Below are 288,358 nucleotides of genomic sequence, written 5' to 3' on the forward strand. Positions count from 1 at the left end.
CACCATACTGATGTTTTTATTCATTTGATGATGAAATTATCTAGTATATGAACTGGCAGATATCAGTATAAAATCTATGTCACAAAATGTAGTGTTTATATTTTTACTACCTTTTCATTTGCAAGTGCATTCATCATCAGGAGTTAATTGTTCAAATAAAAGTGGTTTTCCCAGAGCCACAGAGGGGACATCTGCACAGAAAATGTGGTGTTTCTTCTGAAATGTTGACATTATTATTCATCTGCTGCTTGTTAAAGCGGCAATACACAAGTTGTGCTTTACCATATCATCTTAAACTAAATGTTGATTACACAATGGAATGGCTTTAGAAATATGACAGCATTTGTGTTTGGAGTGGATACGGGTAAAAGTCCTGGACAAATGTAAGCTCCACTTACGGCACAAAGCCAAGGGAAACAACATGCACTTTGTCCTGTGAAGTGTTGCCAACTCTCTATTAAAGTAGCTAGCACTCGTTCCAAAAGTCATAAGCTCATTTGCATTTATGGAGAGTTTAGGTTTCTCTTTTGGTGTTTGAAGGAATTCCTTGATGGATAAATAGTCTAGAAAAATGTTGAAAATGGCCAAATAAAAAAGTTGATAAGAAAAACTGAACAAAACAAAATCATCAAATTGTTAATTTCCTGTTGGTCAGCTAATGAACGGATCCCGTTTCAGCATCATAGTGACTATTTCTTTCCCTATTTTTTCCTGCTTTTGCATTCTGTGACAAACAAGCCCTTCCTGCCAGTGTGTGCATGCCGTCGGACATCAGTGTTATGAATGCAGATGAGCTCTGCAGACGCTCACACAAAGACAGCGAGGATCTAAAATAATCTGGGATTAGTTTCACATGGCAGACGTGCAGCGGTTTAGCATTTCAAAGTGATTGCGGCGGTGGCGTCACCTACATGATCGTGTGTTACAGGAGGCCGGGAGCTGCTGCTGCTGCTGCTCCCTTTCGATAGCGCCGCTCTCCCAGGGCAGGCAGCTCTCCTGGGTGCCGTTCCACACACACTGGATCCCGGGCCAGGCCACACTACACGACGCTGGGCTGGAGAAGGCGGCGCAGCTGGGCGAGGTGTACATGAGGACGTCACTGAGCAGCAGGCTGTTGAAGCCTCCGAACACGTACATCACACTGAAAGATCAAAGAGTAGATGTGTCAGAAGGCTACATGGGGAAGGTAGCGAGGAGATGTAAGGGATTCAGGAAGTAACACCAGGTGATTTCTGCTTCATCTCTCCTGGTTTCAACCTTTTGTGCATGGTGAGAGCCAGGGAAGCTTAGGCCGAGGGCTCTTCCTCTTCTCCGGCTTCAGCCTGCCTCACAAGTCTGCTAAATCCCCAACAAGCGCTCTTGCCCTGTGAGGATGGCCCTGAAAGACCCCCCTGCTGTGTGTGTGTGTGTGTGTGTGTGTGTGTGTGTGTGTGTGTGTGTGTGTGTGTGTATACATTGCATTTCTGAGCATCTCTCACCCACAGCCTCTGTTCAGCTGTTGGGATTAGTGTGCGACAGTGTGTGTGTGACAGTGTGTGTGTGTGTGTGTGTGTGTGTGTGACTGTGTGTGTGTGTGTGTGTGTGTGTGTGTGTGTGTGTGTGTGTGTGTGTGTGTGTGTGTGTGGCATCGGCTGGGCAGGGTGGAGGGATAATTTTGCAGCCGTCTGATCAAAAGTCTCCTCGGATCACAGAGGGCAGACTTCAAACCGCTCACTCTGGACATCCTGCTGTGTCTCACATCGGGAGGAGGAGAATAGAGAAGTGTTACAGGGGACCAAATAAGTGATCCGCTTCCTTTCTTCCAAATTTAAAGAGATGGGAGTCTTTGCAAAGGAGCAAAGGGCGATTAAGACCATGAACGGATTTAATAAAGTTAAAAAAGTAAAGACACAGAAACTGCACTTGGAAAAACACCAGCGGAGTTTAAGAGAAAGATAATCCCTAGTGAGTAGAGGAGCATTATTCAAACAAACACGGAATTGGTTAAAAGAGGATAAGCTAATTAACTCTAAATGGAAGGATATTGTAAATGATGTAAAAAAAAACATTGTGAAAAGTCCATATCTGTGGGTGAAATAAAAAGACATAAACGTCGAAAGGTAAGTTTATAAAAGATAGTTTTCTGTATAGATTTAAAGAAGGCAAGCCCTCCTCTTCCCTTCAGTTTCTCCTTTAGTCTAGACCGGGGGATTGTTAAGTTTCGTATTATGATCAGAGGAGCGTCGGCGCTCAATATGTGATCTCACATGGCTCACAAATCTATGTTGGAGTCAGACCGTGGAGTGCTTTAAAAGTCGAGTAAAAAAATACATTTTCAAATCAAGTGGAGGCCGATGCAAAGAGGGGATTGGAGGAGGGGATGTCTGTTACTTTTTAACTTCACCTCCATATTTTATAACACGAGTACTTCAACATCCATACTAAAACTCCTATGCCTTTGTGTGTTTGGAAGAACTTTTTAGAGAGTTTTTTTTTTGCAAACTATCTTTTGTTGACCAGTTTCTCTTCGACTACATTTATTCAGGATACAAATTACAAAATGACACACAGAGGTCATTTTATTTGGTGTCTGATGGTGCATACTTAAAAATAACAATTTGAATCAATTTATAAGAAATACTTTGTTCTTTTCAACCTAATGGTAAAGTGCTTGGACATGCTTTTTTTTGCAAAGCCAACATTTCCTTTAAATAAAGCTCAACTTTACCTGAAAGTCTGCCTGAGACTGCGTTTAATCTGAATCGGATCGACGAGCGAACGCATGAACGAACCCTTAATTGCTCCTGAGGAGCGGGAGTCATCAGCCAGGATTGACTCCAACAGGGCTGGTGATTCATGTTAATATTTGATGCGTTCTCTACAACACCATGTATAATTTAATATGGATCGCTGTGTCTTGCTCTGCTGGCGGTGCACATAATACTTACCGATGACTCATCCCTTCTGGTCGCAGCACCATCGCCATCACAATCTATTCACATCGCGGGCTAATAATCAGATGTCATGTTTGAACGCACACGGGGAGAACGTACTTTCTGTCTCTGTCAGCTGGCCTTGGCTCTAAGTGTTCGCTGTCACATGGTTTACAGTACAGTTGGAAATGTTCTTTTACTTTGTCAACAAAGAATCTGGATTTTCTCTGAAGACAACAACTGGGAAACGAGCACCATGCAGTTGTTCTCACATTTAGTTTGAATGCAAACAACTGTAAACCATTTTGAACTTTTTGTCTGATCGCTACGGTGGCCGACAGCTGCACCCATAACAATGTGACCTGGATCAGTCCTTCCGGTAGTACTAGGTTAGCTAGGCCGGTCCACACTGTGTGCATCACTTTTTGGTGTCCCCTGATCCCTGTTGTGTTTTGAGCTTCTTGCAGCGGTTTGTATTTGCAGCATGTAGTAAACACAGCACGTTTCGTCAGCTTGGTAAAGATGTTTCTTCATTTGCATGTTCAGATGTTCAAAGGAGTTACTGTAATATGTGTTTTGGCACATTCATGCTTTTATATTAGCATTGTTTCTGGATTGTTTTGCACCTGTCGGCCACCGTGGATGGTATATCTAGTTTGATAAAATGATTCAGAGAGCATCTGAACTCTAAAGTGCACAGAGAGGTGATTATGAATAAAAGAAAGCCAGGAAAGGAACCAAGAAAACTGTAATTTCCCACTAGAAAAGCTGAGGAGTCCCGTAATGAAAAACTTGCAGATGAAAACCTAAGTCCCGGATCATATTTACATCAGATGCAGCTACTTGTTTGTATGTCATATTCCAGTCAGACATGTCTTTAAATGCCCTGAGTGCATAATTACATATGAGTTAACCCCTGGTGGAAATAAAGGCAGTCACTCTGGCTAACATGCACTCCAGAAACAAGGTCACCCAGAGAAATCAGGTTAGGGCTGAGCATCTGAGAGCATGCACTGCTGAATTCTCCCATGCTAAATCCCTCCCTATGTTATTAAAAATAAGTTGATTTTTGATGTAAAAGGGTCAAATTAAAAGAAGCAAAAAAGGAGCTGGTGTCTGAGAATATCTTGAGTGTTCTTTACCATTATTTGGGATGAATGCAATGCCTTTCATAAGTATGTGTGTGCTTATACCCACATTTTGTTTCATTTTGTGCCATTAGTTAAGCCATACAGCTTTTCCATGCAGCTGTTAGCTATTCTAAGTGCTGCATAAATGATTACCTGTCACTGATGACGGCCGAGTGTCCGAAGCGATTGACGTCCTGGAAGAGGTCAGGTCGAGGCAGCACTGTCCACTCATCACACGCTGCAACGAGAAGAGGCACGGAGAGGTCAAACTGATGACCTGCTCGCACATATTAAATCTTTTGGGTCTCCAGCACATTTGGCTGACATGCCATGGGTGGTTAGCGAGACCTTTAACAGCTCGTATCGGCGTGTCAATCAATGAGTCAGTCTGCAGAGTGTCCTTGACCGAGGCACCGAGGGGCCGGCGGCTACAGGAGCAACAATCAGGCGAGAAAAATGCAGCCGAGCATGTCTGGCATGTGGGAATAGATGCACTCATGAAATATGGTCTCATGTGGGGACTGAATGCAACACAGTGCACGATGTTATTATCACTGCTGGATCACAGCGAGAAGAAGAAAGGGTTGTCTTGTAAAAACAGCAGCTAGGAATCATTGGATTGAAAGTTGTTTAGACTACTTGTTTCAAGCCTTTTGAGCTTGTGATCCCTCAAAACAGGCCATTTCCTTTATGTTCACAGACATTGTGAGAAACTTCCAACCAATAAGGTTTTTCTAAATTTGCCACAAAAAATACAAAATCATGATGTTTTTCAGATGAATCAACTGGAAATAAGTCTGGTTCAGACCTTGGACTTAATATCTAGGTTAGATATAACCATTATTTCAGCAGCATTTTCTGAAAAGCTGTTATTATTATGCCAGAAATCTATAATTGAATAAGATTTAAACCCGTTTTACCCCATATTTTGTGATGTCTAGACCTTCAAATCATTACCTCACAGCTTACTGGGTGGAGACATTGACGAATAAGCTGATGAATTCATGTACGGTTGTTGTTTAATGAAGCTGCAGCGGTAGATGACAGTGTTCACCCATCATGATCATGTCCAAACAAAACAAACAACAACAAAGAGTCGTGGCATGCGAGGCTGAAAGTCAAAGCTGCAGGATCCCAGAGCAGCGGTGCACTGAATCACCTTCAGTCAGAGCGATGCAGTGCAAGTCATCACGCTCACACAGAGAGAGTGACATCTGCAGGAGCTCCACTTCCACAGGCAGACACTGCCCTCTGCTGGCACAGGCCCGTACTGCGGGTGGTGCAGTGCCTGTCAGAGAGGGGATTTATTGTGACACCATCCACCAATGTCAGGACGGCGGCGGATGGGCCTTTAATTCTACGCTCTAATTGAGTTCAGCTCGTTAAGGAGGGGGCGATTAGTCCTGGACGCACAGCCCATCTCTGCTGTAATTACCAGACAATTACAGAGCGGCTGCTGCTGACACCGGCCTGCAGCTGGCAGGTGGGGGGGGGGGGGACCGGAGTGAGGAAAATAGTCTAATAGACTTTTCTGTCCAATTACTAAATTATACAGAGGAGGAGCAGGAAGGGAGGGGGGTAGAGCGGTGGGAGGGGAGAAAAACAATACTTGGAAGTTTTTAATTTCTAAAGTTTTACTAAAGTGTCAAATCTCCAGGGAAATCAGGAACACAATTTGTTTCCTGCGGTGATCGGAGTGGGATGAATCAGTCTCATTATCGCAATCATGTAGTAAATGTAAATTTAGGACAATATGCTAAGAATTAAATGAATGTGCTGCCTTCACTGTCACCAGCTCTTCACAGCACTCTATAATTAAAACATTTACCTTTAAACAGCTTTTTGGGGTTTCCCCTTTCCTGTAGTGTTCAATAGATTTGTGTGCCTCCATTTGACTCCCTTTCTTACTTCCCTAACACGATGACATCACCCTGTAACACTCGCGCTTCTATTCGCTAGCACTCTGAACCATTGTACATGACAGCCTAAGGGGTGGGACATCTCTAAGTGGTTGACCAATCACAACAGAGATGGCCAGCTAACCAATCAGAGCAGACTGGGCTCTGGTTCCAGACAGAAGGTGAAAAGAGGTGCTGCAGCACAGGCAGTTTGAGAACAATAAAGAGCTTTCTGAACATTAAAGCATGGAGACATGTCCCAGGAGAGACACTAAATACAAATATGAACCTGAAAGTAGCCTGTAACCTGCACCATAGGTAGATGCCTCGCGTAGAAACGTTATATATTAACATCTTTATATATGTTTAACAGTTTAGCTCCAAATTCTATTGCTGTTATTATTTTAATGTATACTGTTACTTACATATGTTGTATATTATCATCTCTGCGTGAACTCTTACCTGCCCTTTACTGTTTTCCTTATCTCTTTTTTGCTGTAGCTGCTTTGACACCTGTATTCCGAGCGGAGATCAATAAAGGTTTGTCTGATCTAATCTCAGCTTATCTTTGAGCTCCTAAAAGGACATTTGTTAGGGATATTTCATCCCAACATGCAATTCTCATGAACAAAAGCTGGTTGCACGGTAAGGGGAATTGTGTGTTTTGGCACCTGAGTTTGTCATTTTGCTGTCTGTTGATCACTCTCGTTATGACACAGAAAAACAGGACGCCCTGGAGGCCACTTCACGTCCTGCAGGGACTTCTTCCTCCCTCCCTCCCTCCCTCACCTCCAGACAGACTGAAGCCTCCCATTAATGAGCAGTTTATGAGGGAGGGACGCAGACTCAATTTACAACAACGTTTGCGAATCGCCTGACAAAATGAGGATGCTGCTATGGTCTCTGACGAAGCTGTGCTAACGTCTATAAGGACACATCAGAGAGCTTTAAATGGGATTATAATTAGAATGCATAGAAAAAAGAGTGTGCTCTCCTCTTTTGATTGTCATATTTAACCAACAAAGACAGAAACACATTTTCCATCTCACACCCTGCTTCACACAGATAAACATGGGGTAACAGCCTCTCTCTCTCTGCTGTTAAACAAACGGAGGTTAAGCATCTTGATCAAAGGCACCTTAGCAGTACGAAGAGGTGAGCACAAGAATAAACATCACAGAGGTCTCCAAAGCAACCAGTGTTAATCCCAGACCGACTAGTTTAGTGTGTCCTTTATTAAGCTCTGATCACTCCGTATTTACAGACAGATCCTCGAGGAAATGTGACCTGTAGCTCCGGTTAAAATCTGATGTACTCACTTCCCTTCACTTCCCTTTTTTGGTCCATTGTATTATTTTATTTTGTTATATTTTCTTCTATTTATTCATTTTGTCTTGTGTGCTTCTCAGTTTTATTTTTTACTATCTGTTGCAAACTTTTAGACTTATTTTATTGCTTTTTAAAAATTATTTATCCAGCCTTTTAATTATTATTATTATTACTAAATATGAGGATAGTGTTTGATCTGCCCAGCTCTACAGCCATTCATTTCTTTACCGCCCTTCCTGTTTTAATTTGTGTTTGATATATGACATACGGCAGCTGTGACTCAGTCATTCTACATGAAATAAACCATAAACTGCTCCTGATGGCTGTGCATTCGGGGTGTGAATGTGTGTGAATGTTTATCACTCGTGATTACCAGATGAATGGTAGCATCTGCCTCCAGTGTGTGAAAGGGGTGTGTGAATGGGTGATTGCTGGCATGTGTTGTTAAGCAGTTAGAGTGGTCGCTAAGGATAGACAAATGCTATATAAAATGCACTTCATTCATTATTATTGTAGCTTGATATCCTCTGTATTATCTGTGCTTTCTACAAACACGTCGCACATTGAGTCCTTGAACTAGAGGTTTGTTATATGCCACAAGATAACCATTATAAGAAGTAAGGGAGCTAATCCCGACCACCAACAACAGGGTTGACAACATCAGTTTGACCACGTTGTTTCTCTCTATTACCAATGTGACAAAACCCTGTAAATCCTCCAGATGGTAACAAATAGACGTAGGATAGTCTGTGAACCACAGTGTTACAGCACTATGACCATAACGTCACAGACAGGGTGACACACGCCAAGCTGTTCAGTCTGCAAACACAGAACTGAAACAAGGAGCTTATGACGCATTTAACCCACGTGCATGAGCATCATCGGGGCCGGGTGTTGGTTACCACACTGTATTTATAGCAGGGTGCACTTACACATTCTGCACATGACTTTGTTTACATGCCACCTCAACCTCTGAGGAGTAACATCCACTTTGTTTACAGCCACTTGCAGTCAGGAGGGAACCAAACTGAAACGATTGAGATCAACAGAGAACTGTCTTCATTTAAAAAATCCAGTCAGTGATTTGGATTAAATTGACTCCAGACAGCGAGGGCTTCCAGCCATCTTAACAGCATGAATATGCACATTAATAAGCCATGAAAACAACAATTTCCAAGAGCACACTACTCCTCACTATCCAGGGAAATGTAAGAGTGGCTTAACATGCAACACCACACCGCACTGCTGTAAAATGCAAGAGCACGTTGTTCTAATATTCAGCAGGAGAAGTGGCTGCGGTTTTCTGCCTGTGTACATCCAGCAGCGACATTTGACCTTCTCTCACTTCAGGCGAGCCGCTCAGTGTCCAACAACAAAACACTGCGGTCTCACTGAGCAGCTCCCAGGTGTGTGTGTGTGTGTGTGTGTGTGTGTGTCTGAGTGTGTACGCATGCAAAGCAGTTCGATGCAGATGGAAAAAAAAGGTGATGCATGCTTAGCAGGAAAAGAAACCTGAGTGAGGCTGAAAATACAGACTGCAGGAAGTGCTGTGTTTGTGTGTATGTGTGTGCGTGTGTGCGTTTTGTGTTACTGACCCAGACTGTAGGACAGGAAGTCAGAGGAGAAGCACTTGGCGCCATGGCTCATGGACGTGTCGTTGTGTGTGTTTCCTCCAAACACCAGCATGGTCCCGCTCACCATCACGGCTGTGTGCAGGTAGCGGAAGAAGCCGCTGTCTCTCAGTATGGTCCTGCAAACACACAGCGGCGGTTGGTATGGCTAAAGGTTAAGAGAGTAACACTGCTTTATGTTTACAGATGTTTCTTTTTAAAGTTGGTGCACACCTCCCGTAGAAAAGCTCATGAAACTGATCTTCTGTTCACCCTTAATGCAGCCTTTCACATTTTAATGATTGCTTTGTCATTGTGTTTTACAGCAGAATTCATGCATTTACATACCCACTATTGCCATTTATTGTAAGTGTATTGATGAAATGGTTATGTAATGTAAAGAAATTGATTGTATTCCTATTCGATAACAGAGTTTAAGGTCATATGTTTCAGGGATTACGGTCTAACCATAGTTTATCATATTTTAGAATAGCAAAACTTACATAAAGCGTTGTGGTGGATAGAGAACAAAGATTAATCGGATACAGTGAGAGTTATTTTGCCTTGAATGTTGGATTGAAGTGTAAAGTCAGACTGCAGACATCACTGTGTTTATTTATAGCAATACTGTACAGTCAATACGCAAAATGAAGGCTTTAAAGTCATTTAAAATACTGACAACTTGCATAAAGTGCACTTTATTTTCCATGTTGCTGTTTGTACAACCTTGAGGAAATGATGAGTGCAGACTGTTTTGATGAGACTGTTATTGTTTGGAAATGATTTCATTTTAAAACGAAACAGAAGCTGATGTGTTTTCGTTTTGCATTATTAGCGTTGCAAAAGAAGACAAAATCTGACTATTAAACAACCTGAATTATACGTATGTTTGTCTTACATCAGCTATTTTCTGGCCTGGGACCGATTAAGAAGTGCTTTCTATGTGCTAAGCTCATTACAAAGTGATCAATAACAGTCATTCTCTATCTTTACACTTAAAAAATGATAATTTTAGTCAACTTCAGTATAAATCAGCTCCGAAAACAGAGCCTCACCATTTCATCTTGTCCACTTCGAACTTGTACAGGTCTCCAGCCAGCCCGTACTTGTTGGCGCTGAAGGCCTTGTACCCCCCGTGGATGTAGATGGCTCTGGAGCTGGGGTCGAACACGCTGCTGTGACCGTACCCCCCCTGCACCAGGGCCCCGTCCGTCTGCACCATGCTCCATGTGTTCTTGGCTGGAAGGTCACAGAAACAATATTATACTGAGCCACTGAAAACTGTCTTCAGTATCGTATTAAATGAATTACAAATAACAAAGAGAAGAGGAAACTATAGTTAGGTCTTTGTGTAGAATGGAGGTTTTGGTCCCGGAGGGGGCTGTGCTGGAAGTAATTACAGCTTTACTGACTTTACACAGCGTTTTATGAGTGGAGGACAGTAAAGCCGATAGAAATATTGTATAATTGTTCATAAAAAGCATCGGACTGCCTGCAGGAGTCCCTTTCTTTTGGTGGAAATTGGACATGAACATCCCATTTTAGACGACTAGAGATCTATTTTAATTGGGACTGGTTTTGTGACTTTTTCTGGCGTACAAGGAGAACACCATCCCAGTCTGAAGTCCGTTAATTTTTTGTCTTGGTGGTTAGTGTTCATTTTCCTGTTGTCAGTGGTCTAAAAGGGAGCAACAGACACAAAGCTAATTTCCCCCGGGGATAAAAAAGGTAAACTGATTCTCATTTTACCCTTTACAGCACAAATGCCTGTTTGCTTAGAGATGGTACTTGCAGAAATCCCAGTCATAATGTTTAGACGCTAAAAAGCATTATGCCATCAAACAGTGCATCTACTGCTCTATCTGTGGACAGTTGATGGGCTCTAATGGGGTCGGGATTGTTCACAAGGCAGTCTCCCACACTTCAGCGCCTACAGCTTACCGATGTTGTACTCCTGCACCTGGCTGATGTATCCGTACAGAGGACAGTGTCCGAACAGGACCAGCATGATGGGACTGTCCCCTTCCTGGAGCGGAGGAACGATGTGGGCCGAGTGTCCCACCACGGCGTACTGATCGTTGAACCGGGGAGTCAGCAGGACCCAGGTCTGGTTCTGGATGTGGAAAACCCACAGCTGGCTGGACACGTTTCCTGTGGAGTCGATCTTTCCTCCGTACATGTAGATCTTCCCCTGGTAGAAACAAGATGCAGAGCAGCGTTAGATCATGCAGTTTGTATATGTGGTCCTTTCCAAAACTTAATAATGTGAAACGGGTTCAACTGAAACACACATGGGTGGTAGAAAGGGGACTTTTGCAATCCAAGGTCCAATAGCTAAAGCCACAAACACTGAAACACATTTCTTGTTACCCAATCATAATACTTTCCTTCATAACTAACATGCCAAGGTTGTGTTGTTATGGAGCAGTGTTGCAATAAAAAAAACACGATATTGACTGAACCAAAGCCTGGCCCTGTTGCATCATGGGGATCAGGAACCATCGATCTAATGAAGCATTATTATGAAACTCAAAGGATTTTCATAGAAAAGGCACCCTTGAGCCCAAAAACCTTCAATATTTTTTAAATAATAACGCAGTTTTCTTTTATCCTTCCCTGGACCTTGCTTCTCCACTTGAAGACCTGAGGACGTTCTGGAGGTCAGACAGACCGATGTCTCATGATATTAAGAGTTGGGCAATTTTCATTTAATCCTATATTTGAAAGAACATACTGTAGACCTGGTTCTGAGAAAAAGTGCCCTGTTATTTGGCAATTTAATTTTAATTAAAATAGCACATGGGTACAAAGTACTCTTCCCCATGACAATACAAGAGCAAGTAAATGCAGATCCTACTGAACAAAGAGACTCATGGAAACAAAAGGTACTTGATGTTGTGATTAAAGCAGCAGCTCCCATTGAGCTTCAAAATCAATTCAATTAGTTCTGAAAGTGTTTTGATGATTTTGCAACAAGGAAAGGGCCCGAAAAATGGTTAAACCCAGAAGATTGTGAACCGCTTATGCAACATACTGTATTTCTACTCAAAACTTTCTGATATCTCAATAAAAATTGCTTTTCTGTGTGTGTGTGTGTGTGTGTTTGTGTGTGTGTGTGCGTTAGAGGAGTATGCAGCCTGTTATAAACCAGTCAGAGTGTGTGTACTCGGAGCAGAATTGGCACATTATCTGTGTCTGCCAGACTTCCATCACTTCCATCTGTCATCCATCAAAACTGATTTGATTTCAGATTTGTTGTGCAAGCTCACACCGGGACGCACTCAAACACCGTGATGCAACGTGTGCATCAGCAACCGCTCTGCAGCCCTGAATCCTCCGCTCTCTAACCCCTCTTTATTATTCCATCAGCAGCTCCTCACAGTGTCTCTGGCTGAGGAGAAACTGCTTCACCACTTCACTGCAGCATATCAAAACCGAGAGATTTATATATTAGTTCCAGGCAACAAGCAGACTATTGAAAGCATAAATCAAGGGAAGAGGAGTCTGTAATGTTTCTGCTGGTTCCTCCGTATAATTCTGTTGTCATATGATCGGTTTTCGTCTCTTTTTGAAAACCTTTTAATGTCACACTGAGATGGGCTTCAGATGCATGCTAAATGCGTTATAATAATAGAGCGATGTAGTCATGCTGTTAAATGTATATCCAGGTTCACGGGGGATGTATTTTCTCGCTTCACAAACCTCGTGTAGAGCCAGGGAGTGGCCGTACCGCGGAGTCACAGTGTGGACGGAGGGGTCCAGGGTCACCCAGCTCTTGCTACTGAGGTTATACCTGCAGAAAGAAAAGGGAAAGGTGAGGAGACCATGACAGAGCAGCTTTCAGAAACTACTCAAGGAGGATTTGAAGTGTGCAGAATCAGAATCCTCTTCACGGCCATGTTGTTGTTTTACATAAAAGGAAAGTGCTTTGGTGCTTTTGTTCATAAAATAAACTATAAAACAGGATACAATTACAGTACCTGATTAGATTTGAGAAGTGGTCGTTTTCCTTGATCACTTGAAATGTGACAAAGACAAGGTAGACCAGCCCGTGGGGAGACATGGTTTGAAGTGGAAAACTTGGCCCATATTTGGACATAAATAATGTTGGACTGTTTTCATTTCCCCTTTCAAAGTCAGTGAGATGAAGGTGGCAATTGCATAATGTGGGGCCATCCCCTGCACCCTCAGAAGCTGGAACATTGCACATGAAAATGCATCTTTTCAAACTTTGAGTTAAGCTTTTGTATGGGGCTAGATAGCGTCCTGAAAACCCAGCGCCCTGTACTGGCAGCTGTTGCCGTGGTTTGTGTGTGTGATGGGACAGGGTTTGCATAGATGCTAAGATAGAGTTATATGAGAACCGGGGGGATATTTCTGTGCCAATCTGAAGGCTTCTCTTGACTCCTGACTGGTTTTGGATGGAGTTTAATTGACGGATGATTCATCCAATCACATGCTAAGCTCCTTTTTGAAAGTGCCAGCCTAATTTACAAAACATTTTTCGAAGACTGCATCTCAGAGGGTTCTATGGAACCAACCCTCTGCGTTAATTAAATATGGTTTGAAACATGGATTATAATGCTCAGTATTCATTGGCCATTCATAGGCAAACCACAGGTAGGACAGTTTAAATTGCACTTCCAAAAAAAACTCTAACAGCAGTGAAGCACTCCAGGCAATTAAAAAGCATTTTGGAAAAAACACTGACACGAGCTGATGACTCCAGCTTTATATTTACCAGAGAGTTGAATCAATCTTCTCATGTATTTTACAAAATGTTGTTTGACTTTAGCTGGTGCAACTTTGATGGTTTTTGCTTATCTTCCTGAACCAAAGTGACATACAACAAGGACTGTAGTAAATACATTGAAATAAATAGAATTACGTCAGCGTACAGTGTGAGCCACGGCTTGTGAGCGCTGATCAACCTGCCAAACGTGCTACTTATCAAAAGTGAAATGCAAATCATATCGTTTGGTTTTGGCAGACTATGAAAAAATAACTATGGAAATACCTTCAGCTATATCAGGAACAAGATAAGCAGGAACACTGAGCAGCAGAATTCTTGCATTTGTCAAATCCAACTATGTCAACGGGACAACCCAAGAAGTAGTTTGGAGTTGGCTTCTATAAAGTCTCACATGATCGACGTGAGGGGGAATAAAAAGGGCAGCAGCCTGCCTCTTAAAACCATAAAACCAAAATATGAGCCAGGGGAAAAAGTGTGATCATCCTGGGTGGAGTTCAGGGTGAGGAGCATCAGCTGTAATTTTAGGGCTTTAATAACATCCCTCGCTCTGTGCAGAGCCGGGTTCTTCTCCTTGTTAAAGTTTCAACAGACAGCGCCGTCTGGAACAATCTGGGACTTCCTGACAGCCGAGCAATACTTATAACAGATATAGAAGTTTTTGCAAAATGTGTGGTGACATCTCGTTCCGTCTTCAGTCGCATAGCAACAGCAGGACGAGAGCAGCAGCCAAAACGCCTGAAACCCAAGTCCAGATGCTCGCTGGGGAAGAGTACTTACGATTTGACCATGTGATAGTCGGAGGCGTTGAACACGTAGCCTCCGATGACCCACATGATGCCCTGGTCCACCACGGCCTTGTGGGAAGCCTTGGCCAGCCCGGGGTCGGTGTACTCCTCCCGGGTCCAGAAGGAGGAGTTGGCCGGCACTGAGACCAAACAGTCTGGACCTGAAGAGGGAAGAAAATGAAACAGTCATGGCTGCACGAGGGAGATAATGAAGCAGAACGCTCAGTTAATACATTTTTAAAGAACTTCTATTCATTACAAACATTCTCCAGCTCTAAACATGCGACTAAATACCTTCAAAAGAAATCAGCGTGAAAACGGAAAGTGTTTGGACAAAGTTTCTGCATTAAAGGAGGATTACACTTTTGAGTAAGACCTTATGAGTTGACCTTAATGCCTTGCAGCATAATAATGTACATGTTATATTGAGCCAACACACAAATCTCAGGCTGCATAAATTACCCTCTTTATGAACTTCACTTCAGCGTGTACAGTATTGTGTAATTTGGATCCACTTCTGAATTCTGGAGAATTGCGAGAACATGATGAATGCACCAGCTGCAGATAGCAAAAAGAACCATTATATAACCATTTCTGGGAAATAAGAAGACATGCCGTCTCCCCTCATGTCTGAAGAACAGCACCGAGGTTTGAAAGATAGCAAAAAAGAAGTTATGACTTGTGATGTCTGTGAATATATATTATATTCTACAAGAGACACGTTTTGTACGTTTGGCTTTTACTGCAGTTAAGGCGCTTTGAATGCATTTGATCCAGTTTTAGTCTTTTTCTTCAGTAATCCAGAAAAATCTATTATTGATTTCTCTGTGATTATGAAGGGGAGAGGTGAAAGGAAAGGTCAGAGGTTAACTGAGTCCTTTATCATTAAAAATGTAGTTCCTAAAGTTTTTGAAAGGCCAGATTATCCACTTTGTAGAGAAAACGGGATGCATTACAGCACCTTTGTGTTGGAGGGATGTTTGGTGTTGCCCTGTTACGGGACAAGAACAATGACAAACCGGAATCATTCCTCAGTAAAGGGAAAAGACTGGGACGCTTTTTGCCAAACAACTGTCGAGTCATAAATAGAAGGAATGCCCTGGCGATCGTTTGAGTTGTTTTTCGATGCAGTTTTGGGGCAGATTTGTCGATTCTGTTTATCTACAGTCTGTACGTCCTTCATGATGAAAGACACCCATTAAACTCTTCCTGGTATAAAACATATACGGTGGAATTAGAGCTATCACTCCATCTGAGAGCAGAAACAGGATATTCAACCGCTGGGGGAGTTCCCATTTGATAATTATCCGGACAATGCAGAAGGGGCCATGTGACAGGACAGGAAGTGTTATGATTTTCAAAGACAATAAAGGTCACTGAACCCATTCTCCTTTTTGTTGTTGTTGGGCTGAAAGCTGTTCCCTAGAGGCCAATATTCCTCCAGGGGCGCCAGGCAAACTAAATTACCTTTGCAACTTGTTGGCATTTCCATAAATAAAACAAACGCGGCCTTCGCTTCTCTTAACGACGCCATTTGTTGAAATCTGCATCTGTGATAGAGATTAAAGGCACGGCTGGCCTGACTGAACAGGCATCTGTCTGCTTTTGCACTGCTTGGTGTAGAAAATGAGTTCATCTGGGAGGTGGCAGCGCAGCGTACACCAAGTGTGCTATTGCTCGGCCAACACACCATGACAGGGTAATAAAGGCTAAAGAAAACGCAGGTCTGTTTCGCAACTCCCTCAGCTTTGGTAATTAGATTGTGAGCACGCTGAGCCGGGGATATAACTGCAGTTAAATTAAGCTGTTGTCTCTGCACGGAGGAGCCGTTTAAGAACTAATAGAGCTGTTAGAGCGCCCATATGGTCTGATTGATCTGACTGATGGTCATCATCAAATAAAACATTTAAGAAAGAAAACACTCGACCTTCATGACTCAGCGAAAAAAGATGAGGAAGCTGGTCGTGCAAAAAGTTCATGTCTAGTTCATCAGGTCACAGCAGATGGAGGTTGTGGGTTTGGCGGGAGCTTCGATGACAGTGAATCTGAAGAGGCGTCGGGGTGTATCACCAGATTAACAGGCAAAAGCAGGACGGGTGAAGTCAGCAACCCTCTCTTCATTAAACCTCCAACTGCTGCCGGAGAGCTGCTCAGCTGCTCCGGATATTTACTGAGAGGTTTCACTCATTCCTGGTTAGGATTTGAAGTAGAATAGCTGGAAACTTGGAACTCTTTAGATTTTTCCCTTTCCTGTAGTGTGTTATAAAGGTTTGTGTGCCTGTCAATGGTCTGCAAAGGCTGAAATCCAAAAGATACCTCGAGAGGGAGTTTCTTTTACACGTGAAACAGCCGAGCAGAGTTTTTGCATCTAGTCTTCAGCTCTCCGTCTTTTAGGGCTGCGCGATATAAAGGAAATAAGAATATTATGGTATGTATAACAGTGTAGACTATTTGTTCTTCAATAACATATTTATGTGATAATATTTGTTGATAAATATGAATGAGTAAAGTTGATTTTATGGTGAAGTGGGTAAAGGCAAACAACAGAACTAATAAAACTGAACGGAAACAGTTTGACAAGTTCTGAAAATGACATCACTTTAGCATAATGCCGCCGGTATCTGTAATTTAAGACAAAATCTAGTCTTGATAATAAAATAATGACTTAATGTCCAGCCATATTTTCTTTACTACTGCAAAGACAACATCTGCTCTGTGAAATATTGTTGAAAATAGTTAGAGGGCTTAGCGCACTGTCATAAATATATCCTGTATGATTACTACTTTTGGCTGTTTTAAGTGAATCTTTGAAAGTTTATGATTCCCCCCCACCCTCGAGAGCACCGAGAACATACAGGCAGTACAGTAAGAAGCTCATTTGAGGCACAGAGGACGGTTTGGCGTGAGTGGGCGTGCTGAAGCAAACCCGATGACATTGTTAAAGCAGCGCAGTGTGTGAGACAACGAGGTCACGCCTCAGGGAGAGTTTCTGCCGCAGTGTCGGCCCACCTTGCCATCCGGTGGTGCAGACGCACACCTTGTCCTGGCACTGCCCTCTCTCGGGGAAGCCGCAGTCAGCCTGGCAGTACGGGACGTCACAGGCCGCCCCCTTCCAGTTTTCTTCGCAGTCACAGTACACCGCGCCCGTGGCGTCGTTCACAAGACACTCGCCGCGGCCGGAGCAGTTGTTGGGACATGTATTCACCCTGGGAGGAAGAAGGGGAGGAAGAAACAGAGAGGGTGAGAATTCCTGAGTGAAATACACACTCTGAATAAAACATCAGGGACACATTTCAGCGGCTGGGTTACATCTGCTTTTGTGCAGGCAGCTCCCCAGCTGTCTGCCGGCTTAAAGCCCTCAAGTCAGCAGAAGGAATTGTTCCTGGCATCTTCCTCTCTCATCAGTCGGGCGAGTGCCTGCCTCGACACTTGTCATTCATCTCAGAGGGTTCGCCAGCACTAAAAACAGCGACGAGCTAGAGGCAGAGGTAACCGGCAGACATAAAGTCACCCCAGGCACCGGAGAGCAGATGGTAAACTCCCCCGAACTCCAGTGAAACGGCAATGCCGACGCTCTCCGTGTCTCCCAACACAACCTTTATGTTGTGCATAATGAGCTTATCTGTTTGCACCCAAGGGACACATTTTGTGGCAAACAAATCAGGACATACAAACATCATAAAACTACAGCTGGAACCAGCGAAACACGCTCTTTCCAGTGACAGAATATCTGTACATTTTGTTTTTTGGTAGTTAAACATCAATACATTCGTTAATATCATAACGGGGTTCCCACACCTTCTTTCACATCAAATTCAAGGACTTTTTAATGAATTTCTAAGCACAACTCCCTCAAAATTAACAACCTAACACAGCATAGTTTGAGACACAGCTCAAGGTTAATGGCTGTTACGAAGAACAACCATAAAAAGAGGGCGAGACGTGAATGTGTTACGGTGAAGGCAGGCTATAAAAGGTATACTGCCTTTTTTTACCTCAACACATCAAAACAAGTTTCACAACAACTTCAATTGGTATTCTTAAATGAGCAATGTCCAGTTACAAACGACCAAGAGTGACAAGGACCTGTGAGTCACATGACATTAAAAAAAAGAAGTGATGATTATATCACAATGATCTCCTTTTGGTAGCTTTTTTCAGCTTAAGCAATATTTCATGTGTCAGCACAAACAGGAACAGAGAGGATGACTCTCTTCCTGTTAAGGTGCAACTCTCCGTGGTGCAGAAGTAAAAAAAAAAGGGGATGTGCAACATTACTTTTGACTTGTTATCCAGCAGCAAGTTGTATAAACAGGGTGTAACAGATCATGCTGAGAGGAACCAGTTAGAAAACAGCTTAAATGACTGCTGTACAAGACATCGAAAATCATTTGTTGGATTTTTTCCGTAGGTTTGACCGATGCACAGAATCTTTGAAAACTGCAGTTATCCTGTAGTTGATTTCATTCTCTATGAGCACATCCTGTATCAAGAGCATCTTTTGTATTGGAATAAATCTGTTGGGTTTAAAAATGGCAGAAATTAGAGGAAAGATTGCATATTTCAGGTTTGTTTATAATCAATAATCAGGACTCAGATGTTGCCCGCAATTTACTTCACCTGGCCAAATCCCATACTACATATTTAGGGCAAAGACACTTAGTGACTGTGCAATGAGCCTGCAAATCTGGGGGAAAACAACCAGCCGAATGTTTAAAAATGTCTAAAAATTAAAGCAACTTCAGGTATTTATGTTGAAGGCAAAGGTTGGCTTTATTCTACATTTTCTTCTTGTTAATCCATCCCATAAAAAGACCAAAACCAACACTATGAGTCCATCTGTCAGTGTTTAAGTAGAAGAACTTCCTGTTACCTCTTTTGCTCTCAGCCCATTGGTTCCTACTGACTCAGCACATCTTTAAAAATAGGTCACAAATATACTGTATACTTTAATTTAAATAAGAGCTGTGTCATTTTGTAAAATGCCTGGGCGCTACAGATTTGATCAAACACTACTCCAACAAGGTTAGTCCACATTGGGGCTTTAGTGAGCACTTACAGGAGCAGCATCCTGTATGAGGAATAACAATAAGGGTCCATGTAAACAGTGCGGCTCATTGATTGAGTTTAATAGCTTTTGTAGAACAATGGAGCTCAATGGCACACAGGAAAGAGATGAATAAATTGATTGAATGTTATTAATAGAGATCTTTTCAAACACAAAAGGTAACACAAAGAGCTTCACAATGAAACAAAACAAAAATCCAATTGACCCCCTTTGTGAATAATGCAATAGAAGTCCTTAAACCCAGGACTGAATAAAACTAGCTTTAATTAAAAGCCGAACTGAGCCATGTCAGGCACTGGATTCTTGAACAATACTTGATTTTTCATTCTTGGTTTTTGGTGTTCTTCTGTGAACCATAAAAGTATAGAATATCGCCAGACTTACCTCTAACTGTGTACACGACAGTGTGTTTTATAACAAGCGTAAAACATGTCAAAAGTTCAGCAGATGATTATCCATTAGGGTGAGACTGAAGAGGGATGTTTGTCTGCAGGAGGGAGAGGAAAGTGTTTCGGGAGCAAGACAGCCGCCACATGAAGGCCCTCGTCAGTCTTTCATGTTCCTTGGGCAGCCTCGTGGTCTGATGTTTCCGCTCCTCCACCTCTCGGAGACACCAAAGAACAGGGGGCCCGGGGGCACCTCGCTTTCATCCGACTCTGTGTTTCGCAACCAAACTTCAATCCCATCGCTATGGTGACGGTACCAATGAGCTGGGAAAAACGCAGGGGCCCATTGTGTCCTTTTCAGACGTTGGGAACGGACAAGCTTCATTTTGAATTTAGAAGACTTTTCCCTTTGAGCCAGCTTGGGGAAAACAGCATGTCTGGCTCGTTATGATACGTGTGAAGCTGCATCTATCTATCTGTGTGTATACTGGTGTGTACAGGTAGATCTTTAGCAGATTAGGATAATAAGAATACATTAGTCGGGGTGATAGTTTGTTGTGAATACATGGGAATTCATCCGATTGTATTTTCCCTGCTCACTGATCTGCAAAAAGGTTGGTTTTTTGCTGTTGTGAAGTAAAAACTGGATTCTGAAAAGCTGATGTCATGTCTAGACGTTTTGGATTAGAAAAATCACAAGAAAAGAGGACATCATGTGGAAATGAACACCATGGCGGGAGTGAAGCTGCACTTTTTTGCTGGTGTTTGGTCATCATTCAAAACAGCAAGATGGGAAAAAGTGCTCTTAACAAGGAAAGGTTATACATTTAATCTTGACCTCAAATTAACCCGAAGAATACATAAAAATATAACTTGGTTTATAGAATTTAAATGTTTTGATATGCACTCAGTCTGAATGTATATGTGTAAGTTTTCCAGCTTACTTTTTTTAGTTTACTTTTCTTTTAAGGTAACACAAAACATAATTAAACATTAAACATCTCCCCTTAAGTTCAATCTCGAGGACATATAATATGTATGTTTTGTATTTGATCAATAAAGCAACTAGTAAGCTGTAAGATAAATGCAGTGGAGTAAAACGTATAATACAGGGTTTCAAAGTGTAGAGCAGCAGAAATAAAGTAGCATAAAAAGTACTTTCAAATTGTATTTAACTAAAGTACTTAAGCAACCAACTTGCAAGTGTTGCAACAGGAACATATTGCAGCACATAGCCTGCACCAGCCCAACTGTCAGACAGCTGTGTCGGTGCAGAGAGTGATAGCTGTGTCAGCGTTCCACAGAAGGATGTGAAGGGTTCTGATTTGTTGAGGAATGATTTGAACAGAGGGTCTCGGCTGAGCGGTGACATGTTTGTCATTTAGCAGATACTCTCATCCGGTGACTGACGCCATCATGGATGCACGTGTGGACCCTGAGGCCTGCAGCTCCACAGACTCAAGAGGATTAGGAGCTAATTAATATGCTGCCATCACAACTTAGATTTCAAAACCCAGACAATATTCGGAGAAGCGACCTGTGAGTGGAGATGAGCCTCTAGAAAGCTGCTTTGATTGCATGCTAAAAACTGATTGCACTTTCCTTTTGAGAATGAAACCAACAGGGAATTTAAAGTGTTGTTCTTCCCTCACCTGTAGGAAATGTTGAAGCCAGTCAGGTTGTAGGCAGCGTCGCTGAAGAAGTGCAGCAGGGCGTAGCCGGACTGAGACACCACCTCAGGAACCGTCTCGTTCCCGTAACGCTCCGGCACGATCAGACCACTGCAACAACAACACACACATTCAATTTAACAGATTGTCGTTTATACATATACAGAACTCCTACACTGATATGCATAAAAGCTAAGGATGTTGTTGAAGGGGACACGACTGTGTGCATAAACGTATATTTTCTATTTACAGTTTTCTCCTCAACCGTCAAACACGCTTTTCTGTTCAGACGAAACATTCTGAGGAACAGAAATGAATATTTAAACCAGCACTTGTTGACTCATTTTCTAAAAATAAGAGAGATAAGGCAGATTTCCCTTTAGATAAGCCAGTCCAATCAGCTACTTCCTGTACAAATGGCAGGATAGAGTATCCGCCTTAAAAACAGCCAACTTTATGCACGCCACTCCAAAAATGGAGGCGAAGGGTTGCTTGCTTAGGTAATAATATTGTATGGAAGCAAGGAAATGCCGGAATTATTCAATGTTTAATATCTAAATATCAAATAAATCCTCTCCTGACTGATTCATGTTGAAAGTGCTTAAAAAACAACATTTTCAGGACATCTACTCCGCACAGAGGCTACTTGTACGAGAGACTGCAGTGAACCCCACAGCAGACGTACCTGAAGGCAGCGAGGAGGGGGGCGTAGATTGAGTCTCCGTCGTACACGTACAGGTGGTCCCAGCTGCATTCAGTGGCAAAGTGGTTAAACCGTAGTCTGAGTATCGTGTTGGGCCTGGAACACAAACACAGAGAGGAAGAGCATGAGAACTTCTGTATGAGACTTACAGTGGGCTGGCCCATACAAATTAAATCAAACATTTTGCATACAGATGTGATAGTGATTCTTCCGCTAACTGCAGAGGGTTTAATATGCACCAACTTGAGTGAACGAGTGAACTTCACTTGTCAGGGGGTGATCTCCTCCTACATTAGCTCTATATTTGCATTAATCACAGAAAAAACTAGCTCTCATTGATGATTTGTAACATTAATGAAAGTAAATCCCAGCTCTGACAATAAAGTAGTAGACATGGTACGTTACACTGAACTGTGCAATATGAATGAATCAACCACCGTGAGCTTTACAGTACAGCAGGGAGACAAACAGGACAAAGGAAAGCTTGTTGAATCAGTTTTTGATTGAAGACATTCATGAGATTCTTGAAAATATCTCTGCTCTAAATTTGATTAAAATGGCAAAATTAAATCATTCAAAAGTGGAGGGAATCACACAAAGGCCTACTTAGATTATTTTCTACTTTCAGGGTACAAGATGTACAGGAAATATTATGAATGGTCACATTTTTCTCCTTACAATTTGATTTATTGAAGCGCAGAGCGGCTCGTCCACCCTCCCCTCGAGGAGGAATAGACGGAGGAGCAGCCCCGAGGTCGGGTTAGAAAAAGAAAGCTTGTGACCGGTGAATAATGATTCAAAAACGAAAGAGTAACTGGAGATATCTGACAAAGAAACCCCTCTTCTAAATCACTCTGCTCCCCATAAACACGGCTTTATTGTACTTGTAAAGTCACTTTAGGCCACGGCAGGCACTTAACGGCGGGGAGAGCTCTGAGTGAATGTATGTACGAGGCGATAAAATACTCCTGTCATCCTGATGCATATGCTGCATGTGCCACTGCATTAACCTCGTGCTGAGAGGTCTGCAGAAAGCATATCAAAGCGCCATTAGCATGTAATGAAAACGCTGAACGATTGCGATTACAGAAGCCATTCAGGAACAGGAAGGTCAGAGGTTCAAGTCCCTGAAACATCCACACGTCCTGTCCAAGGAAACATGACCGTGACCTCCTGAGCCTCGAGAAAAACCACTCGTGTTTAATCTTCCTCACGAATGAAAGTTGGCCAAATGCCTAAAATGCAAATGCGATCAGAGAGTTTATGGTTCCGAAGGGCTGCCGGGTAAAAAAAATAAGAACCATGGCTGTGAATCGATACTCTGTCGCTTGGTAATGCTGACTAAAACAATAGAGAAGGAGTATTGGATTCCTCACAGTTACTTTGCTGTTCATTTTCATCCATCAGCTTCAGGGTGGTGTAAACTCCTGGTGCTGGAGGGTCTCTCAGCAGAGGACTGCAGTGCAGACTGTGTGTTTGTTACGATCATTATGAGCACCCTTGAATTATTGACCCGCAGCTTCGTTTTTCACAATCAATCCCTCAGCTGTCTCCGGGTTATCAATTCTGCAGCCTCTTTTTTCAAAATGGCAGAAACTGATTTAATGGATGAAATCAATGAGAGGGAATCGTCTCATGTGGAGTATCTGCGGACTTTCCTCTGGCTACTGAAGAGACTCGATGCGTAGGTTGTTCTTGTGCATTTTCTTTACAATAATTGAGGCGCTTAAGCAAACATGTGCATACTGTCTGGCACGGCTGTAGTGAAAAGCTTTATTCATAATTCCTCTTTGACATTCAAGTATTTTTCTATTTAAGAAGCAGATTCCAGTTGAGTAGATTTGTCATCAGTCGTATGATCCAATCATTCTTTCATTTGTCCCGCAGCGGGGGAATATACAATAGCTCCTTATTTAAAAGTCTTAATGAATGATAAAAGATGATATCGTTTAGAAAATCACAACAAATAAAACACTTTAATCTGTATTATTGGCGTCTCAAAAACCACCTTTTTTAACTACGGTCAAAAATATATTTGCTTGCATGCCTTACAGCTGTATTTAGGGGGTCACGCAGCATCTACCACTATAAATGCATTAATAAACCATGATAGAATCTACTTTTCACCCCATAATTTTAGGGATATGATACAAATAGATACTCAAAACTCCCTCACTAACTGAGTAATTAGTCAAAATGTAATTTTTTAGAGTAGCATAATTGTTGTAATGTGCTGGTATTCCCCCTCCTGGTGTTGTGTTTGCTTCCTACTTACTGTCCCTCGATGAGCCAGGTGCACTTGGTCTTGTACTTGTAGTTTCCTGGACCGTCAGTCAGGTGACCGGAGGGCCCCGTCAACCTGAGAGAAAGAAGATAGAACAAGGTTACAAATGAAAATGTAGCAAGTTTCATTCCCAACAAGCTGAAATCCCACAGTACCTGGTGGACACCCCTGAATCCTCAAAACCAATCACTGTGCTTTAACATAGTGACAACCATCTGTACGTAGAACATGTTTGGTACTGAACTGAAACTCCCAAAGGTGTTTAATCAACAATATGAAAAGGAGGCAAGCTTTAAAGCTACACAGTTAGCATGCTGATGTTAGAATTAAGCCAAAAGCTAAAGATTTAAAATCCTCACAGAGCCGCTAGCATTGCTGTAGGCCCATTGTGTGCTGAAATGATGAGAAATTCTTGGTAGCATGTTGACAATTTAGCATTGTAACTTCGGTTTATTTATGATGTTGTCAGACAGGACAATTCTCCCTTCTTATGACATGTTGTAGACACTACATTTAGAAGAATTCACTAAAAATAAACAGTTAAATCGATAAGGATAGAACGTTAGTTGAGTAAAATTTGCAATACTCATATCTGTTTGAATATATAAATGATCTATCTTTAAAATACTGAATTATATAAATACTTGTAGTTGTTCCTAAGAATAATTGTGTAGTAGCTTTGCAGAAAATGAGTACACGCAGCGTTTTTACACAGGAGCGTGTCAGCAGAGATGGATCGAGAGAGGGAGGTAAACACTAACTTCAGGTTTCCTTTAATGCAGCCTGGCGGCGGTGGAGCGAACGGTAAATAAGCTCAGCTCCGGGGCTGAGAATGATTAAAGCTCACTGCAAATTATTATCTGAGGCAGACACCCCGACGGACAGCCCCACACAGACTTATGGTTGAGCACGGCGCCGGGCCTGTTATTGCCTGATCAATTCCTGCCTGATGACACAGCAGAGAGCAGCTGAATTACACGGGGGGGGGGGGCTTACATGCAGCCACAGATCACATCATTACTCATGGAGGTCTCAGGGAGCAATGACTCTCTAAACACACCCAGTCACAATCCGCTTCCAAAACAGTCTCTCAGCACCACTTGGTGCTAAAGTCTGCAGAACCCCCCCTCGCCAGCTGCAGAGGGACAGATTTCTGCATTACCCTGTCAACAATAGGGAAGGGCTTCTTAGGATCATATTCAACACAGGGAACGGTTTGAAATGAACACTGTAGATGGTTAAGGGTTAGTTAGTGGGCTTTCTGTCAAAACTGAACATGAAAAAGCACAGTTTAGATATTATGCTCAATAGACAAATTATATAATAACATTAATCAAGACATTGAGAAATAAAGGTTAAAACCAAGGAATAGCGATTATGAGAGACGGAGACAGTAGAAGGATAGCACGGTCGGGACATTATTAAAAATGGACCTAGGTCAAAATGTCAAAACAACTTCTTAGGTATTGGAGACAGCTAAGATCAAAACTGAGTGTCCTGGTGCCTGACATCACCCGATACTGCACTAATTGGACTGATACTGGGCTGAAAGAGAGGTAGAATACACACACATTCAGAGAGACATACATGAAAGTGAAACAACTGATAAGAAACGTGTAGAAATATGAGCTTGAATATTGTGAAAACAGTCGACTCCGTGGACCTGACTCGTGTTTGCTGTACTCCGTTGAATTTTCAGTAAACTGTATTCTGTTGGAACTCTCTTGACTGTTGATTTTGTTGAAGTGTTAGTGACATAGTGTTGTGAGGATCTTGAAGACATCTGACCCAACTTCAGAGGATTCTCCTCCACACTACCCACAAACTGCAGGTCCACTTAAACTGTCACCTTCTTTTATCTTCAAGATCAAGAAGACTTTTCTTTTTGCCACCACCGTCTATTCAATCAAATAACTTTTCATATCCTACATTGCATTGTCACTTTGTTTTAGACAATTCTTATTCTATTTAAGCTTATTTAATGTGTGTTCTTTTGGCTTTAATGAACTTTAAAGTCATTAATAATGTGTTTCTGCTGCACTATTTCTTCATTGGTTAATGTTTTCTGTAAAGCACTTGGAATTGCCTTGTGTTGAAATGTCCTTTGACTGGCCAGTTTGGGATTTTAGCCTTTGCAGACCATTGACATACATAGAAACCTATAAAAAAAGACACTACAGGAAATGGAAAACCCCAAAAAGCACAATAGGGCCTCTTTACTCATCCAACTAGTTGTTTTTTGACACAAATCCTAAACGTTGCACAGCTTGTCCTGCACACTCATTTAGTTTATTTTGTGGAAATACTTCAAAACATCACCTTAATGAGGCATGACATCATTCTGCCTAAATATTGACTTTGTCCACATCGAGTGCTCATGCCACTTCGCAACAATCCACAGAAACTGTTTTATAAAGTTTAACATTTACTTCTCTCCACTTAATAACCAGATGTAATCTTTCACAACTTCAGCAGGAAATGGATATTCTCGGAACGCTCTGCTGTGATCCCTGTCGAGCGTTGCATACAGAGTTGATTTTGGCATCCAGGCAACAAATGTGCTGATACTTCTTGTTATTGAAAACTTTCGCCTGCAACCATAGCTGCAGAGGTGTGGGCCGATAGCCCAGCTGAGTGGGCTCCAAGTCCAGGGCCAAGGGTGTGTGTTGTTAAGTTAACGACAACTGTACGGGCCAGAATTATGACTCCATACTGCAACAGCGCTGCTCTGCTATCACCGGGATAGATGGACTTGGAGTCAGAGTATCAGTTTAACCACCAAAAACTTAACGTGTTGTTAATCTTTACCTGATTTCACACTCAAACCACACAGGAGGCTTTTCCGAGTATCGCTGGCTCACTGTTTGAGAGTACTTTCACCCACTTCTTCTCCTCACAGCAGGTCCCAGCGGTTAACTAACAGTACACTAACAGTGTAATCACAGATCTCTGGGTGATAATGCAGCCCGGGCCTGTAGGGACTCTGTGAACAGACAAACAGTACCCTCATCTCCCCTGAACTCGACACACCATCCACCAAAGGACTCGCACTGTTCCACTCAAAACAGGTGCTAATAAGGTCCCGAGATTATCCAGAACAATGTGGACTGATTTTTGGGAAAGACAAGTTTCTGCTGACTGTAGAAAAACCTAAAAATGATAATCAAAACGCACACGATAAAGCTCACAGCATGAAGAGCGTGATAACATCTCGTCTCAGACAAATACAGATATATATTACGGCCATTTACATGAGGCAGTAAAACCCTAACAGCACCTTCATGTTGTTATAGTGAAGAGGCAGCCATCTGTACCTGGGGGACCAACATTAGAAGAGAAAACTGGACTAAAACCACCAAACATTTCCAAAGCTTACTATAAGCTTTTGACTCGCGTCCAACAATAACAAATGTAAAAAAAAAATCAATTTCAATTATCAAAGATCGATCAAAGCGAATAAAATACATGTTTTATTGCAATAGATTATCATTTTAATTGTAAATACATGTAAGTGTGATTTAATTCATAATAAGTGCTTTTATTTTGAAAACATATTTTCCATGTGAAGCAACTTTCAAGCAGTGACTTAAAAAATACATTTTGTTCAATGATCTGAAAAAGGTTTGGGGGGATTTTGGTAAAAAATGCTTTCAAGTGGAAGTGATTTGGGGTTAAGTTCCATTCAAAAACATTATTAGAGTTCTTCGACCCGTCTTGTACGTAATGAATATATTAGACAACATATTTCTAAAACGACAGTCATGTCCACATTAAAAAGGTCCCGAGATGAATCATTAGCGAGCCAGCGCCTACACTTCCTGTCAGCAGACTGATATCAGAGCTCTCAGCAACAGCTCTCTCTCTCTGCAAACAGAGCTATCCCTGCAGCTCGGACAAGTGCTCTGCAAATGGCAAAGTGGCACAGCACGAGAGCAGAGCAAACATGATTTCTCATTGAAAGGTGACTACAGCCCTTTCAGTGGCAGAGAGACAGTGAGGGGGGGGGCTTTTCCCTTCAGACTGTCTGAGCTCAGTGAATATGAGATATGCCGATATGAGATTTTAAATCAATTTGGGAATATTCTGGGAAGAAATTACACTTTTATAGTACGTTACATCTCAATTGAGTGGTGAAAATGATTAGATAACCTCACGTGATGTTACACGTTAGCAGGAAGAAGCATTCTTTAATATCTAATGATTATTTTTACGAACCGGGTCCATCAGGAGTGTGTTGCACAATAACTGCGCTCATAAGCATCAATCATAATCAATAACAAAGATGCTATCCTCCCATGTTGATGTTTGTTAAAGAGATACATAGATAATATCAGCAGCAGCCGCGGAGGAGGAGGAGGTGAGCTGTGAAACCAACATGGCCGGCAACAAAAGTCTACAAAAGGCTGCGTGCCCAAAACATGCACAACGTGTAATTATGAGCCGGTGGCTGTGTTCCAAGTCACTGTGCTTTCACACCTCGGGGTTAAGTTTGAGTTAAGGTTGCAATATGAAGAGAGCTTTTTAATCTACTCTAATGTATTCTTTTATCAAAAGCCTCCCATCTCCACTCACACCCTGCAGATACATCTCATCTGCACAAACAAAATGCTCTCCTTTGATTTCCAGCATCACAGAGAAGCTGAGTGCAGTTTATACCAAACACGATCACTTCTCGAACTTAAGGAGATGCATTTCAAATGTTGGACTAAAGTCAAGGTTTTGGTTTCCATGCTTTAAATGTGCAAAAAGCTCTTCTCATACTGCCTGTGCTGCACCTCTTTTCACCCTCTGTCTGAAACCAGAGCCCAGTCTGCTCTGATTGGGTAGCTGGCCGGCTATCTTATTATTGGTCGACCACTTAAAGATGTCCCGCCCCCTTAGCCTATCACGTACAATATATTGGAGCGCTAGCCAATAGAAGTGCAAGTGTTGTGTAATGATGTCACCATCTTGAGGTAGTAAACAAAGGAGTCCAATCCAGGCATTTCTGGCAGGGGAGGGGGAGAATCTTTGGGATGTTTTCCTGTCCATACCATTTACATGCATAATTACCTATAAAAACACACCACAGGAGAGGGAAAACACCAGCAGTTGCGATGAGTGAGGTTCAATGACGTACTGATGCCACCTTGAAAGACTTCAGTGGGGACATTCAGATGTTTGAAATAGCGTCACGGCCATCTCAGCAAAGCACAGTGTTTCTGTACGTGTGTTAGCAGATCCATCCATCCAGTACCAAGCTGTAAAACTTCCTAAAGTCCGTCTTTGACTCGGAACGGGGCAAACTTTTCTGCCTCTGCATCAGTAAGCTAAAAACAAAGAATAAATCAGTGGAGCAGCGGTGGGGGCCATTACTCTCTGCAGAGGGCAGACTGGCCGCTCAGCTCAAACTGCTCCCAGAACCGGAGGACGGATGAGGACTAATAAGCAGAGCTCACAGAGACAATACTACGGAGAGAGAGGTGAGACTGAACAAACCCAAACAACAGTTCATCTTAGGACGGATCTGTACAGCATCAGGGGATGAAATAGTGTTTAACAATGTGGTTCCTAATGATATAGATTAAACATGACAGGTATGACTTTAGTTTGTGACTTACTAATAACTTACAGTTTATAATGGCATCATGTTGGCGATAATCCTATTTGAACAAAATAACATGCAAACACGACTGGCAGTATTAGGGTCATGTCCATATTGAACGATAATAAGAGCAGGTCTCCACCATGCGCTCCCACAGAGGCTCAACTACATGGGTGATGCTTTCAGGCTTCTCCACTGACTGACAGTTGTTGGTGTTAACTGATTGAGAGATATGATAATGTTTTAGGAAAAGGCAGGAAGGAGAAACATCTGCTAGCTAGAAAACATGGATGTCAACAATGCCCTGTGTGGCTTTACTGGAAGATTTAAGGCGGGAGCTTGAAGCGACGGCAGATTACCTGACACAGGTGATAGCATAACGGAAACTGTGGGAGCGTGTAAACATGAACCATCTGTGTGCAATAAAAGTTGAGCAGGAACATGAATTACTGTTTCAGTTGGCACAGAGCTACAAATACATTCATTCAAATTGGTGGAGTAGGGGGCCAAGACATGATCATGCTAAGGAAGCTAACACCGCAATGCTACAACAAAAAAAATGGGAAAGTTAAAAGCTCCCTGCCATACAAATACAAAAAGTGTAAAGAGTCCCGGGTTTTTGGGAATCCCTGTGCCAGGACTGTAGGAAAAAGCCCCCCTTTGTGCCATAATCTGTTCCGAGCATAAACATCAGGAACTGTTCAGCCTGATGGCAACACTCCCCAACATTAACAGCGAAACTGGCTCCTCCCATTTTTCTCTGCCAACATTTCCTTTCATCAAATGCTTGAAAAAGTACTCAGGACAACCAAAGAACAACTGATTCCCACAAATTCAACAGAAACATCCATTGGAATCCCTTTGTACCGAAGAAATAGTCCCTCTGTATTAGTGAGATCTTCGAGAGAGGGATAGATCTTGAATGTAAATGAATAAAACCAAAAGGTAATTGTCACAGATATTGCTAGAAGAGTGATATGTGGTGTTTTCTTTTCTATTTGGGTATTGGACAACTTCATTTTGCATGCATTTGCCATACGGATATATCAGGAACATATTTATATTAATGTTGTGGTATTGGTTTGAATTATTTTGCCTGATTATCCCTGACCAAATCTACTAATAGAGTCCCACGGGAAAGAGAAGTGGAAATCTCCTAGGATGAGGAAAAAAATCGTATGCCTTTGAGAAAACAACCAAACAACCCCCCCCCCGCCCCCGCTTGGGCCCTCATGGGTGGCATGGACTCCATCTTGGCAGGACCCTGCCACAGAAGGCTGCTTTTACCCGCATTCAGCCAGCCTTGTATGGCAGCATTGTCTGTATGCTAAACACGGCCTCGGACCACAGGCTCTCCCCCAAAAAATGATAGGCCCTTTGACCGCGGCAACAAAACAACACATGAGCTTCTATCACAGAGCTGAGAGTTTACTGTTCCATTTAATGATGATTAGACCGACACTGATAATGCTGTACACAGAGCCGGAGCTGCTGAACGTTACAGTGTGGTGTCAGAGCCCTGCTGTGTTGTTAGTGGAGTTCAGGGTCACACCATCACTCCTCCAGCAGACACGCAGCACCAACTCCTGCGACAGGAGAAAAGACAGAGTTCCATTTCACACGTCTCTGACACATGAGAGCTTTAGAAAAGACACAGACAATTAAATGCTGCTCTGCTGCTTGTGAAAGAAGTAGGAGGAGAACACTTAATAGCCAGAGACAAAGTCAAAGTTCCACTTTAATAATCCCCACAGAGACTTTTTATCTTTGGTTGACTAACCGCGGCTTTAAGGGCCAGCAGCTGAGGCAGGAAGTCTACTGATAGTTAAAGAAAACTGCAACTTTCATTTTGTTTGTAAGTTCACAAAATGTCAGGAAATAATGAAAGATACCAATTACAGTTTTCCACACTCCTGGGCTTTAATTGTCTGGTGTCTGAAAGAACTATCCTTGCAGACAAAAGATATTCAACCTTCATAAAAAGCAGAGATAAACATCCCACGATGTTCAAGTTTGAGAAGCTGGACCCAAACAATGTTTCCCCGAAAATGAAATCCTTCCTCAGAAATGTTGTTGAGTGTTTTTAAAAATCAATCAACTACATCATGTATTAACTTATCCAGTAGATCCCAGGCCTTTTCTGGTTTCTGTCTTAAGGTAACAAATATTAAGACACTGACTGAACTGGAAACATAATTCCTTCCTACAAACCAGTTTACATTTCCCTCCAGGCACAAACCAGGAGCAATTGGGTTCAGCTACCTTCTCAAGGACACTTAGACATGTAAGAATAAGTTGGGATTGAACAGCTAACTCTGAAATGAAAGGCCAAACCCCTCGACACCCAGCTCTATCACCTGACAGAAAGCAAAATGTACTTAACAGATCAAAGTAAAATGTCTAACCATTTGAATTCTCAAATCATACTGTAGAGGCAATTATTACAATTTTGATGGACATTATTATAGCTTTTATTTTCCAGACATACATTTTTAACAGCTGAAGGCATTATTTTTAGATTCACTTTCATTCACGACCCTCTTAATCGCTCTTTTAATCCTTTTTCCTTTTATTTATTTGATTGATTTTATCATTTAATTGTATTTCTTCCTTCTGTCTTCCTTTGTTCTACTGAGAGGGTTATCTGTCATTAACAGTTTCTATTTTATTCTACTTGTTTTATTATCACACCCTTATTACCTCCTATATGTTTCTATGCTGCATGTGTGCAAAACAGTTTTAATGTTTGACTTGAATTTCATTTCTTTTCAATTTGTGACGTGCCTGGTTGATAACACACTTTGAGCTGCACCCAGTGTATGAAGAGTGCTATACAAATAAAGCGTTTTCATTATTATTATTCATAATTAAAATCCCCGATGGCAGCCCTTAAGCTCCACTTGAACCGGGTACTTTCCTGCCAACACTGAGCCACCATGTTACCCAGGATGCAGCTGGTGATGATTTCCCACAGTGATAGACTTTTCAATAAATACTGGAGTGCAACGCCCCCCTAGATTTTAAAACCACAACCACGTCCAGCGTTTTCATCCGGAGGGCACTCATCCCCGCTGTTCTGAAACATTAGAAGCTCAGCAGCCATTCAGAATCCATTTCACCTGTTCACATATGCTCAGAAGTCAGCTGTGCTAATGTGGAAATAGTTCCCAGCTTCCCTTTGCCTTAACCGTGACCGATTTCTGAGTAAGCAGTACAGCATGACAAGAGAATATCATATTAAAAACAGGGGGAAAAACACCCCGGATGATCCCCTTAAAAGAAAAACATTTAGGCAAGGAAACACCCTGAAGGGACACGTTTTATGCTAGCTCATCACAATGCTGGGTAAAAAAACAATAAACAACTAGTGAGAAGTATAACTCCTCAGGGGGCTCAAAATGACACAGAACAGGGAACATGATTGTGGTTGTTTTTCTTGGAAGGATGTGCAATCCCGTATAAGCTGGCCAATAGAGTAATCATCACTGATTGTATCTAGAAAAGCTGTCATCAAGTGCTGCAGACAATCACCAGCACAAACTCCAGTAATGGGAAGTGACACTTTAATGGGCGCAGAGAGCGAGATGTGCAGCGCTGATTGTCTGAATATTCTCAGTAATTGATGTTTGACACCTTTCAATTGCATTCTGCGAGTGCCATTACACAGAAAAGTAGTGACACTGTCCGTGGTCTAAATTAGGGTGAAGACCTACAGAAAGCTAGAGATGGGGCAAGAGAGGACATTGGTACCTTTCCTCCCATCTCTCACAATTTTCCATGATGACAAGACAAAAAAAAAGACATATTCCTAATGCTTTGACCCTGAACTGCTGTGTCCTTTTAGTGGATAAGAGTTATCTGGACATGAGAGGGGACAAACATTATCCGTTCACCTGCTCTATTTCAGAAAACAGGCTGATTCTTACCCAGGATTTCCATCTCCAATCTTGTCATCAAGCAAAAGACGCTCATCGACCTCAAACCCAAAACCACAGGAACCACCGAAAATCTTCAACAAATCAGTCTTTCCTCGTTTGAGTCAAATTTGAGCTAAAACCGAAAAGTTATAGTCCCCTTTTCCTTCTTTTTCTTGGTGTAAGTGCTGATTTTGCTACAGTTTTGTGATGAGTCTTTGATCTGGCCCGTCTGCATTGGAGTTAATACCTGGCTGTGTTGTGAAAGAGCATTGAAAGTGAAACAAAGAGTTCAAGTGCAATGCATGAATGCCGATTAATGCCCAAGAGATTCGTTTTTCTTTGTTATAAAAATGCCAAACATTCTGTGGTTGCTGCTTTTCTCCGTTTCATGTTATTTGTAAGGATGGTGGTTGAAACAGACATGATATATTCTTGGTCTCTTGGGGACTTCTTTGGGAATGCTTCACTGTTTTCGCAATGTCGAAAGGATTGGACATAATAGAAAACATTCCAGCCCTATGGTTCACACAGTCCCTTGTCCAACTCACCACTAGCAGCAGCTAAAGTCTGTTTCATGTATACACTTAAATCTTGCATCAGTACTTTACTTCCTTAAGTATAGTATGTCGCATTTTAAGAGGAGCCTGATACTTTCATTTTGACTTCACTCTAGCTATTGTGCATATGAGAATAGAGCCTTTTAATCTTTGTAAAGTCAGTCATGAGATTTGTGCAGACATTCATTTTGTATCACTCTTTTTGGATTAAATGTGGCAGACTACATGACAATTTGTGGACCCTAATAGAGATTCATATCACTAGCATCCAAAGTAGCATGTATTGACATTTTAACTGCAGGTAATATTAGTAGTAGTATAATGGTGTGCACCGCTCTGCATGTATTGTGTCTGCACTAGCTAACATTTTGCACAAAGCAGACATGCACAGCCTCTGTCTGAGGTAAGCAGATGACGGTTCTGAATCTCCCTCCATTATCTCTCGTGCACTATTTCATTTCGTTAAGTATAGCACGTTGCATTTTTGGAGGAGCCTGAACTACACTGTTACCATTGAACATGACACTAAAGCCTGGAAGTATTAGTAGTAGCAGCCTAGTAGTAGTGGTGGTAGTAGCAGCAGCAGCAGCAGCAGTCGTTGGATGTCTCAGGTGTGCACCGCTCTTTAATGATAGTGTTTGAACTAGCTAACACTTCGCACAAAGCAGACATGCACAGCTTCTCGGTGATGAAGCAGCGGTATGGTGCTCACTGTACCTGAATCTCCCTCCGCAGTGCTGGCATTGATCCCCTACCCAGCCGGGGAAGCACACACAGTTTCCAGTAGCGCTGTTGCACTGCCCGTTCAAGCACGGTTTGTCGCATTCCTTCGCCTCGGTGGAGCTGGGCAGCCCGGACAGCAGCCCGGTAACGGAGAGCAGGAGAGCGGTTGTCAGCATCAGTAGGCTCCGGCCCCGGCCCGAGCAGGCCCGCCTCGTCGTCCCGTACATTCTCCCACAAAAGATGGCTGCTTTAAGGAGAGAGCTACGGTGCTTCGGGTGATAGCGAGTAAACGAGCAGCCAGTCGGTTTGGTTCCTAAGGTACGGTTTCCCAGGGGATAACGGTAGTTGTGTTCGGTGAGGCTGGTCTTCTCCGGTTACTTGGTTTACATCTTCCCAGAGGTTCCGTTTCCCAGCGCCGCACCAAGCCGCATATTGACATCCAGAAGTGACGTTATGGTAACGGAAATGCGCAACCGGGGGGAGGCAACCCGTGCGCGCGACACTTTAAACGTTAATAAATTGAAGACCAGTTATTTATAAGTATTGTTGTACTTCCCTTATATTTGTTTTCACTTACAAGTAGATTATTATTATTATTTTTTGTATTTATATTTTTTAATTGTTGTATTATAATTATTCAAATAATATTTATAATTGTTATTAATATTATTATTATGATTATTATTTAGTATATACATTTTGCACTACTCAGACACAAGGATATGTATTGCTGTATTCAACTTGCCTTAAGGTTTGTGCTTTTATTTTGAAAATGAGCAAAATTGTTTTGTTTTTTTGTAAATTCACTATTAAAAATCGTTGGGTTTTTTTCTGTAAAGATACTGTTTGTCCCAATATATGTATTCATAAAATATACACATGTTATATACAAAGGTCTCCAATAACTACATACTTTTCTGGTTGAATTTAATTTGTACATCAACAAAAAATACTAGCAGTGGGCCAATTCTTGTTTAACTTTATTATTCATATCTTCTCTTTACTATGAGTTTACAATTGTCTATCCAGAGAAGAAACACACTTATTTTATCTGGATGCTGACAAAATATTTGCATAGCATAATATTTGATTATTGAATAAATATTAATGTTTTTTGAGCCTTAAGACAAATATTCCAAATGAATAAAAACTGCTGTTGTTTATTTTCATTATACCATCATTGCAAATGTGTTGCTATGATTTCTTGACTCAGTGTGTGTTTGTTAAATCTACAAAAGCACATGATTCAGGTTGTGTGATTGTGTAATAAACCACTGAGTCTGTTCCCTGAATATATATTTCATACAGCCATATAAAGTCTCACTAAACCAACGTGAATTATTCATATGACTGGTGATAAAGACAGATGTTTTTCTGTTTTATGTAAGTCTTAACATTGGTGTTTTTTTCCCTAATGAAGTTTAGGTGATAAATGTCAGAATGATGTAAATCAAAACCAAAAAAAAACAAAACTGCCCACCTCCAACCCACAGACTGCACACCAAGGACACCAAACTGTAAAACGGTATAGAACAGTTTATTAAATTTAGACTTGTAGGAAGCCATCATATTTCAACGTGCTCCATCGCATGAAGCGCATTCATAATAACACCAACCCGAAAAGGATTGATCACGGTCAGAACATAAATAACGCAAATAAACATATTTACAATTTAACATGATCAGAGAATGGGGTTTGTGCACGGACAACTACAGATCCAGACGGAGGCATCAGAGAGAGACAAAGGAAGGGTTGGATTGTTTCAATTAAACGGTCCTGAAAGCTACCTGGACGACAAGAGTGGAAGAAAGTTAAACACAATTCAACAAAGCATGAAAATTAAAAACCTACAGTATAATCACATTTTCTTGGATCGAGTGAAAAGAAGGACATGTCTATTACCTCAGTCTAGACTTGTGTTAACAATGTTATTTTTCCTCTAGTCATGACCAAAAGAACGAGACCGCGGATACAAGCGGCCGAAATGGGATTTCTCCGCAGGGTGGCTGGCATCTCCCTTAGGGATAAGGTGAGAAGTTCAGTTACTCGGAGTAGAACCGCTGCTCCTTCACGTTGAAAGGAGCCAGTTGAGGTGCTTCGGGCACCTAGTGAGGATGCCACCTGGGCGCCTCCCTAGGGAGGTGTTCCAGGCACGTCCAGCTTGGAAGAGACAGAGGGGCAGACCCAGGACCAGGTGGAGGGATTATATCTCTTCGCTGGCCTGGGAGCGTCTTGCAATCCCCCAGTCAGAGCTGGTTGATGTGGCCAGGGAAAGGAAAGTTTGGGGCTCTCTACTGGAGCTGTTACCTCCGCAACCCTGACGGATAAGCGGGAGAAGATGGATGGATGGATTTTTCCTCTATAAACGGGAGACAAACATTTCCAAGATCCTTTTAGCCTATTTTGTGGGAGAGCAGGATTTATCCTCTTATCGTTTTCAACACTCAAGTAACAGTACCCACATGCTGTTGTTCAAATTTTATCTGAATTTGTGGCATGAGTTTTCCCACTCCACCGAACTTGAGGACATGCTGTTATGGAAATTAACTTCCCAGTTCCCCTTGAGTTTCCACCCTTATCACGGTGGGAGTACAGTCTGTATTTAAACCTTAAAGAGAGATATTACAACAATAAATGACTCATCTTCAGTGGGCTGGATGGATGGATGAACAAACATGAGTTTGACTTCCTGTATCAAACACAGTCAAGACTTTACAGTAATCAAAAACCCTGCAGAATAATCAAAAGAACTGCGCTTATAAAATAAAAAAGTTGAAAGAAGACAAGATCCTTAGAAAAGTACAATCATTGAAAGCACATTACAATTAGCAGTTTGTGTATGTGAAGTTACAGACAGGTCATGTGACTCTCCCAGCACTTGTTATGTACATAAAACAATGCTTGCGTGGATCACATGACCAACATCAGGTCCAGGTCCCCAGTGGAGACATAGAGGGGATAAACGGTTTCATCTTTGTGACTAAATGCTGATTTCCTCATCATTGGAGGGCTGCACACCTCAGTATGTCATGCTTCACCGGGAACACCAGGGGTTGGAGCACAGTAGCACAAATCTAATGTGAGGTGGAGCACAGTAGCACAAATCCAATGTGAGGTGGGTTATTAGTTACTGAAAAGTACACTTTACTGACTTTCAAATGGCACTCTGGTCCTGCAGGCTCTACTGTGGTGCTGAAAGCAGGGTGAACCCCTTCCACTTGGTACCCCACACACATGAAGACAAACACTGAGAATAATTTCAAACAGCAAGTAGAGGTGACCACCGTCATCATCATTATCTGTCTCTGGAGGTCACACTGTAACATTCAGCTATCCATTAATGGCAGAGATCGTCTCCTCTTTGTTCCCCCTCCCACAGTATATCACACTATCTTACAGTAGCCTCATGAAAAAAGCCATTTACAAGCCATGGTGCCTTACAATATGTACAGGATTAATCAAACGTATGGTCTGAATTAAGAAAGAACAGGATATAAACAGATTTTCCCTTCATATGTACAAAGACGAGGTGTTGTAAAATGATTGAGCACCTCAGAGTCATTGTGTTCATTTACACACAGAAAAAACTGCTTCCAGGTACTGGCTTTAAGATAACAAACTCACGCCTTCACTGTCCGATCAGGAACATGCAGGAAAGAGACAGGAGGTTCAGCATTCATTCATGAGGAGGCCGGGGCCCCTTTTCTAAAGGCAAACCATATCTGATGATCTGGATTCATAAACTCTTCTCTACATCACCTTCTCTCGATTAAAAAAAACACATAGGAAAAAGAAGATGGTCTTTTTTTTTGGTCTCCCATATCAGGCATTTAGGGTGTCAGAACACCAGATAGTGCTCGCACCAGTGAGCCGCGCTGGTCACTGGCAGATAGATGATCAAGCATCGAAGGCCCCTCTGGAGTGTCCTCTGGGTTTTGATACCTGAGGTGTAGCGTGGGTGAGTGAACACTGGCTGAATGTTGGGAGCAAGCGGCACGTCAGGACCAGACCGGAACCAAGGGATATGCAACATAATGTCTGTTAAATTATCTCAGAGTACCAGATGATTGAGTGTGCGAAGTCAGCTTGGGGAAAATGCCGCTTGTTTAACAGGTAAACGTCTCAAAACCAATTAGCTCTAATGTGCTGCATCTACTCTGGTACTTAATGCCATTTTAAATAACCACTCAGAATTATTTGCCTGTACCGCTTGAGCCAAGTCTGGTCGAGAACATTACAGAACGGCTGCTGCTTTTAAAAAAATATTTCGCTTGCAAGTGTGATTAAAACCGGGAACGTGGGCAGCATAATGGTGTGTGAATATGTAACTGCATGTGAGTGTGCCAAGGAGAGTTACTGTGCAGGACTCAGAAAGATAAAGTCCTGCACATTTACTCGTCAAACTCGGCTGTAAAGTCTGAGGCAGTGTGGGATTGCAGGGGGGGAGGCTGCAGACCGACATGGGGATTGTGGGGAAGGGGACTTTACATATTGCGTCAGTATTTTGGGTCTTTCAGGTAGACGATGTCTGGCGTGACGGTCGGCTCATGGAAGAGGCGCTGTAGGTGCGGGAGCGCTGCCTCACCACCACCCGCCATGGCAGCTCCAGCTCCTGGAGGAGGGGGGTCCCTATGATTTCTGCTGCCTCGGGACGCTCGCCGGGGCTCCAGGACAGCATGCTGCGCACCATACTTAGCTACAGAGATAGGGAACACAGGACAGGCATGTCTTTTAGAGCAGGGTCGTGCTAGTTATATCATCATCCATAAGGTTCATCGGTTTGCTTCACAAACTGGCCAAGGGACCATCTAAAATGAAATGTAGCAACTATCCCGGCCAAATACATTTTGATTTGCAATGTTTTTCAGATGATAATATATATGCTCAAAACACTTAAACATACTGGAATCAATCTACCTTAAATATCCGCCCTAGTGAGTGAAAAACAGGATGATCATTTGCTACACATGCTTCTCAACTATCTCACTAGTGTATTCAAATTATCCTGATAATGGAAAGTCAATTATATAAATGTATTGCAAGTGTTCCCTAACAGACACACACAGGAACAAGCACTCACACACAGGACGTCTAAAAATAGCACACAGGTAAAGTGGGATACTGGGATAGCGGGGTGAGGGTTGCTGCGGGATTAGGTTAATCTCATTACACAGTAAACCGGGGCAGAAGGTAAAGACACCAACCCTTCACCCAGCAGAAGGCCAGGGCCTGGTGTAGTAGTAAGGAACATATTTTATGTAATTTGAAAATATTACGGATAAATTAGTGATGATAGGTTTTGTTGATATATAGATTTTATCTACAAATCATGTTGCTACCACTGTCTCAGATAGTAAAATGACACATTAGCATATTTAACTTGATATTGTGCAGATGAAGGAGTGAAATAATCCAACTACCCCTCCTAATTGGATTAGCTCAGCAGATTTGAATCACAAAGTGGATAATGTTGGTGAGTAAAGGCCAGTTAAAGAGCCATTAAGATGAGAATGAACTCCCACAGTCCTGTATGTGTCCCACAGTGTCCATGCCCTGTAGCTTGTTGTCAGATAATTAACAAAACAGTTCATTTTCTTGATTCACGCGTAGTTTGCGTTTGCAGCCACTAGATGGCAGCAGAGGGCCACTCACCTCCTGCATGTTGTTTTTGGAGAAGACCTCGGGGAAGCGCAGCGCTCGCACCTCTGTCAGCGTCTGGAAGAAAGGATGTAAACACCTGTGAGTGGAGCCGGCGGATAATCAGACCCTTTGTTAGCGAGACAAAGACGTCCCGAGCGATGGCCCACACAAGGGCAAAGGAACCATTTATACCGACAATAAAGATCATTCAAATGACAACGGTGATTATGTGTTACAGTTTCCCCAACAGATTTCGCAGACGATACAGAATAATTAACGGGATAAAGGAGCAGACAGAAAGATAAACTGCCTCATTAGGAAACCTCTCTCTTCTCCAGATAAACAAATAGCAGCAGTGGGGGTTCTTACTGAAGCCAAAAATGGGATCATATTGTATGTTTGCAGTCAGTTTTTTCCTTTTAATTGCTTCCCTATTTTGAGTTTATATTACTTACTACATAAATGTATTCAAGGAACACAGTTGCTGTTGTTTAATGACCCAGTGTCAGTTCAGACCTCCCTTTGATGTGTTTTGCTTTGCCTACAAAGCCCTTTGTCATGACTAATGTGTTTTTCCTTGAGTTAATGCTGTATTAGACAGGAGAATACATACACAAACAAATACATTAAAATGGACTAAAGCACTCTTTTGCTTGGCAGTTATAAAAGCAGAGTTAGAGGCTAATTTGTCGCAATATTGCAAGCCTTTTTGCGAAATACAAGTTGAAGAAAATGAAGCAAAATTAGGACATAATTATGTGCCGCTTGTTTGTGACTCACCCTAACTCTCTCCATCTGGGTCCTGAAGGGATACAGCAGCTCAAACAGGATCAGACCCAGAGAGTAAATGTCCACTTTGTGAGAGTACGAGTTTCCAGAGAGCTGCCGGGACCAAAAGGACAAAGATGAATTGTGAGATGTAAAGTCTCTGGGAGGCCACAGAATCATGCTAACCCGTAGATGATACTCATTTGGCTTTTCTATCCGTTGAATAAAATCATAAAATACATCGTAAGATCTCAGATCAAATTAAAGGCCTGTTGTTTTCCATTAATAATTTAATTACATTTTCTCTAAAGAGAGACAGGGAGACATCTCCCTGATCCACTGTATCCTCATTTCATTTTTCCAGGATGAAGCTGTGAAACACTTGGCACGTAGACATGTGTTTGCTTACCTGTTCTGGGCTCATGTACAGCTTGGTGCCGACCTGGCCCGTGTGCCGGGTCAGGAGCGGGGCGGGCGTCAGGGCGCTGGGCTCGTCCTCGTCATCCTCCTGGTCCATGGCCGTCACCAGGCCGAAGTCTCCCACCTTCACCACGTCGTCCAGAGTGAAGAAGATGTTGGAGGGCTGGAGAAATGGGGGGGGGGGGGGACGAAAGATGCACCAAACATTAAAACCTGAAGGCAGCTAATATTCCAAAATAATCATGGTGCTATTACTTTGTTTTAGTGAGTTTTAAAATGTTTGTAAAGCAGTTTAAACACATTTTATTTAACTGCTCTTAAACATATAGATTTTTGCCTGTATAGTGGACAGTATGAGTGTGTGAGTGTGTGTGTGTGTGTGTGTGTGTGTGTGTGTGTGTGTGTGTGTGTGTTCACCTTGAGGTCTCTGTGCATGAGCCCCTTGCTGTGCAGGAAGTCGACAGCCTCTGCGATCTGGAGGAAGACGTCCAGACACTGGTTGTGCTCCCTCTGCTCCGGGAGGCAGCGCTGAGCCATCCAGTCTTTCAGGTTCTCCTTCCGGCAGAGCTGCATCTGGATGTACAGGTACACCTGGGAGGCAGGAGAACAAGGTTTCAATACTTACTAAAATAATATATAATGTTAGAGAAATAAAGAAGTGTCTGTTTCCACATCGTCAGCTACCGTTATGAGTCATAATCTAAAATAAGATTGTGGCGGTCTGTAACAGCTGATTGAGTGACTGACCTTGGGAGAGGGCTGGGGCCGCGGGGCTGGAGGAGTTGTGGGGAGAGCCAGGGTGAGTGATGTTGGCCGGGGGGGAGAGAAAGAGGAGGAGGGGACAGATTCCTGCTGTCGGGTGTGTGAGGAAGACGAGCTGTTCTTCTCCGTCGTCGTGCTCGGACTGGCTGCACCGGAAACAGAGTCCGTCTCTGCGTCGGCATCCCGGTCGCAACCCGAGTCCTCGAACACGATGTCGAAGGAAGAAGAGGTGCAGTCACTGGGGCCGCGGGGGGGACACAGCTCGAAGGAGTTGGGGGTGTCGGAGGCGTCGGGGTCGGCCTGGCTGTCCCTCTCTGACGTCAGGGTGTCGTGGCCCAGCATCGGGTGGAAGGACAGGTCTCCGTCGTCGGTGCTGCTGGAGAGGGCCTGAGAGGAAGAGACCTCCAGAGCGTCTCCTGCAGGGCCCGGGACCGGAGACACGGAGCTGGACACCGGGACTTTGACCGACAGCACCTCCATGTGGTCAACAAAGCTCATTGGCCAGTCCGTGGTGCTGAAAGAGAAAGGAGGGTTGTTGTTGCAGGCTTACTACAATCATGTTAAACAAATAACAATAGTATTATTTAAAGTTTTAGAAATTGCAATGAATATAGTTATCCTTAAATATTCCCTATTATTCACAATGTTATTTTTTACTGACCCTCCCATCAGTGCATTAGCCAGGCGTTTACAGCAACTACCCACAGATCACTGACGGCTGACCTCACCTCAGCTGTCCATGTTAACCCCGCTGAGCCGTACAGGATAAAAAGGTTTAAGAGCGCCGGCTTACCTGGCATCCTTCAGCCACCTCTGGTCCATCTCCTCCTGCCAGCCCTCAGGGGGGCTCTCCTGCCAGGCGTTGAAGTACCGGATAATCCCCGGGTGCTCCAGCTTGGCCAGGGCCTTCACCTCTCGCATCACCTTCTCACGGGCCAGCTCTCTGCGTGACGAAAACTCAAGCTTCAGGGTTTCGCTCACACTTTTTTTCAGATTTCAAACACTAGATTAGTTCAATTCCATATAAGACTTTGCTGTTTGGGCAGAGTAAACAGATCAACAAAAGCAATGGGCATGTACCAGTCAAAAACAGGTCTGAAACAGGAATAAAAACAGAGCTAATGCAGCTGAACATTACATTTCCACGCTTGTCAGTTTAAATATAAATGCATGGCTAATATTTGAGCAGTGCCTCTGTAAGGATAAGCAGGTCTTACATAACTCAGTGTAACGGTTTTAAAGAACAGAGAGATGAAGGGAGAGCTAATAGCCTGCAGCGGGGAGGTCTGTGGTGACCAGCGAGCGGCGCTACCTGTTGGGCAGTCGGATTCTTTTGATGGCGTAGTTGCAGTCGTCCACTTGGTTGCGGGCTTCAAACACGACGCCGAACCCCCCGCGGCCAAGGCACTGCACCGGCTCGAAATCAGTCAGGTACCTGGGGAGGGGACGCTTTGGTTGTTAATGGGCATTGAAGAATCACTCTGATCCAGGTGGCAGAAAGCCGCTGAGTTATCACCTGCATTCTTGACAGTTTGAAAGAGCTGATAAAAGATAATTCACTGCGGACACGGAGGCTTATGCTGTGGTGAGGGGCGATTAAAAGGCAAGGAATTAATACCAGGTAAATCCCTGTAGAGGTTGTAAAGTAACCAGCTCAGAGCTCAACAGTTTAATACTTTAAAATAATGCTGTGCGGGCAGAAAAACAGTTCCCCGTCACTATTAAAAAGTTATAATAACATGCAAAACTGGAGAGGGAAAACCCAGTTTTATCGAATTCTGTTTTGTGTGGCATGATGACTTGAGTTTTAACATAAGCCGTCTTATAATTATGTATGGATTTGTTTCAGAAAAAAACGGAACTTTGCTTGTAAACAATAAAAATCCCATGTGAGTTTTTAATAATTCGTTACCACAAAAATAAATCTACACCAACTTTTGCTATTTACATTTTTAAAAGAGAAGAAAAAAAGATATAATAAACACAAAGTTATATTTGTACTAAAGTAATCAGTCATAAACAACAGAACGCAAGTCTCTGCAAAACCATTTATCCTCAGTACTCAGACTTGTTTTTAAAAAGATGGATTGTTTTGTCTTTTATCAGCCTGACGGAGACTACTGAGACATTGGAAGAAACAGCACCTGTCCACTTATACAGAATGGGCTTCAACAATGGCTCTACAGCTGCTGCAGCATAACTAACGCACAGCTGGGCTGAACCCTTCTTGTTTTATTAATCCCATTTTACTCTTGTTTTGTGCATGCGTGTAATGAAGTGTATAAGCATATTTCATAAGCATGGTAGTACTATAACATGTTGTACTGAGGTTAGTTGTCTTGGGATGCCGTGGTCTAAAATAAAGTTTGGGATCCGCTGCTCTACGTCTCAGCCTCCCTCCTCGGGCTCCTCAGGGATTTAGGGCTATCTTATTAGGAAATGTGTTGGCACATGTGATTCAGGCCGTGGTTCCTGATCTCTATCTCCACCCTAATGATCCTGACTCACGGCTGCCTCAGCTGCTGCGACAGCTTCACTTTTATTTTGGGAAACTTCTCTGGCAAAAGCCATTCGCATTTATTTCAGCTGCAGGAAAGGGGAGGGGGAGTCATTTTTGGGTGGATCAAAGAAGAGGATGTGCAGATGTTGACAACGGGAGTAAAAAAAAAAGCAGTTTAATCAGATTCTTGCTTGCGTTTAGGGTGGGGGGGGAGAGAAGAATTTTCAGCTAAAGAGTGTAAACATGCAAACTCCATCGATCACACGACAGGAGGTCAGTGACAGCCCATAAATTATGGCTACTGATCATATCTAGGGTGTCCAAAATAACAAACAAAAACTTCTGACAATGTGCTGACAGTGATGTAAAGTGACACCCGGCCCTGTGGCAGATGCTGCTGGGTAGGGTGGGGTCTGCGGGGGCCAAGGTCATTTTCATTTGATGGCAAACAGCTGAGTTATCCAATCATGCTCAACTACAACTCCTATCTCCCATCTCTGCCTGGAAGACCGCTGGTCACCATGGTAACAGTGCCCAGTCTTACCTTGACAGAGTGGGTAACTTTACAGAGTGAGGGTGCCAGTTCCTCGGCACAGTGGTAGTGTTTGTCACATTCTCATGAGTCATGAAAAAATTCATTTACAGGAGGCTTTTTTTTTTTTCAGCTTCACAGCGTCTCGATGTTTTACCTGGACACATATTCGCTGGAACGGGTCTCCATAGCAACCGGCTCTTTGGATTCCACAACTTCAAGGTCAAACTTGCAGTCTGTCTGGCACTGCGTCTCCGACTCCTTACGTTGCTTTTTAGGGGCAGAAGCAGGACAGGAGAGACACAGTATGTTAACGACGTGCGGATGCAAATAGCATGGATTACTTCTGTTGCATGCTGGGTATTTTTTAAACAACGTCTCCCAGACAAAAAGATAACAAAGTGGCTGAAAATGTATTCAAATTCTTTCGCAGGAAAAGCATAGAATCCCCTGTGTGTATCCTGCTGTAGAATTACAAATGTAGGCGAGCCATTACAGACAGGGACAAGCCTTCGAATGGAACTTTTTTATCACTCAAATTAAAACATGGACAAACATATAACTATAAAAGATGTATCAGTGACTTTGTGTGGAAGTATTTCCCCATCGGGACCCTTTTTTAATATAAAATGAAGTCTTTAACCATACCAAATAACAATCATGATAATTGAATCATGTTGAGAGATTTGTAACTTGGAGCGCTTTTACTTTGAAATTTGTTTGAGTCAGAGGAGAAAGTAAAATGTATTTAAGTACATTTTATTCATTATACTTTTGAAATGAAATGCTCCATTAAAGAAAAGTGACAACATTGTTTGTTTACCTAATCCTCGTGAATCGTCTCATATGTGTAAGCAGTTTCTGATTCTCCACACGGGTTTCAGTGTTAGCCGGCAGTGTCTAAAATTAACATTAAATGGTATTCTAAGAATAACCCGCAGCATTCACTGCCAGTATGTGGCTCTCGCTGCAGGCTGTGTCTGTGGTCTTACCCTCACATAGGCCACCGGGGCGGGGGGGTGGAAGAATTTGCGGACGATGTAAGTGGTGGTGGCGATGCAGAAGATGATGGTGCCGAGGATCTCTTTCCACCAGGGCAGCAGCAGCACCGGGTCCTTCCTCCTGCGGATCTCTCCTCCCGCCCCTTTTTTATTTATAAAGATTATGGCACTGTTTCGTTTCTCCCGGTAACGCTTGGTGTAGGGGAAGTAGTAGCCGTTATCTACAGAGAGGAGAAGTCAAAATCAGTTGGGTGGGACTTCCTTCCCTTTGTCCCTCTCATCAGATTCGCTTTTCCAATACAGCATGTCTTTGTGTTTGGGACTTGAATGTGTTCTGTTCCACCATCAGGCTCTTACCGTATGGATACTGCAGGATGGACAGGGCTCCGTTGCTGTACTCTTCATGGGAGAACTTGTCATTATTCAGACACTTGTCAAATTCATCAGATCCGACTAAGGCTGGCGTCCGTGATGGGGAATCTGTGTCAAGGACAAGATGAATAAGCTCTCAAAAAGTCAGACGAATAATTGCAGGATAGTCATACATGAAGGGGAATGATGACAAAGCTTAAAACACGACTAATGCATTGTTTATTTGTTGAAACAGGAATAATAAAGCCAGTGTTTGGAGACTTTTTCAATCTAAAAGTTGCCCATACAAACTGAATTTAGCCAATACTTGAATAAGGAGGTTTACTTACGGATTAGAGGCTTCCACTTGACTGTGGGTAGGGGAATAATGTCCGATCCGATAGCTTTGGAAGGAAACTTTTCACTGATCCTCACTGAGGACTGGAGGTAAAGCTGTCCCTGGTACATCCCTGATAAAACAAATGCAAGGAAGTTAATTCACTGGTGCCTCATAAACAAATGTCACAGAAATAGCAAATATTGCACCTAAGCATTACGAATGAGCACAAGTATGCAGGGTCTGAATTTACCAAGGTAAACACTGGAGTCTTCGTCTCCTTTGGCCTTATTTGACTCCTCATCCTCCTCCTCATCCATTTCCGACTGGCTGCTGTAGGCATTGTCGTCAAACAGGGCGATGGGTGTGACTTTACCCCCGCCCACCAGCCAAGCCGAAGCGATGGGTGTGCAGAACTACGGGACACAGGTGAATCAGAGTTGATATACTTAATTGATTTTCAGCTTCAACCAGTGTAAATAAACCAACATGCTTAACCCAGATGATCCTCAAGATCTTTCTCTCACCTGACGCTCCCAGACCAGCTGTCCATCAGCCTCTGTACTGAAGGCCATGACCTTCCAATCAGGAACAGACACTTTGATGAGGAGGTCCAGGTTTTTGTTCTCCTGGTTCTCCGTCGACTCCCTCTCCTTTGGATCATCGCTGATGACTCGCTGACTCTCCCTCCACTCGCCACTAGCAACCTCTCTCTCCAGGAAGTTCATCCCAGACTGCGTGTCAGGGAGGAGCTTCAGCTCAAAGTTTCCAACGCTGAAGTTCCACCTGGGATAAATATTGATAGCACACAACTTAAAAAACTAAATCAATTGTAATTTTCAAACTGATTATCACACAATACTTGATTCTCTAAGTTCTATATACATTCTTAAATATCTAAACCATTAGCAATTTCACATTGATGCAACATAAAAAAGTGATATTTTTTATTTAAAGATAAAAAGAGGTGGTACTGTATACCAACTAGAGCAGAAAAAGCAACTTGAAGCAGTGAACAAAAGGCAGAAATATCATTTAAATACACAGTCAGTTAATATAGTTTCAAAAACAATAATGTAAACAAAAGTTACATTTATTTAACATCAGCCTGCTGAGAGGCAGATGGTAGAAAATTGTCAAAAAAATAATTATAATACCCATAATAATACAGATGTTTCATTAGTGTAAGACAGGAAACTACATCAAATGATGTAATAGGAATGATGTGGTCAGTGCGGTAAAGCAACAGGAAAAAAAGGAGTGATACTAATGAGAACTCCTCGTGGGTAAAAGGTTAACAGACTGTATTTAGGACCTTTGACAGATAGTCAATGGAGTGGCTGTTGCCCTTTGTGCAGTACCACACACTGCTGTTTCTGCCGTCACGCTCCCTGACAGAGAGAGGCTGATTGACTGATTGGGATGAAACTCACTTCTCCATCCCTGATCGGGGCCTGATGGCTCGCACGGTCTTCTGAGTGCGCTGCAGGAGGAGCACGTCTTCGCTCACCATCTCCTCCTCCCCCCAGCGACTGCAGCCTACCGCAGAGCAGATGTATCGGACCTGAGGCATAAACATGAGGGGGGGTCATTATACTGGGCCAGAACAAGTTAGTGTCATGGTGACCTCACTCAAAAACATCACATTGTTTACTTTAACTCACGCTCTTAGTAAGAAGGGAGTCAAATATTTGAAATCTGTGAACCACAAACTTTAAATGCAATTGATTTCACTGACCTTGCCACTGTAGGCCCCCAGGCCATAGGTGGTGAGAGATTTGCCCCCGACCAGGACAGTATCCTCCCCGATCCGGTAAGACGAATCCAGCAGAGACTCCACGCTGAAAGGCACAGCCTCCATACTCTCTCTGTCCCGGTTCCACTGGAACAAGGCACCGTCCAGTGAAGGGATGATCATCTTATTGCCAAACACCTGCAGGGACAAACAGAGAGTTGCTTAATTACAACACAATGCTTATTTTATTGAAATATGATACAAATAATTGCAGATTTAGTAAATGTAGCCCAACACAAAAGGCAACAATAGAAAAAGCAGGTTAGCAAACACTTTAACACTATTTCCATGAACTAATGACATGATTTACTGTGTTTATTTTTGCAAGTTGACATTGAAGTGACCATAAAAAACTAACACTGTGCATCCCTACTCTTCCATTTATTACTTTGGTCTGATGCAATCTTTTTAAACACACACCAAACCTCCTGGGATATTTAACAGTTTCAAAAAGTTGTTTTTTTTGGCACAGACAGACAATCATTAAAAAGCACTTGAAATCTTACACACACACACACACACACACACACACACACACACACACACACACACACACACACACACACACACACACACACACACACACACACACACACACACACACACACACACACACACACACACACACACACACACACACACACACACACACACTCAGTCCACAAGCTTGGGACCATTACACATCTAAGAGCCTAAGTAATTAACCTGGATATTTATAAAAACCTTGGCGCGCGCGTGTGTGTGTGTGTATGTGATATTAGGCGCTCACTGTAAGGGGGCAGCGAGGATGACATCATTGCAAAAACCTGAGCCTAATCCTGATTTAACCTCCACAGCTTTAGCTCGTCTGCTAACAACAATTAAGGTCGTTCTCAAAAAACTGTTTTTTGGATTTCTAAGTTGTGACTCACTCTTTTCAACAAGCTGTTGAAATGTGAAATGGTAGCAGAATTTGGACATGTTTGTGATTCCTTGTAGGCATCGGAAAAATAATGAATTAGGTTACCATGTTTCCACGATCTATGCATTTCGGAATATTTTTGGATTAAAAATGCTTATTACAACAGAGGCTTCAAATATAAAAAGAAAAGACATGACATGTATCCCAAATGTTTCTGGGACAATATATATTTTTGTTTACACTCCCAAAAGGTGCTGATGGTGTCAAAGCAGTGACCTGTACACCACCTTGGTTTAGACGTCCTATCACACCCTGAATCGGTGAAGTTGCTTTGTGGTGGATTAAAAAATGCCAGGAAGGAGAAATGTGGCAGCATGATTTATTAGGAGAGCAGAGCCAAGAGCAGAGGTGATGTCATCTTTTTAGAGGGGGAGGGTGGTGGGTGATGGTATGGAGACAAGAGGAGGATAAATTTAGCAAGTGAAAGGAGGAGGGGTTGACAGTCTGACCATCACATCACACCGTGCTGGTTTGGCTGCGGGGGTGCAAAGAGGTTTACAGCAGAGGGGAACTTCTCAAAGCCGTGGGTGAGTCATCCTGACCCCTTAATCCATGACTCTGATCCAGGACCAGTTACCCAGCATCCCTGCACTCAGCTGCTCATACTAACAGCTACGCCACATCCCCAGACATATGTACCGTCCCGGTTCAATTCCACTGATTCCTGCACTGACGGACTATCATGCTGCCCCTTCTACATCGCTAGATCAGCAGATAGTGTAACCAAGAAAAAAAACACAAGTTGTCAAAAAGCTGTGTAGATTTAAAATAAAGTCGTTTTGGAGATAAATCCTACGATCCACGTCGCGGTGTTTCATCACTGTTAGCGTCAGACGTGCAAAATATTGTGAGATGCTAATTCCTTCCCACCAGCCCCGATATGTAATTTACTAATTCAAACCTTAGAGTACCCATGCCATGGAGCATAAAGAAATCCCCGAAGCCATTAAAATTGAAGTCTTGAATCATGTTATTGAAAATGTGGAGCTGCATAGCATTACAGAGAGAACCTCGGTTTGGAAAAAGGATGTATTTTTGTAAACCCTTTCTTGATTATATGAAAACAACCCATCAAAGCAAATTAAAAAAGGTATCCTTTGATGAACTGTGAATGAAATTATGATCAATGTCCCACCCCTCCTCGCTTTATTCAGCTCTTTGTCTCATTTGTTTTCATCAAATGGTCTGTGTTCACCCTCATCTTTGTTTTTGTTTGTAGGGTCTTGTGTTAGGTGTCATATTTTTGTTACATCTTGAAAAACTATTTAGAAAAACAGAAATTCGCTTAGATTTTGAATGATTTTTCTAATGTTGGAGAACACATTTTTTCGAAAGAGCTTATTACCTAAAATAATATTCTAAATTATTAAAAGACTGCTGAGCACAAACGTTTTCCTTCTATTTGAATGTCTGTTAATTTTGTAGGAGCTTAAACTCACAAGTCTTAACCTCTGTTCTTTTTTTCAATGTGTGGATCCATGCCCCCTTTTTAATAAAAGATCCACTATCAAACTGAGACCAGAGCCGTTCACTTCACTTTAATAATGTGCTGAGCATACAGGGTGTGTTTTCATTGTGTTAGGTCAGGTTCCTGTTTAACACACATGTCTGTTGTGCTGTGCTATGATGATTACTGTTTATATTAGAGTATATACATTAGTGTTGACATAAACATATTTAATGGAGGCGTTCATCCCAAGTAATTAATGTGTGCTGGAGCGCTTGATGACCATTTGATATTAGTAATCTGTATTTCACCCCTTGGGAATTGTGGGGGTGTAGGGTCAGAGGAAGAAGGGGTGTATCTGGCAGTGATGTGTATGTGTGTGTGTGTGTGTGTGTGTGTGTGTGTGTGTGTGTGTGTGTGTGTGTGTGTGTGTGTGTGTGTGTGTGTGTGTGTGTGTGTGTGCATGTGTGTGTTGCTGCCGACGCTCCAGCGATCCTGTCAAACAGTGTCAGCTCTCTCCCGCTGCAAATGTGCCACTGTTGGCCCACAAGGCTACTGCTCCACTTAAAGGCGGCAGACGGAGCAGGAGACAACAGAAAGTGGTGCTGGTGCTTTGAGCATAACAAAAAAAAACACACCAAAAAGCCCTGAAACATTTAATCTGGAGTATCCGGAAGAACAGTTCGACTTTCTGCCAAAAATATTTCCCGCTTTTCATTTCCTTTCGCCCAGCTGGAAGAATTATTGCTTGTCACATTATTCACAGCCCAGCTATCGATCGTCAGTCATTGTGTCGAGATCAATGAAACTCTCTCATGGTCCATTCATTCACACTGCATGCCGGCAGAGGAAGTGTGTGTGTGTGTGTGTGTGTGTGTGTGTGTGTGTGTGTGTGTGTGTGTGTGTGTATTGTCTGTTGTGTGATGACATCATTGCTGGTCTGAGGCATTACCTCACCTCCCCTAATCACCCTGTCTCCCCCCCTCTTTCTTCATCCCTTTAACCCCCCTACCCAACCTACCCCCCCACCGGCATGACTCACTCCACGTTGGCTGAGACTCCCCCCCACCCCCCACTCCGACCCCCCGGAGCAACTCCTGGCTTTTTGTAGTGGTGGCTTCTTTTTCTGCAGACAATGCTGTTTGTGGATCTGCTGTCCCTCATTCCTCCAAAAAAATAAAAGCACAACACACAAACACACAGTCGGCAGGATGCAGCAGGTGACTGGCTCTTTCCTCCCCGGCGCGTCGAGGCCAGCCAATGGCACGCCGTCAGACCCCCCCTAGCCTCTAATCACCGAGCAGACTGGTGTCTCAGGGACCCGGCATGCACCAATGAAACCGTTGCCAGGCGCTGAGGAGGCGTGGGAGGGGGAGTAGTAGCTAGTGGCAGTACCCCCCCAACCCCCCACCACCACCAAAACACATTTACACCAGACGTGCATTCCAGGATACGGAGGGCAGAGAGGGCAAAGCTTAAACTTATATAAAGTAAATGAGCATAGAAATCACACACACGCACACGCACACACACACAGCCATAACAAGTGACGTCACAGCGAGTCACCGGGTTCAGAGCTGACAGGCATCGCTCCTCGTTCTGCTCCGTCAACCAAATGAAAGCCAACAGGTGAAAATAGAAGGAATCTCTCACACACACACACACACACACACACACACACACACAGTCAGCATCCTCTGTCACAACATGAGCACACTGGAGGATGACAGGAGGATGTTACATGTGTGTCTGGCGATGAATATCTTGACACTCTTGTGAAGTCTCAACACATGTAGAGGAGAGGGAGACAAGAGAATAGAAAGCATGCTGTGCCGAGCAGGGACATAGGAATACTTTGTAACTGTGTTTTAGTAGCTCTTTTCTTCTTCTTCTTCTTATATTTTCTAGTACGTAAGGACTGTGTGTTACAAAATAAACCAAAAAGGAGATTTACATTGGCACAAAAACAAAGTTGGACCATCATTTTGAATAGTCACTGCCTCGAGAAAATAATGTAATTCAGTTTCTTTCATAAGAAAAACTTCTCCATTTTCAGAGAGAACACTACTTTTGTTTTTTAATTCACTTTTCAAACTAGTTTTTGCTATAAAGAAACCGTATTTACAGTCCATCCTTACTTAAGACTGTGTTCAGTGGTGTCACAAACAGTAGCTTTAACTTTAAACCCAGTCAGAAAGGTTCGTTTCTACACTACTGCTTGCTATAGTAAGTAGTGTCCATTTTCTTGAGTCTTTTCATAATCAAATTTCTTATTGAGAATGTGAATGACAACCTTCGAAGTCACTTTTTCAGTGAAGTCAGAAAAACAGCCTAATATTGTACTATCAAAAGTCGATTGCAGACTTTAATCAGACCAAAGAGTATGATGTTATCCTTCCACTGACAGCACGAGAGTCGGACGTTTACATATAATAAGTGTGATATCTGGTAGTCCGTAATAGCGGGGTGCAACTTTATATTCAAGGTCAAATTTACATTTCAATGCATCCAGTGGAGAAGCTACACTCGCTCCCACGATTTCTGCTCCATTAACTTCCAGCGCTTCGAGGCACCTTCAGGGGTTCTCCCCAGCATAACCTCCAAGGAGTCTAGGAAAAAATAAGGTTCATGAATTCCTATTTTCTATATTTTAAACATAACCCTTCTCACCCATGGTCCATTGTGAAGCCAGAGGTTTTATTCTATGCCACACAGCAGCAGCTGATGATGATTAGTTCCTGCCTTCTAATTGAAGGTTTGCTGATTAGAGAACTTAGCTGCTGTAGTGTTGTGCTGGGATGGAAACATATTTTCAGGCTGAATGGCACAAACCCATTCACCCAGTGAAACGGGAGGTCTTAAAACACTAAGGAGATTCTTCTATCGTGAGTAACCTTGAAGTCACTATATTTAGATTGTGTTATATCACATGAAAGAGCTTCATTATAAACACCTTTGTTATGCTAATTTCTTAAGTTAAGCGCTCTGTTTTTAATTGAATTACTACATCGCAGCAGGGATCTGTCAATCAAACTGGTTTCTGTGTTATGCAGCACCAATTGATTGAAGCAATCAATCTATAACTGTGGGAAAGAAATCAAAAATATATCCTTCAAACCAGTCTATATTTTGGTATAACCCACCTGTCAACAGATATTAAACTTCATGGACTGGTTAAGATATTTGTTCTGTTGTTCTGCCAGACTAATCAGGCAGAAACGTATTTATGTGACAGAGCCAGAGAGTTCATTACGCTCCAACACGCCTCACCAGCACCAGCGCGCCAACATTGAACTGATCCCAGCAGCCTCTCAGACCCTTGTTAGTATCAGAGGTTTTTCCCTGAGGCAGAACTCTCACACAGTCCACATCAAAGGGCAGCACAAGCACGTCTCTCGCATGCATCTCAGAGAGCGGCGCTCTGGGCGCCTTCAGCATGCCGGTGTGGGCGGTTTAAGCTTCTGTATACATGTGCAGACGAGGGGCTTGCTGTGCTTGTATGTGTAAACCACTACAGTCAACAAAGAGGCTTATCCTCCAGGCAGAACAGCCACGCTCAGATTCATGTGGGGGTGTGCAGTATGTCTGCCATGTATGTATCTAAAATGAAACGAATGTAAGAACAGCAACCCTTGGTTGACATTTCAAAGGGCAGCGAGTTCAGTTGTTGGTCGTATTGTCTAGAGAAAGACAGCCAGGGGGGGCAGGGTTTGTTTTGAGGCAGAGTCACATGAGACCACATCCCTAACCTCACAATCGAATGTCAAGACTCTGGAAATGGGCTTTTTCATCTTGCGGTGCTGCTGTTAATCAGCTGGACCATGTCTGTCTGATGTGTGTAAAGGGCTGACTCAAAGGCCTAAGTTTAAAGAATCTTTTTTATTTAAGTTTTTTTTTTTACAGTAGGGCTTCACAACTAATCGTTTTAGCATTGATCTTGCGATCTTTGCTGCTTGACACAAAAGGAAAACTTGCACATCTTTGCATGTACAATGACTTAAAGTTGATCTACCTCAGGTTTGCTGATGCTGGATGATACAAGGCACCCTGAGGCGACATCTAGGTCCCACTGCTTCCTGCCCTGGTTGTGAGGATCCAGAGCAGAGATCCGCCCGTCCAGGGTACTGATGATAACCAGAGACCTGAGGACAGAACACAAATACTTCAGCACACTCTCCAAATATAAATTGTTTACCATAAAGTTACATACTGGAATAAATACATCCCTTCCAGCTCTGGGCACCAATGATATATTGAAGATCAAAGACGGGACACTAAAGGGTGATGAATACAGGTGCAGATGTTGTCGTTCTCTCTCTATTCCTCAACCTTGTTTAAATTCAGGGTGACCTTCAACTGCAGCCAACAGCACACCTGTTCCATGACAACCCCCATCCTGTCAGCCAGGCTGGGTAGCATGTTGATTAAGGATCGGACCAGACCGGAGGATTATCGAACGGGACAGGGCACACAGAGAAACATATTTCCATAACCACGGAGATCCCAGTTGTTAGTGAACCAAAGAAGAATCCATCGAAAAAACACCATGTTCATGTATGCTGTAACTGTACAGGATCCCATAACTGAGCTGCTGGAGGAAGAGACATAGGTTACAAGCACTCTGAATTTATAAATAAAATAGATAAACTCAATGTATGAATCATACTCAGTCAGCTGCAGCACATCTTACTTTTTGTTTTACTATTTTTGATGTTAAAATGCAGGGTCTAAAACTGATGAAGTTCAACACAGCAAGCACACTTAAACCAATGGGACTAAATAAAAAAAACTATCCAAAAATGATGGATGATGGAAGTGGATTTTATTTGAGTACTGAACATGACATGCTTTACTTGTTATCCCCTCTTTCCAGGAATGGCTTTCGGGTTTGTGCTCCTCAGGTAGAAGAAAAGCAAACTGATGAGTCCCTGAACAGATGGTAGCAGCAAGTGTTAAGAGTCCACAGGGGGATTCGTCATGGACACCTTTCCCATGCTTAAAATTGTTACTACAACGTTAAAATTAGGCTCATTGACTTGTAAAACCTCATAAATGTTTTACGTGTCAACAATGCCTGTCTTTCTATTCAGAGTCCATGGATTGGTTCTGGGACATTTCTGATTATTCTTGGCTTTCCTCTCGACAGCTCAGAGAAATACCACATCAGTGCCGATATAAAAACAACTGAGCCCTGACTAATTTCACTGTCACACACAACACCAATAAAACCCAGTCGGATATAATGAATCTGTTTGGCCATCACTGGAAAAAATCACATTAAGTCCTGTTGTGTCAAAATAATATTTTGCTTATATTTCATTCAGAGGAATTGTTGGCAGAGACACAGTGGGGAGCTAAAAATAACACGCGGGGGGTGAACGTGCTTTTCTTTAGGATGATGAATGGGCTGCAGATTTCTCAGAGCACCAGTGTGCTTTACTTCTGAGGAAATTTAAATTATTATGGTGAGGAATTTTTAAATTTTACCCCCCAACCCCATTAATTATGCAGCTTTACCAAAACATTTACTTACTAAAGGGTTTTTTCTCCATGATTAGTAAAGTGCAAATGCTCCAAATGAGTTTTATGTGCCCACACTGCAAGATTTTCTAGCCGTTCCTCCTTTCGTCTGGTAACTCCAGGCTAAAACAGTCTAACGGAGTGGAAGGAATGGAGACATCCAGCCCCACCCTCCGCCTTACTCTTAGGGTTCTGCCGCATTGCTTGTCAATCATGAGCCGAGGCCACCTCCTGACTATTGATTTGTATCTGTCTAGTGATGCTGTCAACGGGGCTTTTAGCTTTATTTAAACACACACGCCGTCTCTGAACGCCCACTGCTCCGCATCCACACAGCTGGGGCCAGAACAGCTTCCCTCTGTTGGCCACTGGGGCATATGGGGTTTTAACTGCCTCCCTCGAGGGCAACTAGACAACAGTTGCCAAGGGAAGAGACACAGTTACACTTGTTCATTTTCACAAAAGTGGGGCGAAAACGCAAAACATCATCCATCATCTTTTTTTACGGGCACTGTGAGAGTTGTCAACTAAGCCGAGTGTGTTTGCATCCCGTGTGTAATCCATCACTTGGATTGAGCAGGTGAATTGCTACTGACTGGCTATAATCCCTTATCGATCTCACCTATCGAACACTCTTCACTCATGGGGGGGAATGAGCATGTTCAAGGATGTAAAAGAATTAAGACGACTCACAAATTGATTGTTTCAGAGGGGGCAAATCAATCTGAGGAAGGTTTCTCTTATGTTACATGTGCTGTTCCGGACCAGCAAGTCGTTTCACCTCAACCAGATCTGAGAGTTTACATAAAAATGCAAATAGCAACTCTTAACAGTAATGAGCCATGTGTCTTTCAGTCCTATCAAAGCCAAGATTATCTCCCCGAATCTGCTCTTAGCATTACCAGCCTTGCCGATAGCATTGAAGTGGAGAGCACTAAGAAGAACATTGTTTTTCCTGTCAACCACCAATAAAAACAGAGCACTAAAGCCCGCTCCCACCCTCTCCATTGGCTGACAGACACTGCCAAAAATATTAGGCTGATTGGTTGTTGCTAAGCAGTCAGCTCTCTGAGAGGGTGGAAGCTTTGGCGGCCTTTCGCTGGGCCGCCCCGCCCCCGGTAAGTCATGCTGTGAATTTAAAAAAACGGGGAAGAAGTCACTGAGAGCATCGAGTTCAACTCTACAGAACGAAAGAGGGAGAGAAGAGATAGAAGAGTTTCATCCTGAGAACAGAGATCAAAGGCTTTATGCACTCTTTGTACTCCAGATAAAGGATAAGAGGGCGGGGAGAAGGGGCTTGGGATTGGGGGGGGGGCACTTAACTCTACAACTTAGGTATCGTGATGGTAATGGAGAAAACGAGAAGTGGAGAAGCTATCAAAAAATAGTACTAAGGCAAGACAATAAAAACGACTCAAACAAAACAAACAGCCCATTTAGAACTCCAGGCAATTTATTTTCCGCGTCTGAGCCCTGAGACGCGGCCACTCTGCTCGCCACCAAAGGGATCACATGAAGCCTGTAGGGCTGCCGCTGCAGACTGGGACAGACGCAGGCAGAGATGCTGAAGAAGACGTGGGAACGGGGAGGAAGAGGGAGAACAGTGAGGCTACCGACAGATTGAGGGTTGTTAGTGTCCTTGTCTGTAACGCTGTCAGAGTGTCATAGGAGTACACAGTGCTTCTTCAATCACAGAGCGTACGGCGGAGCAGGGAGCCAATTAGCCTCGCTCTCACCAGACTCTGCTCCTCAGAGACACTCTCAGTCTGCACACACCGGCAGAACCGAGCTGCTGGTAAACACAGTCCATTGAAAGAAGCAACCAGGATGTTTACACAGGCCAAGTCTCCAAGGAGAGGGAGCCATGGAGCCGGACCAATCGCAACAGCCTTTCACTTCTCGTCAGCCAATGGAAGCACTGTTTTTCTCTTCACTCAGCCAATGAGAGGGAAGCTCTGAGAAACTCTCAGCCAATAGCAGGGCAAAAGTGTCTGTAACCATGCAACAGCGAGTAGCCTGGATGCACGCTGGAGTGTGGAGTTGTGCTGCCGCGCAGCCACCGAGAGGCAGAACAAAAATACGAGAGCATGGGGAACACGTGGGGAGAAAGTTATGGATGCAGCTCTGAGCCGGCCGCACCCAGCAGCACCAGCTGCAGCAGCAGGAGGAGACAGAGAGTCAAGAGCATTCCTGAAGCCGTGCACATTCTCACAGAGAGCATGTCGTACTGAGGGTCTGATCACTCAGCTTATCACAAATGTGTTTAAGAAAACAACAGCAGGCAAACACTGAGAACAAATGAAACCTTACAGCAAATACGTTTTATAATCTCTCAGGTAAGTGTTTCAATTGTGGTAATCCCATAATTCAATGCAAGATAAGCTGTAGGACCTGCAGGCAGTTTGCACAGCACAGCATGGAACCAGAACCCTTTTCCTTTCGCAAACATGAACATGCTGCTATCAGGGCAGAACAATGTCTGATATAAATGAACACTTACTCTTAGACTACATTAACTGTCTGAGTGAAAAAAAGAAAACAAACTCCCCCCCAATAAAGATGACATCACACCTGCACTAACACCGTGGATGTGACCTAAAGGTTTATGTTAGTGTCCTCTGAAGCTGTTAGGTGGTAATGGTTTAGGGTCTCACAGCAGCTGGAATCTGACTGATGAGGACTGGAGTGACAGATCTGAGGTGTGCTTTAAAATGGACCTTATCATCCAGCAGGGTCACTGCAGCAGACCACCGCAGCAGAGAGCAAAGGGTGTGGTTTTAGAAAAACTTCTACAGGCATAGAAAACACACACACACACACACACACACACACACAGACACACACTTTAAAGTGTTGCTATCACCCTCTCTCTCTCTCTCTTTCCTCCTGCATTAGTGCGCTCTCCTCTCCAACGCGTATCATCTCACACGTGGTAAAATCCAAACTCTATGGCGCCACGCTCCCGACGGCTGATTGGCTGGGCTGCAGCTCTGATCCGAGGATCTGATTCGTTGTTGCTAAGCAGTGAGGAGCCAGCGAGATTGAAAACAAGACAGCATGGTCCTACTGAATACCAGCTAACTCCCTGTTTTCAGCCTCCCCTCCTTCTCACTCCCCCTGAATATCCCACCTTTCTGCCTCTGCCCCACCCATACTGCAGTGCTGCAGGATGGGTCCTGCCGACTTACCAAAATAGCCATGGACTGACCTAATAAACTCATTCCTTTAGATAACCAAAGCTAGAATTTTTTTAGCAATCATATTTTTGCAGAACTGGTTACTTTTTCTGCCACTACACATGTTTTTGTATCAACATGCACACATCCCATAACGTCCTATAACCCAGATGGTGTTCATCAAGTGCAGTGAAAGTCAGGAAGTCAAGGACAACAACATCCCAACACCAGCCGGTAACACAGGTGAATTTTTAGGCAAAAACATTTAACCTTTGAACAGAAAGATGTTCGAATAAAAAAACGTTGAATCATACAGAAAACAGCAGCTCAAATGAATAACAACGCTTACAATATTTGAGATAAAACAGGGAACAATATGAGAGTAGTGAAGTGGCTCAGAGTTACACCTTCCGACCTCTCCAAAGTAAAACCGCTGCACCACACTGAGTTTCAAGTTCTGAGCATAAAGTGCTCAATTGAAACTTCCCAGAGGGAGTTCAATCGTCTTCATCTTGACCTGTTATTTCGGGGACAGTTTCTATTTATAAATCCCACAACATCTCCCTGGTTACAGGAAGTGGACTACTGAAACAAAAAAATGAGAAGGAAAAAAAAACAACAAGGAAATGAACTCTCCCCTCCCCAAAAAAAAGAAAAGAAGTTCCTCCTCCTCCTTTACCTAACTATAGCCAGACCCATGTGGCCGACTCAAATTCTGAGCACTAGCCCGTCTCTCCGACGCAATTGGCCAACAAGTCGCCTGGCTCGGCGGATTGGCTGTTGCTAAGCAGTACGCTGGTGGGAGCCAGCCGGCAAGCACGGCGGCCCAGAAGAGCTGTTGCTGCTACAAGGCCCTGAGAGGGGGGACAGAGGGCGGGGGGGTGGGGGTAGCAAGTTCAAACAAAGCTGCTGTCCTCTCTCCTCTCACCTCCAAGTGCTCCCGAAGGTGCTGAAGGCCCCGAGGAGCGCTCGCTGGAGGAGGCATCAAACCTGGCAGTGCCGTCACATGCATGATTCACTCACACACACATACGTCTACAAACATGTATGCGCACACACACACACACACACACACACACACACATACAGAGACAGATGTAAACAGCATGTCTCCAGAGCAGGGTTTGTAACGTATAGACGGCAGCGTTGAAAGAGAGGTGACAGCCATCAGCTGACACAACGGCAGCTTCCATCACAAACTGAAGGCCGGATCAAAGCGAGCATCTAGAATATTTATAGATTACAGGATACAGGGGCGGAGGAGGGAACAGGGATGAAATAAAAACTACTGCCAAACTGACAGAAACTTAAAAATATTGACATCAGAGCGTAGAGTTTTCTGTTTGAAGAGCTCCACAAAATAAAATGTCTTTACATGTCTATTCTCCTTAAAACACAAAGAGAGACAGACTGAGAGGAGAAGTATTGTCAACAAAGCTTTAAAGTGATCCTTCCCAGGTGGAATAAGCTCATTGGTTTGGGTTTGGTGTCATTAACAAGGTCATGATTCTTTTTTTTTTAAATAATGACTCTGTAAAGTTGACCAAGGGTGTGTTCAGATTATTATTATCACCCCAGGATCGGCTGTGTTTGACTTGGAAAACAGTAGCAGCCTCATGTAAAGCCATGAAAGGTCACAGAAGCAAGTTTTCAAAAGGCAGCCAATTCATAGTCTGGTAATACCAGCCTGTTGACTTCGATTCTCTCCGGCATACAGTCTGGAACAGCATCATTGGATTTGGATAACTGTAATCGGTGGAAACTTGTCTGAAGTTTAAAATCATTGGAGTTCCCTTAACCAATCACTAACGTTTGGTAATGACGTATGTTATGCGCCGAAGGGCAGGCTCTGACCTGACGCTTCCTACTTCCGCTTTCACAGCAGTAAACAAATCGCTACCTGCGAGCGTGGCTGTCAAAATGGTTGTCAACAACGTGTTGATGTTGTCAATGTAACCTGAGGATTCAGGGGACAATTCGTAACTCGAAACAATTATTTGAAAAAAAGGAAGAATTTCTTCAAGAGTTGAAACAACCGAGCGGATAGCTAGTAGCGTCTCTTCCTCCATCGCCATTGTTGAACTACAGACTACAATTCAAACTCGGCACCAACTTCGATGTAATCGCTCTCAACCCCTCCCCCTTTTCGCTGATTGGACCGATAGAATTCTGAGTTGCAGTAATCGTACGTAATGAGTTCTTGCCCAGTCTCACTTACAGGAGCAAAATGAAATTGGGCGGAAGTACGTAGGTTGGTATAGCCAGGCTAGCCAATTCATGCTGCACAGTCGAATACTCCCAGAAGTGTGTTACCGTCTCACACTTTGTGAATCTCCTTTTTTTATGTTCTCAATTATTAAGATGAAGATGAATTCAAGATGAATTGATTCGTGAAAGACATTTTTCTCTCTCTTGTGTTTTTCTGACATTTAGGAAGTCTTTGTTGCTTGAATGGTCCCATTTGAAGAGATATAAACCTAAATCATGTCTCATTTCTCGTGACATTTCTGAAGTTCAACCACAATGCTCCTCACAGATGGATGGAAACAGAGCAGGGAGTGGAGTTTATACTCAAGGGGTGACGTTAAAAAGCGATGTGTATGTGTGAAGGTAAGGAAGAAAGAAACAGAGACAAAGAATGGATGCAAGGCAGAGCCAGACATCAACAAAGACATAGAGACAGGTGTGATAGTAGGTCTATAAAACAGAGAGCCTCCCACAAGTTCATGATTATATAATTATATGTATTACTTTATTATGAGCGTATTATTATCCTGGCAAAATCCGTCATCTTGAACACATTTGTTGTTGTTTCACAGACAGATTGTTTAATGAATAATTCACCTGCTCAATCTTGATGTATCTGCTTTGTAAGCTGCTTGTTAATTCTTTATCTTATTGTCTCCTACATATCAGTGTTGTTGTTTGTTGTTGTGCTTGTGTGTTAAATAACAACCTCTGTGGCATCATTTTGAAAACTGGCAGAAATAAAAACTTTGTACAATGTTATTATTGTTATGTAATTGGTTACACAATTAGACAAATAGAAAATAAGCTTTTATGAGCAAAAGTGTTGATATAAAAGTCAATATTTAATAAGCCAGAACAAAAAAAAGACCTTCAAATATGTCCAGAATCCTAAAAACAGGGATCAAAAAAAGGAATCACTATAAGATCACCAAAAGTAAATGAGTGGTTTTTGTGATTGTTGGCGATCATGAGACAGAAAGTGAAAAAGTGAAGGGAAACGCAGCAGCAGAGAGTGACAGACAGTTGTGTTTACTGCATGGTATAGGCGCAGGCAGAGCGAGCGCGCGGTGGCAGGGTGTGACCAGCAGCAGGATGAACGCTCAGGAGATTCCTGCAGCAGCGGAGGTGCCCGACCAGGGAATAGCCGGCAAACTGCCCCTAATTACTCTGGATTTCCTCTCGATACTGCAGGTGACAGGCTGGAGTCTTATCCTCCATGATGTCCTTCACCTTAACTAACACCAGAGTTATTCTGCCATCACTTCAATGCTGATAAGTTTGTCTACTTGGTGGTGCACTGGGTTTAAACAGCAAGCCACTTCTTGCTTGTGTGTGCAGTGGAGCACTCAAAGAATGTGTTCTTGTAAACATTATGTGGAAACAGCCTATTTTCTTTCTCTGTCTTACTAAAGCACATCCAATAAATGCACCTATTTCTTCTGACATGAGTTTCATGGTGCTGACTGCACAGTGTGCTCAGGAAATCCCTGTTGTGACAAAACTGGGATTGTGTGGCATCCCAAAATACAAAAAGTAATACCTGAAAGTCTGGGGGTTGTCAGAAAGCTCTTCAGTGAGCATCAACAATAAACAATGTGACAGCAAATGGGAAACATGCTGCATTTCACAACAGCAGCAGAAAATGTTGGCAGGAATGTTTTCATTTCATAACCGACTGTGGTCCAACTTTCTCTTGAGAAGCAGACATCATATATATATAATACTACACAAAGAATAATTTAGTGAATGACCTGATATGCACCAAAAAGAAACAGCACTGGAATAAAAATGATTCTAGAGGCTGTATCACAGAAAACTATCCCTGTAAGAAGAATAACATGGCAGACGGAACGGACATTAAGAAGATCACACTGCGCCAAACATCTGAGGTGGGCGTCAAACCTACTGTTTACCAAGGAAGACTAAATCAATGCCCTGCCCACTGCGCCAAGAACTGCATCTCACTTTGGACAGCAGGTCTAGCAGGGTTCAGCAAACCTGTGCTGGTGTGAAGCTGTTAACTTTTGAGGGCCAGAACCCTGGGCTTTTTCTCAGCTGAGTGACATTCCTTTGCAAAACAAGTCATGACAACAGCCACTTGTCAGCTTTGATTTGTATTCTTGGTCCCAGAGTAGAGTAAGAACCAAATGTGTGCTTTTCCTTAAAAAAATACGTATTTCAGTATGTCCAAGAGAACTTAAGATAAGCCACTGCCCTTAGCAATACTTTGCTAAGGAAATAAACAACCGCTCCCAGCACCCAACATGTCAACATGTGAAGACACACACTTTAGATTGTGTTTGATATCTTTCTGCTTGTGGTGCAGAGCCACTTTTTCCTCAGCTTTAAATACATTATGCTTTGCTTCTTCCTAATTCCCAATTAACTGTGGTTGATTAAACAGACACACTCTTACTTTAGTTCTACTTTACTTTCCTGAGCTAAGACATAGCTGCTGACAGGGGGAGATAAACGAAAGGCTCCTGAGAGGATGGTATCTCTGCTGCCAAGTGATTAGGAATGTTCTCTTCTAATGTGATTTCAGTTATGATAACAACGGGAAAGCAATGTCATTTCAACAGTGCAAATCCGACGAGTGAAAGGAAATGTGACAGGAACACAGGGTTCTGCTCATAACATCATACATATGTTCGTGTCTTTTCACATCAAATGAATTAACTGTGGTTTGGAATATATCTGATTTGTGGACTCAACTCAATTGTCTGATTGACAGAGCAAGATCATTACGGTATACCAAGAAACCAAAACAACCAGGAAATGACAGTTCACAACATGTCTGAGTTTCAAGGTGGAAACTTTAGTAAACACTTTCTTGCCCTGACCTACCAAGCCGAATAAACAGTATTGTTATATGCTTTTGATATCATTTTAACAACATACAATGACTAAGTTTGCAAAATAGCCACACGGGTGAAGTTAAAGTACGTAGATCTAGTTACTCACCAATCTGACTTAGGGTTTCTCCTACTTTTCACCAGACTTCCATTCAAACTTCAATCAAAACAATCGGAAACGAAGCCAAACTTGGTCGTCATCACTTTTTTTTGTTTATGATTTATGCTCTGACAGTTATTTAAGGTCATATTGAGAGAAGGGGTTGGGATACATCGAGTTATACCGGAATGTTAAGTCCAAGGAACACTCAACCGCATCCACAACAAGTTTTGAGTGCGGTGCCACAGCGGAGGAATACTTAGCGTGCACACAAACACCAGACTACAAGTTAGGTAGCTTAATAACTACTGAATGCATCGTTTTAAGGAAACTTATTTGACCATATAAACTTCTTAATGCCCTAATTGTGTTTATTTTTCATTTTGGTTACAATTTTGCAGGTGTGAAATAACGTTACACGTGTCAAGTGTCCGATAATGGGTGTTGTTGCTAGCTGTCCGTTAGACGTATTCGATGTTTGAATTACCTTGTCGGTTGGATGTTTCCGGTACCGTCTCCGTATGATTCCTCGGTCTCCCCCGCCGACCCGTTGTCATCATCTTCAACGGTAACGTCTGCTACAATGACCGGGGAGCCAACGTTCTCCAAGCTGCTCCGCTCCATGACTCTAGCACCATCTTCATCCCCCGAGGTCGAAGCTGAACCCCGGGTGGAGAACTGTGGCTCCCTGCCGGTTGCGGAGCCCGGAGCTTGTGAAGTCCCAAATCCGATGAGCACGTTTAGCAATAGCAGGAGCACCAGGGAAATGCTCACGTTTCCAAAGTGAAGCCCCCTTTCCATTTGTAAGACTGGCACATTAGTGAAGTATGAGATTTACATGCCAATGGCCTTGTAAATCTTAACATAAAAAGTGCAAAAAAAACAACAACCGGTAAAACTACAAAGAAAACTCCGTCCTATCTTACAAGACGCCCTTCTAAATCTGTTCTTTAAGTAAACATAAACAGCCACTGGGACACCATGTTATTCCCTTTATACTTGACTCAAGTCTTGCCTTAGTAACGCTATGTCCCGCCTTGTTTCTACACTGGGATTGGACAGTAAAATCACTACATTCGTGAAAAAAACATGCCACCGTTCCTCATTGGGCTGTTTGCTGTCAATCATGCATCCTCGCACACTAAGCAGAATATGATTGCATCAGAGACCTGGCACTCAAGAAGGCGGGCTCAGAATGTTCCAGCCCCCCAAACAGTGCATTTCATTGGCTACTCAAGTGTTTGTCAAAACTACGCAGGCGCACTAGCAACGAGAGCAAAAAGTGACGCAAAAACATCCCCGATGGCGAATCCTGTGGCGGAAGTATGATTGGTGGGAAGAGTCGTAGTTCGTCCAATGAGAGAGTCAATAGTGATAAGCAACAGCGCTATTGGTCGATGTTACCCTTGTTGACTGAATGTAAGCTCTACATTCGACACTTCAGCTGTCCTTCACAAGCAGTTGTCAAGACATCCGACATAAAAAAGCATCATGGAAAGCGTCAACGTGGCTCACTGTAAAGGATGTACGTTTCCTGTTCCTGATCACGAGTGTTGTTTTCAGATAAACAAACAGGCAGGGCTTTGACAGAATAGTTGTTAAAGCCTTTGAAAGTGCATTTTTAATATCTTGGTCGATATTGCAAGCCTAGAAACTTGCAATATCCAGAGTTGTGTTTTTATAAATCAGTATGACAGTTAGTTTAAAGGTGTCGTAAATCATTTGCAAAGACAGTGGCCCCATGCAGAAGGGATGTTTTTTACATAGGTTTTTATTTTTGGGTGATATAAGCTTAGATTGTGAACCCAGTTCACCGAATAAAAAAGTGAACACCTTACAGCAGAATCCAGCTGCTTGCATTTCTAGCGCCCCCAAGTGACCATGATGAAAAAGGCACCATAAAGATGTCCTGTCAGTTTTGAGTTGCAGTTCTAAATATTTTGAGTTTACCATCAGTGTGCAAAGCTAAACCCAGTGAAAGATTGACACCCACAAAACGACAATGATTTTAGTAATAACAAATCACTGACTTATAGTATAATGTGTTTGTTCCACCACATCAAGGTTTCAACAGAATGATAGTAATTACATTTTCAGTCATCAGAAATACAAAAAAACAAGGAGGCAGACTGGTATCATAATGTGTCTGTATTGTTTGACAAAGAAAATAGTACCTTCACAGCAAAATCATCATCACAGTCAATTGGTAAAGCAATAAGAGAAATGCTGGTTCTAACATGGTGTACAAGTTGGAGCCACACTGGGCCACAGATTATCTGTTCAGTTAACTCATCCTCCAATTCAGTCACTTCCATTTCATTTTTAAGAGAGTAGAATGAGACCAGAGTAACATTTAGTGCCCTGTTCCTAATCACAGTTGTTTAAAGACAATTAGCTTTTGCCTGATTACATCATCTTAAATCTCTCAGAGCAGAACATACAAAAACATAGACATACAAAAATAAAGTGTAAGGCAAAAGCAGAGCGAAAAACTCAATCTTACAATAAAAGAAATCTAGGACAAATTAGCAACATTTTAAAACAAATTATGGTTGTACTGGATAGTAAAGTTACAGTAAAGACAACTTACCCTTTTTATTTTTAAGAAAAGGGATGAGCTGCCAAATATATGCTGTTGTTTTATAGAGGAAGAGGGTAGCAGTGTTTCGGAAATAAATTCTAAGTATTTTAGATTTTCGATTAAATGAAGCATCGATACTGGATGGAGGTGAGTCTGACAACATGATCAGCTATGTCAATAAAAGTTGTGATAAAGAAATAAAACTGGTTATTCTATTGCTTTGGTGTGCAGAGGTGCATAACATGTGATTTTGTTGCTGTTGGTTTAGATTTGAGCTCCATCATAACAATTATGCATGACCATTTTATAGCACAACTGCCCATCACCATTACCTCGGCATGTCCCGCACGTCCCGCTATATTTAACATTAAGTTGATGGCACTAGTCTTCCTGCGACCAGATGACTGATGTAAGGCATGAGAAATGTGACGCAAGTGACATTCAGGCACAGGTACTGTACATTCAGCGGTGTGTTTGTCTAACAGCGAGGCTGCAGACTTGAACTCTGCTGACTGTAGTGTAAATGTGCAGCTGTTAGAAGTCAGACTGAAACTATTTCTCAAACTTTCATCACTCAGAAATCAGACCATTGTTCCACGACAGCAGTGGCTATTACACGTTTCAACAGCCAAGGAGAAGAACTTCCCTATAATGAGTACGTACCACAGCGAGCAGTGAAAATCCCACATTTCAACATAGAGGCAGAAACTTAAACCTGCTCTGTTAAACATGCCTTTAAGAAGGAATATCAGGTAACAGAATGGGTTTGTTTAAAGGTAGAAATCCTGAAATGTACATCTTATATTACACCCGTTTAACCTGCACGGGGGTCCAGAACCCTCCAACTACTACAACTTCTGGTGAGGATGATGTGAATATGTTGGTAAGTGTAGCTGAACGCCTAAGATGATGAACATGGATCAATGTCAGAAATTATACATAAAAACATACTTCAGTTACACTAAAACACGGAACTAACGTTGAACATGCTGCTGTCACTTTAGGAAGAACAGATCCAGAGATAAACAGGGAGTGCATGCTCTCAACATGAAGACTTTGTCCTTTGGTTGGTGGTTTTTAAGCTTTCCTGTGGAGAGGTTCACTGCCCTTTGACATCTTCTACTTATAGTACCCGCTTTGTTCTTTGCTGCATTTGTCAAACCATGTGTTGAAATGTCTGTTAGAAGCAAGAAGCATCCACACTGTATCCGTCACCGCCTGCCTCTGTGCTATATGGTGTCTTAGTGACACTGTATTGTGTCGCTAACACGATAATTAAATAATGGAAGCTTCTTTGCTGCACCACAGGGTCTCCCTAAATTACCTAAGAGCTCATTAATGTTTAGAGCTTTTTCAGTTCAAATTAGCATATTAATGACTGAAATTAATTTATTAAAACAATGTAGCTCCTCCATGTTGTAGGTAAGAGTTCAGATGACTGTGATCTAATTCAACAAAATGACTTCAAGGCATATGAGCTTTCTGACTGATAACAATGCAGCTACGGCATGCTAGCAGATGGCAAGTAGATTGATGTAGGATTATTCGCTTTTAAATGTAACTTTAATAGCAGAATTACTTCAATAGGACTTATAATATAATCTCAAGGCACACCGTAGTTTCATTTTGCAGAGGTGCAATGATTCACCGCAGCTCTGCAGACATCCAGTCAAACCAGAGGTCAGAAGGCCAAAGAAAAAACAATAATCAGAAGCACTTGATTTGACTCATCAGGCACTTTAAAACTCACAGTGTCAGAAGCACCACACGCAGGATGAGAAAAACCAAGTGTTCTGAGATGTGTGTGTGAGAGTTTAGTCCAGGTCTGCAGGAGGAGCAGCTCTGTCCAAACACTGAGAGCGGCTTTAAAATCATAACCACGGCACTTGTGGGTAAAGTGATGTCATTCTAGCGGAGGGTCGACGGTGAATGTGAACAAACCCCTCAGTTGACTGAAGGATCTCGCACCTGCACGCTTCCGTCCTCCATGCCAAAGTACGCTCGTTCAGCCATGCCGACGAAAAGCCCCGTGTCCACCACACCTGAAGACACACACACACACACACACAGTCATTTTTCCAGTCTCCTTAGGGTGGCTTAGGTTGAAAAGGACTGCATTAATATTAATGTCTTTGTTACAAATCTCTTCCCAAGGAGTAGCTGCACACTTCCTGATGAGCAGTGATACTGGTGGGGTCGTAATTTGGTAAAAAGGAAATTGTTCTTGCAAGAAAACTGTTCACAGCAAGGACTGTATTATCTTGAGTAACCAAGTTGCATCACAGCACACTAGATCGATAAAACAGACTACAGGTAAAACATGTATTTAAAACTCTTTCTCTTAGTAAACTAAAGCCAGCTCCTCACCTGGGATCATCTTGATCGCTGTGTTGACTTCCTTCCAGTTCTCAGCGCGCTCAAACTTCCAGTCCAGGATGAAGTTACTGTTGTCAGTGACCACAGGACCCTGAGACACAAACACACAACACAGGCATGTTTGTTTATTTGTTTTTAATGGTACCACCATGAGGGCTCTGAGCAAAGTTCATATGACAGGAATGTGTTTATGACACCAAGAACCAAATTGGCATTCAACTAAAATGTTGTGATAAATAAGTATCCACAGTGAATACAGTGTGACCATGACGATGTTTAATTTGATGGTCAACGGTTTATTATTCAGACTAGTTTCTTCTATAGCTGATTTTGACAAAGTCTAGAGCCTTGATAAGCAGAGCTGACACGCTCATTCACCCTGATAGGCTCAGGGTTTTCCAGTTGGAAAAAAAGAAACCTGTATGTGGCCCGACTTTTGTCTTGAGGTGATTGTGTAACTGTGGCAAACGTTGATTAGATAACACGTCTGTGATCACTGAGGCTTCCTGGGTACACAGGCCGGGACACTCATTAGCACACAGACTGCTTCCAGCCTCAACAGTCAGAAGGAATAACACAAACATGACCAAAAGGAACAGACTCTGTCCCCTGCTGGCTGTTGTTCATTTAAAAAAGACTGAGGATAAGTGAATCATTAACGGTATACTACACACTCTGTTAAAGAGGCAGATATGGTGCATGTGCCATTTTTGCTTTGGTGCAAACTCTCCTAAGGTGAACACTTCCCTTAGATGTGCCCTGAGGAGTTTCTTTGACAACAAACAAAGTTTCTCTTGCGTTCAGGGTTTCTGACAAATGCGATGAAGGCCTTTCCTTTTACTAAAACATTTGCAAAGCCCATTGTTTAGGCATTTTAAAAGCATGCATTCCTTACATCCACATGTACTAGCTTGCAGACTTTTTCTTTGCCTGCACATTGCATCATATGTTGGCACCCGACCACCACTTACAGGTTAGTCCGACAGACATGCGAGTTGCGTCACCGGTGTGCACATGTGAAAAAAAGGCCCCATAATGCTACTAGAGGTCACGCACACTCCACAGCTAACATCTCACACACCGGTGCAGGACGATGTATTTACATTGAGTTTGACATTTCAGCAAATAATCTGGAGCAGCACACACTGCAGTGAGTGGAAGAAGAAGAAGAAGACATACTTTTATTAATCCCTTACAGGGAAATTGCTTTCTCTACTCTGTTGTGTTGACACACATTAAACACACAGAGGATATACATGCACAAACACAGAGGAAATACATGCACACACAACCACATGCAGAGGAGAGGTGGCAGAGCAGAGAGGCAGCCAGGTACCCGGCGCCAAGGGAGCAGATAGAGGTTAGGTGCCTTGCTCAAGGGCACCTCGGCAGTGGCCTAGGAGGAAAACTGGCACCTCTCCAGCTACCAGCTCACTCCATATTTCAGGACAGGTTAAGGTTCATGCAATCTCCTGCTAGAGGATAATACGGTTTCTAGTTTTAGCGTCACCATCCACAAATCAATCTTAACCTGGACCCTTGGGCCCCCACAAGCCCCTGGGCAGAGAACCAGTGTGATAAAGATATCAGAAATATACCAAAGGACATCCTTTAGAAAGGCTGTGAGTAAATCGAAGGAACTGGAGGTGCTCTGGAGGAAGCACAATAAGTGTGACAGAAGTGACAGCGAATCGTCCACTCACCGCTTTACTGACAGCCATCCGCAAGTTGGCCTCCCCTCCGAAGCGCTTAGCTATCGTCCTGGAGACGGGGACGTACGCCATGGGGATCACCTCAATAGGAACTCCCTTCTTCCACTGCTGGCCCAGAGCCTTGGAGTCCTTCCTGGAGGGCGGGTCAGAACCAAATATTAAAAATGAAGACACTCCAGGGGAACAGGGTAAACAATAGATATCACCATGAAACTTCCCCAAATGATTTGTGACGTTACGACAGTTTTCTGATATTTTAATATGCAAATCAAGCATTTCAAATCATACTCTACATCCAGTTCCATTCTTTGGGAAAGTAATGTTCTATAAAGTCCAGCTTTACAAGATAAATGTACAAATCAGAATAAAATCTGAATATGGAACAGAATGAAACTGTTTGTAAGTCCTAATAAGGAAAACATCTGTTTAGAGAAAACGGCCTTCGAAGATATTTCTAATTATACTTCTTTTGTTGAGTTAAACTAGGAAATACAAACCTGAAGTCTGCGATGACGACGAAATGTTTAGCACAGCCGGCTACGATCTTCTCCTGAGTCAGGCAGCCGCTGAGAGACAGAGAGGACGAGAGTGAGACAGAAAGCAGAGGAGAGAAAGTTCTGCTGCGTGTATTAAACTTTACTCACCCTCCACCTTTAATCAGCGTCAGCTCTGCGTCCACTTCGTCTGCTCCGTCAATCGCCACGTCCAGCTGAGTGGGAGGAATGTTCATGTATTACAGAAGACAACAAAACTAAGAATACAGACATTGACAGCTCCAGCAATTTTTACAATGCTTGAACTCCTCGTACCTCTGGGTGTCTGTCCAGATCAGACAGCGTGAGGCCGTGCTGCAGGATCAGCTGACGAGCCTGTGGGGGAGCATAGGTGAGAAAATGTGACAACGAGGAAAAGGAAGACAAAAAGCTGCAACGTTATTTTGTCTATTTGTATTTAGAGAAGGCACATTTGTAAAGTACATGAAGACAGTCATTATTACTGTTGGAAATATAAGAATTAATGCATCTTCTCTTGCAAATCCATGTGTATTTTAGTTTGGACAAAAACAAGTATGTGTGTGTGTGTGTGTGTGTGTGTGTGTGTGTGTGTGTGTGTGTGTGTGTGTGTATTCAACAAAGCCACAATGTCGCAATACCTGCTGTTGACACATACTGTGCATGCACCATTAAGCCACCAGGGTAAAAGCAATTCTATGTCATGTTGTTCTACAAGTGAGAATACATATCACACACCAACCTGGAAGGAGGTGGGCACACACACGATGTTCAGCTTCTCCTGACGCACTCTCTCAGCTGGAAGAAACAACACACACCGTTAACAAGAATAATGAAGGTGTTATATTGTAAACTTTAATCCATCAGTGGTTAAGTTGTTGTCGAAATAACCTCTGTGTTATTTTCAGACATCAGCTGCCTCCTGTATGACTTAATGATGGTTTAACTCACCTAGTCTGTCCACGGCATAGACGATGGTTGATCCGCTGCCCACTCCAACCACCTGGTTGTTCTATTACACAAAAAAATAACTCAAAATGATGCAACCCTGCAACATTTCACAGCAGAGCAAAGACATGCAAGGGGATGTGTTGAAATGAAGCAGTAGCAATGGACACAATAAGAGGAACAGTGGAGTTGTTACAAGTAGTAATGATGCGTTTAGGGTCATACACCGTGAACACATTCATTATACCTACTAGATGGGGATCTATTGTGGACTTTTTTTCACTACTTCTACCGGCATTTCATTCCCAGTTATGCGTGATCTATTTCCTGCTCTATAACATTTCCATTGCACCATGTTTAATAGCAGATCAAACGGCACGTAGAATGTATAATACATCAACCTAGCTTCTGTTTCTCATGTCAGGCTATACATTTAAAACCTGCATAACATGTTAGCTCATCTATTTCTGTCTGTCCCTCAGTTAAAACTACACTGCTAGCAGCTAACCCATGCTGGAACATACGGTTGGTATATTTAGTCCTTAATGCCGAACAAAGTTAGCCACTATCCCGGGACAGCATGCATAACAGTGAGCTAATTCGCTCCCAAACCGTGCATGTTAGATAACGGGAGTAAGTTAGCAAGCTAGGCTACATTACCTGTTTGTAAAGTAGCTAACTTTGCTAGCATGCAGCACCTGATAAGCACACATGTCTGGGGTGGCGGAAACAACACGCTGGCAGTCTGTGAACACATTTGATGATGTTTGAATATATTCTATAGAGTTACATGTACCTGAACGTGGTTATCCACGGCGGCATAAGCGGCCAGTTTCTTCGCCTCCTCTGCCATGATGGTAGCGGACTGAGAGAGCAGACACACGTGTTTCCTCCTGCTGGATGCTGAAGAGAGAGATTCAGCTGCGAGTTTACTGAAGGAGGAGAACACACACCCCTGCAGTCTCATGACCCGGCCCACAACACACACACACACACACACACACACACACTCTCAGGCCCACATACAGATGGGTTACTCCTCCGCACCAGGAAGTAAAGGACGGACTGTTGTTTGCTCTAATTCTGTCTGACAGCTGATCACCTGTGTTATCTCTTATCATATGACTTGTAGATCTGCAGTTAACTGCGCATGTGCAGTACGGCTAACATACATAGGTGAAGTGCACATTTTTTAAAACAACAACACCTGGCAAACAATATAACTTCAGGATAACAATACAAAAGCTGTATTTTTTGTATCGGTGATATGGGATAAATAGATATTGGTTGACAGTTCAATGTGATATACATAAAAAGATATGGACAGACAAGGAAACTAAGTTTGAGACACAAAACTACAACATGTTGATTTGAATTTCTATCATGTTCTTTTTTCTTTCCTTGTTATTTTTATAAAAGAAACAACTGCATTTACCTATGTTTAAGTTTCAATCGTCCTGCGTGGCTTTTTGTGTAATAGAAACAATGGCTTTATATTGCCCATATACATGTTGGCCAACATTTCCACACAGTTGCTAAAAAAAAAAAAGTGAACGTTATGTAATTCAGATATCATCACACTGACTGAGATCTGAACATCTACAGTTGTCCTGACGGTGGCGCCAGAGGAGAAGCCATGCGGTCAGCACGTTTCTAAAGGTTTATCCCTTTGGGAGCATGACTGAGCACCAAGCAATTTTTACAACTTTCATATCAGATTATGAGATTTTTTGTACAAAGTTGACATTTTGGCCTGAGGGTGGTGCGACATTCAAGTGTCCACAATAAAAAAGAGCTTTTTTCTCCCTTAAGGTCTGGAAATGTATGCTGTACATTTCATCACAGTAAATCTGCAAATTAGACTTTGATTTTTCTTGTGCACAACAAAGAGCACAGTTGTAATTTTGAGCTTTGGGAGACATCAGAGAGAACTGGTGCAGCTACTGTAATTATAGACTGCACCCATGAGTCATGTGGGATATTCAGAAAACCCCTTTCTTCATTAAAGGAAAAGGCCAAACTTTAAGCTAAACCTAAAATGGATCTGTACATGTATTCTTGGACTTCCATAACATTAACATTTTGTTTGTATTACACCACAGAGTCAAATATTGTACCTTTTATTCCACTAGAGATATTTGATATTGAGTTACTTTACATATTTCAATCAGTATTGCAATTATTTTCAGCAAGTGAAGTATGGTATTCTATCATTATACATTAAGATACACAGCTGTCAAATCAAAATCAAAGCTAACCTCTAACAGCTCAAATATTAATGTTGTATTGATCTATCAACAGATTATAATCCAATAATGTTATGTATGTAATATTCTGCATAGTACATTTCAGTACTTAACGTTTATTTTTGATTCCATTACCCCTAATATTTGACTTAAGTCATGTTTGAATTCATTTCTATGACTTGTGAAAGTATTTCTTCACCGTATAATTTTAGTTTTTTGCATTGATTGATATTAATGTACTGTAAATTCACTGTATTGAGCATTCTGTTTTGTATGAGATACCCTGTAATGGTCAAAGAGAAACACGAGCAAACAGAAACATTTACATCACTACTACTTTTTATTTGGCAAACAGCTTGAGATAGTTTCTCTTTTTCAGTGTACAGTAATTATATACTATAATAAACCAACACATTCTGTTTTATAACCATTTTTTTCTCATTTTTACATATTACAGCTTACAAATATAGCTGATCTTTTTGACAAAATTACAGTTTCTGTTCGACACCTAAATTAGTATGCTATATAAAAACCCAAACATCTTACATTCATGATTAGAAAAAGTAGGCTATATGAAATCAGGAAAAGAAAGAAAAACCAAAACACCACAGTACGCAATTTCAAACAAATCCAATCAGGAGGAGGGGAGTCAAGGTTTCACAAACCGCTGAATCTGAATATCGCTCTGAATCTGATGTTAGGTCCTCTGAGAGAAGTTTGCTGCTATTCCAAAATCATCAGCACGGAGAAGATATCAAGGAACAACAACAATACCGTCACTTAAGAAGAATGGTTAAATCTCTGTACTCTGTCCAAAGTTAGAAACTAATACCTTGCCGTGGATTATAATGGATACTTGATAAAAACTAGACTTTGCATTGCAAACTGTACATATTACTTCATACCTCACATCTCTCTCGCCAGTGCTGTTTTAAGCCTTAATCCAAAGGATTATGCAAATGCTTCTGAGCTTTCATTTCATGTCTTGCTATCTCGGCATGAGACATCTGCTTAAATTGGACATCTTTCTCACATCTGTAAGACAAAGTTAAACAGTATGCATGAGGGAGCTGCCATTTGGACTTTGGGAAAGCAAGTAAACGGTAATAAAATCCAGCGTTGTGAATGCTTTGTTCACGGGCAAACATTAGTTTTTTCTCCTTGATGTGTGCAATAATAGAATCAGCACAGAGCAATTTTATTATAGCTGAACTAAAATGTCTTAAAAATGCAACTGTTGGCTTTTGTTTCACAACTTTCGCTGTGAAACATGAATCTCACCAGTTTTTATACACAGTATTGCTGAATATTGAGCGTTGCATTCGGTTTATTGAGAAGTTACTGTTTGATTTGCTACTCTTTTGGATACATGTCTATTGGCATTACATCGTATCAAAAACCCAGATTAGACATGCTTTAAGCAAAACAGTGCCTGCTAAAATAAATGGTCTTTTTTGTCTTTATTTTTTTTGTACTGTAGATAACAAGATATTCTTTCCAGATGTCTGGATTTTTTACATGACAACGTTTGCAAGCATTGATCTAATCATAACATCTAAATAGAAAACAAGACCAGATTATTCTAAAACTCATCTTTGAACACTGGTTCACAAAATAAAACTAAAATAGGATGCACTTTGTTGAATCCAAAGCTCACAAATAGTTTTTTTTTTAAGGGTTTTTTTTATCTTGTTTTTTTTTCTTTTTTTACCTTTACCTGCCTTTCATCTTTATTACCAATGCACCAGAATGGTGTTGGACTTTGACATGGAGCTGGAATGACTTTGATATGTAAACACTGCGGCACAGCCTGATGTAAGACAAGACGCTAAAATTCAACAATCAGTAACTGTGGATCAGGAATGTGAAGGAGCAAACAGAAGATTACAAACTACTTTCCATTTCAGCTTAAACACACACAATTCTCATTATTTTAAAAGATAATGATAAATAAATATTTCTATTTGAATTTAACCTAAAATACTTTTTGTTGTATATTGCCATAATATATTCTAATATATTCATAATTTGATAAAGATTTCACAATATGATTTGGTTTGTGCTGTTGTTCTAAATATATATATATAATATAATATAATATATAGCTGTGGAATTTTTTTAATTTTTTTTTATTCAGTTGAGTAATTCCACCTAAAGCTGCATTCACATGATACGCGATAAGGGGCCCTACACATGAGCGTGTTTTGCACTTGCGTCGCTGTTATGTTTCTATGGAGAGTGCGGTGCTGGCCGACTAGGCGGAAGCGCGTCACCGATGCGTCAAACATCGCTCGAGCTTTCGTCGAACATCGCTCGAACTTTCGTCGAACATCGCTCGAACTTTCGTCGAACATCGCTCGAACTTATCGCCGGACATCGCTCGAAATTGTGGCTGAGCTTTTATTTCATTTACCGCCGACCGTTCGACACGAAACCAGATGACAGCTGTAGGTGGTGGTACAAGCTAGCAGGTCCCGTAACAATAACAACTAAACTAACTTGTTGTTTTTAGCAAGGCAAAGAGCAAATCGCGAATCATGTGAATGCAGCTTTAGAAATGAGGTTTCTGAAATACGTGGTAAGAAGACGGATCAAGTAGCTTAGTAGTGTGTCTATAGCACACACACACACACACACACACACACACACACACACACACACACACACACACACACACACACACACACACACACACACACACACACACACACACACACACACACACACACACACACACACACACACTCCTATTTCCTCCTTAATGAATGCGGATTTTTCTTGGAATGACTTAGAAACTAATAAGCACAAGTGTCTTTCATAGTAAAAAGGGGGGGATCACAGCTAAAAGGTGTAGGAATGTAACGGTTTTCACACTGCACAAAGACAGAATTACAAAAGGTACACATTTACTTTGCAGTGGTTTGAATGCAGTGTTACTTCAACCACAGGAAAGTATTTCAGTACTAAGCAACGCAGTGTAAGCATGTATAATGACGTGTAAAAACACAAAGCGGGTGTTCATGCTTACATTGTGCCAGTACACATCTCTATAATGGCAGAATGTTTATTACTTACACAGTATTAGTGAGTACTTGAAGCACTAACCCATAGCTTAACACACAGATGGATACACTCCAGTAAGGGTAAAATGTGGAGGAACATGGAGGTATATGGCACTGACAAGCTGACAGGGTCAAACAGAGGTGAAACAGGGTTCCGGACTTTCTGGTTTTTTCGGCAGAACTTTCCCAGAGAGATGCTGTCTGTCCACATTTGGAAATAATTCCCAGAGCTCCTCATCTCTCTCTCTCTCGCATCACTGCCCACATTTTCCAGTGCTTCACCTGCAAGAATGTTCTTATCAGATACAAAAATCAAAACAGTCGGTATCGCTCTTTTTTGCTTCCAAACAGTTTGCATTGAAAAATATTTTTAAATCCTTATTTGTATTTTTTTCTTTTTTCAAATTCCAGATGGTTTTTCTTGTGGATCCAGAACTTGTCTCCATCTGTCGCTACATGTGTTGGGCATCCATTATGTCCAAGTATTTGGCCTCAATGATATGAGGAAGCACGTTGTTCCTAAACACAGAGCAGACAGAATCAATGTCAGTCGATTCTTGTTAGAGCAGCGCAGAGGGAGAAAACATGAGGAAACAAAAGCCCAAACCATCAGAATGTCAGATCTTATCTCACAAGATGTATCACTTTGCTCTCCGTAGTAGCAGAGAACAGGAGATAGGATCAGCGATACAGTGGTGGCTGACGTATACTTTTGTTAGCGTGCACAAAGGCACTATAGGTCCGGAAACAAATGAGACTTCACACTCAAACAGTTAAAACACTTTAAAGAGGCCCTATTTTGCTAAGTTTCAGGTTCATATTTGTATTTGTGCCTCTACTGTGACATGTCTCCACGCTTTAATGTTCAAAAAGCTCTTTATTGTTTTCATACTGCCTGTGTTGCAACACCTCTTTTCAACCTCTGTCTGAAACCAGAGCCCAGCCTGGTCTGATTGGTTAGCTGGCCGCCTCTGTTATGATTGATCAACCACTTAGAGATGTCCCGCCCCTCAGCCTATCATGTACAATGTGTTGGAGCGCTCGCCAATAGAAGAGCTTGTGTTACATAGTGATGTCACTTTCTTACAGAAGTAAGCAAAGGAGTACAATGGGGGTGTTTCAGGCAGAGGGTGCTGACACACCTAAGCAGCAAAATAACTACATATTTCCCTCAGGAGTTGATGGAGACCAAACCAGGAAGGTAGAGTGAATATTTGGACTTACATTCACCACAAACACAATGCCTAAATGGATGCTGATATTGCTCATTGTCTGCTAAATGTAAGGCAGCTGTAAGCATTAGTTGAAGTACATCAGTTGTGTGTTTACTGCCCCAAATGCACAAAATAAAATAAGTAAAGTTTAAATTACAAAACACTTCAACTCATAAGTGGTAAAGAGTATTATGGAGGACAGACGTCCCTCTGGTTCGATTTTCTAGTTATTTGTATTTCTGGTGACATAATAACTGAACACTTTGATAGCACTTTAATTGCAACAAAAAAGCTATTCATAATCTGCAATATATGTGATGTTGCCACTAGAAGAATAATGATACTCCTTTAATCAAGCATGCAAACTGCTAAATATGGGCTTTAAAATATGTTGAAATGTGTGGAAACGTGTGTTTAAGAAAAGGTGTTCATGCTGATCTGAAGAACACACGTTGATCAAATGTATTATTTAAAACTGTCACAAAAATAGGAAAAACAGATTTTTTACATTTTACAAGTTTTTCTAGAGCAAAGCATCATTTTTTTTGTGAAGATATTCCACTTCTTTGATGCCCCAAAGAAAGCAAGAAGGAGAGTGTGGTGAATTATTCTGTGAGTTCACAAATACCATATATAATGCTGTTCGATGTATGGTGTGGATGTTTCCAGCTGAGACTACATGTACAGTATATATATATTTAAAGAGAATTGTACAAAATAATTCATGAAAAATATGTGAAATAGATCTAAGGCTTCAGCTTCCTTAAAAAGTATGACTAAATATTCAGATTCTTTTTTTAAATCGAGTTATATAATTTTAAAAAAATGTGACCAATAAAAAATAAATTACTTTTAATTGAAAATAAATCAATATTTGAATTGTCACTTTTATCATCCCAAAAGGTGCTATTGAGCAGGATTGGTTTAGTCTCAAATAGGTATATCATCATTATTTTGAGGATAAAATCATCCAGATTGAGGTCAGACACAAAAAATAACTTTCTGGGGCAAAACGGTCGAGGTCGTACCTGATTGGAATCAGCATGATCATGAGCAGAGGGAAGATCATCTTCATGTACGGTATGGGGTACATGCCGAACGTGCAGAGGATCAGCAGCTGCATCATCTGCAGGAAGGTGAAGTAGTGGATCTTCCTCTGGGGCACTTTGCGGATGTAGTGGGTCGGAGGGTAGGACGTCTGCAGGAGGGGAGAGGATCGGGAGAGATTAATATTCCATCTGAGGATTCGCTCCCCCCTGTTCTCGGGTCTCCTGCTGTCTTAAAGAAATGACTCAGGGAAGAGGACGGCCCACACACCTTTAAGAAGTGCACAGCGGGGTTAGATCATAAATAACACTCAGCTTCGGTGGGTTTTATCTGATGAAGAGTATTTACAGCGTGAAGGGTCTCCTGTGTGAGTGTGTGAGGCGGGGTAAAGGCGTCATCTATTTTAAACCTGAACTCCTAATGACTTCTATGTAAAAAATACACTTCCTTTCTTTTCAGAGTGCATCAGAAACAAACTCATCTCTTCCAACTGATCCAGTGTCAGGTATGAACCACCAGCAGGAGATGATGAATCAAAAATGATCACACATCACATGACAGTAAAACTATTTCACAATGTTGGCTATCATTTTGAAAACACGACTTGTCACAATCAGGCTTTCTATATATGATTATTGTGGCCATAATAATTCACAATCACGATATTATTTTTGCGATTTCTGGAGAAAATGTAAACATAAATGTTTTTGATCAAATGTTATTTTAAGTGTAGTCATTATTATTTTTTATATGTGTTAGTATGTCCACAGGTGGAGAAAGAGTATGTTACCGTTACTGTGCAGAAGCGTACAAAAAGGAAAGAAACGTACATTATTTAAAAGGTGCTGGATTATACAAAATGTTATCATATGTGTATTATTCACTTGATACTGGTATATTAGGACACCCCTAATCTAAAAAGTACAAGACTGAAGACTCTCTACACAGAGGTCTGTAAATCTGTCTCATTAATCAAAATAAACATTAGGAGTCACAGGCTGTTAGCCTCTTACTAAAGCAGATGCCATCTTGTTTTATTGACAATTTGGAAACAGTTTTTTACTTTTATGTAGAATAGTGTGCTGTTGCGCAGACATTATTCTGCACGGTGGAGCTCAAACATCCAATACCAATAAGCAAAATATATTTTGAACAATACCGCTCACTGCCATTTGGAGGCGCCGGTGTGTGAGGTGTACTGTTTTTTTTCCCAGGCAGTAGGAAGGTTAAATCGGACACAGGAAGAAAAAAAAGATTATTGTAGATTTACTTTTCGGTAAAGTATATCGTAATTATTTATTTTGCTATTTGAATTAAGGATGTAAAGAGGTTCAACAATAGAAGAAGAAAATAGTCAGAAAGAGACAACCTTAAAATATTGATGTTCATTTATGAGCTGATCTGTTTCAATTCACTGAACCCACCTGGTCTTCACAGTAGATTAAAACAAACACCTACATTATATTTGCAAATATTTTTCGACTCAGGTCCGGTCCTTAGGCTCCGGGCACCCGGTCAACCGTTTGATCTGCAGAGCCCTGCATATGGACAAACACACATTCGCCCCCCCCCCCCCCCCCCACACACACACACACACTTCCTCACCTGCTCCTTGAGGAGGAGAGCCATGCGGTCGCACATCTGGTTTCCGTCGATGGAGGTGAGGGCGATGTAGAGGAAGAGGCCGTACAGGACGGGTTTGGGGATCCACTGCAGCGGGAGGGGCAGCAGCAGCACCGACACACCGATGAAGATGTTGGCCGTCAGAGACGTCAGCCGCGTCTCCTTCACCTGGACGATACTGAGGAGACACACACACAATAACACACACAGATGAACGGTTACTGGAGCGCACATGATTGTTTAATACAATGCAACAGACAACGTTTTTTCCAAGGTTTTCTTATCAGTGTTCCTGCACATTTTCCATTTGAAGAATCACAATTTTCCAGATGAAATTTCTTGGAGTTTGATGGAAATATATTAGCCTAAGCTTGGACTATTTTACCGAAATATGTTATAACCTGATTTCTAAGGTCTTTTCACCAACAGGCCTCGTCTCAACCTTTATAGACATTTACACAAACTCACATTGAGCTGACACAATGAAACACGTCCTTGGAGTTATGAGCGGTTATGGCGAAATGGCTCATTATGTTGTTAGCAGTTTGCTTATATACCTTACGATGTTTAGACAGCCACTTGTTTGAAGTTCATGTGTCTCTTTTCTTCATCTTTTCACAATGATTATGTTCACTGCACTATGTAGAGCTCTGGGACTGAGCTTATAGGAACTCTTTTCCTTATCTTAACCAGGTCAGGTGTTATCTTGGGTGAATACATTTCCATTCAAGCTCACAAATGAGTAGTTTTCGGTTACAAAAAGTTGCACAGTAATAGAAACACCCATCCATGTATTCTGTCCAGAGAAGAGTGAAAGCAAAGAAAATAATTTAAGTGTAGGGTTCCTAAATTTAATCTCTCTTACTATTCTTCCTCTAATCATTATTGTCTTATTGTTACCCCACATTACCTCTTCAGGCCTCTGGCAAATGATTCAAATAATGAGAAGGGAAACTGAGGAGGCTTTTGAGGTTTAGGCTCCCAAACTGATCTGAAAGGATCTGTAGATATTGTCAATCTGCTAAATATCCACCTGTTAAGACTTGCATATGACTTAAGTGAATCTATTTACATTTATGTTGTTTTTACTCCTTCTAAGTGTGTATTTCATGCTTTCTTCTTTATTTTATTTGTTGTTCTTGAAAAGTGCAGTTTAAGTACGCTTAATTCCCTTTCAAAAGTTTACATTTTGAACTATGCGTTAAATTAGTACTTTTCTATAATCAATCATATATGTACATTTGGAGTTCTGGACATGCATATATTCAAAACCCCTTCATTGCATATTTTCTTACAATCAACATCTCTTATTAGATCTCTGACAGACGACTGTGCCCTATGCATTCTTTATCACACTTGATTACTTAAGGAATACTAAATAAATGCTAACTACAACTTTGCACATATCTGTGAGGACTAATGATAACCTTAATCCTCTCATCTCTTAGAAGCCCCCTCACCGCTCTCATCCAGAGACAGAAGGGTTAGTTACATGGTAATCATACAATCAGCTAAGAGCAGGATACGATAGCCTGCGACACAAAATCACCAGTCACCGCATGCTCTGACGACGACCTTTAATTGAACGTCTGATTAGCACCGGCGATGAGGAGGCGGGTAACTCACGTCTCGTAGAGGTGCCCCCCCTCCACGCGCTGCTCCACGAACGCCAGCTGGCGCACATGGAGGGTGGAGTGGGGGAAGGCGGCGTGCATCCAGGGCAACCCCAGCACAGACATCAGGATGTTAATGAGCCCAGAGAGCATCAGGTCCCAGTGATACGCCGTGCCCTTCAGCAACCTGCGGAGCAACGCAAATGTTACACTCAACAACAACAGGCTAAACCACGACAACTCACCAACACAAGAAACGTACATCTTCCTAGTTTCTACTTTACCGGTTGTGGTTTGAATTTGAAGTTTTCCCAAAGTGCATCATATCTGTATCCTGTCTTAGTTTTTTTACCTGCCTATTTTGAATGTCTTTCCTGGCCTCATTAATTCCACCTTATACCTATCAGCCCTGCAACCACCTGAGTGGTGCATTAATGAGTCCTAAATCCTGTACATTTGTTAGTATTTTACTACTTCTTGTCCCCTCGTCTCAAAGTCAACAGTTTTATGAATGTGTTGTTGGTTACGTGCCTGAAAAGATCTAAACTTTTTGTACTAAAAGATAAAATACGTCAATAAATACTCAATTTGTAAATGTGTCTCTGTGTCTTAAAAACAGTGGCCGCTAACAAGTGACTAAATGACTAAATTGCGCCAAACATTAGCCGCCTTTAGCTTAGCGGTGGTGACGCACAGTCATGTGACCTTGATGTAGTTAGCTTAGCCTTTTACTTCTGGCAAATGCATTTTTTCGCTTCAAAAAAAGTGGTGTTAATATGTGTAGACTATCCTGCTGAAGTATCATAAACATGAGCACATATGACACGCAGTTACACACATTCTCTCATGTTTCCATAAATCCAATATATAAAACACATGCATGGTGACATTGCACTGCGATCTTTATGATGACACCATTTCTTTCTGCACGATAGAGGAAATGAGGGTTGTTTTTCTTGCTCTATAGTCTCTAAATCCCAAAATAACTTAAGATAAGACTAACCAAGCTTCATTCTGACCTATTTTCCTTCAGTGGAAGTGTGCAAGTTATTTGTTAGGATTAAAAGTATTGCTGATGTATGATGATCTGCATGAGAACGACAAGTATTTTTAAATAAATAAATAATGACAGAAAACTAAGAAGTGATCTAGTGCAGGTGTGGTTCCATAAACTACTTATTTCCAGATTCAGAGAAAAGATGTTGCGCCAATCAAAGGATGCATTAGATAAAAGAATAGAAAGAGAGCAGGAACAGAAATAGCCATCGCTGTTTTCCGCTTCTGTTCTATTGTTAGTTACACATGAAAGAAGCAGTGAAGGTTAAATACAGCAACTGTGTTTACAAACCTTTTTGAAAGGTGTCTCATCAAGTCCTTGCATTTCATTCTATTTAATACATATTATGACAGCGTTAAACAGATCGGCATGCTTGGAAATCATTTTGTCTTTCATGCTATAGCAGCCGTCGTCTTGCCTTGCAGTGAAATCTTCCACAAACTTCTAGATCCAATTAATTTCTGCCCAACAAATGTCGATGCTGAGGGTTGAAATTTCATCATTATAGATTTTTACTGTAGGGCTGTGCTGAAGTGGTCTGTCCAATGCAAATTTCAGAAGAACAGGGTGAAAAGCTCAGCTCCGTGTTTTGGCTCTGAGGCTTTTTCAGAACTCCCTGACTGTGAAAATTTGACTCATATGTCAAGTTTCTGCTTCAGTTAAGCTCCCCTTCCAAACAGACTGGCAAATATCCGGTTTCTGCACATCCCGAAGGTCTTTGGTGGCTTTTTGAAGGGTCATAGAGAGAGTTTAAACCAGTAATTGCATGAGATTATAATCCCAGGATTCACCCTCACTGTTTTTATCCTTCTGGTCAGAATCGACAGTTGTCTACTTGGAAATGAAGTCACGAAAAGAGTCATCATGAGATTAAAAAAAAAGATGCATTCTCGGTCGAAATTCTTCTGTATATGAAGGTTTGTCTCTACCTGTTCTCTGGCGCATTGGTCAGCGAGACGACGATGTTCTGGTCGATGAAGATGAGGAGTGCCAGGAGGAAGCCCAGGCCCATGGCGCTGACCACGTTCAGGGCCGACAGACGCTCAAAGGGAGCCACCTTGAAGACGGGCCGGTCATGAACTTTAAAAACTGGAACTGTTCACAGAAGAAGAGAAAGAAATGATGTATTATTCTTAAATAAAAGTAAAAATACTAAGGTCTTAAAGGTCCCCTATTATGCAAAATGCACTTTTTGCTGTCTTTTATACATAAATATGTGTCCCCGGTGTGTAAGGAGACTCACAAAGTGTCAGAAAATACAACCCTCTCTTTTTTCCTCCTTACCCACATCTCCAAAAACGGGGGTACAAACGAGCTGATCCAGATTTGCTGCCCATATGACGTCATAACTGAAATGTGGGCTGGCTTTACATTGAACTCCTGGCAACGTCCCGCCCACGTGACACCTCTCAACCTATCGTCCCCAATATACAGTCAGCGAGCTGAATCCCCTCCGCAGCACCTCTGTGTCTCTGTGCAGGATGTCTGCAGGAGGGACTTAGAGGTGTTGTGTATATAATACATATAATGTCTCTGTTCTAGTGGTAAACACTGAGAAGTGATTGAGAAATAATGCTTGATGTGGTTTGGAACATCATATGGCGTTTAATCACGGCAGCGTTTAGCTGAGTTTCTCCGTTAGAAACTTCTCTCTTCAGACAGAGAGAGCATGATGCTCCAAAAGGGCGTGGCCAGCTTCAGCTCATTTGCATGAAAGTGTCACAGAATCAGCATTTTTGAAAACGGGGCTGAAACCAGAGGGATAGTGGACATGGTAAAATCAATGATCTGTTTGGTATTTTGAGTAAAACACGCCAGAGACATGTTTTTTATATATATCTAAGACCTATAACATATGCCATAAAAGAGCATAATAGGAGACCTTGAAAATATTCCAGTACAAGTACTTGTTCTGGATGCAATGTCAAGTACACGTGCAGAAGTATTATTGGATTAATGTACTTAGGGTAGCAAAAGTAAAAGTACTATTTCCTCTTCTTATATTATGTGTGATATTATCCTGTTTTTATCTCTATGTAAGGTTGGCATTTAGTTTGTAAATGTGCTGATTTGTGATAAACTGTACAATATTTCATCACATCATATGAGCATGTCTCGTATTTTTATATTTCAAAGTAACAAATAAAATGAGTAGAGAAAAAGGTATGATATTTGACTGGAGCATAAAGTAGTGTAAAACAAAAATGTACCGTACAAATAGTAACTAATGTTTGCCGTTGCTTTCTACCACTGGATAAATGTCAACTATTTTGATTATGTTTTATCATTTTACTCGTTTTTTATTCAAAAACCACAAACATTGGGTATTTCCAGTTCCTCAAATATGAGGATTTGCTGTTTTTCTTTCATGAATAATTAGAACAATCTGCTGATAATAATGAACATAATCCTTAGCTGCAGCCCTAATTACACCTTTGAGTTTTAACGAGTTCTTCGTTTGTTAGATAACTGTAGCTTAGGGCATGACCTACTTGATTACATCACTATGATAACTAAATTATAAGCATTAGTTTCTTTAGTGGACTCTAAATGGTGACAGGAATGTCATTTTGTGAATATTATTTTGCTTTAAATTCTCCGTCTGTACTTCCCAGCTCATCAGGTTCCATCTTCACAAACATTACTGTCTCTGTTACTGTTGTTATGACTCACGTTTTCACACCAAGAATCATTTCCTGTGATTGGCTCTCTCTTTTCTCCTCTGCTGTAGATCTCATTTAGGCCTGTATCACCTCAAATGCTGCTGAATTAAGTGCAGCTGGTTAAATTTAGGAGGAAATGACAATGCAATAATGGGGCTATTATCTTATGACTTATTGTCTCTGGAGGTAAAGGAACAGAAAATTGGCCAGGCACTTGAATTTAAATTCACTTGGGGGTTTGGCGCTTGTCTCTGTGTTTCTGCGGGCGACCCCTGGAGAACAGCTGCTGCCTTGGCAACAATGAATGGAGACTCAAAATGATGCTAAACAATAGAGGATAAAAACTGACTATCTCCCATGTGGTTTGGCCTGTGCCTTGATTAAAGAACATAAAAAGACAATAAAGGCACCAAATAGAGGAGGCCCTGCAGTTAGACAGTCTGTTTTTGGAATTAAACACGCTTTGAGTTTGGCCCCTTCACCAGATTTGGACCAGAGTCCGAAGCGCTAAAGTGAATACACACACAGAGCTAAAAAGACAGCTTCTTTACAATTACTTTCCCTAATTTTTCACATTTAATGCAATGCTGTGAATCAAACAAATGCTGTGCTTTGATTCAGGGTACAGATTTCTACAGCAAAGGGCCATCGTTATTTCCAATATGACCTAAAGACACAACATCATGGGCCTCTGTCGTACAATAAACCCACATTATGCAAGTTCAAAGAAATGCTAAAGCACGTGCAGATGTTATAAATCAACTATTCTTTCCCTAAGACATGTTTGCCCTAGTTAACAGCACAGTAACCCAACTGCTAATCACTTCATTATTCATTAAGAAGCTGTGAGGAGAAGTATACGCCTGTGCATGTGGCGTAGAGGGAGGAGATCTACTGAAGTTCTGTATGTTTTCGCAAAGACAATTGTGATGATTTTTAGCATTTCCCATCTTTTGACTCACATTAAGCTCTCTCAGTTCAATGATCAAGACAAAAGATGAGCTTTTAAACATGAAAAGGGGCCCCATTGTGCTTTCCTGTAGTTTGTTATATAGGTTTTTGTGCATGTAAATGGTCTGCAAAGGCTAAAATCCCTTAATTTCCTCCAGAGGGAACTCTCACCCCCTGCCTGAAACTGCTCCATTAGACACCTTTGTCTTCTGTAACATAGTGGCATCACTAGAATATCTGAGGTTCACTTTTTATATAATGCAATACATTAGAGAAGTCTTTATATCTAAATTAGAGACATGTTTTTCAAAATTACCGTGTGAATGATTTTGAAAGTCACTTTTGTTAGTGTAATCACAGCTGGGGTTAAAACATCTGTATAATATATCTACGGTACTGTATATCATCTGTAAATGTATCTGTATATTGCATACTGATATAAAACAGTATAAGTAGACTGTATCTTATTAAGCATTAAAACCCCAAATGCAGTCCCTTTAGCATCTAGAAAAGTAAGAAATTATACTAACGATCAATGTCACTGAAAATGTAGGAGCCGATGAAGGAGAACATGAGCACTGAGATCGGCAGAGCGCAGTCCGACATCACCTCCCTCACTTTGGCATGCAGGAACGGGCTGAAAGAAAGACAGGAAGAAAGAGGAGAGTGAGTGAGGAGAGACACATAAGAGAGGAATACAATTACTGTAGACAAGGCAAGGACAATGGCTGCAATCCTGACACTGCTTAGGTACCTCGGTCCGCCTTTTGCTTACAGAATTGAATCCGGCTTTGAGGTTGATTTGATTACTGGGGGCAATCAGAAGTAGAATATTAATGCTTATTAAATCATAGGCTGGAGCAGAAGCTTTGACAGAAACGGGAGCTTTGTGAGAGCCTGTCTGGGAAAGTTCCTGAAAGCACCGTCACTCTTTAGAGTCAAGGCCCCGACTCAGCAGTGTTCTTACGAGCTCTCATCCAAACAAGATTTAAAGTTCTGCAGTGATTTATCTGAAGAGTGTCGCAGCGCTGCACGTACCTCCTTTTGAACTGGTAAAGGGTGTAGCCCATCCATAACGTCCCGAGCATCAGCAGGAGGCAGAGGAGCGGCCTCTCTCGGGTGCAATGGATGACGGATTCAGGGAGGGCGTTCAGCGCGAATCCCGCCGCCACCTCGCTCCTGTTTCCCCCGAGCAGATTTCCAGCCTGAGGGAGGATCTCTGCGCTTGTGTTGCTCAGCGTCGGTGGGTGGTAGTACCTGTGAAAGACTGAAGGAACACCCACAGTGTCTAGTTAATGTACTTTAGACGTTCTATTAAATATGTTAATAATTATAAGACAGACTGCCAATAACTGTTAGATATTCATGGTTCCCAGAGGATGCATCGTAGTGTTCTTACCCTGACTTTTCGTTCTTGAGTTAGACATTTCCTGCTTGTTGAAACTCCCTAATGAAATACTAACCCTGTTTGTAAACTCACTACATGTTTTGTTATGAAATACCTGCAAAACTACATCCGTCCTGCACGAACAAGCAGCCTTAAAAACGGTTTGCTGCAATCCCAAAAGAAACGCAATTCAAAATACCACTTTAAGGTATAGTGTTGGATGGAGAGACGTGGAGGACGGGGACTGCAAACTGTGCAGGGAGAGCCGGAGAAGAGAAAACCTCGGCCGTCGCTCTGCACTGAAACCTGATCAACTAGATCGTAAAACAATATTCACTGAGGGTACACAGCACTCTTTAGCTCAAAAGCAATATCAAAAGACAGAGAGCGTTGGTTGATAGTGGTTGGTAAATATGGGTCTTAACACTGGATTAAAGGTATATTGATGGCAAACAACCACGATGATAGCCATTTACAAAGTGGATATGTCGCCATTGCGGGTAAACAAAGAAATTGATCACAACCCAGATAGAGAATTACAGATTTCACTTAGAGGATAGTTAGAAACATTTGGGTTAACCATTTAATGGATCAAATTTGACATTTTACACCACATGCTGTGTGATTTGATCTCTGAGCTGGAAACAACAAGAGAACTCTATTGGACCCAGCCCCCTGAAATCAGTCCCGATACCTCCTTTGGATCTGTAGTACAAACCAACTTATGTCTGTCGCTCTACTCAGCATCATGTTGAATGATGGGATGTTATACTCTTTAGGATATGGCTTTCACAACTATTTTAAATAACAACCTTGTCTGTGAGAGTAGGAACCAGAGTGTAAATCGACCTTTCATCGAACCAGAAGAAAGTTATGAGGCAAACAAAGTTGTACAGGAGACTGGAAACCCACTCATATTCATGTATTCATTCATGGTACTGCAAACTGTTTGGGATGGAAAGTGTAAACAAAATGGCATAGGTTAATGTTATGGTAATGGCATATGAGCTGCGAGCGTATTTTACAAATGGTTTCTGAAAATTGAACTACAGCACCGGCAATCTCCACAACAGGACTACATCGCGTTCAAAATAAATTACATCCTGCTATCGTCATCTCATTTGCAGCAAATTAAATTGTGTAAAATATTTATGGTACACTAAGATGAGGTGCAGTTAAGGCGGGCGGGGGGGTAAATGGGCTGCAGGCTGGGTTTGAAAGCTGGATTGATTCATTTACGACAAAGTATCTCTGCCTTTCAGTCTGCTGAACCTCCAAAAACTTTGCTTCTTACTTTTGACTGGACAAAATAATCCCCTACATTGCACGCAGGAAGCTATGACTGCTCATTTTGATAAGTTAATCAAATGGTTGCTTCTGGGTTGTCTTGTACGGTTTATTTTGAAGGAATTGTCTATCCTGCACCACAATAATAACTAGAAACATGGCTTGTTTTTCAATAAGCACTGGATCTATTGAAAATAAATTACACTGCTTATCTGCAAACAGACAATAGTACGGGAAAAAAACAATTGACATTTTGAATAAAATAGACTTAATGATCAGTTGAAGGGATCTAATTCGCGTCGGTCAACAAGGGATGGTGAAGTTGAGGAAACCTCACTAATTAGTTTTGAAATCTCCTGTTTCAGTACAATTGGCTTTTTGAAAATTAGACATGAATATGAGGCTGGTGGAAAATCTGAAATTGCACAGAACAAAAACATAAATGGGAGAGAGATATTAATGTGAGTTCAATGAAAAGAGGGATCTGTCGTGTGTTTGGGAACTTACTTTTGACCGTGCCTTTCACCGCATCCACCACAAATGCAATGGAAATGAACAGCGCAATGACCTCCTCTGTAGACCTGGAGGAACACAGAGACAAAACATACAATAACTGTTCATAAAAACTGTCGATAGGCTGGTTGATCAATCACAACACAGCCAGCTAACCAATCCGAGCTGACTGGTCTGTGGTTTGAGACAGAGGGTGAAAAGAGGTGCTGCAGCATGAACTTATAAAATGTTGTATTATGTTGGCACAGCTGATGCAAACACAACGGGAAGGCTTTTTGTTATCATAGAGCCTGCACAAAACTAGTGGCTTCTTCAAACCCATCATGGATAATGCAAGAAATACTTTGAAATGTAATGTGTCTCTTCCTTTTATGCAAATGAATGCGTGTGGAAGTTATCTGGCGACTTTTGGAACTGTTGTTAGCTAATTTCATGAAACACAAGTTAGCTACCCTGCACAGGACACACTGCATTTTGTTTTCTTCGCCTCTGTGCTGTAAATGTAGCTCCATTTCCCCAGGAGATCACACTCAGAAGCAGAAAGAATTGCATAGCGAGAGCGAGACTTACAGGACAGGGAACCAATCTAAATGCAGATGGTGTCATTACTCTACAGCCATTACATTATGCAATCAACATATATTTCATAATGATAAATTAATGCAGAAAATGTCTCCATTTCCCCCTCAAATCTTTTGGTTTTGGCTTAAGGGAAAAGGGAAGCAGAAGGAAAGATATAAAACTCTGCATGTGTGGTAGCTGGGAGGAGAGCTCACACTGAATCCTCTCCCTGAAATCTGTTTGTTGTTGAAAACAGATTTTCTCCGTTGAGTGTCAGTGATTTTGCTGCAGACACTGACGTTTTAACGCCCAATTAAAAACATTTTCAGTTTGTCGGAGAGAGAAGACAGGAAAATAACTGCCTCAATAGGTATGATTTCACTGAAATAAGTTGTAAAACTGTGAGAGAAATACCTTTTAAAGAGCTTCATGAGCAGACTGACGTTGAAGATGCCTCCCAGGATGAGGAACAGGCAGTTCCACAAACCGATGCAGGCGTAGAAAGCGGGGAAATCCAGGTTGTAGTCGTCACAGATTCCTCGAATCACTGCACGTGTATACAAATAAATAAACAGAAAAATGACCACAGATCATAAAGCATCTAAGACATAATTACTCCGTATTAGAAATGCAACCATCTCAGAACTGTAAGTGTTTAGCTAGTGACGTTTGTTTGGTCTTTTGCAGCTGTAAGCGCTCTCATTAAACACCAGTGCTTTCCTCTGGGTAACCAGTGCCTTTTTAAAATATAAAAACAAAGAAGTATTCGTCTTCTTTAAGTGTCATTAAAATTCATAATAAGAAATTGTACGGACAAAAACTATAAGCCAACTAAAGGAAAGGGATCGATGATCGTTGAGTTAATCGATAAAATGGAAAACGACCGAGGTTGTTATTGAACAGCTTTTGTTTTCTTCTTCGTATTCTGTAAAAACAGATGTTTTGAAAACGCATTAAATGGTGAAAAACTGAGGAAGAGTTTAATTATAAAATTCTCCACCAGCTTTAGCAGATATTTTACTTTACGATCACACAACGAAAAGGAAAAATCGAACATTTTTCACTCAAACATGAAAAGGACAGAGGAATTTTAACGTGTTTTTTGGACTATTGCAATTGAGTTGTAATCTCGAGCAGATTCCTGCGCAGATGAGCTACAACGTAACAAGCAAGCCATTGTTCTGCTCAGAACTGCTGCTGGAAATGTACTGTAATTACCCCCATGGGAATGTGCTTAGCAGAAATCTAACCCATTTTCTTCAAAGATCATCACACCACAAACCCAACAAACAGCTTCGGTATAAAAAAACTACTAAAACTACATCTTGGCATCGGGGTCGCTGCTTTTCCTCATCGCTGACTGATGCCGTGGCTTCCAGCCGTCAACATCGTTTAAAATCCAACAAACATCGCTGTTGGGTAAAAACCGACAGCAGTGCACAGAGCGCTTTATGTGCTGTTGTCGCTCACTGCTGAATGTAAAGTCTGCGCGTGTGTGAGGAGCTAGTTTCCTCACCCGTTGGCTCCTCAAACCAAACATTATGTAACATGTTTCCCCCGTTCATTCCTAAAAATCTAATTGTTTGGGAGATATATTCTATTTACAAAACTCAATCTGCATAATTTGTGGAGTTTTTCCAGTGTGCATCGTTAAGGATTATTACTGTATTGCACATTTCGTGCCATATTTCGGTTCCCAGCATTAACATCTTTATTATTAATTATACACCACTCTTTATATCAGAAACAGAATACCTGATTTAGTCATGGGGAAATTGGGTTTCATGACAGTTGCTTGAATATTTACTGTATACAAACATAAGAAGTTTAAGTAAAATTGTGCAAATAAAAATACAAAATTGAAAATCTACAATATTTATTTAAAAATAAGTTAAGAAATGTGCAATAAAACAAAATAAAAATAAAAATATGAACATAAAAAGTAAAGTTAATAGATGTGCAATACAAAAATATAAAATAAAAATAATACTCTTTATTTAAACATTAAAAATGTAAGAAAATGGCGCCCAATGTACAAAAAATAACAAGGAAAAGTAACAATAAGTATTAAAAATGAGTATATTATAAGTATTATTGTTTGCAGTGTTGAATATATTGAATGTATTTTGACATATTTATTGTGATATATTTAGTACAAGTGCACATTTATACTTTAACTTCTTCTGTTTATTATAACAACTGCCAGAAAACCCCCTTTCCATCTGTGACTAAAACACAATTTTGATTCTGATTTTTGCTCGACTGCACCAGGAACCCTCACTGGAGGCTCATGTGTGAACCAACAGCTAAGTCACTCCAAAGGTGGTGTTTTCTGGCTTTTAGTGGCTGTTGTACATGGTGGGGCGCCTCCTTCTCTTGATTTTCGATGTAATCTTAAATCCCCCCCCCCCATCCCCGGGCTACTTTTTCAAATCAACCGTCGGCAGAAACTGTGAAAAGATAAGTGTGTGTTGGCTGAGCAGAGCCAGGTGAAAGAGGGGGGAAAGCCTACCGCTGATGAAGATGGCGAGGGGAGCTGTGGTGAGGGGCACGACTAGAGGAGAGCCGGCGAACAACGAGTAGATGACCCCACCGATGCTTTGGCCGATGATGGTCTTCCGAACATCTGGACACAGGGGACACACGCAGAGAAAACTCAGGAGGAAGTTCTGATGGCTACTCATTAATCTCCTTAATCTGCAGGAATGTCAGCAAGTTTCAGACAGGGAGAGTTAATAGGATCCTAAAAAGATTTATTTTACACCATTTGAAGTCTTTGCTTATCCATATTTCTCTATGCCGATACATGACATGACTTCTTCTACAGAGACAGTCATCACTCCCCTTACTAGTGGTGAAAAGAACCTAGGAACATTTACTCAAGTATTGTGCTTAAGTGCCTTTTAGACATATTCGTACTTGGGTTTCCAAAATAAAGCCACTTTATACTTCTACTCGTTTCAGAGGCAAATATTTTACTCGACTACCTTTATTTTAACACTCACAGTTACTTCACTAACACATGACATGCTGATGTGTTATAACGACATACTGTAGTACTAATCCAAGCAGTATCACACTTTTTCATTCTCCTGATTGTTGTCTTTTTTTAACGTCTTTATTTGCATAGCATTTGACATTGAAGAGATCCAAAAGTAACAGAAAGTAATTGTGTTACATAACGTTAATTTGTTGCTACTCAGATGAGTGATTCGAGTTCTACAGCTAACCGGTAACTAGTAAGTAACCCTCCCAACTCTGTTCAGACGTGCCCGTACCTATCTCCCCACGCGTGCTCTCGTCGTTGAGGGATCCGAAGGCGATGGCGGGGAGGAGGATGGCGATGTAGAGGAAGATGGCCGTGGTCATGTACTTCAGTAGAGTTTTATTACTGCCGACTATACCTGAGGGGAGAAAAACACAAACACATGAGTCATGCTCACCTCATAATGGAGCGGAGGAGGCTTTAATTTCAAAATGACAAAAACATTAACAGACAACATCATTCAGGGCCTCCACAGCACGGAAACATCCCGTCAAACTATTTTACAAAGGCTTACACTGCATACTGCCTTATTTAAAAGGTGGCTTTTGTGCAATTCATCATTGTTTTAAAGAGGCCCTTTTATGCTTTTTTGGGGTTTCCATTTTCTTATTTGTGTTATATAGGTTTTAGTGCATGTAAATGTTCTCAAAAGGCTAAAATCCCAATGTTCCCTACAGAGAGGCTAAAGACAGGATAGATAGAATCAGAGGAGGAAACCCTCTTTATTGTCACATACATGCACACAGCAGAGCACCCACAGGGAAATTGGTCCTCTGCATTTAACCCATCCTAGTACTAGGAGCAGTGGGCAGCTATTGTGCAGCGCCCGGGGAGCAATGGGGGGGGGGGAATTGGAGGTGTCCGGTGCCTTGCTCAAGGGCACCACAGCAGGGCCTAGGAGGTGAACTGGGACCTCTCCAAGTAGCAGTCCACTTTCCATATTTCAAGTCTGTTCAGGGACTTGAACCGGCGACCCTACGATTCCCAGTCCAAGCCCCTACTGACTGAGCCACTGCTGGACATTGACCAATCACAACAGAGCCGGCCAGCTAACCAATCAGAGCAGACTGGGTTCTGGTTTCAGACAGAGGGTGAAAAGAAGTGCTGCAGCACAGGCAGTATGAGAAAAATAGATAGCTTTTTGAACATTACAGCGTGGAGACATGTCACAGTAGAGGTGCAAAATAAAATGTTGAACCTGAAAATGAGAACAATAAGGCCCCTTTAAGAGCAGTTATCCCGTGTATCCAAATGATAGATAACTTGTTTTGGAAAAAAAACAAGAAGAAATGGCTTTAATGTGATCACAATGATTTTGGTCCTGTGACCTTCATCACATGATCACTATCTGATGACAGTCACAAGACAGAAGTATCTGTGTTTTAGTTACAGAAAGATCTACCGGATGTTCTGGAATGAAAGCGACTGAAAGACAACAGCCGAAAACACTCTCTTCTCCACAAATTTAGTCAGTCTTTCTCTTCTAGAACAATCAAGGTCAACAGAGTTAATTTATCTAATTAAATCAAGCCGTTGCAATCACTTCAAAACAAAAACTCTGAGTGATTTCCTGAAATTCAAAAGCATCTCTGGCTGCTACGGCTCAACAGAACCAAAAAATCATATATATTTGGGTATAAAATACGGATATTTTAAAGGTCAAGCAACATGTGTGCATCAATTTGACTGATGACCGAAACCTTTTCACCTATTTGCAGATAGAGAGGGATTTGATGAGTCAATAAAACCTCCACTCTGCAATGCTCCTGCCTGATGACCTGGGAAATTACATTGATATTGGACCATATTGGAACAGTAAGACATTTTAGCAGCAGACAACCGTAGATGTGACACAGATGGAGCGCAGGGGTATCCGAGGCAAAGGGTGACAGACAAATGAGGAGCTGCCAGAGCCACCTTGGTGCGGCACATTAAGGAAGATGATTCACTCTCACTACAAGAAGGTCCAGCTCACCATCTGTGAAGTCAGAAGGGTAGAAAGGCAGGCGGCGGCACAGGTCCTCGTAAATCCCCCGGCCGGCTCTTAAGAAGTCTTTACACTGTGGACACAAGAGGGAAAGGTTACACACAAGGAGCAGCGGTGGTCTCTAGGAGTAAACATGCCAGTGTGTGTGTGCCATCAACGGGCAAAGGCAGAAATTGACACAGATCTCTACTTGCTTATTATTTGATTTTAGAGGTCAGAAGGAAACTACAGAAGTGATTTAGCAAAGTGGGTTGATTCTGTGTTTGTATTTTAGTATTACACTTTAATTTCATTCTAAATTATTAACACATTTGTTGTTGTTTAGAAAGAACAATACATTATATATTAGATTACACAATCTTCAAAGGCTTGTTGTGTTTCCAGGCACTAGCTAAATTGTATTGTTCAGGCTACATCTTTTGAGTTTTTACTTTGTTAATGTTTAAGTATGTACCGGTAGGTTAAGTAGGGAAATCTAACAAGAATATTCTAGCATATTTCAGCAAAGTTTCTGTAATAAAAAAAAATAATAATTAAATAAATAATTTTTATGCAGATTTAGGCGTTAAAATGGCAGAAGTGTTTTCCCTCTTTGCCTGTAGGTGGCGCTGTTCTGATTTGTAGAATTTGTTTTTATCCCATTTGGAGAAACTGTAACCAGCCCAACACAAACAAGTGCATTACCACCTTGCTCCGTTTTCACATTTTTGTGAAGTTAACATTTTACTCCAGGGTATTTCGATAATTTGTCTCGGTGACCTCCAAATGTGCAACAACACTAAACGCCAGAGGCTGTACCCGACTCATAAACTTCGATCGTGCACTCTGCCGTGGACAATGAAAAATGAAAAAGGACCCATTTGATGATTCAGCTAAGAGCCCGGGTGATTCCACAGGGGGGCTTTCTGAAAGCTGATTTGAAATCATAAAACTTAACGAGAGGAAAAGCCTTTACTTGCGTAATCCAAAACAAAGTAAGCAGATCAGCAGGATGACATTTTGTGTACATTTAGTAAAGATCCCTGCGTACCCAGAATGAACAAGAATCAGGGAGGGAAGACAGCTGACAGCAGGGGATGGAAGATTATTTTTAAAGATGTCAAGAGGAAGACGCAGGGGAAACAGCCACGTGATTCACAGAGAGACATCAAGTGCTTCTTTAAAACATGAGCTTTAAGGTTAAACACGATAGGGAGCAAATGTGCCGTGCTGCCTGAGCTTATTAAGCAAATGATATAATTACTCAATGTGAATTTTCTTGTTGAACATGGCGTTACGCAACTACGGGTGATGAAGGTGTGTGTGCGAGGAGGAAAAGCCCCCTAGGAAAATCACTCCTGCCTCATTCGTCATCCGAAAAACTTTTGACTTTTTTTGGCAGAACGGAGCGATTTTTAAACAACCTGAAAACAAAAACAACAGCATCTCTGCTTTTCTCCCCGAGCGCGCCGGCTAGTTTTACGAAGCCACACACGCTTGCTCAACAAGGACTGTTCATCCATTAAATCCCCATACATCATGGAATCATTTATTATTACAAGGGAGCCCCGTGTGTGTGTGTGTGTGTGTGTGTGTGTGTGTGTGTGTGTGTGTGGGGGGCCTGATCACCAGCTCTTGGCTCAGGTTCGATAAACAAAAGTCCCGGGAGGAATTACTGTCCACCTGTTAGCCATTCTTTCTAAATGGTCGACAGAGAGAGGCAATGGGAAGGTAAAACATAAAATCACAACACAGCGAGTGGGCCTTGTTTTTCTCAAGTGTAGGAAAGTGGTGTGTTCTTGCGGGTGGTCCTAGGGCAATTTTGGAATAGGGAAGGAGGGGGTCTCTCATTTTCTGTCCCCTCTTAATTTCACCTGCTCCACCACCAACCATCCCCTTTTTCCCCGCGTCTGTCTCTCTCTATATATCGCACTTTCACTGAGTGGCACTGAGCCTTTCAAGCCCCGGGATAAACACCTAACAAAATCCTGTGCTATAAAAAAAAGGGGGAAATGTCTGGGAGCCCTGGCCTGTCAACGGCAACATTAAGAGGAGATGTTGCTCTGTGGCATTGAGCAGAGCCCCTGTGTGTGTGTGTGTGTGTGTGTGTGTGTGTGTGTGTGTGTGTGTGTGTGTGTGTGTGTGTGTGTGTGTGTGTGTGTGTGTGTGTGTGTGTGTGTGTGTGTGTGTGTGTGTGTGTGTGTGTGTGTGTGTGTGTGTGTGTGTGTGTGTGTGTGTGTGTGTGTGTGTGTGTGCACACATGTAGCTAAGGGGTGGGGAGATCTGACAGGACTGTGAGAGATGTAAGGTCATTTGCCCACTGAAGAGGCCTGGCAGGAGTTGATGCTGATTGATTAGGTGGAGAGAAAAGATGGAGGAGTCATGCCAGCCGAGCGAATAGGAGGAAGAGGAGGAGTAGGAGGAAGAGGAAGAAGAGGAGGAGGTGGGGGGTAAGAAATGACAGAAAAGAATTGGAAGGGGGGAGGTTGAAATGTGTAAATGAATGGGCATAGTTTTGTATGTACGCAGAGCGCTGTATAGAAATGAGATGAGGCTAAAATAAGTAAAAGGTGAGGGTGGAAGATAGGAGGACAAGATTTTGGGAAACACATTAAGTCTGACATGTAGAGGAAAATTAGCGAGTGCTAACGAAGCCTCATCTCAGGGCGCGGGGAATGACTCATAATGCCATCATTATGCGAATAGACGGTGCCTTCAAATGTGTGGAAATGTGCCTAATCGCCTTACTCTGATAGGTTGTGAACACAGGTCTATGCGTCTCACACACACACCTTGAGGGGCTTGTGACTGCGGGGGTCCGTCTCTTCCTTCCCCAGGGCGGTGGGCTGCTGCAGGGTAGCCGTCAGCTGGTGCATCTGGAACACCAGCGCCTCCTTAAACTCCTCCTGGGTCTTCGTCTCCAGCAACTTCTGCCTGAAGGTGATGTCGGAGAAGAGCGTGGCGAACGTCCTGCCAAACTCCATCGCTGTCTTGGTGCTTTTCTGTAATATGGAAGAGGTGGTGCATTATGAAGAAGGCTGGTTTTGTTAAACCACATGTTAAACCAGTAAACTGTAGCTATAGTAATACCGCTGTATGATCACTTAATGGTTTAATAGTTCCTTATTTATGCAGTGAGTTGACACAGAGCCACATTAGCATTACATTGGAGTGGTGTTTGTGTCCAGATGATGAATTTAAGTAAACATTTTTGCTCAGTTTTTGGTCTCCACCAATCATGCAAGGGTACTATCTTACTGTTAAGCCAGTAAAGATTAAACAAAGTGTATTTTCAAAGCTTTTTCAGACAAAACTGCTGCCTCGAGGTGAAAAAATGGCACTGTTTTGCGTTTTGAGGGAATTAAAAGAGTAATGTAGCATTTAAGTAAACCAAAACAATAAGCTGAAAGATGCTGCAACACTTTGTAGAACTTAAGGGAATCTCAAAGTCAAAATATCTTTACTCTACCTCTTTCAAACTACATAAAGTAGATCAATAAATGTTTGAACAATAGTGTCGATCAGTGCAGCTTTATGATTTTATTACATGTAAATCGATGTGTAAGAATTCCTTTGTTTTCCAGGTATTTAATTGACCAAAAACACACATTTTCACCTCCTCAATTCATGCATAATGTGCCTCTCAATTCAAAATGTGTCACTACTTCAAACGGCAAAACATATTAACGAAATGCACGAAACCTCATGCTTCTATTTCCAATGCAGTACTGGATATATAGCATCTGGTCTGATAATGTAAACATTTCTGCTTTCAGAAAGGGACAGATTTGGAGTTGGGTGTTTGGGGGGGCTTCTGTCCATAATCCCACATCTGTTAGAAATAATGCCATCACAAGGCACAGGGTGATGGTAATAACGTCCAGGGAGGCTCTGAGACGGTGTGCCAGGGAGCGATGATACCAACATACAGTAGAGGGGCTCAGTGCGCACAGCAGCAGCAGCTGCAGCAAACAGAGTCACTAAAGCCTTTAAGCTTTCTCACAGTGGTGACTGAATATCAACCAGAGCCCGGAGAACAGCTCTCGATTAATGTAAAGGTTTGCTTTCACAATACAGCACCTTCAGCCTCATTCTCATTCACTGTTGGTACCTTCAGTGTGCCTACAAAAGAGAATGCATTACAATGTAAATATAAGCCACATGATCAATTGTTTTACTACTCCTAAGGAAGTAGAGGTGATGTAGCACAAAAGGCACCAAAAGTCTGTGTAGGGAGAATGTCAGGGTGAATAAACGGTTACAAAAACATGCAATTTTCCCAATTCAGTTTGTCCCGTGAAACCTTGGGTCAACGTCGACATAGCTTTTGGGGGTTTTCCCTTTCCTGTAGTGTGTTATATAGCTCTGCAAAGGCTCAAATAACAAAACATGACACATCAATCAAATTCTTGAATAAGGATATGATTTCAAAGCCGTTGGATCATTACAATAAATCAAGTGAAAATAAGGGAAAATGATTGTCTGGGATCTACATTTCATGACAATCCATCAAATAGTTGTGACAACCTCATGGTGACAGTAGTGGAAAACTCATGGGATCAACAATGCTTTTCTACTTGGAACCACTGGGAAAATTAGTGTCGAAATGAAGTCTCATCAATGCTGATATTGGATAAATTCGACCTGCTAAGTAGAGGAAAAGTGGAAAGACAAAACATAGGATTCATCCTCCTGGTTTGAAAGTCACTAGATGGATTAACTGGAGAAACTAAAGGGGAAAAACGTGCATGTAGAAACGGAGCCCACTGTGATTAACACTGTGCGATCAACATCAAAGACTGAGGGGAAGCTTGTCCGACTAGCAGTGGAGCTAGAGGAGCTTCTTTGAGGGCGACAGTGAATGAGAAACAACATTTTTAAAGAAAGGTCACGTCTGTTCGGCACATTCACGCTGGGTAAAGACAAAAAAAAAAGAAGCCACAAATGGGGTGTGATGGAAATGGTCCAACCGTACACACACACACGCTACATGATTAAAACACATTTGCCAACCAAAGGAATTCCTATTATAATTACCATCATACCCCTTCAAAGGGTTCTTGTCGCAGAACCAGTCCCCATCAAGGTTAATTGAGACATAACAGTGCTTTATGTTTACTTGGGGCTTAGAGTAATGTCTCCGAGAATGCCATTAGTGGTTGTGATTGCTGCCTGCAGGACTGGCAAGGAGGGCGCTGGAAGTATTTGGGAAAAGAGGCACGGACACAAAAGGGCGGGCTCATGGGGAAAACAGAGCCACAACAAACAACAAACAAACAGAAAACATGATGCAGTTAGCTGAAGCATCACTGATTGCCAGGGTCACTCCAGCCCCCTGGTGGTTGCACAGTTTGATGGTGGGTCGGGGAAAATGGAGTTCTTAGTGGGGGATACCACACTACAAGTAAGCACAGCATGAAGAAATCCCTTTTTTAGAGCAGAGAGGCGGCGTAGGATTGGAGGTTTCCAATCGAAAGAGGAACAACAATCAGTGCCATGTGAAGCTGTGAGAGTGAAGTGTGTGAGTGTGTGTGTGAGTGTGTGTGCGTGTGTGTGTGTGTGTGTGTTAAAAGCTCAGGATGAAGCAGTGGAGGACAGGAGGGTTGAGTGGTTTGATGGGAAGAAGAAAGAGTTCATGTTTTGATGGGAGAGAAGGGTATTACAGGACGTGTGGCGCTCTCCATCGGCTACCGCAGAGGCTGAGGAAAACACAGCGATCCTGCTCAACAGTGACCCTGGCAGCCAGCACACTCGCGCCCACACGAAACACTGTAAGGGCTTTGGATTGGATGCAGTTCAACAGACAGATTAGCGACTCTTTCAGTCGCACTTCTTATATTTTAGTGAATTAAAATATAAAACGGAAGAAAAATTGGAAGCAAATGAAACTAAAGTGAATATTTATATTTCTATATTTTGGAAATGTAATTGATTTGATATTTTTTACATACACCTATAATACACTGTTACTACACCCATATTACACCCCATTTCACCATTATTACACCCCATTATATACACTGTTAAAGCACTTGCATTAAACCCATATTACTACGTTATTAGACCTATATTACGCCATTATTACGCCTTTATTACACCCTTATTATACCCATGTTACACTGTTATTAGACCCTTTTAACACCCATGTAACGGCAATATTACACCCATAATACACCATAATTACACTGTTATTAGCTCCATGTAACACCCATGTTGCACTGTTATCACATCAACGTTTCACTGTTTCACTTAGACCCACATTACACCCATGTAACACCAACATTAACTCCATATTGCACCATATTACACAGCCTGGCGCAGCCTCTCAAAAATATGTAGCAGCATTCTGTGGTTTAATTGTTTGATTATGCCATGTACTGTACAAACTGTGGTTCCTTTCTTTTTAAATTACCAAAACCCCTTTTCTGAGCTGTCATCATCACAACAGGACTGTTTCTAGCATGTGATTACCGTCTTCTCGAAGGAAGCAACACAACAGGTATTTAGATGCATGGCGCCATAAAATCCTGCTGAATACTAATCAGTGCATTTGGGGGTGAAAATATGCAAACACAGGATATAGTGATCCTTGTCCATTCAATAGTTTCATGCAGAACTGAGGGCATGCTTTTAAGCAAACTACACTTAATTGGACTCCTGACAGGTGGCAGACTGTACCAGAATAACATTAAAAGTTGGAACTAATATACATTTTCCTTTTAGTTACAGTAGATGAAAGCAGGAGGGTATGCAAATGATCAATTAATCGTGCTACAGCAGCGGGGCGCTTACATTCAGATGGACTTTACAAATCCATACACCTGCAGCTAACACACTTTACATGACTTTTGCATTTCTGCAGAGAGGAGACAAAAGAGTGGCTGTGGAAATAAAAGACAATCTCTTCACAGCCACCGTGATTAATTAAAGAAACTAAAAAGCAAATTCATAAAGAATAGTTGGATGAGATTAGTAGCTACAGGCAAGGACAAACACAGAATATAGTGTAAAGGATAGAAGAATGAATATATGCCAAACAAGTGGGTCTTCAAATGCCTCAGCAATGCAGCAAAGAGACATAAATCCCCCGTATCATTTCCTCCCTCGGGGGGGCGGCAGTTACCATTTTGGACGGCGCGAGGATCAGGATGACATAGCGGACCTCGCAGCAGTTCTCCCCCCAGTTTTGCGGCCTCTCCAGGCGGGAGATACACACGTGACGCCTCTGGAGATGCTTCACGTTGCAGCTGGAACGCAGAGGGAGAGGGAAGAGGTTTTTATAAATGTCAACGCCTCACCTCACCTTCATTTCCATAGATTAGATTAACCTCTCTCTCTCTCTCTGCAGCAACAGGTTGACAGTATTTAAATGTGCTCGGTGAGCCTGCGTTCACCTTCACACAATCATACACACACACCCACACACACGTATATGTTGATGCACACATAAATATTCCGCAGAGGCGCTCCACACACATAACTGGAGTTATTTTAGTTGGATTTGAGCAAAATGTATAGAAATATTGCATTTTTTAAAAACATGAATATTTGACCAACTCCACATATGGTCACTGTGAAATAAATCCATGTTTGGTATCAAAAAAAGTAGCTCCTTTTTATTTATCTTCTTTAAATTGTATTTTTAAGGCAAACTAAGGGATCCCTTTACGTCCTAAAATCAAAAATTCCTCCAAATTTAATGACAAAAAATGTTGAAGGACTATTTCAAAAACTGCTATTATCAGCATCACAAATGTGTTTAGTTTTTTTTTCAAAACACTTGTATAAGTTGGTTATTTATTCCCATGAATCCATTCATTGTTCAGTCTACAAATTGTAAAATAAAGGTGGAGACTACAGACTGTTTTCCTAGCAAAAATATCAAACCATCAATATTCATATATCATATATTTGAATTAAATGTAACTAAAAGCGGGAGAGGCTGTTCGTTTTTACATTTGAGAAGCTATAATAAGTGTATTGTTCTTGATAAATGATTACAAACAATCAATTCACAACATTTTGGATCGATTATTGTTGGTCTATCGCTTGAATTTCATCAATATTTCCACAGATGCATGATGTCTTACAGGATGCAGAGCCAGGACTGCTGGTACTGGATGCCGGTGGCGGTGGCCGTAGCTCCCTGGATCGTCTCTGACAGCAGGTGCACTGCAGGGAAAAGGTCAGAGGTCAAATGCAAGTCAGATGAGATCCACCTCCAGTCCAGTTTGATCCTCACATGCTCTTATTCTCTGCTACACTGTTAACTCCTTCTCGAGTTATGTATGATAGCTGCCTTAAACTATCCTAAAAATGAAAAATAAACATTCATTACCGCATTTATGCCGTTTAAAAATATAAAACTGGCTCCGATTTCCTTGTGCAGACTAATGGTGTGAGCCGAATGCCTAAAAACGCTCGACAGAAGTCTGCATCTCTGTCTGCTGTTGCCAAGCCTCTCAATGTGATGTCTACATCAGAAGTGTCTAACAAGCTCGCCTTCTGCTTTAGTCGCCGATGCCAGTCTGCAGTGTGTGCAAACACCGCACCGCAACGAGCTAATGACAGTGTCCATCCAACCACCGGATAACACAGACGCTCGTGTTCGCAGATGAAACAAAAACACATTATTCTGACCATGTTTACAACCATTAAGCACGGGCAGCTAGGGACAAGCGGGAGAACCGGCTCGCTGCTTCCTAACAAGAGAGGAATCTCCTTTCTCACAGGGATGAATAATAGTGTTTAGGGGGGATATTCTCCAGCAGCCCCGACTATCCTAAAACCCCTCGACAACATTCAGTGTTCTTTAGCCCGCAATTTTCTCTTGGACTCATCAGCACTGAGAAAATTACCGGGTGGAAATGTTTGGTACGGTGAGCAGCAGGGACGATCATTTCCATATCATTCAGATTTTCCCTGCCACTGGTTTCTCCCTTTCTCTCTGTCTCTCTGTCTTTCTCTCCATCACTCTCTCTTTCTTTCTCTTCTACCATGCCGTCTCATCAATAAACTATCCTCCATTCATGCCAGAAAATGATGGGCGTCACCATGACAACAGTATCACAGTGCTCAAGGAGTGAGAGAGCCAGAATCAGAGAGGGGAGAGAGGAGAGAGGGAGGGGGGGGGGGGGAGAGACAAGAGTACGAGCGGTATAGAAAAGGGATGAAAAGAAGCCTGTAGAGAAAGAGAAATGACAAGGGGAAGGAGAAGCTGGCACGTGAGGGTGGGAGAGAGGGAGAGGAAAAAGACGGGAGGAGAAAGAAGAAACATTGAGACACAAGGAGGAGGAGACGTGAAACTGAGAGAGAGGAAATGCACGCAGAAACCGGGGCAAAGAAACACCAAGGGAATGAACGGGGGAGAAAATTATAGAATAAACAAAGAACAAACAAGAAGGAAAATGAGAGTGAAAAGAAGAAGGGAGAGGGGAGACAAGGGACGGAGAAGTAAAAGGGAGATGGATTGGGATTCAATTCAATTAACAGCAGTAAGCCTGACAGCCATGTAATAATCAAAAACCATCCAATTTCTTATTGACGTCAGCGAGGAGAGGAAGGGAGGCATAGAAGGAGAGGGGCATGCAAACAGAACAAAAGCAAAGATTAAAAGATAAAGAGAGGAGTGAAATGTGATGGAAGAGTGGATGTTACAGGAGGGAGAAGTGGAGACAGTAACAGACGAGGGGGTTTTGTGGTCGTCCATATCAACGGAGTAGACCACCAGAGAGAAGCTAACAACGCTAGCCTTCATATTACAACCACTTCAACATCTGTCAGTGGCAATTCTTCCATTTGTTTCAGAGTGAGGAGTGTGCAGAATAGTTCAACCGACAGAACAAAGCATGAATGCAGGTGTTCAGGGTTGAATATCACTTTCAATAAGCGTGCAGCGCTTTTGCAAAACCGCAGAATGAATGGTGAGGTCGAGAGTTGTGTGGATCACATTTTTTATTTAACTTGAAAATAGTTTTGGGTATCTGCCATGAATATGAGAAGCATTGTTCCTCTAATAAGTTTACTTCTCGACTCCATCGTCAGTGCACGTGAGGTTTTAAGTATCATCATCCCACCGAAACACTTCTGCAGTAGTTGCAAAGACAACAAAAAAATCCCCAACTTTAAATGAGATTCAAGGCGAGTCCAGGGAAACAAATGAATTGTAATAAGTAGTGTCAAACTGTGCATGGACTTAAAGGTTAAAACATCCATAAATACATTTTGAAGTTTGAAAGGAGGAGGACTTTAAATTGGAAAGAAATAATCAATATTCTCGGTGTCAGGTGTCAGGGGTCAATCAGTCTTAACCTCCTCATAGAAAATGAATGCAAACTCAATGCCCTGCCTTCTCCTCGATGAATGTGTGGGTAAGGTTTCTCATGTGATCGAGTGGGAGACTAATTAAGACATGCACATTTGATACTTGTCACTTAAGTGAAGATTTCTGCGCGGTTTCGTCAGCTTTCTGTATGCAAGCTCTGCCGTTTCCATACACAGAAAGGGGAAAAAAGAGAAACCACAGATGCTCACACGCAGCATATCAAATGTGACAAACTTCAATGGAAAGTGATGAAAACATATGAGCGAGGCAAGGCCGGATGGCTGGATTGGCCCCTTTGATCTCTGTGGATTCTTGTTGGATTTTGTTCTTTTTTAAAACTGCATTATTCACACGATTTGGTTTGAGGGGGAGGAAAAAACAGATTGCAATTTCTGTAAATCACACATGGATAATCCAGTCTGTCACAAACAAGAGAGAGAGACAAATCAATTACGCTAAAGCGGTCCAAAGAACACTGATGTTAATGTTTATTTTGGCTGACGCACCAGTCTAACATCAGCAGCGGAAAATCTACAAAGATAGACGTACAAAAAACACACTGAGGTTCTTTGTTTCTGTGTCAGTGTGGGAAACAGCCACGATCCTTTGGGCAAGGAGACCTCGATGCATCCCGATGATCTTACGCCGTCTTAAAGATTAACTTTGATCGCAAACCATTGCTACACACACACACACACACACACACACACAAAGGGGAATGATTGGTTCCTTCAAAGCGTGGAGAGTGGAGGGCACTTTGAGGGAGGCGATTAAAACACAAGAAGGATCCATACAGCAGTGGCAGACGAGGCACTTACTGTACATTAGGAATCCTCTACAACCAATCACCATGCAGCACACATACGACTGATGTCACATGGCAATGAGAGGGCCACTAGGACTGGGTCAATTGTGAAAGAGGTTGTCATTATCTTCAATTGGCTTGCATAAAAATCAAATTGCTTTGATGGTAAATATACCAACAAAGGCAAGTTCTGCATGAGCTAAATTCCCAGTTTGATAACTAATATATGATCTCCAGAGAAAAAGCCAAGGAAATACTTCTATCCTCGATATTGTAGGGTCAGACATTGATTCTTTCACAAAATATTCAGTCCAGGATAATTTTGACTTGGACCAGTTTTATCTCCAAAAAAAAGCCAATGAAGTATCTCTATTACCAAAATGTCAGATACATTTGTCTCTTTGAAATCAAAAGTAGGGCTGTCAATTGAAACGATATTGTAGGGTTGGACCTTGATACCCTAACAAAGGAGACTTTTGAATATTGCTAAATGATCATTAGTCATTTATAGACTATGTATGTAAAGGGAAATAAAACTACTAACTAAAGCTACATGTCTGGTTGTAAACTGGGCATCACCTTACTGTAATGCAGTGTTTGAAACCAGGAAAAGACAACACAAACTATATTCAAAATCTAAGACGTTATCCCGCCTCATATCACGGTATCGATGTATTATCAACATATCACCCAGCCCCACCCGCCCTAGTATGTTTTTAGTTTTCCACAGGGTTTTACAAAAAGGTCTTATAACACCATGGGACAAAGAGAGGAGTCACGTTGATTTGAGGGAGATCTGAAGAGGCATCGATATCAGTGACAGAGGATGGGTTGCTGGTGTCTGTAATCATTTGATGACTCAATGGATCGACCCAGTCCCGAGCATGGAGGGGAACACAAACGGCATACTGATGGTGATTGGTACACAAGCAAACCACTGATTGCAGCCTCATGGCGGCTGATGCTGACATTTTCATCCAATTAGCACAGCTTACCGTCATCAAAGAAAACGAAACTTTGAGACTTGTCTGCATGTGGAGAAAAATGGGGAGAAAAAACCAAAGGAGAGAAACCAGAGAGTCAGTTCAGTCACCTTTCCTGATCAACAGGCGACCAGAATCTAATATAGTACACAAACAAAGACACTGAAATACACACAGCCACACACATATCGACACACTTTCAGGTTAACAGGCACGCACATAAATATCTCTGCTGAACAGAAGCTTCATTTCCTGCCCTGCTTTACCTCATGCATATTAAATATCATTTTCCAGAGAAAATCCCTCAATGTCTCGTCTTTGTTAGGCGCACAGCGATCTCATCTTGATTACCGTCTACAGGCTATTACCAAAAATTGGATTTTATCACTGATAGCGGTCGTGTGTGCAGATAGTGCGGAGAAACCGTACGTCAATGAAGAGATCAAGACGAGGAAAAATGACATGTGTGGCCACCGTTTCTTCAACGTGGAAAAAGAGCTTGAATTAATGTCGCCAATTTAGTATTCTGATCATTCCCGCAGAACGCTACGGAGAGGTTTTCACGGTTAAAAGTCACGCCGCCGGCCTGGAAAAGACATGTTATTATAACAGAGAAGGCATGGTGGGTTGATTCACAAATACACAGCATCTTTTCCTGTGAAACAGAATTAATCATATGCAGAATATTCAGAGTACTGTCAGAAGATGAGCATGCATCTGCACAAAGTACGGTGTTTGGAAAGTAATTATCCTCCTGCTTCAATAGACGCATAGGTTCACTTAACAGGTTGTATGTGATATTAAGGATCATAAAATGTGAAAATGATTGCAGTTATAGGTTTTTTTTAAGCGCCTTTTTGAAGAAAGAGATCCCCCTCTTCACTCTACAGCTTTAAAACGATGTGACTGTTTTTCCAGTCTGATTTGAGCTGGCATAAAAATTAAAAATAAATCAGGAGGATTATGCAAATTGAGGCAAAGTGGAAAGCGGGGTGAGATCGATCAAAGGTGACAGCAATTTAGAGAGGAATGATGGTACAGTCATCACAAACAGGGCCCACAATCAGCGGGGCATGTAGCAATGTAGCCGCTAACAGCATCACGGAGGAAGAGAGGGAAACACAATTAAACATCATTACTGAAATATTGACGATTAGTCATCACGCTCATCACTATAGTAAGCACCGTCATCATCTTCAGCGTCCTGTCGTCATTTACTGGTTATAATGCTGGGAGGACCTTAAAGCAGGAGGTATTTTTTTAGAGGTCGGCTTGGTGTTAGTAGAAGTTGTTTTTGTGTCTGGAGCACTTGCTAATTTTAAGGGTTTTCTTCTCTTTTCTCAATATACTTTATATAATAAACAAATAAAAAGAGCTAGCTGATGAGATAATATTAACTCAACATTTTATAATATTCTGTTAATTAGTAAATCCATAAAATATGAGATTTAAACTTTAAAAAAGATATGTTTTAAGTGTTCTTCTGATTTACAGCACAATACAGAACCAGTGTTGAAGAGTATTGAATAAGTGACATTTCACTACTCATTTAACTACATTTTGCAGTAGCTAGAAAACAACAATCAAAGAGACAAATAAAAAGATAGTATTGTCTTCATATCATATATATTGTATTCCCTGTAATCTATCATTTAAAATGACAAAATATATTTAAAACTATGGTGTGAATTTTATGGAATATAATACATATCCATGGTTTGGGAGTATTTAACGACAAGTAATTAAACTGTTAGCTTTATTACGCTCACATTTACATGGGAACACAAGGTAACTTACTTTTTGTAAAGTCGTTTCTGAAACTACAAACACTTCTAGTCCATAAATAAAGGAGAATCATTATTGATGTGTTGCATTACCCCATTGTTTCTCCACTGGCTCTTATTATTAATGCATTGCATCATCAGCAATGCATTAATAATAAGAGCCAGATAAAAAGATAATATTGTCTTAATATGTTTTAATATTCGGTAAATGAATACATCATTGTAATCTGTCATTTAAAATGACAAAATATAAACATGTTTGTGTTAATCTTGTGGATTATAATACATAACCATGGTTTGGGAGTATTTCACTCCATTGAATTAAACTGTTAGCTTTATTATATTCACATTTACATAGGAACACAAGTCATTTCTGGAACTACAAACACTTGTGTTCCATACATAAAGGAGAGTCATTATTGGTGTGGTGCATTATCTCATTGCTTCTCCACTTATTATTAATGCATTGCATCATCAGCAATGCTGTTCGTGATGCCGCTGCACAATGAGAGTGCTGAAATCTGTCTCTGGATCCCAAGACAAAAGTGACCCCAAAAAAGAAGCAGCCAGAGTTGGGTCCTCTGTACAAGTTAGAGCAGGACTAATTATCTCTGTGGGCTTTTCATCTTTTTTTCATTTGGGTAATTCTCCGTTCTCTCCGTGGCGGTTATAATCTCGGCCTGTTCTCTTTATCTCTCAGCCGTACAGTATTACACTCCAAATGAGCCGGTCCGCGTTCGCCAGCCGTATCGCTGCTGCCGAGTGAGCGCAGATAGGGCAGAAATTAATACCTGAAGAGATGTGTCCTGTTGATAACATACTTACGTGCAATATGAATGTATTCCCCAGAGGGAGAGCCTGTGTTCTCCGCTCCCCCCCTCGGCTCTAACATGTGTGAATGTTCTTGGTTTTAATTCAGGTGTCCTACATGTTACTGTCAGTGAAGGGAACTCATTACAAAATACTGGAGAGACGGATCTCAGGATGACGGATCCAAGTGGTACATATTTAAATAATTAAAAATACCAAATAATGATGTAGAGGCATATGTAGCTGCTGGAAAGAAAGACCAGTTATTATCTGAATGCATATTTGATCATTCAACCTAATTTCCTCCTTTTTTCTTTCCTGCTCATTCTGTAAATAATTCTGTTTGTTAAATCCATCTGTAGATATTATTTAATAGCTGCAGCTCATGTTTGTCGTCATTATTTGTTGCATAATTGTGGCGCTGCTACATCATTCTTCTCATCCTTCTTCTAGTAATTAATCATCACCAAATGCTGCAGACCATGCATTTCACCAAAGTGATAAGTTGCGTTTGAACAGATTTAAAAACAGCCCTTATTGTTGCACGATATGAGTTAATAGTAGGACCTTTAATCTACTTTAGCCCTTTGAAAAGGATTCAATGTGATTACTGACTGCTTTACTATCAGAGGGTTATTTGTAAATATTTTAGACATCGTTGTGCAGATATTGGTTAATATCTGTCACTCTATTACCGTCGATTCAAATTCATGATAAACTGTCACTGATTTATAACGGTTTCCTTTATTTTGCAATGCTGTTTTGTACTAAAGCTGCACAATTTATTAAAATGGTATCAAAATCCCAATCTGGAATGGTGCACTATGCAAAAAACAGGAAGTGCTTTATTTGATAAAAGCTGAATATGAGATTAAATACCATTTTTAATTAAATATCGATGCGTTGTATAGATATCTCGACCTACAAACTGGATCTTAGTGACTCACAAAACACATGTGTTTGGTACAGATCCTCTTCAAAATATATGTTTTAAATGGTAATGAAGTTTATAATACCGTATTACCAATTCCTCTTATGATGTGGTCATAATACAAATTGCAAAATCAGTTAAAATAATTGCAATAAGTATTTGTTTTCTAATCTTGCTGCCCTACTTTATGGAAATTCAAAATGTAGTAGAACCTCCAGATATTGCTGAATGCTCAGATTGATTTGGAGAACATTTCCATTCAGCCCAGTATGCAGGAAGCCTTTTAGTTAAAATGGCAGCTGCAAAAAGAAGAAAAAAGGTCTCTTCTTCTGAGTGTGGTATTCTGGGAGAGACACAGTGCAGTAGCCGCGGCCACCACAGCTTGAGAGTCTCAGAGAGCCATTTGAAAAGCTAAGTGAGTGATCGATGACAGAAGTCAATTATCACCTCCCCGATCTGGCAGAGGGGAGCGTCACACACCACCCACCTCCGACTCCCCATCAGCCACTGCGGACACCAGCTCAGGCCGACAGGAAAACACCGGAGGCAGATGCATGACAGGCAGCCCTGACACTACCATTACCTCAACATGCTCTTACGGTGGCAGGAAAGCCCCTCTCATTTCACCGCCAGCTACATTTGTGTACTGGAAACATTTAATCTAGAGTGACGTTAACTCAAAAGAAAGCAGAGTGTGATTGGTGAATGTTCAGCACAGCTTTTGGCAAGGAGCGGGGCTTCAACAATGGCGACATACCGTTATGTAAGAGGGCGGATTTCTCTGATGGGCTGAGGAGATCCGCCTTACCCAAGAGGCTTTGCTGCTCAGCCAGCAGGACCCGCGCTCAAGTGACTGATTTAATGTGAGAGGGATCTGCAGGCGGGGAAATGATCGCCAAACCTGGAGAAACTATAGTGCACCACACGGAATTTGTGCATTAGAAGACAGCAAAGTGTGCATAAAGCCGAGCAAATTAGCATATTATATCTAGCATATTTTGTATAATTTTAGATATAATAAACCACATATTTTAGGTCCAAAAAGAAAAATGAATATATATCAAATAATTTACCATTTTTTGTTCAGTTTTCAATCTTCTCAAATTAATTATTTTTGCAATAAGAAAATATTTTGAGTTTTTTTCATTGATTTTTTGTGAACAAAGGTTGCATTTTTTAAAAGAAAAACACAAAATATTTTCAATTATCTGAAAAATATTGAACTAAATGGGAAAAAAACTGGATTTAGTTTTAATATAAAAGAAAATACCAACAAAATATTGTTAAATTAATATAATATTGAATTATTTAAACTTTTAATAGGTTCAAATGTAACTACCAACTGCTTTTATATCAGAGGATAATTTGCAAATATTTAGGACATCCAAAAAAAACGGTTGATTTGCGAGCAGGTTAGGGTTAAAACTATCCCTCCATTGCTGTAGATTCAGTCCCTGATTATTGACAATTACCGGAATAATATTGAACTACTACCAGGTTTGGGGAAAGACCGGATATTTTGTGATGTTTTCCCTGGTTTTGTTAAATAAATAAAAACCATGTGTATCTTATGCTTGTGCATTAATGTCGGACAACCACTTGACAATTTTTCTTCCCGGTAAACGTTTGATGTCTGCACATGTTAATGGCTGCCAACAGGATTCAGCGCATTGAGCTCTATTTGTGTCCACTTCAAAAAGCCGCGGGGCAAATGGACAGCCTCGTTTCAAACATCACAAACTCTCTATTGGGTCTTAAAAGCTTCTTGAAGCATTCGCGAGTCTATCTGACAAATCAGCTGCCGGGCCTGAAGCTAATTTTCAGGTAGGTGTTGACGTGTGCACACTTCAGATGTTTTTAGGTCAGGTGTCTTGATGGTGAAAGTTCTCTCTCATTGTGTTTGACAGGTTTAGCTGCTTACCGTTGACCTCCTGCGCTCCGGCGTCAGTGAACAGCATGCTCATCACCTCCTCGAAGTTGCAGCTGGGCTCCGATGCGTTGCTGTCCTGGCCCACGTGGTGCAGCATCCTCTTCAGAACGTCGTCCAGCGAGGCGGCGGTCTCGTCCAGCAGGATGGTGGCCCGCGCCAGGAAGCCGTCCAGGTCCCTGTGAGCCCGGATCTCCTCCTCAAAGTTCATCAGCTTCACATACTGCGGAAAAGATTTTAACCGATCAACGTCTGGAATTGTTTTACGCGAGTTCTCTGTGCTCATTATGCCAATCAGTGTACTGTAGAAGCCTAAAAAGCATTGTCAAAATGAAGAAGAAGACATACTTTTATTAATCCCTTACAGGGAAATTGCTTTCTCTACTCTGTTGTGTTGACACACATTAAACACACAGAGGATATACATGCACAAACACAGAGGCAATACATGCACACACAACCACATGCAGAGGAGAGGTGGCAGAGCAGAGAGGCAGCCAGGTACCCGGCGCCAAGGGAGCAGATAGAGGTTAGGTGCCTTGCTCAAGGGCACCTCGGCAGTGGCCTAGGAGGAGAACTGGCACCTCTCCAGCTACCAGCTCACTCCATATAAAATGCATGTAGTTTCTGGCTAATTGGAACTAAGTCACTTATTTCTTATAAACTCTTTCAAGGAGTTGTGTCTTTAGTTTGCTTTAAAAAGACAATGTCTGTCTCATTTGTATTTCAAATAGAGCTTAGCGATGTGGACACAATCAAATATCATTATATGTTCTACCCTTTATACCTCAATATCACAACAATAATGTATAATTGACTATTGGTGCATTCTCGAGACACTTGCACAATGAGATTTTTGAAGTAATGTGAAGAGTTAGTCAGTGAAGGCAAATAATAAAACAGTAGGATTTATTTAACACTTTACTGTTATTAAGCCTTAAAAACCAGGGAAAAAACCACATGAGATATAACAACATCCCAAACCTAAGAAGGTATTTGTTTTGTGATATTGCATTTTGGAAATTGAGATTGCTAAAATGTGTCTGCTAAGCTAACTGTAGCTCCTACACCTTCTCCTTTCAGATCTATGTTAGCAATATCATTTTAAGGAGCATGTCACTCAGGCCCATCAAATAAATGTTATTCCTATAAAGTTGGACAAATGTTATTATATTCCTTAGAAATATTTGTCCAACCATGACTGATTTAATTATCAGGAAACATTTTAGTCAGATCGCGTTTCATTGATTTCAGTTTGACAGATCTTGCTGACACGAGGATTGCTTGGATTTATTGTCTGTGTACAATTTTAGCGGCACAGTCTGATTTCCTCCCGTTAAGGGATCTGTTCTAAATACTTAGTATCATCGGAGGGTATTTTACATGTCGAGGCTAATTAAAATGTGCAGCGTGGGTTAACACAAAGCACATTATCAATGGAGAAGTAAAGTGTCTGCCAAGTTATCCCATTGATCGTTAAGCAAGCTACTCAGGAAGATGTCAACAATCCCACACACCGCTCTGTGATTACAATCAGAGATGTGGGCGCCTGGATCCAGTCTACCAAAATCAGCAGTGTAGGTTAAAGATGTGTGTTGTCTTTATGTAGTACAGCAGATTGAACTGAGGAACTCATGAGATCAATAGGCATCAAGCTTTTATAGAACCAAACTTTTAAGTCGAAAGTATCACTGATTAGGTCGACACCACACAGTTGAAAGTGACCTTAAAAAGCCCCCCCCCCCACAACACCCTGTCCTTTTTGAAAACACAGCACAGATGCATCCACCCTCCAATGTTCATCAAATTGCACCAGGGGAGTCTGAGAACCTCCTGAGAGACGGAAGAGGAGAACACAGCTCGATTAAGAGCCCGGACACCCAGCGATCCTCGATTTCATCGATCGTGTGATTGACAGAAATTCTGAAGATGAGTGGGTTCCCTGTTGTTCTTTTAAAAATAAAACAAGCACCCAGAAGAATCCACGTCTCCAAGTCTGTGGAGATATGTGTGTATAGGGCTCTATAAATACAGTTGATTTGTCCTTTGTTTTGTATGCTAACATCTCTCGGGTTTTGGTTCTGTTTTTCTTTGGGTCAAGTGATTCAAAAGGTGTAAATTGAAGCTTATTTGGGATTATTTTAACATCAATTATAATCATGTGCACGGTGCAAAGTGGTCCACATGGTCTCTGCTGGAGAAAGCACAGGGGAATTCTTTAATTCTGAGGAAATGTCTTGAAGTTTTAGAGTAAGAAAGCAAAAAGTGTGCCGCTGTAGCAGAATCCTCTTTTATATTCAAACCAGCTCAAAACAATAGATTCAAAGCTAAATTCTTTACAGGTAAGTGAGGATATGACCATGTAAAATACATTTTTTTTAAACAGAAGGATATAAAAACATAGTGTAAGACAGAACGGGGAGATTAGTGAAGAGCAGCAGACAATGTAGTCGCAGGAACAAGGCACAACAAAGCGGAATCTGACAGGCGTCTATCCGTCGACAGCTTTGGTCACCAGTTTAAACTAATGCCCTCTGGTTGCTGCTTGAAACCCCCTGACCTGTGGGGGAAGAGCAGTCCATCTGTAGTGCAAGAAACGGCTGGTTGTGCACATATTATACTAAATATTACACATATATATTACTCTTTATATGAGTGTGCAAAATGGTTGCTGGTGTCAAAGTGTGTTGGGTGCTTTTACATTTCAAACATGTCAGAGTTGGTTTATATTCTCACTGCACTCCACACCATCAAGTCTGGCTTTAATGCTCACTTGCGATGTCAAGCTGTGATCGCTCCACTGGAAAATAAAATAAAAGGTAGGGATGCAACTCATGCATATTTTTATTATCAATAAATCAACCGTTTGTTGTCTAAATTCACTGATTCATTATTCCATTAGTGAACGGTCAAAATGCCAATTAAATTAAGTCAAAATAGGATCTTTAACTGTATTTTTTGTCCAACCAAACACTCAGAAACTCAGAGGGATTTAGTAGCATATCCCTTAGATTTGATGATCAAATAAAATAGTTAATTGACTAATCAGATACTCAAGGACCATGTGGTTGATTAACACAGCTGTATATTTCCATATTATCATAAGTATTAGTCTTGTTGGTAATTGGTTTACTAATAAATCCCCTCAACTCACAGATATCACAGAATTAGTAGCTTTCAAACAGACAAATAAGACCAATATTGCTTGGGAGAGCGAGAGGCATCATTCTATGAATTCAAATTTCCTTCCCATCTAAATTGCCTTTGTCATTTTAGAAATATTCCCCCAGAATAACCCCTTCTTTTTTTTGGCTGCCTAAAAAAAAAGACATCTCCCGGCTTTCATCAGCGGCTTGATTAATGTTACTCGTCTTGTCTGGTCGACCCCGGAAAGCCCTGAAATTCGGATGATCTAAATTGCGAAAGTCCAGAGGCGGAGGACACCTGTTTTAAAGTCCTGTCACTGAGCGCACACTTTAAAATACCGCCACAGGACTGAGGCTCTTCAGGGCCAGAGAGCAAAGACACACTGAGTGAGAATCTGCAGACAATTTGAACTAAATTAAAATGTAAGAGAAGTCCACAAATGCAGCCATTTTACACCCTTGCTTTACTGATTTGATCAGATTAAAACAAATACATTTCAGTCCCTCTGCTCAGCGCACGCAGTCTGGATACAGAGGCGTTATTTAAAGAATCACGATCCTGATATTTCCTCTGGCCAAACACTAAAAGAACCAGCTCCTAACATGGAACAAAATGAGCAGGCATGAAAAGATACACAGCAGCAGACAGCAGTATCACAGGAGAAATTCACACTGACAGCACAGCTATTCAGACGTCAACTAATGTGATTTTTTTTAACAGACAGTGTGCTTCAGCTGTGGGCTATTACAGTGTGAGGGGGAAAATAAGGAGTAGACTGGATCTCGGTCTTGGATGCTAATCATGACTACTCAACTTAACTTGCAAACAAGTGACTGACTTTGACTGAGCTCTGGTTTCAGACGGAGGGTGAAACTGCAGCACAGGCAGTATGAGAAAAATAAAGAGCTTCCTAAACATTAAAACATCCTCTTCAAGAAGGCATTTGATTAGCATGGGATGGATTTTCTTTTTCTTGTGTACCATTTCCTGCTTTATAGGTTCAACATTTAGAATAAAAACAATGCAGGAGCTTGCATATAATACTGTGTGCTTCTTAGTGTTATCTATCCTACTAGATTTGAACTGTAGAGTGCATCTTTCTGCAAATACAGGGTAACTAGGAAGTGACTGGAGCTCCACTGTATTGACTGATGGCCGCACTCATTATCGACAATGTGCCGAGGGCCCTGACTGCCAGAAGTCACCTTATATTTTATTGTCATAATATATTATATTTAATGAATATTCATGCTCACCTTTCTTGATGTGTTCAGCAGCACACAGCCAGAGTCGTCAGCGTCTGAGGAGAATCAAAACCAGAAGTACAGTTAGCAACTAAATCACATTTTCACTATTGATCCATTTCATGATTAAGTTCCAGACAATAGAGGGTAATGGTTTTGTCTATAAAAAGGTCAGGAAATACTTAAAAAACCTCATCAAAGCCAAGCTGTTGTCTTTAAATGGTTAGTCTTTACAGTCTGACACCCAAACACATTCACTTTAATACAATACAAAACAAAGATAGGAAGGAAAACAACATTTCCCGCCATTGTTGCAATAAATGACTTCAAAGAAACTGTTGAAATACAATTTGACTAATACATGTAAGTCTAAATTGATATGTGTATTTTACAAGCTAAACCTTTAATTGATCTTTATAAAAACAAATATTAAAAGGCCAAGAATCAGAATGTGCATCTGGGAAAAGGCAACCAACATACCAATGGGAAAGATAACATATTATTAGAGAAAATGGTAAACAGGATGATCTACTTCTTCAGGCATTATGTTAATGTTGGTAACCTGCTTTGACACGCTCGGATATCATTCTGGTAATTTAGTTCATTTGAACATTATTGTGATGTTTTATTTATTTATTTACTCCGTTTTATGTCTGGGGGGAACGTGTTTTATGCAACAGTTATTCCCTTTACTATTCCATGTGATAAGCAAAATGAAAACAAATACATTTACTTAATACATGTCTATAAAATGTGCACTAATGATCTGTATTTGCATTTAAAAGCATGCTCTTACCAACAGAGCATTCAATATTGGTGGTGCAAGCTCTGAAATAAAGATCTCAAGTAATAACCACTAAGCCAGGGAAGCAAAGAGGAGCCTGAAACCCTTTTTACTTAAAAGTGAGAAAAAATGTCAAGAGGCAAGTCTCTAAATGCTCTCATTGAACGGGGATTGGAAGTTCTTCGCTGATAAGGTTTTAATGCACACGCCTGTGGAGCCGAGCGAGCGCTCAGATAAAGCACAAAGGTCTGGATTTTCCCAGTGTCGGAATAAGGGAAAAAGCTTTTATGTTAGAAAACAAAACGGGGACAAAACAAGGCTTTACTTCAGTCCCTTAACTAGCAGCCTCAGTACCCTGCTGACTCCCATGAAACAGTCCGCCATTGCCGTTACATAAGCACTTGCGGTGGGGACTACGTTATTAGGTTACCACGGGCTTTCCTCCTCTGCTCCATGTCGGCTCCGTCTGGAAATCAATCAGTGCTTAACCCCTCCCTCCAGCCATGGAAAAAGCAAGAAAATCCCCCCTTTAACAAGCCAATAAGCCCTAGGAAAGCACCAGGATGTCATAATATCAATAAACCAGCCACAAGTGAACATTTCTGAGACTGCAGGAGAAAGACGGGGGCTTTGATTCCAACGCCAAACACCTTGCCTTTGTGAAACCCTGCAGGCGGTGGAGTGTAGAGCCCCTACCTCTGTGATGAGGCGGTGGCAGGGGGCACGTGTCGGGTGCAGTGGATTTGGTTCATCAAAGCCTCACAATCAGAAAGCACACGGCTGGGCTGATCCGCTCCCAGAGGGGAGAGCGAGCCGCGGCTCTAATTGCTGTCAGACTGCAGTCGTAAGGAGATATTCATATATTCATATGAGATTACCTCGCCCCCAATGATCACATCCTTCTAATGGCCTCTGTGCATCTCAATATACTCTGTGGCTTAAAGTAATCCCGGATCCTTTCAGGGTTTTAGGAGTGAGGCAGAGGAAGCGTTAAAATGTGAACCGAGCGCGTTTGCTTATTTGATTATAAGGCACTACAACTGTTGATTGTAGCCACAAGTGTTATGTTATTTTCAGAGTGGAGTGTTGTTTTATTTCAGTCATTAAGTGACCGAAGATGGCTAAATTACATCTCAAGTTTTAGGGCTAAAACTGAATGTGCATTTCACATGTGTTTAAGAAAAACATTGAATTTAATACCACAAGTTAACATTTCCCATCCATCTTTTAGACTCTGCTTTGGTTATCTCTTAATAAAGTCAGTACAAATCAGCAGGTATGCAACTAACAGATATGGGCGGGACTTCTCTAAGCGGTTGACCAATCACAACAGAGATGGCCAGCTAATCAATCAGAGCAGACTGGGCTCTGGTTTCCGACAGAGTGAAAAGAGGTGCTGCAGCACAGGCAGTATGAGAAAAATAAAGAGCTTTTTGAACATTTAAGCATGGAGACACTTTATGCAAATATGAACCAGAAAATGAGCATGCATAAAGGGGCCATTTTAAGATGAATGTTAATGTTGAATTGTTCATTTGTAATGAAATCAGAAACAGGAATCATCAGATATAATGCACGTTTCCCCTTTCATTCACTGCAAATGATGTGACTTTAACTTATATAATCCCCTAATAGTTTTGTTAATAAATGGTTTCAATGGATTTTGTTTATTTTCAAGTTGTCTACACTGAGTTTACTGTATATTCATGAAATGACCCCACACAGTCATCAAGGTCAGGTAATGACCTTGGTCCAAGCGTGAATCCTCAAGTTCCCAGTGAGCGACGCCTGTCCTTCCTCACGACTTTTCCACTACAGATTTCAGCCAAATTGATTGAACCGAAATGGAACAGAGCCCAGCGCTGGCAGAAATATAATCATGAAATCAATTCTATTTATGGAGGGCGTTTGACAGCTTTATGACAAAGTTCTCTGAAGAGACAATAATGAATAAGATCATGTCAAAACCATTAAGAAAAAAGCCAGAGACAACAAACAAGATCTCTGGCAACATTTCCACTAAACGCTTGAGTCACGGCTATCAATCACGCACCGTTTGATATCTGCCTAATGCCACTTACAGCCCGGTACTGAGCAGAATTTATATCTGACTCTCCGACCTTCACACGTACTTCCTGCAGACGCTTCTGTGCATGTGTGGAGAGAGCACGACCTATCAATAACCCAAAAACTGAGAGAACACGGATAATAGAAACATTACGAAATACATTAAATAAGAGTCGATCTTAGTTTAGCGTATTAGCATGCTAACACTTTCTAACTGGCATTAAACACAGGGGTCACAAATGTTAATCGTTTTGGTCAGAAACTTAAATGTTTGAGATTAAAGTTTCAACTGGAAATCGTGATAGATGTTTTATTGGCACTGAGGGAACAGAAAAATCCTGAGGAAACTTTGTCTTGAAACCAAAGATTTCTGGACAGGGTTTTGTTTTGATTTAGATGTTTAGTTATTTTGCACGATATGTGACAACTTGTTGGAGAAAATCAAGGAAAAAAAAGGATCAGGAAAGTCTGTAGGGCTTCTCCTCTCAGCACCATGGACGTAGGAAAGCATCCTGACGGGCGAATAGAATAACAATAGTGCCTTCTGTTTAAGGAACGTCTGGCCAATCAGGATTCATTTGCATTGATCTCACTACATGCCAGTTTGTTTAAGAAGTAAGGGTTCAAAATTATAGCTGAATAAACCCCTGGAGATGTTTCTGCCTCATTCGTTGGTATGGATTTATTAAGGTTTAAGGCAGGAGTGTCCACATACAGAAAATCATGCGAAAGACTGGGCCGCTCACTTGAAGAGAGGTATACTGCCTCATAAATTAAGTTACAAGTTAGCTAAATCAATCAAATGTAGGCAAATGATGCTTGATAATTGAACATCATAGCTCTCCGTAAGGTTTCATTTATTTTGTTGGCAGATCATCCCTTAAAAACAGAAGCCTCAGCTCGCTCATAATTAAAGGAAATATGAAAGGTTTAGTTCAAGCTGGTTATGGAAACAACTGATTGGGCTTTTTTATCAACTGAGATTTAATTAACTGAATTAATTGACTGAATTTATTTGAAAAGTTGGCTTATGAACACACGAATACTTTGGAATATATGTGTACATATATATTTAAGAAGTAACATGTTAATAAAGCACAAGTTTCACCTGTGGGCCATATTTGGATTTTATTTTGACAAAGATTAATTGAACTCTGTATGCCGTTCGATTAGCAAGGTTTGCTAGAGGGGGTAGGACTAGAAAAGCTTGTATGTATTCTTCTTGCCCATTTTGAACATGAACTTTAATATTTATACTGTAAGAAATGTTCTATTATACTTGTAGAATTTGCTAAGGGCCAATTAAAAATGAACCCCGGGGCGCAGTTGGCCCCCGGGCTGTAGTTTTGACACCCCCTCGTTTAAGCTATTTCCTTGAATGCATTTTGATCACCCGTAGAACCAGCAGACCCTTTTACATCTTAAATATGTTTATGAAATGATACAGATGAGCACACAAACACAATATACCTTTTCAAAGAATCCTCTGGATGATAAAACAGCAACTTCTGAAGTACTTTAGAGGCACAGCTGCATTTGTGACATTACAGGAAGCATGCTTTAAATAAGCAATATGTTGGACACCGTTATAAAACATTTTAATATCCAACAGGCACGGTTATCATAAAGGTCAATACTGTCCCAGAAACCAGGCTGGCATGAGACCAACATGATAAAAGCATCCAAAGCATGACTACATTTGTCAAGAAGGAAGCGCAGTTCAGAGACATAGGGAGAGAAAATGAATTCATTATAAACAGACAGATGTTTTTGAAATTAGATTTAGTGAGGAGCTGCTCTAATCTCTAAGCTACTTACTTTCCACACCACTGCTTATTTAGCCAGACAGGATGTGATTAAAAGTCCTATATTGATTCGACATGGTGGACGTACTCCACAGAGGTTTCCCGATGTTGAATTAGAAATAACATTACAATTTGTGACATCAATTAAAAGCAGCAACACGCATGCAAACAGTTAATGAGTCTGGGGTCTAATGTATGTGACAACTCGACTTAGGGGCAGGAATCAAAAGGAAATACACTCATCAACACTCAGCTGTACCGTCAGTGAAACACTGCGGGTGTGTCGTGACAAATATTATGAAACTGTGGGTGAGAAAACTGCCTAGCAACAAGAGTAAGAATTCAACATTTTACAAGTTTTTAGAGGAGGGGTTTCGTGGTGTGTGTGAGTTAATGGCCTGCGATTAAGGGTGAGTGACGTGGTCAATTATAAAACGTATTGTGGTCTGGACTTCATTAGTATTTTATTTCACGCAGTGTTCGATTTTAGTGTTGCATGAATTTTTTTGTTTTGTCTGGAGTTAAATTTATCCTACTGAATGTTTCTGTACCTAAAATCTGCAGACTCATATGTCCAAGTGTTCATGGATTCTCTCACACAACCTCACAAACACCGTGCCATATTCAGCATCCTAGGATTGAAACACAGAAGCACAATAATAATAATAATAATAATAAACTTTATTTATATAGCACCTTTCATGCTTGACGCAGCTCAAGGTGCTTTACACAGTATGACAATAAAAAGTGAGGAACGTAATTAAAAACAAGGTACAAACAAACGGAAAGAGTTATTTCACAGAACCATAAAACAATAAAGCATGAACAGAGATACTACTAAAATTACAATTGCCCCAAATTAAAAACATGGGTCTTTAATTAACTTTTAAAAATTCCATTGGAGGTTGGAATTTAAGATCCAAGTTTTCTTGTAATACACTCGAGGTACCGCTAACAGTAAAATGAGTGATATCACCTTGAGATTTTAGCCTCTGCAGACCATTTACATGCACGTAGGGGAAGGAAAACCCCAAAGAGAAACAACAGGGCCTCTTTAAAGGCCTACTGAAGTGCAGCACTACACACCACGCAGTCTAATAGTACATACTGAATAACATATATCATTGCACCCCATGTCATTGCGGTCGAATCAACGGAGTAATTAATAATTTGTTAATAAATGGACTCCTTTCAGTTTCACAATGCAAATGGCACGATTGTCTACTGGTTGTGCATTATCATGGGTCCCAAAGGGTATAACAACTTAGCAATACGTATTTGATTGGTTTAAACAACGTTTCTACACACAATGCTGTTTGGGCGCTGTATGCCGCCCCGGGATGGCTGCAGTGCTTAGGACTCTGGCGCTATATGACGCCCAGGGCTGGGAGGCAGTTTAGAATCTTGGTGACAGATGTCGCCCAAGGCGGTAGACAGGTTAAAGAAAACAATAACAGGCCAGGGTCAAAAGGAATACTAATTACCATTCTGTATTTTGTAGGCGATCTATATCGTGGTCTATCCCTCCACCAGCTCCGTCGTCCTCACCACTGTCACTGTCATTCCCAGCATCTGACACGGCTGGCTCAAACATATATGGTTGGACTCCCAGTGGCTCTGCCACGTCGATTTCTCCATCTGATGACGGCTCAGGGGCATCAGAGAGCTCACTGACGCTTTCATCGTGTTCAGCACCAACAGAAACAGACGAATTTTCACTGAAATCCCTCTCACTAGTACTGCTAGCCATGGTTGCAACACCGGTACAGTTACACTCGTGACGTCACGCGAAAGTTGTCTGCTACTTCCGGTACAGGCAGACTGTTTTGGTGGTCCTCGCCGGCTGATAAAAATCGCTTTTTCTTGTCAATTATTCTGCTTGTGCTCCCCAAAAATACAAGAATTTCACCAAACGTTCAAGTAATTTACATAGACCTGAACTGCTATCCCCATTTAAGTAACATGCACAATGACACGCATCGTCAGTATAATCTGTTCTGCTAAGTCTCTTTACCCTCAAGTATTTTGCACCCTTATTTTTACACCTGACATTAATAGCGCCTGTCCAACTTGAAGGAGATTTTCACGGTTGTATTTCCTCCTCTAACTTGTTCCCAGCGTGCAGCCCTTACGCCCTCCTGTCAGACGCCTTAAGTGTTACTATGTATGGAGAATGAGCTCGAGTGACATGGTCAGCTGTCACATTCAAAAGGAAACGGGCATCTCATCTCTCTCTCTCTCTCTCTCTTTCCTTCTCTGCCCGCGGTGCACCTTTGACTGTTTCCTTAGCAACGGTAACCTGTTGACTAGCGGGTTTTTTGGCGACGGGGTCAAAGTTGTCCTCACCTGCAGCTGAGGAGCTGTCCATCAAGTCCACACCTGCCATCGGGCTCTGGTAGGGACTCCACACAGAAATTTGTTTCAAGTCGAGCATTTTTGTTTCTTTTTTTTGGAGCACTTCTCTTGCGCTGTCTCCCTGAATGATGCCTTGGAGATGTGCCATGACTGCAGACGCACGCCGCCTTTGAAGAATGTGCCTCATGTTATGATATAAAACATCTCCTGGCTGAAGTGCGAGGAGCAGAAGGAAAAAAAACGTGAATGGGTGATATTGAGTTCTCAGTTGAACTTCGGAGGAGATTATTGTCTGGGAGAGGGGAAATCAGAGAGGCAGCTAGCCAAATTTGTACTTTTTTGTTTACCTGGGTGAGCTGATTGTGAGATTCCCACTTAAAATCAAATCAAGGCAAATGTAGCAGAGAGACGGCTGTTCATGTAGCACAACCGTGACTATTTTACACCAGGGATCTGTTTTGAGGGCAGAAATTAGACTTCCAGGTTCTTAATCACAAGCAACAAGAAATAATGTGAATCCCAAAGACGTGTTGAGACTTTCTCATGGAGCAATTTGGGGTGAAGTGTCTTGCACAACGACACTTCAGACTGCAGCAGGTTTGGAACCAGTGCTTCCTCTGATCTGAATATCAGCACACTGAGCCACAGACTCCCATCATGCACTCTGCCCCAAGCTGTGTGCATCACTTTTTAGTGTCCCCGTTTCCGTTGTGTTTGGAGTTTCTTGAAGCTTCAGCGCATCACTCGTAATGGAAGTGTTTTTGATCGATGTAACGTGTTTGCACCTTTCAGCCACCGTAGTAAACCCCCCGTTTACTCTCTCTTATATTTGGTTTTCCAACATGATAAAACATGCTATATGCTTATCCAAAATTCACTAAACATTGAAAAAATACATACATTATTTGCAAGGGTATCATTACTTGTTATTGAAAATCTACAGTATAATATTCTATGTAAATTAAATACTGTAAAAAGAGCCATTCTGCAAACTCAGGACTTTTACTTAACAGAGTTTTTAAGACAAAAGGATTTTACCTTTTACCTAAGTAAAGCCTCTCAGTTCCTCTTCCACCTTTGTTTATTTCTTCCGCCTCCAAAGCGTCTATTTCTGTTTTACTTTTTGGACAAACCTTCGTCTCTCTCTCTCTGTACTGACCTGGCCCAGGGCTGATCTGGTTGTCGTAGAGGTGGATGTCATCTCCGCAGGCGATCGGCGAGTCCTGTCCCTCCTCCTGGCCCTCGCTGCCCTCCTCCGGCTCCACCTCCCGCTGCTCTGGGGACACAACAGCACAGGGTCACATACTGCACCACCAGGCCGCGCAGAAAACCCTCTTTCATTATTATCATCTTCAGAAAGGAGTCAGTAAGTCCTGATATTCATGCGCCAGCAGTCAACTCAACTATTAGGGTGGAAGAACATTTCCTTTTTACAAAAAAGTACAGAAAAACCACAACAGTCTATCAAGACCAAAGTTAAAGTTAATTCTCTATTTTGTTCTACAGTAGTACTTATTGGTGTATGTATACATTGCTCGCATATTTATATTGTTGTAAAGCTGCAGCAATTAGTCAATGAATCTATTAGTTGATCAACAGAACCTTAATTGCCAACTATCTCAATAATTGATTAATTTTAAAGAGCTTTTCAATCCAAAAATAGCAGAATATGTTGCCATCAGGCTCTCAGATTCCCTGCTTTTCTGTTTTTTTAAATATATATTTTATAAAACTGAATATCTTTCAGTAATGGACAATTCAAGATGTCTCCTTGGAAACAGTGATGGACATTTTTCCCTATTTTATGACTTTTCAATACACAAATAATTGCAGCCCTTCTCTATTGTGCATATGAATGTTAAAACATGCTATCCCACAGATGCTAGCCTTTTAAAATACATATGGGGGCCTTACACCACTATAACCAGCAGCTGCAATGTCTATTTTTATTTATTAATGAACGTAACGCATTAAAGGAGTTAGCAAATTACATATAAGCCTAAAAACAAAACAAAAATGGCACAAATCATCAAAGAAATGCTATTAGCTGATGCTTGTTTCTATAAGAAGGCAGGCCTTTATGAATAAGCAGGTACACATGTTTTTCTGAATCGTGCGGACAGGATTGTGTGTGGTAGAAAGCATCACAGCCCCGAGTCGGTTTGTATGACTCATCCCATTTTCTCTGACACAGCAGCCACTTAAACCCAGAGCTACAGTAACTAGCGAGCTTCCAAATATCATCCTTCGATCGTCTTGATGTGACGACAACTATCCCCGTGCTCTTTATCCGCTGACCTTCTCTGTCGGGAGGCCTTCATTTCAGTTCATTCAGTTTGTCTTGCATAGGGATCATCCCTCAGCACTTGACATTATTTGAACCTCGCTGTGTCGTCGCCTCGCTGCTTCCCTCCGTGCCTCAGACTCACCGGCTGGGCTCTGACTTTCAAATCACCTTGGGAGGGAAGAGTGGCCGCCGAGCACCAGCGGCAAAACCATTTACCTCAAAATACACGGGTATCAGTGTTTTATTTAAATATTTACTTATTCATCTGTGTACCAGCTCAAAGAGTCCTAATGTGAACCCGGAAATGTTGTGTTCCCCAAAGCTTTACGTTATAAATGTATAGTACTGATCCCCAGCACATAGCTACTCCCGGATGCTAAGATGCATATGTTGGGCAATTAGCATTAATTAGCCTATGTTGAATCAATTTCTGACATTTTCAGGATCAAAAACGGCAGTATACACCTGAAAGTGGCCATTTTTGTACTCTCAGTGGACTACTTTTGACATTTTTTGATCTAAACTTAAAGTTATTGTCATCAGGATGTTTCAAAACTATTTTAAAACTGCACTTTTTAAATGTATCATTCTTCGATGTATTAATGCATTAGCAGTTCACTGAAAGCAGCAGAAAGGCAGAATTTCTAATAAATAAAAATACATTAATAGATTTATTAACTTTCATTAGTAATATTGTAATGCATATAGAATATTCCCCTAATTACGTGCAGAACTACAAGACAATTACTTGATGAGTCAATAATCTGTAGATAAACTTAAGATATCATTCTGTTCTATCATTACTGCAAAACAGAGCAAAGAAGCAAATCTTTACTTTTGAGAAACTGAGAGGAATGACTCATTGTTTACATTTTTTTGTTCATTAATATTGTTTAAACAGAACTACTTTTAAAGGTTTTAAACATGGAAGGACTCCCAACAGCTGTATGACATAAACATTAGTGCGCTTTGATTGAGTAAACAAATCTTCTCGAGACATTTACAAGAGGCTTTTTAACTGTGTGAAACTTTGCAGGATTAAAACGATGATGGCAGCTAAATTACAGGGTTCCCCTCAGAGCTTTTAAGTGGTGACGGGCCACCTCGCCTGAATTAAACACCACCTCCGCTCATAAAAAATTAATACACATTCATAAAGTAAGACATCCCGCTCCAGGGGAACAGAGCTGATGTATTATTCGAAATGGTAAATTCCACATCAGCTCAATAATCGTGGCTATTGTTCCTTATTTATTAAGTAAATAGATCACAAGATAAGTTGTGTCTGGATTTAAGTGGCTTACAACAACTGCAGAACAATTTCCTCGGGGAATCCCAGAATAAAGTCTGACAAATCCACAAATTCACCTTAAAAACAACCAGTAGAGTTTATTTAAATTATATTATGAGGGGTATTGAAGTTGAAGGAACTCGATAACATGACTCAACATGATGATTATTTTCTGTCTCTACTGGGACATGTCTCCATGCTTTAATGTTCAGAAAGGTCTTTATTTTTCTCATACTGCCTGTGCTGCAGCACCTTTTTTCACCCTCTGTCTGAAACCAGAGCCCAGTCTGCTCTGATTGGTCAGCTGGCCGACTCTGTTGTGATTGGTCGACTGCTAAGAGATGTCCCGCCCCTTATCCTACCATGTACAGTGTGTGCCAGTAGAAGCATTCGGGTTACATATAAGAAAAAGCATAAAATAACCCCTTTATGATCATACAGGCAAAATGCATATCTCAAAACTACAGGATTTCCGCAGCAATTTGTTTGATAATATTTGTTTTTAAATATTCCTATTCTTCACAAGCTTTTTCCTCCTCTGTATTCTACGCCACAAAGAGAATAATTTACCCCAATTGAGCAACCGTAATCACATTCAGTCATTCACAATTGCTCGACAAGCACACTAAATGAGCACGTTAATAGTTGACTCGGAAACACCCCAACTATTACCACACTGATATAGAACATAATGACACAGAAGCCACTGGTATAATAGGATCACTTCCACAGTGCAGGGAATACAACACACATTATATTTCATGTCACCCTGCTCACAGCCTTCGATCTCCGAGTGCGTTCGTCTTCCCGACCCACCCCCACTAATGAACCTTTGAGAAGACAATGGTGGATAATGCTTACTCGCCTACGATAATGTAATTGCATTTATATCCTGATAAAAGGTTGCCTAATAAAGACAGTTATGTTGGGCTGCAGCAGGGGGCCTCGTGTTATTCTGCCGAGTGAATTGGTGTGTTGCAGGACGGGAATAATTAGCTGGGGGAGACAGGGAGCGCGCCGATTCTGTCCTGCCTGCTTGTGCTGCACATACTAATTGGGTACCTCTCCCTGGCTTGAAGGTAATGAAACCGCCGTTATCATTACAGAGGAGCAAAGTTCATTATTTATATCCAAATGCAGTGGAGTGTGAGCTATTTTGTGAGTCTGTGCAGCAATCTTAGGTCACATCTTTCACTATGGATATATTCTACAGCACACATTATAGAGGGTGCAGTGATGATGTATTTTTTTGGGTCGGCAGGGAATTTAGCATCATAGCATCGTCCCACTAAAAAAGCCAATGGGATTTTTCCAACTGTGTGCAGAAAATAAGCTCTGTGGCAAAGAAACACTCGTGGTACTTACAGTGGGGCAAACAAGTATTTAGTCAGCCACCAATTGTGCAAGTTCTCCCATTTAAAAAGATGAGAGAGGCCTGTAATTTTTATCATAGGTATACCTCAACTATGAGAGACAGAATGAGAAAAAACAATCCAGGAAATCACATTGTAGGATTTTTAAAGAATTTATTTCAAATTATTGTGGAAAATAAGTATTTGGTCAATAACAAAAGTTCATCTCAATACTTTGTTATATACCCTTTGTTGGTAATGACAGAGGTCAAACGTTTTCTGTAAGTCTTCACAAGGTTTTCACACACTGTTGCTGGTATTTTGGCCCATTCCTCCATGCAGATCTCCTCTAAAGCAGTGATGTTTTGGGGCTGTCGCTGGGCAACACGGACTTTCAACTCCCTCCAAAGATTTTCTATGGGGTTGAGATCTGGAGACTGGCTAGGCCACTCCAGGACCTTGAAATCCTTCGTTGCCCTGGCGGTGTGTTTGGGATCATTGTCATGCTGAAAGACCCAGCCACGCTTCATCTTCAGTGCCCTTGCTGATGGAAGGAGGTTTTCACTCAAAATCTCACGATACATGGCCCCATTCATTCTTTCCTTTACACGGATCAGTCGTCCTGCTCCCTTTGCAGAAAAACAGCCCCAAAGCATGATGTTTCCACCCCCATGCTTCACAGTAGGTATGGTGTTCTTTGGATGCAACTCTGCATTCTTTCTCCTCCAAACACGACGAGTTGAGTTTTTACCAAAAAGTTCTATTTTGGTTTCATCTGACCATATGACATTCTCCCAATCCTCTTCTGGATCATCCAAATGCCCTCTAGCAAACTGCAGACGGGCCTGGACATGTACTGGCTTAAGCAGGGGGACACGTCTGGAACTGCAGGATTTAAGTCCCTGGCGGCGTAGTGTTTTACTGATGGTAGCCTCTGTTACTTTGGTCCCAGCTCTCTGCAGGTCATTCACTAGGTCCCCCCGTGTGGTTCTGGGATTTTTGCTCACCGTTCTTGTGATTATTTTGACCCCACGGGGTGAGATCTTGCGTGGAGCCCCAGATCGAGGGAGATTAGCAGTGGTCTTGTGTGTCTTCCATTTTCTAATAATTGCTCCCACAGTTGATTTCTTCACACCAAGCTGCTTACCTATTGCAGATTCAGTTTTCCCAGCCTGGTGCAGGTCTATAATTTTGTCTCTGGTCTCCTTTGACAGCTCTTTGGTCTTGGCCATAGTGGAGTTTGGAGTATGACTGTTTGAGGTTGTGGACAGGTGTCTTTTATACTGATAACGACTTCAAAAATGTGCCATTAATACAGGTAACGAGTGGAGGACAGAGGAGCCTCTTAAAGAAGAAGTTACAGGTCTGTGAGAGCCAGAAATCTTGCTTGTTTGTAGGTGACCAAATACTTATTTTACCGAGGAATTTACCAATTAATTCATTACAAATCCTACAATGTGATATCCTGGATTGTTTCCCCCATTCTGTCTCTCATAGTTGAAGTGTACCTATGATGAAACTGACAGGCCTCTCTCATCTTTTTAAATGGGAGAACTTGCACAATTGGTGGCTGACTAAATACTTTTTTGCCCCACTGTACATGTTTTGTTCAGCAGGATAAACTCAAAATATTATCAACACATTTAAAAGTAAAAAGCTAACGTAAAGCTACAAACAAACCACGTCACGGTAGCGTGACTTCACGTCCCCACCGCTAAGCTAAAGGCGACTAATATTCAGTGTGATGGCGCATAGTAGTTTCTTTTAGTCACTTGTTAGCCACCGATTTGTAAAGAAACCTACGTAAAACCTTCAGATGTTCATGAGGGGGGAATTTATAGATGCTTTTTATGATGTGAAACAAAACCACAGAAGATATATCAGGCAAAAACACGTTGAAAAATCACTTGCTAAAAGGGAACCAGAAGCTAAAATGCTAATTGATCAAAGTTTATTTATACATCCTAATATCACAAATCTTACATTTGTCTCTTTGTCGCTGTACAGTTTTTACGGAATAGGACCCCCTTTGTCCTTTGACCCTCACATCAGACAAGGAAAAACGTCCAAAGAAACCAAACAAAATGCAAACTCATTCCCTGGTTTGGGACTCATTCCTGCACCACTCAAAAATAAAAATACATCTCGAGAGGATTACATTTTTTATTCACAATCGGTCTCCAGACTCATTATTATTGGCCGCTTTGTGATTCCACTGTGGAAATGTGTTTGAAGTATAAGTGTACATCTTGCATTGTGTGTTCTTGTGTTGGCTCAGACTCACCCATTTCCTGAAAGAAGTATCCATTCTTGGACATCCCAGAGGGAGGTGCCTCTGCTGGAGAGAGAAGACAGAGAAGAGAGTAAATCACTGAGGTGAAACTGGGACCAGTAACGGGCCCTGCAGGAAGCAAGTCTTCAATTCTAAATTCAGAAACACATTATTTGTTATTCTTTTAACAGTAATTGTTGGTATGAGAGATGGTTTACAAAGATGAGCAATTATCAGACACGTTTAGTCATTTTAATGGATGTTAAAGGGGAAAAGACACCTTCTAAGCAACTTACAAAAATTGCATTCATTCATTCATTCACGTACTCCCCGCTGTGAGACGGATAAAGGATTTCTGATTCTGATTTCAGAGTGTCTGCCACCTATTGGCCATCAGGAGACATTACAATATCTACTTCTACTGCTCAAGGTTTTCATGTCTCTAATCTCTTTTTGTTACTGATTTATTTTTTGAGACTCATTTTACATCCTCTATGATAAAGGTTGGATCCAATTAAAGCACAGAAATATCTTAGCTAAGACAAAACAAGATAATTCATCGTTAAGTAAAAGAAAATGGCCAAATACTTAGAAAAAAAGATGAAAACAAAGGGAAACTTGATTACAAACTTTTACGAGAAAAGGTTAAAACACATTTTCAATTTATCTATAATTTCCAGACAAACTCGCAATGTTCGGGAAGCAGTGACCAACAAATTTGACCACAAAATGACTCACATGGTTCATGGCTTGAAAATCAAGAAAGGGAATGATAATTTTTCTATTAGTAACACGAAATATATTGAAATGATCATGGTTTGATTTCTTAAGGCGAAACAGGTTTTGTTTTGACGTTGTAAAACATCCTTTGTTAGTTTGTCTCTGCAGCACCGTATTTCTCACATATTTTGTCTTTACCAAATATCAACCACTTGTCCATATTGCGATTCAATTCCCAATAATTGTGCAGACCTGAGCAGTTGCTAAATCTTCTGTCAAATGACTGAGTTAAAAAAAGAGAAAGCTCACAGTCATAAACTGCGAACAGGAATCACAGGCCTTCCTTATCTGAGACACATATTTTGTTGAACAGACCATAAACCCCCACCTCCTCCTCCCTCTGCCAACAAAATAAGATAAATAAAATAGTGCAAAAAGAGAGAAGAATATTTACAATAACAACAAAAGAGATTTGAGGATGTGAAATATATACATATGTGGAATACATTGAGAGTATTTAAATACTTTACACTGTTGAATGAGGAGGTATGGACAGATGCATATATTATGTATAACAGATGTATATGGCAGATATGTATAATATATAGATATGTGTACTATAAACAGATATGTATAGCAGATGTATATGGCAGATATGTATAATATATAGATATGTGTACTATAAACAGATATGTATGGCAGATGTGTATAATATATATATACAGTGGGGCAAAAAAGCATTTAGTCAGCCACCAACTGTGCAAGCTCTCCCACCCAAAAAGACGAGAGAGGCCTGCAACCTTCATCAGAGGCACACCCCAACCACGAGAGGCAAAATGAGAAAAATAAATCCAGGAAATCTTAGTGGCTTTAAAAGGTTTTCACACCGTTCTTCCTCCCTTACACCCCGACAGTTAGGAGTAAAGATTTTTCCAAGGCTGCTTGAGGTCTTTTGTAGCTTAAACATCTTTTGTTCTCGGGCATATTCCGCTCCTTTAGAGTCTCCTATATCACATTGTTCTGGCTCTTATATATGTGACTGCACAGCATCAGACACAGAAAAATGTATCCGCTGCCTCGAAAACAAAGCAGCGTTTTTTCCTCATTAAAATTCCACGGATGCCTCGGACATTTTTCAAGGGCTGTGGTTTTGACCCAGCCATCTGTTGTCATCAGTTGCGTGTAAAGATAAGTGATAAAAAAAATTAAATTACATGTTGAATCCTCTTTAAAAGAGGCAAACCAGACATTTTATGATTATTCCACTAGGAAATATGTTGCTGACTCAGCGCTAAATGATGTGTCTATGTCCAAACTAAAACTAAAAGACCCACTCTAGGTTGCTAAACCTGTTGCTTTGATTGATTTGCACTTTTAAGTAACGCAAAATCTCAACAAAAAATGGTGGAGCTGCCAGACTGTTCTCTGTGAGTCTGAGAATAATGGACCAAAAAGAGCGTTTAAACATCGAGCAGTATTTATATTGTCAAGTTAAACTTTTTCTCCTAATGAGGCCTGAGCTGTCAGAGACCCTGTGTGAGAGTGAGCACAACCCTGCTGAAATAAATCCCTTATCAAACTAAAAAAGATGTGCGGGCTTCACTCCTTACATGCTCATTAGGTAAGAAGAAAATGTTCACACTCCTTTCATCCACCCGGGTCTCCACTCTGCTCCTGCATTCAGTGATTCTGCATAGTCAGTGGTTGCTTCCAGGCAGAGTGCAGCAGCGTTTTTATAAAATGGTGGATATCTCATTTTGGAATTAAAGTTAATCTGCTGGAAAGCTCCACTACAAACGCACACAGAGAGAGAGAGAGACAGAGAGAGACAGAGAGAGAATTTAGAGTACGAGTGTTTGTCACACGGCGGCCCTGTGGATGCGTGCTGCATGCAGATGGCACATGAGACATGCTGAAGGAAATGGAACGGGCGGGGTGTTGTGCTACTAGACATCAGTCAGGGTTCTCTTTAATATTCAGCCTCTATGTGTCCATATTCATCCTGCAATAAGAAGATCTACAGCACGTGTTGCCGGTATTTAAAAGACAAGATGGGAAGTTCTTTATTGATTGAATTTCTTGAAAGCATTGCACATAATTTGAAAACTAAAAAGAGTGGAAAGTAAACAAACTCAACATATAAACATCTCAAAATAGAAAATAAAACAGAACTACAAAGTCAAATATATACAAGTTGACCGTGATGGATACAAACCTGACAAATAAACACTATGAGGGGCCAAATTACAGCCCACACAATTCAAAAGTAGGATATTATTTACATTAAGTGTGCAAGGGATGGCAAAATAAATGATAGTACACTGAACAACAGAGAAACTACGGAGCAGTGAGTTCTCTGCCTTCACACACACACACACACACACACACACACACACACACACACACACACACACACACACACACACACACACACACACACACACACACACACACACACACACACACACACACACACACACACACACACACACACACACTCCTATAACAGTATGTGAAAGTCTGATATTGAAGAGAAACATCAAGATATTTCTCATAGGATTCTTTGATGTGACGAGCATACAAATACGGGATGCAATTTTAATTATAAATTCCTTTACCCTGAGGGGAGACTAACTTAAGAGTAAAAGAACTGGGGATTCATCTACCCCCACAACAATTAGCTTGTTTAATCTACACAGGTAATGATGTAGCTGCTGTAAAATATATTTCCTTTTCTCTTCGTCTGCCTGTCTGTCACTTTCTTTTCAAATGTTCCCTGAGGGAATGGCTTCAAACTATTTCAAAGGAATATGTTTGAAAGTTTTTTGTTTATTTGTTTTCTTGCTGAGTTTGGTGAGGAGATCAAAACCAATCACTTGTCTGCTGTAGATAGGGCCCAATTAGCTTAGCACAAATGCTAAAGACGATGGCTCTGTCCAGCACCACTAAAGAGCATCCATTAGGACCTTAAATTGAATTTTTCTTCTGTACAAAAAAGTGTTAAAATGACAAGTTTGGCTTTTAAGGGGGTTCGGCAGTGATGATAAAACAGTAGAAAAACAGCAGAGAAACAGTCAGGCACGTAACCCCTGTCAAACTTGTATTTAAAGCTCCTTTTTTATACATTTTAGGAAAACAAGACATCAAATGTTAGTTGGATGAACCCATAGACAGACATTTGGACTGTTATGCTAAACTAAGCTAATCCTCTCCAGCTTCATATTAAAAAGACATGAATAGGATGGTATTGATGTTCTCATTAAACTCACTGGTGGAAAGAATAAAAGAATACAACTTTTCCAAAGATGTTGAACTTTGGCTTTAAAGACAACATATTGTGTTCATCTTCAGGTTCAAAAATGGTATTTTGTGCCTCGACTGACATGTTTACATGCTTAAATGTTTAAAAATAAATTCTAAGAAGAAAACAGGACATTTTTCTTTACTTGTGCATCTTACTGTGCCAAAGAAAGTTAGTCAAACTAAACTCCCCAGTGTGTTTTCTTTCAACACACACTGTATGGGAACATTTCTCCCCAAATCCTCTTCTGCTTCGGCATTTCTGAGTGTGTTTGATTGTGATGTCAGTCACATAAAATACACTTTCCTCCACCATCCTGCACAGGTCGATCTCCTCCCTGTCACGCAGTCTGCTTACCTGCAGCTACTGCATTAAACATATCTTTCAGAGCACAGTCACTCAGCTGGAATATGAGCATAATCGATACACAACAATTTGTTGCCATGCATTATTCAACGTCACCTGCAGAATCAGGTTTTTTCTCCCTCTCACGGTTTTAGTTTTTACATGCTGTTCTAACGTTACAAGTGTTCTCTACAAATACAAAAACTATCAATTGTCAAAATGGATATGCTTTAATTTCACCCTCTGTCCGAAACCAGAGCCCAGTCTGCTCTGATTGGTTAGCTGGCTGGCTCTGTTGTGATTGGTCAACTGCTTAGAGATGTCCTGCCCCTTAGACTATCACGTAAAATGTGTTGAAAGAACTAGCTAATAGACAAAAGAGCGCACTGATGTCACTATGTCAGGAACTCCAATGGAGGCGTTTCAGGCAGGGGGGACAAACTCCCTCTGGTGGGAACAGGGATTTTAGCCGTTGCAAACCATTTACATGCACTAAAAACCTATATAACAGACTGCAGGAAAGGGAAAACCCCATGGAGCATAATAGGGCCTCTTAAAGTGGTAGAAGTGAAACCTAAAACAAAGCACTGTCGAAAAATGAACTGATTAAAAGTTGCGTTTAATCAATAAAAGCTTATTTACCAAAGAATGACTTTAGTCCTCACAGAGATGATGGAAATTCACCGAACACAACTAAACCTCTCTCTCTCCTGGAGGAGTTCTTCTGTTGAACTTATTTATGTATCACGACAGCTTCCTGAGACTTAGTGTGAGCGCTGTGATGAGGAGCATCATGAGGAAGACTCACTCTGCTTGTATTGAGCTGTTTGGCTCTCAGCGATGCAGAGAGAGATTTAGAGGATTGAAGGCGACTGCATGTTATCCATGTCCTGGCTTTTCTAGATCTATGACAATACAGCAGCAGAAGCAGAGGATACTCTGTGGAAACAACAAGGTCTTAAGCACTTCCTCATGCAAGTGGAATAAACATAAAGAAAGAGTAACCTGGCGCATCCTTCTATATTTTAGTGGACTATAAACACCTGTATCATACGGTTTTTTGGAGTTAAATGAGCTGCAGGTGAGACCGGACCTCCTGTAATGAAGTGCACACACATGCAGACAATTGTTGGACAGGGCTGATTAAAGACCTTTACATACTTCATGCTCTGATGGGCGGAGGCTCATTAGCAGTCATGAGGGAGAGGCTGTTGTGAAATCCGAAGCAGATTCACCTAAATTGTGCAGGTTGAGACGATCAAAAGAGTCAGCGAGAACTAAACAGCTACAAGGACACCTGGGACGTGTGACTCTGCACACCATGCATTCATTTAGTACATCTATACTGAAATGGATGTAGTCCTCTCTGCAACACCGGGGACTCAAAGGAAGCATGCAAGTGTTATCTGGAAAGCCGAGATGCAATCCTAAACTGCTTAACTGTTACATCATTATAATTGTCTAGGGTTAAAGATGTAGAGACAGGAATGTGGCTAAGACAATTTTAATAAATCCCCAAAAAGTATATCCTCATCTCCTGATAATGTAAAGTTCATTCATTTGTGTTCATAGTACTGAGCGGAAAATAACAAGAAATACTATATGTTATACGTGTCCTAAATATATAATAAACAAAAAATACAAATTGAAAAAACTACATCGGTGAATGGTGCCATACATTGGATTAATTCAGACTTTCTTATTTACCATATGGCAATTTGTTGACAGTTTTAATAGTTTAAACAAATAAAAACCCAAAAGGGCTTCAAGTGAATTCCCAAAATGTGTTTATTTGTTTGTAAATAACCACTGTAATCAACACCGTGCTGATCAGAGCTCCTTCTACTAGAGGCCAGTTCGGTATTTCTAAGACCGGTTTGATCTGGTTTGATGTTAGCACAGTGTTGGTCACACTTACACTATTTTAATCAACTATAAAAACTATATAAAATACTCAGATGGAAAACAATTCCACTGCATACCTTGTCCTTTAACCAACCAATGATATTCATATGTGTGTGTGTTTGTGTGGCTCTCTCTGTACAGTGTGTGTGTGTGTGGCAGGAAGCTAGCTTTGCATCACACACAAGTGCCAATCAGTAGCGACCACATTCTGAGAAACAGGATTCATATCTGTGCCGAAGCCGCAGCTACACCGAAGCAGTGGCATGCAACAAGATGCTGCCCAACAACAAGAAACCTGTGGTGGTTCAGTGCGGTCCCTTCTGCAAATACACCCTCCCCGGCTCCACTCTCCTGCACAACTGCGTCGCGGTGGAAACAGTTTAAGCGAACAGCATGACAGTGTCACACCAGATGTGATCCTTATCGGATGGATTTTAAAGTTTCAAGGTCATGACAAAGCTATTTCTCCTTTTTTCAGGACAGGTCTTTGTCATCAATTTCATTTCAAATCAACCTATTTACTGAATACTTCTTATTGTTGCAGGATCTTGTTAATCTTCCATTGGACTTTTCAATTAAAATGTCAATTATAAGAGACATCCTGATTATGAGCGGCAGACGTATAAACGATCATCATGCATTCTCCATTTTGCACGTATAAGCTGGCATTAATAACAAATTAAAAGAGCTGTACGTATGTGGGAACTGTTTCACCTGTACGCACGGTTCAAGAGCTAGCTGCAAGTTATATAATAAGTAAGTAATAAGAGTAAATATTCTATTTGTTCTATTCTGTGAATAGTTTCACTACTTGTATTGGTTTTATAGGTTTTATGTCCTCCATATATTCATGTTGCATTGTTGGAGGAGCGTGGGACTTACTGTATCTAAACTGTAGCTACTGTTCATTTGACAATAAAGCCTTTGAATCTTGACTGTATATAAATAAATGTACAGGAACTCGAACTCAGTATGCCTTGTTTTATTATTTACCTCAAAGCTACAACAAAGGAAGCTTATGTAGAGAGGAAATTCCCCTCCATATTTCGGCCTGGTCTGTCTTTGATTTGTATTACTAAGTTGAGTATTTCGTAATCAGTTAATGGATCTTAGTCTTTTTTTAAGCTGAAATAAATGCAAAGGGTGGAAAACAGAAGTGAATGCTCTTACAGGAAGGTAGCATTCAGTTTTTAGATGTACAGTTTTTTAGATGTAACCAGCTGCAGAAAGAGGAAGCTGTCTCCTTGCAGACAGGAAGTCAGAACTGTTTAAAATAATGTTGCATGCACGTTTCATCCCTTTCACTGATGTGCCGTGTGTGTGTGTGTGTGTGTGTGTGTGTGTGTGTGTGTGTGTGTGTGTGTGTGTGTGTGTGTGTGTGTGTGTGTGTGTGTGTGTGTGTGTGTGTGTGAGTTTCTTACTCAGAATCAGTCCTTTTATCGCTGCTCAACATATACATGAGGGAAATATCTGTCAGTCTGCCGAGTTTACATGTCACAGAGCTCAGGCAGGGCAACATCTGCTCTGCTCCTCACTTGATGTAGTGACAGTACATGTCACTTGACAAACTTTTTCTTCCTGATAGACTCAAACCTTCCTCTGATAGCAGCTATCTGCAGAAGAGATGGCAGGCAGCTGCTTGTTGCCACTGCAGCAATCGTAGGCTTTGCATCAGTTGGAAGAGGAGTGTCACAGCAAGTAAAATCAGTTTTATGAGGCAGATTGGCGCTTTGTTCTTTGGTTGCTGTCTCTGTAAACACAAGCCCCCCTGCGGGCTATGAATCAAACACAAGACGGACATTCAGTCTGTGTGGAATGCCCTTTTTGATCCATGTGTCCTTTAAGAAAGAAAGCAGGAAATGTGACTTCCCACAGCGCTTTAGTAGGAAAATAATCAGTATGAAGTAAATTCAAGGATAGTGGTTTAGATGCTGCAGGCGAAGATTGAGATGAATCCTGTGTGTGTGTGTGTGTGTGTGTGTGTGTGTGTGTGTGTGTGTGTGTGTGTGTGTGTGTGTGTGTGTGTGTGTGTGTGTGTGTTCACATTTCATATGATTTACCACCTCTGTTAGCAAGGCACCGAGCAGATAAACATTGCAGGAAACCCCTGGCATTACACAGGTTGTGTCTGTAAACAGAGCCAGTTGATAACTCACTTTTAAGGACAATAAAATGCTCTACGCCCACTTAGACACGAGATCATAACAAAAAGGAAATATTACAAGCATATATTTTATACAAGTGCAATCACAAGTGTCTGCTCAGGGCACAGAAGCATTTTCGCAAAACAGGAACCATTCCTGCGCCATGTGGCACAGTTTAGAGGAGGATAGAGCATGATGAATATATTTCTTTAGTAAAAGTGCAACATTTAGTGAGTGAAGATGGGGTCAGGCTTGTATAATGGCTGTCACCTCTAATTCTCTGTAAAAGCGTCAGGAGGTTAAAGGTTTAGAGAGGCATCACAGTGAAATATACATACATTCTAGGCTAAATCAAAGCTGCATTTACTGTTAAGGAAACACAACCAAAATGTGCATTTGTGTGCAATACATTTTTAAAATCGGCGCATTTATGAGAAATAAAAAGGAAGGATTATTTGATTTTGAAACATTAAGACAAAAGTGTTGATTTGTGTAAATTTAGCATGAATAAATGTCTCTTGGTTTTTATTTCTTTGCTGACAATATTGCAATCATCTTATATAACTTCTCCATAAATCTCCATAACCTTAAACACATCGTGAAGTCAAACTGGAATTGATTTGTGCGATAGAGGCATTCGAACCCCCAGTGAGGACTAACACCACACTTATCTTTAATGCAAAAAGTTCTGTGACGGCCCTGCTCAAAGGATAAATTACATTCCATAAATTGCTGAATAGAGAAGCGCATAAGATCTAGTTGCTGCATGACGATAAACAATGAAGAGAAACATGTATAAAAAGGCAGGTACCCACGCGGTTTGACCTTTGCGTAATGACGCAGTATGTTGCTTGAAGACTGCAGATGTCACACACAGGACATTATACCTTATACAATCTACCAGCATTATTGCTCTCACTCGTTAGAGTAACCTGCATCGCGAAAAGTGTGTTTGATGTGTATTTGAATGCTCCAAGACAACAGGAAGTCCATTTATACGACCCTTGGTGTGTACATAAACCAGCCGGGTTGAAACTGAGCCAACCTCCCCGTGCAAGCTGATCTATTGCAGGGTGCAGGTACATGTAAAACAGATTCCAGAACCCCCCATGAGGGAAAAACCCTGGAATTTAAGGCAGAGGTGAGTCTGGTGAGTCCAGAGTGAAGAGGGAATAGATCTTAAAAGGCCCCCTGCTGGGTTTGTGGGGGAATCTGCGAGGGCTCGGCCAGCACCGGGGAGGAGGCCGGGCCTTTCGTTGGCTAATTGTGCCCCCGGGCGCTCCTGGCACCGTCCTCCGTGGGGCGGAGGGTCGCTGAGAGAGCCCAGGCGGAGAGGGAATTCCTCCCGACGCTCTGCCCTGTTAGCTCGTGGACACACTTTATACAGCAGGAGCACATTTGGCCTTTATTCGTCTTCTTTAAATTCTCAAAGACTTTCAGAGGACTTCAGTCGGCATGCTAATTACACACACGTCGTAAAGGGCGATTCGCATGGTATTTCCCAAGAGGCGTAGGGGCATACCGGAGCCTAGAGTTAGTTGAGTGGGCACGCCTACGCATTTTTGTTGTCTCCAGTTTGAACCGGACTGAAAACATTTTTCTTCATGCATTTCTGTCGTTCATTACAGATTTAACCCATTCCTAGTCATGGGATGTTAATTGAGAGGTTTGGCTTGTGATCGAATTACGTTTTGCACAAGTTTTGCATAAGCATATAGCAACCTTACTCTTAACCCTTCATGTCAGATACATTGCCTTAGAAAGGAAGCTTAATCTTTGTGGTTCAGTAACAGTACACTCAAACTTTTGCACCTCTATCTTAACTTCCTTCTAGAAGACAGCAAACTGCAACCTCTCAGATCCTTATCCCATCTCTGGGGAAACTTCTTAGTGTAAATGTAACTGCTTGCATTTGAGATCTTATCCTCTCCATCAGCACATAAGGCCAAATCCATTTTAGGCTGGCCTCAGAAAGCCTCCTGCAGATCCTCCCAGTAGAGCTAGTGCTGCAGGGGCTCCTCCATAAGCTGTTTACCCGATAAGCAGAGCAAAATGGATGGACTGATTACTCAGGTAGAAAGCCACCCCGGAGTATTTGTGCAACGCTGCAACCACAGAGCTGTTCAAATGCAACCACATCAGTGTGGTGGAGCCTCAAGCCAAATTTGGTGGGATGATGTAATAGAAGGCGAGGAAACGTGAGTCTCAAACTCATCAAAACCCCACAAGGTCAGACACTTCCATCGCGGCTCCACCGGGACGCAGAACAAGCCTTTGCTGGTGTCTCCTCACATTCACAGGCTCACACTTTCACTGCCATTCAACACTTATTTATCAACTCCACCTGCCAGCAAACACCTCGCTACAGTTTGCTTACTTTTCTGACTGCGTGCACTCATTTCATACAGGATCTTAAAGTACAGCGGCAGAAAATTAAACGAAGCCAGACCATTTTCAGTTTCAGAAGTCAGCAGTCAATACAATCTCACCTTTCCAGAGGTGAGGCATCTACTGTAGATGTTCACCTGCCTTTTGAATCAATACCTCAAACTGGAGAGATCGATATTCTACAAAAAATAAAGTTTACTAAATGTTTTTCTGAGACACAAAGCCTGACTTTCTCAGGGTGAAAAATACCTCAGAGAAGTCAATTAACAGATTGATTTAATTAAGAATATTGAGATTTATCTAAGGTATTAAATGATCTTTTGGTATTGGACTGATATCACCTTGGGCTTTAGTCATTTAAGAGAGCTTTTTAGCTTTTAGACAAAATAGTTGAGAAAAGGATGGTCAAATTATTGGATTGCTTTTTTTCTTATTTTTTCTTGCTTATTCTGCTCTAATATCCCTTATGATACTTTCAGGTAGAGGTTTGAAGTAATATGTCAGCTATTGATTGGTTTTAAGCAGCACTAACAAAAGGTAAAAAGACATAAAGACATTTGAAGTTCTTTATTTGAGATCTTAGATAATATTATGATGTAGGTTATCATTGTGGCGTTTCAAATTAAATCCTTTAAAGAATAGTATCCACTACATTTAACAAACCTGCACTGCCGTCCAGCGAGGCAAACCCAGGTAAACACTTCATTATTTGATAGATGCTTTTATCCGAAGAGCCTTGAGGTACAATGAATCACATGGGCAGAAAAAAAACCTCTCTGTCCTCCAATGTCCTTGAAACAGATTGGTAGAAATCGTTATTCAAATGTAAGAGTATAATGAAGCTCGTTTGCAGCGGGATCTTCTCTATGTTTTCAGAGGGATGCTTACAATTTTAGAAAGTGTGTAGCTCCATAAAGTGACAACATCTCACAATTAAAGTGGACATTTCCTGCTCTGAGACACATTCTCATAGCACTAGTTTTAATCATTGATTGGTTTATCTATGACGTGTTTTATTTTAGACACATCACTCATGTTTGCTCGCTGTTTGCCCCGGCGGCAGACAGCTGCGTCCTGGGGCCGGTGTCTGACGTTGATGATGTCACAGCAGAGCCTTGACCGTGAGGCTGACTACCACCGAGCTGTCTGGCAAACAGGTGGGCTCTGGCTGCAGGACAGCAGTGTGAGTGTGTGTGTCCCGGCCATATGCTGATCGTGAGTGTGTATAATTTCACTGAATAGGTCGGAGAGCTTACAGGTGTTGCCACGTCAGGATGTTTGTTTGTATAAGAAGTGATGAATTTGATTAGTCAAATGCTCCTTTTTCCAATCAAATGAGTTCAGTTCGAGCGACGGAGCCGGGGCTAGAGTTTGTCCGGAGTTGGATCGACTTGCAAACCTTCTAAGAACCAGTTTGTCGGAAACTGAATTGCAAGCACAACTTATCGAACAATTATCTATCTTACTCGTTATGAACTGTCAATGCTAAGGTAAACCCTGCCTCAGCCTCTGACCTCTGACCTCTCAGCTCTTTGTGCTGGCCGGGCAAAATGCTAGTGCGCAAGAGCCAATTTTCAGGACAGAAATCTGGCTTCTCTGCAGTGGAAACTCGGAGAATTGGTTAACAATCGACATCTGTCTCCAAATCAGCCTCAGTAGAAAAGCTTGCTTTTGTCCATTTGACTATGTTATGCTTTTTCCATTCTGAACCACTTGAAATCATGAGCACATAGCCAGTGAACACTTTGACTTCTGCATGATACTTTGTGGAGAAACTCTTGATTTTTTAAATTAAATCAACTAATCAATATGTCTACCCAACCGTATGAGTGTTAATCGAGGGCAGCAGAAAAAAAAACAAGATTTGCTCTCATTCTTTTCAGAAAGGAAAGCCGTAACTACAAGAAAATGTCAGATTTGGACAGCAAGTCGGCAAAACAAACCTTTATACGTCAGGTTTGCCTTCAACCTAATTCAATTTAAATAAAGGGAATTTATTCAGAGAATCCTTCCTGCAGTATTTCTGTTCCTCATGTATTTTTCATGCATGTCAGATCCGTCTGTTGGCAGGAAGTCTGTGGACAGAAGCGCTCTGCAGTAATCCTCCGGTCCTTTCACCTGAGAGCGATTGATAGCTGTAGTGAGCCGGCTGCTGCGAGTTCACAGATGAATCCGGCCCCGTCTGCAGCGAGACGAAACATCGTGACTGAGGTTAGCGCAGGAACATGCACCAATTTAAAGCCCTCCACCCCCGGCGCCCCGTCGTTCTTTACCTGTCTGTCCCCACCCCTATCTAGGTGTACATCTCGTTTTCCATTTTACCCTTATTTCCGTTCTCCTTCCTTTTTGCCCGTCTATCTCTAACAAACACACACAGGTATGGGATTATGCTCAGGTGCTGCAGCAGGGGTGCTTTGCTGTGTGTGTGTGTGTGTGTGTGTGTGTGTGTGTGTGTGTGTGTGTGTGTGTGTGTGTGTGTGTGTGTGTGTGTGTGTGTGTGTGTGTGTGTGTGTGTGTGTGTGTGTGTTCATTATAGTGAACAAGCCATGCAGTGAATACGCTTGGGACTGACTGACTGAGGGGTGTTGTTACACTACACACACACACACTAGCCAACTGCTCGCTGAAGAAATTGGCTGCCTGGATTTTCATAGAAGGGGGAAAAGACAAAAAAAAGAAATGTCAGAGCTGGGGGATTCCTGCTAATTGCTTGCACATTCCCCTCTTCCTCAGCCTCGATTAAAGCCAGGCCACCATCTCCCTTTCAAGTGTTCTCCGCACACTGTATGCTGCGCCATACAGTGCTGTGGTGTTCCCCCCGCAAAAAACACACACACACACACACACACACACACACACACACACACACACACACACACACACACACACACACACACACACACACACACACACACACACACACACACACACACACACACACACACACACACACACACACACACACACACACACACACACACACACACACACACACACACACACACAACTGAATCAATGTGAGGCAGCGGGAGAGAAAATGCCGGCACAGTCTCTCGTCTCCTGTATATCTCTCTCAGACTGTCTGTGTCAACAATATGTGAGGTCCTTTTTGAATACTGTTCCTACTCTATGTGTGGATTGTAGTAGCAAACACACGATGAGACATTCCAAACGTGATAAAATATCAAATTTGATGGCCGTGTTTTAATCGAATGAGGCTTCACACCTTTCAATAAGCAGGGCGCTGGCTTGGGGAGTAACGGATTACGTAATCAGGATACAAGGCTACTGTATTCCCTTACTTATTACAGTTACATTTCTTAAAATAGGGGATTACTTTCTGGATTATGATATTAATAAAATGGAGCATTTTCTGTTAATCAAGGTCTTATTCCTGCTTTTTTAAACTGTACTTTGTGCTCATGTGTTTCATTGTTGGTGTACTGCCTGAATATGCTAAATAAAAGCCCCGTTTTCCTTTTGATACTAAATCTTTATTTAAGGTAACATTGATACTGAGGCCATCCAAAACCAATGGAAAGTAATCAGGTCACATCACTTTATATTTTGATGCTCAGATTAGATTACTGATTACATTTGTTTAAGGGATTACATTAAAGGTGGGGGTGTCAGGGCCCTGTTCAGTAGCTGTCTCTTTGCTCGGCTTAGGTGTATCCCACACTGACAGAATTTAAATGAAGCAGCCAGGGCTACCTACTGTTTTCCAGCTTGTCGTCCTACGTATGTCTCGCTGCTAGTCGTCTGGTTTAATCCTCCACCTGACACCGTGTGTGGAGGGCTTTGTGTAGTTCTCTGTCTATTCTGTGACTTGTGCCTCCTCTTTATGCTGTAAGTGAGATCTCTTTGCCCTTGTTCTTCTCTCAGTGTGAACTGTGCTGCTCTGCTGATGTGTCTCGACTTCAGGGCGACCCACAAAGTCACACTCCCTTTACGTGTATTGTACGCTACAACTGGTGGTTTACTCCTCAGAGAGATATCGTGACCGTGCTGGAATATAGATGAGTATTGTGGCGCCGCAGCGTATAGATGATGTTAATTACACCATCACGACACGAGGCAAGGACAAAGAGGACATCAGACACAGAGAGAAGGAACAGTGCAGAACACGTCCTATGATCATGTGTTCAAACTTGATATACCAACAGCTGAAAGAAGGCAGCATAACCTCAGGGGAAATGTGTGCAGGACTCTCTAGAAAGGTACGACATGATGCAACTTGTTCGTCCAGTATAATATGCATGTGTGTGAATTGCTTAGGGAAATCTCTATTTTAGTCAAAGTTTGGGAATTCATCTGCAATATATAGGCACTAGAGCAGTATTAAAATCACACAACAAACAATAATTGTTTGGAAAAAATGTGTTTGAATAACATTTTGAATGAAGTATTGTGAGGCTGCAGAAAAACCCCTTCAAAACAGTTTCTACAGACTTGACAAAACATACATGTTTGGAACAGATCTTCTTCAAAGGTCATTTTAATATATGTTTCGATGATTATGTGAATACTGTTGCAGAAATGAGCAATCCCTCTTATATAAACTGCAAAATCAAGCAAATTAGGGATTTTTTTTTCTCACAAAACTCACCGACTCATGCATCTCTTATACATCTTGGATTGATTCATGTTGGGGAGAGGGTTAACAAACGGAGAGGAGGGGAGCAGCAGAGCGCTATGTCTACCTCTCCGTCGCGTTGTGTTTGTTGGTTTTAAATTAAATTCACTGCAAAGGAGAAAGTACCCCGCACAGTACAAAACGCATTGTGCTGGCGGTGCTGTGCAGCCTTGGTAGACCGAGGTACAAAAGCAGGAATGAAAAGGAAGTGAGACAGTACTGCAGTGACTGTACGCTTATCTCTGCAGCGAATGGGTGTATACTGAGTATCGAGGTATCCTAATTACACAACAGAAACCAGAGCGGCCCGTCATGCCCAGAGACGGGGCAGGACCACCAACACGGTCTGCTTTTTATTTGCCTAAACACATGCATTTATGTGTGTGTAAAATATGTGTGTGTAAAGAGATGATGTGCATGTCTGTGTGCATTTATTCTCAGTCCTGTGACTCAGCAAATTATCCTCTACTTTAAATCTACATACATGGCAGCTGAGACATCTGCTTTGTTTCTTTGAATCAAAAGCATCCATTGCATTTTGAATGAGCTTCAGAAATGACCTTGCTGTAAATACAACGTTGTGGATCAAATCTACAGTAAACCTCAACTTTCAACCACAGAAAACCAGCGTAAACAATAGTTGATGCTAACATGCTGTGCTGCTGAAAACGTAGTACTTGTTTACATTAAATCTGTAAAATAAAATCCCACTTATTGTCAAATGCCTAAATAATCAGGCTTACTGTGCTGCTGTAGCTGGATTCAGTCTTTGAACTTGGTATCTATAATTGTTCCTTCATTGTAGGATGCAGCCCATTAGTATGTAAACTCAATTCTATCCGTTTGGCGGGGAAGAGAAGAAGAGTTTGCTTTCATCCTCCCAATAATAGATGCTTTTTATACATCTGGAGTGGAAGCCATCGTGACATGTGGAGTTAACACGGCGAATGATGCGATAAAAAGATAGGATGCTAGCTTGTATACATCACATCAGTTTGAGATGTGTTTTCCAGAAGTCCCTGACTTAATAACTTAACTTCCCATGTATTATCATGGGATGTTTGGCTCATTTGGTGACAGCTCTTTAAGTTGATTGATATGGTTGTTGAAGCAAACCCAGCATGAAGATTTCTCCTTCAGAAGGAACTCCTCGGGCTCCTGATTCTACATCTGGAAATACATCAGTTCGAGGCGTATCACACTTTGATCTTAAATAGGAGTCACGTTTTTTTATGTGCCCTCTTTTTCTGAATTCAGAACTTAGAGCTAATCCATTCAATGCAGATAAAATAAAGACATGACTGCCAGAGAAATTCCTGAAATATTAATTTGAAAACAACAGGAAATGATGTTTCATTTTACGACCAAATATCTCAGATTTAATCTCGTGTTTTTGTCTTGATTCAAAATTGAGATGCATTACGTCTGATTGGTTACTAGGGCTACAACGTCAGAGAATTTCCTTATAAATTATTTTAATCTAAAGTGTTTTTTTCAGATTAATTTATTTGATCTATGAATGTGAAATGAGCAATGTGAAAATGTTTATAAAAAGTAGCCGTTGCATTTTCTCGCAGAACAAGGTGACCTCTTTAAATGTCTTGTTGTACCCAGCGTAATAAAGTACACGATGTAATGTGTTTTCACATTTAAGAATCTGCAACCAGCTAAAATGTGGTATTCTTGCAAAGAAAATACTTAAACAACTATTTATTTTTTGCCATTTGATTTATAGAGACTCTGCTAATAAAACCAGGAGCCTGATTCGTGCCCGCGTGCAATCCCCTTTTTATGTGACAATAATTCTGCAGTGTTTGCATTACTGGAGGGATGAAATGCATCTTACCAACAGCTTCTACATGTGTCCCTAAGATGCATCAACACATTACAAGTGTGCTTTATTGTAAGTGTGCCCAGGAAGAGGGGGGGGGGGGGGCAGGATATGGTATAGCTACTTACTGTTGTTGTTCATGCAGAAGAAAGAAGAAAGTAAAAGCAGCTAAGAACTTGTTATATTAATAGCAATAACCATGTGACATCCATCTAGGTCTGATTGTATCATAAAACAAGCATATGACATGCTCATTTATGCATGCTGCCAACACAATGTTTTGCAATAAGCTGAAAAACAAGAGTGCGTTCGGGGCTCGAACCACTCAACAGTTTGGTAGAGGGTTACAGAGGCCACATCATCCTTTTCCAACCGGGAAATTACAATTCTCATCGAGGACACGCAGACGAGCAGGTATGAATATGCAGCAGAGCACCTCCATCGACTAAAGGCATGAAAGCAGGAGCGAGCATGGCTGCGCTGTGCACCACAAGCTGCCAAAACTGCTACAAAACAGCTGCATTACCGAGGGGAAGCAGTGTGAGGACGTGTGTCTGGGGAAAATGCAGCTTTACCTATGCAGAACTGCAATAAAAAAGGGCTCAAATGTTTCTTAAACCCCGGTTATCTTAGTTTTATGACAATATGTGTGTGGTTGATAAATATTGAGTAGTGTAGCACAACAAACTGCTTAGGGTTTAATCCTATAGTCGTTATAGGCTACTACACCATTGGTATCAACAGTAGGTGGTGGTTATTGCACTTTATTGATGTCAAAGTGAAAAAATGCGACAGTAATTGAAACAATCCGCAGCACAAAGCACACACATTTCACAGACAGAAGCAACCATACAGTTAATAATGATCATGATCACTCTTTGTCCAGCAGTGGCTCAGTCAGTAGGGGCTTGGACTGGGAATCGTAGGGTCGCCGGTTCAAGTCCCCGAACAGACTTGAAATATGGAAAGTGGACTGCTACTTGGAGAGGTCCCAGTTCACCTCCTAGGCCCTGCTGTGGTGCCCTTGAGCAAGGCACCGGACACCTCCAATCCCCCCTCCCCATTGCTCCCCGGGCGCTGCACGATAGCTGCCCACTGCTCCTAGAACTAGGATGGGTTAAATGCAGAGGACCAATTTCACTGTGTGTGCTCTGCTGTGTGCATGCATGTGACTAATAAAGAGGGTTTCATCCTCCGATTCTAACTATGGGTACTCTAGTCACACATCCATCACCTTGAAATGTTTTTGCGGCCGTTGGAGGTTGAATAGATTGCGATTAAGATAAAGATCGGTTTCATACTGACTACACGGCCTATCTAAAGAACAGCAAGTGTTTTCTTCACACTTTAAACTGCCAGCCACCAGGAAGTGCAGCGGAAGTTGAGGTACATTTTTGTAGTGGCCAAACGGGGGTACTACATCTCATAAGTCAGTGTGAGATGTGAATGGGCCCAAAAATCTTTTTTACATTTGGAATGAGACATCTGTAAATCAGTGGAAAGCAACCACCAAGTGCAAATTATGTTTAGGGTCTAAAAGTTGTAAAATGTGCTAAAAGCCGAATCCAGAGTTATTTTCCCTCTCTATTGATTTAGATTTTTGACCAAGACGATTTGGAGACAGGGCTTAAGCAAACAAGTGTACATGCTCTCACTTTTGCCCTCCACCATCCGGTCATTTTGGCTTCATGCTCCACAGAGCAACTCTTATAGGAAAGAACGAGGTCCCGCCTCCAACGCTGTTTCCATTTCTCTCTTTACATCAATAACTGCAAGCCTGACCGAAAGAAACAACTGTCTGATTAATACACTTTAAGAGAAACACACACCTGCCCAGAGTCAACTGTGTGTGGGTGTGTTTTATAAATTCAAATATCCAGATAATAGACGGTGTGTATCCGAGTGTGTGCGTGGGAGAAGGAGAACGCAAAATAAAAACAAAACAAGCCAAAAAAAAGATGGACTAAGATATGAAGGCAAACGAGTGTGTGTGTGTGTGTGTGTGTGTGAGTGTGTGTGTGTGTGTGTGTGTGTGTGTGTGAGTTCTCATTGTAATGGATGTGTGGTCTTCATTCCGTGTCTGTGTTGACACATCTAATAATAAGTGTGTGCAAACCAACAAATTATGTAGATAGAATGAACTGTGTACATAATAATATGCAGTGTGTTTGGATTTAATGTGTGACCGAGTCGATATGAGTGTGTGTTTCTGTGTGCAAAAAGGAGTGTGTGTGTGTGTGTGTGTGTGTGTGTATTTTTAAAAAAATGCTTATGTGTGAATACACTAGTTTGCGGCTGCTTTGTTTTGTCCTGCATGGTGGTGTTTTTGCAATCTTTCCTTGGCCATGTGTATTTGTGTGTGTGTGTGTGTGTGTGTGTGTGGTACTGTATAATAATTTGTATGTGTGTGTGTCCATGTGTGTTTCTCCTCTGCCCAGATGGCTGTGCTCAGAGGCTGGAGTCTCTGAGATCTGTTGCCAGCGGTGAATACTGATCAGAGATCACTGTCACATCTACAGCACGCACACACACACGGGCACACGTCATCCATCTTCCCTCACACACACCTCCACTTCCACATGGTCAAACTACTAATTCACACAGCCTCTATGTGTCCTCCATGCTGAAATGTTCGGCTCCGCAGGTCACGGCTGCAGCTCTGATTACCGAGCTGTCCGTCACACCTGAGGATCGACACCCTGCAGGCGCCGCGAGATATTTCACTTTTATGTTGTGATTATGATATTTAATCAGGACTGATTGAAAAAGACAAAGGGAATGTGGATGTGGCTTCAGGAGCTGGGTGTAGAGTTATTGTTTTGCAGAGATGGAGTTTCTTCTTCTTTTCACTCTCTCACTAGGATTGACTCAGTAGCAATCACTTCAAAGCTATTAAATGCAGGTGATTAATCATCTGACTCATTTTTCAAGCAAAACTGCCAAATAATCCCTAGTTTTAGTTTCTGAAAAGCGAGGATTTGCTGGATTTTCCCCTTCTAAATGATAATAAACAGAATATTTTGGGGTTTGCGTTGCTGGGCAGACAAAATAATAGGCTACATTTAAATTAGACTTCTTAAGCTTTAGTTGAATGATAATGTGTTTTCCACAATTTCCTGACATTTAATTGACTAAAATCGATTTAGTTACCAAGCCTTAACACTATTTAAAAATTGTACTCATGTGATTTTAGTAAAACAAATGAGTTTCTTCTTCAGATAAGGGGAATAGTTGGCCGTCTGGCTTCGTGATCAGGTAAAAAAATGTAACATTAACATAACAAGAAACAAAAAAATCATGATTTGGTGGAATTGCGAAAAACTTTACACAATTTACTTTCAAAAATCATCATTTTTTACATTTAATCCTCTGATAATAGCACATCAACCCTAACCCTAAGATTCCTATTTTAATGTTGCATTTTTAGTAATAAGGAATAATAGCATTGTCGAAACCTCTGAAAACCTTTCATGCTTCTATCGGTTCCTCCTTTTCCAAAGCAAGCCAACACAAATTCGAAAGCTAAACGGCACTCGTATGAAATCAGAAACTCTCTGAAGGTATTATTACAATGTTTAATCTCCTGGTGAAGCTCAGTGGTAATTTACAGCTCCATAAAGTGAATCCCATAACTCCTGACCTCCTCCCACAGCACCAGCTGCTGCTTCACCTGTCAGCAGGTTGCCACTGATTAGGATGTGGAGGAATACCTGCAATATGCTGCAATAAGGGGATAACAAATGCGCACAGATGACAAAACTACTAAAACGTTGTGTGTGATTTGTACGGGCAGCTTCAGTCAGACATTGTGATGGACAACACGCTGCCGTTGCGTGTGCGGAAAGCTGCTGCGCACAAAGGCTTTCATTTGAAAAGCTAGAGATGGCAGAGAAAAAGCCAAATCTAAATCTTCTGGCAAAGTAATTGTTGAGTCACTGATGGTGATCGATAACCCCGTGAGCCAAGGTTAAACAGCACCACATCACATTAGAGGAAGCAATAACGCTGGTAATTAGGTGGATTAGACATCCCATACGACATCATTAATCCAGACATTTCGACTCTTTCCAAATCTCAACCTTTCCTGTACTGGATAAGAAACAGTTTGAATGTTTTTCAGTACTCCGAGCAAACTGTTGTGCTGCTAGGATCAAACCTGCCCCCCCGCCTTTAATCAGCAATAAGCAAATGAATGCAAATTACTCTTCAGAGGACGAGCCACAGCAGTGTCCATCACGCCCCGACACACACTGAGATGTAGTTAGTGTGCACAGTGCATGACGCTCGCTCGCACACACACACACACACACACTCACGCATCTCACGACTGCACGATCCTACTCAGACAAATACACACACATGAAATGCAAGCAAAATATGGATATATTTCCTCACATCATCCCATTCACAAAGGATTGTGTGTTACAGTCAAACACAAATTCATGCACACACGCTTAGATAATATTCCCACACACACACACACACACACACACACACACACACACACACACACACACACACACACACACACACACACACACACACACACACACACACACACACACACACACACACACACACACACACACACACACACACACACAATCCCACTCTGATTTCCCAGACAAAATGAAAGTGAGGAGGCAGCCGCATCACACCTCCAAATGTGCTCCGGTCTCAGAGGAGTTTGAGTGAGGGGAGAACTCGCTGCTCTCCTGTGGATGTCACCAACACTAATCTGTCTGTCTGTCTCTGCACACACACACACACACATATATATATATATATATATATATATATATATACACACACACACACACGCACTGAAAAAAAAAGTACACATCTTTTTTCCTCATGCACAGAAACACATGCACATTACTGCGGTGTCCATCCCCCTGTCTCGGTTGCACAAGCCCCGACAGCGCAACACAGGAGAGAGCATTAGGGGCATTTCAGCCGCCTCTCGACAGGTATACTGCCTTTCTCCGGGTCGCTTTGCAAAACAGACTCAACGGTTAGTTCCTGAACTGAAGAAATACGATGAAGGAACCTCTGCTGTCGCATACCAGACACAAACAAGAAGAAGAAGAAAAGGAAAAGAAAAAACTGAAAAACAGTAAAACATCTGTAAGCACATCAGGGCTTCTATATCCCGCCTCCCGTGGAAATTACAGAGAGTCTCTGTCAAACAGAACATCGCCGCATTCCTAAGTACACAGAAAGAGCAAACAGAAAAACACCAAGTATGTGGAGAAGAAAACATGCACACGCAAACATCTGCCCAGCCTCAGAGTGTAGTGGAGGTGGGCTGCACATGTTTTGTACGGGGGGCTCAGGTTTCACGAGGTAGGGAACCCCAAGGTTCTCCCGGTGTCGTGCACAGCTGAGGAGACGCTCCGAGAGCTCCGATCACTTACCCAAAGGGACGAAATGTAGAACTTGGTTGGTCTCCATGGCTGAGCAAGTGGTGGCGAATGCACACTTCCTCTCTCCAACCGACTCTCCCCCCCACCCCCCCCAAGTCAACCCATCATGGTTGTGTTATCCTGTGCTGATGAGTGTGAGATCACCTCTGCTCCCTTGCTCTGCTCTGTTTCTGACTGCCTCTCAGACACATGCAGTGACTCAGCCCCGCTGCCTGCCTACCAAACGTCTCACTGCTGGGTCCTAGTGCCTCCTCTTTCCCCCCTCCCCTTCGCTATCCCTGCCCACCAGTCAGCAGCCTATGGCAGGCTGGCATGCAGCGAGGCAGACATACCTAAAAGACACACCCCCAACACGGCAAACCCAACATACATGTCACCTTTTTTTTCGCCTTATCATCTCATCTTCTCCTGTCCTTTGTCCAAAACTCACCGAACTAGAGTGAGCTGATCTCTCTCCGTGATAACGTCCTACGTCTGAACTTGTACCCTGATACTGGTTTGAGTTAAGACGATTTCAAACCAAGAATGCAACGTTGATAAGAACAGAGTGTGATGTCGCAATTGTGTGATCGTTTTGCAAAAACATGAACACATCTATGCTCACTTTTAGTATTGCTTTGCCTTTTTCTGCAATGTTTTTTTCACCGGAATGTATTAAAGATGAACTCAAACCAATCCAGACAAACCTAAGCCTGACACATTTCCTAACTTTCAACCCGGCTTGAAAAGCTTGAAATCACTTTCTCTGGAAATGTGTGTTTTTCTAAAATGTTGAGACATATATATACAGTCGTGGAAAAAACTAGGAGACAACTTCAGCATTATCATGTTCTCTTGTTTTACTATTTTATAGAAATGTCTTTGAGTTAAAAGAAAAAGGTTATTATTGTATTCTATAAACTACTGACAATGTTTCTCTGTGTTGAAATTCATCAGACACTGGAATGGCTGCCACACATAAGAACAATTTGGAGTACTCTCTTAATTTTTCAAAAAACCAACAAACAATGAAATCAATAATTATAATAGTTTTTTAAATTCTGATCTTTTCAGGGGGACTAGTTGTTTGTATGCATCATCACATTTTGTTGTCATGCCTTTTCTCTGTCTGCTCTGTCTCGATCAAGACCGACTTACAGTTTTCATTCAAAAGAACATCAATGCAAGGGTTTGGCATCCATGAAAAGAGACAGAGTCAAAGTCAGAGCTTAGTTACCTGGCACCAGTTGTACACCACGTGTAAATGATGGCAAAAAAGCACCAAGTTGTCCATCATGCCTAGCGAACGTGACAGGGTCTGGGATTAGATTTGTGTTGACACCTCCGCATTCAGTGGCCCAATGCAGTCATGCATGGTGACAGGTAACCACAACTCTGTCCAGATTTCAGATTCCTGGTTTAATTGCAGTCATTTTGAACACACAAATCCAATCGTTGAGTGACAGTGTGTCCTAAAGAACATACACTTTGAACAGTTGTTAGTCTTTAGCCACATTTGAATGCTCAGAAAGGAATGAATAGTGCACAAAACGCCCACCAAAAGCCTCTTTGTGCTGGATATGCATCAGGTATTCCGCTTTCACCTTCCTTTGACCCCTATCAGGCAACATACAAGCAATGTAACTTCAGAGCAAATTGTTTTGACGTGAAAGGTCATAATCCTGGAAACAGGTCATCCTGGAAACAGGTCATCCTGCCCCCCTCCCCTCAGGATGACTCAAACAAACAAAACATCTTCTGGTCATTTATGCAGGGCTTGACATTAAGCTTTTGGAGCCAGCAGCTGAGATGCTTTTCTTGCCTGGAAGCTTCTCAAATGGAAAATGTAGGTCTATTAAAAAAAAAAAACTGGGATTTGGACAATTAGAACAATTACAAAACCTACAAATAATATGTAGTCCTGAACCTGAAAGCCAGCACACAGAAACTATAATGTTCCCTTGCAGATAACGAAGCACTATGAAGAAGTTGTAGACATGGAAACGTTCCTGGACCATCACTGTAGGAGATGGAACCGCCCATTTACTGTTTTACAAGATAACTGCTGCTGTAGGCTGAAGGCTTTTGGTTATTATAATAATGAGTTTGGTTTTGTTTGAAGTTCGCAGCATGCAATACCGCCTTATAAACCTGCTAAGCTACACAAAATGATCACCAGAAACGCTTATATTTTTGGGGAGGGGGCATTTTTTTAGTGACGAGAAGAAGAAAGGGAACAAGAACAAAAAATAACAAATGTTCACAAAGTATTTAAAAAGCTGCTGAGCCGAGCTGCTTGAACAATACAAACATGGACTCACAGATGATTGAGTAATAACAATGCTTCATGATGTCACTTGAAACTTAAAGGGGCCCTTTAATTGTAATTTTCAGGTTCATATTTGTATCTTGTATCTTTACCGTGACATGTCTCCACACTTTAATGTTCAAAAAGCTCTTTATTTTTCTCGTACTGCCTGTGATGCATCACCTCTGTTCCCCCTCTGTCTGAAACCAGACCTGCTCTGATTGGTTAGCTGGTCGGCTCTGTTGTGATTGGACAATACCTTAGAGATGTCCCGCCCCTTAGTCTATCACGTATAATGTGTAGGAGCGCTAGCTAATAGGAGCACGACTGCACAAAGTAATGTCACTATGTTAAGGAAGTAAACAAAGGAGTCCAATGGAGGCGTTTCAGGCGGGGTCGGGGGGGGAGAAACCTATATAACGTACTACAAAAAAAGCCTAGTAGGGCGTCCTCAAGAAACATACTCAAGATGAGAGTCAGATTTACATTTATAGTGTTAGATTTGAGCGGTTGCCTCCTTGTAATTTAATTATAAGCAGTTTGATTGGGTATGTAATTCTACCGGAGCCAGACAAGGATACAACTGGCTCAAAAAGTTAATTTCCCACCCTGATGTAAATGCTCTGTGAAAGGTCTCTCATTTGCATAAGGCAGCATATACAACATCACTGTGCGTGGTATGGCCGGTGGGTCTGCTTTGCATAAAAACTGTTAGGCACTGCGAGGGCAAATGCGTCAGTCAGCGCACCGGGGCGCGTTCCCCCCAGGAGGAAAATTCAATTGTTCTCACCCAACGCAAACCTGCAACCCAGGTGTACTGTAGTAGAACAAACAGCAGCGCTACATCGCAACACATGTCCCTGTAAATGTCAATAAGAGTGAGTGAGATGGAGGAACAACATGGAGCTTGAAGTGATGCTTGGAAGCTTGAGGTTGTGTTTGCATCTGTTTCTATCTTTGTTTTTACTGAAGCCAGAAAGATCTTTAAAGAACAGCTGTACCCACGTTATACAACACCCCTGCTTTACTGGCATTAGTTTCAACCTAAAACCTTCCTTTGCTTTTACATTTGACTTAAAATCATACTGCTGGTTAGTCATTTATCTCTTTTTCTTTCAGTCTTGAACTTGTTTTGTCGTGGATGATCAGCTCAGTGCCTACCAAAGACTTTTCAGGTGACTGCCAGAGGTCAAGGGTCATGTCAAACTTAACCTACCATATCTTACCATCCTGTCTAAAATCCTCTTTTCAGCATGGTTGCTGCTTCCATAAATAACCTCCGCATGTGTTTATTTTAAACCCAGAGCAACTGATAGTTAAGAAAATAACTGCTTATTTGCATATGCGGCATTCACACGGCAACTATATCCTGGATATGGAGTCGTATTTCAAGGGAAATACATGTCTCTTTAGCTCCTTAATGCTCCACTATACTCACCAACTAGACGTCAAATGTGTCTTTTTGCTCTTGGAGGTAGTGTTGAGTTGTTTTACTGATAAAAAAAACTCCCTGCTACGGGATTAAATGAAAATAGTAAACGAAAACATTAAAGTTGCAGGCTAGACAACAAACGAATGAGGGGAAACTCAGTAAAGCCCCAAAGTTCTGTAGATTCATCCCATTATTACAATTTAGAATATTTTACAGTCAAAACTAAACTGCCTGAACAAACTAATGGTAAATGGTTTAAAATAACTTTCAAAGTTTCACATTTTTCTGTTAAATAGGTCGATGAAAAGTCCAATAGACTTGGCTAAACTTTGCAGCGAATATCAATCACGCTGATTTATTAAACTGGGTCTCTATCCACAAAAGGATACAATAATTAGTTTGTATTATTCGGCCATTTCTCTTCTTATAACAATATTGTTTTAGCTGAGACTGAGTGACGCATTAGAGGGAGAGAGAGTGTTGGCCCTCGCTGTCCAAATATCATAAGACTGGAAAAGGGGAGAGTTATGTAAACAGAAATATTCAACAATTTTTTTCACTAATTAAAGCTGCCAGCGTAGCCAGAAACCAGACGCCAGTACAACACAGATGTAAAAAAAAAACTAAAAGCAACTTCCGTGTTTGACCAAGGAACAATGATAGCCTTTCATTAATTCATCTTCAAATAACCTCGAGTGGTGCTCCTCAGGATGTTGAAAACCAAAGACAGGAGGGCACAGGAGGCGTCACGTTACCTGCCACCGCCGTATGTCGAGTACAACTGGCCCTGACACCAAACACTTACTGTCCACTTACTTTAAGTCAAAGTGGACAGAGGGTCAACCCTGAAGATTTTAATCTCTGTCCCAATTTTCATTTGACTGAAGTTAATGCTTTGGTAGAGGAACATCCTGAACACCGGGGTCCTATTTTTTTGTTGTTCAATGCTTTTATCCATTTTGAGGGCTAAGGGAAAGTACAGTAAAGTGCTTTTTGGTAGATCCCTGCCGTGCACAACAACACCGTTTCACCAGGCAGACACAATTGCCCTTTCTCATTTCTCAGTTTTCCTCTCCTCGACTCCTCGCGTCTTAGTCCCGCCCACAAGAGATGTGAGTGGAGGAGTCGAGGAGGGGAACCGAGGAGAGAGGAGTGGAAGCAACAGGCGTTTAGAGAAATGACAAATCCTCTCCTCTGAGCGGTCCTTCTGAAGCGACGTCCATTAATGCTGACAGGAGGCACAGCAGCACTGTGTTCATGGCAATTTATATATTTACTTTTAATTCATTCACAACGTGGCCTAATGAGACAATAACAGGCTACAGATGCGGACAGCCGTCGGGGGAGAAATATTTCCTGTAGACATCTTAAATTATATATAGATATAAAAACACGGTCAAGCCAGCCCCCACGTTGTACTGCGGTGCGCGTATATCCTATGCACTATGGTACAGGCCTGTAAAAACTGCCTTCAAAATAAAAACGCTTACTCATAGTTGTCAACAACAAATATACCTTAAACATACCTAAAATATTGATATACATTGGAACTTTAATTAAGAAATATGTACTAAATAAGAAGACTAAGACATATCTCATGGCTGGTGGCTAATTTCAATCTTCACCCAGGGATTTAAAGAATGTCCTGATATTATCTGAGTGGCAAGCCTGAAATGAAATGGTTCTTTGATTATGGACCGTTTTATAATTGTTCTTATCTAAAAACAGAGGGACGATAGGTCATATGTGAGATTTCGAAAGGTGTTTTATTTTGGAAATCAGACATCATACAAAATGTCATGTTATTTTTGGAGTGATATTATGTGATGGCTTTTTATAAACTCCAATTGAAATTCGAGAAAAGAAAATCTAAATTTCGACTTTTAAAAATGTCCCACTACTTTCTCATTATTCTCACTCCTTCTTCATGTGGCCCTAATCATCTTCTTCTAAAAAAATAAATAAATCTAATGTATAGATTGTTTTCTAAATGTCTGATTATTTTTTCAAATTTCAGACTTTTTTTTCTAAATTTCGACTTTTATAAATTCCCACTTTTTGATTTTCTTTTCAAACTTCTGAACTGAGGAGTCGAGGAGGCGAAAATTGAGAAATGAGAAAGGGCTATTATGGAAGTGCATCATGCAGCATCTTACAATAGTTCAAAATACATAAATAAAAAGAGAGTCTCTCCTTTGTGAAGTAACTGTAATCGCTGGGATTCTGGTAAAGGTCATTGCCCCCACACTGATCTATTGACCAGATTAGGACTTAATCGACTAGAGTGCAGAACCACTCAGATATTGATGTGATGCTTTTGCTTTGAATCTTAATCATGAAAAGCAAGTATTTATAAGATATCACTTAGCTTTCCTGGGCAATTTTAACTACTTTCTGACATTATGTTAAGTAAATGATTACTCGTAATACTTTCTCCATTTAACCATTGATAAATGAATGTCTGTCACAGCCCTCGATTAGTAGTGTGCCGAGCTTAGCCACTCAATGCAGCGAAACGAAGGCTTTTTACTCTTCTTACAAAGTTGTAAATGCTTAAAGTAATTTTTGCAAAGATAAATGTAAGATACTGTATATATGTGTATGTTGCTGTCAGCCTCCCTCGCTCTCTAAAAGAAAATCCCATCAAGCATTAGACTCCAGCTGAGGGTTTAAGCCGGGTCTGCTTCTTGTTTCTGCTCAGAGCGATACCCGCTGCAGTAAAGAGGGGTTCTACCAAATACCTGGAGAGGGACGTCTCCGTGTGTAAAAAAAACAGAGATCAAATTTCATTTTCAGGTGAGTGAGAGAGCACATGGAACGACCCTCGGGCGACTCTGCGGCTCTTCATCAACAGCAGCTATGAGACTGCGGTGGGAATGGACTCCCAGGGCCTAACAGCTTGATTTGTGTGTGTGTGTGTGTGTGTGTGTGTGTGTGTGTGTGTGTGTGTGTGTGTGTGTGTGTGTGTGTGTGTGTGTGTGTGTGTGTGTGTGATAGTGAGTGATGAATCACCACTTGTGAACAGCTTTAACCACTATATAAGCAATACGGTGCACAGAGTGAGTTTAGCAGTTAGGACCCCTGCATATGGAACCACATAATACCCCCCTGCTGGTCGTGGACTGAGTCCTGCCAGAACCGTCTTTACTGCGTATGTCTCTCCCTGCCCCCCCCCCCCACACTGCTTCAATAAAAACAGGCAAGAAATACGGCCACAAAAAAAAGCAGTACGTGTGTAAACAGTGTGTGACAGAGTGTAACAATCAGGGGGTTTTCAGTACTGTTTATTTCTTCGTCACTAAAAGGAAAATGAGCATAACATAAATCATGTCTAAAAGGTGTAAATAATATCTTAACTTGATTGGTATTTTGGGAATAAACCATACCGGAATCAATGGATGTAAAATGATCTGTACTTCAAGACAAAATTCCACCATAATTTTCAACACGGACCTGTGGTGTACACCTTTCCTAAACAGCGGGCCGGAGCTAACCACAAACAGGTTTAACAGCGAGTCCCACAATGCAAATAAAGCCGTACAATATGTCAACACTGTAGTGTGTGTTTTATACGGAAATACAGTTTTATTCATCTGCTTTCTTATTACAGTACATAACACAAATATTCCCTATTCTGCTCATTTTTAGGTACATATGTCTCTACTCTGACATGTTTACCTGCCTTAATGTAATAAAAGTGCATTATTTTTTCCTCATACTGCCTGTCCTGGAGTGCCTCTTGGTTAGCTGTTGTGATTGGTCAACCGCTTGTCCCGCCCCCTTACGTACAATGCGTTGGAGCACTAGCCAATAGAAGCGCGAGCGAAACGAAGTGATGTCACTATGTTCAGGAAGTAAAGAAAGATCATTTACATGCACAGAAAGCTTTATTACACACTACAGGAAAGGGAAAACCCCAAAGAGCATAGTAGGGCCTCTTTAAGCACAGTTCCAACTCATGAATAAAAGATAAAAAGTATTCATCATAATTTCCTAATGCCCAAGGTGGCATACATCAATATGCAAAAACAGCAGTTAAATATTCAGTCTATTTAAAGTCAAGCCAAGCAGAAGCAGGATTTAGGTTAAGTCGTTGTGTTTTTTTTACAGGTTCAATGTGGCTGCTCTGGTGAGTTGGGGACAGGAGTTAGCAGAAGGACAGCAGCTGGGACACTGTTTGTATATACAGTTGATGCTACATTAGACATTGTCTCAGCAGAACTGGGTGAATGTGGCTGGTTAGTTGCATAATGCAGCGACGAAGGCGACATAAAAACTGCAAGAGAATCGAGCTTGAAAGAGCAGCCAGGGTTTAATGTCCTTTTGTTTTGATGGGGAAACACCTGGTTAACAACTGCTCCCTCTGACACAACTTCATTATAAGTTAAAGTGTCAACAGAGTTGTTTATCCTCTTGTTGGTTGAGCATATAAATGAGTGGCTTTTCTCAACCCAGCATCTGTCATTTCCCTCTCCAGTCATTGTCACGAATAAAAAACATTTAAAAATGAACTGCAAGCTCTGAGTGCACGGTCCTTTTGCCAATATGAAACCCTGTTGAGCACCGGGAGGCAGAAATTATGTGATTTAACTGATTTGTAGTCCAGTATCGCACCGACCGCAGTGTGTGTTGTGTCCTTTTGTCCTTGTGCCAGATGTCAGGATGTGGTGTACAGCTCATTAGGATGCCAACAGGCCTCTGCACCGGTGTGAGGACTTTTCACTCGGTGATTTTAAATCCTGTTGACCCTGTTTGAGAAGCCGTGGGGCTCATAAGGTAGCGGCGCCTGCAGTGCTGTGGTATTGATGGTTGTACAGCACGGCAAGTAATGATGCACACACAGCGACAGCCATTGCCTCAATGAGTCATTAATCAGTGAGGGAATCCTGCTCCCTCCTTCTGACTGGGAACAACCTTCATTAGCAGCCGAGTGTGTGTGTGTGTGTGTGTGTGTGTGTGTGTGTGTGTGTGTGTGTGTGTGTGTGTGTGTGTGTGTGTGTGTGTGTGTGTGTGTGTGTGTGTGTGTGTGTGTGTGTGTGTGTGTGGTTAACTACACCTCAGTGTCTGCAGGTGTAGGCATTTATCTTTCTGTTTGTCAGTGTGTGTGTGTGTGTGTGTGTGTGTGTGTGTGTGTGTGTGTGTGTGTGTGTGTGTGTGTGTGTGTGTGTGTGTGTGTGTGTGTGTGTGTGTGTGTGTGTGTGAGTTTTTTTATCTTCCGCGTCATCTTTGTTGATGATGTTGTTGTTTGTGCCGTTCTCTGGCACAGGAAGAGAGAGAGGCACGGTGATAATCATAACAGCGGCTCCAGCAAGGAGGAGAAAGGAGAGATCACAGAAGGAAACAGGAGGAGGAGAAAGATGATGAGAAGGAGGAGAAGAAGAAAGAGGAAGAGGAGAAGGAGGATGAGGGGAGCAGCTGGTTCTTGTTCCTCTGCTGCCCCCCACACATCAATGCAGGAGCTATCAGAATGTACCCTCCCGCAATTCCCACTGTATGGGTGTGTGTGTGTGTGTGTGTGTGTGTGTGTGTGTGTGTGTGTGTGTGTGTGTGTGTGTGTGTGTGTGTGTGTGTGTGTGTGTGTGTGTGGCAGCATGCAGTGCAGAGCTGTAAGTATTACCCAGGGGATCAGGGCATATTTCAGGTCACAAACCAGCTACAGATTTAATTTGGAGAGGAAAAATTTGATTATGTTCTCTCAGGCAAAAACGGCTCAATGTAACCGAGATGACACAGGTGAACACACACATCCGTGGAAGGGGGTATATCGACACACATAATTAAACATACATGTGTGGGAAGTGGGTACCTTTTATCACACTGGTAGGTATTGGTGAATGTGGTAATGTGAAGCAGTGAAAATAAAATTCCACGTTTAAAATCAGAGTTTCTTTGGAGCTAGAAAAAAGTGTACCGTTAAAATATGGCTTGATTGTCTTACGCTGTGACTGTACTGTAGTCGCAATATCACCTTACATTTATATATCACAGAAATTCTGAGTAGACTTTTTTTCAAACACGTATCTACAGTACATTTTGAGCACCCATTGGAAGAAATGCAATTCGATGCCTATGCACACAACGCTACAAAACATAGGTCTCACAGCTTCTAGGCTAAAATGTTACATGTAATACCGTAAACTGCAGTATTGAGATGTTAGTCCTCGCTGTCACTCAGCGGGCAGAGGAGGGTTTGGTGCTCTCTCACCTTCCATTGTCCTGAAGTTTGCTGCTTCAGTGCAACATAAACTCAGGACAACAGGAAATCCTTATAGCCTACTTCCTGTCAATCCCTCTAAACTGCAACTAAACACAAATCAGCACATGTATTGGTAGGATTTATCTTTTGAGTTAAATTGATTGAGTCATAGGCTATGTACGGATTGATTTTATTACTAAGTTAATTGTTTTCCCTATGAAATGCAATCCAATTACGCTGATGATGTGCTGCCAGTTGCTTGTGTGCAGATACGGTAAGCGGTTGATCTGCATACGTCCACCACATTCATGAACTTACTCAGTGATGTGAAGACAGCGCCCTTTTAATTAATAGAGTAAGAATAAGGAGAATTTCATTGAGTCACCACGTTATATGTCAATATTTTCTAGCGTCTTTGGATTAATGAGTTCAAGCCAGTGCACTTTTCTTTAAAGAAATGCAGCACTTCTATTTAAATCAGGACATTTGATTCAAACAAATAAACCAGAAGATTTTAATCTACACAAATCTTGTTGAACGTTTTTTAAATGTTATTATGTGGACATGGTGTCGGCAACACACCTTAATAGACAGCTCGGGGTTACTAACATGACCAGTAGACCATTCACACTGAAGTCCTGTCCTATCGGGCTATTTCTTGTTTGAAGGCAAGTATTATTGAACCTAATGGTTTCTGTACCAATACTAAACTAACTTGGCATTTCAATAAGCATCCTCAAATGCATCAGTCCTGTGCAAAAATTAAATAGATCAGACAAAATAATTCTACAGTACTTAAAAAGTCCCTAAACCCACTATATTGAGACAACTCTATTCCCAACCCTAGAACAGCGAGCTAACCAGTACTGGTGTGGGAGCATCTTGTCACAAATGACTGTGTGTTTTAGTAAACTTGTTTGTTCGGCATGAAAATAATGGATGCCAGGTGGCGTGACGTTTGACAGAATCAATCCCCAACAACACGGCGCCCCGGCAAAGTGCCACACAGTAAATCCCACTCGTCTCACTTAGAATAAACTGTCCTGGAAACCTGCACGACATAACGGCCCGAGATACAAAATGAGAAGCGTAGTGGGGAGGTTTCAACCCTCATCTGAGCAGGGAAGGCTGACTGAACACACACATTTCTCAGCAGCTAACAGCATACACTCATTCTCATGCAACAGTCATTCTTGCTCAAGGGCAGCTGACTGGTTTTTATTCACTTTCCCTGTCCGGGTATTCCCACGGGCTCTCACATTTGACATAAACACACTCCTCAAACTCCTCGGCTCCCACTAACCCCATAAATATTCTTCATAATGTCAAAATAAAGGTGGCCTTTATTAATACCCAAGGGGAAACTAAGTCGGCAGTGGAAGGAAAGGGTAATAAATGGCAAATAAAAAAGAGGATAAATGTCTCTCTGGTGCAAATCGAATACTAATTGCTCAAACAAGTTTGATATATTGGAGCCACATAGGGGATACAAAAAGATCTCAGTCCTGTGCAAATACAGAATTACATGAAATACATTTGGTGTGAGGCACTCTCTTACTCACTCAATCGCTGCAATGCAGACGAAGGCTAAGCATGACGAAGGATTTCCAAGCAAAATATTTTTGAATCTCATCAAAATACACCATCTGTAAAAGGGTAAATTGTTGCTCTGTGGGACAAAGACCCACAAACACACACACTTACACACACACACACACACACTGCCCTCTGCTGGAAGCTACAGAGGCTCAGATACACTACTGTAGTTTCATACAAGAATATACTCTGCATTGTTTTTAACAGAATCAGGAATCCTTTATTTACGACTTTGCAGCAGCAAAAGTATAGTGCAAGTAAAGGACAAAGGAAAAAGAGAAGACTCGCCAAATAAAACATGTCAATTCAAAAGCCTAACTTAAATAAATAGGCAAGCACTCGTTATTAAACATATAACTAAATAAGTAAAAACCAATGGTAAAAAGTAAGATTACTTTCCTTTCAAGGTTCAAATTTTAAAGCTAAATATGTGTGCAAACGAGTATAACATGTAGGTTTAAAGATATGTATTATAGTCCAAACCATAGTGAGTAAGTAAGGTGCACAGCTTCAAAAAATAGTATATCACAGAGGGCTACCTGATCTTGGACTTCTCGGATAAAGAAATGTGCAGAGATTAGAGGCCGCACTGAATTGAAGATAGCCGCCGTGCCCTCTGACCTCCCGTTTCCCCTACATGTTTTTCTTCTTCAGTGAGATACCCTTTACACACACACACACACACAGACAACACACACACACACACACACAGACACAGACACCTCTCCACAGGAAATGTTTGTTGTCTTTACATTTCCTAAAGCCCTTATGGGGAAGCAATGCTGACACAAGCACTTTTAACTTTCAAGCGAGATAGTGAAACGGTCCGATCAGCAGCACGGATCATCCTGCCGCCTCTGCCCTCGTTGTAAATCACTCACTCTTACACGAGGACCACACCAAAACACTACTGCAACACTTCAGAGCTGGGATCTGCTTGGAAATGTGGTTTAAACCTAATTCAAAGTGGCATTGAAACTGTTCTTATTGCAAGATATTGTCACTGATGCACTGATTGAGTCAAGACAGTATTCATTTTAAAGAAATCTATGATAGATGTGGATATAAGTAGATGAAAGGAAGGGCTGTATTTCATTCCATCCTTAAAAAAAGCCGTAATTATTGTAGATTCATTCTAATAACACTGGTATTAAAACTGCATGTGCTCCTCACTTTATCTGATGGTTAAAGAATTAATTTCAAAATCACTCCCCATCTCTTTTAGTGAAAATCCTAATTTCCTGATGTTCATCTTCCAGAATCAAGTCTGCAGAAGTGTTTCATTTCATCAGCCAAGTCTACAGTCTCCTGCTTTGTGCTATTAATACGTTTGCGAAGAGTGCATGTCACTTTTATGAAAATAGATTAAGCTTTTTGAAAAGACGCCGTTGCTTGAAGCGAGCGTGCTTTTGAACTCTCTGTCTGCGGTAAGCTTTGAGATTCTGAGCACCTAGAGAGAGCATTAAAAAGGCTGCAATAAAAACTGCAAAGGGCACCTTGTTGTATTGTGCCGGGAGCAGGAAGACAGCAAAGACACAGTGAGTGGACAAACACAGGGTGGGATTTCCTCTCCTGCTGACTGGCTCCTGCCCTGCATTGTCCCTTTTCAGACGCTGGCCAAGTGTTGCTCGCCAAGGAGAATAACAAAACGTGTCCGTCACGAAACCGCACACAAACACACAGACACAATCAAACAATATGCATGATCTCACTCCCGCACACACACGCATGGAAACTGACCCGAATCTATCACTGTGCCAGTTTCCTGAACCGATTGTAACATCATTCTTATTTATGCACCCAGAAAAACAAAGTGCCGTTTAAACGGGAGGAATACTGCAGACTGAGCAGTAATGTCTATAATATTTCTGAAATAACCCAATGTTTTTGCCGCAGAATTAGGGTGGCAGATTTAATTTGGCAAAAGGGATAAAGAGTCTAGCGTTGCATGTAGTCTAGGGCGACTATTTTGGGGATTTTTCTACAAATTCTTCATTTTCTTCAGGAAAATGTGAGAAATATCCATTCCCGTTTCTCAGGGAGACGGTTGAAGGTCTTAAAAGTTTTGTTTTGTCAGTATTACATACAAATAATAACTGTTTCAATGATGCAAAACAGGAATAAGCAGCAGATTTTCATACTCGAGTGGCTCAAACAAGCCAAGGTTCGAACGGAAATTGATAAAAAATATTAGATGGATTTTCGTACAATTGATTAAAAGCTTCATAGTGATCATACTGTATTTCAATGTCAAGAAGAGCCTACTTGATATTGAAATGATGTTGCCCTGTTTGAATCTACAAGGCTTCTCACCTGCAAATCAACTGAACTGAACCAATAACATTTGCTTTTCTGGATTTACAGTAGGCTAAGATAATCGACCTTCAGCTGCTTAAGGTTATTATATTGTACGTATTAATGATTTGCTTAATCAAGTAGCTCATGAGACTGAAACATAAAACATAAGTGACCAGCTGTTTGTTGCACACTTTTCCAGACTTGATGCATTTAAACTAAGATTCTGTTCTCTTTTATCAGGTGCATCTTTCTTATCAAACCTTTACTGTTTTAACCGAGACACGATGATTCTTCTGTTTAACATGGAGAGTGTTTCTAAAAGCGGCTGCAGGAGCTGGAAACTGAGTGAGTCACTCTGTCTGAGCTGATTGATTAATGTCTTCACCAGTCGCTACTTGAATCTACTGCAGTCCTGCCAGACAGCCAATAATGAATGACACTCAACAAACAATTAACACTTTGAACCAAATTCCCACGCGTCCATGCACACACAACTGACACTGTTACTTCAGACAGACAGAGGAGGCAGTGAAGGTGAGCTGCAAAACACCACAGATGTCTCGAGCGCCTCAACAACTCCACATCTTAGTGTTTTGCACCATGTATGTTGAGTTGTTGGAGGAGCACGCAACATAAGATTTTCATTGCCAACATATACGTTGTATATGCTGTGCATATGACCAATAAAGCCTTGAAACCAGATGTTCCCTGATCACACGTACACAATGTCTGTTGCTTTATATTTATAAAAGGAGAGTTAGCAGAATACTGAATATATGTTTAAAACCTTGGGTAAGGTAACTGACTAACATTTATTTCCAAGTTTTATTTTTTTTTTAAACCTTAGATTGGAAAACAGTTTGAAAAATGAAAAGGCTCTTCGGAGGAACACTTATGTGAGAATGCTGTTCATTGACTACATTTCAGCATTGTGCCCTCCAAGCTCATCATTAAGCTCAGGGACCTTGGGTTCAACAGCGCCCTCTGTGACTGGATCCTGAGCTTCCTGACGGGCAAATCCCAGGCAGTGCGGATGGGGAACATCACATCCTCCACCTTGACCCTCAATCCTGGAGACCCTCAGGGTTGTGTGCTCAGCCCTCTCCTCTACTCCCTGTTCACGCACGACTGCGTGGCCACACACAGCTCCAACACCATCATCAAGTTTGCTGACAACACGACCGTCATCGGCTTGATCACAGACGGTGACGAGGCGGCGTACAGAGAGGAGGTCAGAGCCCTGACATCTTGGTGCCAGGACAACAACCTCCATCTTAACGTCAGCAAAACAAAGGAGCTGATTGTGGACTACAGGAAGAGGCAGAGAGAGGCACACACAACCATCACCATCGCCGGGACTCCTGTGGAGAGAGTCAGCAGCTTCATGTTCCTCGGGGTAAACATCAGTGAGGACCTGACATGGACACATCACACCAGGGTCATATCCAAGACGGCTCGACAGCGGCTCTTCTTCCTCCGCTGGCTGCGGAAGTTCAACATGGACTCCAGGATACTCTGCAACTTCTACAGGTGCACCATCGAGAGTATCCTGACTGGCTGCATCACCGCCTGGTATGGCAGTTGCACCGCCCTCAACCGTAAGACTCTACAGAGGGTGGTGAAAACTGCTCAGCACATCACCAGGATGGAGCTGCCATCCATGGGGGACCTCTACACCCAGCGGTGTAGGAAGAAGGCCGGTAGCATATTAAAGGACCCCCATCACCCCAGCAACAATCTGATCTGTCTGCTGCCGTCTGGCAGACGGTACCGCAGCATCCGGACCAAGACCACCAGACTCAGGGACAGTTCAGTGATTGTCATTGCCTGGCTCAACATTTGAACTATATTGCTTGGCTAATTCAAAATACAGGGCCAGATGTGTCCTTTCATTAAAACATATTTAAGAAAAACACCCTGTCTGATTAAAAAAATATTGTTTGGATCAAAAAATATTTGTATCAAACAATCTGCTGGTTATTATCTTCATTAATACGGTAATTGTTACACATAGAAATGGAGTGTATTCAACTAATTCAATTAACACATTTGGTCTAAAATATTATGTCTTGATGTACTGTAGGGTGTGCAAAGTGTGTGATATTATATAGCGTTTAATCCATTAAAAAAATTGTGAATAGACGTCTTTTTAAAGGGGCCCTATTCTGCTCATTTTCAGGTTCCATATTTCTATTTTCTGCCTGACATGTCTCCACACTTTAATGTTCAAAAAGCTCTTTATTTCTCTCATACTGCCTGTGCTGCAGCACCTCTTTTCACCATCTGTCTGAAACCAGAGCCCAGTCTGCTCTGATTGCTTAACTGGCCGGCTCTGTTGTGATTGGTCAACCGCTAAGAGATGTCCCGCCCCTTAGTCTATCATGCACAATGTGTTGGAGTGCTGGCTAAAAGAAGCACAAGTGTTACATAGTGATGTCACTATGTTACTGAAGTAAACAAAGGAGTCCATTTCAGGCAAGGCTGAAATTACAGAAGTTCCTTCCGGGGGGAGTTACTCTCCCACACACTCCCCCCGGAAGGAACTTCTGTAATTTCAGCCTTTGCAGACCATTTACATGCGTTAAAGCCTATATAACAAACTACAGGTAAGCATATTAGGGCCCCTTTAAATGTCAAATATCTGGAAGTGATCGTATCTGCCAACAAGGGAAGTCAGGTGTAGTGTAGAGCAGTAAAAAAGGGAAAGTAGGGTTAGGGTTGCACACTGAATTAATTCGTCGTTTTTAAGATACTGTTTCCGATACATTTCATCAGCCAACAGTGAATTCCGTTCTGAAATGTAATCAACATTACAACCCGTATGGTTTGACCCCTACAGTATTTCTTTTCACGTGGAGTGCAGGAAACTAACATGGTCATGGTGTATTCTCCTGAGAAGATCAACATGTAGAGCAAGGCGTTAACAGCGTCAGAGATAGAGGCTGGAATCCCAGCGGAGCAAAACAACATGTATGCACTCTGAAGTCCAGGAGGAGCTCAGCTCAGGATGAAAGTGCTAGCCCGATGGATAGAGAAAGAAAAAAGAGCCGTAATCCTGGTTAAGACAGAGCGTTACACAATAGACAGTGGATGATTTGAAAAAAAAAAGTGCTTGTTTGGGGATTTTCAAGGTCACAGGAATACAGACTTTTTTTTATAACAGGGCTGTGAACTTTGCAAGGATTCAAGGCTTTAAAGACTCCGCTCTGCAACGACCAATTAAAAATACAGGATAAGGCAAAGCGCGGTCAAAAGGCTAATAGTGTGTCTTTCTGTGAAGTGTTCCAATTACAAGCACCTTGATTTCATTTGGATGTAGGAACTCGGTAGTAAAATAAGTCGACTGCCTACAGTATGAAGAAAAGCCTGTGATTCTGACTATTTATCAAAAATGAAAATAGCTTTCTGGTTCATTTCTGTAATTTTAGATTTATTTTTAATATTTCTTTTACCTTTTTAAAAACAGCTGGTGATTTTTACAATGCATTAACTGTTTAATTTTAACAGTATAGTATCTCAAATGTTTTGAATAAAAGAAAAGCACCTCACTGTTGAAATGTCTAATGCCTGATAAACACTTGAACCCCAAAGATTCTGCACCATAAGAAAAGAAACATCCAAGAAAAATCAGTGTGTTGATAAATGACTCGATGATTATGAAAATTGTTGGTGATTACCTTTCCGTTGAGCCTGTATTTGATTCATCGACTAATAATAAAGCCACTTATTTCTTCTTATTAAATTACTCTAAATGATCAATTAGGATGTCACTGATTAAATCCAAACCTAGCACTATTGTCTAAAGAAGTTGCAAATCATACCATTATTGTAGAATTATTCACGTACATAGATAGATATCCTACTTGTGTTGTCCCACATCTTTGCTCTGTCTCTTGTGATGCCTTTTAACTTGGATTGCTTCCCATTATGTCTTGTAATAAACTTTTATTAGGTTATGGGCGTATGCTTAAAATATCTGTTAACTAGAAGGTTATTTTACAGTTTCATTTATCTCAAGAGACTCTAAAATGTAAATGAGAAGCAGTAAACATTGGGAAGCATGACATTTCCAAGATGCCACATTTCACTGTTTGTTCAATTTAAAGCTGCTTGTTTACAAATGTTTTGGCACCAGTGACACTGTTTACTCTACTTGTGTGCTCAACATTTCCTCCATCCATATAAAATGGATTCTGCTGTATTCCTCACACATCTACCGGCACATCGGAACACGTCTTTGGTGAAAAGCTTCAAAGATGTCAATGCAATGAGAAATATGTGAAACGACGTGAGGGTGTGCAACGACGATGGGGAATACACCAAATCTGCAACACCATCAGAAGTGGAGAAAAATAAAAGCATCTGGGACATTCAAGTGCATCATTTGTAGGTTTCCTACTGCACATCAAGTAATACTTCATTCATGTACCAGAAGATATTAACGAACACGACTGCTGATGAAGTCAAACTACATAATGGAAGCAGTTTCTCCAGTTTTGTTTCCACTCCGCCTAATATTCCTCTTTAGTAAATTGGCCCTCCTCTGGTGCAGTGTGTGTGTCCCATCTAATTAAGAAGACTCTCTCTCTCTCCATCTGTCTTTATCTCTCCATCTCTCTTACTCCATCTCACACACACACACCATACATTCTTTGACATCTATATATATATATATATCTTACAGCTTTAGTTACTTTACCAATTAAGATGTTTGCATGATAAATTCAAGAGCTTTACAGTTCATTATAAATTAATCCAGCCAACAGTTTACACAAGACCAATTTAGCTGAATAATCACTAGCCAAAGAAATTAAAACACTATAGACATTAATTCATATATTTTGAATCATAAGCATCACGTTTTGTGGTTGGTTTTGTTCGTTTGTTTTGCATCGTGTACTATTTTATTATTTGTTCAAGTACATTTAGCTGATTTCTTCATAAGTAACATTTCCAATGCAGGGGTTGTAACAGAGTATTTTTACATTGTGGTACTAGTACAACAATCTGAATACTTCTTCCAGGACCACACACACACACACACACACACACACACACACACACACACACACACACACACACACACACACACACACACACACACACACACACACACACACACACACACACACACACGTACACACACACGTACACACAAAATGAAGTTCTGTAGCAAGCCAGCTAACTTGCATGCCATTTTGCATTGAAAAGTAAACATCTAGTACCCTAGTTTACACAATAAATCATTTAAGGACAGAATTGAAAGGGAACAAATAACAGTTTCACTCCTTAACCACACATGCCAGGACAGTTTATCCGTTTGAAAACGCGTTAACGAGAAGCTTTAACACTAAAAAGCATCCTACCTGTAGTAAATCGATTTACTGACACAGCCGTCACCTCTCCATCGTCTTTATCAGTTTTCATAACGTCCCCGGTCTCCAGATAACGCCAGTATTTTCTCTCACCAGCTTTTCCTTAATTCTCACAGGAAATGAGTAAACACAGAGGAGTACGTTTTGTCCGGTGGCTACATTTAAAAAAGTCACGGTAGTCTCAAAAGGTAATGAACGACGTTCACCAGGTGTTCGTGACAGCACGCGCCCGCGGAGTGCCTGAACCAGGAACCACGCCCACCGCGCGCTGCAAGCACGAGACCTCTGATTTGTCCAAACATGCCCCAAAGTGTCCAATGTTAGAGCAGGCTGAGAGGATGCGTTGATATTAGTTTATTGATGGATGAACAGCTATTGGAAGTGACATCTGCCACCAGCATCTTTGCACAGCAGCAGTAACTTGTGCAGGTACAAGTAAACTGTATGTTACTGAATGAGTTTCTCTTTAAAAGGTTAAAACAAATCCTTATTTAGCCTATAAACTAAGGCTAAAGTTAGGGTTAGGGTGATTTTTGTAATACTTAATGGAAAAGTGTCAAGGCTAAACTAAGGGGCTGATATTTCTTGGTACATTGTTTCAGTAGTTGACAGATACGCATAATATCTGATAAAATAAAGGATACATTTTCACCACAGTTTCAGCACTTTACAACTTCCTCTACACATTTTCTGGCCCTATCCTTTTGGAAAATTATGGGTATGGACCAAGACAACTCAACATAAGGCATGTCGTTTTATGATCTTCTATAGAAATGTTTCCAAAACTATTTCCAAAGCATCCAGAATTACAATGCAGTACCATCTCATATGAAGCCAAAGCCTGTGCTGTAGCTTTGTGGTATTATCACCAAAAGGTATGTTCACCATTTGTGATTGTTTTTAAACAAAGCATTACAATTAAAATGTATTACCCATCCATTATTACAGAGGCCAGCTGTCCAAATGGTGCTGTTTTTAAGCTGCATGCACCAGCTGTTGAAAGTTTGGATACTCACATGGGTGCTTTCATTTTTTAATGCTAAGCACCCCCAGTTAGATGTGCTTTATACAGAACACCTTCAAGAAAAAAAACACACTTTTACAAAGGTTGTATCCTAGGGACTTTATCTGATCAATCTTTTATTTGGATCTGGAGGTGGGAGTAAACCCTTTGATCATCACACTGATTTTGAACCCAACAACTTCTTAACTTTTCGTTCAATTTGCTGTAAAAACTAAGGTAGAAGTTGTTAATGTTTTTGTTTTAATGGACTCAGATTGAAATCCAGCTGCTGCATCAACACAGCACTGCCACAGTAATGACTAAATCTGCTTTTTATCCTCTAAAAATAGCAATAAGAATCAAAGGTCTTGTATACACGTGAGATTTAGAGGAACTCATTCAACAGTGTGCTACGCGCTCTTGTTCTTGATCTTCTCAAAAAAGACAACTGCATCAAATGTAGGCTGCTACAATACAGAGAACCAAGACAGATGAGAACATTACACGGGCTCCAAGTTAGTTATATAACTCATTTTTAAGCGCTTGTGCTAGTTTATAAATCACATAACAGCCGAAGGCCAAAATATGTTTGCGATATGATTGAAGAATATAAACTCAGTTGGTCCCTTAGATCTCAAGGAAACAGGTTTCTGTGCCTCCAGTCAGAAAGGCAAACATGGTAAAGGTGGGTAAAGCTACAGCACACACCTTATAGCGATTATAGCGGTGCACAGTCTCAGGAACAAGTTTTGGATGTGTATTTGGTGAAAACACACCTTTTTTAAATAATATAAATGCTCTTGAACAAAGAAATGACCTTGACAGTGAATCCATCTTTGGCTAATGGTCAACGCTCAAGCTCACAAACCCAAAAGAGAATGAAATCCATATTTTCTCACTGTAAGAAATTCACTAATGCCTGAAAGCACATAAACATTCCTCCTTTTCAGCCTGTGGTGATTTCCTTTTCATTTCTCTGCCATATCAGTGCTTCTCATCTCCCCTCAGCATTACCTCTCTCTGAATTGGAGTAAATCCCCCCCCACCCCCGCTCCTCTGCTTTCCTTAATAAGCCTGAGCGAGATTCCTTGGCAGACAGCTGTTCCAGATGGCATTATTACTCCGTGGCCTCACAGTCAGCTGGCTCAGGATCCACCACCGGCGGAGGTGGCTGTCCCTCCACCGCGCCCACACGTCAACATCAACACCAACATATGGCGGTGTTATGTAACACTGTATCTTTGGGGTGATCAGCCAACAACTTCCCCTCCTTTTCTTCATTTCTTTGGTGGTTTAACTTCACAGAAGCTAGGTTCGAGGGCTGGTGTTACTTTCTGCAGTATTTATGAATACAAGTAACCCCTGTGATGAAGATAGAGTATTATGGATTTGTGTATTTTTATTATTAAAGTACATTGAAGAACTGTGCGACTGATTCTGCTCATGCAGAGGTTCTTCTAAATATTGATCGATTTACCCGATATTGCATTTCTACCTGCATTTAAACATTTTATATGTCTTTCGTGTTGGATTGTAAAACCCTTGTGTTTTGAAATTTTAGTAAGTAACAAAAACGATGAATTTTGTCAGAATATTTCCCGTTCAAATGATAATGTTTAATGTGAAAGAACAGCACTCATACATAAAAAAACACTCAAATGAAATGAAGTAAATGGTGTGTGACAGAAACATGGGCGGCTGAGTTTGCATTTGTTGTTGAGGCGGGTGTTTTCAGATGCCAGGAAGACCCTTCATAACCGCTTCTTTGAACGGCCAACCCTTCGCCGAATTTGACCCCTCCGTCGCACCCAACACATGCCCACACACCCAACGTCCAACCGCTCATCAACACACACGCTAACAATCCAAATGTACACATGCTGACATTCAAAACCTTGCACAAACACATTAAAAATGTCACACTTGCTTGTGCGATCAGATATAATGCAATGTGTGTGCAATGAATATCCTAACGTATGTACAACACACCACACACTTACAAATACACACTCACAGACGTCACACTCCTCAGTTGGGGCTTACTCGATTGGCTGGTCTTAACTGCTTTGTAGTATTTTTAGGCCTGTTATTCTGGGGCCTGTTCTGGCAGGCCACTGGGAGGGTATATAAGCCTCCCCCTGATACTGGGGACCACTGAGGACACACAGTGGAAACATCTCTCCCGACACTCAGCAAACATCCAGCAGGCATTTTAGATCCTCTCAGGGTGAGTAAAAGCCTTTTTGAGGTGTAGCAACAGTTAAAACTAGACGTGTTTCCCCGACTTTCACTTTAGTGAGTGTAAATCTGACATGAATCTACTTTTTGGAGAGTTATCATTGAAGAAGTATTGAAGAAGTTGTTTTTTTGTAGCGAAATCAGTCTCTTTTTTCAAAAGAGGTGACACCTAAGGATATCCATCAGGACCTTCACTTTGGCTGCACTCCAGGAAGGTCAAAGGTCAGGGTCAGCAGCAGCTCTGATACCACTGAGTGGCCGGCTGAAGGACACTTGAGCTGGGCAGATCTTTGCCAACCGTCTGGGTCATCTGGTTTGGACGGTTGATTTCTCCACTGTGCCAACCTGCTGTCCCTCCATAAGAATTTGCTATTTTTGAACAGATCAGCAAGTTTCAGTCCACGTATGTTGAGCAATTTGGTCACATGACATTCTTCAGGCATGTCGAGTACGGACATCAATTTGCAGGTTCATCACATACAGGAAGTTATAAGGTCATACTAATCTGGTGTTTGACTTTCTTTGCACTGTTAGCTGTGACAGTGACTAATGAATCCAACCTTTGCGTTTATTTCTGGTCATGAACAGACATGATTAAATTGCCAATTCATCACTGTCGAACATAGAATGTACTGTATGGATATACTTTCTGCTTCACTCAGTTCAGAATGTGTGATCCTGTTATGGATTTGTGTCCCACATATGTCTCTTTGTAAGATATTGAACAAGGCGCTGAAGCCCTACATGCAAAACATATCTCCAAAAGAGAATTACTACTGTCTTTTGATTGGTATCCACCTTCTCTTTGGATAGGAGGCCATGCATCCAGCATAATGTCAGCTAAAGTTGCGATCCAGAAGTTCTCCTTCCCCTTCTCCTGCGCTGCACACCTTTCTCAACAAGATGAGTTGACGCAGAAGGGATGCGAGCAGGTGAAGGCCCTGGAGCTTACTGATCTCCAGGGGAATCGAATCCTCAGTGAAGTAGGCTCTGTAGCTGTTATAGGAGCTCTGGTGCATAATGAGAACCAGGCTAAGGAGAGTCCAAAGTCTCCTCCTGTTGGAGACACGGCACCTGCCCAGTTCCTGGTCTATGCCAAATCTTCCCAGAGCACTGTGTTCTCCAGGCACAGTGTTTTTGAGAAACTCATGGTGGAGAGTGAAGATCAGCGTCCTGCTGCAAAGAGGCAGCTGTCCTCAGAGAGCGCAGCCAGGACCATCACTGTGGTGAAGAAGAGCGCAGTGAGGACGGAGGTAGAGGAGCACAGGCACCTGAAAACTAAAGCACACCCGGGACAGAGGGCGACACCGTGCACTGTGACGGGAGGGAAGACGAGGCGTCGAAAGGACCTCTTCACCAACTCGGAGGTCTTCAACAGGGTCGACTCACATGTCATCAGGGCAGGAGCAGAGGTGATAACACTTACACAGAACATCGTGGTGTAATATAACATGGGAAGTGCACATTTACCTTGATATTCACTCCTTTTTTTTTTGTAAAAACTGAATATTTAACCTCATCCTGTTAAGCTAAACACAGCATTGAAGTGAGTTACTCTAATTTAGCCATACTTAAAGGGACAGTTAACCCCAAAAATCCTAAACCGACATTCATCCTCTTAGCTGTATTATTTATTAATCGAAATAAATGGTTTTGTACTCAAAAAATACATCTGAAAAACTCAACATCAGTGTTTGTTTTTTAGAAATGATGACCTGATTACTCAAGGTAGTCAACTCTTTTGTGATGCAGGCATTGTTTTTTTCTTTCTATGTGGAGATATCATAGGAATTCTAGGAAAATAAATGTGAGGTTTTTTTTAATGTATATCGTAACACTTTGCAACTCACTACATTTAGAAAGAGAAATAGCACTAATTGTAAGAGGAAAAAATATGTATTCTTGATGTTGGAGTGAACCATCCCTTGAAATAAGAGGACATTTGCAGCGGGATAAAAACAGCACCGAAGCTAACTAAGTAGTCCAAAACAAATCCATAGCAGAAATGGGTCTTTTTGTTCCAGAGCGCTGAAGGAAAAGCATTGAGCAATGATCACATCTACTCATCGGCTGCAACAAAACCATGAAAAACAGCATGGCTCTCAGGAAGCACTCACATCCTTGAGACTGGATGAGTAGGCCTGGATTGTTCAATACACTGGGTGACACTGTGCTGGAAAATAGGATGATGCAGTAAGATGACGAGAAAAACAACTTTGGCATTGGTTCACATACAAGTTTGAGAACATAAAGACTCAATCTTTAGGATGACTGATAATATAACTTATATAAACCTATTCAATCGAACAGTGGAATATATGTTGTGTGTGTGTTGCAGCTGAAGGAGAAGTGTGTGTATGATGTGAAGACGATAGCACGGAGCATCACACAAGGAGCCAGGAATGAGTTGGAGCGGCTTCGTGCCATCTGGGTCTGGCTGTGCCACAACATCGGTGGGTATTTCACTGAACTATATATAATTGCATATAAATCTCAGTGTTGTGTAATACACCACATTGTGAAATTTATGATATTTAATCCATCAATATCGGAGAGAGGGATTATGATACACGGACATTAAATTGATCAGTTTGACTGACCTCGTTATAACCCTTTGTCTTTGTTTCCATACAAATGTCACACATTTAAGCCAACGTGATGCCAGAGTGAACAGCAAGGTTTTCATGCATAAATCACACATTTGATTCAATAAAGCAATTAATTAAGTTGTATTTATTGAGGAATTTCACATTTTCACACAAATATTCTTCAAATTTATAGTGCATTGTTCTTTGAAAGGTTGCCCGATCACAGTATGGTTGAATCAGTGGGATTAAATGGCTGAAAAGAACATTTGGCAATTAGTAAATGGACAGGGTTGACAGTCTTTAGGGCTTTTCCAGTGTTTACAACCCCTGAAAGCACTTACATAAACAAGTCACATTCACACACATTCATACATGGTAAGTATCCCATATTGGTTTACGACCGCAATTATTTCCTGGTATAGTCCAACAAACATAGTTATTATTATTTTGACAGTCGTTCGGTCTGATATTATACCCTTAACGGCTCCTCAGCAGATTTTAATACGAAACACTTTTAAAATGTTGAAATATATAAAAAATTATAATTTGATTTTTATTTTATTTTTTATTGCAAATATTCTTAAGAAAAATTGAGCTAAAAATGTGTTTTAGTCGTAAATGATGAGAAAAAATAAGGAAATTCCACATATAATTCACGGTAACATCTCTATTACAAAAGAAACTGATGTCTTTGAATGTTTTCTAGAAGTCACTAAATGCATATATTATCCAGAATAACTTAGATGTATCATATTGGGATGCAGCATTTCATTTTTACATTTAAATGTGAATTTAATTGAATGTTTATGTGTTAGAAACTTAAGAGTCAACGATGAGTTTGGTTCCTCCACCAAAAATCCAGCACAGTGACAAATCCCCTGAAAGTGCTTACCTATACAAGTCACATTCACCCATTCACACACATTCATACAGGGTAAGTATCCCATATTGATGACCACAAGAACTTCTTGGTGTAGTCCAACAAACATAGTTATGTCAGTCCTAGAGTTGGTGTGATATTATCCCCTTATTTCGCAGTAAAATACTGTTGTCTTTTTAGAGTATGATGTGAGTGGGTACCTCGGCCGCTCGGAGAAGCTGAGCTCCCCGGAGGAGGTGATAGCGGCCGGGCGGGGGGTATGCTGCGGATACTCCAGCCTCTGTTCAGAGATGTGCAGGTAAATACAGCCAAGCTTTAAATACATACTGAAGACGGCGTCAAGGTCTTAGACTATACCCAGACACAACAACAATGGATCATCTGTAAAGGCTAGTGACTCATGTCTTATTCTACTTATCACATATCATTTTTCATGGCTGTCTGAAAAAAAGTCAGGGCAATTATGACTCATTATTGTAATAATTATTACCCAGAGAAACTCAATCAACAATAAAATGTTTCTGTTTGAGTTTTGATTTATTTTGTAGCGCCCATTCTTCCAGTCGCTTAGCATTGTGCTCCGAGTCCTTGGTCCTTTCCGAGGTTAAGATAAACACTTCCAGTTTCAAAAATGAGCACACAGCATGTACAATAGCACTGAACCTGGGCTTAAGGACACAGGATGTAAGTCTAAAGGCTCTGTTTGGGTTGTGTTTACAGAGAGGTTGGCATTGAGTGCCAAGAAGTGCCGGGCCACAGTAAGGGCATCGGGTACCTTCAGGGCCAGAGCCTGGAGAATGTGAAATCTGATCACCTGTGGAACTCTGTGCTTCTGGATGGACAGTGGTTCCTATTGGACGCCTGTTGGGGAGCAGGAAGAGTAGACATGGAACATGAAAGCTTCGTCAAAAGGTTTGAAAAGGGAAGAGGGACCCAAACTGGAAATGAAAAGCCAAATATTAGCAATTAGCATAATTTTGTTTTTGGAGTTTGCTCTTTCGTTTGTTTTTATTTACTCAAAAAACCAGCAGCGAGTTGAGTCTGAAACCAGTCTGCTGTCTCCATCTGTTGCCTCCAAGGTTTGATGATTTCTATTTCCTAACGGACCCAGAGGAGTTCATAGAGTCACATTTCCCAGACGAGCAGCGATGGCAGCTCCTGGAAACACCCATCCCCCTGGAGGAGTTTGGGAGGAGGGTCTTCAAGACCTCAGCTTTCTTCACCATGGGGCTCAGGCTGATCCAGCCTCATCAGTCTCACATCGTCACCGGTCAGTTCTGGTCATTTCTATGGGGATGCATTTCATTGATCCCCTATTTTTACACAATTGTTAAATTATATTCAATGCATTGTATCAGTTTTTGTCCAAAAATGTTCAAGTCTTTGCTTATTCGAAATGATTTGAGGTGAAGACATTTGAATTTTACCAACCAGTCTCTTTTCATTTAAAGAGAAATGCCTACATTTCACCTCTGTTATCCCTCTTAGATGATGGCGAGGCAAATGTGTCAATAGGCTTCTCCAGGTCAACAACCTTTAACTATGAGATGACACAGCACCAGGACCTCCTCCATAGTGGAGTTTCGGAGCAGAAAGAGTCCAGCAACTCCTCCTATGGCCTTCTAACGGTTTCCCATCGGAGCATGAAGCTTAAGCTCCTGCCGCCTGCAGTCGGCGTGTATGACGTCAAGGTGTTTGCCAGACCTGTAACAGCCACCACGCCTCTGGTTTGGGTCTGCTCCTTCTCAGTGGAGTGTCCGGTCCCAAGGGCCATGGAGGAGATCCCAGAAAACCCCTTCCTGTCTTGGGGCCTGCAGCCTGTGGCAGGATCTCTGGGCGTTGCAGGCAGCAGCCAGGACAGTAAGGTGGCGGAGGTGGAGGAAGGTGTCTATGATTTGACGTTAAAGACGTCCAGGCCTCTGATGGTGCTGTGTGAACTGGTCCACCCGGGGCTGGAAGCTGCTGTAGCTAAGCGCTGCACGGCTACTCAGATACAACCGGATGTCCTGACCTGTCACGTCATGTGCCCGTTACGTGGCTTCTACCGGCTATCAGTGTTTGTGCGAGACTATGAGAAAACAGAGGTCAAGTTTCAGAATGCTGCAAACTTCCTGTTGCACTGCAAAGGGAAGGTGGTGAGTCGGGATGAGCTGTACCCTCCTAACCTGGGCTCGGCGTGCGGACCGGGCTCCCGCACATTAGAGGCGGGGCTGTCCAAATTCAGCCACACGACGGCGCTGGTGAGTACCCAGCAGGGCAAGTGTAACATCACCTTCCACAACCAGCGGGACCTCGAGCTACACACGGTGCTCAGCAGGGAGGAGAACCAAACAGAAGCCATCCCGCTGTCACGGCACGTCTTCTGCACTTACACAGACAGCAAGGTGACGGTGAGCGCCAGCCTGCCGGATGCGGGGGTGTATCGGCTTGGCCTGTATGCTAAGATCACCCCTGGTGGAGATTTCAGCCCCATGTGTGACTTTGTTCTGAGGAACAGCTGTGTTCAGCCGAGGCCTCCGTTCCCCTGCGTCTACTCCGCCTGGAGAAAAGGCTGCGTGCTCTTTGAGCCTCGCGTGGGCCTCCTGGAGCCCGCCACGTGGGTCCGCTTCAGAGTGAGGGTCCCCGGGGCCCAGAGGGTGAGCATGATGGGGGAGACGCGGACTGATTTGAAAATGAATAAGAGCAGAGTCTGGGAGGGAGAGGTTTTCAGTGGAAACGGGCTCCAACCACTGAAACTGGCCGCTTCATCGGGGGAGTCCACTGACATGGCTGTTTTGATGATCTTTGACATCAAGCAGGTGAAAGGATAACAGTACAAAAAAAAAAAAAAAGGCAGTGGAGACAGACGGAGAGTTTTCTGAACATAACTGCAAAATAAATGTATTGCAATGGACTCATGCGATCCAGACCTCGGTTTACAATATTTGAAAATATTTCAAACTGCGAACCATAATCCTTCAGGTTCATCTGGGTTAATGTTGTTGTGATAATGAGGTGGATGAACATTACATTTTGAAATATGGTCTTGTGAATGCGTTTGAAGCAATGGAGTGATAAAAATGAGATCGCAGATGTAACTCCCTTTGGGGAATTTTTTAACTGGGTTGTATTCAGAACAGAAATTGGTGCTCAGCTGTGATATCATATGGTGCATTTTTGTTTGTTATGGTTTATGAATAAGACCTGCATAACGAATAACATGATGTCAGAAAACGTGCAATAAAAACCAACTGTGAAAAAAACATCTAAATCTTGATGACAGTTTTTTCCCACCACCATATCCACAGTTGCAGTTTTTAGTTTCCACAATATAATACATTTAAAAAGCCGAAACGTATTTCGAAATAATGTTTCAAATATATAACTTTAAATGGTACAAGAAGGTGTTAAAAGGATTTAGCCTGCATCACCGATGTACAAAAAAATAGAAACACCTTAACTGCAGTATAATGAAATTACACCACTGATGATGCAAGCCTCACAGTTAAATCCTCGGTCCTTTTAAAAACAAAACATATATTATACATCGACAGGATTGAGTGCAGGATGTATCAGACTGAATTTCTTTGGGCTTTTACTGAACTGAGTGTCATGTTTAACAGATTCAAACAAAAAGTTAAACCAGTTTGTGTTGGGGTCAAGGTTGGTGACACTTTCCTGTGCATTTTTTTAAAGAAACCCTGCTTAATAACCAGTACAGTGCCGTATTGCTCCAGTGACCCGGGCCCACTCTGCAGGATTTGGCAGACGCCAGTGAGAGTGATGAGTGTTTACATGTGGCTGTCAAAATAGCCCACAAATAGCCTTGGCTCACTGCCTCAGTAAAAATACAATAGAGGGGCTCGGAGGTAGAGAAAAGGGCGGTTAACAGTGAAGGCGATACGATAAGAGTGTGTGTTAAGTGCGTTAAGTGTATCTGAGTGTAGGGGGGGGGGGGGCTGGGTCTTGCCTTGAGTCGCTGGGGAGAAAGTGGCGGCACAGTGGTGGCAGGAGAGAGGCGAGGAAACACTGATGTCAGAGGTGAGCCATGTGGAGGACTTTGTCTGCCTGGCAACAATACTAGGACACACACACACACACACACACACACCACACACCACACACCACACACACACACACACACACACACACACACACACACACACACACACACACACACACACACACACACACACACACACACACACACAGCATGAGGAAATGGAGGCTAAAACTGTGTGCAGGATTCCTCACATTCTCTCAGCTCTATTTCAGCTGAACCAAGTTTGTTAATAGCCAGACCCCAAAACCCACACACAACACAAGCTTTCACACACACACACACACACACACACACACACACACACACACACACACACACACACACACACACACACACACACACACACACACACACACACACACACACACACACACACACACACACACACACACACACACACACACACACACACACACACACACACACACACACTCTGTGGTCAGTTTGGGTTTAGTCTCCCTCGCTCCCTGCCCCAGTTGGTGCTGGTACAGGATTCAAATGCACAAATTGTGATGAATCCACTAACATGGCCCCCAAGCTGCTGACATCTGAGAGCAAAACAGTTAGTACACAGCCAAACAGAAAGCAGAATTCATAAAAGAACAACCATTGGTCAACCATATAAATATTTAATGGATTACGAGGTGCAATCAAAACAACAATAAGATTATAAAAGCATCAGTCACAGGAAAAAAACAAAAGTTACAGTAGTTTTTGTGCAAATGCAATTCAGTTTCGCTCACTTTCTGTGAACGCCCTCAAAACAAAATGTGGAAGTCAGTTTGGCACTTTTATTTCTCGTTACACTAGAGAGCATTAGGTTTTCCTTTGGACGGCTTGTAGAAAGGGGAGAAGAAACGAGCCCTTGACTTTTTTTTCCCAGATCTAATTCTGCCATCGCCACATCAAACCCCTCCCATCTTGCTTGGTTTTTGATACAAACAACAACATCGTTGTTTTGACTGTGCGGCAAGCCGGTGTGTTGCTACGGACTGAAGATATTTCACCCATTCTTCTCAAACACGCGAGTTTTACGGGGCGAATGTCTAATCTCAGGAGTGGAAATAATAAATACACCTGAGCAAATTCCTCTCGCTGTCTGTGAGGACTGTGATTCCCTTTTAACCCAAACAATTAGTATCAAGAGTCCCACAAGGCCTGAGAAATATTAACTGTTTGAAATCCATTTTCAAGCCGAATTCTCCAACAGCAACAACAATACCTAAGTCATTAAGAAGTGCATAAATTCCACAATCCCTTTGAACACTGGAGCCAATCTTCAAAAGTAGAAAACAACAGAAATCTTTGCGCAATCTCATCGCAGCACAAGAGCATTTCCCCTCCTTTATATAAAATCGATTAACACCAAACTTTGTTTTTGTCCTATAACTTCAGCTACAAAATGGCTAGCATCCACACACAGGATGAAGACACCAGGGTGCTCGGTCTGTCAGAGGGTCAGTCACACTGAGGGGCTTTGGAGGGCTCTTTGGGCCCCCCAATGTGCAATAAGTAGGGGGGTCACCCAACAATCTCAATCCTCGTTTTGTTTATCTACTGTGAGCGATACATTTAGAGTATATAAATGTATGCAGCTCATATTTCAACATCTTTTTGGTCAGTTTGCGAGAATACCTGAATCTCCCCGAGCCCTCCGGCGGCCCCCCATGTGTGACCTCGCCGACTTTACCCTCTGACTTAGGAAAAAACACATTGCTTTTAAAGAACGACTCTATGGATTCCTTTCACCAACACTGTTGAAGGACGGATCGTCGCCTGACAACACCTCCGCCCCCCAGTGACAGGGCGGGGGGTGCAGCTCTGAAAGCAGCTTCAATCTCTGCTTTTCTTAGCCGGAGCCAAGGCACTGCTGGATCAGAGAAACCTGACATCTCAACACTCATCAGATTCTCTTCTTTTTTTAACCACAAAAAAAATCTGCTTTTCGTTGTTTTTTTGTAGCTTGTGCGAGACGAGACCTTTAGCTTGCACCTAGAATGTTCAATTCACAGTCTTACAAAAATACTATTTGTCGATTCGAGGTAATTCAAATTCTCCGCAGATACGTAAAATAAATGAGATTATTTTCTCTCTGTTGTACCAGTTTGGTGAAAGGCAATTTAAGAAGATATGTGGTATTATATTCACACGACATCTCAACACATGCAAGATAGTGTAGAAGTACTTGTGTATATGCGTAGTGTTAATTTGAATTCAATATCACAAACATCTTACATAACCCTCCGCTCTTTAAGGACTTTTGGATCTCTTAGCCAATTATATTTTTACTTTCTCTTCTCTTCGACATCCGTAGCAAGTTGTGAAGCCTTCAGTCTCCCGTACATCAGCCTCAAAACTACTTTGCTGTCAATCAAGTGAACTCTCTGCAGTATGACATAACGGCCAAGCGACAGCAACTGTTGTTCAAAACAGACTGCTCTGAGAGTGCATCCCTGAAATGCTAAAAAGATGATCCAGCTTAAAAAACAGTTATCATTCTGTCAACAAAGGATTTGCGTTACATCATTTCATGTCCACTTTGAAAAAAAGCATTGTAATCCGCTGGCATTACGATCCATCTATGAATTTTCCCTCTCATTTTGCAAAACCTTTCACATGTTGTCAATAACTTTAATAGAGATGCTGGCACTCAAAGGCAGAATCCAGCAGCCCTCGTAACACAAGCTGTGAGAGATGGAGAATTTAGCAGCCCATTTGTCCTTAAAGAGCTATTTGAGGGTACCGCAAGTACAATGTGTAAAAACACAGGGTACAATTGCACTTCTTTTATAGAGCGGGAGTGAAAGAGGGGAGCTAATGGAATGAGTAACTTGGGGTGCGCTCCTCTTTAGCTGGCTGGAAGGGTTATACATGTTAGAGGCGTGTTACATTGCTATGTTAATTGCTATTCGATGCATTGTATTATTTTTCTTAAGACAGTGGAGTACAGGATGGGATGGCTTCAGATCAAAGTGGATCTGCTGAGGGGACGGATGGGGCCAGCAGTGTCAGGATGGGTTCGTAAATATTTGAATTCCCGCAGATCCTGTCGGGTCATCTGGGGGAAAATAACTTGCTAACAATGTTGTCACTCTTTGTGTGTCTGCCAGCCCTAAACAAATGATCGATTATTTTTACTGGCTGCTGACAGCGCCGACAGACAGACATGTAAAACATGACATCGTCAGAGTCGTGAATGACAATCCAAAATAAACTAAGGTCACCACCCATCTAAAAATATGTCAGATAACAAGCTAACAGCGTTGAATAAGTGTTCAACTCACCAGCAAGCCCCCCCCCCACCCCGCTAAGGAATTACATCATGGACTTTAAATATGTGCTTAGCAAAAACACCCTTCCTCTCTTATCTCAAGAGGACTCATTAGTGATTACAGACACATTCTTAGTACAAAGGCCTATGCAATATAGCATGTGCACATTTCTATGCACACTTAAACTTCCTTTGTCAGTTTATTTCACTCAATTTAGCGCCACTGGAACCACAGATTGTTAATTAGTCTGCGTTACACTGCTGACCCCATAATGCATGAACGCCATCACATTTCCAGAGATTAGAGCAGGGTTCCTACACCTTCTCAACTTCTAGATCCGACTAATTTATCAGGCTTTTATTCTGAAATGCTGGTTCAATATAAGTGGGTCTCATGCTGCGCTACGGACGACAACACAGGTTCTCCACAAAATGACTGACAGCGTACCAAACACTTTGCCAACCCCGTGTAGGAACCCTGACAGGAGGAAGACATGCATAGAACATCAGTGTGACACACGAACAGTAGCACACTACTCATTAACATAAAGTGTGATTCTCTTCAACATCACGCCTCCTTACTCATGTTTACCCAGACCTGACCAGCTGAACCTAGGTACAACCAATATATTTCCTTTCCCCCTTGTCTAACCCAGAAGTAGTGACCCGAAAGATTAAAACAGAACAAAGGAATGTTCATACAAACAACAAATAAACGTTTTGACGATGAGAAGATGAAATGAGTGATCCACACCCGGCTGCAGTGAGGCTTAGCTTTCTGTCCTCCTGGTTTCTCACTGTAGAGTAGCAGCATTACAAAAAGAGAATTCAGTGCTTTAAGGAATGTTTCTGTGGGACATGGGAGCTCAAAGCGTTTCTTGACAGCCTCAGCTGTTTTATATCCACAACACTTTGGACTGCATTTGGCTTTATTGCACTTTCGTCAGATTGACTTTTGAAGTCTTAAAATAAAGCACTGGGATGGTGTTTGGCTGTGTGATTAATGGCATCATTCATCAGTTGTGTGCAGCCAACAGGCTGTTCAATGTTTACAGCTCTACGGCCAAGCGCTCCCTCTGCTGCAGCGTGGCACGCAGACAAGATAACAGGTGGGCCGTGGATTGGGTGACAACAGAGGAGGAGCGATTCTTGAGAAACCCCACCAGGGAGCCCACCAGAATCACTCGGCTATCCATGCCTGTCCAGAAATAGAGGCATTCATTTGCCAACTGTGATAAACAAAAACGCGCGAGCTGAGCGAGCGTGTGCTCGGAAATTCCCTTCAATTGTGAAAGTCTCGTAGCCCGCAGGCTTAGAGACGTAATCGCATCGGTTCAAAGATGGAGTCTTGTGTTGCGTAATGTTTCAGATTTGTTGTGAGCAACTCCCATCTCTCGACAAACATGTCTTCAATTTAATTGCCCAAGTGACCCATATCATTCTGTCACTTTTATATGATAACTATAATGCACGACACGCCAGAGTGCTAACTGAGCAGTTAGTGGTGTTGCAGTAGGAAGGACGGCGACTGCTTTTGATAGGTCAGGTAATTGTTTAACAGCTAAACCCTTTGATGACACCACATTAGGAAACAAAGTGACAGATAATAAATACACTTCTAGCCGCAGCCTCTGCAGACGCATGTGGTGTGACCACACATTGACAATAGTAGTAGAGTGATCAGTACATAGACCCGGTGCCCTCCCTGTCCCCCCCCCCCACCCCCCACAGTGTTTCCCACAGAGTTAAATGAGACGGATGGAGGCAGTGGACATACAGACAGATTCTATCATGGATCAAACAGGTCAGGCTGACCCTGCAGCTCCAGCTGACGGTTGAATTGCTCCACCTCTTCGTTGGCCTCGGAGATGTACTCCTGGATAAAATCCTCCATGTCTGCAGTCAAAGCAATGTAAGGAAAACAGCAGAACAACCTCCAAAGCAGGCTGCTAAATTACATTTTCTGTCCACTGGTGAGTTTACATGGACAGGTTTTCATGATCACGTGCATCTTCGGGTCCAAAATGTCAGTGATGCACAACAGGTCTGGTTTCTCTCGTTTTTTTGCCTTTTAAATCTGAAAAATCATCATCGTCACAATATCAGACTTTGCTACACAATTATCACGGCTAAAACAATTCAGGTCATGATATGACTGTGATATGTGTAGAAACTAAATTGTTTGCTGAGGAAGGTGGCAATAAACAGAAATGATTTATTAGGAAATGGATTATTTAGACCAGTGGTTCTCAACTGGTGGGTCGAGATCCAAAAGTGGGTCGCGGATCCATTTTGAGTGGGTCGTATGCAATTGAAAAAAAAAAGTTGAGAAAAATCAAAATCAAAATCAAAAAAGTCAAACTTTTCATTTCTAATGCTGCGTGTGCAGTAGTCATTTGACTGGAAATGTCGGAGACCAGAAACGGTTTTGAAAACTGCTGTCAGGTAGTAATCCAGGATTGGCTCTAAGTCTGTCTTTTTATTTCATACAAAAAATATGTGCTATATATATAGTATATATTACTGCAGTGGTTCAAAACTTTGGTTTGTGATTTATTGACGAAGGAAAAAGATGGTCCTGAGGCTTGACCAGTTGAGAACCACTGATTTAGACTATGTTATTATAAGTGTGTTTTGAAAATGATGCCAATGTTTTTTTTTTTTAGACATCTGGTTTATCGTCAATAACCCAACACCCTAATTTCCAAGCTTGAGAGATAAACTGGATGTAATTGAGGTTCTAAAAATGATTAGAAAAGGATACAGGGATGGAAGCTCATTTTCTCTCCAAAGATGTCCACATATTGATAACCGTTGTAGAAGAAGCCTGGTGGCAGGGGGTCCAGGTGCCTGGTCATCTGGACAGAAACACATGATATCAAGTCATTTACTGAAACACATTTCAACCAGCAATAAATCTAATAAATATCTCAAAACAATTCAAATCAAACCCATCAAGGAGTTTTCTCGTAAACCAACAGTTGTATTTACATTCACTGTCTGTCAAAGCCTGTATGCATGTATTTCTGGGCCCTATCTAATGTGTTGGAGCTACAGCTGCCCCCTCACCTGCCAAATTTCTAACAGCCATCAGGCCTTAACCAGCAGCTGGAGAGTGCAATGAGTGCATGAGAGTAATTTAATATTGGTGCCTGCTCATAAAAACATTGAGTAGCTTTATTGCTGTTCCATCCGCAGCGTTGGTAAATATAACACGATATCATAAAGTACAAACACACTCACATGTATGCTCTTGAGTTCTTGCGGTGAAAGAGTACTTTTAGTCTTCTTAGGTTTCTTTGTCTGCCTCTGAAAACAACAAACAGCCCCATGAACACGACATTTATTTACTTTCACCTGTAAGCACCAGTAAATAGGGTGTTGCCAGATCAAAACAAAACTGAAATGCTTAATGTCTACCTGCTTGGCACACAGTCGGAGCCAGTCCTTCAGTCCATCCGCAGTGAGGCCGACACCATCAAAGACCAGGAAGCAGGGCGTGCTGGTGTCTCTGGGGCTCGGGGTCAGACGGGCAAGGCTCAGGTCATCGCTCACCGTGTTGTAGCTCACCTCCATCACCTGCTCAGAGTCTGGAGGTTTCCAGAGATGAAGGAGCTCACATCAAGTAGCACATGCATTCACACCTTGTGTAACACCTTCTTCAGCAGCGTCGTATGGAAACAGCATGCTGTCGGGGGGGGTGTTAATGTTTCAACATCTAAACAACGTCTCTGTTCCCAAAATGACCCACAGAACTCATGTGTGGTAAGGATTATAAAATTAAAACATGTCCTAACTCAACTTGAAATATGTGTTGGACATTTGCATACACAAATAACTAATACATGAAGTAAAACAACTACATATAAAGTGAAGTAAATCATACACTACCCTTAAGACAGTGACTGACACCAAGGGAATGTGATTAAGGATGGTACAGTACAGTCTCCACATTCGTTCCACACTACTGTATCCTCCCGCCTCTCTACAAACATCTGCACATCTCCTCACACCTGCACTCTCTCCTCATGCAACAACGCTACACAGGTCGTCAAAAGAAAAAAGAGTGAGAAAACTATGAGGAGGAAACTAAACCGGTGGACTATGAGCTGAATTCTAAACACCAGACACCAGAGCAACAAGCGAGCAGTATTCCTACCGTCAGGAGCGTCTTGCCCGCCTTGAGGGCAACCTTTTCTCTAATAATTCCCAAAACTGGGAAATGCAAATGCAGGTCAAACAAGTCACATTTCAACAACATTGGATTTAATATTTAAAGAAATTAGCAGAAGGGGTCATGTTATTTTTAAGACAAAATAATTGATAATATATTCTTCATACCAGAAAATCGGACTCTTCCCCAAACATTGTACACATTTCCTCGGAAGGGGTTCGTCCTCAGTGAAGACTTGAATCCTACAGAAGAATGAAAAGCAGTTAAAACTAAGAGTTGGATTAAACAATTAGTTTCAAATGATTAATTCTTGGAGGGTAAAATTGGCCGCAGGTTGTCAGAAATGCATCCTATGGGAGGACAGATTGTTTCACAGCCACGGCCGACAATTACTCTGAGACCGCAGTTGTCTCCATATTTGGAAAGAAAGGCGGCTTATGTAATCCTCATCAAACACTGCCAGCTCGTATCTGGCGGTTGTCACATGTAACGGTCAAAAAAAGGGGGGAGAATTACTTTCCATCTCACCTTTACAGCGGGGGACAAATAGAGGCCTCTCGAGGGGCCTGTTGAAAGCCACGCGCTGCTGGGTGAGAACCAAAGAGCCAAACCCGGAGAAGAAGCGCCCTTTGCACCTGAAACACAGAGCACATGCACATTACAGAGATGGTGAGAAAGTGAAGTTGAAAGCAAGCCAAGTGTGTGTGCTACATTTTAGCTTTGGCTGGAAAGTACTTCACTCTGCCAGCTCCCCACAGGAAACAGGCCAGTGTCTGTGAACGTGCTGGTGAAACTGGGGAAGAGATGAATCTGCACTTTCATCAACAGGAATAAAATATTTACGTCTTGGTTAAAGGGTAAGGAGGTGTAAGAAGCATCTCAAAACACACACCTGAGCATGAGTTTCTAAAAAGGTCCAAACTCTATCCAGTGTTTGATCTGTGGGGAGGGCTTAGCAGAGGTTCATATTAGGCTGCCCACCGAGGCATGATGTCAAAATGGACCCGTTCCAAAGGGAAGGAGACCCCTCTGTGTACATGGCAACTGTATGGCCAACAGCCTGTTACTGTGCTGCCAGGAGGCAGCTGGTGAGAGAACACAAGATGCCCTGAGGGGCTTTACAGCAATCAGCAGCGATACCCCCGGCACTGCTGCCCAACAGCAATTAAACTACAGGGAGGGAGACGGCGGCCAAAAGGTTGAGTGTAGACACAAGAGGACACACGGGGTCAGGAGAGGGAAGATAGGGAAAGGGTCTTACCATCCAGGGTAGAGGACGTAACGGGCCCTGAGCATCTGAGGCTCGTTGAAGCTGCTCTCAGAGAGTATCAGATTCACATCTTCACTCCTAAGTGAAACAAAGAGCAGGATGAATACGGAGAACTTTTTTGAACAATGGTTTTAAAATCAGTCATGTATTTTTGACTAATCACTGTGTGTTATTTATCAACACAGCTAAAACATCAAAAGGAAAACCATTGGCAAATATAACTGTTTCCATAGTAACACACTGACACTGTTACTGTTGATGTGAAGGTAAAACATCACAGAAAGGAACACACGCTGATGCTGGTGTTTACCATTGCGGCACTGATCGTGATTCTGCGGGTGCATACCTGGTGACAGCTCCTCTCTCTGCCTGTATGAATGCAGCGGTGGGGTTGGCAGAGCGTACCAGCTGCTGAACATGCTTCATGAGAGGGTGCTTCTGCTCCGCTGTCAGCCCGGTGAACACAACTGTACTCACAATACCTGACACACAACCAGGCACAAAAAGAGAATATGAATTCCAGGAGATGCTGGAGGGTGTGAGTACCGCAGTGAAATACGATAGGAGGGATTCATTGGCATTGATGCTGCTGTGTAGTACATACAAGTGGATTTTTGGGGGGAAATTGTCAATTTTATTACTTCAAAAAGGATTTTTAAGATACAGAAAGGAAAAATAAATAATTATTTGACTTTCTGATTTCCTCCCAGCTGCCATAGTTGGAATTGTTCTGATTCCAGCCAAAAAGAAGGCAAGGAGTATGGACATGACGCCAAATAAAACCTTCAATATGTCACCTCAGAGTACAGGACAGAACCTAAACTGTGAGCTCTCAAATGTGAAGCTATGGTTGGTGCAATGGGCAGTTTGACCTTGGCTTGCCCTTTAAGTCGGGTCAAGTCATTTCTATCCATAAAGTGCCAAACAAATACCAGCATTTTTATATTCTTCTTATCTTAAGATCTTTTAATGCTTAATGGAGCACATAAGAGAAAATAGACCTCCATCTTAGTGTATTTGTCGACAATAAGTTACAATTACGCTGTCAAAAAGTGTATACAACTTGACTTAGTTACCAAAAATCTTTCATTTCTTGACCTTCAATGGTTATATAATCTGGCAACATGGCATATGTCTGGAATGGCTTTGTTGAATGGGTTCAAAAAGAGCATTACACTTCAGAAAAATAAATCAATATCAATGAATATCAATATGGTGTTTCATGTGAAAGCAGTTCTGACAGGACCTACCTTGGCTGCACTGCTCCAACAGCTTAGGGAATGCAAACCTGCAGTGACAGAGAAGGGATGGAATAGAAATAATGTAAATGTACAGTATACTGTCAGCCTTCAGTAAAATGTAAGAGATGTGTTTTCATGTATTTAATTTACAGGCCTCTTTATTTAAACCCATGCCAATCACTCCATGTATCCCCAAGGGGTGGCTGCCAAAGTAGTGCAGCAATAAAGAGTCTAATTCCATGTTATGGCTCTTGGCTAGCAATCGGGTTATCAATCGAGAGGCATTTTTCATAAGATGACATCATGACAACATCTGGCAACTGGCCAATGTGAAAGCTTTCTGTAATCTCATTTGATCTAAACATAATTTATCCTGAGTTTTCAAATCGATCAGTGTTATACACCACTTTCTGAATAGCTCTTCTGATCCAAGACCGCCCCCGGCCCACACAGACCCTACCCTGCAGCTCTTAGAGCCTGCAGGCAGAGAGAGGGGGGGGATCAGCAATTTGAAAGGCATTCATCTTCCCTGTCCTGATGTAATGAACTGTCTACATTCATCACAAAGAATGGATCATGACTGACTGATGAGCTTCGGTGAGGAGGGTGTATTGGTCGCACACGTGGACCTGGGGGGATTAGAGGGCTCTGCTGGAGGGGTTGACGGGCGGGTCAGGTCTAAGCTGGGCTAACCACACCCAATTAGCACCACAGTGGGGGCCCGCAGATCTCCACTCAATCTATGGCAACAGACAGTGATGGGGGGCTTGTTGAAGATGCCTCGCCTGGATCATTCAGTGCTAACCGCATTGCTAACTAAACCTCTTATTATTTTTCCACTGCGCAGCCAAGTGGGGCTTTCATAGTTAAACTGAAGGGTTATCACGACCTGTTATAGCAAAGGATGCTAAACATGTTTAAGGTTTGTTTTTAAAAGCTTAGCTCGCTAGAAAATCACCTTAGCTAAGGGACATTGTGAGTTTCCCAGTTCGATTTTTTACAATACGAATATTCTCGAGCCACTCAGTGCATGTTTATATTTGAGAAAATATGTTTATGTTGGCATGATAGATTGCATATGCTTTGATCACTATTTAAATTAATATCATTCTGTCCGTGTAGTTTTGTTAATATTGATATCACAGAGCGCCGCAGGGATGACGTATTTTTGTAGGCCGACTCGGAAGTAAGCTGCGCATGGGTTCAAAAAAGCAATGTGATTTCTCCATAGGACATATTATCTGTGGAAAACGAACCTGTTTGATGAATGCACGTTTTGTTCATCCTGATGGTCTCCACATGTCTACCCTGCTTTTATAATTTTCGAAGCATAAATCTAATCGCCAGAAGCAAAATGCTAACGTTATGCTATAAACGAACTACAGAGGACTACAGCAGGGTCGCACGACTTGAGCCGTCTCTTAAATTTGAGTCAACCACAGACATAATTCGAACTATTTTCCAAAATCCTCTGGAGAAATCCCATTGACTTTGAGACCAGGGAACCGGAAGTTGTAAAATGCCAACTCACTTCTGGGTTTTAGGACTCGTTCCTGCGCCACTCTATTGGGATATGCTTGATGTATGTTTCTATTACGACACGTGATAGAGACATAACGCAGCCTTTAGTGTGTGATGTCCAGAAGACTGTATCTTCGTTACACCAGTCAGATGCTGGGAGTCTGCAAACTTGGATTGAAACAAGTTCTTTACCGTATTAGTGTGTAGTCAATTTGGATAGAAATATCCTGAATGATATCCTAGCAGGTGTGTCCAAGGAACTTGTTACATTGGATAAACGGCCAAGAAACCCACTATCTTTTTTTATTAAATTGCTACTGATTAAAGACAGCAGCAGTAATTTTCCAAGCACGTTGGAAAAATTAGACCCTCTACACTGGCTTCATCTGTATGCAAGTATCACGGGGCCACGCAGCTTGGCTGTGCAGTGGAAAACAGCGTATTACCCGGAGTGGTATGTCATATTGTGCGGAGCAGCTCTGTCAATCTTCCACAGTGAGAAGCTCTGTAAGCTACATCTAAAGCCTGTAACAAAAGGAGAGTGAGATTAAATGTAGGACTGATCCTCTCTGTAAAAAGGGACCCAGCCTTGAGTTTTAATAGCTAAAAGTGTCATGTAACCTTGTCCTGGAAACCACCAGCGCTTCAACAATTTACCAACATCCGGCCCTGTCTGTCATCATCTGCTCCGTCCATATGTCCCAGAGAAACTAAGTAACCCCTCAACTTGAGTCTCAGGTTCTGTTGTTGGTTTGGTTTAGGTTGTTTTTGCGTATTTAACTTTGCAATATAGGTCAGAATATGAATAAATACACATTAGTGGCTACTTGCATGCAACTACATTTGCAAACAGGGGTCACAAGAACCCTTCTAGTCATGGGCCATCTGTTAAACACCTTCTCACAAAACAGGAAGCATAAAGTGTAAAGTTGGCTTCTTGTAACTGAGAGACAAAGTGTTGTTTTTGGATCAGAACAGAATACAATTAAATGACTGGGCATTTATCATTAAGGTCATTTAGTATTTTGTCAGTATCCTGTGCTGAATTTTAAAATATGTAAGTTGAAAGTCATTTGAACTTTTCTTACACAGCATACAAAACCATTTCAGAAGCTTTACTTCTGCATGAATGATGAGATGCACCTTAAATTGTACACTGACGTCTTTGCTTGGTCTTATCGTCATCCATCACACTTCACTTAGTTTCTAGTTTATGAAAAGGCAATTTTCCAGTCCGTTTGGCAATCCAGTCAGATAGGAATATTGTCTACTTCAGTTATACTGAAGCTTGCTCAGTTTTGGTAAACGGTAACTCAGAAGCAGAAGTAGCTTGAAGTCTATAGACATGAAATGATCTCATACAATTCTTTATGGCAGTCAAAGCCCTTTCCTATTCATCTTTCTTTTAATCAACAATAATGTACTGGAGGAAGACATGTTCACCTGTGCTCCACACAGGAGGCGAGGGGGTCCACACAAGCAGTGACAGCGCCGATGGTGAAACACGCCTGCACCACAGGGTCAGGGTGGAAGAGAACAGCCTGGACCACATCCAGAACATCTGTGTATCTGCACAAGGAAAACAAATATTATGAATGAACATAAACAAGGTCAAGCAGAATGCACTGAATAGCATTAAATTGTGTGGCATCTCAAGATCCAGTTTCCAGAAAATATTACAGTTACGATATTACAGCACAAACATGGCCAGTGTGTGTGTGTGTGTGTCATTCCACTTAAATGGCTAACAGCGTGTCTCTGAAGATGCTAATAATTTCACTGTAACTGCATGTGTCTGTTAGTGCTGATCATTGGACTGTTATGAGGCTCATTTGCACGGAATGGGGTTAATTTTATGCCAATGTCAGCAAATTACCCAATTCAAATACCATGTCTAAATCAATGCAATGCAATAGGCTTTTGGTTTTATGCACACGCTGAAATTGTTGGTTTTCAAGACCTTGAATGATGAACACCAGATAAGATATCTTACCCAGGTGAGAGGACCAGCAGACGGGGTTTGCCTCCCGGGCCTCTCTGGCTCTCCAGGAAGCAGGACAGATACTGCTGTAGGTGAGAGGCTGAGAAGCTGTCACAGCTGTCAGGGTCAGGCGCGTACACCACCCACCTACAGGCGAAAGGAAAATCTAGTTTGTGCCGTTCTCATTATTCTTATATCCTGAAATAGTTACAACATATGGAAGATAAAACACACAAACAATTAAAAAATGCTGAGTTAATTGTCTCCCACCTTCCACGTTCCTTGTTCAACCGGACCAAGTAGTTGCAGAGCCTCTCCTTATGGCTTCCTGGTAATCCAGTGATGATCGTAACCACAACCTTTTTACACATAAAAAAAAAACACACATCAGGTTTTAATCTATCTGCCAAATTAGGAGAACCAGAATATGAAGAATCCTTTGATGTTTTGTTTCCACTTCACCTTCATCAGTATGCTTACCTTGTCTCCCAGACTGCTGACTGGGTTCCTGAGCTCTGCAGAGGAGAACAGCACTCCCAGGTGGTCATACAGAATGGGCTCCTGACCAATGCTACTCAAGGCAAAGTGTTGTAAAAACCTGACATAGACAAAAAAATAAACATCAGTAAGCAGAAATCAGGCCACAACTGAATGGCAAAACTAGATCATTGTATTTAACATTTATATAAAAGCACAAAATCAGTACTGTGCAGCATTGGGATGGTTGGATGTGTAATTAAACCAGAAGACAGATGTGTGAAGACAAAGAAGCTGAGTCAACCTTGCATGTGGTCGTCTTTGTTTCAGCTCTAATGGTATGAAAGACAATGTGGGTCCTAGATAATGAAGCTTCAATGACTTAAATACCTTCTAAATGCTATTTTGGGAAGACATTATCAAGAATACGCAGCATCGGGTTTTATAATTCCTTGGTCTAACTGTGAAGCTCTGCTAAGGGACTCGAGTGTCCACTCACATGTCCTGCTCTGGCAGCTGGGAGTAGGAAGTCTTCAGGCTGCCTCTGCGTTTGGCCACAGGAGGCTCCTGACTGTCGTGCAGCTTCTGCAGTCTGCTGTGCCTGAGAGGAAAAAGTCATTACGATATCAATTTATTGTGATTTTCATTGCAGATAGTTAACCTAAAATACCTACTTCATATGGCATCTCAAAGACTGATTTAATATTTGATATGATCAACAAACTATGCATTAAGAAAATATAATAATTTGTATCGATATTAATTATATTGTGTCGGAAATCCTCTAAAAAACTCTGAATATTTGGTTTGTGTTTAGGGTTTGATTGAATGGGATTATATAAGACCATCAATGTTTTCTGGAAGTGTGACATTTCATGGCAGGAAACACTTTTTGTTCTCAAAGGAATGCAGACAGACGGACGGACAGACAGACAGATAGGTAGCACTCATCTTAAAATGTAAATGGGATCAAGTCATCTTACATGTTTTTCTGGTTCCAGGTCAGCAGCTTTTGGTCCACCATTTGCAGAGGGAGCTCAGATTTAGAGTTTTGCCACACCGACAAAACCTGAAACACAGAGAGATAAGGTTCATACAACTGGAGCTCTGTAAAGAGCATATACTAGAGAAGTAGATATAAACAGTAATGGATCGTCCATAAATCAATACAAAACCACATCCTCCACAGCTTCCCACTGGTGTGCTTAGAATACTGATACACAGGCATGGTAAGAGACTGAATCATCCATCTGATGACCCGCAGCTATATCCTATCTCCTACCTTGTCAGAGGTCACTGGTTAAAGTCTCACCTTGGAATAGAAAGCCCTGTGGCTCTTAGACCTGGGTTGAAGAGCAAACACCAGACAACGGTCCGTGCTGTGGAGAGGGAAGGGGAGGTGGGGGAGCAGGCTGCTCTTATACTCCACCAGGAGAGACGCCACAGCACTGGAGTCCTGGGAATAAACGCACACAGAAAGTTGGAACCAGAAGTCTTTCGAAATATATAGAAATAACTCATGTATTTTGTAGCAACAAAAAAGATCTTCATAAAATGTTTGAAATAACTGCAAATATTACCGGATCGTAGAACTTGATGGTGCTGATGTGATCTTTGGACAAGGTAATGCTTCCATATTGAGAATGGATGAACAAGAGTCCCTCAGAGAAGAAAATGATTTTCCCTAAGACAAAAAAAAAATCAGAAATATTAAGAATGCAATCTCAGATCTTCACAGAAATAAAATTCTGTGAATCAATAAAATTGCCTTTTTCACAGAGCAATGTAAAGTTGACTGACAAAATAAGGACGAGCATTGTAAGTTACTGTATTTAATGAATAGAAATGTAAAGGAGAGTGTCACCTTCTTCAGGTGAGGAGAGCTGGCTGCTGGAGAACACGTACGCAGCGTCTGCTACAGTCAGAGCCGTTCCCAAACAAGTGGCTTCCTCCTTCTGTTTCAGACACGTACTGTAAGTGATGAGCTCACATGCTCACACACACATGCAGTAAACACGTATTCATACTATACAAGGAGCTTCTGTACTTACTTTAGCCAGATGTTGGGCTTGCTCTGATTGCTTGACGTCAGATTCCAACTACATAAGACAACGAACAGACAGTGTTGCAAAATTTGTAGTTTGTATTCCTAACACTAAGGATAAAACATAGTGTTTTTTGGAGAGAAAACAAGGAAAATGTGTGTTTTTGCAGTTTATATCATGCATGTCTATCACGTTAAGAGGACATTAAAGAACCAACTGTTAAAATGTATTCCAAAACTATGCTTTTATTTTGACAATAAAACAGAGGAACATACTGCATTGTGACCCTGTGAAATAATTATTCAGACCCCCACATACCAGCCAGCAGGCATATCGGGGCACGTTTGTCGTCAGGACGGTGTAGCAGCTGTCTGAGGACACAGTGCCATCTGCAGGAGAGAAAACAGGCTTGTTATATCATAAATAACAAACCACAACGCCAAAGAATAACAAACACGGAAGAGGAGTCATGAATTTGAACCTCTGAGCTGGGAATAGGCTGGTTTTTAAAATGGTTTCTTCTGCTTATTATATTAATTAAATTGACATTGTGGAATGATTCAGCAGTACCTTCCAACACACTGAATCTAATCAATAACCTACCTTTCTGCTGAATGTTGATACTGGACTCCAAGAAGGACTCAGAGAAGACCACAGAGCCCAGGTCCTCCCCACCCCACTGCAGGTCCGGGATGTCATGGACCGTCATGGATGCCTTAGAAAAAGAGAAGAGGCAGTCAAGATAAAGTGTTTACACAAGTTATGTTCATGTTGAAAAAAATATGCTTCTGGAACTTACTGTTTTTACTACATAACGGCTTTTCTCATCGGTCAGAGGAACAATCCTGAACATAAAAAAAACTGGTTAAAAATGAAAATCACATGAAGACAGGTTTTTAAGAAAAATGATATCAAATAATAAATAAGGATAAATTGAAAAAAATGTCTAGGAAATGTATCGGAACACACAAAGGTTTGCAAACAACAAATAAAGAGTAGTTCACACTCACATCCCTTGGTTATTGACGGCTTGAATGCTGAAATCACATTTGGACCTGGGAAAAGAAAACACAGAAACCAAATCAAACAATGGGCTGAGAGTCTCACACTGAGGACAACAGTGAGATACATTTAATATGTACCTGAGATAACTGCGGTACTGATTCAAATTCATGGTGTCCAGCGTCAAAAGAAAAGTGTTCTCTGCTACATCCTTAGCCTGGAATAATAAAACATATATTAATAAGAAACTGTTTACAGTATATGCTGAATGATCAATGTTATAATAGGTTTTCACCTTGCTAGTGCTGGAGGTGCAGGAGAAGCATTTGATTCCTGACAGGACTGCTTGAACAGCAGCTGAATAAATCTGTGACAAAAGTCTGAAAGAAAACAACATTTTCAAGACAATATTAAACATTTCACAATTAGAAACACATAGCTAACAGGAACAATTAATTACAAGATCCAAAATGAAATAACTTACAAGACTTCGGTTTTCTTTTGCACTGTGTTTTGATTCCCTGTGGATGAAATACAGCAAGGGTAAAGAAAATGATATAGCAACAATACAAATAAGGGCTTTTTATAGTACATTTAATCCAAGGAAGGCCAAGCCCTTTCTGAAAACTACATTTTTATCAACACATACCCTTACAGAAGTTTAGTTGGTAAAGCTTAAAGACTTAGGCTAACAAACCTGCTCTAAAATCTGATGCAATGGATAATAACATAAAACAAATTCAATTAAAATTCACAAATATGCAGTAATGCCTCACCAAGGTATGGCGTGTGAGTGGTCCCAAAGAAATAGGTCCGAGAGCAGGCTAGAGGCCCTTTGGGAGTCACACACTGCAGAACCTAACGGGGAAAATGTGTTTTATGGCATGTTCACACATTTTTCATATTTACAGGAAGCACCCGATCAGTAATCACATGTTGGTAGCAAGAGATGATTTGTAAACAATGCTCTGAAACACCACTAGTTGTACCAAACCTGTTCACCAGGTGGAGCTGCAGGCCAGTTTCTATTTTTCAGAGCTATTGTAGTATATAAAACAGCAGTTCAACTTGAAATTCTGACTGTTGTCTGCTTTTAGAGAGTCGGGATGGATCCCTTATCTTTTTATTTGCAAACCAAATCTAAATAAAATAACCTGACCCTGAACCCAGCTTTAACAGGGCAGGTCTTATACTCTAAGCTCTTTGCGGGTGCCTAGCCATTTATAGGGATGCTATGGTAATGCAGGTTTGCAGTGTAAGCTTCATCACACTGTGGTTTCTCACCATGTGTCGGGCTGTAGAACCCGGCGGTCCTGTGTTCCGGACTTGATGACTCTCTGAGGGAAAGTTAAATGAATAACTCTCCAAATCCTCTGAAGACGAGTGCTTCCCAAACAACACGAAGGGCTGCTGACTTTTACTGAAATATAGAAACATTTGATTAAGCAACAGTATTTGAAGACTAGTTAAATTTCAGTATTTAGATATTTTTGAATAGGAATAAAAAACCTTTTATCTGTGATGTTGCTTGAGATCAGTCCATGAGAGTAATAAGTACGGAATGCCTGGAGATTGATAATAAAAAACAGTAGACATAGAAGACATAGCTTATTACCAATATAAGACACAGAACAAACCCATTTCAAAGAATACAACTCATGCATAAGAAGTTGTTAAATAGACATTCACTTGACTTTTTTCCAGCCACTATACTTTTGCCCAACACCATCTATGTTGTAGAAATATGACAACAAACGCACCTCTCCTGCTTGTGCCTCAGAAAGCTCTAAGATGGACAGATGGCTCTCCAGGTCCATGCTGGAGAAAAAGCCACTCCACTGCTTCTCAAAGTTAACCAAGTCCTAAAATACAAACAAACAACACCAGGGTTAGAGCGCAAAAACTGAATGTTCATGTTCATCTTTAATACAACTATTGGTATGCCAGAACGTTTTTCTGTCGCTGATGACTGACTCAACAGATCACTGAATTCATTATAGATCAACTGGCCCAAGCTTTTTAATATTGTATATTGTTTTCAGGTATCTTAACTTCGCATTTTCCTTTGATCAATGGATGTTGGTTATAAATATTCAACAAAATTCTTTCAAATTTTAACAGCACAAGAAAAAGCAGCTCAGTGTTACCTCTGTGAGGAGATTCTCAATGGACACTGGGTCCAGTCTGTTGTAAACCTGCCACAGCTTCTCACTCATGTCCATCAGCTGCAAAAGCAAGAATATATTGAATAAGCTGAAACAAGTATACAGTAATGTAGTGCAACAAATATTTTCTGCATGAAAAGGATTCTAATTTGCGACACTTTAGAGCTGACAACATTTTGTGTTTTCGGTTGTTTGAAGATACCTTGTATTTCATGGTAAAGAAGCTTCCTCCCCCAATGCCTTCCAGGGCAAATGCTTGAATCAGCGGCCACTTTTCCAACATAAACATATCAAAATTCTGGATGTGTCCTAAAAATAAAAGAAGAGCAAGTATAATGGCACGTGTCATAAGAAAAGGCTGTCAAGTAGGAGAAAACACACGTCAACTTCCTGAGATGTCATGCAGTTGGTGGTTGAATACTCAAACATATGTGAAGTTACATTATCGCACATCATGTGAGCCGTTCCTGACTGAAAATACTGTGAGCCTGGCACATTGCATGTATATTTTGTACATTTCTGCACAACATCACCTCTGTTAAAACTGCACGGCTCTTTCAGTTTAAATGATGTTATACTGTACACATTTGTTTTACAACTTAATTATTCTACAGTGTTTTTGTAAAGCAAAGCAAATCTCTTACATGTGTAAACTTACGTGGCAATGAACCTGTTTCTACTTCTGATAAATGTGGAGTTCAAACCCATATATTTACCCTGGGAGCTGAAAGGTACACCGATACGATAGCAATCCTGCACCATTGTGACAAAACTGGAGATTTTGAATTCCTCTGCTGCTTCCTCGTCTTCATACTGTGTGGAGGTTAAAAAGTACAGAGGTAGAAACATTAAAAAAGCATCTCAGGAATATCAGTCACAAACACTGCTAGAATTAATGAGAAACAGAATTTTCTCAGCATGGCAATCATCAGCTGAAGAAGCCTAGCCACCTGAGCACAAATTGCTTGTATATTGTATAAACTACAACACAAGATGTTGTAAAATTAAGCCAATCTGCTCAAATTAAAGACAAATGGATAAATTAACATGCCTAATTACTCTTGATGAAGTTAATACTCCTAACTAAACATTCAAGACCTGTAATTGTCAGGATAATATAGGCCTGTAGGGGAGAAAAGTGGCTTCTTACCTCAGCCTCTGTCATGCAGTAGAGCTGCAGGTTCCTCCAGTGGGATACGTAGGGCAACAGGTATGTGTAGTTCATTGGGTTGCAGTACAGATGAACACACTCTGCCTTGATCAGCAAGATAACATCTGGAAAGCAGACAAGTAATGTGTCAGAGCGAATACAAAACAAACTAACGAAGACAGCAAAATATGATAACAAACCACTTGAAAACTCACCGTCTAGCATTTCTTCAGGAAAATCCTCAAGGGCATGATCCAGATTCATTTGATTTCTTCCATATAGTCCATAGAACAGGAATTTAGCCAGCTCAGTGCAGCCCTCATTATATCTGCTGTCAATTCCTAAAATACACAAGAATGTATACATATTTGACAGTTATTTTAAAACGTCTATATCAATTGTTTTACTCAAAATATGCTCTCATATAACATGATATCCTTTAGCCTTAGCAGTTGGCAGTGCTGTTAACCAGATAAAGACATAAAGGTCAAAAATAAACTCAACATACCAAGAGAGCACAGGATGCCATCAGGAACAGCAGTGCCAGCCTCACGGAGCAGAGACTGAACCTGACTCAGGCGATAGCAACTGTCAAATGTCACAATATAAAGAAGGTACACAGTCATTCATTAGTATAACATTACATTCAGGTGAACATTGGGCTAAAATGTTACATTTCCACTCTAAAAAGGGGCAGTTTAATAAAACTTGAGGTTTAAGAAATGTAACTGAAAGTCCAACTGTTTCCAAAGAGTTAAGCCAAATAACAGTTTGCTAACAACAAAAAACAGTAAGTTGGACTTTGTTTGAAGTGTAATGAGATACAAAATAATTATAATATATTGCATTCATAAAACTGTTTGAAACCTAAACTAATCTGTCAAAGATTTTCCACAATTTTCACGATTTTTTCGATAACCAAATATTTCGACGAGCGTTTCTTATTAAAAGGCAAAAACACACAGGATGTAAACATTTAGAATACTTTTTCAACACATTAAATGTTAAATGTAATTCTGACACGAGCCTTAACATCCATTACGTTGTTTTGTTGGGTTTGTTTTGGGGGATGCTAACGTTGATTACCACAGATCCCAAAATAAACCGTTAAAAATAACGGCAATAAAACGGACAGATGTGCAGGGAATTCCTAGGAACGGGTGTCATGGCTCCACTAGCTAGCTAACGTTGAATTATTAATATGTAGCATAGCTTAACCAGCAAACCAGTCTATACTGAAGTATTAGTTTGATACTGACAAACCTCTAACGTTAGCATTTACGTTTCTGTAATCAGTGCCATTAACGATTAACGATAACTGACGATGCTGTTTTCGTATTACATCCATGCCAATAACGGATACTGCTAACGTTAGCCATGTTAGCTAAACGGCTTCACTGAGGCGTTTTCTGTCCACGCAATTCGATATTAACATTACCTGACAGCTGGGTTAATTCCGAGAATTTCCCGTTCACTCGCCTCAAACCGGCCATTGTTACTGCTGTCACAGTTCACACAATTAACGGTTTCAACCGAACAGCGTTATGTATTTCTCGGGACGAATAACTACATCTTTTTCATCACCCTGGAGAATGTCTACAAAGGATAGCATAGCAACGGTGTGAACCATGTAGTGTTTAGGGGTTTCAGAATATATTTTTAATGTTTGGGGGTAATAGTTGGAATATTTAACCCTTATTATTAATATATCCAACATTTTTCAGTAATATAGCACCATGTTGAAGTTCTGGCCGTACAAAGCAGTTAACAAAAAGAAATGTTTACGAATTTTCCAAACGTATCCCCCCGTTTTACTATGTAGTACTGCCGTGTTCGGGCCGTTTTGACAGCTGGAGGCAGCAGTGCGCAGAAGCACAGGGAGATGGTGCAATCCCTCAGTAATCCCAGTTGTTGTGTATGTAGGGGGAACTCCTTCATATACCATAGCTATGTCTATGGTATATGAAGGAGTGCAATCAATGTGCATTTCAAGTTTGTTTATTTATTTATTTATTTTTTATCGTCAAATGTATTAGTTAGTAATACTAATCATTAAAAGTTTTTACAGATTTTCCTTTTTTTTGACTTGATTATTAAATAGCAAGTTCACCACTACACGTCTTTGCTCGACTGACTTCTATTTAGTTTAAATATCTACAGTACAGCTGATTCAGCACCAATAAAGACAATAAACAATTACAGGATGCCTGCTTTTTTGTGCACAGAGCAGCAAACCAATGGAGTCAAGTAGGAAAAGGAAACAGGCCAAATGATTAGGAATCCCATAATGGTTCAGTTGATAATGTTCACTTTAAATAGGCCAATAACTTTGGAAATGCTGGCATATGTATTAAACATTTTGTTCAGATTGTTTTATTGTGCAGCTTTCATTTATCTTCAATTTAAGGACTTAGTATGCAATAAAGCCTGTTCAGCCCAAAACACTTATTGTACAATGTAAGAAAGAATTCAAGACAGATACCTGAATGTGATAAACTGTAATTTAATTGATGTGTTTATAAAGTGATGGATAATCAGTTTTTACATGTTTGTAGTATGTTCGCAGTATTGCTGATCAATCTCCAGAGCATCAGTGAAAGCAGGATTTATTAAACTTCTTCACTCTGCTTCAGTGGGCTGCGGGTTCATAGTGCTGTCGATCCACTCAGTGTATAGGGAGATGATGGTGTAAATTCCAGGCTTTTTAATCTGACCACACTTCTTTCCTCCGTTGGAAGTGATGCCAACTGCGACGCCGTTGTAGAGCAGAGGACCTCCAGAGTCACCCTGAGAGACAACAGAAACACAGTCACTGCAAGTTTTCAATTTAAATTACGGCTGGATATCGATAGCAATGGTAAAGAATATGTTGTTTATAAGAGCAAAACAACCTTAAGAAGCTATCATAGAAAAGAGGAAAAATCCCACAAGCTTCCCCGCAGTGTAAAGTGTAGAGAAAAAGTGATCAACACATTAATGCATGAATAATTACAAGTCAATAACATACTGTATTTTATTGTGAAATGGACCATCATGCAATTTGAGAACTTTTACTTTTCACTTTTACTTAAGTGCAATTTTGAATGCAGGAATTTTACAAGCAACAGAGTACTTCTTCAAGTATTGCCACTTTTACAAGTAAAGTAAAAGATCTGAGTACCCATCCCCCACATTCCTCAATGCATTCGTTTACTCATAGTCTTTCTAACTTGATGTTTTCTCTCCCATATGTGAACAATCATTATCATTTAGCAGACTAACTAAACCTTACATCACACGTGTCTTCCTTCTTGTGTGGTTGATCACAGGGGTCCGGGCATACTTTATGAGCACACATCATGTTGCTGGTGAACTTCCTGCCAAAGTAGTCGCTACGTCTGCACCGGGCCGAGCTGACCATCTCCATGACCACCTCCTTCAGCTTGTCTGGTCTGGACCCCAGGTTATCCTCGGACCCCCATCCAGCCGAGTCCACCTCTTCATCTCTGCCGGGGTTTGTGCCACCCGCTCGCAGGAATGGCACCACTTGAACAGCCTCGGAGATGTTGAATGGACGATCCAACTGGAAAAACCCAAGAAAATGGTTTTAAAATGGACTTTTTGGTTTGCTTTATATATAAAGTTATGTTGTTCTTCAAACAGAACATCATAGCATTCACATTTCAGTACCGCTGATCAAATCACCTTGATTAAAGCAATGTCATTATCATAATTTGATGCGATGAACGCTGGGTGATTGTGAAGTTCCAAGATGTCAAATGTTTGTTTTGTCTCTTCAGGTTCGCTCAGAGAATGGACGCCCAGAACTACCTTCCTTCCATTTGGCCTGTGAAGGAAGAACAATAAAAATAAACAATTTTATTATCTCCAAAACATTTTAACTTAACAGGATAACAAACCAGAAAACACTGAATTTCTCCCAAATAGATTAATAAAAACTTCTTGTTCTTCTTGTTCTTATTCTACTACTTGTTTTTCTTCTATATCTTCATCTTCTCCTTCTCACTCCTGGAGGCCTTCAACTCACACCTCCGGCGGAGCTTTTCAGGCATCCCTGTGGAGGCTGAGGACATTGAACCAGAGTGGGCGGTGTTCAAAGCCTCTATTGCTGGAGCTGTGGCGAGGAGCTGTGGTCTCAAGGTCTTAGGTGCCTCAAGGGGCGATAACCCTCGAACCTCCTGGTGGACACCGGTGGTCAGGAAAGCCGTCCGACTGAAGAAGGAAGCCTTCCGGGATATGTTATCCCTGGGTACTCCTGAGGCAATTGCGAGGTATCGACAGGCCCAAAGGGCAGCAGCCTCAGCCGTGGCAGAGGCAAAGCAGTGGGTGTGGGAGAAGTTCGGAGAAGCCATGGTCGGCACCAAAGTTGTTCTGGAAAACTGTCCGACACCTCAGGAGGGGGAAGCAGGGTACCATCCAAGCTGTGTACAGTAAGGATGGGACGCTGTTGACCTCAACTGATAGGGTGTTAGTGCGGTGGAAGGAACACTTTGAAGAACTCCTGAACCCGACAACTCCGCCTTCTATGTTAGAGGCGGAGCCGGAGTATGAAGGGTGATCAACTCCAATCGCACGGGGGGAAGTCACTGAGGTAGTTAAACAACTCCACAGTGGCAAAGCCCCGGGGGTGGATGAGATCCGCCCAGAAATACTGAAGGCTCTGGGTGTTGAGGGACTGTCATGGTTGACACGTCTCATCAAAATTGCATGGAAGTCGGAAACAGTACCGAAGGAGTGGCAGATCGGGGTGGTGGTTCCCGTTTTAAAAAGGGGGATCAGAGGGTGTGTGCCAATTACAGAGGCATCACATTACTCGAACTTCAGATTGAAGAGGAACAATGCGCATTTCGTCCTGGTCGTGGAACGACGGACCAGCTTTTTACTCTCGCAAGGATCCTGGAGGGGGCCTGGGAGTATGCTCATCCGGTCTACATGTGCTTTGTAGATTTGGATAAGGCGTATGACCGGGTTCCCAGAGAGATACTGTGGGTGGTGCTGCGGGAGTATAGGTTGAGGGGGTCTCTACTCAGGGCCGTCCAATCTCTGTACTCCCAAAGCGATAGCTGTGTCCGGGTCCTCGGTAGTACGTCGGACCGATTTCCGGTGAGGGTTGGCCTCCGCCAGGGCTGCGCCTTGTCATCAATCTTGTTTGTGATATTCATGGACAGGATTTCGAGGCATAGTCGTGGAGGAGGGGGTCTTCAGTTCGGTGGGCTAAGGATTGCACCACTGCTTTTTGCAGATGATGTGGTCCTAATGGTTTCATCGGTCTGTGACCTTCAGCACTCACTGGATCGGTTCGCGGCCGAGTGTGAAGCGGCTGGGATGAGGATCAGCACCTCCAAATCTGAGGCCATGGTTCTCAGCAGGAAACCGATGGACTGTCCACTCCAGGTAGGGAATGAAGCCTTACCCCAAGTGAAGGAGTTCAAGTATCTCGGGGTCTTGTTCTCGAGTGAGGGAACAATGGAGCATGAGATGGGCCAGAGAATCAGAGCAGCGGGAGCGGTACTGCAGTCGCTTTACCGCACCGTTGTGACAAAAGAGAGCTGAGCCAGAAGGCAAAGCTCTCTGTCTACCGGGCCATTTTCGTTCCTACCCTCACCTATGGTCATGAAGGATGGGTCATGACCAAAAGAACGAGATCGCGGATACAAGCGGCCGAAATGGGATTTCTCTGCAGGGTGGCTGGCATCTCCCTTAGGGATAAGGTGAGAAGTTCAGTCATCCGGGAGGGACTCGGAGTAGAACCGCTGCTCCTTCGCGTTGAAAAGAGCCAGTTGAGGTGGTTCAGGTACCTAGTGAGGATGCCACCTGGGCGCCTCCCTAAGAAGGTGTTCCAGGCATGTCCAGCTGGGAAGAGACCGAGGGGTAGACCTAGGACCAGGTGGAGGGATTATATCTCTTCGCTGGCCCGGGAGCGTCTTGGAATCCCCCAGTCAGAGCTGGTTGATGTGGCCAGGGAAAGAGAAGTTTGGGGCTCTCTGCTGGAGCTGTTACCTCGGGAGAAGATGGATGGATGGAATATTTCCACAGAAAACTCACAAATTAAATCTGAGCCGTGCTCGCTGTCACTCAACTTTTCAAGTAGGATTTAGAGAAGTGCATATTGAAATATTTAATATCTAAAATGAATTCTGTCCTCTGGGATCAAGTGTACTTTATACTTGTTGATCTGAGCGTTATGCTTCTCTTACAATCACCAGAAGAGGTTCCCCTCACCCTGTTGGCAGACAGTGCACTGCAGTCATCACCCACTGATCTGCAACCACAAAGCCTCCACACTCATGTTTCATTGTCTCTCCTTCAGGAACCTGGATGGAGGCCATGTAGGGCCGAGAGTGTGGCGCCGCCTCTCTGCCACCTATTATGCTCTCACCTGAAATAATCAGAACATACCGAATAACGTTTTTTTACATTTATGGTTGTACACAGTAACAGTCTTATAATGGAGCTTGAAAGCCCTATTGCTGGGGCAAAGCTTTTTATTTAGGCAAAGGAAGTTTATTATATAACACATTTAAAGGGCTTTAGAAAAAAGATCAAAAGCATTCAGATATAGTGCAACAGAGTGTCATTGTAAAATGATATTTAAACATGTAAATACAGACCTTAAAAAGCAAATTCAAGTCATTTAATTTCCTTTTTTCATTTTTGTAATCCTTTTAATGTTTCTTGTAAATCACTTTTAATTGCCATGTCAATAAACTTGCCTTACCTAATGTGAAAATCTATGTTATTTAAACTTATCTATAAGTTATCAGCTAACTGCTTACAAAATGAATAATGAGCGACTGATAAATTAGAAAGTAACATTTTTAGAATAATACCAGTCTGTTTTTCATAAAAGTACAGCAGTTACAGAATACTACAGTGAAAATAATAGAAGACAAATGTCAACCATTGAGCATTAATTACTAAGAAACCAAATCTAACCAACTAAAGGATTAGTCAACAAAGAAAATCCACTCACTGTGTGAAATGAGGGCACAAATAAAAACTGCAGCAGCCACACGGACGTGTTTCTCGGACACCATGATGTCGGTTTATCTAAAACTGAAGAGCAGCTGTGGGGCTTTAAAGACTTTCACCAGAAACACAGGAAAACATCCATCAAGGAGATACTGTGTGGTGCAAGACACCAGTGGGAGTCTGGCATCCTCCTGTTTCCTGGAATAAAAACAGGAAAGATGTTTACTGATATCGCTGTGTTTCAACATAATTTCTTCAGATACATGTCCTTTCATACAGTGGGGCAAAAAAGTATTTAGTCAGCCACCAATTGTGCAAGTACTCCCATTTAAAAAGATGAGAGAGGCCTGTCATTTTTATCATAGGTATACCTCAACTATGAGAGACAGAATGAGAAAAATAAATCCAGGAAATCACATTGTAGGATTTTTAATGAATTAATTTTCAAATTATTGTGGAAAATAAGTATTTGGTCAATAACAAAAGTTCATCTCAATACTTTGTTATATACCCTTTGTTGGCAATGACAGAGGTCAAACGTTTTCTGTAAGTCTTCACAAGGTTTTCACACACTGTTGCTGGTATTTTGGCCCATTCCTCCATGCAGATCTCCTCTAAAGCAGTGATGTTTTGGGGCTGTCGCTGGGCAACACAGACTTTCAACTCCCTCCTAAGATTTTCTATGGGGTTGAGATCTGGAGACTGGCTAGGCCACTCCAGGACCTTGAAATGCTTCTTACGAAGCCACTCCTTCGTTGCCCTGGCGGTGTGTTTGGGATCATTGTCATGCTGAAAGACCCAGCCACGCTTCATCTTCAGTGCCCTTGCTGATGGAAGGAGGTTTTCACTCAAAATCTCACGATACATGGCCCCATTCATTCTTTCCTTTACACGGATCAGTCGTCCTGGTCCCTTTGCAGAAAAACAGCCCCAAAGCATGATGTGTCCACCCCCATGCTTCACAGTAGGTATGGTGTTCTTTGGATGCAACTCTGCATTCTTTCTCCTCCAAACACGACGAGTTGAGTTTTTACCAAAAAGTTCTATTTTGGTTTCATCTGACCATATGACATTCTCCCAATCCTCTTCTGGATCATCCAAATGCCCTCTAGCAAACTTCAGACGGGCCTGGACATGTACTGGCTTAAGCAGGGGGACACGTCTGGAACTGCAGGATTTAAGTCCCTGGCGGCGTAGTGTGTTACTGATGGTAGCCTCTGTTACTTTGGTCCCAGCTCTCTGCAGGTCATTCACTAGGTCCCCCCGTGTGGTTCTGGGATTTTTGCTCACCGTTCTTGTGATCATTTTGACCCCACGGGGTGAGATCTTGCGTGGAGCCCCAGATGGAGGGAGATTAGCAGTGGTCTTGTGTGTCTTCCATTTTCTAATAATTGCTCCCACAGTTGATTTCTTCACACCAAGCTGCTTACCTATTGCAGATTCAGTTTTCCCAGCCTGGTGCAGGTCTACAATTTTGTCTCTGGTCTCCTTTGACAGCTCTTTGGTCTTGGCCATAGTGGAGTTTGGAGTATGACTGTTTGAGGTTGTGGACAGGTGTCTTTTATACTGATAACGAGTTCAAAAAGGTGCCATTAATACAGGTAACGAGTGGAGGACAGAGGAGCCTCTTAAAGAAGAAGTTACAGGTCTGTGAGAGCCAGAAATCTTGCTTGTTTGTAGGTGACCAAATACTTATTTTACCGAGGAATTTACCAATTAATTCATTAAAAATCCTACAATGTGATTTCCTGGATTTTTTTTTCTCATTCTGTCTCTCATAGTTGAGGTATACCTATGATAAAAATTACAGGCCTCTCTCATCTTTTTAAATGGGAGAACTTGCACAATTGGTGGCTGACTAAATACTTTTTTGCCCCACTGTATATGTTGTTTTTCTTTAACATGCAGGCTGACAAAATTGTAAATCAACCCCCATTTTTGCACATCATTTAAAAAATACACACATTTCTTCACTACAGACTTTTCAAACGGTTCCAAACTATGGCAGTCCCTTTCTTCTCCATTAATGCATCAGGGGGTGCATCTTCTTCTTCTTCTTCTTGCTCGCTTAAGTTACATAATGCTGATATTTGGATGAACTTTGTTTCTCATTCACTCCAACACAACACCCACAGGGAGAGGACAGACCTATCTATGTTGTATTCGTATAATGTTTGATACACATGAGATTTATTGCGTTTTTCTTTAACTGCTACAGAGGTCTAAGGACAGAGAAGTCATACAGTATGATGTCACATGATGCCGATTTGTGTGATTAGTGTGATACACTGGACACAAATGTCAACTATCATACACTGTTATTGGAATCACAGTAAATTTAACACAGTCTCCATTTTCTATGAAATATTCCCAATAAAACCATGAGGTCTGTTTCAAAGCTACTGCTCTGATACTGTCTTTTTACAAACCTGCACTGCCCTCTGCAGGTGTACAAAGAGCACAACAATTCAGTTAATCTAAGCAAAAAGTAAAGATACAATTTGAATTAAATAGAGAATGAGTTTTTCTGGAAGCTCTTATTAACTTTGTATGTCAATAAACAAAAGTGGGTGAGTGTGAAACAGTAAAATATATAACAAATAATCCTGTCAAAAAGGGTTTTGGTCTATTGATCAAACTGGATGACACTTTTATATCAGAAATCCTCCTATTATGAAAATTAAAGAGTGTCACGAATAGTAACGGAGAGCTTCCTCTCCTAATGTCTCAGGGGTATCACTGTACAATGATCCCATGGTCGCATCACAGTAAAGTGGGTAAATAATACATCTGTGTAACATTTCCCACTTCTCACTAATTAGGATATAACTCACATGGTTAGGAGCAACATAACTGTTAAAACAATTACAGCTTTCAACTGACAAAAACATCTGTTTCCAGGTAGATGATGATGACTTCATTAAGGTGCAGGAACATGTCACATAAAATTGGATAAAATCAGCAATTATGAGTTTTTTATTACAATACATGACATGTGAACCCCTACCCCACTAAATAAACAAGAATTTAGTCAAAAATGATGCAGTTAAAAGACATTATTACAGTTTAGTAGTGAATAAATACGTATCCTTTACAGAAATATACAACACAGAGTAATACATGATAATAAAAGATGCACAAATACATTATTATTACAATGAATAAATCAGATGTATGTAAAAACCACATTAAAGCCGCTTTCCTGTGTGTCAATTAATTCATGCATGTTATATTTACAGTATTGTCTTCCCATGCACAACAAATATATGCTACAGTGTATATATAATGTAAAATACTGTAGCAATTAGCTATTATAATTTGCTCTGCTGTGCACCAATTTTGATTGTCACCTTTTCTGTAGTTGCCATGGCGACTGGTAAAAGCCAAACTGTAGCCTCGAGCAACCAAGCCCACCCAGCCAGGGAATACAGTGCGTGTGTGTGTGTGTGTGTGTGTGTGTGTGTGTGTGTGTGTGTGTGTGTGTGTAGATATCCATATCTGTTGCTCCCTGTGTGTGGTCTGGCTCTGAACCAATTATCAGAGGTGAGTTAACGGAGTCATTTTCCACTTTATGTTTCATAAATGTCTCATTATTCTCTTTCTCTATCTTTTTTTCCCCTCTTCACATGTCTCCTCCCTCTCCTCGCTCATTCCAATCTCTGATTTTCATTCTCAGACGTTGACTCAGTGTGTCTGGCAGGATTCATATCCATCAATCAATCAGCCAGTTTGTCTGTTTGTGTCTTTGAGCTCTGTTCTTTTCTCGACCTGTCAGAGGGTTTTGTTTTGTTTGAAAAATTACATATTTAGTGTATAAATCACTTGATAGCAGATACACATACACATCATACAAATGTTAGATATTCTGGTCCACAATCAAAATCTACTTACTGTATCAACGATTATTTGTCAGCTGAAATACAATACAATATATGGATTCACACTGTAGTCAAGTCCAAAGTTGGGATAATATATGCAACAATACCTCCGATGCATTAGTTCTAAACTATGTAATCAGGGCTAATCCATTTGACCGTTTGACTACTTGACTGTGTTGCTTCAAGTCAATTTGTTATTTACAGAAGTGACTAAGACACTGGTGACACACACCGTTTGAGTGGTGTGTTGTGTGCTAATGTCTTTACAAAAAATATATTTAGCACAAACCTTAAAAAAGTGGACGTAAATTAAAAAAAAGAAATGCAATAAGTTACTGAATGAATGATCTGAATCGTCAATGTAGATAACAACACTGGTATATGTTTGAATTCAAACATATTTAATACAATTGTTTTTTTGTGAGTGGTACATTTTAAGAACACCAATTGCATGAGGGAGCTTACCGAGACTTTATAGAATAATATATTGGCCCAACGGATATTCTGAGTTTGAGTGCTCATGTTTATTTATACTGCCAAGAGGGCTTTTTCTTGACACTCTACACATGGTTGGATAATGATGAAAACAGGCCTCTGGGTAAAGACTATGGACTGCATATGTTAGAGACATGCTGAAAAAGCAAGACGCCCAAACAGAAAATGACACAAATCATCCACAGGCTATGTCATGGCCATGTGTGTGTCTTTCTGGAGGAGGACCACAACTCGCAAGTGTTGCCGTTTACCTGGACATCAGCAGCAGATAAAGATACTTCATATATTCATTATTAAAGCAAACAAACAAGACACTCTCAGGCTTTAACTGAAGGTCACCTGACCCCTGCATGTGCGCTCTTCAGAAATCCATTCATTAATATAATCACCATGCATTATCCTCTCTCTGTAGACCCTTGATTTAGATAAGCCCTTAAAACAAACCTTAGAGGTGTACTGGCAAACTCCATAAATCTCCTTTAAAAATGTGTGTCTAAGTGTTTTTACTTTTAAAAAAAAGAACATGAACAAGTACTGGATTACGTGCAGGCGATCCAAACTGTGTGACAAGCTGACAACAAACAACGTCATCCACTGTAGGTCTTAGTCGGGATAGAGCTACCAATAAAGTCTCCTAGTTGAATTGAAGTTATTATGTTGTGAATTAGAAATGCTAACTGTTTCAAAGTGTGTGTCTTGTAAAACGTCTGTCTGTCTCTCTTTGTCTCTCCAGTGGGGCGGTGGTCTTCTCCTCAGAGCTGGCGTGGCTCCAGAGGAGGGGGATTACCGTTAAACTGGCATAATCTCGGCTGTTTCCTCCATCAGCGCAGGCCCTTCTGATGGGAGCTGGTGTTTAGAAGTGGCTCCACAGGACGAGATACTCTTTAAGTGTAATCTCTCTAAGCTCTCTTCTTACTTCAGGCCGGGGTCCCACAGACCTGCCGTCCTCACGCCCAAGTTTCTCCCAAAAAAACATTCAAAAAACAGCCTGTTTGGAAAACACTCTTAAAAGGTGTGTATGTTTTTTCCCAGTCGTACATTTTCAGGCTACATTATGCACAGTATGAACTGCAGATGTGCTTGAAGGACTATTTGGTATTCTAGGTTTTCTGGAAATTGCCTCTTATTCAGACAGAAAATTGAAATATTTAAATAATACAATCATCCGAACTGAATCCAAACATAATACTATATATTATATATGTATATATGAAAAAGTGAACAAATGAAAACAAAGAAGAAACAAATCAGACGTTTTAATCTACATAATCAGATATGGATTTGCAAAGTAATCCTTCATTTCCCTTAGGGGATGAATAAACCTTTATCTTACGTTAAGAGTGAAAACATTGCCTTTTTCTGTCATGCGTATTGCAGTAACATACAGTATATTTACATAAAGCAAAATCTAGTGCATGTGAGGCCTGATAATATGAAAATCAGGTTTGGAATTACAGTTTTGAATTCACGGTTTGGGGACGTCTTTGTAAATATAAGTATGTTTGTTTTCAGTTTCCTATCAAAGGATGACTCATCTGACATTCATTCAATATGGGTTTTTGTTGCATTTGCATAAACATATGTCTCCGTCATGTCAGCTACTCCAGGCAGATTTTCAGTGATATGTCTGTGCAGGTTCACTGATGCCTATGAGAAGTCCAACAACTTGTGTTCTCAGCAATCTTAAAAAAGTATAAAAGCATCTACCTGCTATTATTTATCTCAGTTCCACAGTTTTAATTGCATGTGAAAGCCTGCACTGTATGCGTCAAAGCCTCCTTGTTTCCCAGGAGAACGCTGAATCCTGTAAATCTGACGTTCCTCTTCCTGGTTGGGGGTCCCAGGAGGATCACCGGGAGATTCCACCTTTCCCACATCGCTCCTTGATCCACCCGACTCCTCCTGGCCTCGCCCATAAGCCTGCCTTTTGTCCCTATCTGCTCACAGCGCGCAGTTTGTTTGTACATCCAGAGAGCAGGGTGAGAACGTGCCACTGTCCCACAGACCTTAAAAACGACGTGCTCACATTCCCATGTCCAGAAGACATTCACAAAGAAAATGAGAAGAGACGTGTCTGTAATTACCATGAGGAAACAAATATTAATCTCTAAATAAACAACTGGGCTTAAAAAACCTCTGGAAAGAAGAACAGATAAAGTTCTCAAGGTCCAGAAGTGGAGATCTGGGAAGTGTTGAGAAAAATGGACTAGAAACTGAATTTAACACCCTCATGAAATGCTGTATTTAACTGTAACTAAAATGGACAAAAATGACAAGTATTTAATGAATAAATGATCATTAATGTAATCGTTTTCTCATTAATTCTGCTGTGTTTAACTATATCTGCCGCACTGACAGATACTGTATACTGCTGTGTATGCACAAAGTAACTTTTGCCATATTGATATTTGTTGTTTCAAGCTTTAATAATTAATTGCACTTTTTCATATCAGTCAAGTGTCTTAAATTACAATTCAGACTGGAGTGCGGTTGATGATAAACACCAACGAAGAATGAAATGGGACAAAAGTTCAAGAAAAATCTATTTATATTTGTGGAAGGAAGTTTTAGTACTTTTTTCATACAAGAGTGTGAGACACACCAAACGTTTGAAAAGGAACAGAGAAAAAAGGAGGGAAAGAAATAAAACATGCAGATAAATAGAAAGAGAGAGAGAGAGAGAGAGAGAGAGAAAGAGAGAGAGAGAGAGATTTGCGACCGCGTGCCTCGTCTGAACATGTCGTGAAAGGGAGGTTTTGAGACGCTGTAATTTACGCAGATTCAGATTTGGTTCACTTTGGCAGAATATCGGACCACCTGCACTCCAGCTCATGTGAGCAACTTCCAAACTCCTGAGAGCGAAGACAGAAACCTGGTGTTTTACTTAAGCGTGAGATCTTAGGCCAAAAACTGCTCCCAGTGCTCTCTGGCAGCCTGACTCTCAAATGTGTGTGTGTGTGTGTGTGTGTGTGTGTGTGTGTGTGTGTGTGTGTGTGTGTGTGTGTGTGTGTGTGTGTGTGTGTGTGTGTGTGTGTGTGTGTGTGTGTGTGTGTGTGTGTGTGTGTGTGTGTGTCAGCCTGCAGGGATTCACAGGGCTAACAGCAGCTGTCAGTGCTAAGGAAGATGAATCTATTGGAAGCTGTCAATGCTTTAATTGAGGTGGCTGTACATAGAGAGCCACTGTTTCTTCTCCCTGTGTCTCCCTCTTCCTCCCCATTTTCTCTCTAGCTCTAATGGATTTTGGGCAGATTACAGAACAGATATGGGATTTTTAAAGAAAGCCGAAGATCACCAGGTAGATTTCAAGTATAATGACGTATTGCATGACAACTGCCAAGTTCTAGATTTATCTACGTGCACATTATCTTATCTTGGCATTGAATTCTTTACAACAGAACCAAGCAATGGATGAATTATGACTGCCCTGAGGTGCAACGACATCTGCAAATATATTGATTTGTACTGGCTGAGAAACGAAATCAGCTTGGTTGCAATTTGAGTGATTATCTTTAACATTTAAGATCTTTGGTTATAAATTCAGATTTTAAGATGCTATCTTATTTTGTCTTAGCTGTCTTGAAGAAGTTCAATTTTTGAGTATGTTACTCTGGGCTGCCATGATGTCTTTTTGGCTATTTTTTGCAATGTTAATTAAAGTTTTATAAACACCCGGACAGTTGTTTTTCGTAAATCCTGCTGACTAAAAGAAGAGATCAAAGCTGGTTTTTGGTTCAATTCCCAGAAAGACAAATCTCGAGGGACCGATTCAACATTGCCGATGTCGCATGTCCATTTGGGACACTATGATGTGACATCTGGGGTCCTCTTACAAGCTGCATAAGAATTCCTTTGCTCGTACAGTTTGACAGCCATGGATGCTGACAGTGAGCCTTTGATGTGTGGGGTGTGACGGACGGATTTCTTTGAAGCTGCTGTGACTAAGTGTTGGATGCAGGAGAGAGACAATCAGAGGAGCGAGGAAAAAGCTGAGGGTCACTCGCAGGCGCTGACCCATCCCGCCATATTCACACAAGATTGAGAGTCACTCAACGAAGAAAGACACCAACTAACCTTTGCGTGTAAAGAGACCTGTGCTGCTGATCGTTGATCCTGGCTTCAGAAATACTAACACACACCAAAAACAAAACAAGGGATATTTGATTTGAGTGACAGACAATTAAAATGTCCATGGAAAAAATGTTTTGAAAATAAGCTTAATGCAATTGTATGCAATTAAAATTGTTCAGATTTGTTCTGGAACATGATACAGGCCAAGACAAATACGAACATTTTTGAATTTGCATGACCCTCTGGCAATCACACACAACAGATCCAGTGAGTCAGACTGGCATCTTGGAGTGGTTGTCATCCGCCATGAAAACAAAACACCAAATCTGCAGAATCCCTACTGTCAGTCAGAGGAAAGGCAATCTCTTTCATTTCAAGGAGTGTAAACACCCAGGGATCCTTGGACTAATTGTTGAACGTAGTTACAGTTGTCAGGGTAAAAGTTGCCCCATTTGAAGCTCCTCTCCCTGCAATGTTTACGTTGGAAGTGGTTTATTGACTGCCTCTGGCGTATTATGGCTAGACAGGGCCAATTGTCAATAACTGTCACCCACAGAGCGTAGGAGGAAACGGGGCCCATCTGCCTTTGTCTGCCGTGTAATTAGCACTAAAACAAAATGCTTTGTGTTGAAATGCAGAGACTGGCACCCCTGCCAAGCACACATAGCATCGCATGGCCAAAGAAAACATCGATGGGTGGCATGATGGAACATAATCGCCCTTTTCCGACTCATGAGGTATGGAAATGATGCAGATTTGGGACACAAAGGTACCATTACTAGCTAATTAAAAACATTTGAAGTGTGCCATCCATTCTGTGATGTTGTCTCCCGGTGTGTGTGGGTTTGTGCAGAACTAACATCCACCTGTTCCCCCCAGGGCTAAACAAGCCCTCCTGGAAAGAAGGGGGGGAGCGTGCAATCCAAACTGGTAACAGATATATGTGAATATTAAAAAGCACTTAATATCCTCCTACCCTTCCCCAGAAAAACAATTGCTCCATTGTGCTCGCTATCCGCCTGTGTTTTCCTCCGTGGTTTTAACTAATGGGAGGGATAAATACGGCTCTCTAAGTGGCTTCCCTCTTGATTTCTCATAAACAAAAAACCTCTGCAAGATGATCTTCACAGTTGGATTACATTCATCCTTGAATAAATAAGCAGTGAAATACACTGCCAAATCTTATTAAGTATGTAGGGCTTTGAAATAAGTTACTGTTGGTAACGTTTTGTTGTTGATATCTTCAAGGAATGGCGTTACATATTAAGACACCTTCTCAACTTAATCTCTGTGTAACCAGCGTCAATAACTCTTAATTTACAAAAGTTAATTATACATTTGGTGTGTAATGAACTTTATGAACACTCAGCATTCATACAAAGTCAATAAAACTAAAAGAAAACATGTTTTTCTCTTGTATTAAGTTTGTTTTTGATGCAGAAGTCAGCACAGCGAGAAGGTTTGAGTGGTTCAAACACAGGACATTCACTTAGGATTCCACTGATCATGACCTGTTTTTTAATCATAGCCTAGATTTTTTATTTAGCTAACCAAGTAGTTTGTGCATTACTGATTAGTTTTGTTTCTGCAACTGTAATCCATCATAAAATAAGTTTCCTTTGGAACATAACTGAAAATGCAATTGAGTATGGGAACGTTATTTTGAATGTTGAGGTAAAATTGGGGTTGAGTTTGAGATGGCTCAACAGCTCCTTTTCTTTCACTATTTCTATATGTTTTCTTCTAAACATGACCCTGATCTTTCCCTGATTTTTAAATGTGCCGTTTGAGTTGCCTAACCGCACCTAAGATAAGAAAATATAACACTTTCTTTTAGAACAATCAGGTTCATAATTTCGGAAGACGATAAATTACAATACAACACATTGTTGGTTCAGGTGTGAGGAATTGTTCATCCTTCTCGCCTCATTGCCGCACTGGGAAAGAACCCAGGGTGGTGGGCAGGTGCCAAATCAAAATAAACTTTATTTATTTTTGAGAGTGTAGGATGTGAGAGGCTTTTATTCCATCATAAAACACAGTATGTGTTGTCGTTATGATTGAAACACATTTCCTTTTTTTGCAGGTTTCACAACATTGGACTGTAGTTCTCTGGCTCCATTACACAGCAATGACATATAATAATAGCAAATCAACATAAACCATAGAGATCACACGGATAATTCTACCCTTTTTAGTTTGCAGGATCATAATTAGACACCCAATCAGCCACAACTCAGGAGGTGAAACAGTGGCAGGATTGTTTAGCATCAACACCACAAGGAATTTAACCCCTTTCCAGGGACAAATCACCAAAGTTATGATCAAGTAAAACAAATCCCAGACTGGCTTTTGATTATTATGATGCCACAAGGTTCTCTTTGACAAATTGTCAAAACCACTGAGGTGTGAATGCTAATTATGAGCAACCAAACAATTTGCATCATTAGACCTGAGACTAGGGATTGGTGAACAGTAGGTTGATTTATTCATTTTTTGTTGCTATATTGGAGAGATAAATAACTTTAAACACTGTTAGAAATAATCAATATATTGGAGCGGAACTTTAAAAGATAATTCACTGTTTCTGGACGGATCATATTTGTCCACTTCCGGTAGTATTACCGGATGTTGTTTTTAGCCTCAGATAGCATAAAGCTAATATTGTATTGTATATATGAGTAGAGGGAGAAGGACCAGTGGAGTTACATACTAAACACACCGCCTCTACCTCTCACTCATTGATGCTGCAATGATACAGTTGCCTGTTTAATAACTGATAAACCTCAGAAGGATTACATAATAGAATATTGTAGGTCAGATCTCCAGGACTTCGCTAACAAGATGGCGACGGTGACGTCATAAGAGGACCCGCCCCCGACGACGACAGCCTATAGAAGAGTCCGGAGAACCCCATGTGACAAGTGGCCAACAGGATCCAGCCCCCCGCTACCAACCAATGAGAGCACGAGAGCGGAGCGCGTCTTATTTTGAAGTTGTTTATTGTATGGTCGGAAAGGGGTGGTTCTATAAAACATGTTTGGATTGTAGAATCGAGCTCTCTTTTGTTGCGGACCACCAGACAGTAACTACTGATGAGCTCCACTCAGTCAGTGGCCTGTGGACGCGTGTCCCGGGCTATTGAGCCACAGCTGTGAAACTTTTGTAAAACCTATCACTGCATCCATTATTAAATACTCCTTTTATAACTTTTAAGGGAGGTTTGCTTTCTTTCTTTTAAACCGACTCCTGGGCTTCGAATAAACGAACAATTCTTACAATACCCCTTAGCAATGTAGGTTTAGAGATGAAAGTCTGTCTGTCCACCACTTTGGTCCAGACGGAAATAGATCAACAGCTTTTGATAGCATTAGCATGCTAAAGTTAAACCTATTAAAATGTAGCTTATTAGCATTTTAACATCCTGATGTATTTTAGCATTTAGCTGAAGACATAGCACTGTCAGTACAGCCTCACAGAGCGGTAAAGTCTTAGTTGTGTTTAAAGGATAGTTGCAAAGATACAATATCTAAACTAAGGGCCTACCCTTTTTACACATTGTTTATTTTTTGCTTCCAGTAATTGTCCCATTTGTCAGCCGGCAGCATCTATGAAATGAGTGTTTTAGAATCACATAATGCACATACAAGTTATGTGAAGAAGTACCATAACAAGTAATACAATGACTCTGTTTTGTGTCATCATTTTTTCACAATTAAATGCCCAACTTCACCTGAAGCGTACTGACGAAGTGAACTCCACCCACTGAAAAAAGTAAAGTAAAAGAGAAAGAGAAAGAGAGAAAGAGATATAACCTGTCTGCATCATTACTGTTATGCTGCTGTTGCTGGGGTACTTTTTATTTTCATAAGCTGCAGATGGACTACTTTAAAGTTTCCCAGCCAGTGTCTCCTCACACCTTGCCAAGCCTGTTTGCTCAAGCCTCGTTTGAGCCTGTCAACAAGCACAGGAAACTCCTCCCTCCCTATCTTTACCCTAGTTTTTTCTTCTACCAACTCTCCCCGTGATGCCCTCCCTCCCTCCCTTGGCCTCCCCAAACACCGGTTTGATTTATAGGCCTGTCAAGCTACCTGGCTCACGACGACAGGTTATTTCCATTACTGCTGGGATCCTCTGTAATAAAGGGATCCGATGTAAGGACATAGCACGGGGGGCCAGCTGTCAGCTGGGCGACAACAACAACCAAGGCGTGAAAACATTCATATACTTGTGTTCTAACACTTGATGTTGGGTTTATCTGTGGTTACACATGTTTTCAGTTGCATTTTACTTATCAAACCTTGGTTGTTGTGATGTTTTGTAATCTCTTTGTATAATTTATGTTTGAGTCGTAAAAAGGAAATCCACCACACACAGTCACTTACGTAGGCGAGCAGCTGGGAGCATGTTCATATTCGCCCAGAACAACTGCTTTCTGCACACAAAGGCATCACAATAAAAGCCATTTCGAAATGTAATTGTGTGAGTGACACCAGAGAATTGACACCAAACTGAGAGACCTAAGACTTTTTCAGCTCCACTGAAGTACCTTGTCTGTCAGCGAGGCAAGATGGCCTCTTTGATTTTCAGCTCTGTGTTGTTTTTGGAACCCCTGGCCCGCCATTGCATCACTTCCCCTGTGAGGCAGACTCAGACAAAAAGTGTCACTCACTCGTCGTTATCCTTACGGCTCTGACAAAGACCATTTCACACGTTGTTTAAAACGCTTATTAAAACGCAACACAGCTCTTGATAAAACTTTAAAAGCATGCCATTTGTTACAGAGAAATTGCTCACATGCAAAGATATTGTATCAAAGACAAAAATATTTAAATGTTAAAGAGAAAACTAAAGTAGCCGACTGTTGGTCCACTCCAAATGAATCAAACCAATACTTCCAATATTAATGGGGGGATACAAGTGTCCCCTACCAATTTGGAATGATCCTACTGTTTGTCTAAATCTTGTTTGCTCAGTCATTTTCACCGGGAATTCATTGTGCTTTTCTAATTTAAAAAACATTAAGTATCTGAGTGTGCATGTTTATGTTAGCGTTTAAAACTATCTCAGCAGTCTGTTGACTGACTGTACACGTTCAGGTACAGCAGTCGTTATGCTAAAGATGGTAAACAACAAAAGAAGGATGAGGTTTACTCTGAGGAGATGGCACTCATCTATGTACAGTTACAAGCTAAATTTGAATGTCCTATCAATGTATGAATTCTAAACACAGGGGGTTTAAAGCACCTCTGCACTGACTTCCATTCAAAGCGAGGTTGGCTGTCTGATTTTTAACATGTTCCTTCTGTGGGTTAAAAGCATTGAAGAACAAGAAGGCCAACCCACACATCTCCTGGGATAGGCTGTCTGTAACAGAACGCTGATATAAAGCAAAGGTTGGTCTTAATTACAGATCCATGCCCAGTATTTAGCCAGCGGTGTCCAAGGCGAGGCAAGACCGCCTGATGATGAAAGAGACAAAGCATAGAAGTTCATTAGGAAGTGTAAGATGAATTGACAGATGTTTGGCACAGGCTGCTGGAAACAATGCCACACACAACATCTCAGCACTTCTCATGCATAAAACTCCTGGCTGCAAATGAGCTGCAGACCGCAGCCCACAATGAATCACAGCAGCTTTTAATAATGGGAAGTTGTTTATGAACCTGAAGAGGTAGATGACTTATGATTGTCATCAAGCTGATGACGGACGAGCTGTCTACTCTGTCTGTCTGCCTCTCCCTCTCTGTCAGTTTGTTTACATACGTATTTACTGCAACATTTAATAGGGATTAAGTAGACAATTTAACACCCGAAACATTTGTAAACTCCCCTATTTGTTTATGATGACTGATAGTAATTGTAGGTAAACTGAGCGGATGACATTCAGGTTTCCACTTCAGGTATATCACTGTATTTGTGTGCTGTATAAGTGTTTAACAAGACAGAAGGTATGATTTATGAAATTACACCACTTGTTGAAAACCTGTTTCATAAAATAGGAATAGAAAGCCTGTATCGTCTTTATACAAAAAAATACAATGAGATGTTGTAGTCTAACCCTGTCACATTGCACCATTCGAAAACAGACAAACAATAAGAACACATAGACAATCATATGAGGGGGTAATAAATAATTGAAGCAAGAAGCTATAAAAAGCTAGAGCATGGTGCCGAAGGGTAAAAAATCCTTCCGTTTGTTCTTCCAAAGCACCCAGGTGTAGTGACTGCAGGGCCTTCTTCCCTGCTGCAGTGGTGTGTGCTGGCCAGCTGAGGCTCTTGGAGATATGAACCCCCAAAAACGTGAAGACCCTCTCTTATACAGTTGGAAGGTGAAATTAAAAAAATGACATCGAACCTCAAATAAAAACTGTTGTTAAATCATAATAATAACAGTTATATCATCTACTCAAGTCAGCTAGGTTTGTATATGGAAAAAAAAATGGAAAACATAGTGATTGAGATCATGAATGAGTCTTAATCCTGTTTACTGTTCCTCTCTCTGTCAGGATTGCGTATATGTGCCAAGAGCAAGTGGTACACCAGAACATTTACTCCATTAATTGGTGCTGGCATGTTACACAATGCATGAAAAAAGAACAGGACCTCACAGGGTGCAGATAAGATCTACTGTTAATCAGTAGACATCAACAAAAACACAAGCTTCAAAAAAGGAAATGATGTTATTGCATCACCAATTTAGTTGTGAACTTCCATGTCGAATGTAGTGTTACTTGTTACAATATGGATATATGTGTAGTAGCAAAAATGATTTCACAAGGTCACATTAGCAGTAAAGCTAGAGCTCTAAGTTGAATTTAAAAAATCATTTTGGAGTTGTTTTATCAGTACGATTGTTTTGTTCATTGTCTAGAAAATGTAGGATTTAGGAAACTTAAGTTGACAAAAAGATATCCCTTTAGTAGCATCATTGAAATAACGGATACACTACAGTCAGCCATGAATGAAAGTTATAAATACAGTTCATCTCAACTGTGTAACACACTCATGTAATGTGGTAAATATTCAATACACTCAGGAAGTGTTCTGACCCCTTCACTTTTATTATATTGTCTAGCATAAACAGCCTTATGCTTAAGTTTTTTGCATTAATTCCTTAATTGTTTTTGCAAATGTATTAAAAGGAAAATGATCAAAGTGTCAGAGTTAATTAGACCCGATTTGGCATTAATTAAGTCCTCAATTGTCTTGTTATTTGGGGATTTTCCGTTGCAATTTTCCTGCAAGTCCTCTGAAGCGCAACCATTCTCTTCATGGGTTTTTGATTGGTTGAATGTCCTGGCTCTGGCTTGTTCTGTTTTATCATGCAAACGCAATTCAGGATTTCAGATGTCTTTCGCTGAGTGGAGGCACCAGACTTGATCACCTCTCGTATCAAAGTCTTTCTTCCACGAATATAGCGGACAGCTCTAGAAAGTTTCCTGGTTCTTCCAAACTTAACAAAGCAGCCCTTTTGCCACCACTATTGCAAGGTAAAAACAGCTGAATTCATAACATTAATTAGGAAAAGGGCCAGTTAAGAAGTATGGAGGTCGCTGTGCTTCATGGCTGTTTGTTCTAGCTTCCACAGATAGTATGTGCCTTGACACAATCCTGTCTCTGAGCTCTGCAGGGACATAACTCTACCTTGTAGCTTTGTTTTTGCTCTGGGGTTCCTCGTCAGCTGTTGACCTTATATAGACAGGTGTGGGTCTTTGCAAATCACGCCCAATCAATGAGATTTACCACTGGTGGACTTCAATCAAGGTGTAGAAACTCTCACAGATAATCAGGAGAAATGGGAGGCACCTGAGCTAAAACATAACAAAATATAAGGGTATTGAGTGAAGATTGATGAGGGGAAAATTCATTTTACACCTCTGTAAAGTTAAGAGTTCCCCTCGTCCCGGCCCATCCTAAGCTTCCTCCAGGTAGCTCAGAGCCAGGCTGGTTGCGCGCCACCTGGCAGAGGAGGGCCAGCCAGGGGCGGGGAGGCATTGTGGGTGTTCTGCTGCATCTGGGCTGGACCAGGCTCGCGCTGTCTGTGGCTCAGCATGCGGCTGGGTGTTGTGTAACCCAAAGCTGGGGTTGCATTTTTTTCCCACATGAGCTGTCAACTGGGAGAGAAAGAGAGAGAGAGAGCAAGAGAGAAAGAGAGACAACAAGAGAAAGAGAGATAGCGTACTATAATTCATTAAATGATTTCCCACAATGACAATTTTCTGTATGAGAAATACCTAAATGACTTCACATGATCAGACAAATATTGTATGAATGTTGTATTTTGTTTCAGTTGTTAAGAAAATGTTTCCCTCTTTATAGATAATTATAAATGAAAGAAAATCTATATATACTGTAATAGAAACACTGTTTTTATACAATAAAAGACTGTACGTCTGAATGACTAACATCAATTTGATGCTACTTAGTGTAATTGACCCTATAAAGATTTTACGTCCCTCATAAAAGATGTGGTCCTGTTAATTAGAAGGCGTTTAAATGGATTTACCCTCCATTACATCCTGAAATTTGCCTTGGATGTCAAAGAGAAAGGTGGCTGAGCTAACCAGGGATGTAATTGAGTGTATTGCTTTTACAGCAAAAAACTGTAGGCATGAGTAAACACTGATGCAGATTTTACGTCCTTTCTCCAACTATTTCCCAGACAAGACACTGTCACACACCCAAACAGGCTGGGGTTGTACAGTTGTGTGAGTGGAGGAGTGCAAGGTGGTAATTTAAAGCTGAATTAGGACCTTTTATACTTATGCCATATTGTCAACACGTCCTGTAAAACCTCCCCCTCCACTCCTCTTCCCCCCTCTTCTCTGCCATTCTCCCTTCAGTTCCTCTTTATTTGTTCTAATTCCAGGGACTGGCTGGGTCTTGCCTGGATTTGGAGAGTGCTTGGTTTCAAAGGGTAATTGACACCTTACCTGTAATTTCATGGTTTCACTCCACCTGCCTTTGATGTCTGGGTCTCGTTTGGGGCCAGGATGCGGAGGGGAGAGACGGTGGCGGTGTGCTGCAGCATGCTCTGCCGCGAGTCTCTTACAGCCCGCCTGAGCGCTTTTCCTCAACATGAATGACGTCTCATGCTAACCCGGGTTATTAAAGGAGAAGAAGGGGGTTCCACGGGCGGCAAGCTTTTCTTGTGGTGACAAATCGGCCTTTAGAGTTGTCAAGACTGACTAAAAGACAGAGGGATCAGAGATTAGTCAGGGGCACAGATGATGGCCTCTCCAATTTGAAGTCACATGAAACCCACAAGAAAAAGTTGAATATGAACTTTTCTGGAATTTAGAAAATAATTACACTCACTCTAGTTCTTTGATCAGTGATCCATGACTTGGAATATCCAAAGTGACACAAGTTGATTCAGTATTATCTTGCATATCGCTGTGATCATTGCATTAGTCAGCAAATCTCAACCACATTATTTGTGATCACATCATAAGTACGGTCAGGTAAACATGCCTGTTTCGTTTGATGACGAAGGCCAAGGGAAAGGGTTGAAACCCCCTCAAGAATAGCTCGTCAGTGATTATAAGTTTAGCATAATTTAACAATAAGTCAAGAATGAGTCTCAATAAGGACTTTGAACTTGTATTCCTTTCCAAATTCAAAAAAGAGCATTTGACTATCATTAATTATTCAATGTAATTCAAATATTTGTTGTTTTTCTTTTAATGCATTTTGTCAAAACTTCTTGGAGTTACACAATTTTTATTTGGCTTCTTGAACTCCCCTCTCACACATCTCGGATTTTATGCAGTCTTTTGTATTTTACAGGCTGTAAAAGAACCCTTAAACACTTTCAGTTTTTCAGAATCCTACTACAGTGCAGGGAGCCTGACGTCATAGCCCCACAGACGGGAAGTAAAAAGGTCACACTGTACATTTTAATCACCTTGCTGTATGCTTTTGGCTGTGGATAATGCTGTTCACGGAAAAGCTGTTTTGGTTCATGGGATGAAAGAAAAAGTTTGCGCTGGAAGCTAAAGTTCTCACAGAAATTGCGTACAGAGGAGAGCCATTAGGATAAAATGAATGGAAAGTTGTATCTGCTAAGCACAGTGGAGATGCTCCTTGCAGGGGTGATAAGAAGGTTACCTGCAGATCCAGGCGAGCAGCAGTGAGTGATGAGAGGGGAGTGACAATGAAAATTGCACTTGTGCAACCATGAATCTTTACAAACAACCCTTTAAAAGACACCCCTCACTGTAATTACCTCCTCTGCGATACTCTATTACGGGGTTCTTTATTACCTTCTATTACTTTGCTGTGCCTGCCTTGGCACATGTAGACCTCACACTGACAAAGCTTGGCAGGTGAATCAATGCTTTTATGTTTGAGGGCAAAAATAGAGGCAAAAAAGATCAGCATTATAGAGGAGGATGACGTGTCTGTGACCTCTTCATCCCAACACCCCTGATAGACAACTCTTTAAGTCAGACTTTTATAATGGATATTCATTATTGAGCCATTTTAAGCACCAATGTGATCATTAAATAGATGGTTGTATGTTTTAACACATTTTCATTATTTGTTTGTATATATTTTTTTCTATTTATGAATACATTTATTAAATCCTCAAGGGGAAAAGCCCGAAATAAACTGTATTTCCCCCGGTGTGCAATGTTAACAATGGGGTCGATGGACCATCCAGAGGTGTCGAGGCAGACTAAGCTGATCATCACAGAAAAGTGGATCAGTACATCGAGAGAACAGAGGGGGGAGGGAGGCAATCTGAGGGAAAGCCGAATGATTGAATGAGTGAAAACATATTGGTCATCCTGAGTTCAGCCCCTCTCCCCCGCTGTGAGCCCCGACCGCGGGCTGCTTCATCGCCTCGCTGCCCAGGCTCTGCTGGGCACAAATCCAGTTTTCTGTCCAAATTACCAGCTCCGCTTCGCAGAAGAAGGCCAGCGGGGTGAGAAGATCTCACCCTCCACCCCCTGTCTGAACCCCTTGCTGGCCCGGCGCAAAGCTGACGGAGCGTCGCGGATGGCCCTGGATTGCACCTGCACTGGGGGCTTTCCAGATCTTCCCCCCTTCGGCACACACACACACACACACACACACACACACACACACACACACACACACACACACACACACACACACACACACACACACACACACACACACACACACACACACACACACACACACACACACACACACACACCAGACCCCCAGACCATAACCCTCTTGTGGGTTTCAATCAGGTGGCCTACAAATTCACCAAGAATCCAAAGCTGTAACCTCCTGTAACTGTTAGGACAGAAAGCTGCTTATCTTTGCTACTGAAATAAAGGGAAGACTCCAGGCAAGAACCACACAAACCAAATCATTATTCCACCATTTAATTGATACCTTACATTACATTTTTCAACGTCTCCTTCAAGCATTTCCAAATGGTATCATTGTTGGTGGTTCTGGCACAAACACAATGACACCGCTCCCAAACTCTTTTTTTGTTTTGCGACATTCAAAGTGGATAGTTTGAGCTGGAAACCCTAAACCCTAACCCGGCTGGGATGTTAGAATAGTCACTTTGAACTGTAATGTCACTCTTTATCTCTCCCAGAGGACTTCCCCTGGAGTTCTGTAGTGTTTGGCTATCATGGATGATCTGCTGCTTCCCGATTTTGCTGTTTGTTCTGCCCCTGCTTCGGGGTTGGGGGTTGTGTTTACTTCAAAACAAAAAGTAACACGGTTTTGATGCTCTGCCAGTGTGCCTCTGTGTAAACTGTAAACAACACACACACACACACACACACACACACACACACACACACACACACACACACACACACACACACACACACACACACACACACACACACACACACACACACACACACACACACACACACACACAAACACTTACTTCTGCTGCTGCCACTCCCCTTTCCGTTCCCTCTCTCTGTAACTTCTTTAACACACTTGAACACACCACACCTCTCTTCTGTTACCACCATTGTGTTGCCCTTGAGCAAGGCACTTAAACTCTCTTTGCTTTAGTGCAGCTGCTAGAGAGCAACTTTCACGTAGCAATGGTTCAGATGTACTTACAGTTGGTAAACTTGAACTTCTACCTTCAGCTTGAAACCTTGACTGAGGTGGTACCAAAATAAGAACATTGTAATTTCCACAACTTTTGTCGAAGGAAAGACGGGACAAAAAGGGAGTCGAGTTGATTGGCACGAGTGTCATGATGATTATAAAACCATTGGAACAGAAATTAAAAAAATTGTTACACTTGAAAGGATGCAAAACCAAAGGATGCTCTTTTTATTCTGAAATGGCCAAGTTAGTACAGTGGGAGGGCTTTTTAGGTCTCAAAATCTGTGCCAAAGACGTCTTGAAAGACTCACTTAGTTCAACTCAATTCATATAAACCTCTGCGTGTAATATTTGAATATTGTATTTACCCCTTGCGGGACAAATAAAGGATTTCTGATTCTGATTCTGACGCCAATAGGTCAGGGGGCCGATGTTACTTAGACCCATTAAAATAGTTTGTGTTACTTCAGACAGCTGCATTCTTCTTCGTTGTCATCCTTCCCTCCAGAGTCTGCGCTCAGCAGCCGCTCGGAGCAGTGAACCCAGAAAAATATGGGTGAGGAACCTCAGAACCACTGAACCCCCGACACACACACCCTACATAACCCCACCATCGTGCTCCAGGAATGATGCTCTCTCTCCTTCTAAACACCCCTCCCCAACCCTTCTATGCACCCTAGCACATGCAAATTCTCCCCAACTCCCCCTTTACACACCCACCTCCTCAGTTCTTGCTTTGCCATGGAGGCTGATTCCGCCCTCTGGATGAACCTTTACCCAGGACCCTGAGCTCAGAGGGGGCTGGATTAGAGGGTGGAAAAGTGTGTGTGTGTGTGTGTGTGTGTGTGTGTGTGTGTGTGTGTGTGTGTGTGTGTGTGTGTGTGTGTGTGTGTGTGTGTGTGTGTGTGTGTCTAAGGGGAAAAGGGGGAGATAGATAGCACTCTCTTCTTCAAGTTGTAGAAGTAAAGACCTCCTATCAATCTCAAAATTCAACCACACACACACACACACACACACACACACACACACACACACACACACACACACACACACACACACACACACACACACACACACACACACACACACACACACACACACACACACACACACACACACACACTCCAATCTACTCCCCATCATGCACCTGTTCACAGCTCTGTCCCAGCCTGCCCTCAGCATTCCTCTGAACACACATGAACACACTGACATCTTTGATATCCGAAACACAAGCCCCCTTAAAAAAAGACTTCACTATTTGGGTTTCCAGCAGAGTAATTAACCACCGTTCCTATCAACAGACTTCCTTACGCTTGATTTATCGCCCTGCATATCAATCCTTCAGGAGAAGAAATTCAGAATCTACTCCTGGTGACAAATGAGATTGACGCTAAGAGGTGAGCGTGAAGTCTGTACATCCCCAACATGAAATATGGCTGTGTCCCCCACCCTGCCAAGCCTGTGTGCAAGTATTAGCTCCTCAGACAGGCTGCAGCGCCAAGGCCTAGTCTAACCCCTTCATTTTCTGCCCGGAGGTGTCAGGACTTGTTCAAGAGATGTAACATGGTTTAGGAAGGTTCCCTCCCCAATCCCATCACGCAGAGCAAACTGCACTCATATTCTCTTGAACTGTAAATACATCAATAAACATGTACATGGTTAAATACACTTGCTAACAGGACTTTTTTTGCATAGGTCCACATAAATGTTCCACTAAATTGAGCAGCTGTTGTGTAAAGAGTCTTCTTATTCAACCAAAATAACATTTATTTGTTAAAAAAGCAACTAAAGTACCTGAAAAATGTGGTTTCATGTGAGCAGAATGTACTAAAATACTACTCACTACAAGTTGCTATTTAAAGCTTTAGAAGTTCATCAACATTTCATCTCTCACAAACATTTGTAATGTGCAGGATGAAATATATTAAAGGTGACTTGCATTGTTAATTTCTCCTGTAGTTCCTGCTGGTGGGGGTGCTGGTGGGTTAATTTTCTAACAGGTGCTCCATTGTTTTGGGACGCGGCAGAAAGTCATATTTTTACCAAAGCAAGATGACTGAACCAAAGGTGTTACAGTTTGTTTTGTTGTGTCCTAGGGGGCACCGGGAGCGAGTTCACCTCTCCTTGATCTCCCCTTCTGTTTAACTCCCACCCTCCTCACCCCTCATGCCTCTGCTAGCCAGGGCGTGGGCGTCCAGGGCTCCGAGGTCCGGGCGAAAACAATAGCCGGACTGTGCTGTCCTGAGTCCCAGTCCCACACAATGACCATGTCCATGTCGATTAGCGTGGGGTGGTGGTCTAACCCGGTCCAGCCGGGGCTAATAGCTTATTACGCAGTGTAAAGTGACAGTGTGATCTGGAGAGGTGCCATGAAACGGGCCCAATTAAAGGAGAAAAAGAGGGGAGGAGGGAGTGTGTGTGGAGGGGACGGGGGGGTGAGGACGAGGGCAGCGACATGCATTCCTCAGAGCTTCGGTCTAATTCGTCCATGACGAGTTCCCTGGGGACTGACACCCTCCTTCGTCAACAAATATTTGAGTATCCTTCCGCTCTGTTGTTCCAAAACACATGTGAAACAAACCCCTAACACACTCACAGGCTGCGGTACTGCTGCACAGTTATGGGTAAACAACGCTGTTTACTTGTTGATACAGCTGGAGAAATTGGACACTGAGAATATTGAATATTCTTATCTACACCAATAACGCCGTGTGTACAGCACACAAAGTATTGATGGGTAGTTAATGACACTTAAGTTGGAGCTGACATGATCAAATGATGCTCTTACCCAAAGCAGATTACAGAGATAAAGCAGCATAAGCTTGAAGGAAGTACACATTGGTTTGCTCGAGGAACATTAACTGTATGACATATTCTGGATTTAAGACATATGTTAGAGCAGCTTGCCTCTAATTTTCCGAATATATAGATATGCCTCTCTCAAACGGGAAAAAAGCACCTACCTCTCAGGCCTACTCACCACTAACAAACAATAATATACTGCACCTGCAATGTTCATTCAAAGACAGTTATTTTCATTTAATTGACTTGTGAAATGTTCAAGTCCTTGGATCTACAGATCTTACTTTTGCAGCACGGCATAACCATCTCTAAACAAGTGTTATTCCAGGTGAAACCAATGAATCTGGGCAGGTTCATGCTTAAGGAAACTAAAATGTATTATACAGTTGTTTTTCAGAATATAGGACTTCATTTCTGTGGATGTTTTGTGTATTTTTTTCCCCACAAAACCTTGCTTAGGGGTCAATGAACAGCTTCGTCCTGAATTAGCAATTTTTTGAATTTGTCAATTTCTCTCTTTGAATTTTCGGACATCTGTATACTTTTGATTATCCATAAAAATGCATATCTTTCCCAAAGTTGTACTTAATATAAATAAATACATTTCCCAATAGTAACCAAAGTGAATTTGAAATGATCACTTCCTCGGTTCCTATTAATCCAGATGACCCAAGCTATAAATCTAAAGGCCACTTTTTATGTCTTTACAAACATGGCGTATCACTTGTAGATCCTATACTGGTCGGACACTTGACTTCTTTAACAAGTTACTCCATCCTCAGGCTGAGTAGACCATGAATGAAGGCCTCTTACAGATCCTGAAGGTTAAAAGGGTATCCTATTCTTACGTAGTGCTCTTGCTGACTTGCTTCAGTAGGCCACTGTACGGACAACTACAATAGCCTACTGTTAGTAAAACCCACTGTCTAAAGTTTCCGTACAACTTTACAACACTTCACCAAGTCATCACACGGTTTACCAGTGGAGACACAATGCTTCCCTATTGGATAAACTGGAATAAAGCTGATGTAACAAAGTGTTACCGGGATTTTTTTCTCAATGGGATGTGGAGTCTGTCAGTTCAATGTTTAAGCTCCAGGAGGAAGAACAACTGAAGGGGTTAATGTAATCCATTTCATTGGTGGGGGACTCTAATAACTGCTCTCTCCCTGCGTCTCCATTGGCCCGCGGAGTTTCCATTGTGCTGGCCGGTGCAGGTGTGGGACATGCTTTGTTGGTCATAATCCCCCAGGCAAGGGGAGAGGCTTTGAGTGTGTTTGACGTACCCCACCGGCAGGCCCTTTGCTCCTCGGCCGCCGAGCAGCCACCGTCTCCAGCGGCCGCTCATGGGATCCGACAAGCGGAAAAATAATGAACAACACCTCAACCCGGAGCTGACCTGGCTTCAATTCACCAGCTCCACACGAGGAGTAAACGAACCACTTAATTGAGCCTTCCAGGATCAAATCATACTCAGGACCCCCCCGAGCCACCCTGCGATCAACCCTCACCACCACCAGGCCCCCCTCCTACTCCAGCTCAGCCTTCCCGGACACAACCCATCAAGATGTTTTCCTACACACACACACACACACACACACACACACACACACACACACACACACACACACACACACACACACACACACACACACACACACACACACACACACACACACACTCACTCTCAATCTTGTGCGTCTTTACTGTTTTCTTTTGTTTTAACAGTTTCAACACAGATAATTAAACAGTGCACACAAAGACTCCTTCTGATACGTAAACCATGATTTGTGGATAGTTCTTTGTAGCCTTAAGTCACATTTTTAAACCCAAGACTTTGGTCCACAATATGGTATTGCGCTTAATACTTAAGAAGAGGATCTGAATGTTACCGCCACAGCTGTTCAACAACCATTGTTGGAGAACATTGGGTCTATTTTATTGGCACATAAAGCAGTATTGTACAAAGTTACTTAAACATGTATTACTAGAAATATGAATGGCTGTTTAAATAGTCTGTATGGATTTAGAGCAAACTTTATTTACAACGCGTCTGAAACACAATTGAATTCGCAAATGTTTTTGGCCGACTTGCATTGCGTTTCATGCAGCTCAACACATTGGAAGATGCTTATTGAATAGGACCTAAGGATTGTTTTTCTAACCTGCTAACATAACCTCTAAGAGTTGCATTAAAGTAGATTTGAGTGTAAAGCAATCCATCATTTTCTGAGGCTAAATCACAAATGAAGGCTGCAGCAGGCACAAGCATCTCATTCCTCCCAGTTGAGACACCTGGGAGTCAGTCAGGGTCACTGGTCCATCAACAGGATGTAACAAAAACATGAACAGGGATCCTCAAACTGTTTCTGAAACATCATTCAAATGTTGTTTGTCTTTTCCCCAATGGTGGATATTTTACTTTTTCAAAAATAATACAATTGATTTCATCCTGATTGTGCTGAATGTGCAAATGTAAGCCATGGAGCTATATAGTTTTGAGATGTGAAGTTCAAGCACAACCTCTTGCTCCATTTGAAACAAGATTGACGTAGTTTGTCGAGATGCACTTTTGAGCAGTTCAAAATGAGACTAAAGTATTTTTCAACTTATAGTGAAAGACGTCATCTAAAAAAACAATAAATCCTGATATATTTTGGACCATGTCCTGAATTGAACCACTACACCGTCACCACATCCTCTGCTGTCCTGATTTAACATCCCCTTCAGAGAGCTTTGATGAAGTTGATCCCCGGCCCTTCACGTGAAACATGCTGACAGGACCAAACAGTTGCTTTCTGTTCACCATAAGATGTTTCTCATTAGCGAGGCGTCACCTGTCCCCCACCCATTATCACAGGAACAATTTGGGCGAGGGGGTCCCGTGGGGTTGTTTTAGGACACGAACCTACAGTATACAGTCACCCCTCAAAATGGCACCCAGCGTCCCGTGTTCACCCTGCTTCCCAGCCGGACCAACAATGGCGCTTTTCAAATGTCACCCGATAGAGCCGTGCGGGTGCCAAATTAGGACGGCGTGCCTGATGTTCCAGGCGCAAAGAGAAGGTGATCAAACAGAGCCTGGGTCAGTGGATCCCCCTCTAATTGAGAAGCTCACACTTGGGCGGTGGGGTGGGGAGGTGGGGGGGGGGGGGGGGGCGTCCCATTCAACAGACAGGATTGGTGTAGTCTGCCAGAGTGGAAAAGTTTTGCAGCGTCTGGGCAAATCATGCAATGGATTTCAACATCGACAGTCAGATCGAGGCACGACAGACGAGAAAATACAATATTTTTTATTCCCAACAAAGACAATCATTTAAAAGTCTTAAATCTGACTTGCTCTTGACTACAGTACAAATGGCTCCGAAGCATTATTCATGAAGAGACTCTAATCTGTAAGTCACAATGAGTAATTAAACATGGTTCAAAAAAGTGAATGACATGGGCTGAAATACTTGAATGTTTTATATGATTATTATGTGATTGACCCTTTCAATAGCTCATCTTATAAATAAAGGTAATAAAAGAAAGAAACAAATTGGCATATGAACCAGCTGTTTAGTTTGCACTCTCATAAGTGTATTTAAATTCCCTGAGGGCCAAAACAGACTATCATATCAAATTCACGGCATGACACTGTAAGTACTTTGAACACATGAATGGTGTGAATCATAAACTGTGACATCTAAATAAATGATACAATCATTGTCCCTAATCTGCCAGATGGGTGGCAAATATTTTCCGAGGGACTTTCTCGATGCGTCATTTCTAAGCAGGAACAAAGCAAAATGGCCTCCTCTCAATTTGGGGCAAACACTGTCGGGGAATGGAGACAAAGGAGATGCTTAAACCCCGTCGGTCTAAGGGATATCTTCACCTCTCTTCAGAGAGTCCCTAATTGATACATGGGGATTGGCGTGAAGGAGCAGGGACAATGACTCTATTGTTTCACTGTTTTCTGAATCAAGACGTCTGTCAACTGCGGTGTCTTTGCAGGGAGCTTGGCTCGACTCCAAACTTGAACTTTCTCCCTTGATTTTTGCCGAAGACTCTCCCAGCACTACTCGTCTCCGCCTGTCGCAATAGAGGACATGTTGGAGGACACCAGCTGTGATTTATTTTCATAACAAATAAGATATACTCTCTGATAAAGGGATTGCGTCAATGCTAAACCAAACCATTTTTGAGGATGGCATTTGTTAAGTTACATATATTTATTTAAAAATAATAAGGAATCTGGATTTTTTTAATACATTTATAATTGAGCAGAATATAATTATGGTCAGTAAATAGATATTTTTATAAGTATTATTAACAGAACTTTGGGCAACTCTCTACCTTCATAAATATGAATTTATGATTCACATCTTTGTTCTCAATACGTCTCATTGTGAGTTTTCTTATAGAAAAAAATTCCCATTCTTGCCGGCAAAGATGACCCACTGAATGCTAAAGAAAAGACAATTAATTAAACGGAAGTGTACCAAGTGAACCCTGTCCTCATTTTCCCCGCTGATTTGTAATGGATGAATGGATGGAAATTATAAAAACAATTATTGACCTGTAAAATAAATCATTGTTGTGAGCTTTTTGGAGTGAAATAAAATACATTTCTCAATTTTTACAGAGATTCTCTTTTGACCTGCTCTCATTCACGTATTTTTGGGGGACGACCACACTGAAGATTTTAATGAAATATATCATGTCGTCGGATTTCACATAACTGTATTAGGTTAGTTGAAAGCAATACAATTAAGTTTAGGTAGGTTCAACTTAATATTATTGCTTTCAACTAACCTCACACAGTTCTGTGGAATTTGTTGACATTTAATTAAAGTCAACGTTTCAGTTTTTCAGTGCAGTGTGCGTAGAAAAGTCTCGATTTTCCAGCAACAGAAAAACAAAGTATGTAAATTATTCTTTGCATGTGTTTTAGCAACAAAGTTGTCTTACTGGAGTAACCTGTTACGTGTTCAAAGACTAATCACTGATCCGTCAAGGAAGTAGACTTATTGGAATAAAACACAAGCACCCAAACATTTGGAGTCGAACTTGGTCTTAAATCATTATGATGAAAAGTGTGAAACACAAAGCTTGAAAAATATGTCAGACTGGCTTATACATACTGAACATGTAAGTGTAAAACCTCCTCTGTGATTTAAATTCTGCAGCAATACAATATTCCCTTGTTGAGGACAACAGTCACTTAGTAATCAAATTACTAAGTGACTAACCCTGCAGGAACAGAACTAACTCATGCAGCTTCTCGTTGTTTTTACAAGCGGCTGCATTGAGCTGAAATGGAGTAGAAGTAATTATACACAAGATTAAAGTAAATGTATGGGTAAGCATTCAAATGATAATGAAGCCCTTAATACACTGATGCCCTATTTGAAAATGACGCATGACAACAGAATAGAGATCACATGATATTTATTTATAGTCACAGTGGAAACTGCCTGAAAGCTGTATGTACTGTATAAAGATTTGTTTTTAAAAGACAAAAATACAAAAGCCGTTCAATGATTGTCACACTGAATCCTGAGAAAAACCACGGTATAGCATATCGTTTTTAATATATATAGATTTATGACATCTGAGTTTTAGTGATACTGTTTTCGGCGCATTTGTAAGCTAATGGCATTCACTTCTGATTTAACCAAACTATATTCAGACAGTAGAAAAAAAATGCCTATTCGCATAAATAGCATAAATAGTCACAAACTATTTTTTATAATTTACAAAAATACACATTTATAAAGTCCACATGTATTTACAAGAGCCTTAGTGCTGTGGTTTTCAGTCAACATGGAGGGTATAAAAATAAGGCAAGCCCCATCTCGGATCACATTTGTATTAAATCAATTTTTACTGCATTTGGAAACTGGGTAAGTGTACAGCTGAACCCTTCAGGGCTCTGTCACCTCATATGATTGTTGTTTTGAGGTAAAGGTGGTCTCACAAAGGCAACTTTGGCAGGCTTGAGTTGAATATGAATATAAATAGTTCCAACACTTGTATGAATTTGGCCACACCAAAAAATATGTAAAGGACATATACATCTTAAACATGATGTAACTTCGACTACAGGAATAGAAACCCTTCCTATTGAATCTGCCCAAAAAATTTATACAACATTTTAAAAAAGACACTAAGTGTTCTGTGGTTGTCTTACTTTGCAAGTCAGCATTAATAGCAAAGTATGAGCTTTGATAAAATTAAAATAAAAAAAGTGTAAAGATAAGTGCTTGTTTTTTTGTTTGACTTTCCAGCTGGTGTTTCCACAGTTTGAGTGCTTGTCAAGTTCAATCAAGTTTAGCTAAAATGCTCTAATCTCTGTGAAGTGATCAGTGAAGGGAGGGTTGTGTTCATCGTGCAGAGAAGCCGCTTTACCCAGCATGCACTTTGACCTCTCTGCTGTGTTTTTGTTGTGTTTTAGAGGGATTCACCGTGCAGCAACAGTGTGGGGAAGTTGTGGGGAATCAGCTCCTATAGCTCAGTCCCTTCTCGGGGGTAGATCAGGCTGTTGACGCTGAAGCTGTTGTAGAAGTGACTGTTGAACTGTCCGCTCTGCCCGCCGCCAAACGTGTTGTAGTACACTCCACGGTTGAAATGCAAGCCCTCGCCGTGCTCTGATGCCCCCGTGTCCTGCCCTCCGTGGTTAAGGTGGTACGGGCTCAGGGCCGTAATGTTCCTGTTCGACAGCTCGTTAACCAAACCCAGGGACCCCTGCCGGCTGGGGCCCCCCGAGCTGAGCGTCGACATGCTGCTGTAAAAGTTGTTAAAACACGGAGCGGCTGAAGACAGTCCGGGCGGGGAAGAGGACGATGAGCTCTTGTGGCTCTCGTTCATTGCCTCCATCTCCGGAGAGGGTGGCCCCATGAGCTGAGGACTGTCTGAAGGCTTCATTGAAGGCCCCACCGCCGGCCTGCCGTCCTCCACTTTCGTGGCCCCTGCTGCCGCCGCTGCTCCTCCTGCGCTGCTCGGATCTGAACGTCTTTTCCGTTTCCGGCGAAAGTTTCCGTTGTCAAACATCTTTTCACAGTTTGGGTCCAACGTCCAGTAATTGCCTTTTCCTGTAATTGAAGCACAATCAATATTAGAACTTAATAATATCAGTTGTCTATGGTGGAAGTTGTGGGGCCTAAAACGTCTAAATTATAAATATTTTTACTTTGGTATTAACCTCTATAAGCCTTTTTCTTTCAAGATATGAATTATTGGTCAGACATTTTAGCAATCTGTTAGAGGAAACTTCTATTCTTTATTTCAAAGTTGACTTGATTTGTTATAAAATCTATCAAATGTACGTCTGTTTCTTTGAAGCCAGATTACTCTGCAGTCTATTTAAGGAAACCATAATTAACACAAAGCACCTTGTCATTATAGTCCGGAATCAAGTCCAGAATCAAGTCCAGGTTAGGATTCAAAACTAAATTCAGACATGTTTTGAGTACAATACGTGCATTATTTTATAGAAAAATACACTGTAAATTCAACTCATACTTCTACATTATTAGGAGCCTTGAGAAAAATGTTTATGAATTATGGAAATAATGTTCTACATTTGTTTTTGCTTAATATAGAAAAGGTTCTGCTTTATCTACTTGTTTAATATCTGAATAACTTTGTTTTAGTATAGTAAATTAGAAGAATATCAGACAGTTAGTGTAAGGTAAGGAGTTTACAGAAACGTTAATATTATTATTATTCAGCATTACTATTACATTTTTGACACATAATTAATCATGCTTTACAAAAACTATGGAAACGTTTTCTTTTTGTACATATTAAAGATAGAAGTAACAATTTCAATGTAATTCGTGTTCCTAATTTACCCTCTAATTACACCGGCCTGTGACTCCCAGGTGATTAAACTGTACCTAAATGCAACACATTAAACATAACAACATTTCCCCTGGTGCGTTCACTGTACCTGGATCATCCTCGTCTCTCGGCACTTTCTTGAAGCAGTCGTTCAGAGACAGGTTGTGCCGGATCGAGTTCTGCCAGCCGGCTTTGCTCTTCTTATAAAAGGGGAAATTATCGGCGACGTACTGATAGATCTGACTCAGGGTCAGCTTCTTCTCGTGCGCATTCTGGATAGCCATGGCTATGAGCGCAGAGTAGGAGTAAGGTGGCCGGACGAGCTTCAGCAGCTCCTCCTGGCTGGCGATGGACAGCCAGCCCAGATCTGGCCCTCCGAATCCAGGTGAGTTTGTTATGAACTGCCGCTGCGAGCCGTAGGAAGGCGGGATGAACGACGCCGGGTTGTTGCCGTGCAGGTAAGACGCGGAGGAGTTCACCCCCGGGCCGTTGAGCCACAGGTACGGGTTTGGAGACGATGTGTAATCTCCGAGGCCGTATCCGGAGGGTCTCTGTGCACCCTGGAGGCTCTGCTGGTGGTACATGCTGCTAAAGTTATCGCAGTAGACAGCCGCCATGTCCGGGGCCTCCTGGGCGCCTTTAGGTGGGAGAGAGCCGACGGTAGGGGAGGTGTGGTGCTGGTGCTGGTGGTGTGACTGGGGGTCGATGGAGTTCATCACTCCCCGCGGGAAATCCCAAAGGAAACTGAAGCGGTTCAGGTGGTGCGCGCAGCAGCAACAAGTGTCAGGGAGGATGGAGGACTTTGGGGAGTTTTAATAGTATAAACCCTTGACAGCAGCCACATCCAGGCTCTAGATCATTCCCAGCAGCCAATAGACACACACTGAGTAACAGGGGGTGTGGTCATGTTTTACCACAGCCACCAGACATTGGGTCAGTGGTTCCCAAATGTTCCCCCTGTCAAAAAGTCCCGGAGAGACGCAACACACTGCTGCTGCTGTTCACATGTTGTCTGAGAGACTAATGCTGGGAACAATAGTAAACAAAAACTGACTCAGACTGCAATAATAACTGTTATGAAATCAGTTTTTATGTTTGTCTCACTTGTGATACTCAAAGCCAAAAGGCGTCAACTTTCATTACATTTTATCCAAAGTGAAGATAAAGTTAATCAAAAGCTTTATATATTTGGGCAAAAGATTGTGATTTAATATTCAACATCATAGTGTAGAGTTATATAGTGAGTCTTTATCAGAAATGTAAAACACAGTGTTTCTCACAGAAATAAGACAGGCACATTTGTTGGTTATTATTCACTGTCACATGGAAATTGGATTTAGGGAATATACAAATGATCTTCATTTCAAAATACTGAAAAGCAAATGTATCATTTAGCTGGTGGTTCAGAAAAAAATGAATCAAACAAATTACAAAATAGATTTGATCATTATTGTATTAACATTGTGTCAATATGGATTCAGCGTTTGTGAAAAGGCAAAACAGCCACCTTGTTTTTCAGACTGTTTGATAAGGAAAAGTGTGCCCATTTATAGATCAGTCAAACAATAGCTGTTCAAGTCAGATGACTGGTTTTAGGTAAATAAACAAACACAACTCTACAAAACAGAGTTTATCTTTCTAAATTTGATTAGAGGAGAAAAGTGTTGCTTACATTTTCAGTGGATGAAGTTTTTCTTAGTCCAGCTCTGACATATATTATATATATAATATTGTACAGTGAAGAACCATAGAAAGAGGAAAAGACAATCAGTGGACTCTTGTGATGACACTTGGTCAATGTTCTGGTCTTCATTCATCTCAAGTCAGTTTCTAAAGCCCTTTCAAATACATATTTAGAAAGGCTAAACAATATTTTAAACTCAAGAATTAAATCAAATCAAATTAATGAAATATACCGTTATGAAGTCAATGTGATCAGAGTTACATTTTCTTCTCATACCTTATCTTCAGATGGATCAGTCAAACTCATTAAACATTTCCAGAACAACCATAAGTCAAAGGTGGTGCACGACTCAACACGCAAAGTGTGTGAAATGTAAACCTTTTAAGAGCTTTACATCTACGGGCCTTTGAGTGAGGGTTGGAAATGGGGTTAGGGTTACAAGCTGCAGGAGTGATGAGGAGAGTGGCAACAGGTGTGAAGTAAGGAGAGGACAACAGGGAGGACATCTAGTGGATGGTTGGAGGATGGCAGGTCTGGATAGTAAGGGGAGGGGGAATGGGCTTTGGCAGGTGAGCAGGGAGACAGACAGAGAGCCACGCTTTCACTGGAGAGCCCTCATGACGATGGACCCCAGATCTGTTTGGCAGAAATCTAAATCCAATGCGCGCACACACACACACACACACACACACACACACACACACACACACACACACACACACACACACACACACACACACACACACACACACACACACACACACACACACACACACACACACACACACCCTAACCCTAACCTAACCCAGTCAAATCAGTGTACATGTTGATTAACTGGCTTGGGTTCATCATCATTTCCTCTAAACATTGTTCCTCTTCCTTTAAAACATAATCAAACACATTTACACTTCATTACATCCAGAAAATGTAGTGCATTGGCTTCAAAAAGCCAAACCTTTTTAGGTGCTAGATACAGAAATGAGAAGTTTTATTTTATGTCTTTATTTTGAAAAAGCACACCTTTAAATTGTTAAATGCTATTTTAAATTATTAAAATGTTGCTTATCTTAATCATGGTTTTAATTTCTTTGTCCCTATTCATGTAGAGATAAAGTTGCCCCTTGAATTAGATCTTCAGCTCATTTGGATTTACCTTACTAAATTAACTTTATGCTGATGATAATTTAGAATTACCAGACTACCAGTCTTCCAAAGGATTGTTTTACCTTCGCCTGAGATTAAATGACTTTATATCAGTGAACAAGGGCACCATTTTTAACTGCATACCATGTGGATCTTATTTATATCTCTCTTGCTCAAGTACTGTGAGGTCAAAATGACTTGTAGAGGCACACTGCCCCCTTGAGATCCTTTTAGTAGCATCAGCAATTCTAAAAGTATCCAGGGTTGTTTTGTAGGATACAACAATCACCACAAGATGGAGGCAGCTCCCTGCTCAGTGTGGAGTCTGATCAGACCGTGTACATCATGAAGCATCCACAGGAGAGAGCTACACACTGCTCATAAAATGGATCAGCCAAAAAGCCATCAAACTTTTGGATGTCTTACCCTCAGAAATCTAATATGAAAGTGTGGTTTTTCTCGGATAGCTCCTGAGGATTTAGAAAGTCTTTGAAGGCATTTTCTGATAATATTAACCCAGACATCCCAAAGTTATCGTGCAAATATCGCTCTTTAAGGTCTTAAACCAAAAAGCAAACAGTACAATAAATGTTTCCCTTGGCCTGAGTCTGTGCATATTTTGCAAAAACCCATTGGTGTTGTATTTCTTCCTGGAGAGGAACCTTCTAATAAAGCCAATTGAGACCCCCTCTGAGCCCTACTGATTACTTTGGTTTGTATTGACACATTATCTGCCGACACTTTCCTGTTTTCCAGCATCTGATAGACAGAGGGTTTTTCTCTAATGCAGCTTTTCCACTGAGATCCAGGCCGCAAAGTAATTGTCCGCACAGCACCAGGAGTCGCTCTGTCTGACTGTAATTCTATAATATTGGGGTTGGCTATGACAATAATCCCCGGGGCTCGTCGTGCGTCGCCAAAACTCAAATACATGTATGAGAATCTGAGATTGCGGAAAAGCGAGGACTGTTTGCCTCTGAATCTCCTGTCAGCAGACTCTTTTGAAGAAGAAAATTGTTGTGAAAATACAGCAGCTTGAGTTTGTGAATTATGACTTTTGCTGTCCTAAATTTAAGGAGATAAGGAACCAAATGTGTGAAAATCAGAAGTCAATCACATTAGGCTTCAAAGGAATGTATAAAATATTAAGCACCCAATAACAGCGGTCGGATAATGAGCTGCCCTTGCTTGTTTCCACTGTGATATACCGCTCTCCACCACCTGTATACAAGGTTATTAAGATCTAGTTGGTGAGTTTGTGGATGTGTTACATGAGATAAAAGATAAAAAGACAGCTTATAGTCTTAAAACTCCTCGTAGGACATCAGAAGAAAACAACAGGATGTGAAAAGAGAGGCAGTCTGTGAAATCTGCTGTCCCAGCTGGTGCATCGTCACAACACAGAGTCAAAATCCTTTATGTTCAAAACATTTAACTGGTACATCTTTGAAGAAATGTAGGCATGTTGATACCTTACATTGTGTCTGAATGATAGAGAAAACATGCAAACAGGATGCGTACTAGTCCCAGATTTGGAGATCCGGTCCAAACAAACCATTTTAGATGTGTTTGTTGTTTTGAAAAAGGCAATTAGGAGGTTGCAGACACTAACAAGAGAGCCACAAACAGTTAAAGGGGTGGTATTCTTACTTTTTATTTTCAATATGTGAACATGTAATTGCAGAAAGATGGTTTAAAAACAGAAATAAGTCACAGTATCACAAACAACATACATTTTTAATTGTTTTGTTTTGTATGGCTGTCAAGATGTCAGACATGCAGTCAAAAAACCCTCATAAATCTAAAGAAGGAAATTTCACAAACACATTCAGAGAGACAGAAAACATGTGTGATGTCCAGACAGGAAGGATGTAAAAACACCTCAAAGTAGTTCAGTCTGTTTAAAGCCTCTGAAAATCACGTAGTGGTGAATAAGAAGCATTGGCGCAGTACATGTTTACACTATATGATTATGTACGGACTCAAAGGCCTAAAATAATGCCTGACTTTCAGGTTTCATCCAGACCTCTACTTTTACTCTACTTTGTTTTTGTTTTTTCACCACCCAGGATGTTTGTCTATGTACTTTTGAATGCTAATAGCAATGGGGAATTTCCAGGCAAAGCCATAGGAAGACTGGGCTCAAAAATAATGAATCCCTTACGTCATAGTTTATAGGAGTTTACCAACCCAGCCTTTTCTTTCCATATCTGCAAAAGTCTGTTTATTCTTCAAAAAACTGTCAATCGACACTTTTCTTTTGATCATTTAGAGCAGGGGTGTCAACACTTTTTTCACCATACAGAAAAATATAGAGCTGGAACACTTATAGAGGTGAACATCGCCTCATAAGTTAAGTTATAAGCAAAACAAATCAAGTGTAGGTGAATAATGCGCGATACTTGAGAACGCTTTCAGAAAAGAACAGCCTACATCCCGTCTGTCTTTAGGGCTTCATCTATTTAGTTGGCAGCTCATCCTTAAAACACAAGCCTCCGATTGCTGATAATAAGAGTAAATATGAAGGTTACATTTCAAGCTTGTTATAGAAATAACTTATTGTTTTTTTTATCAACTCAGATTTGTTAGAACATGTTTTAAATTCTAAATGACTGAATTTATTTGAAAATTGGGCTCATTTATATATGTTAACATATACATTTGAGAAGTACAATATAAGACAAGCTGAAGTTTAATTAGTGGGCCATATTGCATTTTACTTCTAGAATTTGCAGAGGGCCGATTCAAAATGGCCCCCGGGCCGTAGTTTGGACACCCGTGATTTAGAAGATTTCACCCTGAACTTATGCACATTGTTTTAGTGATAGTGTTGCTTACTCTCCAGCGTTTAAAGTTTTAGTCAAAGTTGTGTGGCCGTGGAGACCTGAACACGTAAAACAACATAACATATATAAAAGATGTGTATAATATTCACCTCCTTTTCAGATAATGAATGCACCTTAATGACACAAATATAAATCATACCTTCATCATGGGTTATTAGTTTTTGTGGAAACATTTTTAACACTTTGTTTGTTTTAATGTTGTTTTAACATTATTACCATTGATTTACTTCATATTTCATAAAGATAGGTTTATGTAAATGTCCGGATTAGTATTGTCTAGGTATCTCTAATAAATGGCAAACATGTAAATATGTAAAACATGTTTGTGGTCCGAGGCATAGGCATTGGGCGGCAGTGGCTCAGTCAGTAGGGACTTGGTCTTGGGACCGAAGGGTCGCCGGTTCACGTCCCGATCGGACCAAAAACAATATAGAGTGAGCTGGTAGCTGGAGAGGTGCCAGTTCTCCTCCTAGGCCACTGCCGAGGTGCCCTTGAGCAAGGCACCTAACCCCTCTCTGCTCTGCCACCTCTCCTCTGCATGTGGTTGTGTGTGCATGTATTTCCTCTGTGTTTGTGCATGTATATCCTCTGTGTGTTTAATGTGTGTCAACACAACAGAGTAGAGAAAGCAATTTCCCTGTAAGGGATTAATAAAGTATGTCTTCCTCTTCTTCTTCTTCTTCATAGAAGTAGTTCATTTAGATGTGAAAATGTGTTAAAATGGACATAATATTTAAAGGTTATTGACGTAATGTGTAGTCTCATAATATTATTAATGCTATAAAGTTTAAAATCTACCGTATTTTTCCAAAGTTGAGGGCCAAACTAAACACACACATCAGCAACACTCCTGTGAATATAAACTTTGTACTATGCAAATGTTGAATGATGTACGTGTTGGTAGAGACATGCTCTTCTCTGAATGGTTTGACTGTATACAATCAATAAAATCCAAATGTACATAAACAGGTAAACTTGTTAGGCTTTGCTGCTTTACCACTCCTGGTCAGGGGGGAAGGTTAAGCTGCAAATTTGTGGATCCAAGGACCTATTTATTCCTGTTTCTGAGACAGGCGGGCCCATTCAGCTGACGCACAATCTCCACCATTTACCTCCAGTCTATTTCTGTGACACATTTACGCCCACGTGTCAGGCTCCGTGAATCTACCTGTGTTTGACCGAGTCGGATAATTTACACAGGAAGTATTTGAAAATAAACATTTGCACTTGTTATATGTTGCATACCTCTGAGGAGCAAACTCATGTGTGCGCAGCAGAAGACAGATAAGACGTATGCACACAGAAGGCATTCATATAGCAGGCAGTAATAACACAGTGCTGCTTCTGAGAGGCCAGCCACAGTTCTGCGGACAGAGAGGGTACATACACGAGATGTTATTGCTCTATATGTTTATAACGCTGCCATGGAAAAATAAGAGGCTCGGCCACAGGCATTTCCTCAGCTCCTCTCCCCCCCAGTTGCATCTCCGAGCCTGTGTGGGAAGGAGGCAGTGTACTTTTAGATGAGGGCTGAGCACATGTCACACTTCATCATTTTTCAGAAATAGGCTTCCTGATTTCTCTTCCTGCTTATAATCCATCACATATCTCTTTCACCACTCGGCTTTTGTTTCTCCAAAGCCAACCATGTCTTATTGTCTCGCTCCATGCAGGGCTGACCTCGGGAATCGTCACGTTTACTTGACATGTTGATCTCATGTCACGGTATAGACATTGGAATTCAAACATAAATATTTAAAGAATAATATTTGGTGCATCTTTTGTATGCATTGCATTGTTTGACCCTAGCTGGCCACCAAGGAGTTTAAGTTGATTTCACTGCTGTTGTATCTCAAATGGATATATGATGTCTTAGGCATGAATCAGAATCAGGATTGACTCCATTCTTGGCTTGTTGTCTGTTCAATTTTTAGGTATCAGTGTGCTTCAGACAGTTCTTATCAGCTCGTTGAATATCATCTCAAGTCCACTTTTCAATGTCAATGCATCCAGCGTTTTAATATTTTAGAAGACAGATGTAAGCTAATGTTGCTACATGCAAAGCCTTTGCCGAACTAAAGGCCTACACCTAACACCACCCTCAGCAAGGTTGCATGCCCTGGTTAGAGATTATATGGCAATAGTGGTATGAGGGAGGCATCACAAACACTGTTTACACACCAACATATTAAGTGCCTACGGATTATATCAGTAAATCCTTTTTTTGTTTTGCCAATCCTCAGGATTTTCCCAGATAACTGCACGGCTTATTTATGTGTTTGACATGTGAACAGGCATCTTAGTCTTTGTGCATCATCCATATTTACTAAATCAATATCTATTTTGACCTACTAAAAAATGCATTGCATTGTTTACAATAGAGAGGACAGTAGAGATCTATACTGTACACAATAGACAGATGTTATTTTTCGTACCATATTCAGTTTTTATCCTGCAGTTTTCGTCCAAATATCATCAATCAAGTTTATTTCTCCAGTCACATCTTTCTTCAGTATTAAGATGTATCACACGTGTTGTCTAGGAGCTCTACAGATGATTTCTGTATTGCTGTATTGTTGGTGTTACAGGGAGAAGTGTATTCTGCTAAGTGTTGAATCAGCAGAACATATTTACAATTCTAGGGAACACACTGGACGTCTCCGGTTCTTTCCGCTCAGCTTTCATGTCTTTTTGTATTATTTCACTATTAAACATGAACTCCAACAACGCATAAAGCAAAGGAAATGAAACTTATTCTAGTCTTGTACTAAGTCACTGTAAATGAAAGTGTCAGCCTATAATGTGAATGTAAATAAAAGTCACATTTCATTATTTTCAGATATGGGCGACCTCTGCTCGTCTAAACCCAGCTCTCTGTTTCTGATCCAAAGGATAATTAGGCCTCGGAGCAAGGCGGTGAATGTTTGTTCTCACTCCGCTCGCCTTTAAAGAGAATGCTCTTTATGGACGCTGCAGTACGACCGTATATATCCCTTAAAAAAGGCAGATCTGTAGCTGCTCGTGCCTCTGATGTGCTATCCAACTTTAAAATACAGCTTTGCGAGCTCAGTCTTCTTCAAAGCTTTCTTTTCCTTTTTTTTTTCCTCTTTGGCTTTTTTTGCCCCCCTACTGCCAGCGCCAACTCGGCTCTGCCTGCTGCCTCGACATGATGAGTGAAGAAGTCGGGGTGAAAAGCCTGAAAGAGACTGTAGCTAATTCATGAAACAAGCAACCATCTCATAAACTTAAAAAAAAGTCAGTTATAAAAGCATGAAATATACCAAGAACCCACCGTAAAATGGGACATTGAGCCATTGGCGTTTTGTGTGTTGATCACCGTTCTATTTAGGATTCTCTGCAAGTAATCACACTCCTTTCATTCTCTTTGACTTTGAGGCCTAATGGCTTTTTTAGTAACGACTTTCTGTCTTTAACGGCGCAAACATCATTAACCCAGGCCATTGTTATTCTAATCTCTCTCCGTCAGTGGCCTCGGAGGCTGAGGCGTCGTCTCGGAGAAACAGTTTCCTCATTGTGCGATGGAGGGAGGGGGAATGGAGGTGGTTGCTTCAACTGCTGCCACCTGAACAGGGCATCGGCCTCCAGAGAACCTTACATTAAGGGTGGTCCAACCCGACAATCTCCACACCACCTCCTCCTGGCTCTCCTCTTTATGTGGTCCTAATTCCACCTCCCACCATCCCTTTTCCCCGGCCCTCTCTCTCACAAAAAGCCTCTCACACGATGAACAAAGTTTCACTGGTCCTCATTTGTTGACTTATCTGGCATGGTGGCAGTTTCTCCTTTAGAAATAAAAAGAGTCTTTAACCAGTGTTTGTGGGGCTTGTATTGCAGCAGGGAGGACTGTTGTGTTGTGTCCCTCCAGACACACAGGAAGAGCCTCTGCCATCTCCTCCACGACTTAAGCAGGTGCAAAGACAAGGCTCAATGACATCTTTGTACCCAATGGAAGAAGTTTGGGGGGTTTAACAGCACTCCTGGCGTGGGCCTGCAACACATCCCCTCCTCCGTCTGCCTTTTTTGGGAGGGACTTGAACGTGAGAAGTTAGCTCTGACAGGCCGCAGAGGGGGAAGCCATAAACTCTGAAGTGACACAGACACCAAAGGTAGTTGTTTTTTGGCTTCCACGGTTGCCTGTCACACCGCTTTTATCTCAGGCTGCTCTGGTCTTTTACTGGCTGTAGTAATTCATGTTGGCCCAGTGTTGCCCCTAATCCTGGTTTACAATAGAAACACACAATAGCAAGCCCTGTATGAAGTCTTCTATAGTCCAGAGATCTTCCTTCAAATGCAGAACTGAAATAATGTATGTTACTGGTTATCGGGGATGTTTCAACCCTTAAGGAAAAGCAATTATATCAAACATCTTACATAATTTGTTATTAAAGAGACCACGTTAGTTGCATAACCTTCCTGTTGTCCTCGATTCAAATTTCACCCATTTTTAAATGTTTTATATCAGAATAATGAGGTTATTTCATCTCATTGCTACAGAAATAACATCAGTGCCTTCTGGTGACATGATACAAATGTTAAAGGGTTTAAAAACTGATTCCTTACTAAACCAGTCAGTGATAATCCATCACCACAGTCATTGAAGATTTTGGCCTTTTTTCAACTTAACCCAGTTTAGATTTTGTGTAAATAAGGTGTATTGACCTTAGATAAAATAAAAAGTGAAGTAAAATTGATTAACCACTTCTTTTTATTCGAGCTCTGGCTTCTAACCTCTCTAAGAATCACATGTGCTGCTTGGTGGTTACATGCTGGAATTGGCAAGAAAGGGATTTCCAGTGTTGGCTGGCAGCTATTTAGGTCACTATCCCAGATTTATTTCTAATGCAAAGCGTTCCAAGTTTCTGTTTCCTCCTCTACCTACATGTTGATATCAGACGTGACAGTTCTACCACCTGCTTGTCCATGATGTGTTTCCTGCTCTCCTGCAATGGTGTGAGATTTCAACGCCGTCAAAAAATTGAATATATTTCCCTAGTATACCTTACTTCAGATATGTAATAAAGTCTTGCTTTTTCAGGAGAAAAACCCAAAAAAACAACATCCAACACAAATCACCACAACACACACACACACACACACACACACACACACACACACACACACACACACACACACACACACACACACACACACACACACACACACACACCCACACACACACATCGTGCTGCTCTGGCTGACTTTTCACGATCATGCCCTCTGCCCCCTCTGTCCATTATTTGCACTTAGTACCTCTTTATCGATCATGATTATACAACCAGGCCTGTGATGTTGGTGATTATTCTTAATCTAGAAGATCTACAACCAGCATGCACACATTAAGTATAGATTTACACACAAACCATGACATTAAAATAAAAAAAGACCCAAAGGAAAAAATACATTCAGTTTCCTGTAATGATTTCCATTTATTTTTGCAGAAGACAATACAGTTTAAAATCACTGGTCCAAAACACAAATAATTAAAGATACAGTTAAAGTTCAAGATTCAAGTCTTAAGATAAGATTACTTCACTTTTTTTGGTTTAATTCTAAGTTGTTTATTGTAACATACATTTCAGAAAGCCATAAAGTGAATATATACCAACATCCATATCAAACATAAGGTTTTAACAGCCATAGAAAGCGTGTAAAGTACATTCGACATTTTGACATTAAGTTTGTGCAGGTGAACTGACTGAAGCATTGTCAATATCATTTCTTCCGTCTCACTTGCGATGTGTCCTTCCTTCTTCGTTATCCTTAAACAAGGCGGAAAGCAGAACGGCTCCTGCAGCCAGAATCCCCACACCCAGTACAGCTGCACCTCCGATCACAGCTGCTCTGTTAACCTGCAAGAGATCAACGAATGGATGGTTGTCTGAGGAGTCAAAGAAGTATTGCTGGAAACAATTTACTCATGGCTCTGTATGGAAGAAGAAGCAGAGTTTGCAAAAATAAGTATAACATCTACTAAATAATCACCTGTCTCGACTCTGGCCTGCCGTATCGTAGCTCCGTGACAAAGTGCTCACAGTTGTGACTGGTGACGGAGTACGGAAGCTCCTGACCCACCATCCTACACGCGTCCCTCACGATGGCGTGACGCTCCCGAGGTTCGTACTGGTCATCTAGCAAGTTGTTGATTTCATAACTATGGGGGCCGACCACTTTCCAGATCTTCTCGCGCCTCACCTCGGCCTTGTGGCTGTCCAGGAGCATCAGCAGGTGATTAATAGTGCTTGAATCATCGCCTGTGGGGTAATTGAAAGAGAACTGAAGTTAGAATAAAGTGAATCAGAGAAGAAATGTAGACAAAGAGGAAGTATACAGTCTTCCTCTTTTATATAAATGTAGCTTGATTGACTAATACTCTCCGCCTGAGGGTAACATCATTATGGCAAGTGGCAGACAGAAGCTTTTAGATATTCTTTCCAAGATGTTTGGAGTAAATGCAACACTTTACTCATCGGGGGAATCATATGAACAACTTCATTTCCACCGATGTAGATTGCCCAGTGCTCATATGTTCCACGGGAGATCTCAATAAGGTCCCCTGGCTTCGGACTTTGGTCAAACTAAAAAGGTGAGAAAAACAAAAGTAATAAACTTGACATATAATCAGTTTTAGTTCTGAAATCTACCCTCAGGGTTAGGGTTCATGAGCATTGCAGTAGCAACAGCAGGGAAGTAAACTGCAATCTAGATGTAAACAAAAATTATGTTTCAATGAAAAGCAATGGATTTAAACTGCAGAGCTTCTTGAATGATAAAGTTCTTGCATGAGTCTTTCCTTTTTCCTTGTCTGACATTATAAACGATCAATAAATCTATCAGGGCATGAATCATTAAACAAGCAGGGCAAAGGAACGCCCAGATGTTTGGGAAGAGGGTATGTGCACAGTCAAATTTGGTTGATAACACTTTCAGTAAGTTGGAAAATATATGTTATTTATTATAGATGTATTCATAAAAACATCCATCTCAAAAAGAAAATATAGGATTTAGCTATTTGGTTATTCATATCTGTAGTCCCTGCACACATGACAGACAACAAACACTAATGAGATGCACTTCTTATGCATTATTTCTTTGAGATATTCTTCTTTTCTTTGTTTAATGTTACTTGAGCGTTGCGATATATTTTGACTCAAATGGTAACAGATTGCTTTACAGAAGGATAAAGTCATTTTGCATTGTTATTGAGGAGCATTTAACACACACACACACACACTACTAAGTATTAGTAGCAGAGGTCAGCAGCAGGAGACTCACCAGTGTTGGTGCCATGTCTTCTTCTTCCTGAGGTATGAACAGGAGCGATGTGCAGCCAATTTATCCCAGCTGGAGACCAAAAGCTAAGTGTGCTTACCTCCCAGGACGAAAGTGTTCACCCAGCTGATATGGAAACTCCATAGCGATTAGATAAGCACATTGGTGCACACACTCTATGACTTGGCAACTTGGCTGGCCCATGTGAGGTAGGGTGGGGGAGTGAGTGAGTGCAATAAAGCTGCAAAGGCTAAGTTTCATTTCTGGGGAACTGGTCAGGCGGTGCACTCATGATACTGAGGCTGGTTTTAAGTTTCAGATTGTGCATTGACCTTATTCTTAGTTTTAAGTCTTATGTAATTTCAGTAATGTCCATTTCATGTGAATCCAAGAGAGAAAATAGCTGAATTTGTATTGAAATATTCCTATAAAATAATCAAATCCAATAAAAAGAGGTGTGTCTTATTGGTCCAGTGCACTTCCTCTATCGTTCTAATGTTAATACAGAGAGCATTATCTCATACTGTTGCCATAGTGAGCATGCTATCATGCTACTGTAGAAGGTGTTCTTTTATTCGAAGTCCAGGAGTAGATCTAGAAGAAAACGAAGTGAAGCTCCTCATGTGAGTTTTAAAAGGAGTATTTCTTACATCACTCAGCGGCAGATATCAGTATACAAAACATGAAGAGTATGGAAGGTCCCTACCCATCTATTCCCTCAGTAACAAGGTAAGGATAAGGAAAGCTGTAAGCAGCCACGACAGGAAAGACCTATCATGTGCTTGGTTATTCGAGCAAGCTGCTAACGAAACTTAGCTAGCCAGTGTTTTTTGTTTCTGTTAGCTGTTTTTGCTCGAGTTCCTCTGCCCCAAGAGGCCAAAACCTATCAAAGCAGCTTTAAAAATTGAGTGCACTTACACAAATGAAGCAGTAGCAGGTGAATGTTGGGAATATCTGACAAAGAGAAGTGGAAAAATGGATTGCAGGAAAGCGTCCAAGCTGGGAGACCTGGAAGTTAAATATCTCCCCAGTTCCTCATTAAGTGCTTAAAACAGGAAGTCCTCAATCAGAGCAGCACAGGGATCCCAGCGGCCTTTTTAGCCCTGCAGGATGTTTGGAGAAATTCCCCCCAGCCTTTTATTATATACAGCTGTAAAACAGTAAGTCCTGCAACCCGGCCAAGAATATTTTTCATCTTTCCTTCTCTTTTTTTTTCGTTCTCCGTATTTTCTCCTTACTGTTCTGCTCTCTTCTGGTTGTCTTCACCTCATTGACAGCAGACAGAAGCCAGAGTGATTTGACACCAGACATTCATCTCTCTTTCTGTCTGTCAGCGCTGCCTTTTAATGCAGCACCTGTTGAACTGCTTGCCATATGTACCATCAACTGCCCGCTTCCTTACCCGAAACATCCGAAACTGCATCCTTTCTCTATTTTCTTTCTCACGGCATTAAAATGACCCTTTTCATTAAATGTGATGCATTTAAGAACAGTCAGTCTGCTCATGAATTTACCTGCATAACTTACCTTTGCACTTAATAATAAGCCACACTGTTTTGAATCAAGGTGCTTTTGCTTACAAGGGTTGCTTTATGCCTCTGACAATATATTTGTATGTCCTTTTTTATTTGTGTGTGTCTTATAAAGGGTCCCTTTATAAACAGCAACAACAACGTGGTACTGAATTTCATCTTGAGGTGTTTTGTGAAATATGTAGTTGCTTGTCTGTTCTGTGCTCACTTTCTCTCCCTTACCTTTTTGTTTAAATCATTGTACCTGTTTCACATCTTTTGTCTTCCATTCCTTCCTTTCCTTGTTTCCTTCATTCCTGCCCTTTGACCTAGTCATTCTCTCTGTCAATTACTTCATATCCTTTTATTCTTCCCATCCTCTCCTGATCACCCTCTTCTCACCCCCTACACTTTTGACCTCTAGCCTTTTCACACTAGTTCTGTGTGTGTGTGTGTGTGTGTGTGTGTGTGTGTGTGTGTGTGTGTGTGTGTGTGTGTGTGTGTGTGTGTGTGTGTGTGTGTGTGTGTGTGTGTGTGTGTGAGAGTGAGTGTGACAGATTTAATCATAGCCCGAGGCAGAAAGCAGATCTCTCATCTCTTACGACAGCCCCCTTGTATCCTTCCTAATCCCGTCCTTGGGGGTGCAGGCTACCTCTCCTCCTGTGACTGACGAGCAGCGGGGGAACCCTTGCTGAGATTCGACCGGCGGACGTTCACATTTCCCATCTCCTCTTCCTCCTACAGTCGAACCTCCCTCTCCCCCTGCACTCCACTTGCTGTAGGTTCAAGCAGGATGGCTGTGTCAGATGCTGGCCTTTGATATGCTAATACCTTCCTCTGCTTCATGTCTTTATAAAGTATTGACTGGTAGCAATGCAAGCGCAGTGTTATCTTCAGCCTGTAACACTGATAGAGGGAGGATATATTGTTGGCAGGGCTCTGCTTAGTCAGTGATTTCAATCTTTTTTCAAATTCTTTCTTGAGAAAAGAAACCACTTCAATCAGCTGAGAGCAGTGCATGTTGAGGAGTACGTTGTGGTGACAGAGGAGCGGGTCCAACTCACGGTCAAAGTGCACTACAGAAAGAGTTGTCCCCTTTTGTAAAGCCAAAAACTGTGTCAGTAAAGATAAGTGAAAGAAGTGAAGTGAAAAACAATACTGCTTTTAAATAAGACATAAGCATGGCTTTTACTTTAGATTTGTAGGCTCCATTAATGGTTAGTTAGTGTCTGGCCATGAACCATCAACAAGGACAACTAGAGGTTGCTAATAAAACTGTCTACCTTCATCATTGGTCTTATTATTATCATTGGTCATATTGGTCTTTTTTCTAGCGTTTCAACCTTTCCTTGATTGCTTAGAAAGCTGATAACTCTTTATAATGACATTTAAATATTTAAATAAATGTAAATATAATAAAGAAATCAAAGTCATTAAAGACTCAAATCACAGGATTTTTTTACTTGATTCAGCAATTATTTCAGGAACTGCGTGGACTTACTGCTGACTTGCAACACAATGAATATGTCTCACTTCTTACCTATAAAGCCTTATTAAATCTAAATATTACTTTACTTAATTACTAATTAAGATCTCTAACAATGTCAGCTCAAAATTCACAATTTGACAAAGAGATACAAACATTTTGAAGACAGGACAAACATTATTTCCTAGTTTGATCAAAGAAACATCACTCTTAAGACAAGCTCATGAAGATATTAGGGAAATTAGTATATCTACTTCTGGTGTTTTGATATCAGATTCATGTGTTGGGTGATACCTCAGCCTAGACAACGTTTTACAGAAGGAGAAGCCGCGCTAAAGCCACCTCCTGCACACACAGTCAACCGCAGGCAGGGCCGTAAATCATGCTGGCTGTTTGGCAGAAGTCGTGGATCATCGTACAATGGTTAATTAAAGCCAGATCAATCCCGGTGCCACCGGTTCTTTCTTTACACTGCGTCTACAGAAAGCAGTCCCACGGTACCTTCATCGCAGCGGGCAAGAAGAGGAGGAGGAAGAGGAGGAGGAGGAGGATGAGGCCTGTGATGTTTGCTCGGGGCTAGAAAAGAGGCTGCCACTCATATTTGTAGAGAGGACAAAGCCATGCAGGCTCTCTGGCAGCATATGAAAGATGTGTTTTCACAGAGCGTACAGCAAATACAACTGTTCTTTTTTTTCCAGCTCTTCTCCAAAAGCAATCGCCAAATTTCAGGAGCATTGGTTTTTTGCCGGTTGCCGTGGTTACTGGTAAGCACAGTGGGCAAAAGATAGTTAAAGGGGCATCCGGGGGCAGAGTTCACAACCATGTTTACTGTAATCAGGTAATGATTACAGTAAATGTAATGTAATGTAATGGGTCTCCTGGCACGAAGCTATTCTCTCCCCATCCGATAGGTTAGGGTTAAAAGGGTCAGAGTGGAAGAATATACTTTGAAATATTCCATTCGTTAACCAACTGTAAAGTTAAATGGGGTTGACAGGATTTCAGCTAGAGAGGATGTTTGCATTTTTGTGCAAATTTGAATCATCTTTGCCCTCGATCTGTTTTTCCCCATTTTATTCTGAAAAGTGTGCTCCCCCCTAGTTATGTCTGGTTTTACTTCCTGTCTCGTTGTTTCCCTCCTGTTTGATTACCTGAGTGTGCTCCCACCCCACCTGTCTGTCTTGTCCGTGTGATTATAGTCTTGCTGGTATTTAAGTTATATTCGTCTTTCAGTTGCTGTGGGATCCTTGTCAAAGTTGAATGTGATTTAGAGGGAGAGAGTTCGGTCTGTATGTATCTTGTTAGCCTTGAAATAAAGGTATTTTATGTTTGAACCTGTGTCTGTCCTGCACTTGGGTCCTACCTGCTTCGCTTACTCTGACAAATGCTATACGTTAAACCTCTGAGATAACGCCTTAACAGAAGAAAAGTGCTAGATCTAAGTGTTGAATATTTTCTGATGCTTTTTATGTCCTAGATGTCAGTACTCAGTAAAGAAAACAACAGTCTCTTCTTAACTTTGCAAGCTTGTTCAGTTCTTTTATTCCTTTTGATATTTCTCAACAATGTTTATGAGAGGAGACGTGAAGAGAAAACAGAGCCAGCTACATTAAACTTGTCATCTCTAATACTCACATGACAAGTTCTCTGCAGCTCAGAGCGCAGCATGTGATGGTGGGTGGTGTGAAAAGGGTTCTTGGTTCCCTGTGCAGACTTCCTGCTCTGGGCCAATGAACCAAGACAACACTAGGCACAGTGTTCTCGTTCAGAAACTGATCTGACCCCGAATGCAGCCCTGACCTCCCTCTATTGGCTGTGGCCCAATCAATGGATTGACACAGCATATTCTTAAGTATAATATTTGTATGCAATTCATATCAACAAGATGAATAGTGTTAGAGCGGATGATACTTTCCCCATATCTAATTCTGAGCATTAAATACATTTTTTACTAATCAAACCATGTGAAGCATTGATCATGGTCACTTTTTCTAACCAAAATTGGTTTCTGTGTCGATTTTTCTCTCGATTAACCAACACATGAACGTTTGCTGTTATAACACCAAAGATATAATATATCTGTGTATGCCTTTGGACGGTGTAAGTGCGTCTGTGCTAGAAAAAGAGATGTGGAGGAGACTTCAGAGTTTATTTAAGTGTCAGAAACACCCGGCAGAAGGTAGATGATGATTCACAGAGAGAAGAAGCTGCCTTCTGCTCGCCCTCTGTGGTTTCCTCTGAGATCTCATCCATGTGACAGACAGAAATGGTGGATATTTTAACCAGCAGGCAACAGTTGAAAGGTGCCCAAGTGCTGGTGACTCATTCAAAACATACTGCTTTTACACATCTGCTGGGATGGAAATGATGCCCATTTCAAAAGAAGCAGTGGCTTTTTCAACTTTACAACAGTGAAAGTAACAATGCATGACAGTTTTATATAAATAAAGGTGCCAGTGATTCAACCTGCGGGCGGTTCCTGAAAGCTTTTTACATTTGTGGTCTGAACACGCAGCGTCTGGTACCCTCTTTCTCAGGGAAAAACCTTCTGTCGTTTGAAAATGAGGCTCTAAATGCGTTTGCTCTGAAAAAAAAAGAAAAAACGTTGCATAAGAAGTTATTGCAAGCAAGCAAAGAAAACAGGAATATGCTGTACCTCCATCAACGAGTTAGACATCCCTTAAAAATGCTTCACAGTACTGCCTTATAACACCAAAGCAGCAAGCAATACACAGGAAGACAAGTTGTGTTCATCAGTTTACCTTAAAGTAATAATACAGGAGTAGTGGGAAGGTTTCTGTTGCTAATGCTCATGGTATTTAAACACATGAGAGTATTATTACATTTCCCACGGTAACAACATCAATCCAATACAATCCTGCTCCAAACTATCAAAATAAACGTCTTCTTCTTCTTTTGCCCTCCCTGGTGGTCTAGTGGTTAAGATTCGGCGCCGCGGCCCGGGTTCGATTCCCGGTCAGGGAACTACCGTATTTTCCGGACTACAAGGCGCACCTGAATATTAGCCGCACAAGCTAAAATTAGGGGGAAATCCCGTTTTGTTCATACATTAGCCGCACCGGACTAAAAGCCGCAGGTGTTTTAATGTTTAATTACAATATGTAAGAGAATTTGCACAAAGGGGATTGTCAGGAAAGAGATGGCTATTTGTCTTCAAGTTTGGGCCATCTGCTTTTATTACCTCTGAAAGCTTTTTTCGTCTTTTTGGACTGAGCCAGTTCTTCACGCTGGCGTCTCCAATGTCTCACCATTGATTCGTTTATACCAAGGGTAAGTGCAGCAGCTCTATTTCCCTGGTTGAGAGCCAAATCGACTGCCTTTAATTTAAAAGCTGCATCATATGCATTTCTTTTGTTTGCCATAATGAGGGTTTGTGAATGAAAGCTTCCTTTGCTCCTGTAATACTCGTCTTGCTCTTGCTAATCTAGTCTCTTTTTCGCGCTAATTCGTACGGCACTACTTTGCCTGGCGGACGGACATGTGACCAACATACCACTCTTTTCCCCCGTGACTGTGTGTCTGATCACATGCCCTTCCGCCAGACAAAGTAGTGCCGTACAACAGCGGAACAAACCATAACAAAACCTCTTACGATATCACAAAAATCATGAAAAATCCATAGAAAAGCCGCACAGGACTATAGGCTGCAGGGTTCAAAGCTTGTGCAAAAAGTAGCGGTTTATAGTCCGGAAATTACGGTACTCTGATCAGTAAGGGCTTGGACTGGGAATCGTAGGAATACTTGAAATATGGAAAGTGGACTGCTACTTGGAGAAGTCCCAGTTCACCTCCTAGGCCCTGCTGTGGTGCCCTTGAGCAAGGCACCGGACAACTCCAATCCCCCCTCCCCATTGCTCCCCAGGCGCTGCACAATAGCTGCCCACTGCTCCTAGTAGGCTACTAGCATGGGTTAAATGCAGAGGACCAATTTCACAGTGTGTGCTCTGCTGTGTGCATGTATGTGACAAATAAAGAGGGTTTCATTCTGCTTCTGCTTCTTTGGGACTTTCTCATAGGTTATTAGCATTTCCTCTGCAGCATATAGACCATGTCCTCCTCGTTTCAAGCGCTTCACTCGCCCACATCCCAAACGGGTTTCATCCTTTCAGATGCAACCGGTTCGATTGAAACATTGCCTCGAGGCAGAGCCAAATGAGACCAGAAGTCATCCATATTCATATGTTTCTGTACCTCAAATGACTTGATATCAGCCGAGCAGCCATATGGTGCAATGGGTACGACATCATTTCGTATGGAAGCTCGACAGGGGAGAAAAAATGTACGATTGTTCATTTTATCCCCAGGTTTTTTTCTTCCAAACATACTGATAAGTTCTAATCAAGGAGCCTTCTCATTTGCTTTGGATACAGACTTACATCACAATCACTTTATCATGAAGCTCTCCAGAGGTGGAGCTGTTGAATAAACAATACAATATCTCAGCGAGATTACAGTTTCAAGTTGCCAGTGTGTTATTCTATAAAACTGGCTGCTTCTGCACAGCCGCTGATGGAAATTTAGCACTAACCTCTGCACAGATGAGGTAAGAGCATTAGATAATAATGTATATGTGGTCATAAGTCAGTGTATCTTCTGTATATTCACAACACTACAAGAGCTGATGATAAGCCAGTGTTCACCCACATGGGACGGCACAGAGTGTTCTAGTCCAGCGGACCTGGTTTCTGACACAGCGGCTCTGTGTGAAAGTGTTTGACAGGGCAAACCCTTGCACCTTTGTCTGAGAGTCGTCAGCTAACTTTGGCCCAGCTCTGACACATCCTGACGCTGTTTGCACAAGTCCCTGGCCACCTATGATTGATTACCCCTTATCTCCCCTGGTGAATCAGAGCCTTAATTGAGCATGGTTTTGTTACAGATCCCTTTTCCCTGTCCATGAAAGGCTTGGCCAGCGCTCCGGCTTCTCCCTCGCGATGAATGGCTGCATTCTGGGCCAGACCATGCTGTGGGCAGGCCTTTGTCCTCCTGACGGATGGCTTTGGCTTGTTGAACGGCTTCCAGGAGATCGTTACTGACTTGATCTGACGGAGCTGTTGACTGGCAGGGCCCGGCGGCATCCGCTGCCAGCACGGACAGCTGCAGAGAGCGGGGGGCATCGTTTGAGCACGCTGCCCTCCGCCTGCAAAGCTTAGGTGGCCCAGTGCATCAACCAAAACAGGCCATGTTTCTTTCTGCTGCAGATGTGCCCCTGAGCAAGGCATTTACTCCTTAATAATTGGTGGAACTCGGATGTAAAGTTCCCTCATAAAGGAAGGTTGTTAATGTTGGTCATGCAATGCTCAATAGTCTTTCCTGGGGGCGTCTTCAGTGGGCAAACAGCCAAATTGATTTGCAGGGTGTATTAGTTACACTCTTTTACCAGCGTACTAGGCCCCAGTTTATTTCTTTTTTGGGGAACATACCAATTACTGGCATGTCATACCATTCAGCCTAATATGGGAGTAGATGCTGCACAATTTGCACAACTGAAACAGATATAACAAAGATAGCAAATGAAATACAGAGCAGGAAGAAACAGAAAACCAACTGTTCGTATTTGACACCTCTATGGGAATTTATAATAATGATGGTTCGACACAGAAAGGATATCTTGTTGTTAGGGAAGTTTCATCGTTGAATAACTTGATGAAGGACAGCGCTTTATTGACAAAGTTGTTCAAAGAGTTCTGGAAATAAGAGGCGGAAAATTCTCTCTCAGTTCAACGTCGAAATACATGGATTATTGTTTTGGATTTGACTGACCGCCACAGGATGACACCTGGACTTTTAGACCGAATAGCTTTGTATCTTGAGTTGTGTAAAGTTAGATGCTGGCAACAAAATCTAGTAGGTTGAATCAAAATCAATAGGGTTAGGGTTAGTCGTCTGCTCCTAGGTTCTTTAAATCACTGTAAAACTATTCAATATTTAACATAATTGTCGAAAATTGGTTGTATTGTGTATAAATGTATTTTCTTTGCAGCAGGGTTGCTTTCCAGGTTTTCAAATTAAATGCTGTAGCTTACTCTTAACTGATTTCAACGCAATTAACAAATAAAAATGCTCGTCTGCTACAATCTTTATCCCCTAAAGTCTTTTGCAAAAAGCACCTGCTATTTTTAGAATTAAGTAATATCCCAAAGCATGGCATAATGACATTTCCATGTTTTCCTTTCTTGAATGTGGACATTTTTTGACGAGTTCTTAAGCTTTTTCTATGTGAAACTATGCGAATAATGAGCCCTAAAAAGGGAAAAAGTGAACTTGAGCTTTTTAGATTCAGGCTCGCTGGAAGTCAGGAGAGAAATCAGCTCTTAACTGAATACATTCGGAGTGAAATGGTTCCCTAAAGAGCAAAACAAATGTAAGCTTTCCTTAAATCAATAAAAGCTAAACATACATGATATGTATATTTCCCAGTGAGGAGTGAGGGTATTAGAGAGTGAGCACTGCTGTGTTTGTTGTTGTGGTTGGGTGGTGAGATTATTTGGACAGTGAGGAGAAAGTGGCTGCCGCTGCACTTTTTAATTAGCTTCTGTTTCCAAGCTCCCCACCATGAGCTTTATTATTCGCTACTGCACAATAAAGCACTGTTCGGGGTTTATCTACGAAAAACAAGAGCTAACCTTTCAAAGCAGGGTCAAAAAATAACTGTGTCTTTTCTAACTCTGTGATAAAGGTCACAATCAGGGCTCCTTCACATTTTCAGTTTTTGCTGGAAGGACTACAGTAGCTTATTTCCTTCCCATTCATAAGCTTATCTGGTGCAACCTCCAACCTGGATAAACATTTTCTGCAAAGCTCTTTCTTTCTGTATCAACTCTGAATGCAATTAATGGAGCAAATTAAATATGCAAAGTCTAAAAGAAAAGACTTGAAGTTTAAGTTGACTCGACTCGAAATCAACTGTTAAAATCTGCTTATGTTGCATTTTTTTAGGGATGTTAAACGCCTGCCCGCCTGACAAAAACATGCAAATTAAGTCATATTCAAGGCTGCTTGTGGATGCAGTAGAAGGGACGAGGATGTCTCTTTTATGCACTTGCTCCTCTGGAAGTGAGGAGAGACGAAAGCCAGATTTGTCCTGCAGCACTGACCCTGCATGAACTCCCAAAATCACAGGAACTGATTCCTTTTAATGCCTCTTTTTCTTGCAGGCGCTTTCCTGAAAGAAAATCCCCGAACGGCAGACATTCTCAACACATTTTCCCATTTGTACAGCTGGATGTTTAATGAGGCAGTTCAGGTTAAGACTCAGGTTAAGTGCTGAATGTATTACAGCAGCGGGAGCTCTCCGGAGACCTGAACCAAACCACCCTCTGTTCATTAGCCGCTTTCTCCTCCAGCTAATCGATGCAGTAGACTGTCTCGAGATACTGCTGCAGCCTCATGTGTCAGGGAATGTTGTCTACAGCTCTGAGACAATCAAACACCTGTTGCGAGTAAAAGGAGAATAACACACACTTTAATACAATCGAGAAGACAGACTCAGAGAGGAAAAGGCAGAGTGGCAGAGCTCTGCGGGGCTGTTGACGCATTTCTTTCATAAGCTTTTAGGTGGCTCTGACAGAAAGCAGACACACGTCCCCGAGAGCCAGCATCCCTGCTGCGGCACCATGGGAAAAAACAAAACCGTTTGATATTTAATCCAATCCTTTTTTACACTGATGTTTGCTCCATCTCCCACCTACAGTGTGAGTTCAAAACACACACACACACACACACACACACACACACACACACACACACACACACACACACACACACACACACACACACACACATCTTTTAAACATCTGGAAACAAGTCATGAACATATCATTGACATTCATCATCTTTTAACCTGAGTTACCTATTGGCACACCCAGTGGGTAAAAAGCATTCATTTAGAGTAAAACTGACATACTAGATTAGATGAGATGAGACTTTATACATTATAAAGTATGTACCAGTTCAAATCAGTCCAATTTGATCAGCTGTTTTCGGTCTCCAACAACTCCAGAGGGAAATATCAGATGTTTTAGCTTCCTATTGTTCCACTGTGTGCACACGCATAGCTGATCCGTCTATATTTCGGTGTACAGAGGGTTTTTACAGCTGCCTGTGAGCTGAAACCCACTTATAAACTCAGGAATAGCAAAATTCTTCGTAAACACATTCATGTTTCATAAATTCTGTATTCAGGTGACCTCTGAGGCAAACATCAGGTCAAAATCAAACATTTTGCTTTGGCTTTAGACTACATACCAGCAAAGTTAATTACCTTCCCATTAGCCTGCTCTGCGTTTTGTTATGGTAAGCAAATATTAGCATGCTAAGGCGATTAAACAAGATGGTGAACATGATCAACATGTCAGAAACCACTGCACCACCGCAGACTGTTTGCATTGTTTTCACTTAAGATTTAAGGAACTGTCTAAATGACTTGAAAACGAAGGCTTCCTGCAAAGCATGGCTCTTAACTTCTAACAAAATATCCAAGCTACCAAGAGACATTTTAAATTGAAGCCCCGTAAATAAATCATCATATGATACTCTTTATTGGGCCTGACAGAAGAGAACACCGCTGTAAAGTGTGTTCACTGGGGACTGATAACAAACTGTGTTTTTATTTCAATCACAGCAACTAAAAGCAGCTCCTGTGGGCCAGCTTAGATCCCATCCTGCTTCCCCCAAACCCTCCCACCACTTCGATATTTCCCACTGCTGCACTGGGCACCTGTCTCGCTAAAATCACACAGCTCACAGAGCCCCTCGTCTCAGGATCGTTAATTTGCCGTGACTACGCACAGAACAGTTGTGTGTGTTAGTGTAAACATTACGTTTGGCAGGCAGCCATACCATCCTGCCATCCAACAGCTGAGGCTGAACAGAGGCTGAGCTGAGTAAGAGGCTTCTATCCGAGCCTGATGGAGAATCCATCACATCTCTTTCCTTGGCCTCCTGTTTCTCAGACATGTCTATGTAAATCACACTTTCTCATGCACGGGGAAATCACTTGCTTGCTTGCTAACCCCTCGTTTAGCAGAGGTGTCATCACACGGATCTGTGATGGGCAACTGGAGGAGATGTGGAGCTCAGAAATGGTACACATTGGGAATGGGAAGACATCAGGCTTATCGCGATTAATTCGCCTGTATGAAATGACAGAGTGGATATTTTATAGGGAGAGTTAGACAGGGTGTTTACTTTAAGAGTCTTGAGATTATTTAAGAGTCCACATTAATCATCACTGCTGTCAGGATCCAAATGTTTCTTAAGTTTAGATGTGAGAAGTTATCAAAAAATGGGGACATTAGTTGAGTGATCTGAGAATTGATGGTTAGTTTACTCATCATGATGATATTTAAAACAAAAGTAATGTTATCTCTGCTTTAAAGAGACATTATGAGTTGGAAAAAAACATTGTTAGTTAAGTTTATTTTAAAGAAATCCAGGTGTTTTCTTAATGAATCTAAAGGTGAAATATGATTAATAACAAACACATCTGGGGGGAATTAAATAAGGACGTTACAAGTGATATATGCATGCTTTGTTTTAACTGGTGTATTTTTACTACGTTGAGGGTCACAATGAATATATAAAATACATTATTTAAAATGAATTTCAGTTTCTCATCGCAGAAGAAAGAGTGACTATAGCATGTTGTCTGGGCTGTGTCAGAAACAACTTTAAACTTAATATATATGTTTTTTTGTGACCATATATTTAAGCTTAGCACATTTACTAAACTGTGCCCCTGTGGTACTCCAGCTGATCTAAATAAACCATTAACTTTATTAACAACCATCCAACGCAGGACACAAGCTGTGCTGTTAATCTTCTCCAGCCTCTTTGTCTCCACATGGAAAAAGGAATACAAATTAAAAGTGTGTCCTCTTCTACACTGGACTGTGTGTAGATAATAAAGATTTAATAGGTAAGGATGGGTTGGGGGGGGGGGAGGGGTTCTGTGTGGCAGCGGCGGCCGTACATCCCCTCCTCTGCCTCAGTCCAAACAAAGCTTTCTGGGTACGGAGCGCAGAGGACCGTCTCCAGGAATAGCCCGATTCTGGCATCGCTCAAGGCCTTATAAAGCCAGGTACAGAGTCCGGATGCCAGGGATCGAGCTGTCTCTGCGCTCGGACGCCAAAGCGGAGCTGAGATACTGCAGGGTTTCTTCAGTCTGCACAGCCAAGCCGTGTTTCTCTCCCTCTACCCTCTCACACTTTGGCAGGAAGCTCTGTGATAGATCAGGACTCATCTCACCCAAAGACCAGCAGCTTGGTGTCATTTGATGCACCGTGGATTTCTATGTGAGATTCCTTTTTGAGTTATAAATGAATGCACCTTTACGTCAGTCATTACTGCAAACTCTTTGGACCCTAAATGTCCTCTTTCTCCTACCTGTGGGGGTAGAACAGAACCTCTGGCTGCTGACTTCAGGCGAAAGATTCACCTGCATTTAGACAAATTCAAAGCACATCAACAAAATATCATAGAAACATTTCTCGGATAGCTTTGCTGCTCCTTGGCATGGATTCTTCAAGTCCGTGGATTTGAAATGGGTTGAAGAAAACTATTCCTAATTGAAGGTTTAAAGTCTTTTGGTGCACTGTAACGCGTCCCCAAAAATCTCTCCACTTGGGCTGATACGTGACGTCCCTGCAGCCCATAGAAATTGAGAATGTTTCCAAGTCTATTTTTATGTACAGTATGCTTCATCGGAGCATTTTTGGTTTGAGCGTGAGGCCTATAGTCCACGCGTACACCACACATTGTTTTTTCAATGGATTTTTTGCCTCGACGCAATTGGCTTATTCAACACTCTTAGAATAGATGTTTTGTGAAACTCCAGAGTTATCGTTGATGTGTAGACAGTTTTTGGCATGTGATTTACTTTCTTGCAACAGTGATCATCATATGAGGAATAATGTGAGAATGTGCATTATCCAACACTCCTACAGCAAAGACCCCTTAACCAATAAATCTCTGGTTTTGGACGAGACCCTTGTATGCATATACTGTATGTGTTTGCTCTGCGCATTTTCATTTTAGCGGGAATGATTTTTTTTTGCTTCTGTGGCTAAGAGCAAAGTAGGAAAATACCAGTGTATGTGTGTACCAGGCCTCGTACAGATGCTTGTGGAAAATGACCTGATATGAGTTTTCAGGAATGACCTGTGCTGCATCTTAGGCCACAGAAGCAGTATTTGTTTTGAGTGCAGAGCTTAACGTCTTTTTTAATCACTTCCAATTGCCCCATCTTTCTGCTTTTGATGTTAACAAAAACCTTTCCTTCCTCGGTAAACTTTCTTATCTCTGTGAGAACTTTCTCTCTCATTTCCTGACTTCAGTGCACAACAGCTCCTACCTGGAGCTGTAAAAAAGGAGGCAGACTTGGGACACAAGGTCAGAGAGACATCAGAGTGGTGTGAGTGTGAGAAAAGCAGAGAGAATGTGTGCTAGGTGATCCCTTATAATGTGGGAGACAGATGTTTAGGGCACTCGGGCTCCTGCACAAAAACATTCAGTATCTCCACCGTTCACACTCCCTGCTGACGGTACGTCAGTTTCTGAAGGTCTTACTGTTCTACCACTGTTATCTGACTGGGATATAGTCAGGAAATAACACATCACACAACTCGATACAACTTAATGCAACATGGCAAGCACTGGAAGAGATGCAGTTCTCACACTAAAGCCAAACAAGCTCACAGTTGTATCACACTCCTCTTCACACATTACTGGAGTGATATCAACAAGTGTGCCCTGTCTGCTCCTCACACACAGCAGGTTAAACGGGCTCTGTATGGATTTCTGCTTCAAGCTCATAAACATACGGTCGATTAAATAACCCTTTTGCCTAACCGCTCAGTTTTGCAGGTCTGATTTTGGATGTTGAATGAATTCATTTGCCAAGAGTATGATATCAAAAGAGAACTGGGTTAAGAAAAATTCCTAGAAAAGCTACAGCCTGTTATAATTCCCCAAATTCTTCCACACATCCTCCGTGTTCTTTGCCTTTCTTTATCACAACTGTTCTTTGAATGATTCGTTTCGCGATAAGGCCCTGTAAATGTGACTTGTACGATGCAAAACCCTTTAGTTTTTTATAGATGTTTGGGTTAGGGTTAGGGGTTGTTTGTTTGTTTTCCCCTCAGTATCAATGTGAACTATGTCCATTCGAACTTCCCTTGGTAAATGGGATGTACCATGTGAACAGTTATGTCACATTATGTTCTCTATTACCTTAAGCTAGTTAGTAATTGTGTAAATGTTCTGATTGAGCTGTCTTTCAAATTATCTTTGGCTCTGGAAAACCGGCTCAAAGTCATCTCTATCACACCAGAAGTTTAAACAATAGAACAACAAGCACTATTGTCCAACATATGACCAATATTTGCTGTACTTCATGTAAAAATGGTGAAAACAAATCTGTTTATCATCACACACTACCTGGGTCTCTATGTGTGAGCGTAGTACATTTGAAATGAGAAAGCAAAGGGCAGGAGATGAGAGTGTGTGTGGGGGCCATTCCTGTGTGTCCGCATATGTAATTACTGCACTGTCACAGACAGAAATAGGTTGTTTAAATGGCCTTTTAATAGCACAGAGGGGTACTTAGTGATTTCTAATCATTCGTGGCGGCAGCGGGTGTAATTCCGTTGCTTAATCTGATCTCATTAGCGGATCCCCGTCTTTAGTGGTGACTCATATTGATCGGCGGGACTTGCTGAAATGCGGGGAAGTTAATTAAGCGATAAACGAGGAAACAAATTAGAGAGTTCTCAATGTTGGAGTTGTTGTGATACAAGGAACTCCTGCCGGGAGGGGTGAGGACACAAACCTCCCTGTAACGTGCAAGATGCTCAGGCCGCAGGAACAGTCACTTAATGAAGATGGTCAGCCCCACATGCTTAGTGATGTCCAGCATCCATCCATCCATCCATCCATCCATCCATCCATCCATCCATCCATCCATCCATCCATCCATCCATCCACCCATCCATCCATCCATCCACCCACTTTCCCTGGCCACATCAACCAGCTCTGACTGGGGGATTCCAAGACGCTCCCAGGCCAGCGAAAAAGATATAATCCCTCCACCTGGTCCTAGGCCTACCCCTCGGTCTCTTCCCAGCTGGACCTGCCTGGAACAGCTCCCTAGGGAGGCGCCCCGGTGACATCCTCACTAGGTGCCCGAAGCATCTCAACTGGCTCCAACGGTGCGGTAAAGCGACTGCAGTACGGCTCCCGCTGCTCCGATTCTCGGGCCCATCTCACGCTCCATTGTTCCCTCACTCAAGAACAAGACCCCGAGATACTTGAACTCCTTCACTTGGGGTAAGGCCTCATTCCCTACCTGGAGTGGACAGTCCATCGGTTTCCTGCCGAGAACCATGGCCTCAAATTTGGAGGTGCTGATCCTCATCCCTCAAGATGTCCAGCAGCACTACTCAAATTCTGCATATGACGTGCATACAGTATTTATGAAAACATACTGTCTTCAGGAAATAACTTTTTAAGGTTGAAAATGAAGATGGAAATAAATCAACCTTTGGGTAAAGGTGTATTTCCTGTGTTTGCTCAGGTATGACCAGTAGCCATTGGTGGCTAATGTGAGCTAACTCCAGATAATGTATTGGTGAATGACATTATTTGTGTATGGTTTAAAATAACTACTTCAAACCTAAGAGTTTAGTTTGAACTCAGCTTAACAAGGTTTCTTTAAAAGTAAGAAACAAGGTTTTCTGTTTACTTTGTTTCATGCAATAATGTCCCTAGTTTTTTGTAATCATTATAAGTCGGTACAAATACTAAACGAGTTGATTATGAGAAAATGAAATGTGACTGAACCCTTACTATGACATGTTACTTGTGTTTATGAAAATGTGTCCTGCTGTTTAATTCAACATTTCCAGCTCTGTAATTGTTTTCTGTCAGTAAAGAGTTTCAGTAATATGAACAACAGAGATGCTAAGCAGCCAATGGAGAGAGACTTAATATGAGCTTAATCACAAATGACACAAATAATACATTAATATACTCAGAAGTATAAATGTGCTCCAGTTTTAGTTAAACAATGTGATGGAGAACAGACAGGCGTGAACATTATAATAAATGTACTCTTCCTCTTGTAATTTTTATCTCCTCAACCAGACACAGAACGTTTATTATGAAGTTATGACTTTGGGAACAGACTGTAAAAGACATTTACGATGATCACTGGAACTTTTCCGGAAACAAATCTTGTGGGGTTTTTTTCCAATTAGTTTCTATCTATTTAACCAGAAACGCAGCATTAGCCATCAGGTTGTGATGTAGTGTTGATACCACAGCCAATGAAAACAGACTCAACAAAAAAAAAGGACAATCTGGACTAATGCATGTACCCAGGAGAAAATAATTGAATTTTTATCTATTTTACACTATAATGAATCCTTAGACATTAGCACGGACCGAGCTCTGAGGACTTTGCAGAGCACGGATAATTACTTAGTAGGAGCCGAGTCGATGGGCCAGTCACAGAAAGGCAGAGAGAGCTTCATTATGCTGGGGGGCCAGCGGTGGTGTAAGCATCTGTTTCTACCAACACACACATTTATCAGCTGTCGGGTTTCATTTGTGCAGCACACAACCTATGAAAGTCTTCACTATCAGATCCAATAATTAGTTCCAACTCCAATTAGTTTGTGGGAGATTATTTATGTCTCAGGAGGACCGTGTGTGTGTGTCTGTGTTCCACTAGTGTGTTTGTGTGTGTGTGTGTGTGCTTTTTGTTTTTTGATAAACACAACTGGCAGTGGGAGGTCGGTGAGGGATCGGTTGCTTGTTTTTTTGCACTTGAACCTTTGTGGTCATAACATTCTTGGAGAAAATGGCACAAAGAAGCAAGATGTTGTTTTTGCAGACCCAGAAACCCCCATGGTTTGTCAGGAGGGGGCCTTTGACATAGTTTGGTGATAAAAAAAATTTGTAGGTGCACCATTTAACGTTTCAAATTGTTCTCTGGAATGAATATTCCTAACAAACTTTCTGAAAATGGACTTGTTCCTAAGTCTGGACTTTGGATGCTGAAAAAAAAACCCATACTGACCTACGTTACCATCTTAAGGCTCTGTATGTAAACGTGTAATAGTGTTTACTGGATATGCATGTGTGTTATTGCTATTCTGTTATTTCTTTCACTATTTTTATTTGTTTTATTTGTTTTACGTCCTCTATATATTAACGTTGCATTGTTGGAGGAAGCGGGGACTCAAGCTTCTCATTGCCATATCTACAGTGTAGCTGTGCACATGACAATAAAGCCTTGACTCTTGTTTTTGTAGGAAGAAAAACAAAGATAGATGTTAGTATTTTCCATGGGTCTGATAGGTGCATTATAGGTTTCAGCAAGTATACGAGTGTGTGTGTGTGTGTGTGCCCCAAAAAGGTAGAAGCATTGTGTCTTTGCTTTAATTTCTGAGTTTGTATGTGCGTGAATATATACCAGTGGGGGTCGAGCCTCATTGTTTGCATTAAAGGAAAACGTCACCAGTTAGTTTCACAAACACATCAGCAGAGAGGAAGAAGCTGCAGAGCCGAGGGTGTTTTTTTTTTCTAAGAGTGGGGGGTGGGCTATTGCTGCTCAGTCAACCATTGCTTATGAAATCATCACCTAAATCTCCACAGATACTCAACTGTTGTCAATGGGCTCATCGGCCTCTCCCCCTGCCCCGCCCCTCGCCCTCTGTTCCTGAAGAAAAGGCCTTGTCCTCGCCTTCCCTCCTCCGAGAATCCGGAGGGGGATTAAGACGATGGTCCCAAAACGAGGCGGCCAAAGACCGGCGTCCTCATGAAGAGTCTATTTCACACATGAGTGTGCCTCCATCTCATGCTGTTGGCTACTCTTTGAATGGGCAGCAGGAGAAAATGGAGTGTGTGTGTGTGTGTGGGGGGGGATCCCAATTGATCTCTTTAAGCTGTTGGGGCTTACTTAACTCATCCAGGAGCCGGTGCTCTGCTGAAGGTATCGCTAAGGCCCCCACTTTGCATGAGAAAACCAGGATTAATCCAAATATTTATCCGTGCTGAGAGAGATGTTTTCCCAGTCTTTACATCCCGAAAGAATTCTGCACATTTCTCTCTTTGAATCTCTGAGATAATACACTCTCTCCTCCCTGAAGTCTAGTTTGGATTGTAGTTTGAGTTGAATATAGGCAACCTTATGCATTCAATTAATTATAGATTACAAAAAGCATGGCATGAATATTTCCCTGACAAAGATTCTCTCACCGAGGCGTTGTGAATTTGCACAGCTGCCCGATTACCTGCAGACAACAACGGCTCCACTTGTGAGACGTGTCTGATGTCAGAGCTGTCAGCACGGTTACAGCCGCTAACGACGTCATCTGACAATTCTCTCAGGAGACGTTGAGAAAACTCCCCGGGATGCTCGCCTCTCCGCTGCAAGGTGTCCATGGCAACCGCAAGCAAACTGGGCGTACAGTAATTCAATTGATATCTCACACTCTGCATGCATCCAGTCTCCCCATTCAACCCGCCTCATCTCTCCCTGTTTCCATCTGTCCTCCTCTCTCTCACCCGGTCTGCCTCTCTCAATCACTCTGTCATTATTACACCTGTCATCTTTTAATCTCGTCTGTAAATCTCCTTTTTCATGTGAGACTCCAACATCTCCACCTAATTAAGTCATTTTTGTCCGTCATTAGTCAACTTTCCATTAGGATTGACCAAAAACCAGCACCTGAATGTGTCTGCTAACTAGTGTTTTGTGTATCACAGCATGATGGTTTTTTTATTCCTCTGTTTCTTCAGAGCTCCATTGATGCCTGCAAAACTATTAAAAACACATCAGTAAGCCACTATGTTGCAGTGTGTGACGTGCCTTCATTACCAGGAACACACATACTGCAGTGTATTTTGGCTCCATCCCAGAAAAACTGTCCTGAATCACTGCAACAGGAAATGTTAGTGGGAAGGGGTTTGAAGAAAGTAAACTATATACTGAATTTACAACACGTTTTAAAAGAAAAACATCCGACTAAAACAAATCATTTGGTTGGGGCTTGGTGTCACAGACTGGATAGAAATTAGAAAGAGAAACTAATGTTCCAAAAATACAAGCGTTTTTTTTTTTTTTTACTGAGCTGAATGAAATGTGAATCTTTGACCTTTTCATCATTCATTTATAAACTTGTGTATTTAAGAGAGTAACTATGATGCCAACTCAAGATTTCAAGAGTTGCATTTCTGCTTTCCAACTAAAATTGAATTTGAAAGAACAGGGTAAGACATGCAACAAGGACAGAAGAAAGGAACTGTGGAAATGTAACATTGAGTGCACGTATTCAGGTACATTGTCAAGATATGTTTACTTGCGCCAAATTCCTTTCTTTCTCCCTGTCTCTTGTCTTTATTCCCACTCTTCTTTACCTTTGTGTCTTTGTTTTTCTCTCCTCCTGTCACTTCCCATCTCCTTTCACCTATACCTCCTTTTCTCCCTATCTTTCCACCTCCCTTCCTTTCTTCATCACCCTCCCTTCCAACACTTTCTCTGCCTCCCCGTCTGAACGCCTGTCCTTGGGAACTGTAAACTGTGAGCTCGGCTCCAGCAGTGTCTCAGACTCTGCCATAAATCGTGCTGTCAGACAAACGGGCCAACCTAGCGTTGGGTCAACCTGGTCGAGCCGTTTTCTTTTTCTCTCCTTTCTTGGGGATGGGGATCTTTAGCGAGAGGCATGGAGCGACCCCAGTTCCCCCGCCGCTCAGCCTGTGGCGCTGGGGTTTTTCACTTGCTTGATTGTGGGGGGGTGAGTGCAGCAGGAGATTGAGGGTCCCAGCGAGAGAGAGGGATCTCTACTGTGGGCCCTCAGACAACTCAGGGCTCCGCTTGGGGAGTCAAACAGAGCTATTGAGACGGGAGAATAGCCAGGCAGGGCCAGGAGGAGGGCCGAGTCCAGCCCACGCAGCGTGAGACACGCTATCATGGGAAAGATAAGCAAAGGGGAGCCATGAGTTGTTCCGCCTCTCAAACACACTGCAGAGAACTGCACTCCCAAAGACAAAGTGACCCTCTGTACACTTTCTGTCTGTGCTAATAACGGCAGAAACTGGGACAACAACAGATGATATTTTGACATCCATTGGTAGTTAGCAGAGAAACAGGGACCGGTTGTTTTGGAGTGATTGTTGCTTCTCTGTTTTGTTTCTTTGCCCTTAATCCCTCTGCCCCATATTACCTTGGTTATTCACCATCAAGAAGGACCAACATGTCCCCATGATTTTATCATAAATAAAGAATAAAAACTGTAGATTTGAGGGATTTTCTCAATTATATCCCTTTGTGGAAAACACTATTTAGACAAACTCTGCTTTAAAGAGAATAACATGTATCAAAAAGAATAAACATAAGCGATATATGTCCTGAGGCAACACACAGCATTCCCTAAACCTTGACTTTTGTTCTGATTAATTCATTAAAGATTAATCATTTAAAAGAAAGTATAGTCTTGCCTTTTAATAAATATTGCACACAGTGAATTTTATGTCAAATATACAGACGGCTATTTCCCGGATTGTGGGAACTATGATACAGTTTTGGATTGAGCAGTTTATTGTCTTGACCTTTCTGCCTCATTTATGCAGGGGATCAACATAAGTAGTGGGATATCCATGGGATCTTATAGGAAACAAATATGTAGATGGTTCGACACATTGCACTGCATGCATACGACACACAGACTCCCCATATTAGTAGAAAAGTAAGACGGCATAGAGTCTGAGAAAAAGTTAAAGAGAACAGTCACAACCAATGTTGACAATCAATAACATAAAGATCATTTTCTCTCATGTCTTCCTCGGCACGAGTGCTTGAAAAACTCATTACCCCTTCACACACACCTCAGGGCACACACACCCAACAGAGAGACCCACCACCACCTCCACCAGTAGAGGGCACTTGAGTCCCACCTCCTCCGGTTACCATTATGCCAACCTGCTCACTGCTACAAACACTTAGAGCCACCACACCCAAACCACAGGCACATAAAGCAGGCAGGCAGCGAGAGGTGTTACACTTATGAGGCTACATTTTGAGGGATTAAATTGCATGTCTGTGAAGAATATGGCTTCTCTTTTTTTAGGATTGTAAAGTAATTTTGACCACATTAAAAATGCATAATCCCTCTTTAACTAGCCAGCTGTGCAATGTCCAAATCCTGCTCCTGTGTCACAGCTTTACTCAATAAATAACATTGATAATGGCTGAATTCATTCAATATTAAATAGTAATCAATCATTTTAATTACAGTAGATTCTTGGTTTTCCTACAAATACTCCACACAGCCCTCACTGAATTTCATTAAAAATAAATATATCTCATTGCGTGCCATACTGGGATCCTTCCAGCAGCTTTTCTTGGCCAGTAGATACAACTTTTATATGAAAAGACAATTATGAAGAAGGCTAAAAATGGGATGGAAAAATAGTCATTAAAATAAAACCAGAGTAAAATAAATATTGTGTTTGAGTTACCATGAAGTAGAAAGCAGCCAAGACTTTTGAGCGGTGCAGTTTGAGGATTCTCCGTGTCACATTTGGTGGGCTTATTTGGATCTTAATTTAGAAAAACCCAACATTATGCAGCTGGACAACCTAGCATTTATAACAAAAAAGATATATGCAGATATAATGAGGTCAGGGGCTGAAGCAGACACAAAATACGGCCTCATAATGTCTCTCTGTACTGTAGAAAATGCCGGATTTAACTGTTGTTTAATGTGGTTCAGTAGTTCTTTATGTAGGATTTGTAAATAATATGGTCACAAAATACCTTTGAAGTTGAAAATCTGTATAATATTTTCATGTTTGTGTCTTTAAAAATCCCATAAACATGTCTTGAAATGTAATCCTACATCAAAACCTCAACCACATGACAAAGCAATAACACGGTAAATGAAGTGTACTGGCAGGCTGACGTCTCACTCTCTGTGTCAGGTCTCTTTTGGTGGGAACGTCTTCATTTTGAGGGAAGCTGTTCCACAGCAGGCTCATTCACTCTAGCCTCAAAGGGGCATGCATAACAATGGGCGTGATCAATGTACGCAGAGCCAACAAAGAACAGATAAGGAGTTTCTCAAGGATCAACAAGCCTGCTTAACTATCGATACTGCCCTGAGGAAACCTGCTTTGGAAACAAAGCCTCAATAATCTTATAGACCTCAAGATCTGATCAGCATTCACCAAACTCTTTCTGCAGTATTTACCTTTATCAGGCGTCAGATTGTGGCTCTTAAACCTGCCCTCAACCAATGGAAAGCAATCTGTGAGATGTTCAAAGTGCAAACTCAGCTCTATCTACATCTAAATTGACATAGATCTGATGTTTTCTCATCCGTGTGAACATGAAACGTTGCTAAGAATCAATTCCAATCTTGGCTACATGGAAATATGCCACTTAATCAGTTGCCAAGGCCTGGAAATCACATGCTTGTTGTATTTAAATGCAATCACTGCCATGACAATAAGAAGTTGGCACCACATCAGCTTGGCAGAGCAAACTGTTGCACGGAAGAAAATAAGACACAACACGGAGAGACAGTAAAAAGCTGCCTTAAGTGGTGTGTAGGGAGATGCATTCACTAAGTCAAAACTCTGTAGCTGATGTGTAAATGTTCCCATGAGATGCACGCTAAATAAAACCTTTTATTTATTGTAAGCACATATTAGCTACTACTCACTACTCTGTGATTGTGCCGTGCATGCAGCGACATACCGATGACTTACATAGAGCAGAAGCACACTGAAACAAATTGCAGACGTGGTTGTTGCCAGTAGGAAGGAGTTGGTCCAACACTTGCAGATATTTTCTATGCTCTCACCCTAACATGGGTGACAACATCTAAAACTGTACAGATGTGTGATGATGCCAAAGACATTTTTCTATCATGCAGACATAAAAAAGTTCCTGACAAACAAACCTTTGTCTACCACCTTACGAGAAAGGAAACTACTGGAGTAAAAAGGGAGAGTTTGTCCTGAGGCTAAAGCAGTCCAAGTTTAACGCCATGAGGGACACCAAACCTTTTCAGTTATATGAAACCCTGTTTTACTGAGAACATTTCTGCATAAATGTGCTTTAAAAGTATTCCCATTTGACCTACATCTTTCCAAAAATCTGCAGAAACTGTGTTGCTTTTTTGAAACTCTTTTTAATACGGAGCTCTCTGGGGAATTTGGTGAAGTCTTATTCAGTGAGTCATCTCTCAATGTGAGAGCGTCTCTATGTCATCCGTACGGTAAACGACTGAAATGAATATGTTTAACACTAATTACTTCCAAAAGAAGAACTAGAGAACCATCAATTTATGCAACCAGCCATTCACAAGAGGCCAGCTATGGACGCCGCTTTGACTTTGTTGCTAAAGCTTTCTACAGGGACTCAGTCCAAATGATTTGATGTTTTGTACTTTGTTTGGTTGACTTGGTTGCCATATTTCCGAGGATTGTTTTTGGAGTGTTTTCAATTTGTATTAAGTTAAAGAGAAGTAGAGAAGGCAAGTTTAGTTTAGTTATATGACACCTCTCAACACAAGGGAATTCAAAATGCTTTACAAAAATGAAAAACATTAAGATTTGCAGGAGCAAGACTCAACACGTGTGTACTCAAGAATACCAAACCGTTCACATCTTGTTGTTCAGACTGAACAACAATTAATAAGAAACACCCTCTGATATGTGGAGGAATTAAAAAAAAAACAGTTAGAGAGAAACATCAGACAAGACAATAAAGAAGGGATCTTGTTCCAATATTGGTAATAAAAAACATCTTCTGGTAGGTGAAGTAATGTCAAAAACACCCGGACTTTTTTCACTGACAAACGAGAGGAACATCAAGCAGGACAACAAAGAAGGGATCCTTTTCCAAGTAAAATGACAATGCAAAAAAACCCTGCTATACTCCAAAGTGAAAAAGCTGTTGCACAGACTAATTCCCGTATAAACAAAATGAAACACTTATTGTATAGCTAAAACAAGCAAAGCATTAAAGTATATTCAGTGGAACGGCTCCGGTTTCCAGTCCATCTCAAACACATCGAATAAATCAAAGAGCCGTAGGAAAAATATCATCGTTTTTTAACCTTGCGTTGTTGTCTTTGATAATACAGCCGTGTTGTTACACCAGTCAGCCTTGCCCAACATGGCGTCCCTCAGCGCGCCGCTACAATCCCTGACTTGTCAGCAGACACGTAGGAAAACACAAGTGGAGCCTCGCATAAGTGCTCCATCAGGCGAACTGTATCCAAACAATTCAGCTCTAATCTGCAGAGCATGTTCCATCAATCAGGCTGTCGTGTGCTGATAGTGAGCGAGAGTGTCAGACAACACAAGAGGCTGAAGATGAACAAAGCACTCCTGACCCACTTCCAGTCAACACACATTTATTTAGAAAGTGCTTTAGAGGAAGAAATACAAGGTGTTGAAAGACACGAGTACAGATTCAAACAAACACTTTCTACATTTTCGAGATATGAGGCCAACTGTTGTGAACATGGGATGTTAAGTGTGTGTGATGTTGTGTAAATGTCTGTGTGTGGGCCTTCAAGGTGTGCTGCTTTCCAACTCTCCACAAGTGTTTTCTTTGTAACCTAGGAGACACTAAGGCGGTTTGAAAGTATGACTTTTCTTTTTCGACAAGGACTTTTATATCATAGGGGCATGTAATAGTGTTAACGTGTTATGTTAAGAGAGACATGTTGTAATTCATTTCAAACCGCCATCATTATCATCTGAAAGAAGTGATTATGGTTCCAGAGAATAAATACAGCCCACCTGGGAGCTGGAGACCGTGGCACCAGATTTATATGATGTGTTCAACTTTGTGGCAATGCTGATTCCCAGATTCTTTTTCAATAAAATAAAAAAATAGACTTGGAAACATCTCTGAATGAAGTGCCTCCAAAAAGGGATAATAAAACGTTTCTCTGGCTCCACAATGCTCAAAATCAGCATCAAAAACACAATTTAGGAAAGTAAAGAACTGCTTCACGTGCCAAAATCATAATTTCTGGGTGACAATATCTGACAGAAATCTGGGATTGCAGTTTCCTAACTCTCTTAAGCCCCAGAGAAAGGTGTCGTCACACTCTGATTAGCCAACAGGGGAAATGCACCAAGCTGCTCCCGATTCCTAATTAGGAGTCAATCCCCACACCCTGTGCAACAGGTGATCTGAATGATGTCCAATCAACTAAGGGGAATTGTGACCTTCAGCAACATACATTTGGAAAAGGTAAAAAAAAGACAAATACTGCAGAGTAAAAATGTAGACCTACATAAAGAGTGTCTCTGTATGCTTTAAAAGGCAGCGAAACACACCAGAGAAGTGCAAAGAAAACCCAGGATATGTAAAACAAATGCACACCTAAAAATGTTAATTCCACATCACGGTTAAGGTTTATAATTTCTATCAATAAAAATCGTTAAACCTGAAAAAGAATTAAGGATAGCCTTCTTCTCATCACGGTAAAACTGTCATTTATTTTGGTAAGCCAGTTAAGGTGGGAGACATCATAGTGAACAGGAAGCTGCCTCGATGTTTCAGTTGATTTCTTTAACATCTTTCAGGTTAGTCTTGTTTGGTTGAGTCTGTGTCAAACAGAAACAAAAATCAATTTCTTTCTGGAGGGACACATGTCGGGTCAAACAGCCAGACTAGAAAATGTATACTATGCTGGAAGAAAAAGGCTAAAACCTTGAATTTCCTCAGTTTTAATGTCCTTAAAACTTGTTCAAATTATAACAACTCAATTTAACATTTGCATGATTGCAAAATGTTTCCATACATGTGTCTATGTACATGCTGTATGGTATGGTGCACAGCCTTTATTTATAATAACCAAGGACCCCTTTGCCCCTTACATTACATTTTGCTGTGACCCTTTCGTTGCTGCCAAGGTTAGAAAAACCTAAAAGAGATGCGGTAATGTATAATCTTGAAATTATTTTCCTTAGATTCCCTTGTCAGAACTGACCCATGCCCTTGTAAAAAAAAAAAGGATATCTAAATACAAGCGAAATTCAGAACTAAATACTGTAGGTTCATTTTTATGGAGGTTTTGTTCAATTATTTTGAAGTATATATTCAAAATATTGCAGATCATGTAAGCAAGTGTCTTGAAAAACCCCAAAACATCACACACAGCTTCTGCATCACATTTAGATGCCCAATCTTCACAGTGGTAGGTAACACACACTAATCTATACTGAAAATAAAATGAAAGGGGATCTCCGTCAAATCCAATGAAAGGGTTTCATTCGTTCAAAAGAATTGATCCCCTTTATGTCGTGATCCAGCGGTTGAGTGAATGGGGTTTGATGATCGGTGTGCTGAGATCCTGGGGGGGCTCGAAGCTTTGCGGGGTCAGGAGTGAAAGGGACAGTTGTCTCATTGTGTTTGTAACTGTTGGACAGGCAAATCCCCAAACACCGAGAGGTTGCAGATGCAGCACGTTGAGGAACGCTCCCTCGTCATCCCTGGATTAACCCCCGCATACAAATCAGAGGTTATCTGCTGAGAGTAAAGAGCAGGGAGGATGATACCAGATGCACACACACAAACATTCCTCTAAGCAACCACACTCCCACCACCCCACAGCCACTTAATTGCCGGGCTATAGTGTGTGAACGCGTCACATCCATCAGCGTGAGAGTGCCGTGACGTCACTGATAACTCCGATTGATCTAGGCCCTGCAGAGGATCAAAAGCTGTAACCTGGGCTAGAGACAAAAGGTTTGCATTAATGCCATTTTTCAGGCGGTTCAACCCTTCTCACACTAATGAGTATGGTGTATGGTGGCAGCGAAAAGGGACAGCCGAGATATTGGGAAGAAAGCAGACATCTTCACAAAGAAAGGTCCCTTCGAAAAGACTGACATAGTGCAGGACAGTCGTTGGTCCGTGGATGTTTAACTGACGTGTCAAAACATATTGATTTGTACATTGTATTGACATTATATTGACAGACATACAGGCAGAGCAGTTCAACGGTCAACTAATTCAAGTCCAACAATTATCAAATGTAGAAACTGATGAAAACCCTAACCCTACATATCCAAGTTAAGCAAGTATTGTGATTGTCGTACCAAATTACAGAGTTTTTCCACCCCAAGTAAGTGCACCTGAAACCATGTATGTGAATGTTGTTGCCACTCGATGGGAAAGAGACGACCATAATCAATCAGTGTATGGTAATTTCACTTGCATAACTTTTATAATGGACGCAAATTAAGTCAATAAGGAATAAAAATGGAGTCGAACTAAAGAGTCGTTAGAATGCGATAAGAGAGATCTGTCAATCAAGACCAGCATTATATCTTTAGACCTATCTTAAGTTATCTTGATAATATATACATAATGTAAATAGCACCAAGACAGTAACATTAGTTGAGCTACTAAATTAGCTAGTGAGAATATTTGAAAATGAAATCATATTGTTGAGAATTTGGCTGGTTTGCCATCAACTCACAAATACATTAGAATCAAGTTAACCAGCTCATTAGTCCGATCTTCCAGACCAATAAATCACTGCAGTTGGAAAAGTTCTCGGTTATCGCGTGTATTTGTAGTAATAAAAGCTTAAAGGGGCCCTGTTCTGCTCTTTTTCAGGTTAATATTTGTATTTTGTGTCTGATTGGTTGATTGGGAGATGTCCCGCCCCTTAGCCTATCACACACAATAAAGGTTCAGGTGTTACGTAGTGATGTCATTCATTTATAGAAGTCGAAAGGAGTGTGTGGGAGAGAAACTCCAAAAGAATAGGCCTATATTTTGCCGTGTCACATGAAAAAGTGTGAGTAAGAAGGGTGTGATACAAGTGTTGTTGTTTTTACTCACTTTCTTCTTCATTGGATGTTATTACCCACAATTTGTTCCCCTATTCCTCTGACCGTGCTTGTGCCGAAGCCATTAAATGTACTGTAATGGAGGCTCTTATAACTTGAAACCTCTATATCCTCAATCAGTCACATTGCCAACAGACGGAGCCTGCAGAGACTTCCAGCTGTACGTTACTTACTAAGTATGCTGAGGACGGCCGCTACCTGAAACCCTTAGGCATATCACACTGAAGGGATGTAAGGGCTAATTGTCAGAGCTGTGGTATCTCAGGTTCTACACCCCATTGTGTCTTTGTGTCAGAGTATGACACCGAGTTGGATATGTCTTTAATTTGAGTAGTTTGAGAAGAGCTCTCTTTCTATCTCCTCCCAATTACGACTCTCTGCTACTCTGTCCCCCTGACAGCCATCCAATTATATATTTTGTAAAACTTTTTTCGGCAAACTCATCTCTTTGCCTTGTCTTCTCTGATGTGCATTAAGCCGAAGAGTTTTGCACGGCTGCAGAGGCGCTAGGTTAATCAAAAATAAGCCTTCACATGCCAGCTCTGACCTGGAGCTCTAAGAATAGATTCACCTATATCCTAAAGTGATGCCGCTAATCGTTGGCGAGGAAATGCTCGTTTGCAAGAATTCCCCAAACTCTCCCGCTACCCCCGTTTCTCCCAGCGAGAATACAATGAATTAGAGGCTGCTTTCTTTCTTTAATTCAGAAACCAATTACTGTAGATTCTCCACTTCAGGAGAGAGAAAAAAAATGGAACTAGAGACAGAGACAGTCAGAGAGGCAAGAAAAAGACAATCCTTCTTGGACTTGCTTTCATATGGAGATGCCAGTGAGTTAAAAAAAATCTCTCTCTCTGTTCACCCTCGCTTCATGTACTCTGCACCCTGGATGATAAAATTGCATGATGAAATATCTCCCAGAAAAACATTGTACCCACCATGCAGCAGTATCCAAAATAAATTCCTTCCTGATTGAACATGGCATACTTATTGTGCCTCCATTAAAAATGTATGCTGTCGTACTGTTTAACTAAATAGCTTGTGCTGCTGTTCTTTATACGCCCATTGAGAATATGATCCCCAGTTCTGGTTTGATTTCACTGTAATTGGGTTGCTTACACTCATCGCAGCTGCAGTGTTTTTTATGCTTCTGTATCTGCAGAATAGGCACAAAAAAAAGAGCGTGT

At 41.5% G+C, this 288,358-nt stretch overlaps 9 protein-coding genes across 16 annotated transcripts in view; 1 reads left to right on the forward strand and 8 right to left on the reverse strand.

The window, feature by feature from the left end:
* Positions 1–35,767, reverse strand: part of atrn (attractin) — a 118,503-nt gene extending 82,736 nt beyond the window's left edge. Inside the window, exons 1-12 of one of the 3 annotated variants that reach the window (XM_063908467.1) lie at positions 35,304–35,767; positions 24,520–24,603; positions 22,227–22,340; positions 21,524–21,652; positions 17,427–17,623; positions 14,410–14,578; positions 12,582–12,672; positions 10,821–11,070; positions 9,935–10,118; positions 8,865–9,019; positions 4,196–4,280; positions 912–1,141 (exon numbers count right to left, since the gene is read on the reverse strand). In XM_063908467.1, coding sequence (XP_063764537.1) covers positions 912–1,141; positions 4,196–4,280; positions 8,865–9,019; positions 9,935–10,118; positions 10,821–11,070; positions 12,582–12,672; positions 14,410–14,578; positions 17,427–17,623; positions 21,524–21,652; positions 22,227–22,340; positions 24,520–24,603; positions 35,304–35,536 — 1,921 coding nt within the window. In that variant the 5' untranslated portion in view covers positions 35,537–35,767. The remainder of the gene's footprint in view (positions 1–911; positions 1,142–4,195; positions 4,281–8,864; positions 9,020–9,934; positions 10,119–10,820; positions 11,071–12,581; positions 12,673–14,409; positions 14,579–17,426; positions 17,624–21,523; positions 21,653–22,226; positions 22,341–24,519; positions 24,604–35,303) is intronic. The other 2 variants (XM_063908466.1, XM_063908468.1) reach the window with 2 other exon arrangements.
* Positions 35,768–36,825: 1,058 nt separating this feature from the next.
* eif2ak3 (eukaryotic translation initiation factor 2-alpha kinase 3) lies at positions 36,826–66,731 on the reverse strand. 2 transcript variants are annotated; one of them, XM_063909065.1, is made up of 18 exons: positions 66,213–66,731; positions 55,837–55,966; positions 49,360–49,554; positions 49,055–49,185; positions 48,149–48,407; positions 47,875–48,037; positions 47,635–47,754; positions 47,291–47,413; positions 46,925–47,154; positions 46,090–46,202; positions 44,213–44,335; positions 43,694–43,843; positions 42,886–43,414; positions 42,556–42,729; positions 42,128–42,301; positions 41,731–41,832; positions 40,963–41,025; positions 36,826–40,006 (listed from the first exon to the last, which is right to left on the reverse strand). In XM_063909065.1, the coding sequence occupies exons 1-18, from the start codon at positions 66,524–66,526 to the stop codon at positions 39,824–39,826; spliced, it is 3,276 nt and encodes a 1,091-aa protein (XP_063765135.1). In that variant the 5' UTR covers positions 66,527–66,731; the 3' UTR covers positions 36,826–39,823. The 2 variants fall into 2 exon arrangements, with proteins under 2 accessions (XP_063765135.1, XP_063765136.1); XM_063909066.1 differs by lacking the exon at positions 66,213–66,731 and adding an exon at positions 65,735–65,844.
* A 1,124-nt stretch (positions 66,732–67,855) lies between these two features.
* On the reverse strand, positions 67,856–74,914 carry rpia (ribose 5-phosphate isomerase A (ribose 5-phosphate epimerase)). The gene is made up of 9 exons (XM_063908966.1): positions 74,651–74,914; positions 73,858–73,918; positions 73,649–73,704; positions 73,204–73,263; positions 73,039–73,103; positions 72,892–72,960; positions 72,386–72,527; positions 70,674–70,773; positions 67,856–70,348 (listed from the first exon to the last, which is right to left on the reverse strand). The coding sequence occupies exons 1-9, from the start codon at positions 74,819–74,821 to the stop codon at positions 70,251–70,253; spliced, it is 822 nt and encodes a 273-aa protein (XP_063765036.1). The 5' UTR covers positions 74,822–74,914; the 3' UTR covers positions 67,856–70,250.
* A 1,503-nt stretch (positions 74,915–76,417) lies between these two features.
* On the reverse strand, positions 76,418–176,302 carry slc4a11 (solute carrier family 4 member 11). Of its 5 annotated transcripts, none has more exons than XM_063908938.1 (21): positions 176,130–176,302; positions 134,271–134,324; positions 128,216–128,332; positions 120,058–120,101; positions 115,649–115,877; positions 110,215–110,247; positions 106,181–106,262; positions 105,214–105,337; positions 100,883–101,092; positions 98,100–98,184; positions 96,357–96,482; positions 95,591–95,704; positions 93,493–93,625; positions 92,512–92,585; positions 90,369–90,597; positions 89,861–89,967; positions 86,646–86,811; positions 84,673–84,846; positions 83,029–83,224; positions 81,405–81,574; positions 76,418–79,681 (listed from the first exon to the last, which is right to left on the reverse strand). In XM_063908938.1, the coding sequence occupies exons 1-21, from the start codon at positions 176,188–176,190 to the stop codon at positions 79,615–79,617; spliced, it is 2,595 nt and encodes an 864-aa protein (XP_063765008.1). In that variant the 5' UTR covers positions 176,191–176,302; the 3' UTR covers positions 76,418–79,614. The 5 variants fall into 5 exon arrangements, with proteins under 5 accessions (XP_063765008.1, XP_063765009.1, XP_063765012.1 ...); XM_063908939.1 differs by lacking the exon at positions 176,130–176,302 and adding an exon at positions 156,946–157,127; XM_063908942.1 differs by lacking the exon at positions 176,130–176,302 and adding an exon at positions 156,946–157,115 and having other exon boundaries at positions 128,216–128,327.
* Positions 176,303–179,309: 3,007 nt separating this feature from the next.
* Positions 179,310–186,091, forward strand: ky (kyphoscoliosis peptidase). Its single transcript, XM_063908029.1, has 7 exons — positions 179,310–179,368; positions 180,193–180,791; positions 181,718–181,832; positions 183,028–183,145; positions 183,568–183,759; positions 183,927–184,117; positions 184,336–186,091. Exons 2-7 carry the CDS (start codon positions 180,213–180,215, stop codon positions 185,655–185,657), a joined length of 2,517 nt encoding a protein of 838 aa, XP_063764099.1. The 5' UTR covers positions 179,310–179,368; positions 180,193–180,212; the 3' UTR covers positions 185,658–186,091.
* A 1,407-nt stretch (positions 186,092–187,498) lies between these two features.
* On the reverse strand, positions 187,499–208,694 carry dnaaf9 (dynein axonemal assembly factor 9). Its single transcript, XM_063908965.1, is given in 38 exon segments — positions 187,499–192,056; positions 192,925–193,018; positions 193,404–193,469; positions 193,581–193,750; positions 194,502–194,576; positions 194,863–194,969; positions 195,596–195,682; positions 195,951–196,086; positions 196,855–196,892; positions 199,810–199,935; positions 200,360–200,494; positions 200,618–200,706; positions 200,828–200,945; positions 201,324–201,425; positions 201,808–201,893; positions 202,137–202,280; positions 202,405–202,508; positions 202,689–202,779; positions 202,876–202,923; positions 203,188–203,258; positions 203,473–203,584; positions 203,669–203,714; positions 203,880–203,924; positions 204,012–204,088; positions 204,167–204,251; positions 204,356–204,392; positions 204,648–204,729; positions 205,156–205,291; positions 205,381–205,436; positions 205,632–205,733; positions 206,019–206,096; positions 206,239–206,345; positions 206,753–206,849; positions 207,187–207,311; positions 207,402–207,527; positions 207,695–207,774; positions 208,625–208,646; positions 208,649–208,694. Coding segments are annotated over 38 exon segments (3,438 nt in total). The 5' UTR covers positions 208,680–208,694; the 3' UTR covers positions 187,499–191,949.
* A 979-nt stretch (positions 208,695–209,673) lies between these two features.
* On the reverse strand, positions 209,674–214,356 carry cfd (complement factor D (adipsin)). Its single transcript, XM_063909650.1, has 5 exons — positions 214,160–214,356; positions 213,409–213,565; positions 210,871–211,012; positions 210,458–210,748; positions 209,674–209,973 (listed from the first exon to the last, which is right to left on the reverse strand). Exons 1-5 carry the CDS (start codon positions 214,221–214,223, stop codon positions 209,806–209,808), a joined length of 822 nt encoding a protein of 273 aa, XP_063765720.1. The 5' UTR covers positions 214,224–214,356; the 3' UTR covers positions 209,674–209,805.
* Positions 214,357–242,934: 28,578 nt separating this feature from the next.
* Positions 242,935–246,087, reverse strand: foxi2 (forkhead box I2). Its single transcript, XM_063909199.1, has 2 exons — positions 245,410–246,087; positions 242,935–244,549 (listed from the first exon to the last, which is right to left on the reverse strand). The coding sequence occupies exons 1-2, from the start codon at positions 246,014–246,016 to the stop codon at positions 243,963–243,965; spliced, it is 1,194 nt and encodes a 397-aa protein (XP_063765269.1). The 5' UTR covers positions 246,017–246,087; the 3' UTR covers positions 242,935–243,962.
* A 10,308-nt stretch (positions 246,088–256,395) lies between these two features.
* LOC134881001 (phospholipase A and acyltransferase 4-like) lies at positions 256,396–258,511 on the reverse strand. The gene is made up of 4 exons (XM_063908081.1): positions 258,267–258,511; positions 257,458–257,569; positions 256,977–257,245; positions 256,396–256,843 (listed from the first exon to the last, which is right to left on the reverse strand). Exons 1-4 carry the CDS (start codon positions 258,279–258,281, stop codon positions 256,721–256,723), a joined length of 519 nt encoding a protein of 172 aa, XP_063764151.1. The 5' UTR covers positions 258,282–258,511; the 3' UTR covers positions 256,396–256,720.
* Between the last annotated feature and the right edge of the window lie 29,847 nt (positions 258,512–288,358).

This window comes from Eleginops maclovinus, chromosome 19, assembly GCF_036324505.1.
Source record: "Eleginops maclovinus isolate JMC-PN-2008 ecotype Puerto Natales chromosome 19, JC_Emac_rtc_rv5, whole genome shotgun sequence".
Lineage (NCBI taxonomy): Eukaryota > Metazoa > Chordata > Actinopteri > Perciformes > Eleginopidae > Eleginops > Eleginops maclovinus.

Coding starts and splice junctions, on each gene's coding strand:
- eif2ak3 (XM_063909065.1), bottom strand. CDS start 66,526: ATGGAAAGGGGGCTTCACTTTGGAAACGTGAGCATTTCCCTGGTGCTC. Junction 48,038..48,148: donor AGCTGGTCTGGGAGCGTCAG/GTGAGAGAAAGA, acceptor TGTGTCCCGTAG/TTCTGCACACCCATCGCTTC. Junction 47,755..47,874: donor AGACTCCAGTGTTTACCTTG/GTAAATTCAGAC, acceptor TTGTTTTATCAG/GGATGTACCAGGGACAGCTT.
- rpia (XM_063908966.1), bottom strand. CDS start 74,821: ATGAGACTGCAGGGGTGTGTGTTCTCCTCCTTCAGTAAACTCGCAGCT. Junction 73,705..73,857: donor CTATGCCGTGGACAGACTAG/GTGAGTTAAACC, acceptor TGTTTCTTCCAG/CTGAGAGAGTGCGTCAGGAG. Junction 72,961..73,038: donor ACGCTGATTAAAGGTGGAGG/GTGAGTAAAGTT, acceptor TCTGTCTCTCAG/CGGCTGCCTGACTCAGGAGA.
- slc4a11 (XM_063908938.1), bottom strand. CDS start 176,190: ATGAAAACTGATAAAGACGATGGAGAGGTGACGGCTGTGTCAGTAAAT. Junction 101,093..105,213: donor TCCTCGCGCCGTCCAAAATG/GTAACTGCCGCC, acceptor TCCATATTACAG/AAAAGCACCAAGACAGCGAT. Junction 84,847..86,645: donor ACCAATGCGCCAGAGAACAG/GTAGAGACAAAC, acceptor GTTGCTCCGCAG/GTTGCTGAAGGGCACGGCGT.
- ky (XM_063908029.1), top strand. CDS start 180,213: ATGTCAGCTAAAGTTGCGATCCAGAAGTTCTCCTTCCCCTTCTCCTGC. Junction 180,792..181,717: donor TCATCAGGGCAGGAGCAGAG/GTGATAACACTT, acceptor TGTGTGTTGCAG/CTGAAGGAGAAGTGTGTGTA. Junction 184,118..184,335: donor TCAGTCTCACATCGTCACCG/GTCAGTTCTGGT, acceptor TATCCCTCTTAG/ATGATGGCGAGGCAAATGTG.
- cfd (XM_063909650.1), bottom strand. CDS start 214,223: ATGGTGTCCGAGAAACACGTCCGTGTGGCTGCTGCAGTTTTTATTTGT. Junction 213,566..214,159: donor TTGTGCCCTCATTTCACACA/GTGAGTGGATTT, acceptor TGATTATTTCAG/GTGAGAGCATAATAGGTGGC. Junction 210,749..210,870: donor ATGACATTGCTTTAATCAAG/GTGATTTGATCA, acceptor GGGTTTTTCCAG/TTGGATCGTCCATTCAACAT.
- foxi2 (XM_063909199.1), bottom strand. CDS start 246,016: ATGAACTCCATCGACCCCCAGTCACACCACCAGCACCAGCACCACACC. Junction 244,550..245,409: donor GAGAGACGAGGATGATCCAG/GTACAGTGAACG, acceptor CTTCAATTACAG/GAAAAGGCAATTACTGGACG.
- LOC134881001 (XM_063908081.1), bottom strand. Junction 257,246..257,457: donor TCATATGATTCCCCCGATGA/GTAAAGTGTTGC, acceptor ATTACCCCACAG/GCGATGATTCAAGCACTATT. Junction 256,844..256,976: donor GCAGGCCAGAGTCGAGACAG/GTGATTATTTAG, acceptor GATCTCTTGCAG/GTTAACAGAGCAGCTGTGAT.